Source organism: Solanum dulcamara, chromosome 8, assembly GCF_947179165.1.
Source record: "Solanum dulcamara chromosome 8, daSolDulc1.2, whole genome shotgun sequence".
Lineage (NCBI taxonomy): Eukaryota > Viridiplantae > Streptophyta > Magnoliopsida > Solanales > Solanaceae > Solanum > Solanum dulcamara.
The window spans coordinates 71,750,068-72,035,592 of NC_077244.1; the positions used below are offsets into that span (position 1 = coordinate 71,750,068).

General features: G+C 34.1%; 27 protein-coding genes, 2 long non-coding RNA genes, 1 other non-coding gene and 1 pseudogene across 39 annotated transcripts; 22 read left to right on the forward strand and 9 right to left on the reverse strand.

Moving 5' to 3' along the window:
- The first annotated feature begins 239 nt into the window (after positions 1–239).
- On the forward strand, positions 240–9,000 carry LOC129898978 (uncharacterized). Its single transcript, XM_055973712.1, has 4 exons — positions 240–700; positions 5,177–5,284; positions 5,407–5,682; positions 8,404–9,000. Exons 1-4 carry the CDS (start codon positions 290–292, stop codon positions 8,590–8,592), a joined length of 984 nt encoding a protein of 327 aa, XP_055829687.1. The 5' UTR covers positions 240–289; the 3' UTR covers positions 8,593–9,000.
- A 2,157-nt stretch (positions 9,001–11,157) lies between these two features.
- On the forward strand, positions 11,158–12,574 carry LOC129899526 (uncharacterized). The gene is made up of 2 exons (XM_055974526.1): positions 11,158–12,105; positions 12,303–12,574. The coding sequence occupies exons 1-2, from the start codon at positions 11,407–11,409 to the stop codon at positions 12,462–12,464; spliced, it is 861 nt and encodes a 286-aa protein (XP_055830501.1). The 5' UTR covers positions 11,158–11,406; the 3' UTR covers positions 12,465–12,574.
- A 13,021-nt stretch (positions 12,575–25,595) lies between these two features.
- On the forward strand, positions 25,596–25,677 carry TRNAS-GCU (transfer RNA serine (anticodon GCU)). Its single transcript has one exon. It is a non-coding gene; the product is annotated as a tRNA-Ser (tRNA).
- A 514-nt stretch (positions 25,678–26,191) lies between these two features.
- LOC129901035 (probable myosin-binding protein 5) lies at positions 26,192–29,144 on the forward strand. Its single transcript, XM_055976142.1, has 4 exons — positions 26,192–26,562; positions 26,903–27,267; positions 27,803–28,675; positions 28,921–29,144. The coding sequence occupies exons 1-4, from the start codon at positions 26,192–26,194 to the stop codon at positions 29,142–29,144; spliced, it is 1,833 nt and encodes a 610-aa protein (XP_055832117.1).
- Positions 29,145–30,752: 1,608 nt separating this feature from the next.
- LOC129898624 (transportin MOS14) lies at positions 30,753–55,898 on the forward strand. 3 transcript variants are annotated; one of them, XM_055973236.1, is made up of 27 exons: positions 30,756–31,216; positions 34,552–34,629; positions 34,802–34,864; positions 36,170–36,217; positions 36,296–36,442; positions 36,660–36,791; positions 38,237–38,277; positions 40,042–40,133; positions 41,101–41,228; positions 43,947–44,022; positions 44,164–44,284; positions 44,361–44,460; positions 44,678–44,759; positions 47,316–47,398; positions 48,776–48,895; positions 48,999–49,050; positions 49,392–49,547; positions 51,460–51,583; positions 51,699–51,780; positions 51,852–51,940; positions 52,023–52,097; positions 52,185–52,239; positions 52,422–52,541; positions 52,626–52,718; positions 52,789–52,934; positions 54,803–54,980; positions 55,093–55,898. In XM_055973236.1, the coding sequence occupies exons 1-27, from the start codon at positions 31,094–31,096 to the stop codon at positions 55,369–55,371; spliced, it is 2,883 nt and encodes a 960-aa protein (XP_055829211.1). In that variant the 5' UTR covers positions 30,756–31,093; the 3' UTR covers positions 55,372–55,898. The 3 variants fall into 3 exon arrangements, with proteins under 3 accessions (XP_055829213.1, XP_055829211.1, XP_055829212.1); XM_055973238.1 differs by lacking the exon at positions 55,093–55,898 and having other exon boundaries at positions 30,753–31,216; positions 54,786–54,960; XM_055973237.1 differs by lacking the exons at positions 30,756–31,216; positions 34,552–34,629; positions 34,802–34,864 and having other exon boundaries at positions 36,301–36,442.
- A 1,697-nt stretch (positions 55,899–57,595) lies between these two features.
- LOC129899240 (serine/threonine-protein kinase AtPK2/AtPK19-like) lies at positions 57,596–61,472 on the forward strand. Its single transcript, XM_055974125.1, has 6 exons — positions 57,596–58,619; positions 59,961–60,043; positions 60,129–60,249; positions 60,391–60,564; positions 60,783–60,890; positions 60,985–61,472. The coding sequence occupies exons 1-6, from the start codon at positions 57,993–57,995 to the stop codon at positions 61,267–61,269; spliced, it is 1,398 nt and encodes a 465-aa protein (XP_055830100.1). The 5' UTR covers positions 57,596–57,992; the 3' UTR covers positions 61,270–61,472.
- Positions 61,473–66,315: 4,843 nt separating this feature from the next.
- On the reverse strand, positions 66,316–68,482 carry LOC129899307 (transcription factor MYB1R1). The gene is made up of 3 exons (XM_055974226.1): positions 68,068–68,482; positions 67,380–67,588; positions 66,316–66,923 (listed from the first exon to the last, which is right to left on the reverse strand). Exons 1-3 carry the CDS (start codon positions 68,339–68,341, stop codon positions 66,510–66,512), a joined length of 897 nt encoding a protein of 298 aa, XP_055830201.1. The 5' UTR covers positions 68,342–68,482; the 3' UTR covers positions 66,316–66,509.
- Positions 68,483–86,245: 17,763 nt separating this feature from the next.
- Positions 86,246–90,676, forward strand: LOC129900147 (glutamine-dependent NAD(+) synthetase-like; annotated as a pseudogene).
- A 1,087-nt stretch (positions 90,677–91,763) lies between these two features.
- On the forward strand, positions 91,764–102,047 carry LOC129901612 (uncharacterized). The gene is made up of 4 exons (XM_055976857.1): positions 91,764–91,851; positions 92,255–92,431; positions 95,303–96,355; positions 101,588–102,047. The coding sequence occupies exons 1-3, from the start codon at positions 91,837–91,839 to the stop codon at positions 96,275–96,277; spliced, it is 1,167 nt and encodes a 388-aa protein (XP_055832832.1). The 5' UTR covers positions 91,764–91,836; the 3' UTR covers positions 96,278–96,355; positions 101,588–102,047.
- A 967-nt stretch (positions 102,048–103,014) lies between these two features.
- On the forward strand, positions 103,015–106,359 carry LOC129901598 (uncharacterized). Its single transcript, XR_008769880.1, has 2 exons — positions 103,015–103,523; positions 106,042–106,359. It is a non-coding gene; the product is annotated as an uncharacterized LOC129901598 (long non-coding RNA).
- Positions 106,360–107,527: 1,168 nt separating this feature from the next.
- On the forward strand, positions 107,528–111,164 carry LOC129900657 (uncharacterized). Its single transcript, XM_055975673.1, has 3 exons — positions 107,528–107,756; positions 107,899–107,965; positions 109,879–111,164. Exons 1-3 carry the CDS (start codon positions 107,679–107,681, stop codon positions 110,820–110,822), a joined length of 1,089 nt encoding a protein of 362 aa, XP_055831648.1. The 5' UTR covers positions 107,528–107,678; the 3' UTR covers positions 110,823–111,164.
- A 1,177-nt stretch (positions 111,165–112,341) lies between these two features.
- Positions 112,342–115,371, reverse strand: LOC129899523 (protein EDS1-like). Its single transcript, XM_055974524.1, has 3 exons — positions 114,657–115,371; positions 113,430–114,233; positions 112,342–113,333 (listed from the first exon to the last, which is right to left on the reverse strand). The coding sequence occupies exons 1-3, from the start codon at positions 114,978–114,980 to the stop codon at positions 112,632–112,634; spliced, it is 1,830 nt and encodes a 609-aa protein (XP_055830499.1). The 5' UTR covers positions 114,981–115,371; the 3' UTR covers positions 112,342–112,631.
- Positions 115,372–115,770: 399 nt separating this feature from the next.
- Positions 115,771–121,695, reverse strand: LOC129901183 (aminoaldehyde dehydrogenase 1). Its single transcript, XM_055976305.1, has 15 exons — positions 121,526–121,695; positions 121,201–121,334; positions 120,357–120,437; positions 120,121–120,269; positions 119,732–119,824; positions 119,516–119,639; positions 119,344–119,409; positions 119,169–119,238; positions 118,999–119,075; positions 118,152–118,265; positions 116,995–117,072; positions 116,744–116,895; positions 116,496–116,556; positions 116,294–116,400; positions 115,771–116,150 (listed from the first exon to the last, which is right to left on the reverse strand). Exons 1-15 carry the CDS (start codon positions 121,641–121,643, stop codon positions 116,060–116,062), a joined length of 1,515 nt encoding a protein of 504 aa, XP_055832280.1. The 5' UTR covers positions 121,644–121,695; the 3' UTR covers positions 115,771–116,059.
- A 6,712-nt stretch (positions 121,696–128,407) lies between these two features.
- LOC129900254 (uncharacterized) lies at positions 128,408–131,125 on the forward strand. The gene is made up of 4 exons (XR_008769591.1): positions 128,408–128,527; positions 128,622–128,703; positions 129,307–129,353; positions 130,676–131,125. It is a non-coding gene; the product is annotated as an uncharacterized LOC129900254 (long non-coding RNA).
- A 4,747-nt stretch (positions 131,126–135,872) lies between these two features.
- LOC129901317 (LIM domain-containing protein WLIM1-like) lies at positions 135,873–139,778 on the forward strand. Its single transcript, XM_055976460.1, has 5 exons — positions 135,873–136,131; positions 138,664–138,760; positions 138,866–138,903; positions 139,008–139,094; positions 139,295–139,778. Exons 1-5 carry the CDS (start codon positions 135,994–135,996, stop codon positions 139,472–139,474), a joined length of 540 nt encoding a protein of 179 aa, XP_055832435.1. The 5' UTR covers positions 135,873–135,993; the 3' UTR covers positions 139,475–139,778.
- A 4,984-nt stretch (positions 139,779–144,762) lies between these two features.
- Positions 144,763–145,913, reverse strand: LOC129901319 (uncharacterized). The gene is made up of 3 exons (XM_055976461.1): positions 145,460–145,913; positions 145,218–145,354; positions 144,763–145,128 (listed from the first exon to the last, which is right to left on the reverse strand). The coding sequence occupies exons 1-3, from the start codon at positions 145,716–145,718 to the stop codon at positions 145,039–145,041; spliced, it is 486 nt and encodes a 161-aa protein (XP_055832436.1). The 5' UTR covers positions 145,719–145,913; the 3' UTR covers positions 144,763–145,038.
- Positions 145,914–147,936: 2,023 nt separating this feature from the next.
- Positions 147,937–156,292, reverse strand: LOC129901173 (nucleobase-ascorbate transporter 6-like). The gene is made up of 14 exons (XM_055976297.1): positions 155,898–156,292; positions 154,902–154,999; positions 154,621–154,794; positions 152,690–152,790; positions 152,369–152,444; positions 152,229–152,288; positions 151,937–152,121; positions 150,958–151,054; positions 150,453–150,539; positions 149,159–149,217; positions 148,970–149,061; positions 148,785–148,862; positions 148,518–148,678; positions 147,937–148,418 (listed from the first exon to the last, which is right to left on the reverse strand). Exons 1-14 carry the CDS (start codon positions 156,010–156,012, stop codon positions 148,200–148,202), a joined length of 1,602 nt encoding a protein of 533 aa, XP_055832272.1. The 5' UTR covers positions 156,013–156,292; the 3' UTR covers positions 147,937–148,199.
- A 15,614-nt stretch (positions 156,293–171,906) lies between these two features.
- Positions 171,907–179,535, forward strand: LOC129900148 (anaphase-promoting complex subunit 11; the record flags this gene model as incomplete). The annotated part of the gene is made up of 3 exons (XM_055975090.1): positions 171,907–171,950; positions 175,259–175,377; positions 178,658–179,535. Coding segments are annotated over 3 exons (279 nt in total), but the record flags the coding sequence as incomplete, so codon positions are not given.
- A 1,717-nt stretch (positions 179,536–181,252) lies between these two features.
- On the forward strand, positions 181,253–189,094 carry LOC129900490 (uncharacterized). The gene is made up of 5 exons (XM_055975476.1): positions 181,253–181,342; positions 181,457–181,803; positions 182,461–182,832; positions 183,128–187,539; positions 188,559–189,094. The coding sequence occupies exons 2-4, from the start codon at positions 181,654–181,656 to the stop codon at positions 187,502–187,504; spliced, it is 4,899 nt and encodes a 1,632-aa protein (XP_055831451.1). The 5' UTR covers positions 181,253–181,342; positions 181,457–181,653; the 3' UTR covers positions 187,505–187,539; positions 188,559–189,094.
- A 1,475-nt stretch (positions 189,095–190,569) lies between these two features.
- On the reverse strand, positions 190,570–191,390 carry LOC129899641 (uncharacterized). The gene has a single exon (XM_055974653.1). It carries the CDS (start codon positions 191,181–191,183, stop codon positions 190,713–190,715), a length of 471 nt encoding a protein of 156 aa, XP_055830628.1. The 5' UTR covers positions 191,184–191,390; the 3' UTR covers positions 190,570–190,712.
- A 2,417-nt stretch (positions 191,391–193,807) lies between these two features.
- Positions 193,808–197,585, forward strand: LOC129901530 (uncharacterized). The gene is made up of 4 exons (XM_055976739.1): positions 193,808–194,388; positions 194,757–194,837; positions 196,637–196,776; positions 196,876–197,585. The coding sequence occupies exons 1-4, from the start codon at positions 194,074–194,076 to the stop codon at positions 197,120–197,122; spliced, it is 783 nt and encodes a 260-aa protein (XP_055832714.1). The 5' UTR covers positions 193,808–194,073; the 3' UTR covers positions 197,123–197,585.
- Positions 197,586–198,822: 1,237 nt separating this feature from the next.
- On the forward strand, positions 198,823–201,054 carry LOC129899521 (protein DSS1 HOMOLOG ON CHROMOSOME V-like). The gene is made up of 3 exons (XM_055974521.1): positions 198,823–198,930; positions 199,122–199,224; positions 200,691–201,054. The coding sequence occupies exons 2-3, from the start codon at positions 199,131–199,133 to the stop codon at positions 200,819–200,821; spliced, it is 225 nt and encodes a 74-aa protein (XP_055830496.1). The 5' UTR covers positions 198,823–198,930; positions 199,122–199,130; the 3' UTR covers positions 200,822–201,054.
- Positions 201,055–203,061: 2,007 nt separating this feature from the next.
- LOC129900513 (bidirectional sugar transporter SWEET5-like) lies at positions 203,062–204,589 on the forward strand. Its single transcript, XM_055975501.1, has 5 exons — positions 203,062–203,284; positions 203,448–203,664; positions 203,758–203,919; positions 204,047–204,166; positions 204,297–204,589. Exons 1-5 carry the CDS (start codon positions 203,205–203,207, stop codon positions 204,432–204,434), a joined length of 717 nt encoding a protein of 238 aa, XP_055831476.1. The 5' UTR covers positions 203,062–203,204; the 3' UTR covers positions 204,435–204,589.
- A 249-nt stretch (positions 204,590–204,838) lies between these two features.
- Positions 204,839–209,234, reverse strand: LOC129900430 (serine/threonine-protein kinase STY13-like). The gene is made up of 6 exons (XM_055975404.1): positions 208,597–209,234; positions 207,727–207,848; positions 206,487–206,683; positions 206,219–206,393; positions 205,684–205,818; positions 204,839–205,488 (listed from the first exon to the last, which is right to left on the reverse strand). Exons 1-6 carry the CDS (start codon positions 208,949–208,951, stop codon positions 205,282–205,284), a joined length of 1,191 nt encoding a protein of 396 aa, XP_055831379.1. The 5' UTR covers positions 208,952–209,234; the 3' UTR covers positions 204,839–205,281.
- Positions 209,235–216,582: 7,348 nt separating this feature from the next.
- Positions 216,583–224,150, forward strand: LOC129899433 (E3 ubiquitin-protein ligase SIS3-like). Of its 2 annotated transcripts, XM_055974400.1 has the most exons (10): positions 216,583–216,794; positions 216,912–216,950; positions 217,253–217,319; positions 217,407–217,480; positions 217,625–217,763; positions 217,844–217,936; positions 218,168–218,233; positions 222,408–222,527; positions 222,656–222,769; positions 223,533–224,150. In XM_055974400.1, exons 1-10 carry the CDS (start codon positions 216,772–216,774, stop codon positions 223,908–223,910), a joined length of 1,113 nt encoding a protein of 370 aa, XP_055830375.1. In that variant the 5' UTR covers positions 216,583–216,771; the 3' UTR covers positions 223,911–224,150. The 2 variants fall into 2 exon arrangements, with proteins under 2 accessions (XP_055830375.1, XP_055830376.1); XM_055974401.1 differs by lacking the exon at positions 217,253–217,319 and having other exon boundaries at positions 216,912–216,946.
- Positions 224,151–230,714: 6,564 nt separating this feature from the next.
- Positions 230,715–237,700, forward strand: LOC129898631 (protein EXECUTER 2, chloroplastic). 2 transcript variants are annotated; one of them, XR_008769413.1, is made up of 11 exons: positions 230,715–231,142; positions 232,696–232,812; positions 232,930–232,995; positions 233,241–233,347; positions 233,422–233,503; positions 234,021–234,722; positions 235,089–235,215; positions 235,484–235,650; positions 235,732–235,816; positions 237,042–237,134; positions 237,259–237,398. XR_008769413.1 is itself a non-coding variant. In XM_055973253.1 (11 exons), exons 1-11 carry the CDS (start codon positions 230,852–230,854, stop codon positions 237,358–237,360), a joined length of 1,929 nt encoding a protein of 642 aa, XP_055829228.1. In that variant the 5' UTR covers positions 230,715–230,851; the 3' UTR covers positions 237,361–237,700. The 2 variants fall into 2 exon arrangements, 1 of the variants encoding a protein (XP_055829228.1); XM_055973253.1 differs by having other exon boundaries at positions 235,732–235,806; positions 237,259–237,700.
- Positions 237,701–241,252: 3,552 nt separating this feature from the next.
- On the forward strand, positions 241,253–244,437 carry LOC129901097 (CASP-like protein 4A3). Its single transcript, XM_055976215.1, has 3 exons — positions 241,253–242,008; positions 242,734–242,869; positions 244,029–244,437. Exons 1-3 carry the CDS (start codon positions 241,401–241,403, stop codon positions 244,221–244,223), a joined length of 939 nt encoding a protein of 312 aa, XP_055832190.1. The 5' UTR covers positions 241,253–241,400; the 3' UTR covers positions 244,224–244,437.
- Positions 244,438–245,175: 738 nt separating this feature from the next.
- On the reverse strand, positions 245,176–251,043 carry LOC129901313 (general transcription and DNA repair factor IIH subunit TFB4). The gene is made up of 11 exons (XM_055976457.1): positions 250,875–251,043; positions 250,656–250,753; positions 250,300–250,543; positions 249,902–249,948; positions 249,071–249,108; positions 248,949–248,994; positions 248,715–248,768; positions 248,546–248,614; positions 247,680–247,756; positions 247,026–247,121; positions 245,176–245,653 (listed from the first exon to the last, which is right to left on the reverse strand). The coding sequence occupies exons 1-11, from the start codon at positions 250,903–250,905 to the stop codon at positions 245,581–245,583; spliced, it is 873 nt and encodes a 290-aa protein (XP_055832432.1). The 5' UTR covers positions 250,906–251,043; the 3' UTR covers positions 245,176–245,580.
- Positions 251,044–252,068: 1,025 nt separating this feature from the next.
- LOC129900998 (uncharacterized) lies at positions 252,069–257,785 on the forward strand. The gene is made up of 9 exons (XM_055976098.1): positions 252,069–252,211; positions 252,304–252,378; positions 253,280–253,366; positions 254,335–254,391; positions 255,458–255,550; positions 256,676–256,748; positions 256,849–256,924; positions 257,105–257,195; positions 257,307–257,785. The coding sequence occupies exons 1-9, from the start codon at positions 252,176–252,178 to the stop codon at positions 257,424–257,426; spliced, it is 708 nt and encodes a 235-aa protein (XP_055832073.1). The 5' UTR covers positions 252,069–252,175; the 3' UTR covers positions 257,427–257,785.
- An 823-nt stretch (positions 257,786–258,608) lies between these two features.
- On the forward strand, positions 258,609–266,878 carry LOC129898841 (peroxisomal membrane protein PEX14-like). 6 transcript variants are annotated; one of them, XM_055973537.1, is made up of 13 exons: positions 258,609–258,762; positions 258,855–258,932; positions 260,814–261,055; positions 261,156–261,204; positions 261,714–261,898; positions 263,061–263,247; positions 263,423–263,512; positions 264,394–264,467; positions 264,563–264,605; positions 264,705–264,772; positions 265,437–265,481; positions 265,569–265,634; positions 266,093–266,878. In XM_055973537.1, exons 2-13 carry the CDS (start codon positions 258,875–258,877, stop codon positions 266,573–266,575), a joined length of 1,590 nt encoding a protein of 529 aa, XP_055829512.1. In that variant the 5' UTR covers positions 258,609–258,762; positions 258,855–258,874; the 3' UTR covers positions 266,576–266,878. The 6 variants fall into 6 exon arrangements, with proteins under 6 accessions (XP_055829512.1, XP_055829515.1, XP_055829514.1 ...); XM_055973540.1 differs by having other exon boundaries at positions 260,820–261,055; XM_055973539.1 differs by having other exon boundaries at positions 258,643–258,780; positions 258,863–258,932.
- Positions 266,879–272,764: 5,886 nt separating this feature from the next.
- On the reverse strand, positions 272,765–273,866 carry LOC129899580 (uncharacterized). The gene has a single exon (XM_055974587.1). The coding sequence runs from the start codon at positions 273,732–273,734 to the stop codon at positions 272,934–272,936; it is 801 nt and encodes a 266-aa protein (XP_055830562.1). The 5' UTR covers positions 273,735–273,866; the 3' UTR covers positions 272,765–272,933.
- Positions 273,867–285,525: the final 11,659 nt, after the last annotated feature.

Here is a 285,525-nt window from a genome sequence, read left to right on the forward strand (position 1 = left end):
ATAAAATAATAATGTTATCATATTACTCATAATTATTATTATATATTTAAAAAAGAAATGAAAATAATAAGATATAAAATGGAAAATGGTAGTATTTTTTATTTTTTTTCAAAATTCAAATTGAGGAAGTAAAATCGTACAGCAACAAGTAAACGTGATGGAGAAATTACCAACTTTTATTTTATTTTAGTACTACTCCATTACATATGTAATGATTAAAAATCCGGAACTTATAAATAGAAAAAACTTAAAAAGGGAAATCAGAAGTGAAAGGGCAAATTGGGCGAAAATGGTGGCATTATCTTTGTACAAGGGAAATCTCCACAGAGTACCCGATACTCCACGTCGATGGCTAATGCCAACCCCAAAAATCTCCCCCAAAGACTTCCGATCACTTCTCCGTCGCCGGTCCCGAGCCCTCTCTCGCCTCCCCACTCCTACTACCACCGTCACCGCTCCTACCACCGCCACCGCTTCAAACCCTAACCCTAACATTAAAACTGATTCCAAATCCAAATCTGAGGATGAGGTTCCTGTTTCGGTCCCAGTAAAGACCGAGAAGGAAGAGGATGTTCGAGTAGAGAATGTGAAATTGCCGGAGAAATTGGTTGATTCATCTGCTGTCGTGGTTGAACCTAAGGTTGAGGTTTTGGAAAACGATCAGAAATTGGAGGTTCCGGTGAATCCCTCCGGTTTGGAGGTATGGAATTGCAATTATTGATTTATTTAGCTTGCAATGGTGTCATCCATGTATTTTGCTGGCTTTTAGTTAAAATTCGCTTATGCATCTTTCTGTTTTTTTTTGGTAAAGAAGGGATCCCAGCCAATTCAGGGTAATTAAAGGGGGCGTGTACCTTATGAAGCTTGTTACCCTTTTTGCAATGAGGCTGCTTCACGTCTGGACTCTCTAACCATGACCTACAGCTTTTCCTCATTTTTGTTTATTATGCTTAGGGAGTTTTTAATATATGCCATAAAGAAAGGATGTATCAGATGATTTGTAAGAGCTAATACTGTTTGTTTATGTGGAAGATCGTAATACTATGTGTAGCTGGTTTAAGACTAGCATGGTTTTAACAGAAGCTTCATGTACTTATTAGAGATGAGGTGATATATTTGCTTGTGGATTGGGATACTTGCATTAGATTTGTTCGGGAAAATACTCCTTTCAGAAATTGATGTTTAATGGAGAGATGGTGAATGCCACATGCTACATCGGATTTATGGAGATGGGAAGAGGAGTCGACCTTTCCATATAGGGTGCCCATTAAGGCGTGTTTATTTGCTTGATTAGGATCGAGGGAAGTGATACTGATGGATGAGAACTTGAGGTAGAAGAGGAGCACCCATGTTGGTGCTACATCTATAGATGTTTGGGTGAATACGTAGACCTATCCCCTGTTACATTTTCAGGTGATTGTGCACTCATTTGTTGGCACTTCTGAATTGTTTTATGGATACAATGAGTATTCAACAGAGTTTCCTCTGTACCGGGAGCAATCCATAATTCCAAAATTGTCACCTACTCATTCAACAAGAACCCAACATACTAAATCTAATAGAATATCAAAATATGAAGTTGCTAGCTTTCACAAAACTTTAGACATTCCAAGTCTTCTTTACTGACCAAGCCAAAACCAAATTTACAAGACCGATACAAGGAGCAAAACTCTAGGATTTAAGCAAAATAATACACTACATTAGTTAAATAGAATGATGTCCCCTGCACAGCAAGTGTGGAGCTTGCTGGATCTGTCGTTAGCTCTGCCTGAGTCTTAAGTGTCACCCTCAACTAAATTATCTGTGGGGGAAAAAGAAAGGAAGAGTGAGGTTCACTCGCACCGATAAGTGTGTAATAACATCAACCATAACATTTTATTTCGAACAAGCATACATAAGGAATCAAGCAATTTATAAGATCATCAATTATGTCTTGCTTAAATCAATATAGCAATTCATATATGAAAACAACGATCAAGATGGATGAAAATATACATTTTTAAATCCATTTATCTTTTTCTACTTCATATCCTTATATAGTGGGAGATACGTAAATCAGAATCGATATACTTTCTGACACCACGGGTTTATCATGGACTTCTGACTACCCCGTCAGCTAGGTTCCTTTCTAGAGGGCCCAAGTGTGATATGCATATTACTAGTTCTTTCCTGCTAGCGAAGGAAATATTATACAAGGTGCAACCAGATCTAACGATCTCAAAGTTAGATAACAGTGATCTAGCAAAGTTTACTCCTGAAGTATCTTCCTTACAACAACATACCTAGTATAATCCCACATAGTTGGGATTTAGGAAATGTAGAATGCACGCAGACCCTTACCCCTACCTCAGAGGTATTGATTCATAGTCTTTTTGTGTCAATAATTAATTCCAATAGTATATATAGCAACTCATAAATAACATAGGTTCAAGAATAATCAATATGTGAAAGTAATTGGAAAGATGTTTTAGTACATATCCAATTATGGATCATACTATCACTTGTCCGCGTGCTAGTAATCAATTTGTTAATCAACTATGAAAGAATTATTACTCATAAAACTATTTCTGTAAAGCCCCAAGTTGCTTCCAATAATTGTGTCGTCAAAGTATCAATTATTTAACAATAGGGTGTAACATTTGAGGATTAATCATTCCTAGAACTCATGAAATTAAATATTTCTAACTGTTAAGATATGACGACTGGACCTGGCTCAACCCCAAATGCTAGCTCATAAGGGAAGAATTGTCCAAGTCCATATAAGCTAACCACCCGTCCATTCCCCAACCACATTTTAACACCCTCTTCACACCCAGGCCCATCTAGAGCGTGGACCGTGAGCCCAAACGGGGATGGATCTGACTCTGATACCATGTAAAGATACGATACTTGGACCTAACTCAACCTCAAAAGCTAGCTCATGAGGGGAGGATTGCCCAAGTCCATATAAGTGGACCACAGGTCCATTCCCCAACCAATGTGGGACTTTTACCCACTCTAACACTAACAATAAGATTTAAATTTCCCAATTCGACTCTAACGTTAAGTCAAGGTGGGTTTATTAGTTTGGTTGTATCCTCCATTCTAAAAAAAACGTTATCAAGAATCCTAAATAGCAAATAAGAAACCGCTAGTTCAATAAATAATGGCAAAACTAGTGTTTATATCAATTTATTCCTAGCCAACTTCAAATAAAGTGTTGTCTTTGCACGGTTTTGGGAAAAATATATTTTCGATCATCAAGTTTGAAACCTAAATCAACTTCTGCCCCAAAGTGAAAGCTTCTTTAAATTCCAGATTATTGCCTCCTCAAATCTCCATTTATGAACGAGGTATTTCTACTTTTGACATACTGTTGAATCTAATGCTGAACACCTTGAACACCTCATTAATTTATGATCACTTCACTCCTATTTCCTACTCTTTTATACCCTAATGAAGAATTGAGTTAGTTGAATAGGTTTTAAAGACTCACCTGAATTGTGATTACAGAGAAAAAATTGCTATTTTTCCTCTACTTGTGCTTAGGGTTCCAAAGGTAGTAACTTCTATTTATGGTCTTGAAGTTTTTATTTTTCTGTTTTCTTGCTTCCTTTCCTTTTTCCCTCTTCCCTGTAGTTCTTGTTTTCCCCCTTGCGAAATGCTGCTGGAAAGCTTCCTCTTAAAACCGGCACTGTTGGCTTTTATCTATGTTGCCTACTGCCCTTCTTCTTCTTCCTTTGTTTTTTCCCTCCTTTTTTCAAGAGTTGATGGGTCAAGGGATAATGGGCTTGCTATTTTAATTACTTGCTTATTTTTAATTGGCGAAGTCCAATGAATGGTTATTTGGTCTCTTTTTATGGTCTTATCCATTCTTCCCTTTATCTATGTTGCCTACTGCCCTTCTTCTTCTTCCTTTGTTTTTTCCCTCCTTTTTTCAAGAGCTGATGGGTCAAGGGATAATGGGCTAGCTATTTTAATTACTTGCTTATTTTTAATTGGCGAAGTCCAATTCTTTAAGTCATTACACACATCATGAATGGTTATTTGGTCTCTTTTTATGGTCTTATCCATTCTTCCCTTCGTGAGCTAGCTTTTGGGGTTGAGTTAGGCCGGCGGTCCAGTTGTTTATCATGGTATCAGAGTCAGACCCATCCCAATTCATGTTTACCTGATGTTGGACCTCCCATCTTATATTATCTACTCTCCAAATGTTCAACCTTGAGTGCGTTGGAGGGGGGGGGGGGAGTCCCACATTGTGAGGTTAAGGTTTACAAAGTCTTTATATGATTTGGGCAATTCTTCCCTCATGAGCTAACTTTTGAGTTTGAGTTAGGCCCAAGGTTAATTTATCTCTCGGAAGGTGAATGGGAAGACGGGGGGCGTGGGATGTTGCTCCATTAGCCTTTATGTGGGTTATATTGATAGGAGAACATTAGTAGGGGTTGAGAATGGTTTTGTAAAATTGAAAAAAATAGCCTGTGTCTAATATCTCTTTGGTGTAGCTATGAGGTCCCTATTTGTGTATAAGATTGGATATCTTTTGTAGAGAACCATACTTTTGTTTATGTTTCTGTACTTTTTGATATATGACTTGTATACGGGGTTTCCCATCATTGTTAGTATTATTTACTTAATTAATGAAAAAGGAGAATTGGTGAATGAAATCGCCTTATTGAATATAGGCAGCTGTTTGAATAGTGCTAATTATGTCATACACATTTTGAATGAACAACATCATGAGCTGCAAAGGCACAATAGTCGATAGCTATGCTAATGACTTCCTTTTCGTCTGCATTCTTGTTTGCTGTCCATTGGTACCTTTGTTCTTCTCTGACCTCTTATTTGTGCATTCATTCATCTGTGTTTTACATGTTATTTGGCAGTTGATCCTCTTCTAAAATTTACCAAAAAGTTAATTAGCCTAGATCTCTTGACACGGCTAGATGTAGATTATAGTGAACTTTTCATTTTTATGTCTGAATACGTCCCAACTTGCAATGTTCTTAGCAGAGAGGGGTAGGATGGGATGGAAGGTGTCTTATATGCAAAATATATGATTATAGATTATGTTTGAGATCAGGGTCAACTATACATTTGGTGCATAATTTAGAACAAGGACCAACTCATAATTGTTTTCTTCTTATTTCCATTTGTTGGCTTTTTAATTATTTTTTTAAATCACTCTCCTTGGCAGACGAGCAACAAAGAGGATGCACCTGATAAACAGAAAAAAAAGGAGATTGAGGATAAATTACAGGTTCTGAACATGAAAAAGCATGGTTTGGTACAATTACTAAAACAGGTGATCTTAGTGTAAAACAATCTGAGGAGGAATTGAAACTTATACGTGATGCCTCAATTTTTATTTATTCTGAACAATCTGAGCATGATCATTTTTTGTTTACAAGTATTGGCTTTTGGCAGATTTTGAATGCAGAAGAGGAGCTAAAGAAACGGAGCATGCAAGGTATGGCAGTTCGGCCATCACTCCCACTTCAAGTGGATACTACAAATGACACTGGATCTATGACTAAACTAAACACACCTAGAATGGGCTCGGATGGAAACCCCATTGGTGAGGTGGATGGAGATGGAGGTGATGATGCATCCAACCAGAACACACTTTCTCGGAATTTGCTTCGTATGAGCAGTTCATCGCCATCTTCAGATTCTCAACTGAGGAAGACCCCCTATAATGTGGTAACTGCCCTATCTATGCCTGAACTGTTACCTTTGGCCTTTCATTTGTGGCGCTAACACCAGGAGTGGAAAAAGAGAGTTTTAATTTTGTTTCCAATATAAATAGTTCTAGCAAAGTTTCAAAAAGTTGTAAGTAAAGCGATAGCATGAAAACAACAACATTCAATATGTGCAAGACTGCAAGTTAGTTCATCATGTTATTGCTGGTTCACTCCCTTGAACCAAAGCCGTCTACTTAGCTTCTTCCTTAATGGAGAAGATATTAATTTTTCATACATAGAAGCATGTCCAAGGCATCTCGAAATTTGTGCTTTTGGTCAACATGAGCTGGAAACTAAGGAACCCATATTGAACTTCTATTGGACATGAAGTTTTGTTACAACAATGTCTCAGCTGTAACTAGTTTTGAGCTGTTCCAACCATTTTCTGCCACTTGTTAGACTAGTTGGACCTTGCAATAAATTATGTTGTTACTTTGCACATGTCATAATCAAGGGTCTAGTGCTTTGACCAAGGAAAGATACATTATAGATATATATTGTTGTTTTATCAATGGAGAAGTTTGTGCTATTTTACCTTGTTAATACTAGTTGTAAGAACAAAAATTTCTTGGTGCCCATTTTCTTCACTGCAAACTGGGAATCAGCCTGTGGGATGAGGGATTATTGGAGTTATATATCAGCCTTCAACCACTTCCCCGTAAAGGATGATGTGAAGTTTTCAGTTCTTTTTCTTTGTAAATAATGCCATGGAGTTCCAGAGGATATACGATGTATGGAGACTCGTATTCAAAGGTGTATCCCTAAATTACATTAGGGCAATTAAAGACATGTACTATGGAGCCAAGATTCGAGTGAGGACAGTGGGAGGAGATTCAAATCACTTCTCCGTCGTGATGGGGTTGCATCAGGGATCGACTTGTAGCCCATTTCTATTTGCCTTGGTGATGGATATACTAACATAACATATTCAAGGGAAAGTGTCATGGTGTATGCTCTTTGCAGATGACATAGTGTTGACTAATGAGACACGTGATAGAGTTAACAATATGTTGGAGGTTTGGAGGCAGACCCTGGATTCTAAAGGGTTCAGGTTGTGTAGGACTAAGACAAAATACTTGAAGTAAAAGTTCAGTGATGTAACACACGTGGTAGATGTGGAAGTAAGGATTAAAACACAAGTCATCCCAAAGAAAGAAAGTCTCATGTATCTGGGGTCTAATTCAAGAAACTATGGCGATAGACAATAATGTTATTGTATTGGAGCGGGTGGATGAAATGGAAGCTCACATTCGTTGTCTTATATGATAAGACTGTGCTACCAAGCCTTAAAGGTAGGTTTTATTAAGTGGTGGTCAGACTAGCTATGTTATATGGACAGAGTATGAGGGATGCGAGGCTGAGATGCTTCCGACATGTGAAGAAAACATGCACAGATACCCAATGAGAAGGAGTGAGAGGTTGGCTATAGTGGATGTAAGGAGAGGTATAGGTAAATCAAAGAAGTCTCGGGAAGAAATAATTAGACTAGACATGGCTCATCTTCAACTTACCTTAGTGAGGACATGACCTTGGTCCTATTGTCGAGAATTAGGGTAGAAGGTCAGTTGGTCGAGCGTTGTCTAGCTCTCTCTTACTACCTTATTCTTCGATGTTAGTATTACATGATGTTTCATTTGCTTCCGTTATCGTATATTTTTGGCGTTGCTACTGTTCTCTTCTCTGTTGTTTTCAGCTTGACTTCTTCGCTCTTGTATTTACTTTGCATACTTGTTTTTTTATATGCTTTACTTGAGTCGTGGGTCTATTAGATACAACCTCTCTACCTTTAAAAGGTAGTGGTAAGGGTGTGTACACACCATTCTCCTTATACCCCACTTGTGGGATTGCAACTGGGTATGTTGTTATTGGAGTTCCAGATGAAGATCAGGCAATACTTTTCTTGACGAATTGCTTTACGAGGAAGGCTGCTGCTGCATTAGTTTCTTACGTCTGGTTTTCACAAAGAGATATTTTTCGTATTATACAGAAATATGCAGGCTACTGTAGAAATTACTGTCAAATTGAATAATCCATAGTGAATTAAACTATCTTGGGTCTGTTTTGTTCCCTCACCCCATGTAGCATGTACAATTTGGTACTCGTTATCAGATATTCAAGTATAGTTTGAGGCTCCACCTGCAAGGACTTTTTTAACTTTCATTTTTTTCCAAATTTCGCAAAGTAGACAATTTGTCAAATCATAAGTAGATATATATTGGAATCTAGCTATTAGTAGTCCTTTGTAATGAAAATGATTAACAATAGTATATTTTCCTAATCGTATGTTAGTCAACTTAGTTGTTACTTAACTAAATAGTTCTTATACTCTCCCGAGGTTATTTTCCTTTGAGGTCTACTTCCATATATAGGTTGAAATGGTAGGGCAAGGTGACAAGAAACTGAAGAAAACAGTGCAAGAACTAGTTTTCTCATAAACCAGTTGGCTGAATTTTTATGAACTGACTTTATCCGATTCACTAAGAGGGGGAAGCTGTGATGTATTATTTAGCTCCCCTGACTCAAATTTTTACCAGATAAGCTACTTAATGGTAATCTCATGACCTTTCTTTTACTGGTTTATGAGAAAACTAATTCTTCATCTACTTTCATATCTTTTTTTAGCTTGGATAAATTTCACTAGTTCAAGACATCCATTTTCACTTGCTGCCTATTTTTTCAGGTTCCTCTCTCTTCACGATCTGTTGGAGTTACTGTTAGTCCTTCACGGTTTGCACCTCCGGGACAGCAAGGGCAACCCTCAAATCTTCCCCTGATGTCCTTATCTGGAACGAACTTTGTTGCCTCCTCTCCTTCTCCTGTAGCATCAGGCGGCACTTCGGCATTTCGGGATCGGTTTTCAAGCCCCTGAAATTAGAAGTTGTGCTGGTTGTTTTTACATGTCAAGATGGCCTAGCAACTGGTTATTACTCCTGTCAGCTGGCTTTATGCTTTCTCAACCTCATTCGAAGTTTCAAACTGGCTATAATGTGTGAAGCTGTAAATCATTCTGTAGTTCCAAACTGCTCATTCACTGGAAAGGTAGTAGTGAAAGATGCAGTGTCTGAAGTCCGGTGCCTTCTAGTTGGAAGTATAGTATTTCCTATAATCTAGCTAGGTGTGTGTCCATCTGATCCTTGTGAAGTTTCCTTGATTATGTTTTCAGTTCTTAAAAGGTGTTAGAAATGAATATCCCGTGTACATATGTAATGCCATTATGCTTTTAATTATGATTTTAAGTCGTTAAGTTCTATTGCCATGAGTGACGTTTTATTTGTCATTGTTGTGCAATGCCCAATGTGGCCTCATTCAGATTTCAATGCCTCATCTCAAAGATCCTGGATGAAGTGTGTCATTGGTATGTGATTCTTCCTGAAATTTGACAGGACATATTAAATGTAGTAGAATGACTCGGAGTAGGATCGACTCCTTGTGTTCTCTTGAGAAATTGGTACATAATGGAAATACAAATCGACTCGTTTTGGAGATTGTCATTTGTCATCTGCTTTCCATCAATATGTTGATTGAGTTACTGAATCTCGAATTAGCAAACCGTCATGCTATGGTCCATTTTCTATTCTTTCTGGCTATGTTTTTCCTTGTTCATAAGGCCTATTGTTCTATTTCAGAGCTGAGTACTGAGGTCCCATGTTCGAGCTTCACTTCTGATCTACTATCAAAATTCTCTTTTTACTGCTTTGATTCTGGAAAGAGTCAGGCCAGCACTTAGTGGATGTGTTGAAGACATAATTAGGAAAATAAAAATGTGTTGCTCTCTTTAATAGCTTAAATTTTTAGATGAGATGGTTACGCTCCTTTGCTAGTTGCCAACTTTCTGCACAAACGTGGCACATAAATTCCGTCATTTATAATTTTATTTGAGGCTAATTCTCAAGAAATTTTGTAGAGCAAATATTGTTTATGAAATATGTAAGGTAGGATCTAAGGAGGAGCTAGTGGGGAACAGCAAACAACAAACTCCTAGTAATTTCATAAATGGTGTATAGAGAGGATAAAATGTACGTAGATTTTATTGTAAAGATAAATCGATTGTTTCCTATATATAGAAGGGAACAATGCTAGTTTTAAAATCATCAAGAAATTAATATTAAAATAGTGAAGGAAGGGAGCATTCAGACTGAAATGTTGGTCCATTTGGATTGTACAAACATTTCAACACTCTGGAAGTAAACAGGCAAAATTTTCAAAATTCACCAACTACTCAAAGAGAGCCTCTGTCGGGGGTTGGTCTTTGCTGACCGTTTAGTTGCTTTTTGTATCACGATTCACGGGGCACGCATTGTTTGGACAAAATAATCAATTTAATCTCAAGGATTATAAATTAAAGGGATAATAAATCATTTAAATGGTTTATATGCATGAATGTCTTGCATTTATAGATAATAGATTTAACACAACACTTTTCTTTTGGTACTGCCTCCATCTGGTATCATTTGACTTTGTAGGTATTAAAAAAAAAAGATTTTTGAAGCTTGTGGTCTAAAACAGTCTTTAGATATTTGTGTGGCTAAAAATCATTTCATTAATGATAAAATAAAAAAATTAAAATTAAATTATTTCTAATTATAGTAAAATGACATTCTTTTTGAGCTAAACTAAAAAAAAAATGCTACATAAAATAAAACAAAACAGAGGGAGTATAACTATATGGGAGAGTATTCAAAACTCAATTGATTAATCTGAATTCATATCCCACATGGTTTATTAAGGAAGAAGCACTCTCTAATGGGATTAATCCATGTCTGCGGTTTGAGAAGGGTAGTATGTACGCAGACTTAATTTTTACCTTGAAAAATGAAAAGGAGAGAAATTGTTTCTAATAGATTTTTGATTCAAGAAAAAACATATCAAAGCAGTTCAGAAAAAGAAATAAAAAAGGGGTAATGAAAAAATATTCTGAAAAAAGAAAAAGAACAATATCTTCAAAAAATTAATATTATAATTGAAATACAAGAAACAACATATAGTAATAGAAATTGAAGAATAAGAAATTACACAAGTAATGTTATTGTTGCACTGTAAGAAGAATTTTGCCAACTGAATTCTTTCGTATTATTTCTATCATGAGGTACACCATACATCTATATATACAAGTATATGCTTACTAAGACTTCTAACAATTAACAATTCAAGGAAACAAATAATTAGTACAAGGTAACAGGAGATATTTTCTAATTATGAATCCCTACAATCATATTGATACTCCTACGATCACCACGCTAACAGTTATATCTACAAAGAATTAATAAAATAATGCTCAATTATCTACTAATCTTTTCTTACGCAAGTTACCAAAATGGATCTTACTATTAACAGTTAAAGTAAAGTTAGAATGGACATCTCCTTTTAGATGAACCAAATTCCAGTGGAACCCATTTCAGTGACTCCACATGCTTTTAGCAAAAAAAGTAGATGATGTCAAAAAGTTCTTTCAATACTTGTCATATTTTTTTCCTTTATATTTCTCTATTTGCTTGTCCCCCCTCAGATCCTTCGCACCCGGCGCAATATAGCTGTATCTACCCCTTTAACTCTCTCACAAGTCCCATTCCACTCAACTTTCTCCAACATCACAACCCTCTTTGCCCCTTTCTCTCCACTTTACCAATTCCCCTTTTTCCCTTTTCCTTCTTTCATTTCTTTGACAACTTATCTCCAAAACAACATGGCACACAACAACACCCACAGGCGCATTTTAGCAGCTCCAGACCATAATCCTAAAACTTCCATTTCCATGGATCCCACTCTCAAAAAGCAACCAAAACCCACCCCCTTTACCTCTAAAAGTACTACAGACAACATCTCCAATCAATTTTCCCATCTCTATGCAAATCACAAAATCCTTAAATCTTCCTTAAAATCCTCTTCTGGGCATAAATCATATTCACTTGACACACACTTAAAGGTCAAATCTTGGACTGATTCATCTGTTTATGATTCCTCATGCTCAGCTCTGACCAAGTCAAAGAGCCAACATGGGAAGGTGAAAAAATCTGTCCATGATGATGAGAAAATAGAGGCAATTATCAAGAAAGTACCACAAAAGGGTAAAGAGTTCCACAAAGAGGTGGATGTTAAAAGGGCATTTGTTAATTTGTCTAAAAGTCAAGAAATTGAAAGGTTCAAGGGATTTGATGAGATAAAAAAGCAATCTTTATCAGTACCATTGAAGAATAGTGGAAGGAGGAAATCAATTTGCAGTTCAAAAATTGAGTTGGGTGATTTCTTTTCTTCTAGTGGTGTGAAAGTTGTGTCTGTTGACATGCCACCATTTATGCAGATTCATGCTGTCAATTGTGCAAGAAAGACTCATGATAGCTTGGAAAAGTTTACATCTAAAGCTCTTGCTCTTACCCTGAAAAAGGTATTTTCACATTTCAATATATTTGTCTTGTTTTGAGAGAGGAGAAAGTCTATTTAAAACGGACTACGAGAAAAAATATGACAAACAAATTAAACCGGGGAATTTGTAGTAAATTATGCATTTTTGGTTGATTTTGAGATTTGGATTTTCAATGAAGTGATTTGTTGGATTGAATGTGTTTTCTGAAAAAATTTCAGGCGTTTGATGAAGTGTATGGACCAGCATGGCACTGTATAGTAGGGACGAATTTTGGTTCCTTTGTAACACATTCTGTTGGTGGTTTTATGTATTTTTCTATGGATCACAAGCTATATGTACTCCTCTTCAAGACTACTGTACAAAAAGCAGAATCTAGTTGAAAATGTTGAGGTGAATAATTCATTCTAGTACACACCAAAGTTATAGTAACAATGTGATGTCTACCAAGTAATTATGTTAATTTTGTACTCAACTTTTTCAGTTTTCAATATCATTGGAATGTTGAGAAAAAAAAGTACTCAATTTTTTTGAGTATTTGATTGGTCAATTTAAAATTATTTTATATTTAAATTAAGTCTAAAAAATAATTGGACTTGTTTGACTTGACTTATTTAAAACGGTTTATAAGTTGAAAATAATTTATAAGCTGTCTTAAATAAGTTAAATCAAACAGACAGGAGTAATAATTTAGTTTTAAAGTTTCTATTTTATTGGAATATTGTCATTTAAAGTTTTGATTTTGATCATAATAAGAGCTTGATCACTGACATTAATGTTGTTTCCTCATAAATTGTTAATCACTATGACTTATGAATCATGACCGTATAATCCTTTGCATTATTCATTCACTCCATGGATTCTTGCAGAGCAGTTCGTACTCCTACAATTAATCAAGTAGGGGTGTCAGTGAGTGGGTAAAAAAAATCGATCAGAACTGAAAATCTTATCAAATTGATTAAATAAATTCATATTTAGTGCAAAAGTTAGTAACCCAATTAGGGATGGCAATGGGCGGGGCGGGGCGGATCGGATATGGGGCGAGTTTAGAACTAGACAGGATAGGGCGGGTTGAAGTAATTATTATCAAAATTACTGTGGAGCGGGGAGGGGGGGGAGGGAGGGGCGAGGGTTGCGAGTTTAAAGGTATTAAATAGGAATTTGAAGAAATTAAATCTTTGTAATTAGTAAAAATTAAATATATAAAATTTTTATTTTAAACTTTGATTTTAATTTTATTTTTTTAAAAAAAAATTAAACTAAATAAATGTTAATTAAAGTTAATTAGCGATTAAGAAACTGTCCGATCCAATTTAGAATCATGATCGGCGCTGAGGAGGAGAACCCAAAGTAAGCCTTATCAAAATTCTACAGAAAATTGGGTAGAGTTTCCTCTGTTTTTGGGCCTATCCTGAATTTTCTGTCTCAGAAATCAGCTATAACACTAAAACAAAGCACCATATCCATCAATAAACCAACCGCTACGCAGTAATACCAGTTCATCTCCAAATACAAAAAATAAGTTAACACTAGTCAAATTACTGTAATGCGAGTGAATAATCATGACTCTACTAGAGAAAGGACAAATGGAGCGACTCTAAGAGTTTTTAAAAGAAAAGGAACCAAACACGACCCAATAGCTTCTTGCCACGCGAAGCAATGCGGGGCATATCAGATACTATCAATTTGCGCTCTCTAGGTGAAATCCTTGCCAATGCCACCTGAATTCTTTGGAAAAAATTGGCGAAGAGTGAGACGCTAGCTCTGTGAGTAATAACACTTAACTACAACCGTTTTAATGAGAGACAAGTCAGAATACATGCAAGTATGATGATCAGAATCATGAAATAACTATCTTTTCAGAAAAACAATAACAATATCAAATCTCATCTATCTCATGTAAACAAAATCAATACTGTAAGCATATGATAATAAACTCAGTAAAACACTTTTATATCAAATCTTATAATTGGGAGGTTTTCAAGAATGAATCATGTAATCGGTGTAACCCCTTATAAAGGAGTTTAATATTCATATTAAAAGATCCTTTTTTGAGGGATATCGGTAGCGATATGCTAGTTCTACCTTCCCACTAGCGAGGACTATATCGATAATATGTAAATATAAGGTGCACCAGGTCTAACGAATCCGCCGTTAGCTACGGGATCCATCAAGGTCTACTCCCACTTACTCTTTTCTTTATAACTAATAGAAACATTTTCCCCAAATATTACAAGATATTCAAGTTCTTATCAAATCACCTTATAGAAAACTTAAACCATAAAAAAATAGATACTTACTTTCAAGTAAATAACAAACTTTTTTCCATAACGGTAAATCATTTTTCAATTAACAATAAACAAGTCTTATATAAGTGAGAGCATCTCACATAATCGTTTCAATATCACATTAAGTAAAAGACTTGTCCCATATGTAATATCAAAACATTCGGTAACACATTCACTTTATAAATCATGTATAAATCATGAAAGTTATAAAAGCAAAAATTATCATAAGATTACTACTCACAGTACTCGTGCCGAAATACCAATCTCGTCGCTAGAGTAATTTGTACGAATTCCTTCGGTCAATCTATAATCACATTCTATCGATCATAGGTTAGTTCTACGTTCACCCTTATTGCCCAATTATACTCTCTAGGAATTAGATTTTAATACCCAAAGTGAATTATCTAGGCTAATAATCTTGAGGAGGGATTTGTTTAAAAAATAAACCAAACTAGACCCTTTCAGTTTGGAAAAGATCATTCGAAACTCACCAAAACACTGATGTATGGACTTAAGCTCCTTATGATAATATAGAGTTTCTAGGGAACTAATATTAGATTAGGACTAGATTAATTTTAGTGCCTTAACTGCAAAAATATAAGACTACCTCTATCTTCCTAATCATAATTAGTATCTAACTATCCCTTCTAATAAATTTTCATCTTCTGTCGATTTATCGATGAAGCTGTAGAAGAAGGGAAAGAAACAAAAATTTACCTTTAATCCGATAACAAAACCTCCGATAATCTCTTTCTCCTTCTGCGTCCCAAACGAAAATCACTCTGTCCCCAACTGTGAACACTAGATTTCATCTGCTCTTATCCGCATAAGACTTTGGTCTACTTTGAGCTGTGAGCAATCTCAGTCTTATCAACTGGACCTTGTCCATAGCTATCTGTACCAAGTCTGGTCCTAATACATTATCCTCTCCAACTTCAAACCACCCTATAGGAGAACAACATCGCCATCATACAAGGCCTCATACAGTGCCATCTGAATACTTGACTAAAAGTTATTATTATAGGCAAATTCAGCTAAAGGCAAGTAAGCATCCCAACTTCCTCCAAAATCAAGAATGCAAGCTCTCAACATATCCTCCAAGATTTGTATAGTACACTTAGACTCTCCGTCTGTTTGTGCATGGAAAGCACTATTAAGATCTACTCGAGTACCCAACGCCTCTTGGAAGGATCTTCAAAAGCGTGAAGTGAATTGTGACCCTCTATTAGAGATGATGGATAATGGAACCCTGTGAAGTCGAACAATTTCATTCATAAAGATTTGGGCATATTTCACTCCACTAAATATAGTCTTTACAGGTAAGAAATGTGCTGAATTTGTTAGTCGATCTATAATTACCCATACAGAGTCATAACCTCTAAGGGTTCGTGGTAGACCAACCACAAAATCCATAGTAACTTTTTCCCATTTCTACTCTAGAATCTGGATTTCCTGTAGTAATTCTACAGGTTGTTGATGCTCTTTTTTAACCTGTTGACAAATCAAACAACTAGAAACAAAGTTAGCAACATCTTTTTTCATACCTTCTCACCAATACACTTGCTTTAGGTCATGATACATTTTAGTGGAACTAGGGTGTATAGTGTATCTGGAGTTGGGAGCTTCCTTGAGAATAACTCGTCTCAGCCCACCCATGTCTGGTACACATAACCGACTATCTAGTCGAAGCATACTGTCACAATCAACAGTCATCTTCTTATTTTTACCAGCTATGACCTCATCTCGATATTTGCAAAGCTGCCCATCCTCATATTGAGTAGATTTAATGTGCTCTACTAATGAAGATTTGGTTTGCACACAAGCTAGTAATATCTTTTAATTTCCCACGCTGAAACTGACATCTGAACCTTCGAGTTTTTGCATATTCTTCGCCAACTGTCTCTTTTTCAAAACTATATGTGCTAAACTACTATAGATTTTCTACTCAATGCATCCGCCACAATAATGGCTTTGTCAGGATGATATAAAATAACACAATCAAAATCTTTGAGTAACCTCATCCATCGACGATGTTGAAGGTTTAGATCTCTCTACTGAAAAATATACTTTAATCTCTTATGGTCGGTATATATCTCGCAAGTCTCGCCGTATAAATAATGCCTCTAAATTTTTAGAGCAAAAATCACTGTGGCCATCTCTAAATCATGTGTAGGATAGTTCTGTTCATGCTTCTTCAACTGCCTAGAAGCATAGGCAATAACACGACTATTTTGCATAAGAACACATCCTCATCTCACTTTCGAAACATCACAATATACAGTAAATCCTCCAGAACCCGATGGTAAGGCTAATATTGGTGCTGTTGTCAAGCATGTTTTGAGTTTTTAGAAGCTTTGCTCACATTTATCTGTCCACTGAAACTTCACATTTTTATGTGTTATCTTGGTCAATAGGGCTGCTATTCTGGAGAAATCCTATACAAAACGGCTATAGTAACTTTCCAATCCCAAAAAGCTGTGAATCTCTGTAGGTGAAGCAGGTCTAGGCCATTTCTGTACAACTTCTACCTTTTTGGAATCCATCTTGATTCCATCTTTGGATACCACATGCCCAAGAAATGTTACTAAGTCTAGCCAGAATTCACACTTTTAGAACTTAGCATAAAGCTTATGTTCTCGCAATGTTTGTAACACAGTTTATAGATGCTCCTCGTGTTCTTCTTGGCTACAAAAGTATATCACTATGTCATCAATGAAAACTATCACAAACCTATCTATAAATGACCTGAATACCCTATTTATTTAGTCCATGAATACAACTGGAGCATTGGTCAACCTGAAAGGCATCACAAGGAACTCATAATATCCATATCGAGTTCTGAATGTTGTCTTGTAAATATCTTCCTCCCTGATTCTGAGTTGATGATAGCCAGACCGAAGATCAATCCTTGAAAAGTGGACAACTCCCTGCAATTGATCAAATAAGTCCTCTATATGATGTAAAGGATACTTGTTTCGTATTGTTACCTTGTTTAGCTACCTGTAGTCGATGCACATTCTTAGGGATCCATCTTTCTTATTTACGAATAATACGGGCGCCCCTTGGAGATATACTCAGTCGGATAAAACTTTTATCGAGTAAGTCCTGCACCTGTTGTTTCAGTTTCTTCAGCTCTGTTAGTGCCATATGATATAGAGGTATAAATATTGGTAATGTGTCAGGGGCCAAATCGATACCAAAGTCTATCTCTCGTACCGGAGGTAATCTTGGAAAATCCTCAGGAAATACGTTAGAAAATTCATTCACCACTGGTATCTTCTCCAAACTAAGTGTTCCCTCTTTAGTGTCCCTTACCATAGCTAAGAGACCCATATAACCTTTTTTCAGTAATCTCTGAGCCTTCATAAGAGATATAATTTTACTAACTTCTGAACTTGACCCCCTTTCAATACAAAGATAGACTCGTTGGGAATTTCAAACCCGACTATCTTCGTATAAAAATCGACTGTAGCATAGTTAGGAGACAACCAATCCATGCCCATCAAAACATCGAAGTCAATCATATCAAGCATAATTAGGTTAGCTAGAGTATCCCTACCCTCAACTCTAATTTGGCAATCACGATAAACATATTCAACTAATAGAATCCCCCACAGGAGTAGCAACAAAAAAAGGATGATTCAACCTCTCCGGCTGTCTAGCAAACTTCAAAGCAAAGTATGATGACATATAGGAGTGGGTAGATCCTGGATCAATCAAAACATGTGCATCAAATGAATAAACTGAAAGAATACCTGTAACTACTGCATTTGAAGTCTGAGCATCCTACCTAGTGAGTGTAAAAACTCTTGCCTGGCCTCTACCACCATTTCCTTGTCCTTGATTTCCAGCAACATGATCACCAGCACCTCGACCCATATTTCCTGAAGCTTAATGAGTAGTCTGAGTAGGTGCAGCTATCTGAGCAGGAGTCTAGGTGGAATTTTTCGGAGGTAAAGGACAATCATTAAGATGATGCCACAACTAACCACACCAAAAACACCCTTCTATCAAAATACGACACTACCTACATGTGATCTGCTGTAGGTAAGATAAGATAGAGCAGTGACATACATTTTCCCAGAATTACGATATCCCTGTGATGATGGTGGTTCCTGAGTACCCTGTTTATGATTTGGCCGATATAAGGACTGTGAAACTGTATCCGTTCCTGCCTAAGAGCCCTGTTGTTGTCTTCCCTGATAACTTGTTTTGTGACTTGCACTACGATCGCTGCTGAAAAGACCCTTTATCTTGGCCTTCTTATGTGTATCAAAGGCTTCTTGCTCTTTACGACCCTTGTTTTCAATCTTTCTAGAAAGGTCAATTGTACCCGAGTAGGTTAACGTACTCATATTTGGGGCTACTGCATTGAATAAATGACTAACCAATTCACCCACGAACCTTTGAACTCTAGCTGCTTCATTGGGTATTAAATAAGGACCATATCTCACCAGTTTGCAGAATTTGGTGTTATAGATTGACACATCCATATACGGAGTCTGTACCAACCTCTCAAAATGAGTTGCATATTTTTACCTCTGACTGTAAGAAAGAAAATGATCCATGAATAACCTAGTGAACTCATCTCACTTTAGTAGTGCTGCTCTAGTAGGTAGACCTAGCAATATGATCTCATACGATGTGTTAGCCATGTCCTTAAGTTTGTAAGACATAAGCAGCACAACTCTCTCACTAGAACATCCTAGCGCCCGTAACGCCTTAAATGTCCCATCTAAGAAACCTGAGGATCAGCTGAACTATCAGAACCTGTGAACCTTAGTGATTTTAACTTCAATAACTCTTGCAATGATACTTCTTTATTTCCAAAAGTGTAAGTATGTGTAGGTGTCTGAAGTGGTGCCTATGTCTGAGCAGGTGCCTGAAGTTGTGCCTGACCAATCCCCTATTGTCTATCTATTCTATCGACCAAGCTCTTGATGACTTTTTGTATGGAGTTGCGTGCCTCAGCAATAGCCTTTTCATGTGATAGTGGAGGCGAGCTAGCACTCATTTCAGGAGTGACTTCTCTTGAAATCCTAGTAGTGGTGGCACTACGACCCCTACCTTGGCTTGTTCTATGAGTTGTGCCCCTTCTCCTAGCTGAGGAAGTTGGCTGCCTAATTGAGGTAACGTTAGGTGCCTGAGGAATACCTATCATAGCTATGTCATTAGATAATCGAGTTCGAGCCATTTAGGTAGAAAAAATAATGTTAGATTCATCTAGTTGTCATAAAACGTCACACACGTAAGTAGGAATAAGAAAGAAATACAAGACACATCCTATCACGTCCTCGCAGAATCACTATTATAGAAATGGTCGGCAACATAACCATAATTGATATTCTACTACCAACGTGTGCTCCATTAGTCACAGAAAATATCTAGGGCTCTGATACCAATTTTTTCATGACCCAATTTAGGATCATAACTGGCGCTAAGAGGGAGAACTCCAAAGCAAGCCTTATCAAAATTCTAAAGAAAATCGGGTAGAGTTTCCTCTATTTTTGGGCCTATCCTGAATTTTTTGTGTCTTAGAAATCAGCCACAATTAATAATAACACTAAAACAATGCACTATATCCATCAATAAACCAACCGCTACGTAGTAATACCAATTCATCTCCAAATATGAAAAATAAGTTAACACTAGTCACATTACTGTAATACGAATGAATAATCATGACTCTACTAGAGAAAGGACAAACGGAGTGACTGTAAGAGTTTTTAAAAGAAAAGGAACCAAAAACGACCCAATAACTTCTTGCCACGCGAAGCAATGCGGGGCATATCAGATACTATTAATTTGTGCTCTCTAGGTGAAATCCTTGCCAATGCCACCTGAATTTGCTGGAAAAAAACTAGCGAGGAGTGAGACGCTAGCTCAGTGAGTAATAACACTTAACTACAACCGTTTTAATAAGGGACAAGTCAGAAAACATGCAAGTATGATGATCAGAATCATGAAATAACTATCTTTTCAAAAAAACGATAACAATATCAAATCTCATCTATCTCATGTAAAAAAATTGCGGGTTGAGTTTAACCCGCCCCACACCCGCTCCGCCCCATTGCCATCCCTAAACGCAATGTAAGGATTGGTGAGGAGGTAAGCAATGTAATCATTAATAATTAGAAATTAGTGATGTAATGTGGAAATTAATGATGCGTCAAATATTTTGTTTGAGTTTCAAGATACGGAACAAAAGGGGTTGCTAAGGTGGTAAATACCTTTCCCTTCTAACCTTAAAGGATCGTTTGTTTTGGATATACAAGTTATGTTGAAATTAGTTATGTTGGATAAGTTATGCTAGGATTAGTTATGATAAGAGTAATTTTTATTGCTTGTTTGGTTGGTCATATTCAAAATTATATTCATTGCATAATTTTTAAAAATAAGTTATTTCTTTACAAAAATACCCTCCACCTTATTTAATTTTTTTTACATTTTCTTTGCAATCTTATCTATTCATTCCTAAAAATATAATTTTTATTTTATTTAATTTAAATATTTTTATATATACATTTCCATGATTGTACCGTGTGTTTTTAAAATTAAACTTTCATCTTATTTCTAAAAAATAAAACTTTCATATTATTTAGTTTTAAATAAAATTTCAATCTTATTTAACTTGTTAAAAATAAAAAATTCATCCTATTTAAGCTAAAAAAAACTTTCTTTTTAAGTTTATTAAAGTAAAATAAATTTTATTATTAAAATTATCTACATTTTAAAGTCATCTACATTTTAATTGATATATAAAATATAATTTTTAAGTTAGTAATAAACTATTTTAATTAAAAATATGTAATTTAATAGTGAATTGAACATTTTAAGAGAAGTCAAAATATAAATAAACATAAAACTTGGACAAATAAATTCAACTTAAAATATATTCATAAATAGAAACATTATTTATAAAATGTAATTTTTTAATAGAAAAATGTATTATCAAACAAAGAACGATTAATTAAAGTTACGAATGTTATTATAATTGTTGTTAAAAATTATGTTAATATACATGAATGTAAAAGTGGTGTATAGAAAATAGTTTAAAAGGGTATTTTTGTTATTTTACATTTGTATCCCAAGATAAAGCCTCATTTGTTTTCACTTAATGGATGTCTGAATCTTAATCATTCAGATTTAGCCCATTAAATGTGTTTGGTTTTTAGGTCAATCTGATTCAAATTCCGTTAAGTCCATTTGTTTCTTCCTTTTTTTTTGAAAAAAAGCCTATTAATGGATCTAAAAAAATTTGAATGAATCAGATCTGTAGAAGAATCTTAATAACATTCAGATTTATTAAATACGCAATAAGATCATTACGCCTTGCCTCTCTCACTCTTTCCACGACTTTGCTCTTACTGCTACATACTTTCTTCGGCCTCATTTGTTTGTACTTAATGGATGTCTTAATCTTAATCATTCATATCTTAGTCATTAAGACTTTTTGTTTTCAAGGTTCGAATCTTAATTATTCAGACGTAAATCATTAAATTTGTTTGTTTTCAAGGTCTGAAGCCTAATCGTTAAGATCTTAATCATTAAGTGCGTTTGCTTTTCTTATTTTACAACCACTTAATGAGTCTGAATAGGTCTTATTGAATAAGATTTATAACAAAGTTTTAATATCATTAAGATGTCTATTTAAAAAAATCTACAACTATGATAGTTAACCGTCACTCCATTTACTTTCCCCACCACATACAATCACTATCAATCACCACCACTTACTATCCACAACCATCATCCACAACCCAACCACAACTTTCACCAATCACCACCACCTATCTTCCACAACCACCATCCTCAACCCAATCACAATTACTGTCAATCACAAAAATCAACTATCATCACCATTAGCCACCAATAACAATCATCACCACTAACCATTATCACATTCACTAATGATTATCGATAATTACCACAATTAGTCATTATTATATATTGCTAACCTCCATCATCATTCACCATTACCATTAGTTATCAGTATAATTCCACTATTACCATCCACTATACCATAATACTACCAATAACCACCATTATCAGTGAACATCACCCCGAATTGGCACATACAATCACCAAATTGCCTATAAAATTTTAAAATATTTTATTGATATAATATTAGATTAATTTCGTATTTTATTTAAATTTTATATTTATTAATTTTAAAATAAAGATAATTTTTATACATTCAGATGTTTAGAAAATAAATAGTCTTAACTATTTAATATTCAGATTTTAACGTAATATTTTAATATTCAGATGTGTATTAAGATTCAGACGTCTAAATCTTAATGCACATCTTAATATTCAAATGTGCATTCAGAGTCTTAATCTTAATAAAAACAAATGAGGCCTTTCTCTCTTTTCTCAATCAAACACTAATTTTTTCCTGTTGAACTGGTAAGTTTTCATAATCTTTACAAGTATTTTTTTAATATTAATATTTTTTTTTAGGTGTATTAATGTTTGCCAAGAACTCTTGTTGCAATAATATTTTTGATGTATTAATGTTTATAAAGGTTTTTGAGTGAAAAATACTAACTATGATTAAAAATAATAACTTTGTATATATATTTGAGATTTCTTGTTAGAATCTGGTTTTAGGCCATTAATTCAAGAATGATTAAGAAGAATTTGGAGATAGATAAGACTTTTAAAAAAAATTGTATTCAAGAAATATCCTTAAATGACCTGGAAACCTGTCATGGCTTTATTGTTACCTAAAAGCAGATGAAGAATCGTTATGATTATTTAAAAAAAGAATATCAAGCTTGGCTGCCACTAAAAAATTTGGGTAATATTTATGATTCACTATTCTGATGTCTAATAGTAAGTGAGATGAGTACATAAAGGTTAGTATAGTTTACGTAATAATTTTTTTCTTTATTTTGCTGCAAAAAAAGGTTTACTTTTTCTATTAAAAATATGATCTCTTATATTTCATTATAGGCTCATCCAGATTTGTGTATATTTTTTTTTGAAGGTTTTACTGCAATAAAAGTTCATGCGTGTTGGATGAAACCAATGACCGTGGTTGGATAGCTGCAGATTCACAGAGTAATATGTGTGAAAAAATTTCACTTCAACTAATGCAAAGAAAAGAAAATACTTGGGAGTTTTTATATTTTCATTATTTGACGTTTTATAATATTTGAATGTTGGAATTTGATCTTACTATTTTTCAGTCAATTATTAAATTATCTTATATTTGACCAATTGAATCGGAAAAAGATTTGGTTAGTTGAATAACTCTTTTTATGAAAAGATGTTTATGTTAAATTCGTAAAAATATTTATGTTACAATAATTTTTAATTGCGTATCATATAATTTCTTTTTTAATCAAATGTTAATATTTAAAATATTGTTTTTTTCTCAAAAGATAATATTTATTTTTTGAAATAAAATTTTTATAATATATTATTAATATAATGTCTAATTTCATATGCACATTCAGATATTGAAAACAAACAGTTTTAATCATTCAATGTTCAGATCTAGAAACTACATCTTAATGTTCAGATGTGTATTCAGATCTAAACATTTAGATCTTAGTGCACATTTTGATATTCAGATGGTTATTCAGATTCAGACGTCTGAATCTTAATGAAACAAATGAGACCTAAGTTATTCTGGAATTACTATTCCACCCCAGGAAGAGATAACTGATCATAGTATTAATTGTTAATCCTCAATAAGTTATTCCACCCTTTGCAACCAAACAAGGGATTAAAGACCATTCAAAAGTTATCTCGAGATTAACCCATCTTATTCATCACACCATACGACCCCTAAAGAATAATACAAAAATCCTACATAGAATTACCTAGTCGCTCGTACCAGCTAATGTTAAATCTATCCTTGTCATTAAATAAAAAATGGAAAAGGGCCAATATACCCTTGAACTATAGAAAAATATTTAAAAATACTCTCTATCTACCTTTTGGTTTTAAAAGACCCTTCTACTCATCTTTTTGATCTAAAAATACCCTTCTATCCACCTTTTTGGCTAACTTTAACCCTTGAAACTAATAATCCTTTTTTTATTTTTTATTTTTTAAAAGTATCTATTATGTGTCATTTTCTTATTGGATAAAATAAAAATTTCACCTTCACTAATATTTTTATAATTTATCTAAGCCAAAAATAATATACCTCTTCGAAACCCCAATAATTTTTTTAAAAATCTAATAGTTTTTTATTGCTATAACTTTTTCTTCTTATATTTTTTATAAAATTTGTTTTGGGATCACGAAGAAGGATATTGTTTTGATTTGGATAAATTATGAAAAAAAATATTAAAAATAATTTTTTTATTTGCTATAGTTTTTTAAAAAAATTTAATTTTTTATGGTCATCAAGCATGTATACTGTTTTGGTTTGGATAAATTATGAAAAATAATTTGAAAAACTTATTTGAATTTTTTTTAGTTATATGTCTTATTACAAGATAATTTTACAATAACTATCTAAAAAACTATCTTGTAATAGAAAAAAATTATTTATTTATTTTTAACTATCTTGTAGTAACTAACTAAGTTTAAAATATTTTTTTTACTATCGTGTAATAACTAAAATATAATTTAGTTATACGTATAACTAAGTTTTTTTTAGTTATTTTATTTATATGTATTGTAAAAAAATCAGTATTATTAAACAACATCAAAAAATCAAGCCAAGAATTAAAAAAAATCTCGTCTTTTTTTTTTCTTTCTGTTTAACCGGATAAAAAAATCGTAATCTTGTTTATTAATGCAGCTTTAAAAAAAATTGGACGGGGAGGGGGAGGGAGTGGGGGGGGGGGGGGGGGTCTTGAAGAGGTATATTATTTTTGGCTTAGATAAATTATAAAAAAAATTTAGTGGAGCTGAGATTTTTATTTCATCCAATAAGAAAATAACACATGATAAATACTTTTAAAAAATAAAAAATAAAATGATGATTGTTAGTTTCAAGGGTTATAGTTAACCAAAAAGGTGGATGAAACGGTAATTTTAAACCAAAAAGATGAGTAGAAGGGTATTTTTAAGCTAAAAAATGAATGAAATATATTTTAAAATCTTTTTCTATAGTTCAGGGTATTTTTAATCCTTTTGCGAATAAAAAAGAAGCTAAATTTGTGTTCATGGATTAGTGTGAAAAGTTTGAGTATTTGGTTTGAATACCTCCAAAATCAACAAAAGTACAGTTACAAAAAATATCAGCTTTGAAATCAAGAAGTCGCTTTGGCCGAGTGGTTAAGGCGTGTGCCTGCTAAGTACATGGGGTTTCCCCGCGAGAGTTCGAATCTCTCAGGCGACGTTTCCTTTATGCTAAACTCTCTTCACTTTTAAGTTCGTAAGTTTGGAGTGAGTGCCTGCATCAGTATGTTGAATGTCATAAAACAATATATTTAAAAGTGATACAATACTTTAGAGAGTGAAATTTGGACATCTTTATTCACAAATAGTTTGAAAAATAAATTCAAGATAGCAAATGAAATAGTCCATTCGTGCATCGACTTAAATTGAGGACAACCATTAATTCAGGTAAATGATCAACCAAACAATTTTCATTTCTAAAGCCATAATTTTTTTTTCTGTATATAGCTGAAATGAATGCCACTATCTCACTTTTTTGAAACCTTTGAATCATCAATTCAGTTTTCTTATTTCCACCTTCAGAAATACATACAATGCAAATGCAGAAGCCAGAAAAATAGAAGATCATAATCTGGGATTAATTTTAATTTACCCACCAAGATCATGATCTCGGGTTAATTTGAATCTTTGGTTGTTTTAGATAAAACCTTATATATGTAAATGTATAATATATAATGGCCTCAGGATCATTCAAGTGTTTTGTTGATAAAAAATTGGGCAAATTTGCATTTTTCTTCTTATATGCTATTCTTGAATGGGTGTTGATCATTGTCCTTTTTGTTGATGGTTTTCTTGCATTTTTTTCCAATGAATTCGCCAAATTCTTCGAATTGAATGTCCCGTGTTTGCTTTGCACGAGGATTGATCACCTTCTCGTGAATAGGAACTCGAATTTCTATTACAATGAATCCATTTGTGAGGTTCATAAGAAGGACCTTTCTGCACTTGCATATTGTCATGTCCATAAGAAGCTCTCTGAAATCAAGAATATGTGTGAAGGCTGCCTTTTGTCATTTGCAACAGAGAGAGATGCTGATTGTGAGAGGTACTGTTAAATTCTGCGACTCTCTTCTCTAAAAGCTTAAATTCTTAAAAAGACTTAATTGTCACGTATAGGCCATGTGAGAAGTATCATGTTGAATCCTCTTAGCTTCTTCTTGTATTTACTTTTTTATATTTTGAATTCTCTTAGTGAAAAATCCCGACTTCCGTTTGTAATGTAGGTCTAATTCTTTCATGAATTTAGTAAGTGGAAACTATTTTCCATAACAAGTGATCTTTTGAGTCGAAGACCTCTACTTACTTCTGATATCATGTTGAAATGTGCTACCATCTCATCTGATTGAGAGAGCGCACATTTGTTTAATTAGTTATGTCTTCAACAGGTACAAATCACTAGCTGGTGTTTTGAAAAAGGACATTGATTGCTTTGCTGTTGATAGTGCAAGAGTTTCTATGAAAACAGGTAAGAAGGAACTAGATGAGGCCATCCAAATTGAGAGGGGAGTAGTTGCGAGGTGTTCTTGTTGTGGAGAGCCTCTTAAAATGAGGTCAAAATTTGCCAGGAACGCATCAATAAATGGAAGGTCTTATTCTCAAGCTCCTGCTCCATCTCCTCGCGCTTCTCCTAGAGCTCCGTTATTAGGAGCATGGAGAACTATTGAGGAAGTCCGCCATCTAGAATCCCCTCGCAGCATTAGGTACACTGAGCTCAAGTTCACCCAAGATGATGAAGGTCCCTCAAATGGAGGTAATCTATTAATTGTCTAGCAATCTTTACCTTCATGTTAATTTTTTTCCCTCATGATTCTTTGCTGTTCATCAAGGAAAAAAAGAGCATTTCAGTTTTGTCTGGCTTGAGATTGTATGTCAGCAAAGACGGAGTTAGAATTTTGAGCTTATGGGTTCTAAAAGGGGCCTTTTAGGATTTATTTTTAGTTCACTTCCATCGTTTCTTTTCTCGAACTGCTTTGTAATGCTTTTACTTGAGCCGAGAGTCTATTAGAAACAACATCTCTACCTTGTAGGGGTAAGGTTTGTATAGACACTACCCTCCCAAACCCAACTCGTGGGATTACACAGGCTATGTTGTTGTTGCGTTCTAGATATTAGAGATCACAGCTTATTAGGTTCTTGATAACATATCTCTACTTAATACAAAGTTTGAGCCAAAACTACTTGGTTCTGTTGAACCCGAAGGTGAAGTTGTAGCTCCACCCCTGTATGTCAGTATAAGTATTTAAGTGTGAAACAGAAAAAACTTATGAAAAATTAATGCAATCCAGGTAAAGAGGATATGAAAGCTGCTACTATGCCATTGCTACCAGATTCTGAGGACACACATATTGATTCCTCTTGCAAAACTCCAAATAATACAAGAAACAGATTTTTTGGTATCCCATTATCAGACTCAGCTCAAGCAAGTCCTAGGTTGTCTCATCATAGGCCCAGAAAATCATGGATTAGTGATAAACTTGACTTCACTTCAGAGGTTAACGACACGAATAGTGTACCGAGTGATTTAGAAGAAGACAGCTTGAATCCCTTAAAAAAACAGATCCATTTGGACCGTAAGTCTCTCGTGGAACTCTACATGGAATTGGATGAAGAAAGAAGTGCTTCCGCTATTGCAGCAAATAATGCAATGGCAATGATCACTCGTTTGCAAGCGGAGAAAGCAGCTGTTGAAATGGAAGCCTTTCAGTATCAGAGAATGATGGAGGAACAGGCAGAATATGATCAAGAGGCTTTGCAGTTCATGAATGACGATCTTTTGAAGAAAGAGGACGAGATGAAGCTCTTACAAGCTGAACTCGAGACTTATAGGGAGAAATATGGACGTATAAAGACAATAGGTAGTGAGGTTTGTGAAGTTGATGATGATGAAGATTATCAAGAATTGAAATCTCAGTGTTTATCATCTATTAGTGAGAGATCAGATTGTGCCAGCCCTTATGAAGCAGATCATCATAGAGTAAACGAGCGCCTTTTTGAATGTTCCGGGGAAAATGGATTGGTGAATGTGGAAGAATCACAACTTGATTTTGAGAAACAAAGATCTTATCTTATGGGCTTGTTGAAGGATGTCGTAGAGAAGATCCAAACATCTCCTGAAGAAGGACCTCATAAGTTGGAACCAAAGATGATCGAAGAAAGAGGTACATGAACCTATTTTTCTTTTCAACATTTTGATTTTGGATTTACACTCATATACCGACAATGCAAAGAAAGTTTTCACTCTTAGTACAATTTAACTTGTTATAGCATGTTATCCTCTTACTAATTACGTATGGTTGAAGTTATCTTTTCTATGGCATGATAGTGTAAACACCAGTGTGGAACTCTACGACTTTTTTATTTCAAAGACTACATAACACTAACCACAGTTTTCAAATGCTAATAGGAAATGAAAATAAGGTCACTCTTACAAGAGAAGTGTCGTTAATAAGAGAGAGGTTGAGAGCCATAGAAGCAGAGAGTGGCTTCTTGAAACATGCTGCCATGACATTACAGAGTGGTGATGAAGGAAGCAAACTCTTGACTGAGATAGCTCAACATCTGCAGAAGCTTAGACACACGGCTAATACCTCATCAGAGTATGCAGATGCAGGGCGTCAATCCAATTAAGGTGATTTTCCGTAGTGATTTCCTTCTTTGTCTACATTGATGTATGCATCTTCCTCCCGGAGATACTACAATTTCTTTGAAGAGGATAAATCAGAAGAACTAGCATAGATAGCTACGAATCATATAAATGTTGCAGGGTTGATTTCGTGGTCATTCACCTAGTAGTTATTATCTCGGAAAGTCACTTGTCTTTCTTGATTCCATTTTTCTTTACCAAAGAAAGTGACTTTCTGAGATAATAACTATTAGTTGACGACCATCTGAGAAATCATCTCCAATGTTGCAGGTCATGTTCACGAGCTTCAAAAAAGATTAATGCTCCTTTTAGCCTCCACCCGAACTCTAGTGGCATACTGAGAATTCATATAACTGACCCTTACTCGCTTGGAATTGAGGCGCAAATGATGATGTTGTTAACTATCTATTCATAATGCATTTTCAGTTGTGGAGCACATTTAACCAATTGCATTTGCAGGTGAATTTGGCATGGAACCAGACAACTCTGATATAATCCAACAAGCTTTTCACCTTAGCTTAGTCCAAATGGAACAAATCGAGAAGCCATGAATCGATTGGACCTGCCAATTGAATGACTGGTTACACTCGTGATGATCCACTTTAAGAAGATCCCATTAGATTCCGGAAGCCACTCGAGTGAAGAATGAAGAGCTAATGTTGTTAAACAGTATATATTTAAGCACACAAACATGGTTTTGCATTTATATTACACACACATCTATGATCTATATATGGATAATGAAAGACTTTCTCATGGTTGTGGTTCTTACAACTGAGATTTTTCAAATAGGTTGACACTCTTGTGAGTGCATTTGCAAATTCATTCATTTTTCATTGAATTATCAGGTTCAACTTCATAGGGCCAACAAAACCAAGTGATAGTTACAGCTAATTTTATTGAATGAACTACTAATGTGCCGGCGTGTATTATTTGAACTTGATAATCTGTAAAAATCAATTTTACTACTACTCTCTTGTACTAGGGTTTTTTCTTTTGAGTTATATCGTTCAAAACAGAATGGTTTGACTAGATGTAATTTTTTGTTAGGGGAAGATGACGGAACGTATAAATTACATATTAAGCAATTGATATGACTTGCGAGCTACACTTATTATTAGGAAATAATCGATTAGAGTTTATATTTTGTCTTTAGAAAAGAATAAAGAATTTTGGGTACACAATTTAAAGCTTCTAACTTTCCTTTTTAATTATATCTATTTTATTTATTTTTTTAAAAATAAAATTTACATAATTTAAAAAACTCATAAAAATATTATATATTTAAAAGTAGTATATATATATATATATATATCATATGCAATGTAGAGAGCACGAAAAAAGAAGTTGGTATCCATGTAATTTTTTTTTTTTACGTGCCTCAAACTAATAGCCAATAAATATATCTATTTTTTTTTATACATCAATATATACAACCATATTTTATGCATAACAATTAACAAGTGTACATTGAGTCAAATATGTAACTTAACGCGAAAAAGAAAAGAAGTAAAAACAAGATATGTCCCAGCATTGACATATCAATATATTTTATTTATTTATTTATAGTCTTTTTCCTTGAATATTGATGTGGGGACCAATACAGAACTAAACTAGGATTAATTACTCTTTACATTCAAAAGTTCTTCCCCCTTTCAACCAATTGAGTAGTCACTGTGAAATTTCATCGAACAGTTGGGCTACACATCCATTTCCGTGCTTTGCTCATTCACTGACACTTAACGCAGCCCTCCCAAAGGAAAGCGCCAAAATAGAAGTCTTATCGATATACTCTGTGTGTATACCAAACTACAGAACCGACAACTCCTATTTCAAGCGGCGATTTATAGAAGTATTGTGTGTGTGGTGCCGATTCAGAACTAGGAGTTTGGGGCAATATTTTTTTTTTTGGGAGCTGAAGTGAAGAACAACTATGGAGCTACAGAACACAGTTAAAGAAGCCCTAAATGCACTGTACCATCATCCAGACGACGCCGTTCGAATGCAAGCCGATCGATGGCTACAGGATTTTCAAAGAACTATTGATGCTTGGCAGGTTTGATAATTTTTTCTTCTTTTTTTAATTTTTGGATCTTTTTTAAGTTTAATCAGATGGGTACAGTAATTAAGAGAAATGGGATTTGTGTTTTTGATTTTGAGTGTGCCATTACTGAGCTGATCAAGAATTTTTGATTTGTATGGAGGGGGCAAGAAAAAAAGCATTTTTTTTTTGCAAAGTTACTGTTTATAATAAAATCAAAATTTTTAATTGACCTGAATGGAATCCAATTGATTTGAGATTGTGGCATACTTGATTGATTGGTTATTTTCATTGCTTGATTTTATTTGTACAGTTTTCAATTTGAGTCTGTTAAATCATTAGTGGTTTCTTTATGTTGCTGCAAATGTACTCCTTTTCCCCAAGAAGTCGACGGTGTTGCACCATTGGGTACTTCGAATAAACTTGAGGACATATAGGAAGACAAATACTATACTGGAATTGCCATTAATCTTGGTTGGCTCAGGTAATGGGAGGTGTGTTTTCTGTGGTGATTGATGGTTAGGTTTGAGGAGGGATCATTGGTCAATAAGTAGTCCTTTGAGTTCAGCAGCATAGAAGCAAACACTTACTCCTGTATGTCAAACAAGTTCAGTATGACACTATTTCATATATTATTAAGGTATTCAAATAGCAGATTTTAGGCATTTGGAAGGACTTGCATGTCCAATAGAAAGAGAACATAGGTACAGATATAATTATCTATCTCAAAAAAATTATTTAAGAGTGTATCAAGAGTATTCTGATGGTGTTTGAATTTTGCTGTCATAATGGTTACAGAGTTGAGGAAAAAAGGAAGTGCAAATGCATCATTATTATGTATGTGGTACCCATAACATGGATTCATTCATAATCAATATGTCTGTTTCACATGTGATGGCTTATCACAGGATAGTAAAAAGTTGTTAGCCAATTATGTCTGACTACTGCAGCTTCCTTGGTGACAAATGGAGACCATTCAAGGCCAGTATGATTTCTTTTGTCCGATTTCAGGAGCATAAATGCGACAGTTTTTACTATTCAATAGCAGTTTTTGGGCATTTGGAAGGACATGCATATCCAATAGAAAGAGAGTGTATGTACAGATTGAATTCGGGAAATTCATATCTATCTCAAACAAATTATTTAAGATCGTTTCAAGAGTGTTCTGATGGTTTCTGAATTTTCCTGTCATAATGGTTACAGAGTCAACGGAATAAAAGGAAGTGCAAGTGCATCATTAATATGTATGTGGTACCCATAACATGGATTCATTCATAATCAATATGTCTGTTTCACATGTGATGGCATATCACAGGATAGTAAAAAGTTGTTAGCCAATTATGTCTAACTATTGGAACTTCCTTGGTGACAAATGGAGACCATTCGAGTCCAGTATGATTTGTTTTGTCTGATTTCAGGAGCATAAATGCGACAGTTTTTACTATTCGATAGCAGTTTTTGGGCATTTGGAAGGACATGCATATAGAAAGAGAACGTCGGTACATATTTAATTCGGGAAATTCATTGTCCTTGTCCACGCGAAGGTTCCTTTCCTTTCCTAGCCTATTCAATGTGGTCATGTATGTAATAGAAATCAATGGGAAGACCTCCAAGTTGGGTCAGCATAGATCTCATGAGACCGGCCTACTATTGAAAAAAGCATGTGAATCTTAAAGTCGTGTATCTTTGATGGCCTGTAGTTGCTTTCTTCTCTCCTTACTAGTGTCAAGTCCACTATATCTTTTTGAGAAGGCCAACTCCACTATATCCATCTCAAACAAATTATTTAAAAGCTAAGTTGTGGACTCTTCACTTTCGGTGCCACACCCATGTCGACACGACATGTACCAGAAATGGTTAATCAATTTTGCGTACTTTGACCAAAATTGATAGAGAAATTTGGGACAGATACAATGGTTCCTGAAATCAAAACAAAAGTTAGGGTGAAATCATAATTTAGGCATATGCTTTTTTATCGTAAAAAATATTTATAATAAAAACTCCGCAATCAGAAGGCGATTTAAAGATATTTACGGGTCAACATTGCTGTTGAATGTGCAATAATTCAAGAAGTCTATCATGGCCTCTATATCATTTGCAATAGCCATGTTACACCAAAAAATACATCAAAAAATGACTTGTAAACTTTATTATGACCGTCCCTCAATTGTTGTCCCCGGATTCAATTATCAAGAAGTGTATCCACGGCTTCTTGTACTAATTTCTCCTGACACATTACTAATTCTCCTGTCATAGATCTACTTGTCAAATACAGAGATACGTTTGTACTTAATAATAATTAATAGTGTCAAAATTGCTCTCAAATATTCATGCATTCCTTTCCTAAAAATTGTCCACCTTAATTTAGGCATAGTTTTATTACTCTTTTTTTTAGATATTTGAATGTTTTTAGCCGAATCCTCGTACCCATATCCATATGCCTGGATCCGTACCTCCAAATCTTAAAATTTAAATTGTTATCTGACCGGGCACCTGTGTCCGAGCAACTTAGTTTAAGAGTGTATCAAGAGTATTCCGATGGTATCCGAATTTTGCTATCATAATGGTTACAAAGTTAACGGGAAAAAAGGAAGTGTAAGTGTATCATTAATATGTATGTGCTACCCATAACATGGATTCATTCATAAACAATATGTCTGTTTCACATGTGATGGTGTATCCGACGATAGTAAAAAGTTGTTAGCCAGTTATGTCTCACTACTATAACTTCCTTGGTGACAAATGGAGACCATTTGAGTCCAGTCCGATTTGTTTATGTCTGATTTAAGGAGCATAAATGCGTCGGTGTTTACTATTCTATATTTGTTTTCTGTCTTAAATGTGACTGATTTCCTTAACCATGTAGAAGAAGCAAATAACTAGCGTATTATTGCGATTAATCTGCATGCTAGGAGAAAAGGTATGCCGAGCACATTAAGTGACAAGGGGGATATTGTCCTGTAAGAAGTTTTAATTATATGCAATATAGTCTCCTTCTTCAGCTGCTTTTCTTTAGGCTCATAAGATTTATGTGTCCATACCTGATGATGGATGTTTCTTTTAGGCTGCCTCACATAGAGCGTAAAGGATATAGCTGAGTCATATAGTCGACCCAACTAGTTTTTGGAATGGGATGTAGTTGATTTATTGGCTTGATGTTCATGATATAGAGTTGTACGTTGTCGTTAGCTTCTGTTTATTTTACCTCTCTCTATCTCTCCCTTAACCTATTTCCTCTTAACACTTCTAATTATTCAACTAAAATATGTCATTGCATGCACTTTCTTTTCTGTAATTTGACTGCACATAATGGTGCTTGTCAATTTACTAAGTTTCTTGTATTTGATTAGGTGGCTGATAATCTGCTTCATGATGCATCTAGCAATCAAGAAACTTTAATATTTTGTTCTCAAACTCTCAGAAGCAAGGTAATCTTCATACTGAGCATCCATGGAGGTCTATTCACTTATTTTCAGTTTCTCTATGATGTTATTTACAAGTAAAAGCTACTGAAATGTTCAACTAAATGATATCAGTATCCATCCCTGTCAGTATTTTCTATCAGCAATTTAATACAGGCATTTTCTATCTGATTGGTAGGTTCAACGGGATTTTGAAGAACTACCTTCTGAAGCTTTTCGTCCACTACGGGATTCTCTGAATGTGAGCGAGTTTATCATCTTGACATAATTAATATTTACAATTTGGGTGTTTGTTATCATTAATATCAGTTTCGTTCATATTTCCAGCAGATTGCTTACTTTGATTAACAACCACAAAATTGTGAATCAAATCTGTAGATAACTGTTGCCTGCATGATGCTTGTAGCCTAGTAGGTGGGGTTAAGTTGATTCCTCTTCGTCCTTCATGGAGTACAAAATTGTGTTTTGGCTTCTTTTGTGATATATAAGGCACATATTAAGTACTAGCAATATAAGGAAATAGGTCCTAGGGATGAATGCTTGTTATTCGCCTGACCAAAACTGGAAGTTTTTTATTCCTAGGCAGTAGTCTCTCAATTCAGGTATCGTCACACCGCTTTCATGTTCCGGGATAATGTTAGAGTTATTCCTCCACAGGAAGGAAAGTGATTGGGAAAAAATGTTAGTAGATTTGCTCCATTAAGAACTTATTTGATGGTTTGCCTTCCATCAATAATGTAGTTTGCTAGGTGTCGGGTATTGTAAGATTATATCTTCTTTGATAACTGATAAGTAGACTGTATTTTATTCCCTTTACAGAAGAGGGTATACAAAAAGGTGCTTCTTATCAAAATGTTTCCTTCTAAACTGTCTAACAGATCGTCTAGATAACTAAACATATCTTGTATCCTCCGCTAATAGACAAACTGGCAAAGTCATCTGGATGTACAATAAATTTCTGCACCTACACCACAGTTATTAAAAACAAAATAATTTCTGGGTTTCTGCCCCCCAGGTTTTCCTACTAATGACCTGCTGTGTAAAGCTCCAATATTTAAGGAATTAAAACACTACCATTATTTGAATCAGGAGAGCTTTCATCTAAATGTACTCCAGAAATACGTTGGAAGTTCAATATATGGAATAATTATGAACATTATTGATATACCAAATTGGGTTGAGTTAGAATCAAGAAGAGGAATATGATTATAAAATATACATTAAAAGGGAAATTGTTTTGGATCCTATGCTTTAACATTCCAAATAATTGGTGCGTTGTGCTTGTTAACAGCTCAACTCCTTTATGTGTAACTATGGCTGAGTCCAAGGTTAAGTGGAAAAAGTTTGCTCCAATAGTGTGGTGACTTAGTTGTCCAGCTTGGTGAAACCATAAAAGCAAACTGTTGCAACTCGTTCTTTTTGGGAAGATAACTAATATTATTGATCAATATTACATTATCAACAAATAAAGTAGAAATAAGTATGTAGATTTATTAAATGCTATATTTTCCTCCTGACTATGAGTTTGGTGATTTTCTAAATGCAGACCTTGTTGAAAACATTTCATAAGGGTCCCCTGAAAGTTAGAACACAGGTAACTTCAGATATTTTTGTTAAATAAACAATATGTGACGTTTAATTAGAACATTCTGTACTAAATGCTTTATTATAGATTAGTCTTGCAGTGGCTGCTTTGGCTGTTCATGTGCCTGCAGATGATTGGGGAGATGGTGGTATTATAAACTGGCTGAGGGATGAAATGAATTCTCATCCCGAGTTTATACCGAGTTTTCTGGAGCTTCTTAGAGTTTTGCCTGAGGTATTAGTCTCACTGTTTCTGTTGAAGCACATGGTAAATATTTGGTTCTTACTATGATTTTTATTTGTTGAGAAGGACTATGTCAATTTATTTGAATTGAAGATACAAAATGTTAGAGGTTGCAAAGTTATGTCCTTGTTGTTGCCTTTTGTGAGGAAATATTGCATCTTCTCTTTAAATCTTGAATGATATTGGTAACGGATGTGTCTTCACACAGGAGGAATTTAACTACAAGATAGCTGCTCGACCAGATAGGCGACGCCAGTTTGAAAAAGAACTTGCTTCTGCTATTGAGACCGCACTTAATATCTTGACTGCCTGTTTGAATGTCAATGAACTTAAGGAACAGGTGAGCTTTACTTTTTCCTTTTGTGCCTCTTGATCGTTGGATATTTACATCCTTATTGAACTAACCATCCAACCCCTTAATGATTCTCTCTCACCAAATAGTAGTTTCCTGTGCCTAGAGCATGGATACCAGTTTGACTGAATTTCTGCAATCTCCTGTTAATTTGTGTCTAAATAGTTATTGTGAGCCTCTTAATGATTACCATAACGTCTCCCCCCCCCCAAAAAAAAAAAAAAACAAAAAAAACTGATTTTTGACTCTGGATTTTGGCAATCAATTAAACCTATGGTTCTCTTAATTCTGATAATAGGTTTTGTTGCTTTCTGTATAATTTTCTTTCTGTTCTTTCCCTAACTTATTTCACTTTCTTTTTGTCATGCCAAATTGTATTAAAATTGAGAATTTTCATAATCAGTTTGCTGCACTTCATATTTTCCTTGAGCTCTGGTTGTCTACTGGGATGTATAATGAATGTGGAAACATCATAATGGGGCTGATGATCATTGAAAGAATGCTCTAATTTGATTTGCAATGGGTTAGATGAAAAGTAAGAGGTAATGGAAAAGAGGGTTGAAATAGACGACTGCGAGTTATGTAATCTGATTATAATGTTCTACATCAATTATACCGTTACAGTTATGTAGGATAGTGGTTAGGTGTACAATTTCTGCTTAAGGAATATTAGAATTTTGAACATAAAATGGAAAATTTAATTAGTCCCAAGTATAGAGTATTGCTTTGCTCACTTTCTGGTGCACCAATGGGATGTAAATGATGTTGATGTCATGCTTAGCTTATTAATACAAATTTGTATTGTAAATAGTCCAATTGTGACTCCACTTCCAGCATTCTCTTGTTGATCGACATGTTAAGTAATATTTTGAACCATTATTTAGCGAAAAGAGTTCTCGTGCTTTGTTACATGGAACCCTCATTGTTTGATTGTACACTTGTACAGGTGTTATGATTTATGAGTGTGGATACTCGGTACAGACTCTTCAAAATACACTAAGAATTAGACAAACAGATTTGATCTTTCTGTATATGTAGCATACCCATTTTGGATACACACCTGAGAAAGAGCCCATGTAATATAGGTTCTCTACACAAGATATGGGGTCAGAACCTAGGTTGCTTCACATTGCCTTGGAACTGACAGAGCAGCTGCTAGTTTATACAGATATATGTCTAATCAAAATCCAGATTCTCTTAGCTCTTTCTGTACACACTCTGACCCACTAATTAGTGGGTGAATACTCTAGGAAATGAAAAATATTATATAGGGAAAGATATGTTGTTGTATTATAAAGGGAAGTTGCATGTGCGTACTATCTACTTTTCTTTTTTATTCATAGTTCTTTTAAGGTGAAAATTTGATATGATGACTTATGATTGCTCGAGTATTTTTCCTTCTATTACTAATCGGTTTTCCAATTACATGACAGGTCCTTGAAGCATTTGTTTCTTGGCTACGGCTAAGACATAGGTATTATTTGGCTTCTCTGAGTCCCTTGATATTCACGTGCTGAACCTAGATTTTGCTTTAGCACAAACTGTAATCCTTGTTTGATGGTTCTCTGTGCTTTTGTTTTGTTCCCAAACTAAAGTTGCAAGTTCGGGGGAAGTTGGTCCTTGGTTTCATGGAAAAGCTAGTACATGATGTGTCTTAAAATTTTGTTTCTGAACTTTATGGCGTGTCTTCTTGAATGCAAGAGATTTTCCATCTTCGTTGGATATACTTGTGCAAATTTATAAGTGTTTAACATTGCCTGTCGTCTTTATGATTGAAACATCTTTAAGAGTTGGTGTGCAGAAAAGAGTGAGTGTATTTGAATCAGTTAATTGCCGAATTATATAGAATCCCACATTAGATGTACAAGGCATCCAAGGGATTCATAAGGTTTTGAGTCAGACGACACATTGCCTTAAGGTTTTGGGTTGGATGTTCTGCTCAAGTGGTATCAAAGTAGGTAGAGGTCCTAAGTGTGAGTTTCTACGCTATTGCTAAAAATAAAAATACTTTCACGTTCTTGGTCTATGTAAAAGAATCTGTTTGCACACGAGTTGGCCTGTTGCAGACCTAAATAAATAAATAAAAACGGGTGTTTTGCATATCTAAGTAATTTTTTTTTTGATAAAAGGTGAATAATTTTATTAATGATGGGGAAAAAAGATGTGGGCTTTTAAAAGGCTAGAGAGAGATCTTCTAAGCTGTTGGATCAGGAGATGGGGTATCAAGTCCCAGAATAGATGGTGGAGAGCAGTCCCTTCATTTATTTGGTGGACAATATGGAAGGAAAGAAATGGGAGGTGTTTTGAGGGTAGATCCAATACTTTGCAGAAGATTAAATGGATATTTTTGGTGTAAACTAGCAAATGCATTTTTGAGGCTCTTTGTAATTAGCCCTTGGTTATAACTCTCAGTTGATGACTTTTTGGAGGTCTCCAGCGTATAGGATATGCTGAGGAATTCAAATTACCAGTTTTTTTTTTTTTAAAAAAGTCTAGATAGAGATTATTCCTACCCACTTTGCAGGTCAACTCATGAGGATACCAGTCAACCTTGCTCAGATTATTCACCTAATCATTGATTAGTGGAAGATTTGGAGACCATTTAACACCAAGATTGGTTGAGACTTGAGTGTACTTTATATATTGTATGAACGATATAAACATGTGATGCAGATTACATGGTTGTTTAACACACAATACTAATAGCTAGTGCTGATCACTCTAGTGTTTCTGTTTATTTATTCTGTGTGGTAAGTAGTGTGTTGTGGTTTGATTTACTGGATGGTGTTCTGTTGAGCACTTTCGATGTCATATTGCAGGTCAAATATGCTATTTTTAAAAGATATTCATATTATCATGATATTAATGTTGGTAGACTCAGCTCTCAATCACATGAAATTGACTACTGTGCAGTTTAGTAGAACCATTTTTATGGACTTATATAGTTATATGTCACAATATGTGCAGATAAATTATGAGACAAGGTTTTCTGTCTAGAAATTCTTTAGGTGGTAACTTCTGTTACTATGAAAAGGAAGTCTTCTGATCTTACTTTACTTTTTGATGTAATAAAGTGCAACTTTTAGATATAGTTATATGTCACAGAAATCAATCGCATACTCGTTTAGAACTGAACATTTGTTTTTCCTCATTCTGTAGATCTAGTGTGCATCAATTTTCTATTTCCTGTGAACATAGCAGAATGTTGTTGCTTAATACAGCACTTATTCTATTTCAGGATACCTGCATCGACCCTTTCTTCACACCCTTTAGTGCTTGCAGCTCTCTCAAGCTTGAATTCAGAAATATTGTCTGAGGCCTCCGTTAATGGTACTGTGAATGTTTTGGGTTACTGTTCTTTCTTCTTATAAGTTCATTACTATGATCTTGTGTTATTAGTGCTTCAAACTAGTATAATATACACTTCATCTTGCACCCAAGGGTGTGACCAAGTGGTCAATGAAGTGGTTGAGAGCCATGAGGTCTCAGGTTCAAATCCCAGCGGAGTCAGAAACACTAGTTGATTTTTCCCATATGTCGTAGCCTTGGTGGACAGGGTTATTTGGTACCAATTGCTAATGAGAGATGACAGGTAGCCTGTGAAATTAGTCGAGGTGCATGAAAGCTGGGCCAGACACCGCGGTCATAAAAAAATAAAAAATATACACTTCATCTTAATCTGTTCAAGGTAATCTATTTGGGGATCTTAAATGTAGTTTCAATTCCCGAAAATCCCTTCTTGAAGTGAATTGTTGCTACATCTATTAGCTCAACCAGAAGATATTTGTGATGTTTCAGATTATTTTTTTCAAGGGACAGAAATGATTAAGTTGTAAGTTGTAATACTTTTGAAGGGAACTGCACTTTGGTTGTAGTATACCTGTGGATATATAGAAGTAAAGTTACCATTCTCAAAGAAAACGTGAATTGTAGCTACATTGGAAATAAATCCATCCTAAACCTTTTCAAATGAGGTTTAAGTTATAGAAAATCTGTTGAAAGAATGCAATAGATGTTCAGAGGTAGTCACTGCTTAGTTGGATAAAGTTTAACATAGGGCCATTATTAGTGAGTCCGTTCTTACTGGTTAATAGTCAGTTTCATGTTACACGTCTTACTGTTATGCAGTAGATTGATAAACATTGGAAAAAATAATTGTGGTTCCATGGCCTTTTCCCTTCTTCTTTTGTACTTATAAGCTCCTTCAATTCTCCTTCATTTTATCATGATTATGTGCTCGCTACGACATGTTTGATGGAAAGTTCGCTATGTTTTCCCTATATTCCACTTTTTGCAGTCATTTCTGAATTGATACACTACACAGAAGCAAGAAATTCTGGTGGAGTTTCGTCGGAGTTGGCCTTGATTCAAGTAATTGTTCCTCAAGTTATGAGTCTGAAACCTCAGCTCAGAGATCCTTCAAAGGTATATATATACCTTGTGCATTGAACAGGGAAGTTCGGATAGGTTCATTCTTTTTCTTTTCCTAAATTTACCTAAAGTTTAGACATTTAGAAATTTGTTGTTCTTTTTTGGAGGCATCTGGTTGGTATTTACAATTTCCATTTCCTCTCCTTCCGGGGTCCCAATTTGGGGGATTCCCCAAAATCTCATTCTAGGCCATTGAGTTCCCTAAAAAGCTTTTTACTGTTTGAAACCTTTCAAAAAGTCTATGTTCCTAATGTCTGGCATATTACTTCTCCTACGCACTTGTTTTCTTTATTCCGTAGAATGTTATCCGGTAATATACTTGGTCTCTTGCTGATTGTTTGGCATTCTACCATTACGCAGAATTGGTTGGTGGGTGCTCTAGTTGCGGTCAGTTGAAAGTAAATTTAAATATTATTCTTGGGATTTCTTTATTGTTTTGATAAGTCAAGATCATTCATTGATGTCACCCCGAGATGGTGTCAAAAACTATTTACAGACTGAGCCACTCGCTCAACCACCATTCTCTATTTTGTTGTTCTAATCTTCTGGTATTCTTTCTTTTTTCACAAAAGAATATATAACTCGGGAAATTCTTAATGCGTCGTAAATCCTTTTTACTATCATGGAACATCTTCTATTTCTCTCATTCCAAGTAGTCCAAAAAGATGTACGATGGTCTTCCATACTGCTTTGTTCTGTTGCCGATCTTTGCATTCCCCAACTAGTGATTGCCTCTGCCACCGTCGGCGTCAACAGCATCACTCAGGTTACATCGAACATAGACATTTCCAGGTTCTATAAATGTATTATAAACCTGCAGTTTAGCAAGATATGATCATTATTTCCCCTCCCTTACACAACATCATTCACCACCCTCCACCCTCTTCCTCCTGGTTAAATCATTAAAGTTGTGTGTCGTACGAGAACCATGTCAAGCAAGGTACCTTCTTGGGTGCCTCAGTATCCAATACCTACCTAGTTCCTCCAGACCCTCCCTCCTACCTCTTATTTGCAAACTTCTACATTACAATTTCAGCATAAACTACTCTGCACCTCTCCCCTTTTCCATACCGTCCTACCTTTTTTTGATAAGGCAAAATATATTATTAACAATTGGGGAAGCCCCGTGTACAAGTCGTACACCAGAAGATGAGAACTTGCATCAAAATATGGTTCATAATGAAAGAGATCTAATCCTCTATGCAAATAGGGACCTCATAGGTACACCAAAAGGAAACTAGAGACAATAAACTACTTCACAATTTTACAAAGTTCTATTCCACCCTTCATAAGTCCTGTTTCTCTCTTTCCAAATAACCCACATGATTGCTAAAGGGGCCACACTTCATGCCCTTGGGACTTTTTCTATCCCTCATGTGAGTCCAACTTTACAGCGCGGTGTCTTGTATCACCCATTGCTTTCCGAACAAATTAAAGATCACCTGCCATAACCATTTAGCCACTTTACAATGCAATAGAGGATGGTCTACATCTTCACCCCGTGTTTTTGCACATAATACACCAACTGACACATATGATCCTCCTCTTTCCCAAGTTTTTTGTTGTCAAGATCACAACCCTTGCTACTAACCACACAAAGAAATACACCTTTCTCGGTGCTCTAAGGGATCCAAATTGCATCATGAGGAAAAATAAGTTCCTCTCTCACCATTTCCACTCTCCCACCACCTTCATACATCTGTAATATTGTCTAGTGTGTCCAGCCCATACAATGTCTCAATCATACTGGCCACTAGTATTCTTGTAAAGAAACTCTTCGCCCTCTCCCCTTTCTCAGTCTCTTATAGCCATGTGAAAGTAATGTCCTGTCACCCATGTAATTCATGGTTTTCCCACCTCAGATATTCAAACATTTATGCATTTCTGTAGATTACCATATTATAAGAAGGTGGAAATGCTTCCCCCAGAGTACTATCACCGCACAATCTCACTTCCTTAACCTAATTCTGCTATTACCCACTCTGAATTCTATATATCTTAGGAAAGTGTTCCTCTTTATAATGCTCCTCCACAAACTAACACCATAAGAAGTCATTTCTTTTCCCGAACACGATCCTTATCTGCCAATCCATATTTATGATGTTCTTGGGAGTATATGACCTTGCTTCTATTTTCACTATCTTCTATCCGTTTCTCCGTTGTGAAGGTTTTTTTTCTTTGAAAATGGTAAGATTGTATTCTTCAGCATTAAGGGTATGCTGGCTACCTCCAAAAGAAATAATTACAGATTTCGTATCAAATCTATAATTTGATCTATATCATCTATACAAAGTTGTTTACACCAAAAAACGTAAAGATACTTACAATTCCATTGTGAAGGGGTTTTGCAGTGACACGATAAGTTATTGAGGTTTAAAGTTGCTTTGGTATTTTCTCTTTTTGTTTTTGTCTGGAATCCCAACTCCCATTTCCTCTCTTAAGGCTAGATGTTTGATTAGTCTTTTTAGTTGGGTCAACCACTCCTCTGTAATTACTGTTGAATCTTTCCTAGAATTTATCAGCTCCATAGATTTATGTTGATAGTTGTGATAGCTGTTTTTTGCCTTTCTTGGAGCTGATAATCTCTTTGTAATGCTTGCATCTTCTTGATGCTTTTTGTTAATGATATCCTTCTTATTTCATCAAAAAAAAAGAAGAGTGGTTGTTCTCTTAATTATTTGACCATCCTGGTGTTTGTCTCTTCATTTCTAGGATGAGGAGGATATTAAAGCCATTGCTCGTTTGTTTTCTGACATGGGTGATGCATATGTTGAATTGATTGCCACTGGTAGCTATCCTTCCTCTCTTTCTTAGTTCCTTCCACATGTAATTTCTTTTTCTTTGACTTCCCAAAGAAGTTTGGTGTGCTTAAAAAGTATGTGATATTTGTTCTTACTTATGTATAACCAAAAATGACAACTGTATTCAGGTTCTGATGAATCAATGCTGATTGTACATGCATTACTTGAAGTTGCTTCACATCCTGAGTTCGATATTGCTTCCATGACTTTTAACTTCTGGCACAATCTTCAGATGATTTTGACAGAAAGGTGAATGCTGTTAGTACTTTCAAATCAGTCTATTTGCTGCAAACCAATTTTTGCATCTAAAATTGTACTTATTCAGGGAGTCATATAGAGCTTTCGGCGATGAAACTTCCATTGAGACAGAGAAAACTCGTAGGTTGCAGGTTTTCCGTTCATCATATGAATCACTCCTCTCCTTGGTGAGTCCTCTGGAATTAGGAGCAGGCAGTTTGGTTTAGACATATAAGATTTGTTGCGTTTAACTTATCGTGCATGGCTTCATATCTATCTAATTATTTCAGGAGACAAAAACTAATGTAATTTCTTTCGGGATGTGATACCCTTAGTTTATAATCACAGAGATTGTTTGCCCATTCTTTTCCACTTTTACGTTTATGTTTGTATTTTCACTGTCAGGTTACTTTCAGAGTTCAGTATCCTCAGGATTACTTTGAGCTCTCCATGGAGGACCAGAAAGATTTTAAGCAGACAAGATATGGTACCATTTATTCTGTTGATCTTGCCCTTGACTCTTTTTTTTTTTAATCAAGTAAATATATTTTCATTCATAAACAAGGCCAAACTGGCTGTATACAAGGTGTTTACCAAAAGATAAAGAATCTACAAGGAGATATGTTTCTCTACAAACTCCACCCAATTGTCTCTACAACAACGAACTTTTTGTGAGCACCTAAAGAAAATGAGTGAACAGGACTACTCCTCAACAGAGAGAAACTCGACTCTACTTCAAAAGCTCTCCTATTTCTCTCTCTCCAATCAATTCACGTTAACACAAGTGGAACCATGTTCCAAGCACTTCGTCTTCTGCTCCTTCTCCCAACAAGAAGTCTTTCACAACTTTTGACATTGCCATTGGAGTGCCAACCCACCTAAACATACCCCACCATAACCTCATGGTAAGCCCACAATATGTAGAAGAAATGATTCACATTTTCGCCTGCCTCCTTGCACATGCAACACCAACTGACACATACAACCTTCCACCTTCTGAGATTTTCCGCTGTCAAAATCACCCCTCTAGCAGCTAGCCGAGTGAAGAAGCACACCTTCGTCGGTACCTTTGGAAGCCATACTGCATTACATGGAAAAACATGCTCCTCCCTGATCAAAAGTTTCTCATAAAAAGACTTCATAGAGAACACTCTATTGTTCCCCAAGCCCCACCATTAAGCATTGGGCTTATCAACCGGATTGACTTACCTATATAGTAAGGCTAACTGTCTTTGAAACTCAGCACTTCCCGATTTTGATATTCCCTTCTAATCTCAAGTCCCAAAATGTCTCTCAACATCTGTCTCCCTAATTGCTGAATTGTCTAGTCTTTTTGGCAAGATACTCTTTACAATGTCTGGAGTTCATCCTTCCGTAATAGGTCTCCACACCTGCTATGCCCCCAAAAACTATCCTTCCATCTCTGACCTTGAATGAGATATTTTGCCAAAAATAATCCCATCCCTTCATGATATTCATCCGCAAACCACACCCATAAGGCAAAGTGATATCCCTAGTTCTCCAACCCCTTCCATAATCCCATATTTATCAACTATCACTTCCCTCCATAAAGCTTGTATCTCCATCCCAAACCTACAAAGTCATTTGTCTAATAAAGCTTTATGAAAGACTTTTAAACCTTTAATCTCAAGGTCTCTCCATTTTTTAGGAGATGTGACAATCTCCCTCCGCACCAAGTGAAATTTCCTTTCACCGTTCGCCTCTTACCCTAAAACTGATATGGTTTCTTAAAGTTTTTTTTTTATGTCATTGCATTTTATGATTAATCATCCATTATTGTTCATGGCTTCATGCATAATTGACCATGTACTCCCCACCCCACCTCCCCAAAAAATAAAGGATGAAACCCAAGGATTTGGCCTAGTGGTCAATGAAATGGGTTGAAAACCATGAAGTCTCGGGTTCAAATACCAGCAAAGACAAAAACACTAGGTGATTTCTTCCTATTTGTCCTTGCCATGGTGGGTAGAGGCAGGTATCTCATGGAATTAGTCGAGGTGCGCGCAAGTTGACTTAGACACCCAAATATCTCAAAAAAAAGTTTTTGGTTTTCCTTGCTTCATGAACTGGAAGTTATATTTAGTTGGTCAAGTTGGATTTTTGGAGCTTCTGGCAGTTTCTTATTATGTACTAGAGGACCCTTCGGCCCCAAATGGGAAGATTGTATCTTTACATGTTGCCCTATTGTATTATGGTTAGCAAACATCATTTAGGTGCTTTTACTTTGTGTTTTAACCTTATTTTTAGGATTGATAAAGATGACTTTTAGTTCTAAGGAAGTCTTGTACTAAACATTAAGTTTATAGACTAATTCTTCATGATAATCATACAAAAAGACAATGTTGAAGGGTTGATGCCAACGTAGGAAATAATGTTCCATGACCTTATCACCTTGTTCTTAAGAAAAAGTACTACCAAAATTAAAATGCAGAAGCAAAAGTAGTGGCTTATGCTTAATGCCTCTCTCTTGCCAATGCTATCAAGATCCAGAGCTAGTGAAGATAATTTTCTTAATATCTTGAACTTCATCGAAATATCTTATTTATTCCCCTCACTTGTGTGATCACTATCCGGAATCTTCTCCATTGTGCTTTATGCCTTTGTTATTTTAATGTAGATCACCAAACTTTTTGGTGTGAATCATTCTCCGGCAGTTTACATCATTTTGGCTTTCTTTTCTTTAGAGAACAAAAAAAATGCATTATACATTGGGGACAGTAACGGTTTAATTGCATTTATAAGCTTATATTTGACTGGTTTGTTGTCTTGCTCTTCAAAGACATAGCATAATCTCAAAGAGCTAGTCTCTTAGCTTATCAATATGTGTCAAGTGTCTAGCTCAATCTGTACCATCTATGCACCTTATCAGTTATTTCCGTGATGACACTTTCTTTATTACCATGTTGTCTTGAAATTTTAAAAAATCAATCATGAATGTGCATCAACTATTGTGTTGAGAAGAAATGTAAGAGATCAGATTTTCCACCATGCTAACTTACTCTGTGATGCTGCCATGTGTCAGCTGTTGCAGATGTCTTGATTGATGCAGCATTGGTTTTAGGAGGTGAACCTACCTTGAAAATTCTCTATATGAAGCTAGTTGAGGTGCGTACTACTACTGTAATCCTGGAGAAATGGTTGACTTTCTCAAATTAATGTACCAAATGTGAGCCACCAGAATTATAGGGACGAAAAATATTTAACCCACCACTTCTGGAAGAGTCATAACTAGGTTGAAGTCTTCCCTTTGGGGTTGTGGATGTGTTGACTACATTAATTAGCTTTGGTATGTCAGTGAAACTGACTTATTTGAATTGTGCTGGAAATTGTACAATTTTTTTTTAACTAAAGGGTGATTCTGCTTGCTGAGAGTCCTTCAAGTTGATGCCTGCCAAAGGGTTGAGTCAGTTGTAGTGGTAACTGTAAAGCTGCTGCCCGAAAACTTGTGATTTGGCTTGTCTTAGAGGTGGTGGTCATCCTGGCTTCCTTGTGGTGTTTCTCAGCTTATTCTAAACAAAATCTTGCGTATAAAGACAATTTGTTTTGACCCTCTTTCTCTCTGAGTACAAAATTTCTACACAGCTGATCCATTTGAATTGGATAAATAACAACCGATTTACACTAGCACAGTTAAGAAATCAATTGTTTCCCACATGACATCGTGATAATATCTAAGAAAATTTTGCCGCAATCTTCAATTACTTAACATATCAGATGTTCTTTTTTGTTCAGCAACATATCAGATTTTCTTACTGCAAGTAAAACTTGAAAGGCTGAAGTCCTGGGGCGTAACCTCCTGCTCATTTGGAATTGTTATCGGATCTCTGCAAAGAAAAAAAATTTCTCTTGGATACATTGTACATGCACTTAGGTGTAAATTTTTTATAAAAAGTTGCTTCTTACAATTTTTCTCACAAATTTCAAGTCAATTCAAGTCCTTGTGTTCTGGACAATTTAACTTCTTGTAATCTTAATAAGGATAGAGCAGTTGTAGAGCAAGGCAGATTTAAACAACATAAGGTTGGAAATTGCTGGTAACTGGTAAAGTTGCTGCCATGTGACCAGGAGGTCACGGGTTCAAGCCTTGGAAACAGCCTCTGGCAGAAATGCAAGGTAAGGCTGCGTACAACAGACCCTTGTGGTCGGGCCCTTCCCCGGACCCTGCGCATAGCGGGAGCTTAAGTGCACCGGGCTGCCCTTTTTTTTTTTTTTTTAAGGTTGGAAATTGCTGTTTTCATTTGGTTCTTCGAGATTTTGGGTGTTGCTTATTTTATAACCTCTCACTAGAACTTCCTGACCTTGGTTTCTGCTTATGAAAATTGTGAAAGACATTTGAACATTATGTCTCAGATACGAGATCAAGTATTCACATTTTTCGCTAATAAAAAGTTTCAGACTTTCAGTTCAAAAGGTCTTTGTTAACACTATTTGGCCGTAAAGTTGTTTTTCTTTTTGGATATTGACATTTCCTGATATTTACAGGCCATCAATCACTGTGGAAAAGATCAGAATTCGGATTGGCGTCTTGCAGAGGCTGCCTTGTATTGTATAAGAGCTATATCAGATTATGTTTCTGATATTGAAGCCGAAGCGATGCCCCAGGTTTGAATGATGATTGAAAATAATTCCCATTCAACTTTGTTTTACTTAAGAAATTGTGTTAATTTGTTTTTCTTCTTTGTTGCTTTACTATTCTAACTTGTAGGTTATGTCTTTGCTTCCTAAGCTGCCTCGTCAACCCCAGCTACTTCAAACAGGTAGTTAATTGTTCCCATCAAAGTGAGAGGTGATTGGATTCGTGGATGTTGGTAGGTTAGGGGGATTGCATTAAGCCAGATAATAATCTGGAATCTGTATGAATGTCATCATCCTTATCCTCTTCTTCCTGTCCCATATCCACGAACCAAACATTCCCCAAGAGTGTGCACTCTCCACCCTCTCCTCTTTGAGTGTTACTATTTTTGTTATATGTCTTAGTTGTTGGCAATCTGGTGTATGCTGTCATTTTCTGCCAAATATTCTTATAGATATCTTTTAACTGCTGATGAGATGCTGATTTGACTATTCTCTTTTGTACTTTGAATTTACTAATTTCCAGTCTGCTTAACAATCGGAGCTTATTCAAGGTGGCTTAATACTGCATCTAGTGGACTCTCATTCTTGCCCACACTCATTGATATTCTTGTGAGTGGCATGAGCATGTGTGAAGATTCCGCAGCAGCAGCTGCTTTAGCTTTCAGACACATATGCAATGGTAAATACTTCGTTCAGTTTCTTATGTTTATATTTAGCTACTTTTTAGTGTTTGCTTGTAGTAATTCTGCCTTTTATCCAAAAAAGTGATACTTCCTCTGTCCCAATTTATATGATGTTGTTTGACTTGGCATAAAGTTAAAGAAAGAAAGGAAGACTTTTGAAACTTGTGATCTAAAACAAGTCATAGATGTTTGTATGGTGAAATTGACATTTGAAAGTTAAATTGTTACTAAATGTAAAAATATATCATTCTTTTTGGGACTGACTAAAGAGGAACGAGAAAATTTATGTGATAGAGGGAGTATTTTTTTCATAAAAGATCTAACTATTTTCATTAGTCATTATCCTTTATTTCACGGAGTATTTTTTTGTTAAAGTGTAAGAGATCTCTAATATTTGACAATTGATGAAACTTTATCACTTTATGGTTTGGCTCTGTCAACAATTTAATTAATATTTGTACTAGTTGGTGGATATTGATATACCTCTTATTTCAAATTCACGTCCAGTTTATCTGTGGCAGCTTTTTTATAAAGAGAATTCGGGAAAGGGACAAAAATACCCTATCCTATGGAAACTGGCTCATCAATACCCTCCATCTAAGTTGCGCGATCTAAGTTGCGCGGATTCTTCACTTTCGATGCCGCACCCGTGTCGAATTCTCCAAAAATACACTACTTTTGGAGAATCCGACACGCATCCGTTGACATTTTTGAAGAGTCCGAGCAACATAGCCCTCCATCCACCTTTTGGTCTAAAAATGCCCCCAATCTATTTTTTGGCTCAAGAATATCCCTAAAACTAACACCCTAAACTTGATGGTTTTTTCTAATTTTAAAAAAGCCAGGTGACCTATTTTGATTGACCACATATATTACTTAATTCAAAATTTAATCCCACCCATTTCTTTAATCCAAACTTGCCCCTACTAATCTGGCCCGTTCTTTATAATCTAAATCACCCACTGATTTTTTTATCCCCACCCATTTTAAACTCTTGTAAATATTCTAGAGAAGCCGCAAAGTCTTGCAACTCTGAATCTTTCTCCTAGCCTGGTAATTGGGCATCTGATTCCTTTCTTGAATTCCCTTGCTCAAGCTATTCCGCAACTTGGAACCAAGTTGTTATCTCATCTCCTTGCACAAGAGCATTTTAAGCAGGATATAACAACAACAAATGCAGTAGTGCCTCTTGTGCAGCTAGCAGACTGTTGAAATGTGTGACCATCTCATCTAAAAGATTAAGCTTTTAGAGAGAGTACTTTTATTATTTAATTGTATTCTCAACACTCCCCCTCATGTGTGGGCCTGAATTTTTTTTCATGGGTCAAGCACGTGGAAATTCTTTTTGATATGGGTGGCCGTGAAATTCGATCTCTGATACCATGTTGAAGTGTGTGACCATTGCTTTTAGAGAAAGCACACTTTTATTATTTAATTGTATTCTCAACACAGACATTGATAACAAAAATTAGGGCCAGATTATTAGGGAAGAGCTTGGATTTAAAAAATGAGTGGGTTTAATTTAAAATTTTAAATTAAGTAATATATGTGGCCAATCAAAATAGGCCACGTGGCTTTTTAATATATTTTTTAGAAAATTTCATCAAGTTTAGGGTGTTAGTTTTAGGGGTCTTCTTGAGCCAAAAAATAGGTTGCGGATATTTTTAGATCAAAAGGTGGATGAAGGGTATTGATAAGCCATTTTCCAGATGATAGTGGTACTTTTGGCCCTTTTGTGAAGAGAATTTTTGAGTCAATCTTTTCTTAATTTTGTGAAATTGCATCTTGGTTTCTCAGTGCATCTGATAAATGGCCTGGTGAATTTGCTCCTTCTCGGAGTTAACATTCTGGCCAGAGTTAATAGTTCTTTAGTTCAAGCTTGTTTCAAAATTTTATTTGTCATTGTAGATTGCAAGCAGAAGCTTTGTGGGTCACTAGATGGTCTGTTTCAAATTTACCAAACGGCAGTCATTGGAGAAGGTCCCTTCAAAGTTTCTGCTGAAGATTCATTGCATCTGGTTGAAGCTTTAAGGTGTTATCTATTTCTTAGAAGCTGATCCCTAAGTTAGTTAGGCTCTTTGTCTTGTTAAATCCTTACTCTCACCACCCACCCTAAAACACACTGGTCCTTTTTTTTTTTTTTGCAGTATGGTTATTACAGAACTTCCTTCCGAACATGCTAAGAAGGCCCTTGAAGCAGTATGCCTTCCATCTGTTGCTCCATTACAAGTAAGTTTCCTTTCTAAGATTTTATGAATGACTTGAAGTGTCAATTTCCAATAATTGGACTTGACTACCAGGAGATAATCAATCAAGGTCCCCAAGTTTTGGGGCAAAAAAACGCTCGGGAATTAACAGTTCATTTTGATCGACTTGCAAATATATTCAGGTACAGGAATTTCCTTGTACCTTCTTTCATCTGTTTGATTCTGTTTGCATATCGTCAATTTTGGGACTGAAACCATTTGCAGATATGTAAATCACCCAGAAGCAGTTGCAGATGCAATTCAAAGACTTTGGCCAATTTTCAAAGCCATTTTTGATGCGTAAGAAAGCTGTTTGCTGTATATTGCTTTGGATAATTCTTTTATTATAAGTTTTCCTAATTGTTGTGTTTGATGATATTCCCATAGTCGTGCTTGGGACATGCGGACAATGGAGTCTCTTTGCCGGGCTTGTAAAAATGCTGTAAGTTCAGATGATGTCAAACTGCTTTTATGTTACTCTTTTAAATTGTGATTGATAATATTCCCTACAGCTTTTTTAAAGTGACCTGTTCTGAACTCTGAAGACAAAGATGATCTAGTCCGAGTCCGCCAACGAGCAAATGGTATTACAACTTTCCTAACTCTGATGATTTCATCCATTAGGTACGAACTTCTAAGAGGCTCATGGGAGTTACAATTGGGGCGATGCTGGAAGAAATACAAGGACTATATGGACAACACCACCAACCGTGTTTCCTTTATCTCTCTAGTGAAGTCATTAAGGTATTTGAGTTCTTTCTTACATTGCAAAGTTTTAACCAAATTTGCAATTTCCATTTTAAGCAACAGTTGGACCTTCTGCTGCAGATATTTGGTTCTGATCCATCCTGTGCAAATTACTTGAAAGTTCTCATTGAGTCTCTCTTTAGCCATACAGCATGTCTTCTTACAAAGATTCAGGTACAGTCTGTTGCTTGATTTTGCATTTTACTGCTAGTTATATAAGCTAACTCCAAAGTGTGGGCTGTAGGATTTCACCTCCCGACCGGATATAGCAGATGATTGTTTTTTGCTGGCATCCAGATGTATCCGATACTGTCCTCAACTATTTTTTCCTTCTACTGTGTTTCCATCATTGGTGGATTGTGCCATGGTCGGTATCACCGTGCAGCACAGGTAAATCCTCTCTATTTCCTTTTCACCCATGAGTATCCTTGCCTTTTTACATCTATTTTGATGTAAAGAGGAAGCTCTGGTCTTACACATGTAGAGCGATGAGGATTTTGTATTCTGGACAGCAACATAAAATTGTGAGAAATGTGAGATAAATTGGTAGAATTTGTGAGGACAAATGTCTTATGGTTGAATCTTGGAGGCCCCAATAATTTCACCTCTTCAAGCCTAGAATACTATTGTTGAGATATATACCTTCATAGGCAAAAATTCAATTTCATCTTTAAGTGCAACATTTATATTTAACTATCTGATACGGACCTCAAGCTGGTGGCTGCATGTCGTATATGCCATGTCTGTTACATATGTAATTAGTTCAGGGACTGTAACTGACTTGATGACATCTGTGTGAGCCAATTATTCAATTTTATGAATTTTGTTATAATGCCTCGTGATAGTATCTTTTCACTGACAAAACAACGGTGAATTTCTATTGCTTGACCTCTTATTATGTAATGGTTTCGGTATAACATAAAGTTCAATTTAATTATTTCTCACATGTTGCATCTGGCTTAGAACTTCAATTCTTCGAGTTGTTTGGCAGCACAAGTCCAAGCTGCTGTGGTTGTGGTGCGTTGTACATTAGATCTTGCAATCACATTTTCTTTCTTTCTTTCCTAGGAGATGTTGCTCCAACTAGAATGCTATACTTAGACTTATAGTGTCCAGCAAAGTGTGTCACCATCCAAACTACACCTGTTATGTTTGATTCTTGTAGAATAATACTTCGTCTAGATCTTATTTTATATGCTGACACCTGAAGCATGCATCCTGATGAGTATCACTAGAGGATGAAATGTGTAGTCCTAACTAGAAAGATAATATTAGGTCAGTCATTGGGAAAAATAATTTTTTTAAAAAAGGTCAGTCATTGTGAGGTAGTTTAGTTTACAACTTCTTGAGTCTCCCTGGAACACCCAGAGGCTCCTCTGACCTAGTAGATCACTAAGGGGACCAAAATCTGATTCCATTCATAAATCGATTTTCTTCCCTATGAGTTAGTATCAACAATACCATGGGTTTTGTGACATTGGCAAATATAACTGTCAGAAAAGAGCGGAGGAAAAGGATTCATGTAGATAACTATGATCCAGTACCTGAATGAATGATACAAGAACCGTGTCACAGGACATGACAAGTTTGATTAGCATGAACTATTTGATGAGACATTAACTCGTCTGATGCTGAAGGAACGCATATTCACTGCCTTGGTTGTCATATTTTATTGCCTCAATGCAATATAAGCAGCAGTTCGTTCATTCCATATCGTATGGATTTATATTTGTTTCCAAAGTCCATTGCCTACGATATGCATTACAGAGGCTAAGTGCCCAACATCTTTAGTAAAAGTATACTGTAGTTGAATGTTAATCAGTCGAGCATAGAATCATCTTTTGATACTCTCTTTTCAATTGAAGTGTCTTAGTTTGATTAGGCACAGAGTTCAAGAAAATAATGGAAACTTTTGAATCTTGTGGACTTAAACTATAGATGTGATTAATGTATCAAGATGTCCTTTGAATCTTGTGGTCTTAAACAAACCATGTAAAATGTTGGAATTAGAGAGTTACCAATGGCATTCTTTCTGAATCAGACTAAAAAAGAAATAAGACACTTACATTGAAATGGAGGAAGTATTTCATTGTCCACTCATCTATCTAATTACTAGAGAACCCTGTGAGGAACTGCAGGGTAACTCTGGCCCTGTTATATTTGGATTTCTCCTTTTCTAGTAATTCTGTTATCCATTTGGTTTGATATTTTATAAAGTTTTGATTGTTCTAAATTTTGAAGTATTGACTGGATCGTAGGGAGGCTTCCAATTCAATATTGAACTTTTTGTCTGACATATTCGATCTTGCAAACTCTACACATGGAGAAAGTTGCCTATCCATAAGGGACAGCGTAATTATTCCTCGAGGGCCCACTATCACCAGAATTTTGGTTGCTTGTCTAACTGGAGCCCTTCCTAGTTCACGACTAGAAACAGTAAGTACAAATCATTTTCTATGGAAGGCAGATGGATGAAGAGAAAGTATTTTTTAGTTGACATAGTTTGTTTGTGTCATTCAAGAGTTACTCTGAGCTGTTCTCTCTGTAGGTAACTTATGCTCTATTGGCATTGACCCGGGCCTATGGGTTGAAAGCTCTTGAGTGGGCAAAGGAATGTGTGTCCTTAATTCCATTAACAGCTATTACAGAATTGGAAAGGACTAGATTTTTACAAGCTTTGTCAGATGCAGCCTCTGGAGCGAATATGAATGGTCTGGTGGTTCCGATTGACGAGATTTCAGAGGTTTGCCGGCGTAATCGAACTGTTCAGGAGATAGTTCAAGGAGCTTTGAGGCCACTTGATCTGAACATAGTAGTTGTATCATAGTGGAGAGGGTGCAGAAGGACCTTTTTTAACCTCCTCCCTTCTCTGCAGGCGGTAGTTTTTCATGATTCTTTGGAGGCTTATTTCATTGCTTGTCCATTCTGCGGCTTGGGAATTTATACGAGTTGATGCGACAAAAGGATGTTGTATTGTTGTTACTTTTTCTACTTGTGGAAAGTGATAGGGGAACTCAAGAGATGCAGTTCACTTGGTTTGGCTTTTTCACTTTCGGTCCTTTTTTCGTGTTTTGGCGGGGTTGTTCGAAGGAGAGGAGTTTCCAGTTTTGAGGTTTAATCCAGGAGTTCAATGTATAAGCTGCTTGTATTTGGTGAGATTTTCCAGTTTAACTGTGTATAGAATGTGCAGTTTCTTTCAGTTCAATAGATAATGAATGCTCAGGGAATCAAGGAATGTGGTATCTCTTATCTGCAAATCAAACATGTTTATCACCTGTTTTCTTTCACTCCCTTTTCACATCATGTAAACATTGCATTGCATCAACCTTTTATATATTTAATCTGATTAACTTACTTTTTAGTAAAGGAAAACCTTTTATTTGTCTGAAGGATGCAATTTACATTCCTGCTTGGTTTCTTAGATCTCCAAGTGTTAGTGTAAATGTATAACTCATCCAGCTTTCCGTTGGTTATTGTGTCACTATATGGACTTCGATAAACTTTACTTTGTGACTTTGACAAATTCTGTCTTGTTTTATAAGGTGCGCAGCTTTTCAAGAGAAAAACGGTGAAGGTTTACTATTTGATTTTAGGCATAATACATAAATGTGTCTTTTAACTTAGTCTCAACTGATATTTATATTGGTGTGCACAAATAGGTATTAAACTTATATAAAATTGAACAAATAGACACATTTGTCCTATGTGGCAATTTTGTGTCCTATGTGGCCTTAGGACGTGTGCATCTATTTGTTCAATTTTATACAAATTTAAGTATTTATTTATGCACATTCAAAGTTGGAGGACCTAGATGCTAGTTGAAGTTAAATTAAATGGTGTGTTATGCCTTGACTTTATATGACACCTAAACTCTGGGCCAGGGCGAATTTATACACTAATTTGGGGCATGCGAATCTGTGGTCTTTTTATAAAATTAGATATTTTATGTATATAATTTTTTAAAAATTGATATAATATTATTTATTGGCAATATACTTGATTGAATGTTGAGTTATATTAAGGATCAATGTTGGTGCACATTATATTCTACAAATTTTGAATTCGTCTCTGCTTTGAGCTGTCCAATCATGATTCATGCATGAGACATATTCCAAATTAGCACTACTATTCTCTTAGGCACATTTCTTGCCGAAAATATTTGGAGATTTGCGGCCAAACGGGCCTTAGATTTGAGAGTTCCTCTTAAAATTGAAAGTAGACATTATCAAAAGAAAATGCGTGCGCAAATTACCTATTTTGTATTCATTCTCAATGTAAACGTGATGTATACGTCAATTCAAACGTGATATATATATAGTCTTAAATAAATTATAATATCTGTGATTATAATTTATTACGCTATTAAAGATAACATAAAAATTTAAACTTAATTTTTCTAGTATAAACAAAATACTCCTTCTATTTAAAATTATTTTTCCTATTTTATTTTTTATTTTTTTAAAAAAAACGTATTTCTTTTCTTTTTAGCAACTTATCATGTCATTTTTAAGATCACAAATTAAAAATAACCTTATTACAATTGACATATCTTTAATTTACATCTTGTTTGATGGTTGTTACCTGTTGTATTGTATTTTATTATTAGTTTGAATACAATATTTGTTTTGATTGTTGTTTAAATTTTATTATTTTCTATTGTTTAAATTTATTGTTAGATAATGATGAAAAGTCTAATTTTATGTAACGACCGATTTAGTGTGATTGCGTCGTTACCCTAATATTTTCTTCTTATTTTGTCTTTATTTATTATTTAATAATTCTATTTTATTCTTTACCCTACCCTTTTATAATAACTCTAACTCATATCCTACTTTTCTCATAAGTTTATCATTCAAAATCTCGATATATGATATTATATAATGATTGAGAACAATATAATATATTTAAATATTATAATAATATAATATGATATATTATGAAACAATACTTAATATTATAAAGCTTATAATTTTTATTTTATTTTTAAAATTTCATGTCAAATTAAAATTGAACAGACGGAGGTTAGTTCAAGGTTCAAGCATATTGTGGGAGTCAGCATTTAGCACAAGTTGGGTTTACAACAACTTCCTTTAACGTGTTGGATTTCACTTCCCACTTGCCCCTCTCTATTCTTTCATTTTGATGTTCATTCATGCATCTGTAATTTGCAAAATCCACTGTCTGCTCATAAATCACGGCTTCCTTCTTCTTCCCCCAAGCAAACACGCTTCAAAGTTGCAACCTTTCACTTTCTTGATTTCTTCTTTCCCCCCCCACTAGTCCCAGCAGATCCCCAGATGTAGCCCTTTTTCTTTCTCAGCCTGCTCTGAGTTCAATCTCAGCTGGCTTTTCTTGCCTAAATCACATTCTTGATTCAGAAAATAACAATAGTAAAGATGCAATTTTTGCTGACTAGTTGATAAAGGGGTTTCAAGAATTCTTGTTAATATGGAGTTTGCTGCTCAGCAGAAGAAAGCCATTCATTCCATGTTAGCAAACAAGCTGACCCACCTCAAAATTCCAGACTCTTCTTCATCTTCTACCGATCCAGACTTTGATTTTTCTGAAGTCTTTGGTGCCCCTACTTCTTCTTCATCTCCTTCATCTTCTTCCAACTTTCTAACTGACCCACAAATCATTCATAGCAGGTCCCACTCTTTTGTGGGTCCATCTCCAAGGATCACTCTCTCAAAGCCACTGCCTTTTCACCAAGAAGTTGATTCTGAGGGTGAAAGTGATGGTGATAAAGTTAATACTCATGTGGGTAATCATCAAACTGGATGTACTGATGCTGTTGAAGAGATTAGTGAAGATGAGGGGTTAGCAGTAACAAAATTTGGGCCAGGGGATTTTGAGATCTTGAGGATGATTGGAAAAGGTTCTTTTGGGAAGGTTTTTCAGGTGAAGATGAAGGGGTATGGTGGTGAGGGTGAGGGTGATGGGATATTAGCCATGAAAGTGATGAGGAAGGACACAGTTATCAAGAATAACCATGTGGATTATATGAGAGCTGAGAGGGATATTCTCACCAAAGTTGAGCACCCTTTTATTGTTCAGCTTAGATACTCATTTCAGGTAATAGTTGCTTATACTGGACTTAATAATTTTGTCTATTCAGTTTCAGATTAATGGGTATACTTATTTGAAAATTTATACATGAATAGTGAGGAATATCTTGGTGAGAATAGTGCATCCACATTAATGAAGTTAGCTAAGTGTTATTCCAGCTATCAATCTGAATTGATGTTACTGGTTTTCCACATTAGGGATTATTTGGTTCTGAATCAGAATCCAAATTTAGGCCTATGGTTTTTGTCCTTTCGTTTAATTTTTCTGTTACAGAAGTACTTAAAAGGTGAGAGCTTTTCCTTTTGGCTCACTCTATGGGAAAACAACTCCTCATAGGAAGAGGAAGCCCTTTTGGGAATCTGTTTGAATTCTGATGTCACTCATGCCTTCTTTTTTTTGCTGGGACAACATGAGCAAGTTTGGAACTTTATTATTACTACTATTTAACACCATTAATGCTAATGAAATTAATTGCAACAGTTGTTTTTATCTAGAATCTAGTCAGATTATTGGATATTTAATAGGATCTTTTAGCTGATTTATTTAGACAATTTTCAAAGAAGCTCATTAACTTTGTTGAATTTCTGTTGCGATTTTCTCTTTTAAGTTACCTTTTTTAAGTTTCCGTATTCTTTGCCTTTGGTGTGGAATTTGTCTCTGTTTCGTATATGATCTTTGAGAAGATTTTTTTGGACAATTTTTTTTGTGTGTGAAGGTAACAACTTTGTATTCTAGACCAATATTGAGGTAGTACGGAATAAACCTATACAAAATGAAGTATGAGAACAAAGAAGCTTAGAAAATACAATCCTAACATGAGTCTAAAACTTCTAGGATTGATTCTGCATCTACAGGGGAGCTCTTTGTTCACCAAAAATAAAATAGCAAAATACAATCTAACATTGATCTTCTGTAATATGCTACTTCTATCCTTAAAACATCTGGAATTCCTTTCTTTCCCGATAGTCCACCATATGCAAGCTGGAATGTTCCCCCAGTAGCTTCTATTCCCTGCCCCAATCCCAGCCTCCTCCCAGCTAGAAAGGGTGTCAACAATCTTGCTAGGCATTATCCAAGATGTTTTTTTGGACAATTTCAAACTGAAGTTTAATGATTTTCTAGAACTTCTGTTATTTTTTTCTGTTTGGTTCCCATATTTCTCAATGTCTTTTTTAAGCACAGATTTTGTCTTTCTTTGGTGTACATGTCATTGATTTTGCTACTGTGATTTGATTTTTGAAATCATTGAACTGATGCCTTAAGAGTCTCAGACCAAACTTTCTTGCCCTCGTGATTTTTTTTAATAGAATATCATTCCTTGGTCTTTTATTTTGGAATATGCTGCAGACGAAGTCTAAGTTGTACTTGATTTTGGATTTTATAAATGGAGGGCATCTTTTCTATCATCTATACAGACAAGGGATTTTCAGGTACCTTTTGTATTTCTTATTGACTAACCAGTCATGATATGCGTTCTGCTCTTCTAACTTCAGCTCTTGGGTGTGGTTTGGGTAGTGAGGACCAGGCAAGGATTTATGCTGCTGAGATAGTTTCTGCTGTTTCACATCTTCACCAGAGAGGGATTGTGCATCGAGACCTCAAACCTGAAAATATTCTCATGGATGGTGATGGACATGTAACAACCTTGCCTATGTACTCTACAGCAGAAACATGATTGATGCATGAAAGAAGAAAGAAATAAGAAATAGCTTATTTTTTTCCTTTGAACATTGCAGTTGATTCATTCCTCTTCTTAAGCATCTCATTTTCCACTCAGGTCATGCTGACAGATTTTGGACTGGCAAAAGAGATTGATGAATCAAGCAGATCAAATTCAATGTGTGGAACCATGGAATACATGGCTCCAGAGATTATACAGTCCAAGGGCCACAATAAAGATGCTGACTGGTGGAGCGTTGGGATCCTTCTGTATGAGATGCTGACTGGACAGGTAATCTAAGTACTGGTTGGAACATTTGTTTGCAGTGTAATATTAGGACACTAGAATCATGCAGTTTTGAGTAATGCCAAAGCATGTGACAAGCATAGACAGTTCATCGGACGTTCTCTTGAACCTATTTTATGCGAAATGTATTATAAATTGCATTAGACAAGCATAGACAGAATTTTCTTGTATATTGGAACACTTTTGACGCTCATTTCTTTCAGCCACCTTTCACCCATGCAAATAGAAAGAAGCTTCAGGAAAAGATCATCAGCGAGAAACTAAAACTTCTACCGCGTCTGACCGGTGAAGCTCACTCTTTGCTCAAAGGAGTATGTACAAACTATCAATTGACTGCTTGCCCATACTTTCTTTAAAAAGTGCTTGTAAATCAACTGAATGACATCTTGCAATTTTTTCCCGTAGTTGCTACAGAAGGACCCATCCAAAAGATTAGGCAGTGGACCAAGAGGAGGGGATGAGATCAAACGTCACAAGTGGTTCCGGACAATTAATTGGAAGAAACTAGATGCCAGAGAACTACAGCCTAAGTTTAAACCAGATGTAATTGGCAGAGATTGCACTGCCAATTTTGACAAATGTTGGACTACGATGCCACCGGATGACTCACCAGCATCTACTCCAACAACAGGCGAACACTTTCAAGGTTACACTTATGTAGCACCAAATCCTTGGCTCTCCTCTAGTTGATTAAGTATTTATCCTGACAAAATTTCAAACTCTTGCTTTTCTATTGTAAGTCATTCGTTGTTAGAGAGAGGATCATGAGAAATATATGGATCAGATTGTATCAATGATAAAAGCAAATCTTTCTAACTCTTTTGTGTACTGTTGTAAGACCATTCTTCTTTATGGACAAGATGTGAAATAAATCAATTGACTTTGATCATGTAGCTCTTTTCTTTACCTGCTCTTCTATGTTTCCTCTCAGCTATTCGATTCTCTCAGGAAGTTATATTTTCTGTTTTCTTTTTTTATTGTAAGAGAATCTAAGAATGTGTTTACACACGAGAAATTTTCCACAGCAACCCTATTGCACCAACGTAGTTTCACAGGATAGAATATGGTAACTATTGTCATGACCCGCCAAGACTCTAGATTCTTCCATGCTGCATTAAAAGCATCTCTAATTGACCAATCTAACTGTGGGACATCAACTTGCCTAACTTCTCGTTAGGAGCATTAAGAGAGTACCTCTGAAGGCAATCCTAGAATGTAGAATTTTTTATTTTCTATTTAATGACTGATTCTTGGTGAACGTGGAAATTTAGCTGCCACTATAGCAGAACGGCATGGTTCATTAATTTTCACTCATGTGATGAATTAGTCCCTGTATTTCAATCTCAAATTTGTTTCGAAAATTATTCAAAGTTGTTCAGTATTCAAGAACTCTAAATGATTAATGAGAAATAGCTGATTAAAATTATTACAAATATGTACACTGGGAAGCTGAAAAGAGAGGATATTCCAGGGCCTTGTGGCATTCTAGAGCATAAAAAATGCTAATGAGTTCTGCCATATGGTTCAACAACTGAACAGAAGAGCAAATTAAGGGTAGTGTTGACGCATTAGTGAAGTATATGAGTAGATGGATTCAGGGGATGAATTGGCTTTTGATTTTTCTCCTCATGTGTTTCGTTTTGATTGGGGATATGTCTGTGGGTCTGCCTGATTGTTTTACAGACTTGCACAATCTTATTCGGAATTGGTTAAGAAAAGTAGAAGGCGGCGTATTCTTAACTAGTTCTAGAAACTGGTGTGATATCAAATGGAGCAACTGGAAAAGTTGCATTCAATTTTCTGATGAGTAATGTAGTGCTTTTTTGGACTGTTAGGACATAACTTTAGTTATGTAACTAATCATGTTTATATGAATAATGAGTGTCATTCTTATGCTTATGAAAGTGTTAAAGTTGTCTGTAGTTTGTATGAAATTTTGAAAGATGGTTTTTTCTTTTATTTCTTCTGCCTGAATATCGGATACATTCTCTTTGTGTCTTGTCGGTTGCTGATTCTGCTCACTATTTCAGTGTGTGTAAATTACCAGCTTTTGCCTACTGATTTATGGCTCAAGAAATGCTATACATCTCTCTTGTATTTGAACGTCGTCCTCCAGCATTTTGTTTTTGTTCTCTCTCTCCGGGTTAATACTAACTATAACATGAATAAATAAACAAAGGTAAACCAATCAAAACTTCTGTATTAGAGTTTGCAAGAGTTTTTAGTAGTTCCATGTGAATTATTTCCCTTAACCTGAGATTGTCCTTAAGTAGTTTTTTGAACAGAAGAACTGAACACATGCAAAAATAAACATCTATATGTCTAACTTCCTATAGTATGGTGTTTATCTTGGAAATTAATTGTTAACAGTCAAGGAATGCGACATTTTTTTCTATTAACAGTGTATAGTTGTCTCCAATTGGTGAGACGTTCAGTGGTATCACTCCGAAGAATGAAGTATGACCTGGTTGTTAAAATATGAACCATATAACCATGTGGAGCAAGAGTTTTGTCGGTATATAAGTTCGATCTGCTTCTTCCCTGAATATGCTGACTTCTGGAAACTTCTAAGAGGCACACTTGTGAACTGTTAATAGAATGGTTTTCAGTACATATCCATTATCTAGATATTATGGAAATTGTTGCATAAAGGTTGGAATCAGGTGAAGAGCGTCGGTGACTACTTAATGACACTTAAATAAATTATTACTTCATATGGTATATGGAAAGTAGAAAGGCATCTTATTCCAGTTACTTTTTAAGTGAATAAGTTAGTTTGTGCTCATTATTAACCACCTGTTTTGTTGGGGGGGGGGGGGGGAGTAGAGAGTCGTTAATCACGTGGTTAGCTAATATGATCATCAGATATTGTTGCTTTAAGGGTTAGCTCTGGTCTCAGTATCCCAAAAGTCTAATATTGCTTATAGATACTAGATAGGCAAGCAGCATATATTCCTTTTATTCTTCTGAGTTCCATTTGGACATATAGAAAATAGAGAAAACATCATATTGCATGAATGAGAAAAGGATTTAACACTAATAAAGTCACTGTTAGGATGGATAAAACTTAAGGGAGATTCCTGTCTTTTTTTTAACAACACAAATGATAAATCAGCTGAGGTTATACTCTACTACCCTACAATGCTTTAGAAGCAAGTTTCTTTAGCTTTATGCATATATATATCCATCGTCGTTGGCTTGTCATATATGCAATTACCTTCTCTGTTCTTGAAAGTATTTGGCAGTTAAGAATTTGTAGCATTTGCCATGAAGAACAAAAGCAGAAGCAATAACTCTCTCTGTGAGAAGTCAATGAAGATGGTAACAAATGTCATCAGGCTATCGTCATTCTCTATTGCCAGGATGAGCCTTGGAATCGCAACACAACCATCACCAGAACCAGCGGGTAAAATTCCTGCATCATACTCTACAACATTCATCAAAGGCTCACCAAAAGCACAATTTCCCGAGAGCTTAAGGTCACAGGAGCCGTTGAACATCAAAAAGCCGATTGCCTACCTGATTGAGCCAACTGAAAGTGGTAAATCCTCCTTGTATGCAGTTAATGATAAGAGTGTAGATGGTAGGGCCTCTGATTACATTAGAAGAGTGCATGAGAAGAATCGTCATGATTCAAACGAGGCGATGAATTTCTCTGCATTGGTCATTCCACCTCCACCTCGTTTCGTTTAGTCATATTTTGTACTACTAACCATGTGTTTATTTCCATCTTCTACTATTTCGCGTAGAATCATTGCCTTCATCTATCTTGGATAATATGCTTTGCTTCTCTTGAGAACAAGCTTATGATTAGTGCCATAGTGATGAAAAATCCTCTCCTTGTGGTACTTAAAGGCTTTTGTTCATATATAAGAAGCTTCCATCTTGCTCTCTAGCATTCTTCCTTATTTCTTTTGCATCTATTGATCTACTGTATATCATATAATCAATTATGATATTAAATAAGTTATATTTTAGGTGAATTAAGGTTTCTCCAAAACTATAAATTTCAAATTATCTTGTTATTTACAGACTAAAGTTTCTACAGAATAAAGACTCCAAAAAGTTGGGTTCGTTTATATGGGTCCAGCTGCTTCCATTGTGTTTTGTTTATGCTATATTATTCTTGCACTTATGACTCAGGCATACGGAGGTCTATGTAGAATATGACCAAACCGGATATAACAGTGTAGTAGCAATTGAAACGGGTCGGTTCTTGATTAACATCCTTTTGTTATTTGCAACATTTGTCATATATAATCAATATCTTTGATCTTATCCAATATTGTGTCGATACGCGCTCATCTTGAAATTGTTGGGACTTAAAGACCTAATTCCAAAAATGTTGTTGGTCTCTCAACGTATGTGACTCTCACTTCGTTAGGTATCTTTCTAATGTATAACTTAGATATTTAAATTGTATGCATTCACCAAAATCTTGTAAATCTTATTTTTACTTTTATTTAGTCGATAACTATTTTTTCATCTTTAACTAGAGATTTCGTGGTGAATAAAATTGTTTTTAATAAAAAGTGCATTACCCAGAGTGTGGGACTCCTCTGTAAATAAAAGTTTCCTTATTAAAAAAATGGAATAATTAGAGAGAATAAATGAATAGAGAAAAGAAAAAAATGCATATCTTATGGTCAAGTGGCAAGAGAATATTGTTGAGGGGAAATGGGAATATCTTTGTTTCACCCTACCAATCGCCACCTTATCTGTTGGTCTCAAATATAGAACCTTATTTATTGCGTGTAAACGTGACAACCTGTTATATGTAAATGCATTTCCACAACAAAGCATATTTTTTTTCTAATAATGATGGTATCAAGTTAATTTGTACTCATCTTGATTGTTATATTATTTATGATATGTGATCCTTCTATTATTCCAAATACTAAATAACTCTGACCAATAAATAATAATGGAACCACTACACAAAAGATTTCTTTTTCGGCAGAGGCCAAGTTAGTCTAGAGACTATTTTTTTGTTTATCCAAATAATTGAAGTATGTATTAGTTTTTCTTTACCATGGTTTTTCACGTTTGACCTATTTTTATTTTTTTCCATTATTAACGACCAATAATTGATCAGCTTTAAGAGACACATCAACCGTCTAGGAAGACACTCATAAGCAGCATTGCCGACTTACTAGTACTGATGTTTCCACTCATTTGACAATAAGGAGAAACAAAGGCTTTATGAATTATTTTAGAAAATGATTATCAAATTTGTTTTGTCGATTACTCTATCGTGTCTAATCAAAATTATTTTTTATTGCAAACGAGTCATTTTTTCTGTAGTCCCATAAGGATCGATTTCCATCCATTTTAGGCAAAACTATTGGCACCTCTAGATAAAAAGCTTATCCAAGTGGAATCCAAACAAGAAAGAAGCAACCAATAAGAGCAATGGCTCCACCGTCCTTGCAAACCCATCCACTGTAGGAATCAAGAAAACCGATGAAAATCATAATTGCTGCCTAACAAATGCACGACACTCTAACCCAATCAGGATTTTGGATAACGTTATCACATGGTCAGGTCATACAACCACCCACACACATATCTATAGGACCACTACATATATTACTGTCCATTAAACATCTACCATAAATCTTGATTGTGCTTTTCAATGGAAAACTAACATGGCAGCGTTCAACTTTTACTTTATGAATTTCATTATGGTACTGGAAACTACTACCCACTGATATTAGTACTAGATACTAGCAGGGCTGATGTTATAAATACGAGTAGCATTAAACAGGGCATGACATATTTCTGGTCTTGTACAAACCAGGACCAAAAGTCTAGTCAATTAATCACATGGATATCTCCTTAAACTTTTTCTCAATATATAAGATTAATATAATTATGAACCCTAGCTTACTCACTCTTGTCCTATTTTTTTCTCCAGAGATCCTTTGACCTCATGCCACACGGATGATGCTTTCTCCATTACTGAAACTTGACATCATTTTATAAGCCGAGTGTCTAGTAGATGATGTTTGTCCCTGATCAAGTGACAAGGATAATCTCAGTGATAATGAAGATGGCTCAATTGTTGAGTTGTGGTTCGCATTAAGGTCAATCACTGTTGATGCATTGGGCATTGAAAACATAGGAACAGGACCAACCAGCGTTGATGAATTCCCATGATCGCATCGCAACAGAGTTGGATTATCTCTTGACTTATCAATCTGTGCTGGAAACATGATAGGATCAACAGCCGTTGCCACCGGAAATGCATTGGTTTTGGTAGTTTCTACAGTAGGTAATGTTGCCGGTGCTACAACTGGGATTTCTTGCTTATTTTCCCCCTCTTCTATTAGCATTACTGATACCTGTTTTCCATAGAAAGAGAACCTTTAGAAAAACGAAGTCTGAAAAACAAATCTCATCACCAAATATTAAAGTGGCAAAGATTTCAATTAGTGTTCATCAGACTTCAAAATTTCATCCTTTTTAAGCAAGTATAAGACAAATAACTTGACACCAATGAAGAAGAATCTTTTAGAAAAGACACAAAAGAATAGCAACAAAACCCAGCACCAAATATCAATTCAAAACAAGAAAAACTTACAACGAGAATCAAATACTACTCCCTCAGTTAAAGAGTGATACGATCGAAGAACAAAAACTAAGCATCTAATTTTCTACCTCTACACACAATTGCTTACCATCCAATCAAGTGATCTCCAAAAATATAATTGTATTAATTCAAAGAAATTATTTAATTTTTTTCAAGTAATAATATAAAACAAGTTTGAAAAATGAAAGACATAAAGAAAAACAAATACCGAGTCAGTTGTGATATCAAAGAGGCTAGATCGGCGGCGGCGACGGTTGAGGTTGCTTCGCCTGAGGAAGTACTTCTGAGCGTGACTTGCAACCTGTGTCGGTGTACGAGTCTTTACAAAGTTACGAGAGATTCCTCTCCAGTCTCCTTTTCCCACTTTCTGCAATCCTAAAAGGAATAACTTGTGCTCTTCCTCCGTCCACGGAACTCCTAATACAAACAAAATCAACGAAACTTCATCAGAAATCAATTTTTATGGATCCAAAGTTTAGCAGATTGAATCAAAACCATACTTTTTGGTCTTGAAAACTACCGTAGAAGATCAAAAAATGAACTCCTACAGAGGGAAAACGACTTTTTTTTCAGAGGATCTAAAAAAATTCTATGAATTCGGCCATCATTTTTGGAATTAATTCAATAAAATTACATATAAATCACATCTTTTTAAGATTAAACAATCAAATTTAACTCTGTACTAAACAAATTAGGACAGAAGAGTATAACTCATAAAATTTGTGCATAACGAGAGAAAACGATCGATGAATCTAATAGAAACTTGACTCAGAGTCGACAATAATTGACTAATAACTGACAGAAGTAATTGAATCAGATGTAAAACGAAGACGATCATAAAAACACGGCGATTTTTCACGAAAGCAACAAAAATAGAAGAGGATCAGAGATCTCACCTCGCTTGCGCTCGCGACCACAGTTGGACTGGTGTTGAACAGCGTCATCTGCAGAGGCATAAACTTCGTCATGAGCCACTTTAGAGGATTCATTGTTATCACCGTTGTTGTTGTTAGCATTCGGTTGCTCGTACTGTGAGAGATTGTTCAGACTCACGCTCTTCCTCATAGGATCCACTTTAACTCTCACACCAAACAACATGATTTCTCCTCCGAAACCGCCGCCGGTAACTGCCGCCGTCGACGACGACTTATCGCTGCAGGCAGTCGACATCCTTCTGGAAGAATCCACGAATCTATAAAAAATCAATTGATACACAGTGGTGATGACTAAACATACACTCCGTGAATTGAAACCGTACACACCTATTGAAATTGAGAGAAAGAAAGAAACGAATAAAGCGGAACGGTGTGCGTATAGAGATTTGGAAATATATAGAGGGTTGAGACAGGTGTGATGGTGATAAGGACCACATAATTTAAAAAATAAATAATTTAGTCCCGAGATAATTTAGTTGTTTTTTTTTCCTTTTTCCATCAATTCACCCTACGTAGAAATATATTAGGAAAAAGCATTTTTTTATCAAAAAAAAATTTCAGAACTCAAATTCAAAATCTCTTAATAAACAGTTTTATCCATTGAACCACAATCTTTAGCCGTCCAAGATAATTTAGTCGCATAGCATACCAAAGGACTAGTGAGTGTGTTCAATACCAAAAAAATATTGTTCATATTGGATTGGTAAAAAAAATTAAAAAAATAGAAAGTAAATTAAAATGAGGAAAAAAAAATCACAGATAGGTTAATTGTGTCATTTTCACCCTCCAACACATTTATTCTCTTTCCACCTTTCATAATATTTATCTAGATTACATTCAAAATACTTTAGAGTAATATACTTCCTAGTTATTTTAGTAATTTACTCCGTAAAAAATATTTTTAAAACTTTAAAACTTGATTACACTTTCAAAAAATTATTTCTTAAATTTTGCTAAAGTAAAAGTACATAACATAAATTGAATCAACTCTTTTTCTCTTTTCTCCTTTTTGTCAGTTAAGATGTTAATTTTCTTACAAACTATCGTTTATAATTATAAAAAAAATTGCTAAAGTAGAAGTACATAACATAAATTGAATTGATTCTTCTTCTCTTTTTTTTCCTTTTTGTTAGTTAAGTTGTTAATTTTTCTTACAAACCATCATTTATAATTATCTTTTAAGCAATCTCTCGTTATTAATACACTCGTAAAAATACCTACTCAATTTGTATATATATTTATACTAAATCAATAAACATAAAATTTAAATTAATACAATCAAGTATGCCTCCATCTATTTTAGATTCTATATTAAGTCAAACTAATAAGAAAATACAAGGAAGGGACTAAATAATTTCTTTGTAATGTGACTAGGCATATAATAACTTTATTAATATTGGAGTTTGGGAGGAACACGTGGCGCTGATTTAACGGTTTATCCGAATCATCGGTGTGGAGCTGAGTTTGATTTTTGTTGGAAATCTCAACCAACTCACAAGGCATTTCTGATGTGGATAGGGCCTATCTGGATACAAATTTATTTGGAGTCGATTTTTCTACTCCGTTTCAATTTACGTGATATAATTTAAGGTATAAAAAAAACTTTGCATATTTCATAACTATTCTTTTATATTTTAAATAAAAGAACATATTTTTGTGATATTTTTTTAAATAAATAAAATCCAACATAGTTAAAGTATTATTAATATTATTAAATATTTATCAAATTAAAAAAATGTATATATATATATATATATATATATATATATATATATATATATATATATATATATATCTTATCAAGTCTAAGGTGGTGTAAAGTAATGTTTATATTAATTACTTCATCAATAAAATATCTATCAAATCCTCACAAAATAAGTTTCTATGATTTAAATTTTGAATCTCAAAATTATATTTAAACCCCTAAATTATTGATTTAACTTCGTCTTGTGTTTAAAAAATTCAGAATTTATATATATAATTGAAAAATACCTTATATATGTGATATAATTTCTTAGGCATGACTTCAACTTATATATTTCTCAAAAATAACAACTACACAAAAAAGGCATATCAAGAAGGTAGGAAGGGATTTTTCAATATGGAGTTGATATTTCATCCGTTTTTAACTCTTTTGACACTCTACACCCTACCATTCAAGGAAGTGAAATAATCTTTTGAAAATACATATTTCTTTGATTTTCATCTAAGTAAACAAAAAATTGAATAATATTATTCATTTTCTTAAAATTCGCAAAAATTAAAATTATTGTTCTTGATTATTCTTGAAGAGGTTACTAAAGAGGTTGATTATTCTTGATTATTCGCAAAAAATAAAATTATTATTATTGATTATTCTTTAAGAGGTTGCTAAAGAGTCATCTGTCATTGTTACTAGCTTGACTGATATTACGCTGCTTGACAATAACTATTAGCTGAAAGAATTTATTGATATTCAGCTTGTCGTAGTGCCGTTCTTCACGTTGGATAAACCAAAGGGAAATACTGGTCTCATCTAAAAAAAAATTAAAACTACATAATCAATGTGGAATGGTAAAATCTATCAAGTACTCTAGTATTTTCTTCTTTCTTTTATTTGAGCTTTTTTCCTTTTGAATTTTTTGATAAAAATTCTTAGGAGCAGCAACCACTGTTCAATTAATATGTAAAAAAAAATATCTATGTTATATACTTTCTTTGTTTCATTTTCTTCTTTTTTTATATTGCCATTTGGAGACACTATTACCATTCAAGTTAATGAGGTTTTCGTTGGATCATAGTTTCCTAAATATTTTTTAAAGTAAAATAAATTTTCTATTAGTTTTTATGAGTGGCAGAATTCTCTGTATAGTTCTTGAATTATAGGCATTTTATTTTTAAAACTTGAAAAATTAAGTAGTAGATTAATACTGAAAGTTAAGTAATTTGATATCCTTGTATTTTGTACTCGTTTATAAAATGGACTAAAATAAGTAATTATATCTATGTAATTTTAGAAAAAAATCATGCAAACTCATGCACTAAAAAGATTTATGTATGAAGAGTGGTATTTTTTTTGGCTTTGATTTTAATTGCATATTTAGCCAAGAAAACTGAAGTGAAGTTTGACTTTGTGGGTCGGACTTTTGTTTGGGAAAAGAGATTACTCCTAAAAAAGGCAGCCCGGTGCACTAAAACTTCCGCTATGTGCAGGGTTCGGGGAAGAAAAAGGGCAGCTCGGTGCACTAAAGCTCCCGCTATGCGCGGGGTCAGGGGAAGGGCCTGACCACAAGGGTCTATTGTACGCACTACACAGGCTTACCTTGCATTTCTGCTAGAGGCTGTTTCTAAGGCTTGAACCTGTGACCTCCTGGTCACATGCCAGCAACTTTACCAGTTACTCCAAGGCCCCCTTCAGATTACTCCTAATTAACATTATTTTACATTTTGTCAGACACAAGAAAATAATGAAAATCCACTCATAAAAATTTATTTGTGGATTCAAAATTTAAATTTATGTATTCTAAACTTTTTCATTTACAAATTTATATTTGAAAATTATGTTTAAATAATTTTCCACTTGTTTTCAATTTATGTTGTTTTTAAAATAATAATTAAACTGTGACTCAGATATTTTTTCTTTAATTCTTGTGGTTTTTTTTTTCAAAAAAAAATGCTACACTTAACTTGCTTACCACAAAACACTAGTACTTTTTAAATATTAGAAATATTTTCTTAACTTCACTTCTTAAATATTATTCATTCTGTTGCTTACCACAAAACACTAGTACTTTTAAATATTAGAAATATTTTCTTAACTTCACTTCTTAAATATTATTCATTCTGCTCATATTTACTTGTCACATTTCATTTTATATTAAATTTGTTTAATATTTAAATATCTTAAAAGATTAATTAAAAATATATATATAATTTGACTATCGAAATCAAAATATGAGTAAAAACGAATGAAAGAGTTGAAACTAATTTTCCAGCAAAGTTTTCTGATTAGTCGGTGAGTGGAATAGTTTAAAAAATGGTCAAAGAAGCAAGTTAATTAAACAGGTCTACCTAACATTACCAAAAGATAACATTATCTTTTCTGAAGATAAAATTGACTTTAATTAAGATAACAATAATAATAATAATTAGTACTAATAAATTAAACTTGGATCAATACTAACGTGATTTGGTTCCATCATGCACAAGAACCAATGTTGTACTATGAACTTAAAATAATCAAAATTATTGGCACAAGTGGATGGTAAAATTATATAAAAAATTAAAGAATCACGTGAAAAAGAAAATGCTTAGTGCTTGATTAACTGACAAACTTGTCTAATTAAACATATTTAATTAAGTCGGATAGTATTAGTTGGGTACTTAATTGATGGCTAGCTGTGTTCCTTCCTCAATTATTTGATTAGGGATAATAATATTAATTTTCTTCCTAGGGCCACACTAATTCATTACTTATGAAATATCTGTAATGTAAGTAACTTTCAATCATTTATGAATACCCAATGCCCACAATCCACATATTAAGCTATTGGATAGGAGTGAGTTTACCCACTGCACATTTGAGGGTATCAATTTATTATTTTATTTTGGCTTAGTTGGTAACTTGGTGTTTGGATAAATTTTGAAGATTTTACGATTAAGAGATATAGTGAAACAGACGTGATCATTTTATTCTTTTATTCTATTTCTGAGACAAATACGTAGATACTCACTTGGAATACCACAATTTAAGATTTATATCCAAAAATATTTGTTATTTAGATATTTCTAAAATTAATTTCAAATTGATCGAACTGAAGTTGAAAATCTAGGTATAAATTTAACTTATATGTTTGAAATTGACATAATATGTGTAATTCGAACTTCAGAAATTTAGGTCTTCCGAAGCGATTATCTATGCACTTACCCATATTTCTTCTTCTTTTTTCCCCAAGAGAGTGAGGGGTCTGATAGCTAAAATTCTTCTTTAAATCAAGTATGGGGGGTTATATATTAGCATATTATAATTTGAAAAATAAACTAGCATAATATGATTGCTGGAAATTGACATGAACATTAATTATCTTTACTTTGGAAAGATAGGTTTTTCTTTACAATGATGAAAGATATAAGTATTTGGGCATTAATCATTAATAGTTACACAACAACTTCCACACCTAATTCAAGATTAAAAAAATACTTAGATTTTTGTTATTCCATCTTCAACAATATAACTTCCAAGCAAAAAAAAAATAATGATAGTTGAATGTGACAGATCGATATAAAATTGTATTAAACATATTATATATGTACATAAAACCTTTGATCTACTTACGCAAATAGCACAGAATCTTTTTCAAGTTGGTTATTTTTTTTTAAATTATGGTATGCTAGATAAATACAATGCCTTTATCAATTATATACTCCATCTCTTAATTTCATCTTGTTTGACACAACTACATAAAATAAAATAAGAGGCGAATTTAAAATCTAAAATTAGTGTGATTTTAATTAATTTTTAAAATATAATTATCATAATTCTCTGCTGAAAGTAATAAGCTGAATTAAATTCATAAAACTTGTCATAGACCATTTCTGGCTACACCATAAACAATTCAAGATATGCTTTTAGTACAATTTTGATTTTTTTCTTTTAAAATATTTATTGGTACGATAGTAACTGATTTAAATTTTTATTATAAGTGGGTGATCTAAAGATCTATATAGATATTCATATTTTACCCATATTTGTATGAACTTTTAAAATAGATTAATTTATATTTATCTATTTAAAAAATATGAGCGATCTATTTATATAAATATAGCTAAATGAATTCATTTTAGCGAAATTAGCAGCCTTAGCAGACAATAACCAAAACAAAAGTTGATGATGGCGCTCACATCTCATCTGGATAACTGGAGATAGAGGTGTCTATCTTGATTCCATCTTTTGCATGGACCCTACCACTTATCACACCAAAAAATTAATAATTTAACTTTTGAGAAATAATTTGGTAAGTCTTTTTTATCACATCCAATGTCTGAAATTCTAACTAAATTCATAGGGCTCATTCGGGAGTGACGCTTCCCATAATTTTTTTGTTATATCTAATGCTCTAATATGAAGTTACTAATTAAGGATAAAACAGTTCTACGACTCCACTATAATCCATATTGATAATTTGATAATATAATTATTAGGTAAGGATTATCAAACAGAATATAAATGCAATCCACACATTTATTAAAGGGAATTATCAAATGTTAGTATTCCCTCCGTTACATTATATTTGGTCCAAATTGAATTGATACATTCTTTTAAAATTTATTTTCTTCGTTCATTTTTATATATTCATATTTAATTTGATACATTTCTTAATAGGTAATAAATAAATTGATAACTGTACTATATTTTTATTTATTATAAGTTATACTAATTAAAAAAATAAATTAAAAATAATTAATAATTAATGATAAAGACAAAATATGTATAAAATGATAAATCATTTCTTTAATTATTTAGATTGAACAAATAAAAATACACATTTACATCTATTTTTATTATAGTGAATAAGTAAAAATAAACGGACCAAGTATTTTATTAAGGGCTTATATTATTTTCTCTTTTTATTTTTATTGTCCAGTATATTAAAAATTGATGTCCACTTTTATTTGTTCAGTTTCAATAATTTAGACAAATTGTATCAGTTTATACCTACTTTACCCTTATTTTAAGTGCTTTTTATTTCCCAATGCATTTTCTAAGACATTGAATTATATAGTAAATTTATTATTTTATTAATTACTTTTTAAGAAAGTGTGCCTAATCAAATAAGGACAAGTAAAATAAATGGAAAGAGTACTAAATTAATTTTATCAATTACTCCCTCCTTTTTATATTAGCCGGCCAATATATCAAAAATAAATGTCATTTTAACTATCCAACTTAATAAATTTAAAGAGTGTTATTATATATTTTTTTCTTTCTACCATTAGTATAAAATACATAAAGTAACAGTAGTCAAGTTTAAAGTTTCAAAATATCATTAATAAAATTAGTTTGGTAAAATACATTATTAATAAAAAATCTCTTAAAATTGAAAGTGCAAGTCAACTTGAGCCAAATAATAAGAAACGAAAAGAGTATGTGTTTTAAAATTTTAAATTTAACTACTACTAGTAATTTTAAACTCATTAATCCAGCTCATTATGTTTCTAAACTTCATTAAACAACCATTGTTTTCAGACATTATGCACTATAATTATGGACTAGTTTACAATTATAATCACCAGTTTCAATAAACATTGGACTATTTTGTGATCTCGAGGTTATTCATTTTTTTTTTCTTGACAATGAAAAATGGACTTAGAGATTAGAGAATATTTTAACTTTATCATTTGTGTGACCGGAAATAATAGAAATAGCAAGAAGATTCAAAAAGGTCCTTATAGTTTGCAAAATGGTCTATTTTTGCCCTTCATTTAGAGTTCGATAATTATTAAAGTTAAAGTAAGGTGTATAGAATTCTTTTTCTTTAAAAATATATTGAATTAAATTAGAAAATAGTTCATAGTCTTATGTGCTCAATAAACTATGCTATGGAATAATCAGTGATGGATCCAGAATTTTCAATAAGACAGTTCAAAATCTGAAGAAGTAGACACACGAACTAGTCGAAGAGGGTTCGACATCTATTATTTATACATAAAAATTTATTTTAAACATGTATAAATAATATAATTTTTTGTTATAGGGGGAACCCTCCCTTGGCAACAATTGTGTTAAATTAAAACACCGTCAAATAATTTTTAATTTAAATATCAATTAACATTAACCCGATTTCTTTTAATTGAACCATTTCCCTTTTTAACCCATGTCCGCCCCTTCTCAAAAGAACGCTTCAAACCTATTCTTCTCAAAGAAAAGTTTCTGAGGACCTGAATTGTCCGTGCTGCAAAGCTTACTTGGTGCTTTATAGTCAGGTTGATATGTCTTGATGTCAAATTTGTTTGCAGAGAAGGGGCAGTAGGATAAGATAGCGAACATCAGAAAAGGAAGGCGAGACAAGGGAGTGAAGAAGGCGATAGGATTCACCTTATTTAGGGCGGTGTAGTGAGCGGCACTTTCCACACAAGATTTCTGACTCCCATTTCTTCATTTTTGTAACAATCCTCAAAATGCTCATAAGTGCCTTAAGAATACCTTGGGAATAAGCCGCTCAAATAATGTATTATCCTTAATCTTTTTGAAAAAATATGAGTTCAGAATATCGATCAGGGGGTCAAAACCTGCAGGAAAATAGTTTCGATGATTTTTAGGACCCGTAGATCGAAAGATAGATTTCTCAAGAAATTGTACAAAACAGAAAGGTCCACGACAATTCCACATCGCGGACCTGGCAAGGATTTTCTGGCCGAGTTGGATTTTTAGTAAGGGCATTTTAGACTTTTTCCAAATTGTTAGTTAATGAACCTAGACGTTTTTAGAACCTAATTCAACTCTATAAATTAACCTAAACCTCTAATTTTATTCATTCTTCTACAATTCACCTACTCAAATATTTCTCTCTCTACAAAAGACTCTCCAGGACTCCAGTGAAGACTTCAAGTAAATTCACTCAAGCTCTCCATCAAAACTCTCAAGTTCTTCCAAATTAATTGGTGAACTCACTTAAGGTATGTGGGTATTAATTCATGGATTCTTTCGTCCATGAATCCCAATTAATGTCTCAAGGTTTTCTATCAAATTAAAGTTTGGTATTTTATGGGTTTTATGATCTCTATTCCTATTGCATGAATTTTGATTTAAAGTATGATCATGAGTCTATTTTGATATAAATTGATGGTTATTGCATTAAATTGAAGAGTTTTTCCATGAATTCTCTTATTTTGATTTCTAGGGTTCATGATGTAAAGTATGAGTATTTTCAAATATACTTTCTAATGATATTATCTATATGAATTATGTATGGGCTGAAAGAAAATTTATGATCATACATGTTTTCAAGTCAATTACATGATTTTCAAATCAATTGATCATGCATTCATGTCTTACCCTAATTTGAAGTATAAACTATGATCATGAATTTCCAAGTATGAATTATGATTATGTATTTCAATTATGATCATGGACTATAAGTATGTTTCAAATTATGATTTTCATGCAAATTATGGAAAGGGTGACTTAGGGCACAATAGGGTGCCTTAAGGCGTAATGATATGAACTACGTATGTATGATTTGCAATGATGAAAGGACAATTCTCACATTACAAGTATGTTATAAAAATGAGTTACTCCATGATTTCAAATCTATGATAATGACTAGGGGTGCTCACGGTTCGGTTTGGATCGGTTTTTATTTAAAAAATAACCAAACCAATTGAGTCGGTTTTTCAAATTGTCAAATTAAACCAAACCAAACTATATCGGTTTTTACTATTCGGTTTTTATCGGTTTTTTCGGGTTTTGTCGGTTTTTAAAATACCTTATAGTCACTATTTGAATAAACAGAAAATAAATTTCAAAAGTATTTTCTTATTATAAATTTCATTGTAGCCAGTAGCTACTAGCCAAGATTGACGCATACATGTTTAATAATAGAGAATGACTCACCTAAAGTTTTACTATTTGTAATTGTGAGTAGCTTTTCTGCGTATGAAGTCCACATTTTATTTATTTTTACTTTATTTAGTATAATTCAAAAGAATGGCCCAAGATCAAAAATATAAAAACTCAATATAAATTATATTTTTTTTACAAAAAAATTAAAATACACATACATATATATACAAATTTAATTTTTAAAATATGTATATATAAAGTCGGTTTGGTTCGGTTTTTTCGGTTTTTTTTAGACTTGAAACCAAAACCAAACCAAATATAGTCGGTTTTTAAATTTAAAAACCAAACCAAATCAAACCAAATAAATGTCGGGTTTTTTTTCCGATTTGGTTTGGTTATCGGTTTGGTTCGGTTTTTTGATTTTTCGTGTTCAGCCCTAATAATGACTATGATATATGAAATTATAATTTCTATGATATGTATGTATTCCGTGGGATTTGACTTAGCGTCGAATGTGGACTTGAGGTGGGGGCTCGAAATATGGGGTCCTTATATAAAGTCTCTTGTCTCATAACTACATGCCACCGTAGGTTGCCTTCATGGTCTAGCTATTGAATCCACATATAGCATATGCATGACCCGCTTAGCGGGGTAGAGTCTACCTTGGCAAGTAGATTTTCCTTTTTCTTCATTCTATGGGGAGACAACAGGATTTCATGTTATAGCTCGCATGGTCTTATTGTCGGTTATGGTTCCTATCCACATATGTATGGTCCTTTTCATGTTCTAAATGACTAATCATATCTTTTACTTTATATGATACTCTTATGGTTTATTATGCATTGATCCTTCTTAAAGACTACTTATGATTTTTACTACTTCTCCTATCATGCTATTTAAAATGGTCATTTGTACAAATATGATTTTCTATGCATTGCATTCCCTACATACTTAGTATATTCCAACGTACTAATGCATACTTTTTGCCTACATTATCTCATAATGTAGGGGTTGAGGTTGAGGATCACACTCATCTACGTGGTAGTTAAGCTTTCCTATCGCAGCGGTTGTGGTGAGTCCTCATTTATTGGGGACTAGTTATCGAGCTAGTTATTATTTTTAAAGACTTTTGCTATGTTTCATATTGAGGGTGAGGTAGGGACATGTCTTAACTCCCGCCCATATTCATGAGTAGAGGCATCTAGTTGGACAAATATTTCGAGTCTATGTTGTCATGTGTCGCTCTTAAATTTCTATTCATGATTTAGACTCTCTTATGAGGTTTCCGCTTTTATTTTACCTTGTGTATGCTTATGATATGTACAAGAGGCTTGGTTGGATCCCTTCAGGGTTTCAATCGACGTGTTACGACTAGCCCTAGGTCGGGTCGTGACAATTTTCTTATTCTTTCATATATTGATGATTTTTAACATTATATTTTGGTACTGTATTACTACTTTTTATGAATTTTTTAATTAATCTCAAGTGTTAATACTAGAATTAGAGACACTGAAAGGAATTAATCAATTAAAAGAAACATTAAGCTTTGCTGCTAAGTTTGAAATTGAAAGAAAAGTAGTCCATTTTAATGGTGGATTTTGGGTGAAGCCGCAAATTAAGCTCAAACAGGATTTAGAGAAAAGCAAAACATATAAATCACTTATTGAAAAAGAATTATATGAGTTCTTTGGACAGATTACCTTCTTTTTTCTTGTTGCCTAGAATACAAACACTATCTGTAAATCACTTACTGAAAAAGATTTTGTGAAAGTTAACTGCTTTGCAATCAGTCTTAAGATACTTAAGATACTAGAATTGATGTTTCTTATACCAACCAGGCAAATTGATGTTTTTTGAGTTTTTGAAAGTTCTCCAGTCCTAAGGAACTTTTCGTTTAAGAAGAATGGGTGAAATGGGCTTAAATCGTTCTTTTAAGAAAGGCTGGGCATGAGTTAAAAAGAAAATGGGTCAATTAAAAGAAATCGAGTTAATTTTAGTTGATTTGGGGATTTTCATCATTACAGGAGCATGAGTGAAAATTTTATAAACAGTAAAGGGTATTAATAACTTCATTTTAATAGAAAGGGTAAAGTCTGCTAATAAATGAAAGTTGAAAGATATTTTTAACCCTTTTTTCGTATATATATATATATATATATATATATATATATATATATATATATATGCATGCCTGGTTGGTATAAGAAAAATCAATTCCAGTATCTTTAGCTGATTGCTAAGCAGTTAATTTTTACAAAATCTTTATCAGTAAGTGATTTATAGATAGTCTTTTTTCTTCTTCACCTTTCCTCCTTTGAAATGTATTATAGGCATGTGATTTTAGACTTTCCCACCAACTTTTCAGATACAAAAAAAAAAAGGTTCATGATTTCGACTGTCTGTAGAAAGAAAAAAGAGTTTTCTTCATGTCTAAGGTACCAAAGCCATCACAATATGAGAAATGAGGAAATTAATTCGCCACACACTTTTAGTACTTTAAAGTTTAAACACTAAGTTTTATTTTGACATTTGGTAAAAGATATCATTTCAATCCTAGTGGCTTTGTGCTTTTTCTCTCAACCAAGTGCAATATTTGATCATAATACGTTGCATGCAACTTAACAAAATTAGAATTAAAGAATAAGAATTACTACATGTATATAATATGTTAGTAATAAATTATTTATTTTCTTATTGACCGTATTCTTAGTATAAGTTCTAGATCAACAATCAGTCATTTTACTTATGTAATATATCATACACCGCAAGTCACAACTCACACTCGATTGCATCTATAAATTTCATCTTACATATAAATATTACAATATTTCTCATAATAAAATCCTTTTCTCTTTTAATTAACTCGCAGCTCTCAACACACGTCAATGCATACACCAATATATTATGTATGTAGACCCATAATATATGTTGTGCGCGTGCACGTTTTTTGTGTTGCCTTGTGGAAGCTCCAAATTAAAGCCCTCCAATTTATATCTTAATTAGGTAAAGAAGAAGGACCTCCATTCCACAAATTAAATGGCTTTCCAATATTGACACTTTCATCAGCACCATGCTTTTTTTTTTTTTTTCTCTCTTTCTGAATTAAGTTGGACCATTAGGGTTGCATGTGACATTTAAATAACATATCTTATACTAATCTTATAAATTTAAATAGGCAAATTTACAGGACATGTCAAAAGGGAGAGTCATTGTCTCTTATAACCCTCAAATTAATTACCAAACTAAACAATACAAGAACTAAAAGTTAATCAAAGGGATTTGGAAATTAAAGAAAATAGGAGTTTGATAAATTTGGTATTATCACTAAATTAACTGGTATTTTTATTCCACAATTTTTTAAAAAACTAAATCAATTACCTACTAACTTTGTCACTAATGTGTCGTTAAATAGCTAGTAGCTAGTTAATAAAATTATTTGATAATCTATAGCTAAATCGTAACTAATTAAACATAATCAATGACAACAAAGCTCTGTATGTCGCTAATTAGTAATTAATACTCACCTGATGGATATATATTTATATTTTATTGACCAGATATATATTTTCATTTGAACTCCATTATGTTTATACTTTATAGCCAACAGATTGTATATGTTGCCCTAGACGTATAAAGTCCATAACTAGGGATGTTAATCATTAATGATCAGGCTGAAGATTAATTTGCCAACCCAAGTTAATTAGAATTAATTAATACTATAATCTAGACTAGGATAGGTTCTCGCAGTGGTATATTTGTTCAATCACATGATATCCACATGAAATTGTTGTATTGTCAATTGATATATACATATATTAATTATATGTAAGTAAAATAGAATGAAGAGGCTCGAAAAAAATTATACTACAAAATTGTTTAAGAACGACAAAAAAGCCCTCGGTGATTAATGAGATGGGTGGACTCCTTAGGCTTGGACAATTCTCCTCCCTTTGCGGGTGGACTCCTCCTCATCTATTTGAGCTAACTTTTGGGTTGTAAATTAGGCATAAAATCTAATTTTACAAAAATAAACATCAAATTGCCTCCTCCTCTCTTTGACCTAGCTTTGGGGACGTTAGTTAGGCTTAAAATTTAATTTTACAAAAATAAACATCAAATTGGAAATAGAAGTAAAGCCTCCACTGAAAAATGTTTAGTGTTTATTCCACAGATATTTTGATTGATTCGGTGAAAAAAGAAAAAAATAGTACGTAATGTTTTTATATGGAAAAATTAGAAAATTGTTTCTCTATTTTCCCAGTGAGCTATTTCGTTGAAAAATGAATGAATAAATTATATTTTATTGCACATATTTTTAAATGATTCACGATGAAAAAAACTTTTATTTGTAATGGTGTTCTCTCTCCTCTTTCATGTCACTAGAATGCCACTCTGCATCACTTGCTAGTCAAAGTAATTAAGAAAGGCAAGTTGGATTATGCGACCTCATAATTATATATCCTGTCCACCCAACATGGATGGCTTATAATGTGTGTTGGAAGCATATATACATAAGAAAATTCTCTAACCTATAGTGGTATATTGAATGTGATCATTCAGCAGAATATTTCCAGTATACTTTGAACTCTCCAAATTTTGCCCATCATTCAGATATAAGTGGATTTACATGATAGGGCTATACCTCTAAAGATGCTACTTGCATTATACCAATGATTACTCAATAGTCATGTCATTTTTTTCTTTTCAAAATGAATGATTCACCACCCTAAGAACCAGACTCAGGGGAAGAATGTTTTGATTTTGGCAATGGAAAATGACATAGTATTTGGTCACTTAGACATCGAAAAACTGAATTATGAAATTGTGAGACATAATTTTTGAATTGAATTAACATGTCCAATTGAATAAGCATGAATAAAGGATCCACGGATTGAAGGGAGAAAATTGAATTCTAGTCATAACTAAATATTAAATTTCTTATTTGCTTTAGCTCGGTGGAAACAATTTTTTTTTCTTCGGGATTCTATTAAATAGTAATAATAAAGAACTAAATAACTAGAAAGGTTGTCAGAATACCCCCTCTTTTAGAAAAAAAAACATCTATAAAGCTATTAGTTTTACATGTATTCATCAAATTAAATCAAAAGCTGACACAGACATTATGAGTGGAATTCTTTTGTTTCAAAATTTATTCATATCTTAGATCTATATATAAATTAACTCAGTTCTCATCACTTGTGTCACGGATTCAATCCCAAAGGTCAATTAATTAAGCTCTCGCAACAAGTGAAGATAGTCGTTATATCTAAGTTCATACTTTCACAATTTTTTTTGGCTTGTCAAACTTTTTTTGCATTCACCAAGAAAATTAGACCACACAATGTTGGGAACAAGTTATTTCGAAATTACCTAATTCCTCCGATTAAATGTAGAATAAAAAAATCCTATATTTTATCTAGGAATTACTATATCTTATATCTCACATCAAACGACTCCTTAGTTTTACTAAACTAGGCGTATGAGTAAGGAACTAGTTTTGTTGCTTGCTTTACCTATTGGGTAGATAATATATAAGCCTTGTTCAATCTCGAATTTCAAGCCAAAAATTTTGTTCATATTGTAAGAATCTAGGTTCAAAACTTTGTTTTTGCCATTGACGGGCCGTTCTAATAGCAGTGTTATACTATATACGTGTGCAAAATCTTTGATTGATGTTCCTGAATAAAGTTGGCCAATGATAGCTTATGAATGCTAATATCTAACTATCTTACTCTTAGCCAATGATACATTTAATTTTAAGAAGAAGAAGAAACTGAAAAACCTTCTCTAATGCAGTTTGGCAGCATACAAAATCAATTCCCAATACTCGATAGGAGTCGAATTTCACATTCCAAATTCCAATTCCCCAGCCTTGAGTCCTAATAGTTTTAGAGCACAGGCTTTTTTCCCCTATTTCTCGCCCAGTGTAGGCTCAACTAAATTTGAATTTGCCTCGAAAAGTACACATTGAAGTACTAAGCACTTCCTATTTATACCCACCTGGCAGAGCTTGAACCCGACACCTCTAATTACTACTCTACCATAGTATGTATGGTCTTTGGGCGCAGCATTATAGTTGTTATGTAACAAACTTAGCACACGGTGGCACGACAAGAGGGGTTGCTCAAATCATGATAGGCATCCAAAAATAAACCTTGCATAATTAATTCCTGCAAAATTTGCTTTGGCTCAATAATGAGCACAACAAGTCAGTTATGGTGATATATATCCATGGCGGAGCCAGCTTAGGTGGCGAGGGTGGTTCGGTGCACACCCTTAGTCCAAAATTTATGTGGTGTACAAAGGTTTAGTGTATATTTAATTTTGCACACCCTTGATACAATTGAAAAGAAAATTTGCATCACCATTCACCAAATTTCTGACTCCGGTATATAACATCAATGTTTCTCATCATTGAAATACTAGTTGATGTTTAAAACGAAACATTAGCTGATAAATTGGCATCAGAAAAGAAGTAGAGAGTCATTAAATTACCATTTGAGTTCCCCCCTCGTACAGTTTCCACAAACTTGTAGGTGGGAATACATGAAAGAACAGTACCTTTCGGTTTGGTGTGTTTGCATTTATCAATTCTTTTTCGTATTTCGATTTATCATTGTATATAAATTTTTCTCCTCTAGCATTACATCTTTTTCAAAGTGATCATCTGAACAAAATACTTAGAACTTAAAAAAAAAAATATAAGTGTAAAGACCACCTCTTAGTTTAAAAAGTGATGCTCTAATAATTACCTATTAGTGAACGCATACAAAACACACAAAGAATAGTTAGTATGGACTCATGTAATACTAATCGGTTTGGTTTCCGTATAGATACTACTGATTTTGGTGTCCATCATTCTTTGTTGGTTCCGTGGTGGTTGAGAAGCTGCTACTTGACTAAGTTTAATCTCTGTTAGACACTTACATAACTTGAAACATTAACGACATAAGTTGAACGATTTTAGTAAGTTACTCAACGTTATTGTTGGGTTTAATTGATAATTTGAATGGAAAATTGAGGGGAAAAAAAATGGAGAGGAAGATGATATGTTATCTCTTGCTTTATTAAATAAGCTTTGGTCCCACATAGGTGGTGGAAATAAAAAGTCTCCTACTTAAAAGTAGAAGCACTCCTTCATGTTGCTAAAGGGTCAAGAAGAGGGTCTCCCCTCGCGCCGTCGTCGTCGCTTGCTCGGCTCGGATTCAGATTGATATGATTGATTGATTGATAGGGTCTCCCCTCGCGCCGTCGTCGTCGCTCAGCTCGGATTCGGATTCGGTCAATTGATATGATTGATTGATAATCTTTTTGGACCAAATTTTCTTTAAATTTTAATTAATTAATATTATTTATTTATTTAATTAATTAAGGGGGAAAAATCCTGACCCGCGACCCGTTTCTTTCCCGGATTAATTTAAAATTTCCCTCCGTTTTTCCAACGGATTTTTGAAAGGTTGCAACCTTGTCCGAAAAATTGCAAACCTTTTCTCAACAGGCAAACCTTTTCCCAACAGGTGCCTTTTCTTAAAAGGTGTAAACAGTCTATATATATCTGTTAATCCTCAGAATGTTCCATAAAAAAATTCTGAATATACCATCTTCTTCTTCTTTCTGCACTTCCTAAAACTCGTGTGAAATACAGCCATCAAGTGGTTCACAGTCACCCAAAAATTAGCAGTACCTCTACTTTGGTGAGTAAATCGTTCTATCCTGGGAGGAAAGATTCCAAAACCTCGGGTACTTTGAGGGGAATAATTTCCTTAAGGACACACTGTGCAGTCAGTGGGCTCGATTTTGTTCTTGTATTAATTTTCCAGATTCTGTGTTTTATTACTTTTAGTTGTTGTTACTGTTTTAATATTTTCCAATACAGTTTACTAACAGTTATGTCATCTTTCGAGTTTTGTATGAAACTTCTTATTTTTTTTGGTAAAAGAGAAAGGAAAGGATAAAGTATTGATTGCAATAGCTCACTTAAGAAAGAAAATTATATTAAGATAAGTGAAAATGATATATCTTTTCCTAGCCTAAATTCTTCTTTGTGGCCGCATAATATGGGAGATTTCTCTTGCTTAGAACACACAATGCCAAACTTAGCAGTCAAACAAAATTATGCATGTGTATAATAATAAGTTGCAACTCATTGACTTTGCCCACCATTTATATGGTTTTGAGCTTTGTTCTAATGTTGCATTCAGTGCTGTTGCAGCTGAAGTTTATGAGGAATTTTCAACCTCCTCACACTGAGCTTGCACTGAATGGTTTTGAAGTGTTTATGAATGCAAGTGGAAGTCATCATCAATTTACTAAAGCTTAATCTTCGCTTTTGTGCTTGTATAAGTGCCACATATTTTCGAGGTGGAGTTTACATGTACAGTAATCACCAAGGATGTGATGATGATCATCTCTAATATGGTAGCAAGTCTGCTTTCTGTCCTCTCAATTGTCTGTATATTTATTAGCTTAGGTGATTTGAAGATAATAGTGCTTATATACTCACTCTGGTAACCTTTTGTAGCAGTTTTATTAGTGTGTGTAGTCATTGTTGATTTACCTCAGGCAGATGGGTGTTCTTGTGTCTTTGTAAACGGAGATATGGTAGCACAAGGTTCACAATTTTCCATGAAGGATGTTGAAATGGGTTTTGCTCAAATAGATCTAAGATTTGGTACGCTTGGATCTAAGATTTGGTATGCTTATATGATTTTGGACAATCCTCCCCTTTTGAGCTAGGTTTTGGAGTTAAGGCTTAGGTGTCATTATCTTTATAGAAATCAATATCTGAAAATGTTGCTATATAATATCCTCAACCTTTTACTCATTGCGAGTTGGTGAGGGGGTATCTAAGTATTTTTTGGGCTACCAAACTAATGCCAACAAATTGGTTCAGATTATACTCAAGTATTAATCCCACCCAACTTAAGGATTTGCGTGTATTAATTCCTCGTCCATGCTTTTGCTTACTGATTCCTCATTGTTCATAGCTCAATTAATTTAAAGTTTCCCTTAAATTTTGTTATGCCTGCTAAGCAATAGCCAAATCTTGATATGTAGAGCTTGTTTTATTGAAGAAATAACACAATGCAATGATAGGAACTTTAGCACATTTTGTAGAGGCGAGTGAATTATTTTCTGTTGAAATCTCTAAAGTTCATTAGCCATCCATTTAGTGAAGTGATAATGGTTCTTGCTTCCCCTTTTGGTACTGTCTGGTTTAATCGCCGTTGCTTAATTAAGTTTGCTTAGTGAACTGCTTTCTGTTTTCGGATTAGATACCCACCTGCTTGCTGGATATATGATTATCTAGGAGTAAGTGGTGCATCTGGATTTTTGCTTCCAGTTTCTGGTGGTGCTGATAGCTAGTTCCTCCCTTGTTGCTATAGACTATAGTTGGTTCAATGTGCCAGCTTGTAGTAAAAAGTTTACTGGATCATTCCCTTCTAAGTATATATATTGTTGAGTTCTAGATATTTTCCCTGTTTTTGTAGCTAGTGTTTGACAATCGCATTGCTGTCATGTAAATAGGTTTCGTCGTAGTTGCTGAGAAGAATGAAAATGCAGTGATTATGTTCCCCTATCCTTGTAGGCGCCTGAACCTTTGGCACTTTCCTACGTGAACCAACAGCATCCTTCAGTGGAAAAATGATAGATAATTACTGGTGCTGCTTGATTACTCAAATTATTAGCTCGATTCATATTTGGTCAATTGTTCTTGAGAAAACATGATAAGTGTGGAGGTCTGCTTTGTTAAAATGTACTACTACTAAAGAATGATCTTTCACTTATATAATTTTGGGATTGAACTTTCCATGGTATAGCTGAACCGAAAATGTTACAGCATGGCCAAATTTTTGGGACATCCATGTTTTGTCACATTAGTGGTCAAGTTTCCACTACACATAAGCTATTTTCCGTTTGTATAGTGTTCAAGAGCTGGCTAGCATTTTTATTAGTATGGCATTTACCATCGTGCATGTCCTGTAATACATGTAACGTGTCTTCATTTACGTTATGCTGACTGATAAATTGCATTGAGCTGGTCGGATTGTCTACCTTATTGTCAAAGTTAAAAGTAAATAGCACTGAGCTTTGTTTTCTCTATAGTATATTCACCAGTGATGTCAATGCAGAAATTGCAAATGGCTTTTTTCTTTCCTGGCCTTGGGCAGCATATTTCTGGTCCAGAACTGAGAGCCCTTTTAGTAATCTTAGTACATGTAGAAAATTTGAACTTTGCAAAGATGAGAATTGTTCATCATGAAATCTCGACTAAACCAACGCTGACAACCAACCTCATGAATTTTAGGAGTCAACCCTGCTTAGATTTCCCTCTTAAATGTCATTCATTCTCTAATATCAAGGGACTAATTAGCATTCCGAGAAGTGATTATTCCCATTGAGTCTAATGACACCTTTGATCTGAACTTTAAGGGGTTTAAATTTTGCATGTCTTAATTTTATTGGAGGATGAAATTAGAGAGAGAATGATCTTCTCCAACAGTAAGAAGATGATCTAATATAGATTTTATGCCTTCTCTTTTATTGATTCATACATGTCACCTTCACTGTAGAAGTCCAATGGGCTTCTTCTCTCTTCTGGAGAAAACCAGCACTTTTTCAGAACTCTATTTGAAAAAAAACAAAATATATATTTGAATTGATTATTGAGCCAAGCTAGTATCGCTCAACTGCATACGATTCAGAATCCACAACAAATCGGGCAAAGTTTTTGGTTGATGAGATAGGATCCTGTCATCTTAATGTTAGCATCAATGGCGTGGTCTCTTTGTTAATCTCTCTGTTTCAAACACTCTATGGAAAGCGTCCATGATACAAGATAGAATAGTATGAAACTTACCATTATCTTATTATTTGCTTTTATGTATTCACTTTATGTGAGAACTGAAACCTTTACCCTCATGTTGTTTGGCCAACTAATAGTTGGTTAGACTAAGAGGAACCACTTCTGAAAGGCATAATACACTTGAAGTTGGATTCTGAAAGAGCTAGGCACTAAAACGTGGCAATTCATATAAGATACACTCCAACTGATTTGCATTATGCCACGTAGTACACGTGTGCCTACTTGTTCAACCTTATACAAGTTTAAGTGTCTACTTGTGCACACCCAAAGTTGAAGGACATAAATGACAGCTGAGCCCAAACTTATGTATTATGCCTTTCTGAAATAAAGACCAAGTTATTGCTTCACAGTGAAATTTGACCTGATTCTTTCTTTGCAGGTAGATGGGGGATCAAAATAGAAAATTTAGGGTTGCAAAACATTCAAGCTTGAGTCCGAATGGTCCTGGCATTCATGTTAGCATCTCTGCTGCCATGGGTCCATAACAAACCTGGTTTTCATCTAGTTTTGGGTAGCTCCAGTGTCGATGAAGGATTGCGAGGTTACTTAGTTAAGGTAGAAGAAACTTTTGTTGTTTTGAGCATTATTTCACTGTTAACAGCATTTATCCTATAATAAAATCCAGTCAACAGAGGATTTTTGGGGCATCTACTACTGTTTGAATTTATTTGTGGCGGGCTTGAACTCTCCTTGTATTTGATCTTCTGTGCTTCACAGATGACAAAATTGGCTTCATGGTGTTCCTTGAACTGTATATTAGTGCATCTCTCTTTATATACCCGTGATAACTGTCTATCTTTGCTGTATCATTGTAGTCCAGCAGATATAAATCCGATTGGAAGCATCAGTAAGATGGATCTTCGAATATTTCAGAAATGGACATCTTGGTTGCTCATACCTGGCAGAGATTGAAACTGCACTGCCTACTGCTGAAGTGGAACTTAAACGTTCAAATTACAGTCTGATTTGATATCTGATTCAAATATGACCTATGATGAACTTTCAGTGTCTGGAAGGTGGCGGAAGATTTTTCGCTGTGGACTCGTATCAATGTTTAAGGTTTATCCTCTCATTAGTAAGTCATTATGGAAGCAGACTTGCTGTAGGATCATTTCTTCCACAGATTTTCGTAGTCCTTGACACATCACTGAATCATATTGCAGAATCTGTGTTGCAAATGGGGCACAAAGTTGAACCGTGCAGAGGTCTCTGACAAAGTGAAATACTATTCCATCAATAGACACAAGACGACTGTACTAGCGCCTTCATATGATGTCGAGGTACTTCACTTCTATGTTGCATGGATGATGGATCCTAATTTACTTACATTGTAAATATCTATGTTTGGTATAGGTACTTCACGGGTTGCTTCTAGGGGCAGAGCAAGGTATGGCCAAGGGTTTATACACGGTCAATTTTCTTTTATATATATATATATATATATATGTATATATAGTGGATGTTGAACCATTTTCGGCTTAATTGTTCATATTTTGAAACCACTTAGTAAAAATTCTAACTCTACTCCACTACCGGTGTCTTCTAAAATACATAAAAAAGATAAGCAAAAAGCCTACAAATTCCCATAGGGGATACTTATACATACCCATACTGAATGCCTACTCGTTCCCATAGCCAAGTAGTCAGAGCAAGTAGAAAGGATTTAGACATTGTAATGCTTTTGTTCTGTGTTTCATTAGAGAAGCAACATTATCATTCATCATCATCTACATCTCAATCCCAAGCAAGTTGATGCTTGCTATATATATTCTCACTGATTATATCCCTTCATTTAGGCTAAAATAAAAGACATTAGAAGTTCTGTATATTTTCTACATAACATTGTTTTATCAGAGAAGCATATAAAGGTTTCTGGTCTTGCAGAGTTAAGTTATTCACCCAAGGACAACAACAGGTTTGATCTGCGACAGCTTCTATACAATGTCAGCTGGCCTTATCAATTTCGAAATATTGATAAACTTGTGAATAAGTTTGCTGGTGATAAAGAAATGAGTGTTGTGACTGATTCAACGAGATATGCCTTGCCTGCATTAAGATTTAAAACTTGTCGTCTACTTTCAGGAAATGTTTGGAACAGAGAACTTACACAACTGGCTCGGAAGATCCGAGGGCTGGTGTTTTATTCTAGCTCGATGATTTAGCTCAACGTGCAGCTGAGTAGGAGAAACTGGATTTTCAATGCTTTCCAAGGAATCTTCATTTTTACGTATAAAAGATTTGAAAATGTCATTTTCTTCTATTCATTTTGTATGTGACCGATAGACATCAACCTTCACATTTTCTTTCAAGTTAACAATTTAAGACAATTTTCATATTCTCCTTAGTAGGTGAAGGGGATGTTGTTTAGCAAACCATTAAAGGTTAAGAATGTTTAGTGGAATTTACTCCTCTATTGATACAAAACAACTACTACAAGATAGAAAAATGAGTGAGTTAAACGAAAACTCTGAGATCAATCACCTAAACGAAAGACCAACCAAGTAATTTATTTATCTTTTTATACATTAGCAGCTTTTTTTTTTTTTTTTTTTTTAGCATTCTTTTACCTAGTACAACAGGTTATTTACTTACTCGTTTATCAAAATTATATTACTATTATAAGTTCAAAGAAGCAAAATAGTTGAATTAATGGTCAAAACTCAAAAACGCACTTAACTATTACCTTTTTGTGAGTTTCATATCTCAACAATCCATTGTTCTCTTTATCTATCTAAAATATCACTATCAAAATACATCTCGACGTTGAGTTAATTTGCCAAATATATGTTCCTAATCTACGCGTGTAAGCCAATTCAACATTGATGTGTGTTTTAATACAAAGGGAGTGAGAATTGATGTATGAAACTCGCATAAAGGTAATAATTTAAATAGATATAAATGAAATAATGAATAGTAAAGATATGAATTCGAAAAAAACGACAACTATAGTTTAAGCGTATTTTTTTAATCATTAACTCATGTTAGTTTAATTGAAACTTGCATTTTCTTTTTGGGAATGATTCTATTAAACTTTTTTTTCGTGAATTGCGGCAAACATTTTATAAAGAAACAAAATCTTTTTAGGCCGTTGCCGCTCATGATCCTTTTTTCCCTCCATTTTTTTCTCATGTACTGACAGTACCAGTGACAATATTGTACTTAAATTCGTTTCTCAGGGGCACTTGAGTAATTTAATAAAGTGAAACAATTTCCTTCTGTTTCCTATTTAGAGTAAAAAAACCACCTTCGCGAATTTTGTTCTTCACATTTCTGTCTGGAAAACCTTAAACGACAACTTTGTGATTAGTTCAAGGAAACAGCAATGGATGCCGACCAGGTGACAATTTTTAATTTTATTTTTGCATAATTTCATTTTTAGGATAAACATTATTTTTAGTTTCTTGTATTATATTGGAGTGAAACAGAACAAGTTTGGGACTGAGGAGTACTAATATTTAGTGATATATATATTTTTGATAATTTTCGTATGTATGTATTTATTACTATTTGTTGCTATATTTGCTTTGTATCATTTTTTTTTTGCCTTAGCGAGGTAAGGCTGAAGGGGTTTGTTCGAACTCATTCGGTGGAAAATTACAAACCTTTGAATGAAAATTTTGGTTCTTCTAGTTAGTGTAAGGCAGAGTTAAGGTTTGCATATATCCTGACCTCTTCAGACTCCACTTGTTGAGTATGTTGTCGTTGTTAATGTTTCATCTGTTAATGTTTTTTGGTTGCAGAGATTAACAGCCTTGGAAAAGGCCTATATGGATGTAGTATTGAACACAGAGAAGGAGGCAGCGACGAGAATTATGGTGTCGGAACAGAAAGCTCAATGTTTTCGGGAGGAGCTCCAAGTGGTGAAAGAAAAGGGGCTAATGACGCTGATGAAGCTCAAAGAGATGATGGATTCTAAGGTGAACTCTATTGAACACTGAATTTTATTGTTACTAGTATTTATGTAAATTCAGTGAAGCTAGAAATTTCGTTAAGGGGGTTTAATATTTAATATATATGTATGAAAAATAATTTCCCACCTATATATATAGTATAATTTTGTAATGAGTGGTGTTCGACTGACCACCCTTCGCTACATGTGGCTATGGCACTGTTTATCTTTTAGATTCGGTTGTATTTATCTTCTAAAATTAGATGATTATCATCGGAAGATATTATACAGTTACACTTTAGACCCTTTAGTAATTTGATTCAAACAAAACTCACATAAGGAGTATTCTTGGGAAGGTGGTTAATTCACACTTACCCTTCTATACTAGTAGCCCTAGTATCATTTGTGTTTCTTGTCTTTCGATTTTTGTTATTATCTGTGTTTCTTGTACTTAGATTATCATATTATTTTGTGATATTTATTGTTCCTTTTCTCCAAATTTCTATATTATGCTTTATGTAGTATTTTGTTATGACTTTTTCACTTGTGTTATTTTTTTTCCCGAACTGCTTTGTTTTACTTTTTCTTGATTTGAAGGTCTATCAAAAACAACTTCTCTACCTTTCAAGGTTGGTAAGGTCTGCGTATAGTCTTTCCTCCCTAGACTCCACATGCGGGATTACACTGGGTATGTTGTTGTTAAATAATTGAACAACAATCATCTCCAAAACCACAACAACAATCCTTCTTATCCTTGGTATCATAATACTTGCTCAAACCATCCACCTCAGTGGCAGTCCTCGCATAACGCTAACACCACTGCTGTTCTTTGCTCAAACCAACAAGATTGTCCATGTTGCAAGCGTCTGCCGATCTTAGTCCCAAAGTGGCCAAAGCCAACTATATCTCACACTTCAATACTACAACTAATCCTTGTAATATTGACTGTTGCCACTCGTCATATCACAAAGAAGCCACACAACTAACAACCGTATTGCCGTAACGAGTATGTCTCCATGGGCGATGGTAACAAAATTTTTGTATCTCGTACTAATTCGCTGAGTTACAAACATCAAATAAAGATTTTAAGCTAGCACACACTCTGTGTGCTCCAACTATCAAACATAATCTTATCTTTATTTCAAAATTATGTTAGGATAATTTAACCTCTGAATTTTTTCCTTTCCATTTTGTTGTGAAGACCTGAAAACGAAGACGTCGTTGGCGTGCAGCCAAAAGATATGGACTGTATGAGTGTCTCATTTTCCTCCAGAAGTTCACATGTCCTCCACTGCAACCCCCATTACTACTTGGCCATCAAATACTTGGTCATCCCCACCTTAGAGTTCTTAAATACATCTTGAATAATTTCTTGCTACCATTCTCTGAGCAAGACAATTTATCTTCTGTAGTTCTTGTTTGTCTACTAAAGCACATCAACATTCGTCTCACAAATTGACTCTGATAAGTTCTAAATGGGGGCTTCTTCAAATTTATCTCTTGATAATTTTTTTATGGCATCTTTATTGATCAATACATGAGAGTAGGCTATACTCGCTAAAACCCAAAGATTAGGTCAAAGGCCGAGGAAAATCTGAGATGAACACGTGAGGTAGATTTGTGTTCATGTTTATTTTTGGAGTATAGTTTATGCCAGGGTTAACATAAGCATCCAAACGTTCTTTGAGAGGCATAGTCTTCTGTCTTGCTAAATAATTTTTGAAAGGGGGAGTAATTATTTAAAAGTGAGGTGAGTAGGCATTTGTTTAGATAAACAACATGGTGACATGCGAAGGACCAAAAAAGTCTCGGAAGATACTCCTCGCGTAAAAATGTTCTTTCAGTTTCAATAATTTGACGATGCTTAGGCATATAAGATGGAGTAAAAAGATGTTTGATTTGGTATCAAAATGTTTTTCTACAAAAAGGATGAAATTTCTGAAAAAGCTCTTTCACTTCATTTGTACCTTTTTAGTGTGTAGAGCCAAGTGTTTGTCTATTGATCAACAAAGATGCAATAATACAAATTTTTATCAAGAGATAGAACAAGAGAGGGCTCTCACAAATCACTAAAAATAGTTTAAAGCGGTTTAGAGCTTTTCAGAGTCAATTTATAAAATGGATGTTGATGAGCTTACATGTGAGCTTGTGGAGGTGAAATGGGCCACTCATGCAGTCCACTTTTGTTTTGACCGCATGCCAACGATGTCTGAGTTTTAAGATTCTTCACATCAAAATGAAAAGGAAAATATCCAACAGATGTTAGGCTATTAGCCTGACATAGTTTGGAAACAAAGATAAAAATGTAATTTGATGCTTGTAATTGAGTAGAACCAATATGTGATATGCATTTGTTACCATCGCTCACATAGATATCCTTGTTGTCGTGATATGATTGTAAGTTGTTCGGCTCCGTTGCGATATGATTAGTGGCACCGGAGTCATTTATCCAAGGATTGGCAGTGGTATTGAAGCCAGAGATGCAACTAGCTTTGGCCTAGAAGTGATTGTTTGACTTAGATTGGTAGACACTTGCAACATGGTCAATCTTGTTGCATAGTTTGCAGTGAGTAACGACAATAGTGTTACTGTTATTCGAGGACTGAAATAATGGGTTTATCAAAAAATAATAAGATAAACTGAGCCTTTTTTATTTATATTTTTTTGATAAGGAGAGATAAACACCAGTTCTTCCCATTCTGATTTTACAAAGTTTCTTTGATTCTCAGTTACAAAGAAACCTTTTTTATTCCTGATCCCCCTCCGGCCAATTATTTAGTAGATGTAACCAACTTTAACTTTTCTCCTTTCTTTATATATCATTCATCTAGAAGACATCTTGCAAACATATTCATTGCCAATATCCGCTGTTTATATTTTTTCCATATCTTATTGACAGATTATTGAAGCAGAGTTGACATCGTTGAGTCAACAGAGGAAGATTGAAGAACTTGAAGCTCAACTTGAGGAAGCAGAAGATATTGTAAGTGATCTCAGGGTTGAGTTGAGAGAAGTTCAAGCTGAACTTGAGAAAGTCACCAGGAAAGAGAAAGAAGAAAAGCAATCACAGGATGTTGATACTACTAATCCTAGAGAACTAACAAAGGAGAACACAGTTGTATTGCCTTCAGAATCTCAGGATAATTCAGTGAGAACTTCTAATATGGAGGTCGACAGTATGAACCAGAAACTTGAGGGCTACCATTCTGGTCATACAAAGATTAACACAGGAAATTGTTTTGTTGCTAGTTCGGATTTACCCTCTATAAGTTTGAGAGGCAAAGCACTAGAGTTATACCAAAATGGACATACACAGATAATTCATGCTGCTGAAGGAAATCCATTGCATAGGGAAGTCGGTCATTACAAAACATTTTCCAAACATTCTTCAAAGATGGAAAGCATGCCAACTAATAATTTCTTGATAGATGATTCAACTGCAGCGAGAGGCAATGCTTCTAGTGAAGATACTTCTGAGATGGTCCAAGGATTGTCCACAGGAAAAGGTGAACAAGACATGGAGCTGGGACATGCAGAAAGTTCTGATAATAAACCTCAGTCTATTGAGGCTTCTGATGTTCATCATGCAAGAGATGAGCATGAGCAGTTGACGGGAAAGATGGATCTTTCAGAAGAAGATATTGACAATGTTTGCAATCAGTTGCTCTTTATAAAAAAACTTTGCAATAAGCTGTTAAATTCAGAATCAAAAGCATCCGATGTAAAAAATAGGGTCTCTAACCAACCTCTAAATGATAGAGTGTTTAAGTACACATACCAAAGAAAGAGGACCAGAGAATTGTTGAGTGTACCTGATGAAAAAGCTTCAATTGCAAAGAACTCTCAAAGAAAAAGAATGTGTGAAACTACATAGTCTTCTCGAGACACAGGATGAGTTCAGTGACAGAATCATCTCAGTACAGTTGGCAAATGGCATTTGGTTGCTCAACAGGTTGGTTATTTGTTTATTTATTGCCTTTGCTCAGCTGATGTTTCTGTTGTGTACTTATCTTTGTTTATATACTAATTTAACTGGTATACCTTCAATATGAGATATGTAATTAAGTGTTCCCTCACATGATTGTGACGATATGTATAATTTTTGGTATGATAAGGCAGGCTGGTAGAGCTCGTCCAATTGTTATAATATGCTTTTTCCCATCCAAAATGAAACAAGAAACAGGAAAGTGTCAAATTTGATGCCATTTTGATTATCTAAAAGTTTTAATATATGAAAGAGAAGAAAACTTGGAAGCTCTGTCCATTTTTAGATCTTTGTGGGGAATTTGCCAGGAGTTCTGAGAATATGTTGCAACTCCATTAAGATTATCTGCTTTCTGGACTTACTGACAGCCTTCCACAATTTCATCAGTTCCGAGCATTTACAAAGTTTATACTAAGGAGGCATCATTCTAGTGGCAAAGGCCAAACCTTCTACTCTTATAAAGGACTATGTTTACAGCTTATTCGACCAAATTTGAAATTTGTTTATTGAGTACTTTTTGTCAATTGAAGTTTCACTAGAACTTTTGGATAGTAGTAGTTTGTGTTTTGACCGGATCATTTGAAAAATTGCTTTTGTTAGTATTGTAGAAGTTATTTGCGTTTGACCAATCTTTCCAAAACATTTTTTTGCATTAAACTACGAAACATGACATGTAAAGATTCACTTTATAATTAATATTTTTTGAATAGATAAATTGATTTGATATATGCATCATGAGACTCTAGTTATTCAATTTCTTTTCATCAAAATATACAAGATAAATTCACAAAATAGAGAGAGGGAGCATGTTTACGAGACTTTGGTCATAGATAGGTTGTTGGCAATGCATACAACAACAACAACAACAACCCAGTGAAATCCCACATCGTGGGGTCTGGGGAGGGTAGAGTGTACGCAGACCTGACTCCTACCAATGTAGGACGGCTGTTTCCGAAAGACCCTCGGCTCAATAAAAACATAGAAAAAGGTCAGACAGGAATATTAGAGTAAATCAGTAGATGACGAAAACGGTCCAAACAGTAGTATAATCAAAGCACAAAAAACAGTAGATATTATTATTAGATAATAACATAAATACCATAAATAACATACGTCAGAGTACAGGAAATCATAGTGCGTTAATACGCCTACGAGTAAGGGAGAATAAAACAACTATGTACTAGCCTTCTACCCTAATATGTGTCCTCCACACCCTCCTATCTAGGGTCATGTCCTCGTTAAGCCGTAAATGCGCCATGTCCTGTCTGATCACCTCTCCCCAATATTTCTTCGGCCTACCCCTACCTCTTCTGAAACCATCCATGGCCAACCTCTCACATCTTCGCACTGGTGCATCTGGGACTCTCCTCTTCACATGTCCAAACCATCTCAGTCGCGTTTCCCGCATCTTGTCTTCCACCGAGGCTACTCCTACCTTTTCTCGAATAGCCTTATTTCTAATCTTGTCACTCCTGGTATGCCCACACATCCATCTCAACATTCTCATCTCGGCAACCTTCATCCTTTGCACGTGGGAGACCTTAACTGGCCAACACTCCGCCCCATACAGCATAGCTGGTCTAACGACCACTTTGTAGAACTTGCCCTTAAGTTGTGGTGGCACCTTCTTGTCACATAACACACCGGAGGCGAGCCTCCATTTCATCCATCCTGCCCCAATACGGTGTGTGACATCATCGTCGATCTCTCCGCTGTTTTGCATGATAGAACCAAGGTACTTAAAACTACTTCTCTTTTGGATGGCTTGGTCCCCGAGCCTAACTTCCGCGCCAACCTCTTGAGGTGTCTCACTGAACTTGCACTCTAGGTACTCTGTCTTGGTCCTACTCAGCTTAAACCCCTTAGACTCCAAGGTGCGTCTCCAATCTTCCAGCTTAGCGTTAACTCTGCTACGAGTCTCATCGATGAGGACTATGTCGTCCGCAAAAAGCATACACCATGGCACCTCCCCTTGAATTTGCCGCGTCAATCCATCCATCACCAAGGCAAATAGGAACGGGCTAAGAGCTGATCCTTGATGCAACCCCATCATAACTGGGAAGTGTTCTGAGTCCCCTCCTACTGTCCTTACCCTGGTTTTGGCACCCTCGTACATGTCCTTGATCACCCTTATGTACGCTACAGGTACACCTTTAGCCTCCAAACATCTCCATAGTATCTCTCGTGGGACTTTATCGTAAGCCTTTTCCAAGTCGATGAATACCATATGCAAGTCTCTCTTTCTCTCCCTATATTGCTCCATTAGTCTCCTCATAAGGTGGATGGCGTCTGTAGTTGAGCGTCCCGGCATAAATCCGAACTGGTTCTCTGAAATAGACACGCCTCTCCTCACCCTCATCTCTACCACTCTTTCCCACACTTTCATAGTATGGCTTAGAAGCTTAATACCTCTATAGTTGTCACAGCTCTGGCTATCCCCTTTGTTTTTGTAAAGCGGGATCATGATGCTCGATCTCCATTCTACGGGCATCGTTGCGGTCGTAAAGATGACATTAAATAACCTAGTCAGCCATTCCAAACCTACCGAGCCCGCACTCTTCCAAAATTCTCCAGGGATCTCGTCAGGTCCGGTCGATCTTCCCCCGCGCATCCTACGTACAGCATCCTTAACCTCATCGACCGTAATACTCCTACAACCCCCCAGAATCGTGACTCCTTCCTGTATCTTCCAAATCTCCCAACACAATTTCTCTGTCCCCTTTGTCATTCAAAAGTTTATGGAAGTATGACTGCCATCGTTGTTTGATAAGGGTCTCCTCTACCAATACTTTTCCGTCTTCGTCTTTAATGCACTTCACTTGATCCACATCGCGTGCCCTTCTCTCCCGGGCCCTGGCTAGCTTGAATAATTTTTTGTCCCCACCTTTCTCTTCCAGTTCAGCATAGAGACGTTCAAAAGCTGCCATTTTTGCCGTTGCAACCGCCGACTTCGCCTCCTTCCTCGCTATCTTATACAGTTCTCCATTCGTCCACTTCTCCACCTCATCCTTGCTCTCCATCAACTTAGCATACGCCACCTTCTTTGCTTCCACTTTCCCTTGCACTTCTCCATTCCACCACCAGTCCCCTCGATGCCGACTACGACTACCTGACGAGACTCCTAGCACTTCCCTTGCTACAGCCCTAATATAACTAGCTGTCCTATCCCACATATCGTTCGCATCCCCACTACTATCCCAGGCCCCCATATTCTTCAATTTCTCTCCCATCTCAAGGGCACTAACCGTTGTCAAACTCCCCCATCTGATCCTAGGTCGTTCTTCCCCGACCCTCCTCGTCCTTGTCATCTTTATCCCTAAATCCATCACTAAGAGCTTATGTCGGGTTGTAAGGTTGTCGTTCGGGATGACCTTACAGTCTTTGCACAAACCTTTATCATCCTTCCTGAGGAGTAAAAAATCTATCTGAGTTTTAGCCACTGAACTACGGAAGGTTACCAAGTGGCCCTCTTTCTTTGGGAAACTCGAATTGGCTATCACCAATCCGAAAACTCTTGCGAAATCCAACAGTGCGGTTCCTCCTCCATTTTTGTCCCCGAAGCCAAAGCCCCCATGCACATCATCATACCCTCCCGAAATAGATCCGATGTGCCCATTGAAATCCCCTCCCACGACAAGCTTCTCAGTAGGTGGTATGCCTCCTACTAACTCGTCCAACTCCTCCCAAAAGCGCCTCTTATCCTCCTCGCATAAGCCCGCTTGCGGCGCATAAGCACTAATAACGTTCAACGTGATCCCTTCAACGACCATTTTAATCGACATCATCCTATCATTGACTCTCCTAACCTCCACCACCTGATCTCTTAAATCACTGTCTATTAAAATGCCTACCCCATTTCTATACTTCGATTTACCAGAAAACCAAAGCTTATACCCGTCTACCTCCTTAGCTTTGGAGCCGACCCATTTTGTCTCCTGGACACAGGCTATATTAATCTTCCTCCTCTTTAGAATCTTAACCAGTTCTATGGATTTACCCGTTAACGTCCCAATGTTCCAAGAACCTATTCTCAGTCTAGACGCTCCTTTAACCCACTTACCTCTCCTTACCCTCGTCCCCGTCCATGAGCGAGAACATGACCCTAGTCTACCATCACTATCCAAAGCCACGAAAATGCGTATGAACTAATAAATTATTCGAGGGTTTAAAATCGGCAAAATGCAACTACAAGTATATGAACAAAGGATAGAATATAAAGATATAAAAACCGGAGGTACCAACTCCGGTAGAAATGAACCTGGTTGCCGCCGGAAAATACTGCTCACGTCGGAGTACTGTTCACGTCGGTGTACTTATTTGAGTTGCAGGGATTGTTCGTCACCGGAAATACAGATCAGTACACCTGAAAAAAAAAAAAAAAAAAAACTTTGCCGGAAAAACTAGAGCTTCGCCGGAAAAACTGGAGCTTCGCCGAACAGACTGTTGACTGAAAAATGTGAGAGTTTTAGGAGGCACAGTACTAGTAGAGGTATCAGTTGAAGCTGCAGTTGAAGCGAAACTAGCTCCGAACAACCACAATGAAGCTTTAGCCGGTGTCCCAGTAACAAGACTAGATCCGTCTTTTGTAAAATGGTCTGGTCACTGGTGTCGTCGCTGTTTGTTTTTCGCGGGGAGCAAGGCGTCAGGAGGAGCGCGGTGTGTCTTTGCTCGTATCTATGGAGAGATCTCGCCGGAGACGGAGCGATTGTCTTCCCGGCGGAGACGGAGACGGAGATGGCGAGCAACAAAATGTTACCGTTGTGCAACCAAGTAGCAGAAGTTGAATTGTGTTGTTGGCAATGCATGAGGTTAAAAAATAAAAACAGCTTATGGTACTACTCTTAAGGAGAAGCTATTTTTCAGTTTCTTTGCCACAACAGTAAAATAAGCACACACATCTATCTAGTTTCCCAATAGTTTGGTCAAACACTCTACTAAGCTTCTTCATAGAAAATTGTTATGGGAGTTGGAATATTCCATCAGGATAAGTTTTTCAAGAAAGAACATTTAGGAATAATGAATTTATCAACTGTTATGCTGGTTTAATGCTCAGTACCGGTAAGTAACGTTAGCATATTGTCCTATTTTTGTTGGTGTGCTGCAAATTTTGATGGCTGTTAACATGTTAAAGTAGTTTTAAGGTTTCTGGAAATATGTTCTTTGTCTCTTGGTTGCTTATCTTCCCTATGTTCTTTGCAGCTAATGTGTCTGTCTAAGAAGTGCTCGTGAAATTGTGTGTGTCATGTCTTCTGTGCTAGAAAATAAGGAATGTCTTCTGTCAACTATCTCTGAGATCCAGCTTCTGGATATCATGTCACTAAGGATGGAGGTTTATGAGTGAGATGCACCATCCAATTGATAGTTTACAGGCATGGCAGAGACATAACTAGCCTTAAAAGCACTGGATTCATGTGAAGGCAATAACTTTTGCCCAAATCATGTATTTGTATCAAGAAATCGAACTAATTAGTGAATCAAGTTTTTATTGTATATTAACTTGAGATAACTGGAGGAACTTGTTAACTTCAATTCTTGGATCCACCTTTGTTATCCAGTAGGTTAACTATCATTATTCTATTGTTTGAATTTGGATGCTGTCCTTGTACAGTATGTAGCTTTCAACTCAATGATGTTCATCTTTCCTGTTTAAGTAGTTTAATCATCCTTTTCAAAGAGATAGCGTTAATGCAACTAGTAAAGTTACTATCATGTGATCAAGAAATCATGGGTTCGAGCTGTGGAAATAGCTTTTTGCAAGAATGTAGAGAAAGCCTGCATATAATGGATCCTTGTGATCCGGTCCTTTTTCACACCCCATGCATGTGGGGGTTTAATACACCGAACTGTCTTTTCAATCATCCTTCTATACATTTAATTGTGGATGTATCTATCGATTAAGAATGGGACCTCCAAAGATATCTGTTGGAATATATCTGTTGATAAAGAATCACATTTTTGGTTGTTTAGTGTGGAGTGATTCCTATAATCACAGTATTTGATAGTAAGTTTGTCTCTTTTGATAGTATGATGTCTTTGAAATAACCTTTTACTAATCAAATTTTATCATCAAGGATTGTAGTATAGATGAATAACTACCTCGTCATTTTTTGTTAAAGTCTCTGATTTGAATTTTGAAAATGAAATCTTCTTTTGTAGAGAGCACAAATTTAAATTAGTTGATTTCCATAGCAGATATTGAATATCAAGTGAAAAACAAAAAATAAAGAGTAATTAAATTTTAGATAAAGTGATTATCCGTAGAAAAGTGAAAATAAGGTTGAATATGAATTAATTAACTATGATTTAAGTATTTGAAATTAAAATCTATATAAAACCAATAGATTTGAAAAAGGTATCATGCTCAAGTAGAGCTTAGAAATACCACCTTTCCAAACAAAAAATAATAATATTTAAATGCTAAATGAAAAAAAAAAAAAACATGCATATTACTAGTGATCCAGTTTTTCGATTTTATTTGAACGAATCTCATTTCAAGCCAAAAAAAAAAAATTCTTCATCCCAAATCAAACGCAAAACACTAAGGTATAATATTTTTTTGATTTGTTTTGCTTTTTCTATTTAAGTGGAGTAAAGTAATGCACAATCCATAATCATATAAAATTTAAAAAGGACGGCATATGCATCCAAGTGTGATGTAAACCATCCACACGATTCGAATTTATAATCTATAAATATCATTGATTGTTTTTACAATTCAAATTTATAATTTATAAATATTATTGATTGTTTTTATAATTTGAATTTATCACCTATTTATAAGTATCGTTGCTTCGAGGCTCCATTTATAAAAACAAATGTTGATTAATTAACACACAATTTATCCAAAAATTATGTAAAACTATAGTCTGATTAAAAGAAAATACTAACAAAAATTGAGAGAAAAAAAAGTCTTAATCATAAACCCCTTCCAAGTTGGGGTTTTTGTGCTTTTGCAGATTGCAGTCATCCATTTCAATCTCAACAAGGCAAACGCCGGAAAATGGGAGCAGCAAGCAAGGCAGGAGACTTGGTATTTAAGGCCTTCGTGGGGGGGCTCGGCGTCACTACCATTTATCTCACCGCTACATTCTCCGTCAACGTCTACCGTGGTCTCTCGTGGCATAAAGCCCAATCGGTACACCCCACAATCCCCCTTATAAGCACTTTTTTTTTTGGTTTCCTAGCCGTGTCCGGTACCCACGTTGGAACCGACTAAATTCGGATTCGCGACCGGAAAGTCCCCTTATAAGCACTTACTATATGATTGCTAGCTTCTTTTTTTTCTGTTTGATGGAAAACCTAATTGTTGGATTTCTAGCTGATTATGGGTTTTATGTATTTATTTGCGAAGATATCTCGATCCATTTTTAGTATCCCTATTTGATCTTCCGTCATGCTTATTTGATTTCGTTCGTTTATCTCCTTATCTATGTTACATCGCCTTTAACTTGCCCATGTAGAACGTGTGTCTTGTTTGGGTTGTTGAAAATACGCTTAAACTTAGTGAAGAAGTGTACCTGATACTTTACCTGAATTACTTACTTTAACACTCTCACTCTGTTACAATTTATTTGTCTTACTTTCAAATTTTAATCCGTTTCAGAAAGAACGCCTATTTCCTTTTATGCAACTCTTTAATTCTAAGTTTCCACGTGACATGTTCAAGATCATAAGATTAAATGGTATTTTGGTATATTCTACATATGGTTAAGATTCTAAATTTTTCTTTACTTTCTTAAACTCCGTGCCAAGTCAAAACTAGATAAACTAATTGAAACGGAGTGAGTAGCTCCTAATATGTTTTTCATGAAGAACGTCTTGTAGTACAAATTTATAAGATTGACTATCATTTTCTTTCTCTACTAGCAATTGTTTGTCTGTTGCTTTTTTTTTTTTTAATCTTTGCCCCTTTGTATTGATGCAATACTTCACTGAAGATTGTTCAGCTCAAGAGTTATACCTCATATTCTGCTGACTTTACTGGCCTCTACTTGAAAACCCTGCTGTTCAGTGAGCCAGAGAGTCAAGTAGGACCGGAGTTCCAGCTTTCATTTGGTTGTTGTAAGAGCCTGTACTTTTGCCCTAAATCTTATCCATATGATTTAGCTCTAATATTTTTGTGTGATTACACAACGAGATCTAATGATAATTTGGTTTGTGTTAACTGTGGTAGATTTATTTGTGGGTAAACGTCAGTCAATTGGTGACTTTTGTCAAAAATTAATACGAAGAAATACCTGTCTTTGTGTCTTTTTAATCATCAAACTGCTGGATGTGGACTTTTAATAAGATGTTTAGTTCCGTAAGAATAGAAGGGTAAAGAACAGAAAAATTCATTGGTTTCTGTCCCTCCCTACCATTGTTTGGAACAGATGGAAGGGATGAAGAGATATATTTTCTCCATTTAGTCCTTAAAGGGGCTAAAAGAGCGGACTTGGATAGGTATCTAGCAGAACCTTTTACATGTTCTCCTCTCTCCTACCTTTCTGTTCTCTTTGAAATAGACTGTAAATGATTGGCTTTTCCAAAGTGGAAGAGAATGTAATAAAAAATGAAACTTTTCTGCTGCCAGAGATCACTGATTAGTGGAACTCTTTGCTGACCTATTTCAGAGTTCATCTAACATGCAAGGTGGATGGCTATGTTGCTTGGACCCTCCAAAAATGGTGCCGCACCCATATCGGATTCTTCAAAGATGTACTACTTTTGGAGGATCTGACATGCACCCTTCAACATTTTTAAATAGTCCAAGCAACATAGGTGGATGGTTATTATTGTTTTCTTGGAGTCTTCCCAATTGGGTATTAAGATTTTAGTTATCAAACTGCCAAGTACTGGCGCACAAAAACTGATGTTTGTATGTTGGCTGATGTATCTCTTTTTTTGCTTTAGTGGGTGTTTGGATTGTCTTATTTTTAGTGACTTTTGGCTTTTAAGCTCTTTTTTAGTTTTGGAAGTGTTTGGGTAATTCAAAAAGTGCTTTTAACCTCTTTTTTAGGCTGAAAAAGTACCCAAAAAGTCAAAAGTTGGTGTTTCCAACTTATGACTTTTAGCTTTTAACTTACAAGCCACTTTAAAAAAGCCAATCCAAACACCCCCTTAGTAGTATAAGGTTTTAGCAACTCAAGTGCTTTCATTTCATGAGCCCCAATGATGTATTCAAGTGCAATTGTTTCTAGTGATCTAGTGAGTTCCTGAAAGATGTGTTTGAGCATGGAGCTACTGATTGAGAACATCCTTGAAGAGTTGTTTAGTTCTTTGTTGGCTTTTTCACCCAGTGTGTATGTGCAATTGCTTTAAGGCCGATGTGTGTAATGAGTCAAGTAAACAGCTAGGTCATCCTTCATGTTTTGTGCTTGCTAGCGTGCTATATTTGCCAATTGGTATGAAATTTGAAACACTATGTCCTTCTAGTTTCAGGCACCTGGCTATGAATCTCATGTGCTCCCTGCGCATTGTGTGTGCTTTCTGTTAGTGACCTTCTGTACATATTCTGCCTTTGGCCTATTGAATGCTGACAGTGGTCCATTTCTCCTTGATAATCTTTACTGAATCTGAATCTTACATAGTGGTGCCATCATATGGTTCATTAATTAAATCGTTAGTTCTACAAGAAAGCTTTCTGATATATGTCCTTTTTCTTGCAACTGCAGAAAAATGAGAAAGAAGGATCTGTAGTTCAGCAGGAAGAATGACCCGTCTTCAAGTCCTACATTTGGTCATCATGTTGCTAGCTGAGGTCCTGCCAGAAATTTCATAGGATATCTGAATCTTGTCGCATTATGTATTACTTTTTCACAGTTTTTCCATAGGATACTTCATAATCTTCTCATCCAACAAACAAATTGGATGGACAGTATGTTATGTTTATTCATTTTCCATTGCTATTTTGTTACTGAAATTCTCCACTACTCCAAGTCATACTAAGCTAACGACTGTTAAATGGAGTTGGAACGATATTCGGAGTTCAACAGTTGTATGATTTAGATTCATTGTTAATTCTATTTACAAGATAATGTGCAAAACATTTTATTGTTGCACAATGAGACATCTTGTGCAAGTAACATACATAGATAGCATGGCAATGGATTTGCCTTTATGAGTATCCAATCACCCAGAATAGGCAAGTTCTTTTTTATGGTACTAAAGATACTAGAACACATCATATGTTATACAAATAACCAAAAGATGAAATATAATGCAGAAAATAGTAAGTTAGGTAATTTCCTTCTCATATCTTACATGCCCATTTTGTATTGTTTCCCTTATGGTTCCTTTGGTGCAATTCAAAAGGAAACTTGTGTCCACAAGCAAAAAAGCAAGGCCAACTGCTTTTCCATTGCTAGAGAAGTGTCATTACGTATTTACTCAAATGTGGTATTAGTTACTTACATGGTAAAACAAAACACATTTCAATATTAATTTCTTTTTCTAAAAGAACTTTACATATTTAACTAATAAATTGAATTATATACATAATTTTTTGTTTTAGTTAAAAATAGTAGTACATTGTAAGAAGGTTAGAGAAGTTGTAGTCGGAGAATAATTTTGATTAACCAAATAATGACACAATAGAGTAACATCTTATTTGTTTATGTCAATGTCTTTTTATTTATTTTGCAAACAAATATTTAAATCTAATTCATCTTTTTTACTATTTTCTGCTTCCTTCCTGTTCCCATATAACACAATTGAAATTTCGAGAGTCAAACTTCTTTATTTTGATATTGAATTTGGACATACAATCTTTAGGATTTTTGAAAAATGTGAAAGACATACGAATAAAAAGTTTTTGACTCTCAAAATTCAAACTATGCCATATAAATTAGGATAGATGAATTAACTTTTATTGAATCTCCTTTTTGAGACTATCGGTACAACATATATGAAATATCGATAAGATATGACATTTATGGGGGATAAAAAGACTATTTCCGACAGTACCTCGGCTCAAAAGAGGATTTACCAAAATAGGGTTGCACACTTACAGCTGTAAGATGGAAAAATTTATGAATTAACTAAATATACCCTTTCATTTTCCAGCTATTTACGACGTCTTATTATAAGAAAACACGGAGATTTGCTAACAACCAAGGGCAATTTCGGTACACTGTTTTTATATATTACGAACTTCTCTAATATTGAAAAATCCGAGCGTTTCACAAAGCAAATTTCCGTTATCTTCTCTCTTTAAACCTATCCACCTAAATTCTTTGAGATATATTTCTCTGATCAATTTTAGGGTTTTTCCCAAAAAAATTGATTTACCGATTCGACTCAGCCAACAATAATGGTTTCCGATTCAATTGTCAATGTTTCAATCCCTGTAGCTTCCTCTAACCCCAAAGATTTTGCCAAGAAGAAAAGGGTAACAATTTGTTTAATTGTGTTTTTTTTTGTTCTATGTACCTTGACATGTTGATAAAATTTAACCATTTTATGGATAATTTTTTCCCAATTTGATTGTATTATGTAGTTATAGATTTCTGATATTTTTCTGTGAATTTCAGACTAATCGGTCGGCTAAGTTGAAGCAGTGCAAGCTTGATGCTCGACGTGAACAGTGGCTATCACAAGGTTGTTAAAGCTTCTCCTTTTTTTTTATCTTTGATGTCTTTAGTGTTTAGCAATCTGCCCTTTTTGGCTCGGGCGAAAATTCATTACTTTGGACTTGAATATATACAATTAACAAGTTTTTTAAAATAAATATATAGTTGTATTAATTCTAGTCGAGTGTTTCACACCCATTGAGTTAAAATCTTGGCTGAAGTCATATGCCACACTTAAAGTTGGCATGAAGTTTCACTTAGACACTTTAAACACTTGAAGTAGTGTTTGACTGTGCCATTTTGACAAATTTCGCATCTGTTTATAAAAATCTCAGGCGCGTGTACACAACGTTTCTTTAATGGATTAATTGGCCATTTAAGTTGTGTCTTGTTACTTTAATTGTCTAGATCATGTTATACACACGGCACACCCAAAAAAATTAAATAAAGAGAAAAAAATAAAGGCCAAAACACATAGCAAAGTGACCAATGAATAGATGACATGTGGCCTTTTTGCCCAAATCTATACATGGTAAGAACTCCTAATTACGGAAAACATATGGCTTCTTCTAACCTATATGTGTCAATTGTTATAATTCTAAAGTCATAACAATTCTCCAAGAAAAAGAACAAAATTTGTTCCCCTGTTCATGACCTATGTATACACGTAGTAGCCATCTACCTCAATGTGGTGCCTTGCATTGATAATGATTTAGATTATGACTGTGTTGATAAATTTGATGTCCATAGTAAAATAGTTTCAATGGGTGGAAAAGAATATTACTCCAGCCTGTCAAGCTAATTGGATTATGTTGCTTGAACAGATACCATCTGGAAAGAGCGTGTCCGAAAGTTCCTTTTCTATCCTTTAAAAATAGATTTCACTCTGGACAAAATAGTCGTTTAATTATTATTTTTCTATATTTAGGACTTCTAAATTAACTAAAGAATCTAATATTAAAATATCGTGTCCTAAATTAAAGTGAAAATACATTTATAAAGTAGACCCCCCAACCCCATCCAAGTCGTCTTATCCATCATACCCCTCCTTTTTTATTGTCTTTTCCGCCACACCCCAACCCCCATTTGATCGTCTTCTTCGCCGCTCCCGCACCCTCCCATTTCTTCGTCCTCGGTAAAAGCAAAGAAAGTTCACCACAAACACCAGTCTTCCATTGCTCCAATGAAAGAGTGGAATTCAACGTTTCAATATTTTGCCAGCAATAGATCTAAAAAAACATGTCAATTTTTTGCATGTTTATTTCTCCAATACACAGAAAAAGCTGCAATAACATGTCCAACATAAGCATCATGTCGTTTATTACATGGAATGGTGGTAGATGGATTTGCTGAAACAATGTTTCTACACCGTTTTCTTCTTCTTTGTACTTGGATTTACTACACTCAAGCCGAGCTGTCTTTTGGAAGGAGCTTCTCTACCTCTACGAGGTAGTGGTAAGGTCTACGTTTGTACCATTTCACAAATCCTAGAATAGATTTGAGTCAGAAAATCTGATCTCCATTAAAGGAGTTTAAGCTTGGGGAAATGGTGGGAGGTAGTGACTAGAAAAATGGGGAAGAAGAAGAGAAAAATAAAATAAAAATTGGCTAAATAAAGCCTTTCTTACACTACAAATGAGTTTTTCTCACTCATTATGCCACGTCAGCAAAAATTGTACAAATTCGGGTGTTGTTAGTGTTTAATAAGTACAAAGTCTACTTGAGGTGTCTCGATGAAACTTCGTGCCAACTTTAGGTGTTTGTGTATAACTTCCGCCTAAAAATCTTTGAAGGAAAAAAAGTTTAAATCTTTGAATGTATTTGTGCATTTGGTGAATGATTGATCAATCTCAAGATTGGTACTTCTCTGTATTTCTGTTATTAATATGTTGTTTTCCTATATTTATGTGACTTAACTCTTGGTGGTTGGGGATTGTGTAGTGAAGAATAAAGGCTCCAAGCAGGAACTTAATGGTGGTGGAGGAGCTTGTGGGCAGGGGATGCAGGTTACTAATGAAAGGGACCAATTGATGGAGAAGTTAGCTATAAAGCCGAGAGGAGAAGCAGAGGAAAATGGGGGTGACACGAACACCTATAGTGATTTTGATTCACCATCTAATAGCCCCACCAGCCACACTAGTAGTGTGTTGGAAGGAAATTATTCTGGTACCAATTTCGCAGGTGGCAGCAGCAGTAGAAGCAGTAGCAGCAGTAGTAGCAGTGGTGGATTTAGTAGCAGTGGTGGGTGTTGCTCAGTAAGTATGAGTGAGGAAGATAACGAAGGGGAAGATGACTGCCTGGATGATTGGGAAGCTGTTGCTGATGCCTTAGCTGCCACTGATAAGAAGCAGGAGCAGCTTAACTCTAGCTTGGATTCAGCTCCAGAGATGGATGACAATGTGGTGCATATGAGTTGTCAGCAAGAAGTTTCTGACCGGAAGGTACCAGCGATGGATACATCACAGCAGAATCCCAAGGGAAGAGGAACTGTACCTGGATCTCCTGTCAGCTTTCAGGCGTGGAGGCCCGATGATGAATTCCGTCCCCAAAGTCTTCCAAATTTGTCGAAACAGTATACTTTCCCTATGAATTCGGGGCGGCATTACCGCGGAGGCTCTGTATGGGGATGTAAAAGTGTATCAATACCCACCTCATGTCCTATATGCTGTGAGGATTTGGATTTTACAGATACAAGTTTTCTCCCTTGTCCTTGCGGGTTTAGGCTTTGTCTCTTTTGTCACAAGAAGATTCTTGAGGAGGATGGGCGTTGTCCAGCTTGCAGGAAGCAGTATAAACATGACCCAGTTGAGGGAGAGACAACCAAAGATGCAGGCTGCCTGATGTTTCGAGCAGCTCGTTCTTGTAGCATGATCTCAAGGTCGTAGGAAGATTCTGTTTTTTGTGAATGTGTATGTTGTGTCCTCTTTCTCTGTGTGGCTTGACTTTGTTAGACTCCAATTTTTCTTAGCATTAGATGTTGGTATAGGATCGAGATTCTGAAAGCACAGGGGAACTGTTATTGTTCTCTTATAATTTTTCTCATTATAGATATGATGCTTGTGCTGATGTAGAAAACTCCTTATGTGAATAGATAAGGTGGATAAAGGTTAGATAGATTGAATTTGATGGTACAAATGTCCTCGTCTCTTTGAACACTTTGTCACCTTCTATCAGAGATTACCATGAATAATAATGAGAGAACAATGGGGCATCAATCTTTGCATGAATATCTTTCTTTTTGAATATTTTTGCCGCTCTTCATCTTGACTGTTTGCTATGAATCTGATTACATACACAGCATATATATTTCATCCTGACATTAGCTGTTAACTGGTCTATTGCTCTCACTTTTCTCTTCAATTCAGTTTGGGATCGAAACACAAAATGCATCCTTACCACATTATGGGCTTTTAGTTCAGCAGATATGTACTGATAAGTTTACTACCACCATATATGATCAATCCTCTGCCTCAAGGTAATAAAGAAGTGAATTTTGGGGAGAGATATTTAGATTCTCTTGCGAAATCCTAAGTTCTTGTGCTTTGGGAGTCACTTTTAAGTGTAGGGTTTTATGAAGTGAAGTAGTCTAGTTGAGTTTAGACCGTTCAGCTGTATATTTGATGTTCTTATTTTGGTCATCTTTGTTGCATTCCCCAACAGTTCTATATTCAAATTGTGCATTCATTGTGTGCTCACTGGACATGTGGATTATAGCGTCATCGGATTCAAATTGTGCATTCTGTAGTTTTTTTAATAACTTGTGTAAAATGTCCTATACCTTGAGCTTCTCATAAGCTCGTAAAAATATCAAATCCTTCAATATGGTTAGTTTTGTTGAAAGCTAACATTTACATGTAGATCCTTCTATTGAATATCTTGGATATTTTCTAAGCTTTATACCATATGCTTATGGATCTTGACAAGATTATGTTAGTGTGACAATTGTTTTTAAGAGCAGTAGCAGCTATTATATGGTGTTGCTTCTTTTTCCTTGTACAATTTGGTTGCTTTTAGAAGACTATGTGCTACAGCTGATCTTCTCCTTGCTGTCCTTGAAGTTCAATCCCTTTAGAGCCACTGGTTTGTTCCAGGGATAAACACGAGATCTTTGCATGTTTCCTATGGCGGATAAGACTGTTGGGGGGGGTGTATACAGGATAGATAAAAGTTTGGTTGTGTATATGATTTACACATTATTATGATGTGATGGTTTCTGCTAAAAGAATTCCATGTAATGGCAACAATCATATGCTTTCTGACAATGAACGGCCTTAATCTTTGATATCTAGACATTACTTGGCCTTCTGCTGTCGAGATTTCTTCCTATTAAAAATTGTAAATTTGAAGTTTTGCCAGCTTGGTTTAAGGTTCTTAAAACGTAAAAAGTTGGAAATTCTCGTTGTGCATGGAAAAATTGTGAGTTTGTTGTATCACACCTTAAATACTTGAATGTTGGTATTCTTGCTACCAATATACCATACAAGTAAAACAATTTTCAGGAAAATTGAAACATCTTCAATCATCTGAGCTAGATAGATCTGGTTGCTCTCATTGAAGTAATGTGGAGCTGCCATTCTATCTTTTTTTATAATCTTAAGCAAATACCACGCATTGGAGTATACGTGGTGAAATGTTATAGGTGTCAGCAAGTTGGCTCAAATACCATCTTTATCAAAATATTAGAGCGCAAGGCGCTAACAAGTTATTTTCCCTGATACCCAAGATGCCAGTCTGTGCTGAGCAGGGAGTGTTTTCCACCATTTGGTAAAGGTAGACTCAGGGAAGAAAACATCATTGCCAAGAAGGCCACTCTGGATCCAGCCACTTGCAGTGGTTTCTAAACTCAAAACCCTGTTTTGCACTTCTTCAAATGGTTTGTTTCTTAGTTCCTCCACTTCTGCCCAGAAACAAGACTCGGAACGCGCACCAGCTTGCACTCTCTCAAAATGCTCTAACCATCTCTGTGTGAACCGATAGCGCTTAGGCCTAGCCCTGATCATGTAAGGTCCAGTATCTTCATTCTTCAAGTGCCTGTAATAGTTTGCTATATCCAAGGGCTCAACTTGCCTGCGAAACTGTGTCCCTAGTTGTATCCAGTCCTTTCGTCCCTCGAAGCTATCTGGAAGCTCATACCTTTTCAACATTTCAATGATCTCATCCCATATTCCTGCTTGCTCAAGCCTTTTCACATTAGCATTGAAGTCATCGATGGTTTCTTGAAGCTTGAATGCATCATAATACCCAACTTTACGGATATCACACTTGGTCTGGTACTCCTGTATCTTTCTTAATCCGTCCACAATGCTTTTCTTATTTTGTTCAATCTTTTCCTCGTTCTTCTTCTTCTGCTTCTCCCACTCTCCTGCTGCACGAAGACACAGCCTTGCTCTTGTACTCTGAAATTTAGATAACGTGAAAACGCTTATTAGCTTGAGCAAGATTAGCCATTTTGTTGAAAATCAGGATAAAAATTAACCATATTCATCACTTACCAGGCCAAGGTCATTCAGTGCTGAATTCATAGTTGCAACTTCATCACTTAGAATGACATTTGAAGATAAAGGAATATCAGTAAGATTGTTGAGAGAAACCACATCTTGCATCTCTAAGCTATCCTGCATTTCGTTTCTATATAACAGATGATCGTTTAAGCTTCTGGGAACGACTACTGCAGCTTCTGCTTCGGAACTCAATTGAGAGGAATAGAACAGTAACTGCAGAACAGCATCTGGATTCTCAATGACAACCAGTTTCCTATTTCCAGTGCAGAAGATGTAAGTTCCAAAGGGTCTATAAGGGCTGAGTTGAACAATGTTGGAAACAGTTTCCAACAGCAAGTTTGTGCATCCCTTCAGATTACATGCAGCATAGCTTGCAACACAGGATGCACTCCTCATTACAGTCATAAAGAACTTCAATGCATCACTTGATCTTGAAACAGCCTCGTGCTGATAATACGGGGATTTTGGATTGATGAATCCAAAGATTGCTTGAAGCAATTCTTTAATTGATGAAAGGGGAGAAAGCATCATCCTGGGGACAACGTCATACTTCATGACAAAATGTAGGAAGTAGCAAGCCCAGTTTTCGCGCCTGAGGGCATGAGACCATATTCTGTCACCAACCAGAGGGGATCCAAAAGTCATACAGTATGGATAGACTGGTCTATCTAGCTTCCCATTTAGTGTTGTGCGGCAACATTCCAGACACCAGAGAGCTGCCAAAATAGCTATAGGGCCACCGGCCGAGTGCCCTGCAAACACTATCTGTTTTCCTTCTAACACTGCCTTCTCCACCTAAAACCAACACAACTCCATGAAGCAATATTCACTTTCCAAATCAAAGACGAAGGCATGAAGATTAATTTCTATTAACCTAGTCTACAGAGGCATTATCCTGAAAGGATCTATGGTAGGAATCAGTACCTCAAATTTGACTTGGAACAAATTGCTGACATGATAACTAATACTCCCTTCATTACAATTTAAGCATTTTACTTTCTTTTTTGGTCTGTTCCAAAAAGAAAAATTATTTGTCTAAAGATTCTCACAGAATGTGATTCTTTAACTGGTGTACACTCAAGTTGTAAAAATATTTATCTCCAGTGCTAACTTTTTACACTAGAGGTTTTCTCGTGTGAAGTCAAAATCAAGATAAACAAATTGGAAACGGAAGGAGTTTTAAGAAGGAATGAGATTATCAAATCCCAGTATGTATACCTCAATTTTAAGTGAAGATTTGTTCAATATGTCTTCAAATCTTGTAGCAAACGCTTCATTGACCATAGCTACCTCATCAGTGCCAATACTTTTTAAAGATGGAAACAGAGTGCTGTTAATCTTTGTCTCTCCAAAAGGAGTATTACTGTACCAACCATGAAGAGACCAAGTTCCAGCAAAACCAAAAACAACATCAGTCGACCCACTTATTTTCTTGTAAATATAAGGTTTCCCAGATGACATATTGTGAGCTTCCATGGCAAAGTTACAAGCTTTCTTTATCAGCTCATCTTTGACTTCAATTCCTTCTCCAATTCTCACCATTTCTGCTTTCTTAGCTGCTGAAAGATTGCAACTTTATTGTTTATTTTTTCAAGAATCTTGAAGAAAGATTGATGATTGTGGAGAGATGGAATAATGAAGCTAAAGGGGAAATGGGTATTTAAGCTTTTGATTATTGGATGAAATGTAAAGGAAATGAGCCATTGACTTTTGGAGTCTTTGTTTTGCTTTGCTTGACTCTTGGTCTTGGTTGTGGAAATTTTCTATTGGAAGTTAAGCAGTATCAATAAGGAAATTTCCTACTAATTGTTATGCAAAACCACGGACTCTTCAAAAGTGATGTTGTATTCGTGATGAATCTTATAAAAATATTATTTTTGTAAGATCTGATGTGCACCTACTCCCTCATGTGTTCCGTAAGAACGGGAGGGATGGAAATCCCTAACACTTTTTGGATATTCGTTGATATTTTTGAAAAGTTCGAATACTATATGTTACTTCTATTATTATTCTAGTTTGTTTTTTAAAAAATCATATTTTTATTTTCCTTTTAAAAATAATATTTTCATGTAAGATAATATGACTTGATATTTTTGTTATGATAATAAAATTTTAAAAAAATTATTTATATTCTAATTTTTATGCACATTACATATCAAATTTTGACACGTGGAAAGTGAAAAGGAGGGAGTATATTGGTAATTTGGTGCTACTATTATATTCTTTCTCTTGATCATTTATGCAAAGTGGGTACCCACTGAAGGCCAATTTGGTACTTTCGAATATAGAGAAGCCTCTATATTTTTTTCTTTAAAAAAAGTACTATATGAAATAAAGGTCGGAAAGAAACGCCGACTCATTTTGAAATATTCTTATAGAAAAATAAAATTTTGTGCATTTAGAGACGGAGGTACAAAACATCTCATGTTCACACACTATCCAAGACAGGGCCTGACCGGAGATACAAATAGACTAGAAAAGCTACTACTTTGATATTGTCCCCATTCGATTAAGGTTTATTACAACTCTTTATTGATTAACGAGCAAAACAAACAATTCTAATAGACTAGTATTTACTTTTGCACATTATTAAAACTGCTTCGTGGACAAACTCCCTTTCACTAGTTCTTTGAAGGTGACTTGTAAAAAGCCCATGGTTCAAAACTAGTATACTCTGTCACCTGCTTAATGTTCAAGTACTTTTCAAGACCCCTGCATCAATGAACACAAGTTATCAGTTGGATACATCAGAGGTCTCTTGTTGGAGCATTGAAAATGAAATTTTTTTTTTGGTAAAGAGTATTTTTCCTTTAATAGACCTTATACAATATGACTTCAGATTGGTGAGTGCTTACCATTCCCCTAGATCACGTCCAAAACCACTACGCTTTTTACCACCCCATGGAAGTTGATTAAAGGTTGGCTGTGAACAGTTAATCCAGATGATCCCTGCCTGAAATGCCTGCAAATTCCAATTAATTAACAACAGGTCACTCACCTTCTGATATTGATAAAGGAATTGCTTGCTTGTAGCAAATGAGAAATACTAGCTCCCACCTTTGTAAACCTCTCACTCCTTTTAACGTCTTTTGACATAACAGCAGCAGCCAAACCATACCTATGAAAAAAGGGAGGGGGAAAATTAACAAAAAACAACTAAAATTCGCTCTATTTTCTATTGGCATATACTCCTAGAAAACAGTGGATCCAGATTAAACATACGAAGATGACTACGACTTAATTCCAACTAACTAAAAAGGTAAAAATGGAAGAACACAAAAACATGGTCAGTCTGAATAACTCACTTGGTGTCATTTGCTAGTTCAATGGCTTCCTCTTCAGTTTTGAATGTTTTGACGCAAAGAACAGGTCCGAATACTTCCTCTTTCCAGATTTCCATGGAGGTATTAACATCAGTAATAATTGTTGGCTGAACATAATATCCTTTCTTCAAGTGCTGCAATTCAATAGTGATGACTTAAGTTGTATTACAAAAGATTGAAAAAACAAATTAAAGCACCTGCATCCTTTGCTAGAAAAGATTTTTTTTTTTTACCTGAGGCCGTTCGCCACCATAAAGAATGGTTGCACCTTCTTTTTTGGCATTTGAGATGAACTTCAATACTTTCTCATACTGCAGGTTAACAAAAATTAGTACGTAGAGATTGTCTAGAAGTTGTGTGACCACTCCATCTACAAGATCGGCTAGAAAATAAAAAATAAAAACCAAAAATAGTGTCTTCTAATGAGTTATTGTGTCAATTCAGGAGTTTTTGGTCAAAAACATTCTTAAACTATACCCCAAACTTAAATGACATTCTTAAAATATATTTTTTGACAAAAACATCATTCAAGTATTTAAAAGTTAACAATTTTCATCCTTTAGTTACATATTGTCAAAAAATTAAGGAATCCTACAAAAACACGTGCAATTCATGTGAACAAAAAGTTTTTCTGCATAATTCATTACCAGCTATAAAAAGCTCCTGAAAAAAAATATTAAAAATCGTGGACATCATTGCTTGCTGAAACAAAAAATGTTAGAAAGGTGTGAGAATACATGATCTGCTATTCTTTTCTTTTACCAACGGAAATAAGTTGGAACTTAATTATCTTCACCTTTTTTAAAGTCAAATTGTAGGTAGATCAATAATTTTTCAGTGCAATCTGATATTAAGGTGATCAAAATTCTAATTATGTCTTGCATTCGAGTTTTTAATCAAAATTTTGATTATGTCTCGCATTCGAGTTTCATTCTCCATTACTAGAAGTGGAAGTCTCCTACAAACACCTCTTAAGCATATTCAATTGAGAAGAAACATATTTCAACTGATAATTTTTTAATATTAAATCAAATGAGAAATAAATGAAATAAACTGTTAATTAAACTCAATCGACCAAAAAGTTCACAATAATACTTTTTGGGGTATGTTAGAATAATAACTACAAATGGGTGACTTGATTTTTGTAGAATATGTTACTTTCTGAAAAATTCTAGCGTAAGGATGAAAATTGTCAAATTTTAAATACTTGGAGGATGTTTTCTGCTAAGAATAATATTTTAAGGATGTAATCTAAGTTTAGAGTATAGTGTAAGAATGATTATGGCCAAAAACTTGTCAATTCAGTGTTAAACATCTGCATTTTGTTTCTGAAGCAGTTTATAGTTAGAACCACATTTTCTATTTAAGCCAAAAGCCTACAATTTCTTACTTGTCCAGAACTAACAACAGGACCAAGCTTGCAGTCTTCTTCCAAGGGATCGGAGATTTTGATGTTTTTGGTCCACTGAAGCAGCCTGTCCAAAAATGCAGAAGCAATGCTTTCCTGGAATATTCACAATTCGATTTCAAGAAAAGTTCCAACATTGTAGATAACAGAAAGGAAAATACCACAAAAGAATACATCAAAAAAACCGGGAAATGCTATAGTTTTTGTAAGTTAGAACTAATCTAATCAGCATTCGCGTCTGGCCTTTATATGCTAACTATAGTAAAACATCTACTAGATCGTCTTTTTTCTTGGAAAGGCCTCATCCCATCTCATATGCTCATATTTGCTACACCTTTTTACTATTTTCTGAATTCTAGTACTATATAGTTTGATAGTACTCTCCGTGGAATTTCTGACTTTATAAAGCATCTTTTCATTAGCTTAATCAATTGATATCCAAATTTAAACATAAAATTGCACCCTTGCAATCCACATCAGTTCACATTTAGGAAATAAATTTATCTTTCCCGCCCTGAGCAATCTTTTTGTTCGTAAGAAAACAAACTAAATGAACTGGTGTCCGAAAATTTTCCAAGAAATAGGCAGCTAAGACAATTTTGGTGATCTTCTCTCAAGCATAATCCTCTCTCGCAAAGTGTTGAAGAGTTGAACTTCACGTTCCTATTACATTGCCAAGCACGACATGACTTGATGATCAAACATACACACAGGTGTTCCGAGAGGTATTTCCTAGAACTGGTAAATAGTGCCAATCCAGGACTGAGTTAACCAAAGGAAAACACTGTGACTAAATATGTGGACCTCATCCACATTTAACACTTGTTACCTGTATTATAAGCCGTGATGTTGCACTGCAAACTTGACCACTATTCGCAAAGATACCAAAAAGAGTCCACTCCGCAGCTGCATTAGACAACGAAGAACATAGGATCGAGAACCAAGATTATATTCCTAAACAAAAGGGTAATGGCTGTGTACAATTTAAAAAGAACAAACCTAGATCAAGGTTATCAATGTCGTCAAACACAACCATTGGACTTTTTCCACCAAGCTCAAGACTAACTGGCTGCAATTGAAACATAAGGGCTTAGCTATAATTAATCCACTCGCACGCCAGCTAGTTTTTTGTCAGTTAGAACCTAAAAGATTACTTATTTACGTCAGAACGTACTTTAACAATTTGAGCTGCAGCAGTCATGATCTTAGCCCCTGTAGGTGCACTTCCTGTGAATGAAATCTGTCACCAAAAAATTTTAAAAATTGATTTCATCATATAAAAAATGTGAGATTTGATCATTTGATAAATATACAAAAGGCATAACTTGAAAAAGAAACAGGCAAACCTTGTCCACATGAGGATGAGATGCCAAAGGAGCACCAGCTTCAGGCCCCAATCCTGTTAAAATGTTAAGGGCACCAGGAGGAAGACCAATCTCTCTACAGATCTCACCCAACTCCAAACAGGTACTACGATTGAATGTCAGAGTCATTTAACTAAAAAGGCAAATGATACGGATCAAGCATATAGATAATGAAGATGATATGCTATAAGGACTCACATTGATGCTAGTTCAGACGGCTTAAGTATTGCTGCGCAACCAGCAGCAAGAGCAGGGGCAACTTTCCATATGGCCATTAACAATGGATAATTCCTTCATTATGAATACCAAAAAATCACTGACTTGAAAAAGTATACTTGAATGTCAAACTCATTGTTCATTTATTAGGATCATGGTCCAACATTTCCAATGAAATATATTGCTGAACTAGGAGACAACTAGGCCAACTGAATGTTCTTCATTTCCAAACTATATTTCAACTTTTAGCGAATATATACATGTACAGAAAAAATAAGTGAAATGCCGAAGTTCCACCGTGAACATCTTCCCTGATCGATCTGTGGTTTGTAAACTAAAAAGCCGTAATAACTCTGAAAAATGGCACCTACCATGGAGTTATCAATCCCACAACACCAAGAGGTTCTTTCAGAACATAAGTCTTAAATGAATCCAGATGAAGATTAATCAGAGTCTTCCTTTTCGAATCCAGAGCTTCAGCGAGGTCTGCATAGTACTCAAAACATCCTGCGACATCATCCTGAAATATAAGACAGCACATCAAATAAACTTGCGTACATCAAGTTGAAGCAAACTATATATTTATCTCATGTATGCAAGAAAGTACCATATCTGCAGCAGACTCAAACAATGTTTTTCCACTATCAAGCGATTCAAGTGTTGCAAGTTCAGATTTCCTCTCCAGTACCTACGGAAAAAAAATCTAAAACAGTTAGCAAATGAATCATTTAAAGAAAAGCAGAATAGTCAATTAGTCCTGAAAAATGTTTCAATATCTTGCCAACACCAGGTGAAATGCAATATATACAGAAGCTCACTACTATCCAAGAACATAATCTACCTGAGTGGAAATTTTCTGTTTTCTCAAAGTAGTAAGGCAGATGCCCCTAAAATGAAAACACGTGCACTTGTTTATCCTCCGCGGCATCTACAGCTGCACTATCTTTCAGGCATCTATAGTGGATAAATATTTGGGCTTAGGACAATCTAAAAAGGCACTCACAACTTAGAGGAATTAATAATGTTACACGTATTACATATACACTAAACCTATTACTATGCCTTGATCTCAAATTAAATCGCCTACATTCATTCCGCGTCAGTTGGAGACTTGTTTCACTCAAATACTCAATAGTTTATCTATAAAGAAAAACTATTTAGTTTTATCTACTGGCATTCTCAGAACTAGCTATTTAGAGGAAATCAACTAGGTTTTACACCCTGATTTCAAGCCTTCAAGGACACAATGAACGCGATCTCGATGTGACTCAGAAAATACAGTTTCTAGATCCTGTATAATTTGAGCTCAACACTATTTCCGAACTCATACATAATTACGAATATAATTTCTCTTTTTCTGGACTATTAACTGCCTGCATCCAGGGTTCTAATAACATTCCTGAAAAGAATCATGAATACGTAAAATTAATTAAAGCAGAACAGTACACAACCTTAGCAGCAATAGCACGGAGATATTTTGCGCGTTGTGCCCCTGTTGTAGAGCCCCAGTCATCCCGAGCAATCGCTCTCCGAGCTGCTTCCACTGCTATATCCACATCTTCCGCGGTAGCAGCCGGAATATCCCCTGAAAATCCAATTTCACTGAGTTGCACTTACCAAACAAATAAATCAATCCGTTGTCTCCGATAGCTTAGAGACTGTTTACGCATTTAAACATAATATCTCATCATAACAAAAGTATTTTCACATGCTGAGAAGCACGATCAAATTAGAATTAGAGAAATAATACAGCATGCTAATCATCTACTGATGTACCGATGATTTCTTCAGTAGCCGGATTGATTATCGGAATCCAATTCTTCTTTACGGGTTCTCTCCATTCTCCGCCGATGTACAGCTTTCGACGTGGGATTGGTACATTACGAATTGCCATAACTCGATACAATCACCTCACAGTTTAAGACTTACGTAGAGAAAGCTGATCTACCTTTATAGCTGTTTGTATTGACTTATAAGTTGAAAACTGCTTGTTAAAAAAAATAGATACAAAATAACTTCTTTTTTTTTGACTTATAAGCGATTTTCAACTTATAAACTGCTTAAAATAAGTTCATCCAAATAAACTCAACTATTTATTGGAGCTTATTTTAAGCACAAAATAACTTTAAGTTGGTCAGTCAAACACTCAAAAAAAGCTGAAAACAGCTTATAAGCAGCTTATAAACCAATCCAAACGACCTATAGATCAGTGATTTATTCGTTCATATAAGAGACAATATATAAAGAAATAACCATATGAAAAAGTCGAAAGTATTCAATATCCACAATTTTGACCTGTAATTTTATGTTCATGAACATGTTCCGGCCCCTAATAACTCTGCCTCCACATAAACATATTATCATATTTATGAAATTTTTTCATTAAAAGTAAAATGTTAATCGTAAATCAAATTATTTTTAAAATATAGAAATGTATAATTAACTTTTGAACAGATTAATAAAGAAATAATGTTACAATTTTTGGAGAGAATACCTCAAATGAATAAAAGAAGAAAAAAGAAAAGATAGCTCCAAAATGGAAATTGTGCTTCAGTGGGTAATGTATGATTAATAACATCACTATCTATCCTTTTTTTGTGTTTGCGTCCATATTTGGGTATATCTCCATTTGGACTTTTGATCCACATTCTAATTAGGTCTGGTAGTACACGGCAGTGTTAGAATAGTCTGTTTATAAGAATTTGAGCAATTATTCCCCCCTCGTGAATTAACTTTGGGATTGAATAAGACAGGAGTGTCATATAATATGAGTGCAATACAAATATTGATAGGAATCAGACTGATATTTCTGTAGCTTCTCAACCGATGTTTCAGTTAGTTACAACGTACAACCGTTTAAGCCTGGCGCACATCCTGGTCAAGCGGCTCGCTTTGCTCTTGCACGGAGCAAAGGCCAAAAATAATGCCATTGTCTTTAGCTTTATTAGACTTTTAAAATGGTCTCTTTATCTTTCACAAAGGTCCAAAATAGCCCACTATCTTTAGATTTTGAACCAAAATAGTCCTATATTTTTTAGGTGGAACACTAATAATCCATATTCTTTGACAAAGTGTTATCGTTTTAGTACCAACCCAAACTTTCGTTATAATTATTTTAACGAAGAAAATAATGTATTTGCTTTGCTTAAAGAAGAGCCATGGGACTTACATGATCTTCACACTAGAAGATTAGTAATTAAAATTGTTTACCTAATTAATGCAAAAATAGACTTGGAACCACTAATTTCCAAGTTTGATAAATATGTATTCCTTCTCTTCCATATTAATCATCCATGTCACTGTAAATAATTGTCCTAAATTACTTATCAATTTATAAAATCAAATAAGATTTAATTAATTTTCTTCTCGAGATAAAACTAATTAAATTTTACTTTTTATAAAAGTGAAAATGAACAACTAATACTCCCTCAGTTCTTTTTTAGTTATCATAATTTTTTCTTTGAAAGTCAAACAATATGAATTTAGACTAACATTTTAAAATAGACAATATAACAACCACCTCTTATTTTCCTTTTCTTCGAAAGCCCTAAGGTGCACATTGCTCATTTTCGTTATGATCAAATTGGAGTGGTGGTGGTGTATTGTACGAGTGGTCAATAATGCTTGGGTTGCTTGATATTTCCTTGGTTACGTTGAACATGAGACAATCATAAATGTTTACTCTCTTACGTAATTCTTCTCTTCTAATTTATATAATAGTTTTCATATTTTGAGAGTTAAAAAGTTTAAGTTTGATCGTGAATTTATTTATGAATTTTTTAAATGTTTTTAAATAAAATTTATATATTTATAGACTACGTATAAAGTACTAAAAGTCATAATTATTAACAATTCAATAACGAAAAGATAAGCTTCTCATTTTTAAATCAATATATACTTTATATTACTTCAAAAATATTTTATTTATATCACGGTATTCAATTGTTTTTGTGAATTTTGTACTCAAATCATTAGTAATGTTTGAATTGTTACACTTAACTTCAATTCAAATATGCCTTATATACTTCATCTTTTATGATTTATCACGTTGGATTAATTAGTTTTTTAAAAAGTACTTTAGTAGATAGGAGATTTCTGATATCGATCAACCCAAAAAAGTGTAATTAAAGAAAGATCGAACGGAGGAAAATTAAAAAGACGGCACAATAATAAGATATACAAAGCAAACAAAGCAATAAATAGTTTTGAAAATTGAAGTAATCTTATTACTTCATAAAATAATACTCCATTATTTTGTTTTAATTTATTTATCTTACTTTTTTTTTAGTCGATTATAAAAAGAGTCCCTTTCTCTCTTTTTTTCGACAACTAATTAATTCAAATTTTCACATAACATGTACAACATCCCATAAAAATAACAAACATTTTATTACATTCTACATGTCTTTAATTCAAGATCATAAGAATCAAAAAAATTCTTTAATTTCTTAAATTTTATAACAAGTCAAATTGATTAGGAGAGAACACTACTACTAGAATGGACCTAAATGTATAGAATCTATATATAGGATTGGGTTTGCATTAATATATCGTTGACCTCCTCGATCAGTCTGTGTCATCACCCATAAATTGGACTAAATTATTAATCTTACGTAAATCTATAAATTCAAGGATCAAATAATTAAATTTTATCTTTTGACCTTGCTGAAGCTTAAGTTTTAGTGTATTCACGTCATAAATTGATTGATTTGTCTATTTTAAATGTGATTCTCATGACCATCAACATTAAGGTACGTAATCATGATAATCAATAAAACAAATAATAAATTAATGAAAAAATTGCTTGTTTAAACATCTTTATTTACCATATTTTTCTATTATTTTCTACTATTTTAAAATCTATTCTTTCAATTTCTTCCTATTTTCACTCCAACAATCTTAGCAGTTAATTACAATTTTGAAATTCAAATTAGTTCTCTCTCTAGTCAATCTATATCAACTTCCTCAATAGATAGTTTTTCCTTTTCTTCAACTTATAGTTCATATTTATTTGCATATTCAAAGTTCCGATACATATTAATGATACTCCTTCTTTTAGTATTGGTATTATCCAGTTAAACGTAGTTAACATTGATTGTGTTTATGATACTGATGACGATGGTTGATCTAAAAATATATCCATGAAAATATATTCAAACAAGTGCACGATCAATTACATCAATTAGCAATGGTGAATCTGAATGTTGATAAGGAGAAGTCGAACAAGGATGTACCTTCTTTATCAAAGGTTTTAATTTCTAATTTATCTAGTGTTTTTTCACTCTTTAAATCATGTCTAATATGTACTTTTTAGAGTGTTATGATACACTAGTGAAATTGACGCGGCTCTCTCTCTCTCTATCTATCTATCTATCTATCTGTCTGTCTGTCTATATATATAATAATAATAATAATAATAATTCTTAAATGAATAATTATTTTATTTTAATAAAATAGTATATAATATTTATATTCAAATTAGTGTCGGATATATAAAAAGAATATTGACATTTCTCTTCATCTGCGACATGATATATTTTTTTGTCTTTTTTCCATATACAAAAATAGAATTTTTTTTACATCTTTTTAAATGCAAACTATTCATATGAATATAGTAAAACAAATATTTATTGTGGTAAATTAAATGGAATAAGAGGTCACATTTTGAAATAACAATATACTATTCTACAGTAAAATATTTTTTATATTTTAATTTTCTCTATCTTTTGTAAGAGTACTTAATTCTATACACAAATTTTGATTTCGTAAAAAATTGAATTTCTTCAATGTGTCTTTATTATACATTCGTTTATAATAATTTTTTAAATATTGATTAAATATTTTTAAATACTATGAAAATAAAACACACAAAAGTTACAAAAAAATATTGAAGAGTGGAAGTTACAAGTAATATGAAGAGATATGAGTCATTAAATATATTACTAATTATGCATTGATTTTATTTATAATAATAAATTAATGAATGTGAAAATAAGGGGGGGGGGAGGGGGGGGATAAAAAATGAACAAAAACAAATAAATGATCGATGGCTATAATAGATGTCACCTTATTATTTCAAAAAACTCCAATTATATAATATATAGATGACAGATTTTTTTAATTATGCTATTAAGACATATGAAAAATATATAAATAACTTACACAGTTACATTGACAAAGTAATTAAAAAAAATTATAAATAAATTTCAAACAAAAAAGAATAGTGATGAAAACAGATTGTTACATACGCAAAACAAAAAAATGAATCATAGAATTAATATTTTATTTTATAATAATTTTTTTGTGAGCATAATAAAAATAAAACCCCTAATCATTATAATTTTTTTGATTGAAATGGAATAATTATATTAATTGTGCTTCATAACAAAAAAAAGGTGGGATAGTAAAAGACCAAATAAGTATTATTTTCAATACATCTAGCTAAGTTATTAATACAAACTAAAGTTAAAAAAAAATTCTATCAAAAGTTGCTCATTTACTAATATAAGTCAATGTAAGAAAAAAAATCTAGCAAAAGTAATTGCTAATAATGCTTCAAAAAAAGTTTTTGTTCTATCATTTTCCTTTGCAAGTAGATTCGTCACCATATTCTGCTCCTTAGCTATATCAAACTCTTCATCATACGCTCCAAATTGAATAAATATTTTTAACATAATTGTGAATAGATAAAATATTATACTAATTAAAAAATAATCATATCAAAAGAAGAAAATCTAAACTATACAATATATCAACAAATTATTTTTTCAATTGTACTAATAATAATTTATAGTCATCTCTTCAAATCTAACAAATATTATAATCAAACTACAGTATATGATTATAATGTTAGTGTCAATCGCAAACAGATTGTTAGAGAAAACAATCACTATCATACTTGCTTGGAGGATAACAACAACAACAACAACAAATCCAGTATAATTCCACCATGTGGGGTCTGGGGAGGGTAGATTGTACGCAGACCTAACTCCCACCTTGAAAGGTAGGGCGACTGTTTTCGAAAGACCCTCGGCTCAACAGAGGAAAACAAGATAGAAGGTCATATAGGGACAAACATATCAAAAACAAGATAAAAACAAGAAATAGCAAAAGTAAGAAAGTCATGGTAGAAATAGTACGGAAGGAAAGAGGCATTAACTACTATAAATAAATTAGATACTCAAAGTACAACGGCCCCACACCTATAAAAAGCAATACAATGCAGAAATCCAATGGCAATAAACAATAAGCAGAACTACAACTACTATGGTGTAGGGATAAGTCACCTAGCCTTTTATTCTAATCTGAGTCCTCCACAAAAGAAATTATAGTGCGCTAATGCGCATACTACTAGGTAAGAATAACGAGACTATATACTAGCCTTCTACTCTAATATGAGTCCTCCACACCCTCCAATCTAAGGTCATGTCCTCGGTATACTTGCTTGGAGGATGATAATACATAAATTAATAAAATATTAAGAAAGTATGAAAATACATAAAGATAAAAAGAAAGACTTGAGAATGAAATATTTGTTATCTTCATGTACTTCTTTTTTTGTTATATGTGAGTTAAATCACAATCCAATAGATTGAATAACACTACAAAAAAATTGTGTTTTAGCCACGTACAAAATAGAGAAAATGAAAAGAAAGAGTTGAAAATAAAACATTTCTTATCTTCATATAATTTTTTTTTGTTACATGTTATTTCATTTACAAATCAATATAATGAAGAGTAGAAAAGATAATTTTGAATGTGAATGTTTATAAAACTAAATATGAATTTATATAGGCAAATAAAGGAATACCATAAGACACCATAAACTTATAAATAAAAGTTTGGAGGTTATGGACATGAAAATTATGGGGGTTATGAATATTATTAAAAGTAAAAATTAAAGAGGTGTAAATCATGGGTAATTACTCCTTGTAAATAAATTAAATAACAAAAATATAAATTCTTAAGATATTATCATTTTATGATTAGAAGAAAGAGAAAAAAGAAAAATGAATTTATTAAGTGTAGAAATTAAAGATATGTGAGTTATCAATAATTACTTCTTGTAAATTGACATATGAAAATTCTTCGTTCTAAATGTTCCTCCATTAATAAAATATTTATTTATAATAAATTAAGTAATTTACTTTTACAATACAATAATTAATTTAAATAAGAAAAAAAGCCAAAAAGGATAAAAAGGATAAATGCAAATGGAAGTCATAAAGAGGTGCTACATCACATTGTCTGTGTTTCTCCTTTATATATATATAGATTACAACTTATAATGTAATGTATCGTGTTCAAATATTATTTTTGATATATAACCCTACGTTTTTGAATCATAAATTTTCATGTATCATATGTATGGTTCTATACTAGAGACATACTTCTTCAAATTTAAGTAAAATTTGGTACTAGATACTTTCAACTAGTATCATTCACAAACTTAGGGGTGATCCTCCACATGCCACGTGGTAATAGCTGGGAGTGCCGCGTGGCAGCAGCTGAAGCAAGGGGTGCCCCCCCCCCCCCCACATGCCACGTGGCAGCTCCTAAGTGGAAGAGATAATGCGTTAGCCCACTAAGGGCTTGACACGTGTCACCCTTTAGGGGATGACATGTGTCACCCCCTAAGGTGGCCTATATATATATATGTTTTATGACTTTTAATTCATCCTTATCCTTCAAGTTTCATCTTTATCAAAAAAATTGAAGAAAAGAAGAGAAGAGAAACTTGAAGCTAGAGAGAGAGCTACAATTTTGGAGGAGAAAAAGGTAAGCTCTTTGATTTCGTTCCGTGAATTAATTATATAAGATATACCACGAGCATTTGAAGGTGTTATTAATGTGAATTTATGGTTTGGAGCAGCCCCAAAAGGATAGCAAACAGCCACAAAGTTTTAGTCACGCTAAAGGAACTTTCGAGGCGAGTTTGGCGAGTTTCGGGCAATGTAATGTTTTCCCTTTTAAATTGTAGTTTATGATGATGTTATGAGGTATATTACATGTTTTAAATAAGGTTGGAAATGGAAAAATTGCATAAGAATGCTTGAGGTTAGAAACGAACTAAATTGAAGTTGTTATAGTCAAATCGAAGTCGAGAGTGTGTTGTGATTGTGGTGTTGCGGTTGAAGCTGGGTTGATTGTGTGTTGAAGGGCTAGAAAGTGTTTTAAAAGGGGTGTGGGTACTGCTGGTTGCAGCCACACGACCCTCCGTTTCGTATGGTTAAAGATTTTATGAAATAAAGGCTAAAAACTCTATTTTGGTATCGTAGTTTTGAGCTAGTTGTTTGAAGTTGTATTGAGTAATGTTGGGGTGATTTGATTGTATATATAACTACTGGTTGTTGTTAGTAATATGGCTGCTAAGATTAGCAGTTGGATAGGGCAAGTTATAGGGGAGATGCTGCCCGATTTCCGATAACTTCAGAACTAGTAATGAACTAGTCGAGGGAAAATGGATAAGGGAACGATTCCTATGGATACTTGGTTGTAGAGTTGGAAGTTGGAAAGTGAAAGGTTATTAATCTTAGTATTGCTTCCATGTTAAATAGGTTCAAAAGACGACGAGGCGAACGTGGTGAAGGGTAATCCATAAGAGGTATGTGAAGCTACCTTCTTTCTCTTGGCATGTTTTTGGCATAAGTATGTAGAGCTATCCTTCTTTTCTTTTGGCATGTCTTAGACATAAGTTATGAACGATAGGTATATGAAGCTTGGGGTAATTCTATTCATTAGCTGTAAACATGATGCATGACTCATAATTCTGGTTTACTTCTCAATGTTAAGGCTCTTAAGGTAGTTGAGTTATCACCCTTGAGCCTTCTATATGTGAAATAGTAATTGGATGCATAGGAAGCATGAACTATAATCCTTATTCACTTCTTGATATTAAAGTTCTTAAAGTAGTTGAACTACTACCCTCGAGTCTCCTATATGATGAATACTAATTGAATGCATAAGCTCATATTCTTAAGGGTCTCTACGATGACGAACGTATCCAATTCCATAAGCTGTTTAGCTTTGTCTCGATACATGTCTACGATTCCTGAGACTCCAGCTGATATGATTCCTAACGACATTTAGAGGGTACCTGAGATAATTACTACTCTGGTCTTCAAGTGACGGTTCACTTGACTGTTTCATTGATTCTTGGTGATGATTTAATTTGCATATGGTTTCTCACTAATCTACTCGTGCACGCTGTAATCCATCTTCCTCCGAGTCCCATAGAGGGGTCGGGAACGTTATCGTGCACAACTTTACTAGTCCTTCACCGAGTCTCGGGGCGGATATATATATATATATATATATATATATATATATATATATATATATATGAAATATACGATGATAAAATGTCGTATATGATGAAGTGAAGCATACATTGATGATGTATGTGATGAAGTTATTCACCGAGCCCCGGGACGGATATATATATACGATGATATGATGAAAATATGGATCGGATCGTACGTTCCTTGGCACTGTTTTAAATTATGAATCAGATCGAACGTTCCTCGGCATATTTTACTATGTGATAATGGCACTGAGTCCCCTAATGGGCCGGGTGCGGTATGATACGTACACTACTCTTTCACCGAGTCCCTCACTAAAGGGTCGGATACGATAGGTAGACATGCATATGAAAATATAATGATGTACTTGTAATGTATGAGAGGATACTGTATACGATGATATGGTAACACCGAGTCCCATAACGGGCCGAGAGTGATATGTGAGGATGATATACATGCCCTCTTTTCATAAGATGCAGGAATAATAAATTGTTAAGTGTTAGACTTGTTTCCTTCATCCCTATTTCAGTTGTTGTCTTTGTTATGATATGTTATGCTTTATATACTCAGTACATATATCGTACTAACCCCCCGTTCTCCGGGGGGCTGCGTTTCATGCCCGCAGGTACAAATATTCATTTCGGAGATCCGCCAGCTTAGGATTTCCGCTCAACTATGTTGGATGTGCTCCACTATTTTGGAGCCTAGATTTTTGGTATTGGTCCTCCTATGTATATATTTGTTTGTTCAAGGGTACGGCGGGAGCCCTATCCCGCCATATATTACTATTCTTACTCTTAGATGTCTGTGGACATGTATGTGGATTGTATATATATGCGTGTACAGTTTTCCTCATATGCTATGATAGCCTCGTCGGCTTATATGTAATCTTGCTTGTTGATACATTATAACTCAAACCGGGGACAGGTTTACTTATAGTTAGCAGGGGTATATGCGAGTGTCCAGTTCGGACACCCGTCACGGCCTACGGGGTTGGATTTAGACAATAACCCTAGCTTTGTGAATCATAAAATTCTATGTACCATTTGTATGGTTTTGTATTTGATATATAACTGCTGCAAATTTAAGTACAAGGTTCATTAGTATAGGGTATGAAGTATGTGATGAAAAAAAAATCATCTTTTGAGATAGATTGGGAGAAGAATTTAGGAAAACTGAAAAGGAAAAAATGGATGAAAAAGTAAATTTGTTACGATTTGGGGTACATTGGGGAGAAGAAAATTTGAAATTTGAATTGTTTAAAGTTCCTAAAGTTTTGGAAGAGATTGATATCAATTTGTAGAACTTACATTTAATTTTACCTTTAATTTTCTTTTTAAACGTAACAAACAAGATGTCTATTGTATCACAATTAATGTATCCGGATGACTCCTATGTCTCTGGCAAATTTGAAGGGATTTTTATAAGTTGAAAAAGAATAAGGATAGAATGTAATTTGCTCCTTACACTATGAAATTTATATAATTAGAAAAACTCAACTATTTATAATTAATAGTTTATCTTATATTGAGTATAATTGTAGATTAATCAATTACTTATTCCAATTTAAGAAAAGTTTACAATTAGTTCCAGATCCCATACATATTCCTCCATCTTGAATATCCCAACGACAAAAATGTCCAACAGCTTCACAATTATCCTTATCTCTATCAAAATTAAACAACTCAAAATGACCATGTTTTTTTAATAAAACATTTAAATCTGTATCACAAGTGAGTTTGTTATCTCTTTGGGAATTATGGGAATATCGATGTAATTTGGACCACTTCCAGGAATTAATTTAGTTTGGAACACATCTTTTCCTCTCAAAAAAACAATGGATTACTGCTTCTTCTGAAGCTCTATTTTCGATATTAATCGAGTACAAGATGATTTATGAACTAACTGAACATGAGAAAATAAGTAGGAAACATATGCTAAATAATTGGGAAGTCATGATTTTTTTTCCCTTTCTTGGTGTGTGAGTTTATTTGTGTTGATATGACTCTATGTAATACGATTTACTGAAGTTTAATTACTTCCGATCCATAAAAATTTAAGTCATCGAATCTAGTCCACGAATTAACAAATTGGGCCGTCAATAACACTTGATAAAAGAAAAAATTACTTAAATACACTACTTATTTTATCATATTTTCTAAAATTTTCTACCATTTGAAAAAATTACAAAAATCCCTATTCTTTCTTATTCTCCGATACATCATGAAATACATCACTTTTCGTGATGTATCAAGACGTTAGATACATCATTTTACGCGATGTATCGGTCGGATATATCATTTACGTGATGTATTAGGACGTCGGATACATCACTTTACACGATGAATCGATCGGATACATTACTTTACGTGGTGTATCAAGATGTACGTGATGTATCTGGACTCCACCAAAAAAAAGGAAGTTTGGGTAATTTTTAAAAGAGTAGGAATATAGTGTAATTGGAAAGAATCACTATGGGATTTTGGTAAAATTTACTTGATAAAATTCATAAATATAAGGGAAAACTACACAAAATAGACCATTTAAACAAACTATTTACCACTCCATACCCCTTCCCTAAATAATTCATTTATATACCCTTCAGCCAAATTAATTACCCTGTACCCCTTTAATTATTTAAAATTCGCACGCTGACGTCATGCTAATGTCAGCGTTCACCCTACATGATAGTGATAGGATATCATATATCAATGGAGTATCACAGAGGATTAAGTTCAGTTCTATATGATACCGATATGGTATCAACATACCGATGGAGTATCACAAATAATATATTTACTAATTAGCTTAATAAATAAGATTGTGATTTTAATAATTTTCTCTTAATTGTTTTATTTTTATTTCTTAAAAAAAAACTCAATCTTATATGATATCGATAAGATATCAATATATTGTTATGGTATCATTGAAGATTTTAAAAGTGTCTTGTTAAGGATTTTCAATATCATTATAATATACAAATATATTGTGGTAGTATCATTCATGTAATATCACATGACTTAGAAAAACCTGTATGATACCATCATAGTATATATATATATATACTGCGATGGTATCATTCGACATTTGTATAAAACGATTCTAAATGATTATATGAAACGATCCTTAATGATACTATGCTAGTATATGATGATTTTCATGGACATGTAACAGAAAGATTGAAGTAGACATCAATGATACCATGACAGTATATAGATATACTGTGGTTGTATCACTAAGGACTGAAGCAACATCAATGATTTTATGTCAGTATATTGATACTGCGATGGTATCTTGCTCATAAATATCATGTCTTGGGGGGCATGAATTGTAAAGGGGTATTTATTTGTAACTATTTTACTTTTATACGGCATGAGCTTAGTTTTCCCTAAATATAAAAGGAAAAACTACACAAAATAGACAAAATTGTGAAACTATTTTACTCAAATTGGATTCAACCCAAATTATTTATTCTTAATGGATTCATGACCCAAACTATTTATCCTCTTGCCCCACTTTCTCCTTTTTTATTTTGTGCATGACGTCGGCATCACTGCTATGAATTAATCTTTTGTGATACTTCGTCGATATATTGATAATATATCGATATCATATAGGATTGAGCATAATTCTCTGTGATATACCTCATTCGGTATATTAATACCATATCGATATCATATAGGATTGATGTTGTGACCCCACAAGCTGACTTGGAAGACACATCATCAGCCACCGTGGACACACACACTCAGCTGGAGAGTAATTCGTGAAGCACCAGATTTCATAAATAGTAAAAGAGGGCATCTGAATTATTTTAGGCAATTGTAGCTTGAGTCCGGTCATCCCATCACTCTGTTTTTCTCTTTTCTCATCTCCTTCCTTCTTTCCACACTGTTCCATTGATATTTACTTTATGCTCTTGTATTTCAGTTGTGTTTATAATATAAGCCACCTTTATTTGCAAATTGTTATTCAGTTTGTTGAGGATACTCCATCAGGAGTCTATGTTGTCTTTTCATTTCGAGTTGAGACTTGTTCTCCTTTCATTGGGATTTTCCATGTTGAGATTTTATTTTCGCATTTATGTCTAGGTATCATATAGGATTGGACTATTTATTTAAGAAATAAATAATAAATAATTAAGTGAAAATTATTAAAATCACAATTTTGTTTATTAAACTCTAAATTAGTAAAAAATATATTCTTTGTGATATTCCGTCGGTATATTGATACCATATCGATTTCATATAGGACTGCACTTAATCCTCTATGATACTCCATCGATAGATTGATATCCTATCGATATCATATAGGGTGGGCACTGACGTCATCGCGCGAATTTTAAAATAAATTTATGTAAATTTAAAATTAAAAAAGAATACAAAAGTAATAGGACATTTAAGGATAAATATTATCCCTTTTGGAGGTATAAGTGTTCTTTTTCCCATATAAGAGCGCAAATTTCATTAATATACAGAAAAATCAAAAGTTTACAAAAGAAGTAGCTCAATATCTTTTTACAGATAAAATAGCCCAAGAAAATCATGGGCACAACAGAGCTTAAGTCGGCCCAAGACCATTAGGTCATTTTTGTTTCCCTTTTTTTTTCGGCGTTAGTTATTTTTTTAAAAAAAAACTTTTTTTGTTTTGTTTTTTTGCTGCTTTTTTATTTTATATTAAAAAAAAAAACTTTTCCCTTTTTTTAAAAAAAACTTTTTCCATGCAATTTTTTCATGTATCAATATTGTGTATAAACATGTATCAATATTGTATAGATAGTTATGTAATGCATTGACATTATATAAATGGTGTGTAAGCGAGTATCAATATTATATAAATAGTATATATACGTGTATCAATATTATATACATAAATATGTAATATATCGACATTATATAATGGTGTATAATCGTGTATCGATATTATATCACAATTATGTAAAGTATCGATATCGATATTTATTTGACTATCATGCATTCCACCTTAATAAATAAAAGAATAATAAAACAATATAAATATTCATTCTTTTCCACAAAAAAGTGAAATAATTAGAAAAGAAAAAACTTTATTTTTTTTAAAAAAGGAACACAAAATTTAAACAAGGAATTTTTCTTTTTTTAAAATACCATAGAAAAAAAGATTTTTTAAAAAAAAAATCGGAAAAAAGGGTCAAATTAACTTTGCCAATTGTAAACTAATTGGCTATTTTTAGTAAAATCCTCTCAAGTCTCAAACCCCGACGCGTGTTTTGCTCATTGATTTCCACAGCAAACCATGTTTTGTCTCGAAGGCATCAATAACCACAACCGAGTTTAATATATAATCAGATTACTTAAAAATAATTAATTTTAAATAATTATGTTTAATATGTATTCACTTGTAATTTTTTTAATATAATTTTCTCTCTATATATATATAAACTTAAATCCTTGACAGAATAATCCTCCATTGTGGACAGCTAATATACCACTAGTAATATCCAAAAACACATTTCCCCCTAATTTGTTTTAATTTATTTTTTTATTTTTTTTAAATTTATTAAAAAATGTTTTTTTAAACTCTTTAATCCTAAATATTTATATGATATTAAAATAAAATAAAATTTTAATATCTTTCACTTATATTTAGTTTAAGATTATAAAAATTAACAAATCTACACTATTTTCTCAAATTTTGTGCTAAACTAATATCAGATAAAATAAATTAAAACGGAAGGAGCAATCTGTATGATTTCTTATTCTGATTTTCAATTATCACTTTAATATTTCCTATCAACTTTTGATTAGACATAAAGTATAATTCAAAATTCATGTAAAGGTAATATAATAAGTAATCAAATTTGAAGGACTCTGTGAGTGAGTAGAAAGAGAGAAAAAGGAAGAAAGACTGAAAAAAAGGTGTCTTTTTTTCTCTCATTGAATTGAGTGGAGATCTGCAGAGGAAATGGCAAGTTTTGGAGGGACAACTCAGAAGTGTAAGGCTTGTGACAAAACTGTTTACTTGGTGGATCAACTTACTGCTGACAATAAGGTTTATCATAAAGCTTGTTTCAGATGCCACCACTGCAAGGGTACACTCAAGGTGATACACACTTAAAAATCTCTTCTTTTTTTTGTTAAATATGGTTTGTGATGTCATCTTGCTTGATGTCATCTGTGGTGTACATTTATATGTGAAACCAATCTTATTTCCTACTATAGATAGATAATTTCAAGATTGTAATGTTCTAATTAATTGTAAGAGAGGAGGGGGCCAAGGAAACCAAGAAGAGGGGAGGGTTTATGTTGAATAGTGAAAAAGGGAGGGTTGGTCTCCTCTTATGACTTGAACAATTCTCCCTTGGTGGGTTAGTTTTTGGAGTCGAGCTAGGCCAAGATTCATTGTTTTATATGTTATCAGGACCCATCCCTATTATTGTGTACTGATATTGGTCCCCTATATTAAATTGCCCACGTACTGGACCTCCAGCCATGGGCGTGAGGTGCGGTGTTTAAGAATACCATATAGGATGAAAAAGGAATGGGTGGTCTCCTTATATGGACTTAGGCAATCCTCTCATCGTGAGCTATCTTTTGGGGTTGAGTTAGGATTAAGATCCATTTCTTTATCATTTAGGCAACCCGCCCAGTTGCCACCCCTACAATTATCTGCAGCCTGCAACTTCAATCTCTTGCTATGCTATGTTAGAAATGAATGATTGGGTTTGGTTAGGAGATCCATGTGCTCTTCTGTTCATCTCAAAAGAACGGAGTGGGTGCTTTCTATGTTAGGTTATGTTTGTCAGATTGTTTTGATTTGCCTCTTTCAAAGGTTTGAGTTTTGGATACTTATGTGAGCTTTCTGCAATTGTTGGGGAAGAATAATTGTTTTATAGTATTAAGGGCTATGTCGCTCGGACTCTTCAAAATTGTTGCTGCACCCGTGTAGGACTCTCCAAAATGAGAAATATTTGACTAAAATTGGTCTGTGAAGTGTGAATACATGGACTCAAGGGAATTATGGGTTTAGAGATTCATATAAAAACATCAAAATGAGATTTGGTAGAAGTTTAAATGATCTATTTAGAGGAGGAAGTTTTTTAATGACCAAGACAAACCACAACTTTCAAAACTCGGGGTTAATGGACCTGCCCCTCTACTCTTCCCCTACTAGGCTTAGTTTGCATGGTGCAGGGCTCAAACTTATGGCCTTAGTCACAAGTCCTTCAACCTTTGCCACTTGAACTAGGGAGCCATTTAGAGGAAGAAGTTGTTTGTTCTTCGTAATGTCTCACAGTTGATATCATTTCAACAACCAATGAGTTGTGTGTGTTCCATTTTCACCTTTATGCCGACCAATTTTGACTGATTAACTAGAGAATCGTGATTTATTAGTTGACACTTGACATTATTCCCCATTCAAATATGCTTAATACTAAGTGAAACCAGTGGTTTCTTGGTCATGACCAGCTAGGGCTAAAGTTCCAAATTACAACTATGAATTAAACAGGAATACTTTATGGGGTCATTTGGGAATGTTAATGATCATTTCTTCTTTTCGGTGTTAATTTTTTTTAAAATTTTTTTACCTTGAAGTTTTGATCCTTTGAATGGTATCTTAACTTTTTTCCCTAAGTCATTGGTTTGTTGTTCACTGCCAAAGAATTTTGTCATAAAATATTCCACTGCAATTGATCCGTAAGGCAGATTATAGTAATTAATCATGCAGAAGGAGCCTTGGAGTAACTGGTAAAGTTGTTGCCATGTGACCAGGAGGTCACGGGTTCAAGCCTTGGAAACAGCCTCTGGCAGAAATGCAAGGTAAGGCTGTGTACAATACACCCTTGTGGTCGGGCCCTTCCTCGGACCCTGCGCATAGCGGGAGCTTAAGTGCACCGGGCTGCCCTTTTAATCATGCAGAAGGAGCGATGAACAAGTTTGAAGACCCTCAAGTAGGAGTATGAAATCTTTGGCTGGATAAGTATGATAAATGAGCAAGAAAATGGGCACCCATGGTTTTAGTTGCATATGAAGCAAAACACACTTCTGTCACTTAGTGAACAACAATCGTTGAATTTCCCCTCCCCTGTGGCATCGGTATGGGTGAAGAATAGTGAGCGCTGTTCCTCTTTTTCTTCTTTTAGGATGAAAATATGCAAGAACGCTGACATGTATAGATGCATGGGAAGACATTCCATCAAAATTATCATTTATGTAAAAGCTTTGCCTTAACTTTTTACCTGAGAAGTTAAGTGGACTATCTGCAATTGTATCCTAATGTACTAACTTTGTTGATTTTGAAACTTGACTCCACCTATCAGTAATTGTGCTACTGTAATTGTTGTTCAACTCTGATTTGAGGAGGCCATGAGACGTTTTATTCGTCCGACTTTGTTAGCATGGTAATCTATTATGGAAGTGCTATTGAGTTAGTTATACAGATGAAGATATTTTTCTCTATCAACCAACAGTACAAAATCTAGTGTAAACTTCTCAGACGGATTTAGTACTTAGAGTATATGGAATCTCCATTTTCTCCTTCATATGTTTAGTATCTCTGTAGAACCTTGTTTTCATGTGGTTAATTCTAAGATGTCTTAATCTTATCTTCCTTGTCATTTTAAATGTTTTTCAGCTGAGTAATTATAACTCCTTCGAAGGAGTTTTGTACTGCCGTCCTCACTTTGATCAGCTATTCAAAATGACCGGAAGTCTGGATAAGAGTTTCGAAGGTAGTTAAGATAGAGTTGGCAAGATGATGTTTCTTCTATTTCGTATTTTCATCACTCATCCTTCTAAAGCTAGTTTCTTCTTGCTTGTTATTTTTTTTTATTTAGGGGCTCCAAAAACAGTCAGGGAATATTCTGCTGATCAGGTATTAATTGAAGACTCTTCCTCTAGCATTTTACAGCATACATTATTGTCTATTTCAGTTTGCCTGCCGATCTTATAATTATTTGCCTCGTATTAATCTCCCAGGGATCAAACAGTAAGGTTTCAAGTTTGTTTGGCGGAACTCAAGATAAATGTGTTGCTTGCAAGAAAACTGTTTATCCCCTGGAAAAGGTAATTAATCTGAAAAGCCGCAGGGCGCAGCCTAGACAGCTAGATTATTTCAAAATACTTTAGTACATATCTGAAAAATTGAGCTCACTTAGGAGCCCATGGATGAGTCATGAGTGCCTGTGCCTCTAACTCGGGATATCTGAAGTGCTATTTTCTTCTTAGATCAAGCTTATATATTAATGTCACTGCTGCTTTTATAGGTAGCAGTGGATGGCACTTCGTACCACAGAGCTTGTTTCAAATGCAGCCACGGAGGCTGCGTGATCAGTCCATCAAACTATGTAGCGCACGAGCATAGACTGTACTGTAGGCACCATCACACCCAACTCTTCAAGGAAAGAGGTAACTTCAGCCAGATGGAAGACAATGAGAAAAACTAAAGTATAATCGACTTCCAGTCGAGAGTTGGACCAGTTACAGTTCTTGTTCACATATACAATTGAAGACTATATCACATATATCTATCTATATATGACATCTTCATGACAGTCAACAGAAGAGTTTCCTTCATATTGTTTTTATAGGTCTATGGTTTTGTGCTTTAATGCCACCAATGACCAGAACAATCTTTTTTTTCTACCAAACACAAATTGTAATTGCTGTTGTGCTTGTTCCCAAAATTCTCATGGAGTTTTATGATGGGAGGGTTTACTTTCCCTAGTTGATAATTGAAATTTGTGAAAATTGTTGGTTTACTTTCCCTAGTTGATAATTGAAATTTGTGAAAATTGTTGGGTTTAAGTGAAGTGTGAATGAGAAATAAGAATTGGGAAATGATTGATTGATAATTTTTTAGATAAAATTTATTTATTAATTTCATTAATTAATTAAATTTGTGGAAATGTTTCGGAAAGGACATGTTCCTTCCGAAAAGACATTTCTTTTTCAAAAAGACATCATGTTTGTTCTAAACAAATGAGATTGTTATGAACAAGTATATTCACAACCTTTGTTGGCTATAAATAGAGAGGCCTCCTCTCAGTTTTCGACATCAAAATTTCTCCCTCTTTTGCATATATTTTTCTTACAAATAAAGTGTCTTTGTGTGATTTCGTTGCTGCTTTCTGAGTTCGTTGGAATTATCAAAATTTGAGGTACCGCTACTTCTTTAATGTTCTATCCGTTTGAGGTGATTAAATTTTTTAAAGACACACAATGAATTTTGTGGACTCGGATATTGTTTTTCTTTTCATTTTTATTATTTCTGATTTACTAACTTTAAATACAGGACATAACAAAAATTATGAGAGATCATAATTGAAGTAGCAAAGTAATGAGTTCATGTGTTGGTGAGGTAGTAGGTACCTTGAAGTAGGGTCGTCTCGACCATAAGGCCACTAAAGCAACTGCTTGGAACCTCAAATTTTTTAGGGCCCCCAATTTTTCCTAAAAAATACATACATACATATATATATATACATATGTATGTATGTACATACATATGTATGTATATATATATACACGAATACATAGTTATTCAGAGAAATAATAATCTAACATATCTTCTCTGTAATCAACTTAATCATAGTTATGAATAGATATATCGTCTTTGACGATATCATTAATAATTTTTTCAAGAATTTTTTCTTGCAAATCTTTATTTAACTTAACTATCTTAAAAAAATGATAATTAAAGTTTTTTCTTCCAAAAAATTGTATAATAAACCATTTTTAATGATTTATGCTGTATAAAGAGTTGCCTGATTTATCATCCATTCTTCTCTGTAATCAACATAATCATAGTTAGGGTTGTTCATAGTTTTGGTTAAAACCAAAATCAAATCGAAAATTTAACCAAATCGAATAAAAAAACCGACATTTGGTTTGGTTTGGTTTGGTTTTAAATTTGAATAACCGATAATATTTGGTTTGGTTATGGTTATAGGAAAAAATAACCGAATAAATAACCGAATCAAACCGATAATTATATACATAAAATTTATAATTATTTATATGTATAATATTAGTTTTTCATCAATAATTAAAGATATTTTATACCTTTTAATTATTAATTTAATATTAATCTACTTATTTGTAAGACCCAACAATCCAAGCCCAACTCTCAAGTCCAATTATAAATTCTAATAAACACTAAACAGTAGTCCAAGTCCAACAATTCAAGCCCATTAGCCCAACTCTCAAGCCCAATTCTAAATCCTCAATTCTAAATCCTAAATTCCTTTATATGAAGTTTGGCTTTAGACCTCCGGACTTGTTTGCCTTGAAAACTAGTTAATGTGTGTACAAATTAGTCCAGATATCACTACTATATAAAAAGAGAAGAGAGATAAACCTATTCTACATAAGGATGTGGTCTATCAATTAATGAAGTAAGTGAAAACTGTGAGAGATTAGAATTCAAATTTCAACTAAAGACACAAAATATTAGATAATTTTTACGCACAAAGTAAATAAATTCCGATATAATAGTCCATGTGAGCATTTTTAATCAGCGAATCTGCTCGTCACCGTTCGACATCCGGATACCGCTATTATAAAGAGAGGAGGAGGAGGAGAAGATGGGTGAAATGATTGCTTGAAGTCAAAATTGGACAAGGCATTATTACTCCAAGTATTCGGAAATTACCTTTATACAGTTGTGTCCCCATATTCATTATAATCTGTCACAAAGCATGCTTTTTATATATTTGTATCCAGATAATGATTCTATTCTATAAAAATATTGATGTGAGTTCTTTCCAGCTTCCACTTGCCTGGCAAAAACAATAAGAAAATATTGTTATAAGATATTTTTGTGGCGGATGTTGTTTGATCTGTATTACTAAAATATTATGAACATAATAACTTTGTAGGAAATAACAAAGTTTAAAGTATATTTTTAAAATCAGAATGTTAAAATCAGTAAAGAAGATATAATCCGTAACAAATCAGAAACAATATTGAAAAGAAGAAAATCGAGCCCACTAAATATACAATGTGTCAAGGAAATTATTCTCATCAGCTACCCAAGGTTAATGGAATATATTATTCTGCTCACCAGTGTATCGATACTTAAAATCACGGTGTCAGCGAACCACTCAAAGACAGTAAAGTACACTAGAATTTGTTTGTGCAGATCAAGAAGAAGTTCGAAAAATTCATTGTTCAAAAATGAGAGGAAATCCCTCTATTTATAAACAACAAAAAAGGTAGTATAAACGGATGCTTATTATGCCCTATCGAAAAGGTCACAATCCTTCAGAAAAGTCATAACCTTTCCGAAAAGTCACACTCCTTCGTAAAAGTCGCAACTTTTTAGAAAAGTCACAACTCTTTGAAAAAGTCATAACCTTTTGGAAAAGTCGTAACTCTTTATTTTTCATTCACACCTTTTAAAACTCAACAACGGATTGAGAATTTTTGTTTTATGGGTTCAATTTTAAAGAGTTTGAGTATTGAACCCCGTATATTCTTAAAATTATGAATTCGTACCTATTATTTATTTCAATTTTCGTAATTGTTTTACACATATAATTATATTCTACATCAAAAGTACTGAGTTAAAATGAATTTGTCACCTTTGAACTGCCTCCTCCCATGACAGTGATGGATGTAGTCTTTTGACAGAAGTACTTTTTTGTTTCATTTTGTGTGTTTTAGTGATTCAACACATAGTTTTTAAACTGAATTATAATTTTGTCAAATGAGAACATGACCATTAAATTATTGGTGTTCCACTTATCAGAAGAAAGAATCAGACACAAGAGATGCAGGACACCAACTCCAGAAATTTGATTGGGCAGTGTAGAAATGATTAGATAGCATTTTCATGAAGTATTGTGTTTGTTTGTGATGAATACATTTGCTAGATCTTAGCGAGGCCCCATTCCTTTTGGCAAATCAAAAGCGTTATGAAGAGGTTCCCCATACTTGTATGAAGAAATAGATTTCGGACTTAATTCAACTTTAAAAGGTAGCTCACGAGAGAAAACTGTACAAGTTTATATAAGGTGACCATTCATATATTTTTTTTAATTCAATTTAGGATATGAGTTCTGTTCTAATAACAAGTAAATAAATGAATCTTGAACCTCACTCAATTTTAAAAACTAACAAGATTTCATGTCCAAATCTATATAAGTAGAGCGCCCATCTTTTTCATTCGATCCGACATGGAATTCTTAGACATATATCTTACCCAGACAATAATGCACGCATGCATATGATTCTTTTTGCCGGCAACTGGTATCCGTTTGTTTCCTTTTGTAGTTCCTTTTTAGCCTATTTTCTTAAAAAAAATATTTTTTAGTCCCTCGTAAGAGCTCTTACCTTTTTTGCTTTTTTGATAATTCGAACTCACAATCTTAATTGAAAATTAGGAATGCTTGTCATTTGAGCAACTCCCTCCCGTACTTTTTAGCCTTTAATTTGATGTGTTCTTTCACCCACTCTCAAATTATTCGTTCTTTTGATCAATCGCTATTTGGTGTAGTCTTTATTGTCTTTTGCATTTGTGCTGCCTAGCCGGAAAGATTCCAACCTTGCAACAATTTTATTTTTTGAATTTCTGTCATTTCTGCATCAAAAAGGGGCTTGGTGGATAAGCTCTTTTTGCTAGCAACCACACTATGTAATGGTGTGACAAGGCAAATAGAGTCCAAGATCCATAGTAACTTAACGGTTGTCCAGTTAAGAAGGCAATCTCACTCATTCTCTTTGTCAATGGAGGTAAGACAAGAAATGTGTTGAGGCGAAGCTAAAGTACTCCCAAATATACAAGACATAAGGGAAAATATAACACTCAATAGCCAACGGTCTGTTACTGATTTTAAGTCAAAGGAAAATAACTTACGTTTTCTCTTTGATTTAAATTTCAACAACGGACTCTCCTGATCGAAAGTTCCATCTGTTGAAATACTGCATAGAACCTTCATTGCCCATTTATGGACAGGAAATGGTAATCTTAGTTTTATGTAATTACATATTGCAATGATACATCTCTTACCACCTTCCTTGATTAGCTGAGCTAACCGACCAGTCGCTAATGGAACCCCTATGTAGGCTCAAGTAATGTACTAAAATAGGGCCCCACACCATATTCAAAATAGAGAAGCATTTCATTAGCGAACCGAGTAATATTACGGTCAAAAGGATAATAAATCATTTTGGATCATAAAATACCCGGTGAAAAGAACCAAAACTACGGACAAAATTATCTAATAAGGGGGTACTCTTCCAAGTTGGTTCCCAAGACATTCCTAATTCCAAGGGATTGTCTCGGAGGTGTGGTAGATAAATAGGTTGAAGCTCTTTGAATGATCCATATCGTACCCGTCTATTAAGGCATTCTTCCTTCTTGCGTATGTGTTATAGCCCATAGCTTTAAGCCCCAATTCCTTGGTGAAAAAAGTTGTCGCCTTTAAATCATCAAAAAAAGAAAAAAAAAGGAACTGCTCGAAAGAGACCACACAACAATGACTCATAATTGGAAAATATAACGACAATGTCTCCTTGCTGCAAAAGAGTGGCTCCCAATTGAAAATTTCTCCCGATCACTCTGTTACTCAAATTAATATTATAATAATAATTAAGTTCATAATTAAATACTTATATGAATATTTCATAGATTTTTATTAAAATTTATATAGAGCGGAAGGAAAAATTATTAAGTTCACGTAAATCAGTAATTCACCCCCCCTACAAACTCAAAATTCTGATAGAGAATTGTTACTCAATAAATGTACTAAGTTCATTACATTTATCAAATTAATAGTAGTACTTCAAGTACACAAACTTTGGTGCATACAACAAAGCCTACAGGCTACATTAATAATTTCAATTGAACAAATGCCTCCAAATGATTCAAAAATTAAGATGTGACAAATCTTTTTTTTTTCTTCTCTCTTTTGCTATACATGTGACAAAAAAAAAAGGGAACACTCTTTTCTCCAGAATCTCATAGAGAAGAACAATTTAATTAATCAAATAATAGAATCATCACAAATCAGCAGGCAGCCTCTGATATACTCTGTAATGAAGGATGCCATCCTCTGCATTTTCCAACTGTTGAGTTTCTATGCTTTTCCTGTTTAACCTGGAAAAAAAAAACGAAATTTTCTTTAACAATTTTTTGTGAATTAAAGTAATAAACATGTTGTGTGAAGTTTTGAAGATTAAATTCACCTGTTTAGAATTCTCCTGAATAGATCTTCTAACATCTTCTATAGGATATAAAGTTGATTTCTGTGTCAATTTTTCACATGAATATTCTAACTGTTTCAGCTTCGCATACTTCTTTGCGCACAATCCTTTCATTACCTCTGTATAAGCAAGGAAAATGAGATATTATAAGCTGGGGAATCGAATCATGTACAGATAGTCAAGTCAACGAACTGAGGTACTAAGATTCTGGAGAAGCAACTAACCTTGAGCAGTAACTAGTCTGTATATCTGACCAAGAACAAGTGAATCTGTAGGCTTGAGAAGCTTTATTCGCCTAATACGTACTGGGGTATTATTATTGGTTGTAGTGGTGGTGGTGGTGGTGAGAAGAAGAGAAACGTAATGACCAGAATTGATTTTCATGATTTGGTGAGCAGTGACAGATGAATAAAGTTTCTCTACTTTGCCATTTGGGTGTTGTAATAGCAAAGCTGCATTATCAATGGCTTGGCAATTCCCCATCTCTATAATAACTTATCTTCTGTTCTTACTTTGCTGCCGAAAATGAACAGAGAAGGGAGCCGTCTCTCTAAGTTGTACGTTACTGCCTTTATATAAGTGTCAACTCATTACGGCTACTTTCTAAATTTACTTTCCTTTTGTTTTAGTGCACTGTTGTCCCCCTTTTTTGCATTATGGCATGGTTTGAGCAAACAAAGGCGTGGAAAGAAAACATGATTATTTACACCACCATGGCACAGATCTCACTCCCCAAACAAACAAATCATCATAGAAAAATATTCCCTTTTGCTTCTTTTTCATTCTCTAGATAGATCTTGGTTAGTGCAAAATTGGAACAATTCTGTTTTTGCTGTAGCTACCTTTATCCAACATCCTCTGATATTCCACTGACCTATTACCATTGCTGTTTCCCCTCAAAGTTGCAGGAAGGCCATCAAAAAAAAAACTTGTCCTCTTTCTGTTTGTTGCATGCGCATTTTTTTTAACCATGCATATTCTTCTTTCTTTATTTAGCAAAATTATACAGCAAATTAAAGTGCTTAAAATTCATATTTGACCTATATACTTATATTTTTAGTCATTACTTGCGTTATTAGTGACCAATCGAACACGACATTATCCCTCAATTGCCATTCAAAATTTCGCGCTAGTGTCTATGTTGAGGTAATAGTACCCTCAGCAAACTTTAAATTCTGAATCCGCTACTAATTCCTCCGATGTTACTTGTTACTTTCCAGCCACTAACATATGTACCAAAGTAATTGTACCACCAAAAAATAAGAAATCATCTAATCCCATGATTGAGTACAATACTATACTATACTGTTTGAGTAATTGTACCACCAAAAAATAAGAAATCCGATGTTACTTTTTCATATACTATACTGTTTGAGTACAATGATATGAACTAGCTCCCTTTCAACAAAGGAGAATCTAAGTACTTGAAACATTAATACATTATGACACTCAATTCATGCTTTAAATAGCCTCAGAGGACTTCATAATGACATTGACAATGCCAATTTTGACCTCTATTAATTTCTTCAAAATTCTAATTCATCTGTGAAATCCAATTTGGAAAGAAATGAGAAAGGGTACAGAACAAGTGGCTTCCTTTCCTACAAAAGAAAATGATACATAGAATAAAAGTTATCCAAGTGCTTGTCCAAATTCACTTTTTTTGTTTTTCTGTCTTCAAATCCAACAAATAACAATTCATAGTGGTTCAGTGGTCCTATTTCTTTGGTCTCCTCTTCTGTACACTTGTAACACCGTCATCATTTGGTTGCATAATTTTTTGTTCGGGGATTAAAAATGTCTTTAAATTAGATAAAATTTAAAAAAAATGCTTTGAATTAATAATTTGGTCTAAAAATATCCTTGACGTCAATAGTTTATTTCAAAAATATACTTATTATTATTTAATGGGTCAAAATATTTTTTCCTAAATGAATACATTATTTTTCTTTTCTTTTTAAACACATTCTTTTCCTAATAATAATTTTTATTATTAACAAATGTTTATCCTACTTCAATTCGTAAAAGATTAAGAAGCAAAATTACATCCTATTTTATTAGGATATATCTTTTTTTATCGTTAGCTAAATGAAAATTAATGATGATGTTACTATGATTTTATATATGACATATAATATCAGTTAAAAAGGTACATGGAGTTACTTTATTTAAATTGATAAAATGAGATTAAAAAGAAAAAACTACTTCTTACTTATTTATTAGTTAAACTGATTTTAAAATAAAAGAAACAAGAATAAGATTCTTTAAAATTAGGAATAAAATGTGTTTTAAAAAAATGAATAATATACTTATTAGGAAAAGAAATTTTTTGACTCATTAACTAACAATAAAGGCATTTTTAACAAATAACAACAAAATTATTTTTAGACCAAACTATTAAGTGGAGATTTTTTGTCTAATTTCGCATGGTTTTTTTTGTTTTTTGGTAACAACTGAGGACAATATTATTACCCATAACCATCAATATAACTACAAATAAAGAGCACCCAACCCCTTGATCACCTTTTCATTTTTCCCAGGCAATTTAGATCCTTTTTTGTTTTTTCTTTCTTTTTTCATGTTAGTCAGAAAATAGTCCTAGTGTTTTCTTGTTCCTTTTCACTTTGATGTTTTCTGTAACAAATTATCCAGTCTGATTTACTGCTAATTAAATCCATAAAAGGATTGCTTGCTGTATTGCTAGTTAAATCCACATATCCATAAATTTACAACAGCAGGAAATACTTATACTAATAATTGTTGCTCTAAGCTTCTTCAAAATGGCGAGACTATTTTATACTTCATTTCACAAGTAAGAGGGTACATATGAAAGAAGAAAATTGATGTTGCAGCAGAAACCTCCATCCCCCTTCCCACAAAACCACAGATTTAAGTGGAAAAGGAGAAAGCAAAACTCTAGTACTAGTAGAAGTATGAACCTTTTGTCTCTGTGGCATCGCCAAATCACACAGATGGGAAATACTTGTTCAGATTGAAAGGGAGGGAGTAGAATTCCTCACTTCTTGTGTCAGTCTTGAAGGACTTGAATTTGTCCCACCAGTGCTTGCCTCTGTCCTTTCTTGTCTGACCATCCTTTTTGTGCATCGTGTTGTCTAGGAAAAAGGCCACGATACCCGCCACAAAAGCTTTTGATTGAAAGGGCACGTTGGCCATGTCGTTGAACTGAAAGAATAACAAACCACAAAAGCTCTTAATACATGACTACAATGCAACATAAGTCAAATGCTACGACATTTGTAAAATGATGCCAATTTGCTATACCCATCTTGCATGTGTGTGAACAGGTCCATAACCAGCAACAGCAGTATACTCATTGAAGTACTGTGGTATGGACAAGCCCAGAAAGACGGAGAAACCTAATATAAACTTGGTGCGGAAACTATTAAGATTGCAGAACTGAAGGAAGCCTAAGCCTCCAGCGCCTGCAAAGAACAAACAACATAAGAAACCACAATTCCCAAGCTTTCAATAACATGAAAGATTTTGGCAATGATCCAGGGCATGTGTTTGCCTTAAAGATATACATACCTACATAAGCAAAGAAAAGGCAATACAAAGCACCAACAATAGGTGCTGGGATTGAAGCAAAGACAGCTCCAAATTTCCCTGATGATAATACGGTTGTCAAGACAAATCAACAGAGGGTGGGGAGAATCAAATATCAAGATAACCCACAAGAATTGCTCGACAGAAGTGCTGAGGATGTGATTTACCGAGAATTGAAAAGAAAATCATGAATGCAGCAGATATCTGAACAACTCTTCTACTGCCAACACGTGTCAGTGCTAAAAGACCAGCATTCTCCCTGCATGTACACAAAGGAAAAGTGAGTTCTACTTAGTCAAATATTCTAACAAAGCGGTATCCGTATCAAGCTGCAGAAGGCTTTCGTCTGAACTTACACAGATACAGAAGATCCATTCCCAGTGCCAAACAATCCTGATAGTAGAATTCCAACTCCCTGAGGCAAAAGTAGAATGTTTCAAAATTAAAGAAAGCGAGGTATGAAGAAATAGAGGGGGTAGGGGAAGAGAAACAATCACACTTCTCGTGAACCTCATTAAGATGAACAAAGTAGATTTCTTCCTTTTCCAATCTGACCTACCCCCTCCCTAAAACAGAACGTAACTTTTAAAAAAAAACATTTTTATGTTCCCATGATCCCGAAGTATCAATCAATGAGGGTGATGGAAAGGTTGCATAGATATACATCGAGTGCACTCTCCCTTCTACCCCCAACTAGTCCAGGAGCACTTGATGAACTGAATAAGCCCCTTTTTAGGGTGTCTTTCTAGCCCCTTGCTTGATTTCAATAAATTATGTACTGCAAAAACATGATATAATGCAATAGAGTTTCACTTCTATGCGCTGGAAGTGTAAAAAATATACAGGTAAATCAATTGATATGCTTTAATAGGTAATCTGGTAAAAATGATAAGTAACTCATTTATAATGAAAGTTCTATAGGAAAATATTCTTGTAACAAGGGCATGTAAGTGCTTAACTTATGTGTCTCATTTTCCAAGATAAAAGAATCCGTTGCTAAATGAATGGTCGAACACGAAAGACTAAGAGTGGAAGCAGAAGATGAATATTTTCAGAAAACATGTGAGGAAGCAAGAGAGAGGGAGAATTTGTGTTCCAAGGTAAAGATCTTTAGATAGGGATGCAAGAATTTTGGACTGTTCCCCTTAACCACATAAAGTAAGATATCCACTAATGGAAGAAATATCATAGCCTCCATGTACTTTCTCACCCAAAGTGGATCAACAGCAAAATTTACTCAAATTGGCATTAGATCCAAAATAATGGTTCCAGGACATGGACCACAGATTAGACATGTTGGGTTGCAAAATTGCATTTGAGTGGTCTAAGATTTTGACTTGTTTTATCAGTTATGGGAAGAAACCCATTCTAGTTAGAGTTGGGCATTGGGTTACCTAAAAACAGTTCATAATTCTTATTGTGAATTTATGTGTGTTGACAATGCTGATGCTAGAGAGTGCGATGACGTTCCAACTTTGTGTAGTTCTCCTAATCTACTTACGGCTTCACATAAACCTCCCTAAAGATTCTATGCATTTGATTCAGAGTAAAGCTCCACATCAATGAAATGCATCAGACTTTCCTTACTTTTTTCACTTTACAAGAGGATGAGAGGGATGGGAGAAATTCTAGGAAAGAAATCCTGTTTACCTGCCAACCAACACCACGACTAAGTATGGATGGTGGTAAGGGAGTGGCACTTGCATATCTTGCAACTGCAATAAAAGCACCAGTGGACTGAAAACACCAAAGCAAAAGTGTGAAAGGAAGTTAGTTCAAAGCCTATCTCTTTCAGAGCATATAAGTATCTGTTTTTTTTCATCAGAAAAATGGCTAAAGAGAGGTGTGAAATCACACAAGAATTGGAAAAGGATGCAAACAGGTAAAAAAAAATAAAGGGACAGCACAAAGAAAGAGGAACCAGGCGAAGGTTGTGAAGCAACTCAGAACATCTGTAACAACTAGACGTTTCATAAAAACAATAACCAACGTAGCCGAAATGCAAGACAATCCGGATCATAGTGGAATTAGCAAAAGAAAACAACGAAGGAAACAACCTGAAACTAAAATATTTACAGAATCTGCCCGAACAAGATAATAAAGCACGTTCACAATTTTTCAATATCTTTGACCAAGCTCTGACAGGTGAACAAACCTCTACGAGAGCAACAAAACTAGCCATCATCATAGCAAATGCTTCACCAGCATTGAATGAAGGAGGTCCCCATTGGAAAGGGTAAGGAATACTAATCCTGCAGGTCCAAGCCAGTAAAAGAAAAGAGAAAATTATTTAAGTTACAATAAGTTGCATCGTAATTCTAGATAAATATTTTCCTAATGGACTAAAGTAACAAATTAAGAAGAATACTGAACTAACGAAAACAACTATATATGAGTAATGAACATAATGGAATGTTTTTCAAACAATATCTGCCAGTTATGCTCGATGTGGGAATAACAGACCGGCACAACCAGTTGATCAGTTGTGACTAAACTGGTGATGACAGAAAAAGCACAAAGCATCATTCCATGCAAAATCATATAGCTAAAATACCTAGACGCATCTCTCTTATTTTCTTCTTGTTTTCCGTTTCAATCAAATCACGCAAGGTCAGTTTAATGGATAACTACGCACCAATTTCTAGTCTTTTCCAGAACTATTGCTCACAGAAGCTACTGGAGTAGTCAACTTTAGATAAGCAAACAGACAATGGCACCTTACACTATAGATTTCTTAAAATCTAGGAGTTAAGAGTGGAAACCAATGTCTATGCCATATGTCAAAACAAAGTGTTATTATGTTGAAGATGGTAATCCAATATAGGTTATGAGAAACCAATTTTTATGTCCCAACATAAGCATCTTACTTTCCTTTTATGCTGTTCTAACACGTGCCACTTCCTAGAACACAAGTTTTATGTCGTACTGTAGAATCCTTTTTGAATTTATGTAAGCAATAGAAGCAAAACCCACTCTTACACCTACAAAGTTGTAATTTTTACCAAGGAGTTCCATATCTTTGGGCCCGCATATATATCAAAATAATAAAAATTTTCCATACATATTAACATATATATTTAAGACCCATGCCAGTAACATTAGAAAAGTGAAAAATGAAGGAGAGAAGCACGTGCCATTGAGCACCATCAATGAGTCCAGCACGGTCAGTTCTGCAGCTTGCTTGTGTCTTTGGTGGCTTTCCATTGTAAGCCCCACCCACAGTGAGTAGGTGTGCATAAATCCATACAATGATCACCGTGAAAAGAACAGCAAAACGATCAAATATATTCTTCCCTGGACGTATCAGGTGGACCAAATACTGCAACAACCAGCGTTTTATTAAGAATGTGTAACTTATATCTACTATGTTGTGCGTTTAAAATAATGCTTATGAGAAATATCTGATATCTAGACAAAGCATCCCACCTGAGAGAAAATGACTAAAAGGACTAGCTCTGGCAACCCAATTTCAACACATTTGGCAACCTAAACAGAGATGAAACAAATTCAACAATCATCTTTGGATGAATATCAATGCAACATAAGTGTGGTGAGTTTCTGCTTACCCCAGGAAAACCAAACTCATAAAGACCAAAGCCAACGAGAGAAACCAAAGGAACAGCTGAAAGTGGGCTCAGAAACCTAAGAATCCACATGAAGTAAATTGCCAATCAGAGCTAGCAGACTGTACGAACACAAAGCACTCAACATAACTGAGCAGACCTTAAACCACAAGAAAGTGACCCTTAGAGAAATTACTTGCTCACAAAGTATAGCATAACAATATCCAAGAGCAGGCAAGTACGTGCTTAATTGATGGTATAAAGCCAGGTAGCATTATGAGAAGTCTAGCTCAAAGTTGAGAGAAATCTTGTGATATATCGAACCTTGTAACATTGCGCCAGAGACCACTGAAGCCTAGGACAATCTGAAGGGTTGAAGCAACAATAAGAGCACCTTGGGTGGCCCGCATTATCTTCTTGAATCTCTGAATAAACAGAGAAAAAATCAACAATAAATTGAGACCCAATATCACCAAGATGCAATGGATGGCCTCCTTTGTGTCTCTAAGCATCTTCCTGACTATTGAAGAAGTTAAAGGGACATGCACTGACATGAATCATCAAGTTGAATGTAAATTATTTGTGCATCAGTTTCTTCTTCTTTTTTTTAGATAAGGTAATGTAATATTCATTATAACTCAGTACCAAGAAGCAGCGTTATCAAAGGCGAAAAGCGCAAAAAAACACTAAGGTCTGTTGGGGCGTTAAGCACAAAACGCAAATAAAGCGTGGGCTTTAATGAAAAAAGGCACAAAGGGACAAAAAAATACAAATATATATGTTTAGTCCAAGACTAATAATAATAAACATGAATGACAAATATATGAGCAAAGAAATTGAAAAAAACTATGATAAAGTGAAATATCAATTGTTTAGTGCCACTTCTTCAGAAGAGGCTCATTGGCAAGGAAAAGTTTGCCTTAGAACCTTGATGACGACACTGAAGCGCACATAAAGTGAGGCGAAACGCTCAACACGTTTTGAGCCTCGCTTCAGGGCTTAAGCGCGCTTAAAGTGCACCTTTGACTACACTGCCAAGAAGGTATGAGAAAAGAACAAAACAACATGGGATCTACAGATCCCAGCTATGCCCCCATACTGTCCAAAAAGTCTAAAAGCTGAGCTAAACCGTCTATCATACGACCCTTACACCATGAGTATAAATTCGTAAGCATCTATTTTTAACAAAAGGAAGGTGCTCTATCTTTCCCTATAAATATCTATTTTTCTTTCTATCCAAACAATCCACATAATATGTAGAGGATCTGTCTTCCATAGTATCTTCAGTCTTTTATCAACCCTTTGACACTTCTCTTGGCATGAGCACAGTACTCCAAAAGGGTTTAAATTTGTGCATCAGTTTCTTTTGGCGCTTAGATGGTATTTAAATTTGTTTTCTCAAAATGATACTATGGAAAATTATTGTTATGTGTTTGGATTTGGTTATTGAAAAAAATTGGTACTTGGATATGTTACACAAAATTTAGAAGTTATGATTTTCATTCAAATGTTTGAAGAAATATCATCAAAACCCTAAAACACTGTACACACTTTCATATTGCTGAAATTATGAGAAAAAATCGACTAAACATATTTACGAATAGTCAAAAAAGTAACAAAAAATGGTTGTTACACCATATGGACCAAATAAAGGAAAAAGAACAAAAGTGACGAACTCTGAACAAACAGGGAGTATGAAAAAAATGGTTTAGCATTGGGAACTTAAATGACTCAAGACAGGGAAAACAAGGAAGGCTGTAATTTAATTTCTAAAATTTCAAAATGGAATTTGGGAGCTGATCTTCCCATGGAAGGTACTTTCGAAAAGCAATTGGGTTTACTTTGGTTTTAGAACCAAATACCCCACTTTTCTGGTTTCCAAAACTAATGGAGGTTAGTTTTGAGTTTGGTTTCAAATCAAGCACCCCATTAGATAGTATAATTTAAATTCAAACAACAGTAAACGGTAACTCCTCGAGTGTCATGTCATTCTTCTGTTACAGGTCGCCGCCACTAGAGTCATTTCTTCTGGTTTGAAATCAAATCTTAAGCCAACTCGAAATGGATTTCCCACATCTTAACTACATGAGATTAACAAAGTTTAACTGCTAATCCATATATTCATCAACTAAATTCATTGAAAAGCTATATAAGCAAACCAATATCTCAACTTTTGTACTTGACAACCAACCAATAAGTTCACTAGATGATCCAAGAATACAAGAGAAAATGACTCGGTGTTTGAGGACACTAACCGTCACAGGATCTTCGTCATTCCATTGTCCAGAAAGGATAATCGAGATTGTAGGTGCAACAAAGGTATAAGACCCTCCAATCACAGCAGGCAGTCTGGTCCCAAAGATAGACTGCAACAAGGTGTTCAGACCAGCAACAAATAGCGATGTCTGAATAACTTGGGCTTTTTCCTCCTGCAACGAGCAGGTATTCTTCCAGTTAAAAAGTATAACACTACTTGAGGTCAAAAGAAATTCATATCTTAAGTAGTTAAGCAGTTCAATGTGTCTGGAGGCCTCACATTTCCACCTCCCATTTGAGGAACTAGAGCTGTGGGAATGATTACTATGGTACCAAGCATAACAAGATAATGCTGAAATCCAAGAAGAATAGCTTCAGCTGCATTCCAACAATTACACAAAATCAGATTGGTCCACAATACACATGATGAAACCAATTTAAAACATATAACTTCACCATTCACATAGAAGCATTCCAAAACGCTTTTCTCAATAGCACTTAAGGGAAATTAAGCAAATACTTTGCAGAGTAAATATGATGTCGGTCCACAAAATAATAACTCATACAGTCAGCTTTCTAGCCATTAGCTCTCTAATTATGAGAGTAATTCGTGTGAGACTATACCAATGGAAAAGGCATCTTACTCAACTATAAAATACAGAGACCTTGAGATGTATAAACAAAATAGATCCCATCTACATTGCAACCAAATTAGCCTCAACTTGTTGAATGAAATACAATCCTATGATTCTTCACCAACCAGTACCAAAATATTAGGGTGCACATTATGGGAGCTGCTTCCCATATCAGACCAGTTTCTAGATTCCAATTTTCTAGCTGAAAACATAAATCCCACGAACCCAAAGCTTAAGATGACACACACAATTCGCCAGTAACTTATCTTGGAGAAACATGAGTTCCGAAAAGAAAATGTGAAACTAGAGCAAGTGATGTTCAATACACATTGTGTTATCAAATAGTAAAATTCACTGAGAAACAGTGTAGTCTTCAGGAAAGAAGGAAAATGGGTTCACAAGAATCAGGACCCATAAACCATATCCACCTGTTACCCCCACTATCTCACATTGTCCAACCCTAAGCTCCTATGAGCTCACATTAAGTGTTGTAGCTGAGATTCGAACCTGAACCACTCACTGAATCGTCTTTCTCAAAGAAACTAAAAGGCACCCATTATCAAACCCCCAAAATAGAAACAGATTAAAAAAAAAACGCCAAGCAATGTAGTGGAGTAGCAAAAAAGGAAAAGAGGTGTTACGCCATGGAGGAGGACTCGTAATGCAGTAGGAAACATTGGGAAGCTGATCTTTTGGTGGATGTGGCACTGGTTCACTTGCCTTTGCTGCTGGAGCTGCTCCTCCACCTCCTGCCATTTCTCCTCTCTTTTTCACTAAATTTCTTGAGAGTAAAGCAGTGCAAAAACCCAAATTTACAGCACACCCAAATCTGCAAATCTCTCAGAAAAAACTTGGAAAAGAAAAAAATGTCACCAAAAAGAAAAGTGTTACAGAAAGAAGAGGGAAAGTACCAAGAGAGAGGAAAAGACTGAAGAAAAGGTTTACAGTAGAGAGAAAGCTCAGTCACTGAAAAAATGAGCTCAAAAGGGAAGAAGAGTGACAAGAATGGAGCAGTAAACCCACATGGTACTCCCACTCACTTTTCTATTAACGTAAAATAAGAAAATTTAATTGGAAATAATATTTTAAGCGTTATAAATTGAATACAAGAATTGAATGTAAAATGGACATGTTTTAAGTATAAAATTAGAATTTTTTTTATAAAATTAACAAATCAAAACTCTCTCGAAATTTAAAGGATATTGACAAAATCTTATATATCTTATATAAAAAGAATCCTTAGCCCTGCCACTCTTACAACAACAACAACAACAACCCAGTGAAATCCCACAACATGGGATCTGGGGAGGGTAGAATGTACGCAGACCTTACTCCTACCAAGGTAGGACGGCTGTTTCCTGGAGACCCTCGGCTCAGTAAAAGCATAAATGCATAAAAAATGTTAGATAAGAATAGAAAATTAAAAGCTTTATGAGAAAAACAACAAACAAATAACAAATAGATAACAAATAAATACAAATAAATAAAGACTAATAACAAATAACGATTAAATAAATAATGAAAGCGTCACAGGTAAAATTGAGTAATCAAAGCATAGAAAGTAATAAATAATAACAGAAATAACAGAAATCAGAAGTCAAAGCGCAAGAGATCGTAATGCACTACTACACCTATGAATAGAGAAGAATAACGAGACTATGAACTAGACTTCTACCCTAATGTGGGTCCTCCACACCCTCCTATCTAAGGTCATGTCCTCCGTAAGCTGTAACTGCGCCATGTCCTGTCTAATCACCTCTCCCCAATACTTCTTCGGCCTACCCCTACCTCTTCTGTAACCATCCATGGCCAGCCTCTCACACCTCCGCACTGGCGCATCTGTGTCTCTCCTCTTCACATGTCCATACCATCTCAGTCGTATTTCCCGCATCTTGTCTTCCACCGAGGCCACTCCTACCTTGTCCCGAATAGCCTCATTTCTAATCCTGTCGCTCCTGGTGTGCCCACACATTCATCTCAGCATTCTCATCTCAGCAACTTTCATCTTTTGAATGTGAGAAGTCTTAACTGGCCAACACTCCGCCCCATACAGCATAGCCGGTCTAACCACCACTTTGTAGAACTTGCCCTTAAGTTTTGGTGGCACATTCTTGTCACATAGCACTCCGGAAGCGAGCCTCCATTTCATCCACCCTACCCCAATACGATGTGTGACATCATCGTCAATCTCCCCGCTGCCTTGCATGATAGACCCAAGATACTTGCAACTACTTCTCTTTTGGATGGCCTGAGCACCAAGCCTAACTGCCACTCTTCTAGGCTAGAATTGTTATTCCTCTTATTTCCTATATTATTTAAAAAATTTAATGTAAAAAATCAATTATTCAGTTAAATAAATACCTTTTCAATCAAACAAAAACTCAAAAGACACTTTGATTCAAGACGAAAACTCAAAAGATACGTCGGTTAAAGAGAATTTAATTAGGTCTTTCTTTCTCGTGCTTATGTTTCTATTATTCTTTCTTCTCCCTCCCTCCCCCCCCCCCCCACACACACTCCTTAGCAATTCTCTATATCTCAAAATAAAATTGAAGATTGTTATGGCGTTTCAACCGCCTCCACAGAGATTCTTAAATTCAAGAAGCCATTGGCTTTTCAAAAGGTCCAACTTTGCTCTTTAGTTTTATCATTATTTATTATTTTTTTGGGATGAGAATCATGATATTGGCACACATATAGGTCAATTGGTTATGTATGTAAGCCTTTCTATATGCTATCCGGTGTATGTTGTGTTTCATAAGGAGGTGTAGGATGCAAGCATGAAGATACTATTTTCTTAGGATAGTTCAGTAGCCAATACTCTTCCATTTAGTTTCTTCTCAAATCAAGAATGAACATATAAATCATTTAGTAAATTAAACTACACCTAAACTCAGACTACAGATTTCTTTCTCCTCATTTTTCTCTCCTGCCAAAGTTAAAATATTTATTCACCACTACATTAATAAATAATAGACTTATTATTTTATTAGTAGCAGATAAAGGAACTAGACCACAATTTGTTTTATTGAGTCTTTATGCATTTTTTGTAGAGACAAGGTGAAACACGTTCAAGGATGACAATGACACTGAGATAGAAGAAAATATTAAGACAGAATTAGAGAATGCCATTATATATTCGAGGAGTTTAGTTAAAGATCAGACAAACAGTTTTGTAGAAGCATCTATATATATATATATAATAAAGGAGAAATATAGACAAGGTAATGTGACAAAGTTCTATGGCCTCCATTTCTTTTTCTTTTTTTTCTTTTTTTTGACATTTTTTCTTCATTATTTTTATTAAATAATTTGTTTATTAATTAAAAATTTCAATCTACTTAAGTAACATATCTTTTCAACTTCTTGCTAACTATTCTTATGGATTACCCAATTTGTTTGTTAATTAAAAAATTCAATCATATTTATTATTCTAATTATATCTCATAATTACAAAAAAACCTCCATCTAATTACATTCTCTTCTTAAATATTATGTCTTTTCAACTCCTTTCTAACTATTCTTATGGATTACCGTCTATGAATATGTTGAATGTTCATTTACATTTTCTCATTCTTTCTTCTGTTAGTATAGTTTTTTTCTCCTTTTTAATTTTTCTTCTTCATCATTTTCATCAATCATGTACTTAATAATAATAAACAAAAAAAGACAGAAAAGGTAATGTCATGATAGGGGCTTCACTTTGATGTTCCCATAGAGAAATATTCACATTAATTTGGTACAAGTTTGTCAAAATGAAGAAGAAAACTTAATTATCTTCAAAGCTTCATCATAGAGAGATGTTCACATTAATTTAGTACAAATTCGTCAAAATGACGAAGGAAGCTTACTTATGTTGAAAGCTTTATCAAGAGAGATGGTCATATTAGTATAAAATTTTGAATGATTTTCAAATATTTTTGAAGATTCATTAATGTATTGTTTTGATTTCAACTAATATTATTCTATTTTTTAAATTTTATTTCTTTGTTTTGAATAAAGATATTTGATCAGATATATAATTCTCTTTTATTTAAAAAAAAATTGTGAAACTCTACTAATCAACATATTAAAAAGTTCAATTAGCAAATTTTATTCAATTAACTTTGCTCTTCTTCTTATATTATTATTATGCGAATGAAGATGAAAAGATACACGTTTTTATTTTTGTGTACATATATCTATTTGCCAATTTCTAATTAATATTCTAAATTTTTTCCACAATTGAAGTAAATACCTATGGTACACTTCTTATAGCTATTGGATATTATTGCCCCTAAAAATATGTGATATGGTCTATCATATTAGAAATCGGTCACAGAATAAATGAATAAATCATCTTTTTAGTATTTTAAATTTTTTATAATATTTTTTAATTAAGCACATCCAACACCACTTTATGAGAATATATTGATTATGTTGTTGTTGTGGTTGTTGTTTTAATTCAATATATAATATTGATATTTTTTCAATGCGAAAGAATAACACATGACAATGTGTGGTAGTAATAAAATCGTATGAGAAAATTTTTAAGTGGCTGATTGTGGTTGTAAAAATTATCAAACCTGTATAATTTATATTTTATCTCCTTATAAATTAATTTTAAACACATAATTATGGAGAATTATTTTGAGAATTTCGTGAAAAGTAAAAAGGATATAAAATGGGTGTTGTTTCACCAGAAAAGGTGCATGCTGAGATGAGAAATTATTTTTTTCCAAAAAAAATAATTTTGTATTAAATTTAAGGAGCAAATAAATGATATTTTAAGAGATTCCCATAATTTTGAATTATGAAATGTTATAAGAACATGATCATTTAATTCTCAAAATGTAGGTGCTATAAAGGATATAAAGCAAATAAAAAAAATCATTTTACGACATGTATAGCAATACATTTATCATAGCTAAGAATAAAAAAACTGATGCATCACGTGTCTTTGTTCAAAAAACACAATTATTTTTATCCTCATTTTTTTATTGAAAAAAAAAATCTCATTTATGTGTCATATTATAAAAGCTCAAAAGTCAACTCATTTTACTCTCTTAATCACATTAAATATATTATACTAAAACTAAAAAATATTATATCTTTAACTTCTCTTAATTATTATTGTAAAAAAAAAAAAAAAAACTTCAAGTACCCAATTTAATTCTCCCAATAACATATTTGTGTAGTATGACTGAATACAAAAATTATTTGTCTTAATGAAATTGTAAATTAATAAGATGTAAATAAGGATAATATAAGATATTTTATAGTTCAGCTATAATAAATGTGTATATGTGATTAATGTGTATTTAACTTATGATTAATTAAAGCATATTTATTTTAATTTTCCACATTAAAGAAGGACTTATCAATTGAAGAATTATTATCATGTATTATCTTTTTAGTAATGACCACAATAATAATTAAATTAACAGTTATAAAACTCTTCGACTGTTCTACATATGTTATGAACGAATATTGATTCAACTTTTGGTATACCTTTCTACAACTTAATACTATATGTACTCTCAAAAATTCAACATTTTGTCACACTATGGTAATCTCTCTCTCTCTCTCTCTCTCTATATATATATATATATATTTATAAAATTGGATATAGACAATCTGATGTGATATCACTGTATGTCCAGCATTTCTATTTATATTTTATTTTCTTTTTTTAACATTTTATCTTTGTTTTCTATTTTTTATTTGCATTTTTAAAAAGAAAAAAAAAACTAAAAATATTTAAATGCATTACCTAATTAGTCATGTTCCTTTAAAACTTCCATCACACCAATACACATCTGAGTACATGGAAGATGAAAAGCCCAAAAACTTTCCACTTTCATAATTGTTTATAATATTTAGTCTATAAAATAAAAAAAATTGAGTAGTTGTAACAATCAACAATGGGACTCCTTCACCTTGCCTCTTATGATGATGATGAATAATATATGGATGTCAAATTTGATCGCTGAGAGTTTCAATAAATTTTTAAGTATTGTGATTTCTTCAAGAAAAGAGAAAGAAAGAGTATTTTATGATCGATATGAAGATACTGGTGTAAGTAGAAAGATTATGCAACAAAATTTTTTCTTTAAAATATTTTTTTCTTTGAAAGAATGTTGATTCCTTTCATAAAGAGATATATATTGAAAGAAAAAAATCATTTTGGTTGAGAAATTTATAGAAAAAGTGATTAGTGTTTCAAAGGGTAAGAAGAATTATTTAGAGAAATAATCAATCTATTTACGAAATTCATATCAAAATAGGCGAGAAATAAGTATTCTACTAATTCCTTTCTTCTTTTATTTTGTCTTAATTTTTTTATATGTCTTTAATTAAAGTTTATAATAATATAAACTTCAATTGTTGTTGTTGTAATTAAAGTTTATATTATTTTTCCTTATTTATCTTTAATTAAGGTTTACTGCTGACCTTAATTCTTTCAATTTCTTTATTCTACTAATTGTTGTCTTCTTTTATTTTGTCTTTTTTTTGTTGCGTCTTGAATTCAAGTTTATTTAATTTTTTCTTATTTATTTTTTAATTAAACTTTATATATATATATATATATATATATATATATATATATATATATATATATATATATATATATATATATTCTAAGGCCTGAAATTCTATTTATTTTTTGGTGTTTCTTTGGACATTTTGTCTAATTTTAAAAGAAAAGATGATCATATTTAATTTCGTTGATCATCAATGTTATTAATCTTTTTTTACTTTCTTCCCATAATGTCATAATTAATGTTATTTATATGATTTGGTTAAATCACTTTTTTCCTTTTATATATTTCAAGAAATTAGTTATTAGAACTTTATAAGAATTGCATATATATACATATATATATATATATATATATATATATATATATATATGTTTACATAATTTGATTTTTTTAAAAAAAAAAAATTTAGATCATTTATTCTGCTAAAGATTTATATTTATATGTAATAATAATGCTAAAATAGAAAATGTGATGTGACATTCTTTTTAGTCCAATATTTATTTTTATTAATTTTTAAAAATATTTTTACTTAAAATGATTGCTCAAAAATAAAGTTACTCTTCCAAAAATATTTATGACTAATTTAATTTAATTTTATTTGTTTATTCCTACGAATTAATCATTACGACTTAATAAGAATTGCAAAAAAAATTACAGAATTTGATTTGCCTCTGCTGCGATTTGCCTTTGCTGCTAAAGCCTAAAAGATCTTTTTCTCTCTCTCACACACATTTATATATATAAAGCTAAAAATTCCACATTGATATTTATTTGTTTTATCATTTTTTTCTTTGATATTTTCTTTTATATGTTTCTTAAACTAATTATACAAAAATAAAGTTACTCTATCGAATTTTGAAAATAATTATTTACATTCATTACTCAATTAAAAGAGTAATGTACTTAAATACAACTTCAAAAGTGAAACTGAGATGAAAAAATAGTTACAAATTTTAAAATAACTTAACTTAGATTTGAAATTTTCATGATCATATATTGATTTTCAAATAAAATAAAGAATTATTTCAAAAAAGTGCATAATTTTTATGATTCAATAGGATAATGTATTTCATTTATATTTACATGTAATAATAAAGATAAAATAGAACTGCGGTGTGACATTCATTTTAGTCCAATATTGATATTTATTTATTTTTATCAATTTTTAAAATATCTTTTCTTATATTTTTATAAAATAATTGCTCAATAATAAAGTTACTCTTCCAAAAATGATTTATGCCTCGAATTTTATTTTATTTTTTGAAGTTTTTTTCTAATTTTAAAAGACTGAAAATTTTATTTTAAAATATATAAAATCAAAGATGACCTTATTTGATTCCTATCATCATCAATGCAATTAATTTCTTTTACTTCCTTTCCTTAATTTCATCATCAATGTTATTTATATTATTTCCTTAAATCACTTCTTTTTCTTTCTCTGTTCTTTTTCTTTTATTTTATTTGATTATTCCTAGGAACTAATTATTATGATTTCATCAAAATTGCAATTTCTTTTACGAAATTTGATTTTCCTTTATTTTTTTGAATTTTTAGATATATATAATTATATATATAGAAAGTTAATGTGACACCTCTTTTAGTCTACCACTGATATTTATTTATTTATATCATTTTTTTTATATATTTTCTCTCATATGTTTCTTAAACTACTGCACAAAAAATAAGGTTACTTTATTTAATTTTTTTAAAATAATTATTTTCATTGCTCAATTAAAAGGGGAACGTACTTAAATGCAATTTCAAAAATAATAGGTAGGATGAAAAAATAATTTCAAATTTGAAATACAACTTAAACTTGAATTTGAAATTTTCATGATCATATACATTTATTTTCAAATAAAAGAAAGAATTATTTCAAAAAGAGAGCATAATTTTTATGGTTCAATAGGATAATATATTTCATGCATCACTCATCTCTATAAACTTATAAGTTTGTGAAAGAAAAACCATTTTTTATATCAACTTTATTTATTTTTATCATATAGAAGTATGAGATTATCGCATTTAACTATATATTTTATATTAAAATAAAAAAAAAAATTAACTATATGTAAATTACTTGAAATTTACATTGTATCTTAATTTTGTTTCGTTTGTTCTTGAAAGCTAATTAGAATAAAAAGGAGATTAATTTGATATTTTTCATGTGTAATTGCACTATTTAATTGAACTCATCACTTGATATAAATTAGTCTTAGTCAAATTTAAATATATGATGTGTCCTCAAAAAAATAAATATATCAATATCACTAAATAGGATCATAGTTCTATGTTCCTTTTGATGTGGCTAACCTAATCCAAAAAGACAAATATCTTCTTTTTTTTAATAATTTTTTATGGTGTTTCAGCTTATTTTGATGATTCATTTTATTCTTTGGTATCATTCATTAATACATAAAAAAAAATATTGATCTAAGCAAAATAAATTCTCTAATTTATTTTAAATTAATTTATAAACGATCATTTTTAAATTTTACTAATATACCGTGCGAAGCATGGTTAAGTTCATTAGTTTATAAGATACGAGGCAAAATGAAGAAGAGAAATAAGAAAATCGATGATCGTTAACTTTCAAATTATATACTGATATGAAGCAAAATATTTCTAAATATCTTGGTTCGTTTTCTCCTTTTTCCTACTTAAACGTCTATAATTAGTGATGAATTCATGAAAAATTAAATATCACCTAAAATTGAGGAGCATAATAACCTTCACCATTGAATGTCAATGAAGAAAGTGAAAGCAACAACAACAAGAATATAGTACTATTTGATTTCTCCCATGACCCCTTTAAGTATATTTGGAAAAGGTATACATTTTTTCTACTTCTATGTTTCAAATATATAGAGAGATGCGGACTAAGTAATCGTCTAAGCGGTGAAATTGAATAAGTATTTAATAACATGCTAAATCGAGTTCTATTAAATAACATACATACAAGGCAATTTACATTGCGTGAAGCGCGGATAAATATATTAGTGAAAATGTAAATTAAAGAAAGTGTCAAGAAAGACATTTCTCCTCTTCTTTTTTTTTGTGAAATGTGTTTTGCATTTAAAATATTTATTATCAATTAAACATCAAAAACTAATTTCTTTCGGGAACATGCTAACTGCATAGGCTAAGGTTAGAGAGTTGTTTTATTAGAAAATTGAACTTTGCAGAACGATTCAAATTTATTCTTGGTTGATTAATATTTTTCAGTAACTCATATTTTTCATATAAGAAAAAAATTGAATTTGCTTTAGGATATTATGCGAAGTAATTTGGATTTGCCCTTAAATTTTGAGAAGGAGATTACTATTTCGACAATAGTAATATCATTTTTTTAGTATTTAAAACCTCTAATTGCAATGTCTCTTTTTGCAATTTTGAATCATTCTACTGGATCTCAAACAATAATCAGTTGAATCACTGAGTTAAAATTCTCGATTATGTTAGAATTCTATCGATTGCTTAGATCATAGTGATGTCAAAGCCCCACATAAACCTCCTAATGGTTGAGAGTGATAAGTCTAATGACAGAAGTAAGATAGTGACATGAAAAAAAATAGAGGCGTGAGAGAAATCACTTAAATGAGGTAGTTTTTGTGGATTTTTTTTGGTCACTGACGGAGCCATAATTTTAATTAAGATTAAGGAAGTTCAAAATTTGAATAAATATACACACGAACTAATCGAAGGGAGTTCAACATATACAATATATATATATATATATATATATATATAATTATATTAATTATATGTAATTAATATAATTTTCTGCCGAAGGGTTCGGATAAACCCCAACCCAAGATGGCTCTGCCACCGGTCATGAGGTGAAGTGGTGGTGGAGTAATAGTGGTATTTGCGCGGTGTTTTTGAGGAGCAAATATGGATTATTCCGAAATTACAAGAACAAATTTAATCTTTTTTGCTTATAAAAAAATGTTTGTATAATAAATATTTTTTATCTTTAATAAACAAAGACATATTTGGAGCAATCTTATAGCGACAAAGATGTTTTTTTACGACAATTAAAAAACAAAATTTAGATTTATCACAAAATTTGATTTGTTTTTTCCCAAAAATAAATCTATAAACAATTTATATAATATTATGAGCAAGATGAGAAGCTAATAGGATTGAAAATGCCTCCTTTCTTTTTTACCCTTCTTTTTCTTTCTCAAAAAATATTTGTAAGAAAATAGAAATTAATCAGAAGAATCTTTAACCCCACGCCTCCTTTATTAGTTTACGCGCTAATTTTTTACTTCAATAAAAATAGTTTATCTTTTGTCAGCAATCTGACTAATTTTTATTTTTTTAATCTAAACCTTGTATTTCTTTTTTATATATATTACTTCAAAGAAAGGGAGGATTAACATTAATTCTAATGACGGATTTGTAAGTACAGTAATCTGAGCTTTTATTAGACACAAACTTCAATGCAGGAACAAAGAAAGTTAATGATAAGATTCTCAAACACACAATTTGATTTTGAAAGTCAAAAATGTTTCAACCTAATTGCCAGTAGTTTAATTCATTATTTATTTGTTAGGGCATTCTCAACACAATAATTATCTCATGGAAAAAGAAAATAAAAAGACAAGTAAAAAGTTTCTGTCTTTTAGCTCCTATTTGTTCGTAGATTTTGAAGTTAAAATTTGAAACTATGATATTTAGATCTAGAAATTGTATTTGAACAGAGAAAAAAATGATGTTTTGTGAGTGAAGGTTAAATTTCTCCAGACTAGTTTTTGGAACTTAATTAAAAATATTTTTATTCAAAATTTGATCAAATTTTATGATTAAACACTAGTTTAGACTTCGGGTGAGAAAATGTAAAAAGATTATAAAAGCACATATTAATTACATTGTAATCATCGAATGCGATTTCAATATCATTCATAAATTGTGTTACACCAATGTGAATTATACACTTCTATTTATCATAATGAAATGAGTCCGGGCTAGAAGAAGAATTTTGATGTCACGCAAAATCATTAAGAGAAAAAAGAAATGAACATAAGACTATGAATGAACTATTTTGCTTTTCCTTACAATCAAAATATTTAAGATTTCATGTATGATCTCAAAAGATAAAGATTTCATGTGTAATGAAGATGTCGATCTAGTTAAAATTGTGATAATGTTTTCGATCTGTGTTTGAAATTTCGAGTTGTTTAATATTCTTTTTTTAGAATATTAGACAACTCAAAGCGCCATAGCCCATAACGGAACATAGACCAAAATCATCATTTACAATATATATATATATTATGTAACAGTCTCTTTGGCTCCAAAAACTATTTGAATTTTTTTTGAAAAAAACTTGAAAATTAGTGTTTGGCCATATAATTTATCATAACTTGACATATATATTTGGCAAGTATCCAAGTTTTCAAATTCTAGAAAAAATTAGAACTTAGGAACTTGAGAAGTTTTAAAAATTACCCCAAACTTTTATATTTTATAAAATTACTCATTATTTATTAATTCCAACTAATATTTATCTACAAACTTAATCCATTAATATGGTTAACCAACACTAATAAATAATATCTCTATCTATTAAGAAATAATAGGACTATTCCTTTTTGTGTAATTAATGTAATTGAAAGAACAATTGGTATGTGGAAAAGTAGATTCAGAATACTACGACAAGATATAAACAATTATGACTTAGACATGTATGTGAAGATAGTAGTTGCTTGTGTCGTATTGCATAATTTTTTGCGTGAAAATCAAAACTGTGATTGAATATTCACTGAATATAAAAATAATGATATGATCGCTGATGAAAATGATGAACAATCGACTCAGAGTAACAATATTGCTTTGTCTTCTCGGCCATCTTATCTAGAAATGAAAGGTTGTCGGAAACAAATTGTTCTTAGAATATGAGAAGATTTTATAAATGAATAATTTATTATTAACTCCTCCGAAAAAAGAATTGTTTAAGTGACAAAATTGGAAAAAAATAATTTATTTTTAATTCGATTAATGTATTGCTCTTGCCCATTTTGTTATTGTTGAATGTTATCAATTATGTTATAATTTTTTTTAACGAAACATGTTCATTATAAAATGATAACACAAACTTATGGGTATTTTAAATCATTTTTAGAACTTAGGGTACAAAAAAATATTTTTGAAAGAGACAAATATTCTTGGAAAAATTTGTGGCAAAACACATAATTAAACTTCACCAAAAAAAACTTACCAAGAATATTTGGAAATTTGGGGCCAAACATTAGTTTAGATGATATAAAAATCCGATCCACACAAACAAATAGAGTTCAACATAGTTATAGGACCTAGTAACACAAATTGGGGACTTCTCAATCTCCTTCTTTGAATAATAACTAATCTAATGGTTGGAAGTCATAATTTAATTCACAAGAGACTTGGATTTGCAACAAAGTGCATGAAAGTATGTTAATCTGATTTAGACTCTAATTAAGAAATATATGTTTTCGACATTAAAGATTATCAGATATTTAATTGAAGATTATGATATTATTCTAATGCTAGTTAACAAATAGATTAAGTATTTAATTGAAGATATTTGTGAGAAAACCTATTATCGTTGTGAGCAATTCAAATATGCTACATGGTAAAAAGGATATGAAATTTCCTAGACGACTCATTTGAGGTTTTGATATAAATTGAGATAAAATGTTAAAGTTTCTCCAACATTAAATAGTTCTAGAACATTGAAAGAAAAGTTGAAAAAAGATTTTTACTTGTTCCATTAAATGCATGACACACGTGTTAAAATTAAAATTTTAAAGTGATAAAAATAATAATTTGTGAAAAGTCTATCATTTGCACGTAATCACAAGAATTTCATAATCTTATTATGAATATCTAATGTCAAAATTTTCAATCATAACTTAAATCAAATGAGCACTGCTTGATCAAGGAATTATACTAATGTTTAATAGTAAAATTATCATTTTTAATCATCCTCTATGTTATTTTGTCGAAGCCTTGAATGGAACAAATATTTTTATCATAAAAAATACAAAAGACATTAAGAAAAAAGTATATGTACATTTGTTAACATGTCGATAATATAAATATAAAGATCAAATTAACATAAAAAATCTCAAATTATTTTACATAGTTATAAATTTGGTGCTAGCCAAAGTTGATTCCTTAAATTGATGTAAGGACCATCAACTGTTTTTAGATTACTATATGTTTATATAATATTAAATCTTATCAATTTATTATAATTAAGTGGTTTAATATACAAAAATTCATATTATGTAATGATAATGCAAACATTTGCTACGGGTACATTTTTATTGCGCACACGCTCGTTAAGCCTATCAACTTCTGTTTGGCTTTGACAGATGAAGGACCAAAGTATAACAAAATGGTAAAAAGATATATCAGTGAATACCCTTTAGGATGACTCTCAGTTCGTTCATATTAAGATAATTTAGGAGAAAAGAAGAGTGAGTGCTTATTGATTGCTCGCTATGCGAACATATGGAGAGTCTGAAAGTCTGACTCTGAAAGTAAGTTCTTCATATATGAGAAGTTTAAAGATTGAAAGCAAAATCATTGATCTTGAATACCTATATTTTTTTATTATAATTAAGTGATTCAATATATAAAGAAATCATATTATTTAATCATAATTAAAACATCTGATACGGCCTACGTATACATTTTTACCGTGCATTTATCTGTTGAGCTTATTAACTTCCGTTTGACTTTGGCAGATGAAGAACCAAAGTGCGGCGAAATGGTAAACTTAAATTATATTTTATGCACAATGTAAATATTCAAGCACCCAGTTAAACTACACCTTAAATTTTAGGGTTTATTTGAAAAGTCACTTGATATTTGAAATTGGTATAATTATTAGGATAATAATTATCAGTCTAGTAATTATATAACGTAGTAATAATGACGATCTGTTTGTTTGTCACAATGTAATTACAATTGTACTGTTTGGTTGAACAAGTGTAATTATAAGGTTATATTAAATTTTTAAAAATAAAAGTTAATTATCTAAACTTAAAAATTATATTAGACAAATAAGGGTCTTTTGTTTTTGGTAATTAAGTATTGTTTATTAATCACCAAAGTAGGGAATTACATATCAATAGCTTGTTACAACTCATCAAGCTATATCTCAAAATAGGAAAATACAATTACAAGCTACCTAAGACTATTATTGCTGGAAATACATAGCTATGAATGACAGATTGCAGTTGGATCGGAGCTCTAACACATACCACGTATACAATCTCCTTTGCTATTGCTTCGTGTGTGTGACTCTTCTTCTCAAATATTCTACTATTCCTTTCTTCCATATTGCATGTATAACTTCCGGGTATACCATTTTGAACAATTGAGTTTGAGGAGTCTTGCCTTTGGATAGTTTAATAACCTATTGCAAATGGTGTTTCCAGTGATCAAATCATATTGCGTTCTCTGCATCCATTTCAACACTTTATCCCACACAACTTTAGTGAAAAAGCACTGAACAAACAAATGTTCTCGAGTCTCATTATGTAGTTGACATAGGCTGCACTTCTCATCTATCTCCCCCATTTCAGGAGCCTGTCAACCGTTAATAGCTTTCTTTGTAATTGTAACCACGTAGTAAATCTTGTATGTGGTCTTGCTTGATTGGAATACATTAAATCTTTTCATACTACCTTCGGGTGATCTCCAAGTAGGTGATAGTATACCTTCCTTATAGTATCTTTAACTTGTCCAGCTTCTTGTACTTGTGCAGCATAGCTGATCTTTTATGTAATAAGTGTGCACTCATCTAATTCATATTTTTTCTGCCTTATGTTCCAAGTCCCAATATTGTTTTACTATTGCAGCTTTGTTCCATATGTTGATGTTGGTAATATTAAGCCTCTCATATATTTTGGAGTACATACTTTCTCCCAAGCAACTAATGCTTTTCTTGTAATGATGTTACTGCCAGATCACAAAAAACTTCTACAATGTGCTTCAATTAGCTTTACTACTTTTGAAGGTAGCATGAATAGTTGTGCCCAATATGCTTGAATCCCAAAGATGACAGTTTGTATGAATTGCGCCCTTCCTGCATAAGATAGAGTCTTTGCTGTCCATGAAGTAATCTTGTGTGTGATTTTGTCGATGAGTGATTTCCATTGGGTAAAGGTTATTTTCTGAGTAGATAGAGGAACTCCTAAATATTTGAAAGGAAATTCTCCTAAAGAGTATCCCAAATCTTGTTCTGCATTGCTGGAGACACTCCTCCAAAATAAACTGATATATATATATATATATATATATATATATATATATATATATATATATTATCTTTTGAAAATATATTAATTAATAAAAATACGTTCTTTCTAATATTATAAAAAATAATTGATTTATATTTTTTAAAAATAGTATATTTTAATTGATTAATCACAGAAACTAAAAACACAAGATTTCTTTGAACATGCATGTTTGACCAAAAATATTAATATTATAAATATAATGTCATAAATGACTTGCAATGTGAAATATCATGTTAATACTATAAAATAAATGAAATTGAAAATATAACATAAGTTTTAATTTTAAAATAAAATTTTAAACACAAAACTACTCTTATGTCAAATTTCAACATAACGTACATAAATATGATTTTTTTTTAAAAAAACGTAAATCTGAAACTTTGTTCAACAATAACTTCTATTTTAATTTAAAAATTCTAATACTAACAAAATTATGCTAATGAAAATAATAAATATAAAACTAATAATTTTTTTTTTCATGAAATCACATGAAGTAAAGTTGAGAAAAAAAGAAAATAAAATTCAAATTAAAAAAATATTTATAAAAAATAAATTAAAATAAAAATTAAAAAGTCAAAATTAAAAAGAATAAGCTTGTAATTACGTAATTACATTAATTCACACATTTTTTTTGAAAATTGTAGAGTGTAAGCGAATTACACCCAATTAACTACTGATTAAATAATTACATGGTCAATCAAGATTTCCTTATTTCGATTACTTTTTCTCTCTCTCTCTCTAAGGGCTTTTCCATTTCCCTCTCGCTCTTTCTCTCACAGCACCGCAATTTCTATAGCTGAATCAAAACCCTAGAATTCCGATAACCGAAAGGCCGATTTCGAGCTCCATTGATATCAGCCTCGACATTTAGGTAAGTTTGCTTAACAATTTTCTTCCATATCTTATGACGAGCCCTAATTTTCTCCATCTATGTGGAATGCACTGTTTTTGATGGGATGGACTCGATTTTTTACGGTTCTTATATTTTTCCGGCCTGAGTACAGTGAGTACATAAACCAAAAAAATTAAAAGAGCAATATTAGAGGAGGTAGGATTTGGTAGAGATTTGAGCCCCTTGGACGCACATCGATAACGGTGTGTAGTTGAGGTTGACATATGAACTTAACAAAATTAGAGACTGGGCGATTTTTATTACCAAGGCGCTTTGGAATGGAATCGCTTTTGTTAAATCTTAATTCTCTGCTTTCCGCCTTGGGATTGGAGTGGTGAAATTTTATCTTGATTGATATGGATAACAATCAATGCCATCCTTAACTGCTATGAAGATGCCATCCAGGATTCATAATTCACTTCCTGTACAAACTAATGGCTAAGAAAGAGTAGCTGAGGCCTGAGTAGAGTCAAATACTGATAGCAGGCATGCCAAAAGTTTTGAAATACAATGACACAACAACATCCATGTGTGTATATGACCATAAAAAAATAAACAACAGAGTACCTTCTTTAAGTCTTTACGTGGAAGCAGTAGCTTTCCTTTGACTTTATCAGGATCATAAGAAATTAGTAGCGGTGCCTGTGGATTCTGGTTGTTTGACTCTTCTATAGCTGAGATGAAGTGCTCTGCTATCTACGAAACAAATGTAAATATTAGTTGATCTTAATAATACATTTATATAGATAACATGAAAATAGGGAAAACAATGGCTTGCCCGAGATGGAGCTATACTCTTAGTCTGTAAGCATATGCTTAATCACAAATCCGCTGCAATAACCAAAAAAGTTCCCAAATAGAAATACCACATCGGTCTCTCTCACTCCACCAGTCCCAACACTTTACACAAGACTAAATTTTCATTCGATGGAAACAATGCGCCCTATAAGAATTTGAAGTAACAGTGAAAATTAATTATCAACAGCAAGAGACAGGAAAGACGAAATTGATGTATCCGCTCCAATAACCGAAATATACAATTGTTGAAAGAAATCCACATCATCTCTCTCACTCCACCAGTCTCAACACTTTGCAGTAGACTAAAGATTTCATCTTGATGAAAACACCCTCAATCAAGATCCGAAGCAAAAATCAAAATGCATTATCTACCGCAAGAGACAGGGAAACTCTTCATAAACTTATTACGAGTTCAAGATACAATTAAAATGTCTATATAGTTATATACAACTACGCAAACTCAATATATGGATAGAATAAGTGAGGAAAATTAACCCTAATGATTTACAGTTATCAATTAAGGAAAAAGTTTATATCAATCCATTAATAAAGGCTGTTATACAGTCAAGAAACTTACTGTTCGAATTGCAAATGGCCATCGAAATAGTTGTTTTCCAAATAATGAAAAATAATTGATTCATATGTTGTCCTTCCAGTAGAGCCAAACTAAATCATTTGATAGTCTATGAAGATATCTTCAGGTGAGGGATATTGGAAGTAAGGATAGATACATCGAGGGCTCATAAACTTGTCAAAAAAATTCATTTGAACACTTTATCTAAAGGTATTATCTATTGAACATTGGAGGACTATTGAAGGTGTACGAAATAAACACAAAATCACTCACACAATAAAGAGTGTGATCATTCTCACATACCAAAGCAACAAATTAATAATTGACACGGGAAAAATAACTTTGTAAAAAAAGCTATGTTGGACAATTTTTCTTCCCCTCACTCATAACACTCGTTTTCTTCTTTTTATGGCCTCCGCCAAAACAATTTCCATCCTTGATCAATTTCATTTATTCTTTATTTCACTACAGTGACAACCACCACTATACCATATCCGTCCATCTTCATTTAACTACTATTACTATCCTCCAACTCCGACGACAAATTCATATCTTCATGAACCACACTATTATCTAATGCTAAGTTGCACGAGCTCTTACTTTCGAAGGTGTACGGCATGCACCCGTTGACATTTTTGAAAAGTCCAAGCAACATAGACGTAATGTGACTTCAGATGCGAAAATTGAAATATATGAAGTAAAGCGGACCGACCGAACGACCAGCCCCTACACGTGATAAGAGATGGACTAGTTCAGTGTGGGCCAAGCCGAAGCCAAAGGCTGCTGCTGCTTCCAAGGAAGGCCCGCCCATATAATATCTTTCACTAGTTTTTCCGCCACTTTCAAAGTTGGTATAAATAAAGCCCTATAAAGGAGATAATTTCTGTTCAATTTTCACCCAGAAATTCAGAGTCCATAGATTACCGCATCACTTTTGTCTAAGAAAAAGGTTTATATCTCTTCCAAATTACTTTAATCTTTTTTCTGTCAAAGAGAGTATTCAATTTTCACTTCAGTATAACATTTAGAATTCCCATTTTCGTGTCCTTACCATTTTTTTTTGTGTGGTCTTGATATTGCAGATGAAAGTCAAGATTTTGCGTATCCTGTTGTGGTTATTTCACTTATATGAAATGTTTAATATATATGTTATTTCATTGTAGCAGATAAAAGTGAGTGAATTGTAGCAAAGGTTAGGAAATCATTTCTGATATGAAAGCATATTTTTGTCTAAATATGTAATTAGTTCAATTCTCACTTCATACATTTCCCCACTTTGTGGGGATTACGCTGGGTATGTTGTTTTGTTGTTGTTGTTGTTGTAAATATGTAATTAGTGATTGGATATGTCTTCATGTGATCTTGGGATTTTAATATCATTGATTTCTGAATTTTTTGGAGAATGTAGAGCCATTGAACTTCTTAGGATTACAAAGAAGCGTTCTCACTAGCCCTTTGGTCTTTTTTCTCTGAAAAAATCTCTCTTTTGAAAATAAGTTATTACATTAGGTGGGGTGGGGGGAAGTAATGTAACGCTACTAATGGGTTCGAACCTTTCACCTCAACTGTGAAAGGAAGGGAGCTCACTGAGTGAGCTAGCCAAATCTACTTCAATTTATATTCCATCGATTATTTCACAATTTTTAATGAGGTGCAGAAGTGCATGTTCTAATTTTGTTTAGTAAATGAAGGGTAAGCTTTATGTTACAAGTTAGTTAGATGCTTTGACAGAAGGATATGTTATATTTCTTTGTGATAGACTATATCATAAAATTTCCCTTAACCAGTTCTATTGTGTGTTCTGCTGGGATCGTGAATAGAGTATGTCCTCTTCATGACTTTTGGTATTTTAGTAGTTGTCTGACTTTAGACTACATCATGTGATTACTTCATCTTACTTCCTTGTGTATTGCAGATGGCACACTGTTGCTTCATGGACATGGGACGCTCAAGATGAAACTTGTGGTATATGCAGGATGGCTTTTGATGGTTGTTGTCCTGATTGCAAACTCCCTGGTGATGATTGTCCACTAAGTAAGCCTGTTTATCTCTCACTGATAATTTTCTCAGTAAGCTACTGAATCACCATTCACATGTAAACCTAGTGTATCTCCAGATAAATGAGTCTCACCAATTCTAATATAGTTACATGGATACAATATTTATGTTTTGTAGATTGCATATCAGCAGTGTTTGTACATTGTCAATATGTATTTGCACTTTCAACTTTGAAATACATAGTTGATGCAATTGGTGAAATAATTTAAGCATCAGAAAATTTTGGTTCCTAGATTTTTCGTTGGTGCCTTCCAATTGAGGCTATAAGTCTTCTGGACTATCTTGCCAAGAGTAAAAAGAAAAATGTAATTGTGCATTCATCACGTGTTTGACAAAATGGGAAAAATCTCCCTGCCTTTATTTTCAAGGGTTACATATTTCTAATATGATATTACTCATGAACCCAAGGAGAGCTATAAAGTGTTCCTTGACAATATCTGTAGTCCTTTATTCTAGGTGTTACCTATTATTTTCCTACTGGATGACAAAATTATAGCCCGTTTGGATTGGCTTATGAGTTACTTATAAGCTGTTTTCAGCTTTTTTGAGTGTTTGACTGACCAACTTAAAGTCATTTTGTGCTTAAAATAAGCCCCAAATAAATAATTGGGTTTGATTGGATGGACTTATTTTAAGCAGCTTATAAGTTATAAGTCAAAAAAAAAAAGTTGGGCTGCACCTATTTTTTTTAAAAACTTATAAGCAGTTTTCAACTTATAAGTTACTTAAAATAAGTCCATCCAAACAGGCTCTTAGTTTTAATTTGTTTATTTGGTTGTAAGACTGGAGAATAATATAGTAATGGGTACAATTTTTTGGATAACTTAGTAGGTGCTTTACTTAAAACATGGCTATTCTCAAAACTTAGCACTACAATCTATATGAAGACCCTTCAATCTACAGTACCTTGGTTAAGCACTCAACAGAGAGAGTTTCTGCTTTAATTGCACACTGTTACTATTACTGTACTTACCTTAGTACACCACTTTCATTAAGTCGTGTTTTTTCAGGAGTCTTTTAGTTTGATTTCATTACTAAACACCCAATCGGTGTAAATAATTTGCAAACAACGTATATGAACCAAAATGAGTCATCCACGTGCATCAAACCACTTTGATAGCTATATAAACATGTTATTTTCTCTCTACCAAAAATATGAATGAAAAAGAAACGAATTTTTAATGCTTCTACACCATACTGCTCTGAAACAGTCTTCTATATCTTTTGTTCCATAAACCACCAAAGAGGCGTAGTAGGAACGTTTCCCAGGCAGCCCTCCTTTAACTGTTGATTATTTGAAGTGAGAGCAGTTGGTCCTATGAAGCATGGATTCTTGTCTTGCTAGCAGGATTTAAAATATTGTCTCGCCCTATACCCCCATATCTTCTCTTCCATAAACCGAGGGCCATTAGGATCGGCCTGTCTTGCTAGCAGGATTTAAAAGATCCCCAGAAAAAGTAGTTTACATTGGTTTTATTCCATGAATAACTTTATCCTTACTTTTTTTGATAACCGTGGTGTCCAGGCCAGCTTGCACTCACCTCGACTAATTCTACGGAATAGCTGCTACCTTCTACTTTGTGGTGCCAGGTAACTCTTCCATCAAGGCCTAGACAAATAGGAAAATCACCTTGTGTGAGTATGTTTGTCTCCACTGGTGTTTGAACTTGAGACGTCGCGGTTCTTTTCCCACCTACTTCAATGACCATTAGGCCACACCCTTGGGTGCTCTTACCTTTTCTTATCCAACTTCAAGGAAATTACATATCCAACTTGTATTGCAGAAAAAGCGTCAAATAAATATGCATGGAAATTCAGAAAAGTACTCTTATTTTGTGGAAACTATTGAGTAGAAGTTGTGATTTTCTGAAAACTCCTTCGTCTATGGGAGCTTATGCAAGTCACTACTGGCACTTGAAGCTTATCTTCATGCCTAAAAGAAAATTCGATCTCTAACATGCATAAAAGTTAAAGTTGGTGATACAGTGCGATTATTCAAGCTTCTATCAGAGTAGATAGACATTAGTTTTCATGGAAAGAAGCATGATCAGTACACAAGCGTCTCACAGCTAGGACAAATCAAATGGATACTTAACAATTTATTTTCAAATTTGAGTCAGCAATATGAACTAGTCATAGTAAGATGTAGTCAAGCAGCTGAATATAATATGCTAATACTGATTATCAAAAGATGCAAGATCCATGGTAAGTGTTTGTAGTAGTATGTTTTTGTTGGCAGCTTATGGTGAAAATATTTGACCAAAATACTCAGTAAGCTGTTACAACATACCCTATATTAACTATTATCTTCAAAGTCTCTTTCAAAGCCTATATTTTAAAAGGTTGTGTTAACTACAAGTTCAAATGGGGAGAGAAGCTGTCTTGAGAAAGTCTCTGTTGGCACATTTAAGACATGCCAGAAGCAGAGATGATGGAATGGAGGATAATTGGACAGCTCCAGATGCATCACAAGTTTCAATTGTAAAGTTGTCTCTAATACAACTACTAACAATCTCAGGTGGACAAACCAAACTCTTATAAGATCCTGATGTTGATTCTATTCAGAGAACATGTGAAATCTGCGCCTTCTTTATACAATTTTCCAATGTTTTAGAACAAAAAAGTAAATTTTACTTAGCTTTGCCTCCTAAACTCTCAAACCCTTAGCCCTGGCCTAGCCTCGGCCACCCTTAAATCCAAGAAGGGTGTCTTTGGTATCTCTCTATGCCTCTACAAGGCTGGTATAAAAAGGGATGAAACATGCCCACCCATGCTGAATTTGCGTGTGGCAAATCCATCAGATGCTATATTTTTACAGGCAATACTCAAGTTTTCGTCTGCAGTAGTGATAAGTTAACCGGAATGAAGCCTTTTATTATATGGGCAATACCCTGGAAGGGAGAAGGTAGTAGTACCTTGCAACCAAACTTGCCGAAAACACCAAGGGGAAGCAAGATGATTGCCAAAAGAATGTCTACACATGCCATTTTGCTGTCTTCCATTTTTCTCTTCTGATTATTTCTAAACAAATTCAGATTAAATGTTAATTAAACAGCATATTAGGAGTGTGGCTGGATTTTGAAAATGAGGAGGAAGTGACATTTGATCTTTTGATAGGAAGAGAACAGTGACTATTTAATTTTTGATATGGTTAGGGTTCATCATCTTTCTGTGGATGGTATTGACATGACCTCCCTGGAGTCTGGCCCCTTTTTTTAAAGCTATTAATGCTTTGATAATTTTCTTGTTATTGCAGTTTGGGGTGCTTGCAACCATGCATTTCATCTTCATTGTATCTTGAAGTGGGTGAATTCTCAATCTGCTCAAGCACATTGTCCTATGTGTCGTCGTGAATGGCAGTTTAAAGAATGAACAAAGATTATGCGCATCTCTGCTCATCAATGGCAGTAGAAGGAACGAATTCAAAATTTTAGTCCACAACTAGGATTCTATGTTTCATGCCTCTTGAGAGAAGGGGTAATAAGTGCTTGCTTTCTATTGATATATTTTGGTATTACAGTGTCTGTGTGTGATAGTATGATATTATTTCCGAGCATAGTGTATTTTTATCAGCCTTGGAAGCAGATGCAGATGTTCTATGAGCCATCCATCCAAAAGTCTTCAGCTGAGATGTTCTACTGAGATGAAGAGGATGATAAATGCTTTATGATCTTCTTAAACTCTCTTGATGTTAGCTTTATTAGCTTTTTTAAACCTGTCCTTAATATGGTGACCTTCATTGTACTTGGAACTATTTTCCAGTAATAGTCTGATAATAGTCTTTGGCAGAGATGGTGAACTAAAGAGGACATGATTCAAGCTTAGCTTATGGATGCAGCTTCTTATATACTTTCTATCTGAGAGATGTGAAAACCAGTAAGAATGGTTTCGATGAGATCAAGTTATCTACTTGTCTTCATGTTGTATAAACGTGAGACTCATTAAATTAGTGGTGATTGTTGGGCACAAAATCTGGTGTCAACGTGTGTGTATTAAATAAAAAGACATGGGCAAGTAGTCCATGTGTATGAGTTGGCTTTTTCACAAGGTACGTAGTGCTTTTGTACTATCTTTCTGACTAAAAGGTAATTTGGTTGCTACTGCCAAAAGCAAAGCAACTTCTTTGGCAGCAAACTATTCCTTTATTACTATTGTTTTTTTTATTTCTTTTTCTTGCGTAGGCAGAGGGTTAGCTGCTGACATTGCCCTCTCTTTTTTTCTTCTTTTTTTGGGGGGTGGGGAATGGAGGGGCTTAGGGGGCCCATACAATATGAGCAAGGGCTATCGTTTTCATTCTTACCAAAATGAATTGAATTTCTTGACACAATTAATTTCATACATCATTTAAGTAATAGTATAACTACTCTTTAAATGTATTAAAAGTATATCCTTATTTCTCCTCAAGTTATGAATCATTGTTTTTACCATCTTGTGATTATTATGTCATCTAGGACGTCCGCTGATTCTTGAGAAGGATAAAAAATGACAACATTTTATTGAATGTACTCCTACTACCCAACATATTTCTAGCACAAGACAACCTTAACTTCCAACCATATGCCATTTTACCCTTCCACTACAATTAAATGATGAAGCTCATTGCCAAATTACATATATGCCCCTCATGAAGATGGGAAATTATTCCTTTTGCCCTTGTAAAAGAAGCTACCCAATCAATCAATCACCCACCCACCCACGCACATGCGTATGGAAGTGATGAATCTGATGCCAAACAAAATATAAGGGAAAAAAATGAAAGAAAGAAATAGAGAGTTGCTTTCTTAGAAAAATTAAAAGTCAAATACCACACGCCATATCTCACCCGCATCTGTCAACTCATGCCCCAAACCCCCCACCCCATAGCTCGACCCCCACCACCTCAAATCACTAGATATTACATACCTATATTGTTAGAATTCGAGAAAAGTCTCTCCGCTTTATTAAATTTTTTTCTTAATTGAAAACTTATTCAATTTCTTTTTTAGAGTGAGTTTGTTTTGAATGAAAATAGGTTTCATCCTGATATAAAAGGCAAATTCACTACTTAATTTATATACCGAGACTGATTGACTGCAACGCTTATAACCAGAAGCCCTTATAGCAAGTGCTAGACCTATTTATTCTTTTTGAATTGGAGCAAGAGTAGAATAGAAGGAAGAACTTATGACCTCATCTTCTCCTCTAATCGATGATAATCTCTGTGTGGTGTTAGGATTATCTATGAGGAGTACGAGAGAGCGATTTGACATGATTTTTGTCAGAATCAAAAAGAGTCGAGTCGCATCCTTCAATTCTAATCAAGCCTCCTGAAGCTGGAAGATTGCGCATCCGATCATCGAGCGGTGCCAATACATTTTTTCTCTTCTTGAAACACCGATGACAGAAACACGTGTTATCGTATTGAAATTGAAGTAAGAATAGAATGAAAGAAAGAAAATTATCCCAATCTTCTTCTTTAATCGAAACTGCATTAAAACACTGATTACAGAAAACAGTTTTTTACTGACTGACGTTAATTTTGGTCAAATTCAAATCGAATAATTCGATACAAATATGAGGACATTAAACAAAAAAAGAAAAGAAAAAAAAAATGTCCCTGCCTGCCAGATGTGTTTGTAGTTAGCCTTTTTAGTTTAAATTTTATTTTTTAGTAAGTGCAGTCACATCCACCACCTCATCATCAGTCGTAGTAGTAGGAGTAGCAGTCAGTCACAAAAACATTTTTGTCTTTTTAACTCATCCATGCGGGTCCCACACAGCACTTGCCCAGACTGCCCAATCTGCCCAAAATCCCTTGCCCGTTCCTCCCTATCTCTACAACCCGAAAGTTCTCAACTCGAACAACAAAACCTTTCCTTTTTACCCATTCACAACACTTCGCGATTTTAGGTTTTTCCTTTCTTCCTCAAATACTCCTACTTCGTACTTCAACTTAATTAAGGTTTGTATTTTGTTGTATTTATGTTTTTTTTTTGGTGTTTATTATGTGGAAACATACGAGTAGTTGTTTGTGTATGAATTGAATTAATTGGATCTAACAGTTTGATGTTTACAGATCGGTGAATTGATGTTTTGGTGTTGAAATTGAGTGAAGGAAGTTGGGGTTTTGGTTTGTTTATTGAGCGATCGAGGTTTATTTGGGGGTTCTAGGGTTGAGTAAAGTTGGGGATTTTTTTTTTGTTTCAGAAATTGGATGGTATAATTGATGGTTGAGGGTGAAATAAGTGGGGAAAATGCAAGGGGAGTTTTATTATGCATGGGAGGATACAAAGGGAAGAAGGTCAGGTTTGTAAACGGAGGAGTGACGGTGGTCAGCACATGCCGGCGACGACTACAAGGAGGACTGTAGCCGTCGGTGGTTCTTCTGTTGTTAATACTGTTACTGCTGATTCCTTCTGCAAGGTATTGTCTAGATATTTTTCCCCCTATTTGACGGGAGTTCTGTAATAGTGATAGCACTACCTATTCCTATACTAATGTTAAGTGCATAAAGCTGATTTTTTTTAGGTTTATGTGATTTTTGTTTCGGATGGAGTTCTTTGTTGGAGGTTGTATCATTTTAGCACAGAAGCTTATTGCAATGTTATATTTTAAATATACTTGTTTATGGTTATGTTTTGAAGAGAGGTGTATAATGAGGTACTTAGTATGGTTATTGACTGATTTGTTGTCTTGTTGAGTGAAGATACTAGGATAAGATAAAGAAAGCAGTTAAACTGCAAATATACCTCAAACTAGTGTTTTTCGTATTCGGGGTAGATTAGTGTTGGTTCTACCTGATGAAGTACTATCAATACAAAAAAGTCTGTAGAGACAATGGAAGTGTGTGTTATCATAAATTTTTGGACAGAACGAAGAGAATAAGGGCTTTCACCTTTTCCATATCTACAACTCCATCAACATCTTTCCCCATTGCTTTCTAGTTCATTCATGTACTTATCTTCTGTGTAGTTTGCTTATGTTTTTATGCAGTTTGTAGTTTTCTTATATTCTGTTAGTTTATTTTGGTATTTTTTATTCTGGTTTTCTTGGTGAAGTGAATGTAACCTCTCTCTGCAGGATGGTCGCAAAATTCGTGTGGGAGATTGCGCTTTGTTCAAATCACCACATGATTCACCGCCTTTCATTGGAATAATACGTAGACTAAGATTGACTAAAGATAATAACTTGCAATTAGGTCTTAATTGGCTCTATCGTCCTGCTGAGCTGAAGCTTAGCAAGGGCATCTTGCTGGACACCACACCCAACGAAATCTTTTATTCCTTCCATAGGGATGAGACTCCAGCTGCATCATTACTCCATCCATGTAAAGTTGCATTCCTTCCAAAGGGGGCTGAACTTCCAACAGGGATATCTTCATTTGTCTGCAAGCGGGTTTATGAAATTTCAAACAAGTGCTTACGTTGGTTAACTGATCAAGATTATATTAACGTAAGTTATCATTTCATTGCTTGACAGTTCAGTATTCCTCTGCTAAACTATGGGAAGGTAATTTGTTTTACAGATGAAATAGATAAACAGGGTTGAAATGTTGAGCGGAAAAGGGAGAGAGAGAGTTTGTCTTATTCTTGGATATGTTTTTCATCAAAGTAAAAGAAGGTTTTGGGCTGCTTTTCGGGGTAGTTGTTTGAAATGGTGTGAGAACAAGAAGAATTGCAAAACTTTCAGGCATTTTTTTCAATCTCGCATATTGTTTCACTTATCAAATATTATTTTTCCTCTGCAGGAACAACGAAAAGAGGTAGATCAGCTGTTATACAAGACACAAGTAGAGATGCATGCAACAGTGCAGCCTGGTGGTCGTTCTCCTAAACCGATGAATGGCCCTATGTCGTCACAATTGAAGACTGGTTCTGATAATGTACAAAGTAGTGTAGCTTCTTTTCCTTCACAAGTCAAGGGAAAGAAAAGGGAGCGAGGAGAACAGGGATCTGAATCCATCAAACGAGAACGTTCAGTTAAATCTGATGATAGTGAAAGCGTCTTAAAATCTGAAATTTCTAAAATAACAGAGGAAGGAGGACTTGTGGACTGTGAAGGGGCTGCGAAACTTGTGCAGCTCATGCAACCGGATAGAATGGACAGGAAAATGGATTTGACTAGTCGTTCGATGCTTGCTAGTGTTGTTGCTGCAACCGACAAGTTTGACTGCCTTGCTAGGTTTGTACAGTTAAAGGGTTTGCCTGTATTAGATGGATGGCTTCAAGATGTTCATAGAGGGAGGATTGTTGAAGTTAGTAATAGTAAGGACGGTGATATATCAATTGAGGAATTTCTCTTGGTTTTGCTTCGAGCACTTGATAGGCTTCCTGTGAATCTTCAAGCACTACAGATGTGCAATATTGGTAAATCTGTTAATCACTTGCGCCAACATAAAAACATGGAAATTCAGAGGAAGGCGCGAAGCTTAGTTGACACATGGAAGAAACGCGTTGAAGCTGAAATGAACATGATTGATTCTAAGTCTGGCTCAAATCAAGCTGTCACGTGGCCCTCTAAAGCACGGTTGCCTGAGGCTTCTCATAGTGGCAACAAAAATCCTGGCGGTTCCCATGATGCAACAAGGAGCTCAATTACACAGTTTTCTGCATCCAAGACAACCTCAGTTAAGCCTACATCAGTGGAAACTAATATGAAGTCTGCATCCTCGTCCCCAGGACCAATAAAACAAGCATCACCTCCTTCATCCGGAAAAGTGGGTCAGCCAAGAGTTTCAGCTTTTGGTTCCAGTGATGTTCCTCTGGCAAGGGATGATAAGAGCAGCAGTTCTAGTCAATCTCACAATCACAGTCAGTCCTTCTCAGGGAAGGAGGATGCGAGGAGTTCAACTGCTGTGTCAATGAGCAGCATCAAGATCTCTAGTGGTAGTTCTCGGCACCGCAAATCGATAAATGGTGGTCCTGGATCATCAGTTTCTGCAGGTCAAAAAGAAAGTTCTACAAACAGAAGTTCTTCATTGCACCGGAATCCGACCACTGAGAAGTCGCTGCAGTCTGCATTGAGTGGTGAGAAAACGGTTGATGTGCCAGCTGTTGAGGGGAGTTGTCACAAATTGATAGTTAAGATATCAAACAAAGGCCGCAGTCCTGCGCGGAGCGTCAGTGGAGGATCGTATGAAGACCCTACGATCATGAGCAGCCGAGCTTCTTCTCCTGTGCTTTCTGAAAAGAATGATCAGCTTGATCGTAATTCTAAGGAGAAGAATGATGCTTATCGATCAAATGTTACTTTTGATGTGCATGCAGAATCATGGCAGAGCAATGTTTTGAAGGAAGTACTCCCTGGATCTGATGAGGGTGATGGATCACCTGTTGCTGTTCTGGAGGAAGAGCGGAGAAAAACTGCTGGTGAGGGCAGGAAATCAGCTGAAGTTGCCAAACCTGGTTCTTTGTCATCAGGAACTGAACTGAAGTCAGGAAAACTGCACGAAGCTTCATTTAGCTCTATGAATGCATTGATTGAGAGCTGTGCAAAATATTCTGAAGCAAACACATCCATGTCACTAAGTGATGCTGTTGGAATGAATCTGCTAGCCAGTGTGGCTACTGAGGAAATGTCCAAGTCTGGGAGGGTTTCACCTGCTGTTTCTCCCCAAGGAGATAGCCCTTCAGGTGGAGAGACCTGCACAGGTGATGAGCTTAAGTCAAAGACATCTCCTGTAGATAGTTCTTCAGGTGATCATAGTGGGCGAAATGACGGGGATGCTAATGGTGATAAAGAGAAACAGTTTGTTGCTGCTAGTAAGTTGTGGTCTGAGGGTAAACTACAAGCTTATAGAAGTGCAGTGACGGATTTTAACGGAGATAGAAGGCCCTCTTTATCTCCTTCTGAAGAAACAACCACGGGAGAGTGCTTTAACTCTTCCTGCACTAATTCACAGACAGCTGGAGATCTTAAACCAGATGTTAATGAGAAGTTGGATGAGATGGCAAAGTCTGCTGCTGCTCCTTGCAGCGTATCAGCAAAAGCGAGTGATGGTGAACAGAGCAAACAATTCCATGAGGAAAAAGTAGTTTCCACTAAAACGCTTGATAGTGTTCTAGATGGTGAAATCGGTGGACATGGTAGTTCAATAGGAGAGGACAAAGTCACAAATGGCCTTGTAAGCGCAGAAGACTTGAAACGACCAGTTGAAGTTTCTGCTTCTAAATATGAGGGCGACAACAAAAATGACGTGAGTAGGGTGTTAGGTGTTGCTAGTACAGAGGTGAAACCACCTTCGGTTGTGGCGAAATCTGAATCTACAGAGAGAGGTGACAAGGAAGAGCTGCAACAAACTGGTTCTAGTCGAGATTCTATTGCAGGCAAAGGTGGACATTCTGATGAAATGGGTGCAAATAATGTTATTCAGTCAGAACAGCCAAATTCTGATAAAAAAACTGTTGTTACTTCAGTTATTGAGGATAAAGCCGTATCTGAATCTAATTTAGGTAGAAGGAATTTGATAAAGGATGAACCTAATGCTGAAAATAATGAGATAACTATGCATGATTCAGACAGTGGATTACATACTAAGAAAGAGACACCTGGATTTTCTAATGCAGAAGTGGAAAATGTGGAATCAAGAGAATCTAAATACTCTGGTGTAGAGGCAGACAGAACAAAGGAATGCGTATCCATCAAAGGGGAAACTTCTTCAAGCTCTGCTGCTGCTCCAGATTCAGCTTCAAAGGTGAAGTTTGACTTAAATGAAGGTTTCATTTCTGATGAGGGGAAATATGGGGAGCCAATCAACTCGACAGGCCCTGGGTGTCTGTCAAATGTCCACATTATGAGCCCATCAACATTTGCTGTTTCTTCTGTTTCCAGTAGCCTTCCTGCTTCCATTACGGTGGCTGCTGCTGCCAAAGGACCTTTTGTCCCACCAGAAGATTTATTGAGAGTCAAAGGGGAGTTTGGATGGAAAGGATCAGCAGCCACAAGTGCATTTCGTCCGGCTGAGCCGAGAAAACCCCCTGACATGCATTCAAGTGCCATGACCATATCTGTTACTGAAGCTTCTACCAGCAAGCATGGTCGTCCTCCATTAGATATTGATCTGAATGTAGCTGATGAAAGAGTTTTTGAGGACGTAAATTCTCAGGATTGTGCTCTAGCAATAGGATCTGCGGTGGACCATATAACTAATCTTGTTTCATCAAAAAATAAATGTTCAGGTTCTCCTTCTCTTCGTAGTTTTGGAGGACTTGATCTTGATTTGAATAGAGTTGATGAACCTAATGATGTAGGCCAATGCTCCTTGAGTAGCAGTCATAGATTAGAGGGTGTTGTTTTTCCCGCAAGAGCATCTTCATCCGGTGTCTTACCAACAGTAGAAGTGAGGAGGGACTTTGATTTGAATAATGGGCCTGGTGTTGATGATTCAAATGCGGAACAGCCTCTATTCCACCAAAGTCATCAGGGAAACATGCGTTCCCAAATAAATGCTTGTAGCCTCAGAATGAACAATCCAGAAATGGGAAACCTATCGTCTTGGTTTGCTCCAGGGAATAGTTACTCAACTATGACAATTCCATCACTTTTGCCTGATCGTGGAGAGCAGCCACCATTTCCAATAATCCCACCTGGTGCCCCTCGAATGTTAGGTGCATCTGCTTCTGGTTCCCCCTTTACTCCAGATGTTTTCAGGGGTTCGGTATTGTCATCATCACCTGCTATGCCATTCCCTGCTGCCCCATTCCAGTATCCTGTGTTCCCTTTTGGAACCACTTTCCCACTTCCCTCTGGAACATATGCTGTTGGATCAACCTCTTATATTGATTCATCCTCGGGTGGAAGACTTTTCACTCCACCTGTGAATTCACAGTTGCTAGGTGCTGTGTCACCTCAATTCCCTAGGCCTTATGTGGTTTCCCTTCCCGATGCTAACAGCAATGGAGCTACTGACCACAACAGAAAACGGAGCCGGCAAGGTCTGGATCTGAATGCAGGCCCTGGAGCTGTGGACTTGGAAGGGAAAGAAGAGTCAGTTTCGTTGGTATCAAGGCAACTGGACGAGCATGGGAGGATGTATCCTGTAGCTGGGAGTCTACTGAAGAGGAAGGAACCTGAGGGAGGATGGGACAGTGAGAGTTTCAGGTTCAAGCAATCACCGTGGCAGTAGGAATATGCAAAAACTGCAACTTGGCGATCTTCAAGGTGATATGAGATTCATTTACTTGTGGCTATGATGTTCTTCTTTATGATTTAGACTGTTAACCTTCTTTGTCTATTATGTTGTATAAGCACTGGTTGGAAATACATTGTCAAAATTGCATGTGACCTGCTGCGGTTGAGCTGCTTGTTTGTTTGTGTACATTCCTTTTGCCATGTAGTTTTTGCGCTTTTTCGAACTCGCGTCCCTTCTGCCGGCCTCGTACACATGCAAGATGTATGAAGGTGTTTGATAGCACATTTTCTTTTAATTGTAGTTTTCATTGATCGGAAGAAAATGAAGATACTCAAAATTTTGGATATATATTTGGGATGTTTATCCTATTATCAAGTAACACGTTGGGTATTTGTCCCTTCTGAAAATGTGTTCTTAATAGACTGTTAGGATATATATCATCCTGAAATAGAGAAATGAGTAGTTTCATTCAGTGGAAAGCAATGCTTTCAAGTGTTAAGAGCTTGTGCATACTTCTTAGGGTCGTTTGGTAGGATGTATAAGAATAATGCTAATTAGAGTATATTAGTAATGCTTGCATTAACTATGTGTAGATCATTTCTTATGCACTTTTTGGTTTGGTGAATTAATAGTAGCATGCATTGCATAATTTATTTAAAAAGTATTTATTTACAAAGATACCCTCCACAAATATGGTGGAAAAGATGTAAAAAAGATTTTGAGGGGCAATTGGGTCTTTAACCATGCAAATGCATGCATTAAATTCTCTTGCATTATTAATACCATGGATTGCCATGTATTAGTAATACACTTCTCAACACACAATAGAGTGTATAACTAATGCACATAGGCTGAAAAAGTGCACCAAACAAGGTATTACTAACACACAAAGCTAATGCATGCATTAATTCTTCTGATACACTCTACCAAACGACCCCTAGTACCATATTTTGAATTTAAAGCATGTGGGTTAGGGTGGTTTAAGCATGATGAAGTATATTTGCTGCGTATTTGGTATGACTCTTTCCTTTTTCATTTCTTCTTGCAGTTATCAAAGGATGGACTATGGTGTGCTCCTCAAAGGTATCGGCTTCTAGTATGCTCTTGAGGTTGTGTGATGTGACCAATGTATTCAGTCTCCAACCACTACTTCTTTCAATGTATGAAAGGAAGGAGGATTTCAATGGGTTTGTGAGCACTTTTGTCAGCCATATTGTCTGGGTGGACACAGATGAGTCTTCCCTCTGTAAATATTTCAACTGTTGGAAGGCTTGAAATCTGCAATGCCCGGCAACTGTGGATAAGTTGTCTTATCCTTGACCAAGATATTGACAGTGGAGGTTGGATTTCTGGACAGAGTAAAATGGAATGCCTTCTATGTTCTTTGTTGCTAATGATCTTTCTTGCTCCCTACTTTCTTGGCTGTTCTCTCCTCTTTTTTGGCAATTACATAAATATAAAGAGGTTGACATCAAATTTTGGTTCTAAAGTGTCCATCTGCCATGCTTTTATATAATACAGCTGCATTGTACCTTAAATTCACTTGATTCCTAACTTTAGCTTTAGTCTGATTCACAGATAAAAGACTACTTCAAGGTTATATTATCAATGGTGTGGTGAGAAGTGTGTTTTACCTTCTAGCCATTATTTGTGTTCAAAATGATTCTTGAGAGCTAGAAAAAGAACACTTTGGTTATGTTGAGGATCCAAAAGGTGTAGAATCTGGAGCATAGGTTTATTGTGGTCTACATACTACGGTGGTTTCTTCCCCTGCGCTGGCTGCTGTTTACTGGAGTGGAAATGTGAATGAGTAAATCTTTAATATTGTCTTTAGTAACTGAGAAATTCCCTGTGAGTTAGCTAGCCTAACCTCAGTCAGCCCAAGGGTTTGAAACTCACCGCCTCTATCTTGCTCCAACTCTAGAATTATTGAACCAAAGTCTTGGGGGGGGGGGGGGGGGGAGGTTGAGTAAGCTAATACATGACGTATGAATCCCTTGTATTTGGTAATATCTGCTTTTGTTCTCCTTAAGTATAAGAAGCTCATGACTAATCTGTTTGTTAATATTTTCTTTTTCCTGTACCTGCTAATTCACCAGAGTTGGCCAATTTTTCTTCTGAGCCAATTTTGGCATCTCTGTGTGGACGTGTATTTGGCCGTTCACATGATGGTCATTTTCACGAGGGGTCCTAATTTAAGAAATGACCCAATTGTTGAACTCTTTTGGGTGCTTGCTTATTTGTGTATTATGGTTTGTTGCATCTGCTCATTTAATTGAATTCCCTTCCTCATTCCAATTTCTATTAGAAAATAACAAGAATATTTGAGAACATATCAGCTTTGTGGCTGAAATTCCTCTGTAAATTTGTGTCTCGTTGTGGCTATTATATGCCTTTATGTGGGTGTGTGTTGGGAGTGGGGGATACAAACTTTGACATGAGTAAAAAAATAGTAGTACTTCTTCAATGCAGTGTGGTGAAATACATGATCATTCATACAAATAAACTGAATTTGCCATGTCCCGTTTCGTGATAGATCATGTTATACGCTTAGCTGATTGTATTCGTTTGTTAAGATAGCTTCAAACAAATGATTTTTCTTTTGGTTGTGGGGAGAGAAATTGGTCTTAAGGACAGAGCTAAGAACCTATTTTCCCTTGACAAAGTTTTGGGCGATGGGTTCGATATCGATCTAGCAACTTAGTCTGTCAAGTTTATTGTCTAAATATCATCATGCCGTTGGGAAAGAGTTGCAAAATAGCAAGTAGTATTGTTCGTTATTGTCTTCACTGTCATGGGAAAAATAGTTGGTGTTTGCCTTATCAATGAGTCAACGTCCACTGAATTCTTGTATGTATGGTGGCCTCTGATACTACTTTAAAAGATACCAAAATAATTCTTCAACACACAATTTATCCTCAAAAGGGTTTTTCAAATTCAACTTACATCACACAAGAGGCTAAAGTGAACTATATCCATCACAAAAAATGGAAATTCTATGTACATTGCTTGATAAAAGACAAAAACAAAATACAGATAACAGATGAAAATTTAAAAAAAAGAAGAAGAAAGAAGACAAATAACACCAATCCGAATAAAAAGTAGAAACTTGCACGCACCTACTTATCTTTTATGATGAGCTGTGTGGTTTCTAGTCCCCACCACTGAACTGTAACTGTAATTCATATTCATTCAATCACTATCAAACGAAACCGGGCCCATCTTTCCCAAAGTTTCCAGACGCCGGAATCGATGCGTATCTCGTCGAGAAATTCCGAAGTACCAATTCCTCCTCTTCCTCTCCGTTATTCCCTCGTCCTTCATCGAAGTTCAGTGAGTAACTCAAAGGATCATATTGGAATTTCGCATTCCTACTACCGCTTTTGTTCCGATTGAATCGCCGGATGAAAGTTTTCCATCTAGGTCCGGCGACGATCTCCGACCATTCTCGAAGCTTCTTCAAAGCTTTGATTCCTTTAGCCCATACAGATCCCTCCTTAATCGCACCGCTACGTAACCTATGCCACCAATCCAACTTAACGTATCTTGTTAATTGATTTGGAGAACGAAAAGATGGGAAGCAGAAACAACGACGCCGTTTTTGAAAAAGCGTTTCGGAATTGTCGATGCTTGGCGTTTCTGCATATGCGTGAGGTAATTCAGAACCGGCCATTGGAATATCGTTTAATGCATTCGCTGATAGATTTGAGGAGGAAAAACTCGATAGTGCTTAATAATAGTTAAAGTTTGGGTGATGATATATTTGGTGGGAAATGACATAATGGAAGTTTTTAAAGGGCCTTTGAGTAGACATATGACACTTGAGGGGTCCCTTTTGAGTAGAAATTTGGGGTTCACTAATTTCGATTCCAACAAGATTTCTTTTTTCATATATCTCGATTTGAATTTGAGGCCTTTGAATTCAATCGGTTCATAGGTCTCACATTTTAATATACATCAAATCTTAGTATTTTTATCTTACATAAAATACTACTATGAGATTATAATTCTTAAATAACTTTGTTAGCCAACTAAATGATGACCTTAATCCTATCTCATTTGGTCTTTAACCTTGGGAGGGGTATTTAACAATTGTGATAATAGATTACAACCTACATACCCTAACAACCAAAGGCATAGCAAATCATAATTAGGGTCTTGTTTTAGTCAATTAAGTCTTAATTATTTAATTTTTATTCATGTCATATGTCTCTAATCTAAATAATAATTCGGTAAAAATAAAGAAAGGAGAAATAAAAAGGAGTCGATTCGAAAATAACCGACCAAAAGAAGAATAAACTCCGCTGTGTGGCCCACTTATAAGATTATGTTAGATAGAATATATTTCATTTTGAAAATATCTAATTCTGTATAGACTTAACTAACCCTGAGATTAGCACTTTGATATGCCAATAATGAAATTGTAACTTAAAAGTCACGCCTTAATAATAGTATAAGTGTAACTTGAAAGCCTTCACTTCAATTCCTAATCAATTCTAGGTACACCAGTGGTGGTGGATCTATGACACATATAATGAGTTTATTTAAATTCAGTAATTTTAGCTAGATTTTAATTGAATAGTTTAATTGAATAGGCTGTGATAGAATTTCGAACTTGAACTATTATTATTAGGACAAAGCTAGAAAGTAAGAAGTGGATTCGGCAAAATTCAAAAGTTTTGATTCAAACCTTGTATTTCTATCTTAAAAGATTCATTCAACATGTACAAATTATTTAGAATCCAATAATTTAATTGGTCCATAGATTTTTAGTTAACACAATCTACAAGATAAAATCAAGTATTTCTTCTGTCTCAAATACCTATTGTTATAAAAATTCGTGATGAAATTAATTTTTTATTTTATTTTATCCTTAGTAGTAATTATTCTTGAACACCAGAAACACCTCAATCATAATTCATGACACATAATTTGAATAAATTCAATAAAGAAATATCATATTTTAAGACATCAATAAAAATAAAATAATTGGACACCCCCTCCTAATTAAATACACGCAAGCATATTTCAAGAAAGAAAGAAAGAATCAGTGAAGAATATCTAAAACAGGTTGAATGTACCACTAAAAGACACTTATAGTTGTATTTTGCTCGCTTATTTCAGGACCTTTGCATATATATTTATATCGTGTTAAACTATGTCATCATTTATGCTAAAAATTGTTTAAAAGAATATATTTTTATTTACTTAACGAAACAAGTCAAAAATATTTTTGAAACATTAAAAATAATATGAAATTGAGCAAAAAATGTACCTATTAAATACGATTTGCTGACACGATATATATTATCATAAGTTGCACTATAAATGAGTGTGTGAATTGAGAAATAAAAGCTAATTTAAATTGTAACAATAGCATTTGTCCACTGTTAAAAATATATACTATTTCAGCAAAATAAATATATATGTATTGTAAAATTAAAATAAAATAAGAGAAGAATACTAAAAGAAGAGAGCAATACAATAGAGAAACAAGAGGGATAGTTTTTTTTATTCCTCTAATAAGTATGTTTAAGTATCTACAATATGACAACTTATGCCTCGATTTATAATGTTCATAGAAGCATACAAAAAGTTGTCGTAACATGACATTAACAATGACAATGAAGAGAAAAAAAATTATGAAGAACGTAGGAGGCATACTATTAATGATAAGGGGGATAAACCGGAGCTAAAAAAGTAACAATAGATGAATTGTATATATTATTAAAATTTTGGGAAAACATTACCGCTACAACACACGTCAATTTGTAGTTTTTCACATTCATGTTTTAATTGATGGTGCAACTCACTATCCCTAGTTTCGTAACTTTTTATTGCATCTCTTAGTAGGAGTGCTATTTGAGACGACTAAATTGATCATGCAATATTTGAACTTTAAAATTATGGCGAGATTCTTGTTTGGATCATCATTCAAGCTTCATTTTTTATTTTTGTTTTTATGTATATTTTTAAGATAAGTGTTGAATTTTGAATTTGTATATTGTATTAAATTGTTCTTTAATGCTTATGATATTATATTTTGGGAATTTCTTTATTATATCTCATTTGTTTATGGTCTGACTTCGTTCTAGAAGTCTCATATATATTTATATTTACCTTCTTTTTTGCAATATTCGAGAGAAATTTTTAGTTCGACTTACACTCCGGATTGAATTTGAAATATGTGTTATCATGATTTCGACTTTTTAGATGGTGACAAATTAATATCAAAGCAAAGTTGAATTGAGTCTTTATACACTTGAGACATTTCTCTATCTCCCCTGCTTATACCGTATTTGTGGACTTTCAAAGGGTATGTGACCAAAAGTCAGAAAAACATGGCCAAAAACCAAAATTTCATTTGTAAATTAATACGTACATGTAATCCTCCGATACCGTAGGAGTACGTTGGAAATGAGCCTCTGCAGATTATCACCATCTGGCCTGTTCTTCTTCCCCTTTCAACAAATGATCAAAATTCAACATTGATTTTTTTTTTTCGCTTTGCAGAAATCGTTTTGATTGTAGATGTACAGGCGGAATTCACAAAAACAACAAAGATGCCAGGACCAGGACCGCACATGATGTACACATTGGGGTCTGGTTTAGGTCTGATGAGTGTATCTAATGGGCGGTTCAGTCCTCATCATTGCCTCACCTATTCCATCAACGCTTTCTTTGGACCGGACATTGGATCTTTCTCCGAGTGGCTTACTTCCACCCTTGGGTTAGGCAGTGCTTTGGGTTATGCAATTGAGCCCTGGATTCATGATCCCTTTTATTATATCCTTATTCTTGGTATACCCATGTCCATGCTTTACAGTTCTGTCTCCAAATTCCTCCTCAAGAAAGGATTGCTCGATTCCGTTTCTGGGGTGAGTCCCCTTGTCTATATTGATACAATTTTATGTGTGGGGAATTGATTGAATTGTGAATTTTGATTGTGTTGGTGTGAAAAAAGCTACTGTTTTTAGGACATGGGTAATTCTGTTTCGTTCCTTTTGTAGCTTGTTGTGTTTTTACCTTGATTCCGTTTCTGGGGTCAGTCCTTAATCTCTCAGCTTCTCTATCTGTTTCTTTACAAACAATATTTTCTGTGGAAATTCATTGAATTGTGAATTTTTGATTGTATTGGTGTATCCCCTTTGAGAAAAGCTACTGTTTTTAGGAGGATATGACTAACTCTGTTTCGTTCATTTTTGCTATTCCCCTTTCGTAGCTGATTGTGTTTTCTATTCTATAGGTGCCATTAACGAGGAAACAATGTCTTTTCCTGGCGGCTGCTGGCTCTTTATCACATTTTTTCTTGGACCATTTATTTGAGGTAATGTTTGTGTGATCATAGTGTCTTGTGAGCTATATTTTACACTGGCCCTTTTATGAAATCTTGGTGCTGTATTAGTATAAAGTTTCTGAGAAAATGGCAGCTATTTGTGTTACTGAATGGAAGCGTAGTATAGAATTGCAAATAGGGTTTAGCACAAGTAGCATTCTGAACGTGCCTGCAAAAAGTGTCACACTGGTCCTAGTTTAATGTGGAATAATCAAGGTCCTACTAGTTTATTTACTGAACTAGATGGCACAAGGAAATTGTGAAGAGGTCTGAAAATTGTGTATTTGTTGATCATTGAATAGTTTGCTACACTAAAATTTGTATGATATGTTTGCAAATGCTGATAGTATGTCTTTAATCTTTATACTGGCTTGAATGTGGTTCTTGAACTGATTGATAATTGTTGCTCGAGGAGAGCCTTTGTAAGTCCACATTGTATAAATATTGTTGTGTGATTAAGAAATAAAGAGTAGACCTATGAGCAATGGCGGTGCTAGAAATTTTACCAAGTGGGTTCAACATATGAAGGAGATTCAAAAGAAAGCCAATAAACTAAATTTATTAATTAAAAATTAATTAATGTATAATTATTATTTAATTAATATTTTATTTATTAAAGAAGTAATTTAAATATATGATTTAATCAAAATAATGAGGCCAAGCACAAGAAAAAGGGTTGGAAAATAGTAAAATAATGTACTAGGAGGTTGTCTAATTTCGAACTCAGGACCCTCTTACAAAAATGAACTCGCTTTACCACTGGACGAAAGGCTTTCTTTGGCTCAAGTGGGGTCAATATTTTATCTATACTTGTATATTCCAGAAGACAAACCACATATACGTATATATACAATGTAATATTTTTACGAAGTGGGTTCATATGAATCCACTTGACACCTGTATGTCTGCCCCTGCCTATCAGTCTTTACTCTAAATAAATTGTCTCTTAGGAGAATTTTGCCATAGCAAAGATAATTTGGCGATAGAGTTATACAAGTATCTTTCCTTATCAAAAATATAGTTCTAAGATTAACCAACTTTTTAAATTAGCTTCTACAAGTTAATTACTTTGGTTATGTATTACAGGAGGAGGAATATAAATGAGTCACATCTGTAAACTTTCTGGCATAGAATGGGGGAGGATCAGGTAAACAGGGACCATGGAGTGGTTGCTTCCCTGTCCTCCCGCAAGAAGGAAACTAACACAATTATACAGCAAGAATTTAAAAAGTCTCAATTATTTTCGAAGACGTATCCTTGTCTTGTAAGAGAAAAGATTTTTCTGAATATATGTATAAAATCTCTGCCTCTGAGGATCTTTTAATTATTTGTGACTGGTGAGATGAAAGGAAAAAACTATAATAGTGTGTCTCGTCAAGGCAGTTGGTTAATCCTCCAGGAAGGTGGCAATTAAACGTTGTTTGTGCTATAGTAGACATAGGATGAGCCTTTATTACTATTTGGAGGCATGGAGGTTATTTTAACTAGTGAACTCACCTCCTTCCAAGTTATAGTTCATATGGCTTAATCCTTATTCTTTAAAGCTCTCTAAGAAATGGCATATTGATCCCAGAATCACCTGTTTATTGGTGTCTCTAACACTAGTTTGGAGACCATATATGAAATGCTTTTATCTCTGTCAGTCATAAATGCAGTTCAAAACTTTCCTAACAAGTAACAACACAGTGCATTTTTTCATTGCTTTTAGTGCAAACTCTCTCTCTCTACCACCTGAAATCAGCAATAGCCCTTTTTCTTTAATTCCTTATAAGTTATACCTCTTGAAACAGGAAAATGGGAAATCTACTATGTACACTTGGATATTGAGCACAGGTTGGTGGGAAGGTCACGCACCAATCAATCCAGATGCTGTTGTTGTGGTTTGCATTTTATGTAGCTGCTTGATCGCTGATTTTATTTACATTAACAGGTGTTTGCTGATGGATTATTCAATGAGATTTTTTTTGTTCATTTCAGCTGCTTGCTCTGTCGTTAACATGTCTTACTTTTTGTCTTAATTATCTTGCAGAGTGAAGCCGCTCAAACTGCTCAAACTACGAGTCATCAACTCTGTCAAGCTGATGTTGGTAATTGCTTCCTTATATTGCTTATGGTGTGCAATCCAAATATACTTGGTTCGTCCTCGTCGGCCAGCAGTTGGTGAAGAGGCTGATCTTGGAGTTCTTGTGTTTATGGGAATATATTTTTTCCTCCCTCATTGGCTGTGCATTCAGTCCATGAACTCAAGAGATCCCCAAGATCTTATGCCATTATGACTAAATGAAAAAGCATAGTGACTAGTGACACAGAAAATCTCAAGGCTATAATTGATTGAATCCAAGTCCAGCAACATTTTGTAGAGGAGCTAAACTAGTCTATTTTCGCCGTTCTGTTGCAGCATATGTTGCTCTTTAAGGTTCCTGGCAGCAGCTAGGCATAAATTTACCTTGCTTTCCTGGCTCCACTAAGTCCTCAAAGTGTAGAGATTGTGATTTTGGAGCTGCATCCTTTCTTTCTGGGGGTGATAGGTTAAACTGTATGGTAGGTCCTAGTAAAATATTTTGAAAAAACATAGGCGTTATATGTTTTGTTGATCAAATAACTTATACTAGCTCATATTTATACCTTCACTGTGCATTGAAATAAACAACTTGGAGATGTTACATGAATTAGCTCCTGTTGATGTGATTGTTTAATTGCAACTCTCTACTTTATGGAGCGCTTTAACCCCCAATGTGGAATTTTTCAGTGTGAATTCGAATTTAGTCAGGCTTCAATGTGGGTAATGGACACCGGATAGGAAACAAAAAAAAAAACCTCTCTACATTTTTGTTGTTCTTTAGGTATGATGCCTGCGAAAAAAATGAGACTTGAAAGAATTGTCACATAGCTAGTGAAATCCCACAAAGTAGGGTCTGGAAATGGTAGAGTGTACATAGACCTTACCTTTACCTTGTAGAGGTAGAGAGGTTGTTTTCGAAATACCATCGGCTCAAATGCATCAATCCCAAATAAAAGAAGAAAAAACAGTGGAGAAAGCATAATTGTTAATAAGAAAAGCAGTATACAGTCTACACGAGTGAAATAATAACAACAAAAAATAATGTAATAGTTGAAACACAATAAACAATATATAACAAGACTTACAAGGGCACGACTAGTTCTACATCGGACACTAAACCTCACAAGGCAAGACAACACTCTACCCCTATTACCAGTGGCGGAACCAGGAATTTTATGAAGGGGGTTCAGCATTTTATTACCTAAAATCTGGAAAAAAAAATGTGCTTATTCGGATTCGAACCCGCGAGCTAAGACAAGCTAAGACAAAATATTGAACCCCCTTTGCCACTAAGCTAGTCCCTTGGCTTATGCTTAGGGGGTTCAATGTTAAATATATACTCATAAATTAAAAAAATTATCTTATATATATAGTGTAATTTTTTAACGAAGGGGGTTTGGATGAACCCCCTGGACACCAAGTACGTCCGCCCCTGCCTATTACACTTCTACCCTAATACGCGATCTCTACTCCTTCCTATTTAAAGTCATGTCCTCGGTGAGCCTCGAAAGAAAATGAAGTAATATTTTTCTTAAAATTGGAATTGTTAATCCCTTTAGAGTCTGGACATTTTTTGAACCCTGTGTGAACACATGAAGAATTCATTTATTTATATTTTGAATCCGTCGAGGATGAGTCTAATTTGTATTTTTTTAAGCGAAAAAAGGTCCAACAAAGCAACAATAATATTTCTAATATAATATCATAAGTAATGTTTGAAGAGAGTAGAATATACACAAATTTTATTTCTATCTTTATGAGATAAATAAATTATTTTTACTAGATCCTCAACTCAAAACAAAATAGCAAACATACAAATAAATGTCTAACTAAAATAACCAACAAAGTAGCAAGATGAAGAAAAACAAGAGCCCAAAATCCAAAATTTGCAACCGAAACGACGTCGCCATTCCCAAGAAAACCTCGCAGGTTTTAATATAAAGTCTCCTTTCCCACACCCAGAAAAATGTAGTTTCTCAACTCATTACAAAATTAGCCAACCATTAATCGTCAATTTTCACTGTAAGTTTGATTAATTTCTTTTTTTATCTCTTTGATTTTCGATTTTCACTTCAAGTATATGCATTCCTATTTACCAGTAACAGCAGCTAGGGTTTTAGCATCTGGATTTTCCTATACTTTTTATGATATTTTTTTTGCGATCTCAAAGTTAGTTGTTGACTTTGCAATTGTAAATTTGTCCTTTTTGTTAGTAAATCATAATGGCAACGGAACAACCAAAACCAGCAACTGAAGACGTGAAAATGGATCTATTTGAGGACGATGACGAATTCGAAGAGTTTGAAATTGATCAAGGTGAGTTAACAATCGTTATTGTTAGTTTTTTTTTTAATTTATTTTTCTCTTGCTGATTATCTTTGCTTCTGAATTCGAGGTTTAGCATCCCCATTCATTCAAAAAGTTTTTTTTTTTTTTAATGAATGCTGTGTTGTGCCTCTGGTTGCAATACTTTGATTTTCCAGTATATTGCTGATTCTAAAAATTAAGAGAATTTTGCTAGAAGAAGTAAATAAATAATATACCTGTTGTACTGTGTCACTTCTGTGGAGGATTTGGAATTTGTTTTGTATGATGCTAATAGTATTTGATCTCCTAGCTCAGCTGAAGTTCTTGTAACAAATGAAGATATAAATAGGTGAATAGGTAGTTTATCCCTTGTGTTTGCTTCCAAATTTATATTTTTGCTGCTGGTCTTGACATTATTAACTAGTTTAGGATAGTGCATATATGTCTAATACACACTTATAGGTTAAGAAATTGAAGTGGTTCTGTTTAAACCCTGAGGTTTTATGTCAACAGGAGGGGTTGGGGTTGGGGGAGGATGAGCACTTGTGTGTGTTGGCCTAGTTTATTTAGTATGGAGATGAATGGTGCACGAGTAACAGTGGTCTATTCTTGTTTAGTTTTCTAATAGGTCTCTGGAGATAGCAAGTTTATCGCTAAACCTCGCAGTTCAAGATGCCCAGGAAGACCAAACTCTTGAAGATTGACAATTTTGCAATTAATAGTACACTCATTCTTATACATATCTTAAACTGCTTGATCTCCCCATCTTCAGTCATGCAAGCACTAGTCCCTAGGGCTTTGGTCTAGTGGTAAGAGTGCAGCATGTGATATATGAATTAGGAGAACGTCATGGTTTTGAACCCAGCACTTGGTGATAAGTTAAAAGGGTAAAGGAGTTGTCCCATTAGCCATTGAGTTTTGACTGTGCACCACAGCCCTCCAGGGATTTCTGGGTTATCAAAAAAATACTTCAGTTATGCAAGCACTAGATAGGTATTCCTCTTAACTTACAAAATGACAACTCCCAAGGACTTCACAAAAAACATTGTGTCTGATTGAGGCACTTGGCTCCAAGTGATGTTGGTATTGATTTTTTGCATCAATGTTCTCAATTTGGAGAAGCATTAGTCATCTTAGGTTTTGTTCCACCCATCAAAAAAACAATCATCTTAGGTTTTGTTCCCTAAAAAAACTAACATTTTCTCCTTTTTTCGTTTATCTTTTGTTTAATTATGTATAAATTGGAAAATCCATTATTAAATTGAGACTTATGCTGCTCAGACTCTCCAAAAATGTCGCGTGCTTGTCGGATCCTCCAAAAGTAGAGCATTTGGAGGATCCAACCAGGTGTAGCAGTATTTTTGGAGTGTCCAAGCAACAGAGTTTGAGACTCTATGACCACTTTTGCCTTTGATTTTCTGGTTAATTTGCCACTTTGCCTCTTCATTAACATCTGGTATTGACGTCTATATCAGAGTGGGAGGCGAAAGAGGAAGGGAAAGAAGCTACCCAACAGTGGGAAGATGATTGGGATGATGATGATGTCAATGATGACTTTTCTCTACAACTGAAAAGGGAATTGGAAAGCAACTCGGAGAAGAAATAACCAAACCAGCAGCATTATTTCTCTTTCTCAAGATTGGACCACAGATTTATGTTCGGGTTCTCATATATTTCCCATTATGTAGTTCTCTTTGTTTCACCAAATGCAATGAACCGTAGTTTTTACCTTTAAGCTTTTGTAACGGATAAATTTGGATGCTTTTAACTGGTCTGTAACTCAGTTCTCTATGAACATAGTTTTAACCGAAAAAAATCTTGAGGTTGGTCTTATGTTTACTATGCATGTGCAATTGGTTTTCGTCTTAGTGTGAAGTGTACTTTTCTACTATTATAGAAGCATGAGTTCAAGAAGCGGTATCAACATGTCTGCTTCTTCGAATTTCAATTCAAACTCCACTTCATTAATTTGGTACATCATCGTATTTTATACAGTTATCTTCGGTTAGTCATCGGCTTCAATTTCTTTCTTCTACCATGCTTGCTTCCTTCTTCATGTTTTCTCCCCGCTTCTCTATTTTCTGCTTTATGTTTCAAATTCAATTGATAACTTTCGGATTTGTTATCTGTTACTTTTGTGTGTTCTTTTAGATAATTTCACGTTAGATATGCATATATAATTCGATAATTTTATCCTACTTGTGCACTAATGTGTGTTTGGTAATATGATCAAATCAACTAAATTTCTTTTACTTTTCTTATTTTTCTGCGTTCTTCCTGCTTGGTTGTCGTCGTCGTCGTCTTCTTTGTGTCATGTGTGTGTATTTGTGTATATATATACACGCACACATTTGGAAATATGAAAAATCGATGCCTTTTGGTGCTCCAGTATAATTGATAAATTGCTCTGTTCTTCTTTGCCTGATTTTATTGTTAGGTCTGACCTATTTTTTGCTCAAACTCACCAGCTCTTTGATCCACAAAAAGTCTAATGACTATATATATAAATGAGTCCTACTATCCTAGATGTATTAAACTCCTTGTAAGAAGATTAAACATTTATTTTGGTTCTTGAATTATGGTGACCTGTGTAACATCTTATTTGGTCACACTATGTGATGGAATGCCTTGGCAGTGAATTCTTATACTCACGTTGCCGGTTTAAGGCTTTTAAGCATTAGTTTCCATTATTTTTATTTTTCCTTATTGTACGTGATGTGATTATTTGATTTGATTTTGTGGACATAGTTAATGTTAGAGTTCTGCTCAATTTAATTTTGCCGAACAAAGAACGGATGCTATGTCGCTGTGGAATGTCTGATCTGAATTGTCACAATTTTTTTCATGCTTTGTAATTAGAAGCCACACACACACACACACACACTATATATATATATATATATATGGGGGGGGGGTTGTAAATATTATAAAGCAGTTATCATAGCCCGTAGAAGTTCCAACATTATTTTTAAGGCATAATACATAAATGAATTTGGCTTCAGTTGACATTTATGTTCTCCAATTTTGGGTGTGCACAAGTAGACTTTTAAACTTGTATAAAATTGAACAAGTAGACACACACGTCCTACGTGGCATAATACACGTAGGACGCCACATAAGACACATAATTGTCATGTAGGACGTCACGTAGGATGAATGTGTTTATTTGTTCAATTTTATACAAATTTAAGTGTCTACTTGTGCACACTCAAAGTTGAAGGGTATAGATGCAAGGTGAAGCTAAATTAAAAGGGTATATTTATGTATTATGCCTAGTTTTAATGTAATGTAAATATTATGAACCTTGTGTCTATTTCTACTCTTTATCCTTTTTTATACTAAGCTGAAGTTAATGCATCTATTTCTTCACTCATTTTAATATCTAAGCAAAGATAATAAAAAATGTTAATAGTATCAATTTTTACCATCTAGTCTTGTATAGACTTGGTTCTTCAATTTGTTTTTTAAGTTTAAAGACCCCAGGATAGAAAGTCGATTGCTGGGGGATAGTTTTTGGTATTAAAGAAAGAAAAGTTTATATGACAAGTGTTAGAATCCACATCTGATACTATCACAAATAGGGGAATACCGTTGCACCATTGTTTAACAAACTAATTCTCATCCACGTTTAATATAGCAATGATTTCAAATTTTAAAAATAAATCGTGGTCAAATTAGTTGTAAATTAATTTAAGGGATGAAGGTATCCGGAAAAAGAGGCTTATCACTCAAGTGAGAGGGAAAGCGGCAAGTAATAAGGATCAACCATTAATCAAGATTAATTAAGGCCTATAAAAGGAGAACTAGCTGAAATATTTTGTAATATTGTTGCTGTTTGGATGCGTGGCTGTCTAAAACAAAAAACAAAAAACAAAAACAGCCTCCATCCTTGCAAATTGCAATTTTCAATAATCAATAATACTTGCCATCTAATAAAATTTAGTTAATTTCGTATTTGCTAGCATCATATAAAATTAAACAAATCAAAGATGGCAGATCCAGAAACAATTAGGACAATTGTAGGGATTATCGGAAATGTCATATCATTCTTCCTCTTCCTATCCCCAGGGTAAGTTAAAGTTCATATCTCTAATCTCTATTTGCTTCGCGATTTAACTTTGTCTTACACGTATGCATGTTCACCAGACCCCACTTGTGGAATTTCACCGGGTATGTTATTGTTGTACGTATGTTTTCAAGACTCAAATTATGGCTATTTCTGAAATTTGCAGGCCAACATTTGTTAAAATTTTAAAAGCAAAGTCGGTGATGGAATTCAAACCAGACCCTTATATAGCAACAGTTCTGAATTGTGCAGTGTGGGTGTTCTATGGCATGCCATTTGTTCATCCTGACAGTCTTCTTGTCATCACCATTAACGGATTTGGTCTCGCTATTGAGTTGCTTTATGTCTCCATCTTCTTCATCTACTCCGATTGGGCTAAGCGTGTACGTATATATATATATTAGTCGTATACTGTCAATGCATATAAGTTAAAAACTCTTGTTTCTCACTAACACATTGGTACTACGTACCTGCAGCGCAAGATCATAATTGCTTTGATAATTGAAGCAATCTTCATGGCAATACTCATCTTCATTACACTAACATTCCTTCATGGCACCAAGGATAGATCCATGCTTATAGGAATTGTGGCTATAGTCTTCAATGTCATCATGTACACATCACCATTGACGGTCATGGTAAGTTTGTTCATTAATTTAGTCAGACTTTTCTATAACAACATTTCACTATAGCAGTCGAGATTTGATTGTATACAGAAATTTAAGTAGCCATATGCACTAATATAATCTCTTGTGTGTTGAGCAGAAGAAAGTGATCACCACCAAGAGTGTAAAATACATGCCATTTTACTTGTCACTAGCAAACTTTGCTAATGGCATTGTTTGGGCAATCTATGCACTCCTCAAGTTTGATCCTTATATCCTGGTACGCAATTAATTACTCTTTTCTTTCTATCCTAATTTATGTGAAAAGGTTCAGAGTACTATGACGGAGTAGATACTAAAATTAAGTCACTGACATGTCTTTTTTTTTTTGGCTCTATGATTCAATACAGATCCCCAATGGATTGGGATCACTGTCTGGATTAGTACAGCTGATCCTCTTTGCAACATTTTACCGCACTACAAATTGGGACGAAGATGAAAAAGAAGTTGAACTAAGTATTTCCAAATCCACCAAGTCAGATGTATGATAAACAAAATTGCAGAGAAAAAACTCCCAGACTGTTTTTTATGTGTGGTGTGATAAAAAGAGAGAAAGAAAAGGTCTACCATTGTAATAGTATATTCTGATGTATTTTCCCTACGTTATATATACTTAACTTTGTTTGAATTGCCTTGCAAGCGCTACATCTATATGGCAAGCCCACGTTACCTTCATCTCCTATTGTAGTCATCTTTTTCATATGTCAAGAGTTGACAATATCACCTGACTTCTATATCCCATTATCTATTGACCTCCTTCCTTATCTTTGCCGAATCTAAGCAAAAGGTTGCTAAGTCAGATGTCTGGTGAACATATACGTAATGAGTATGGATCTAGCTGGTGTACTGGTAAGAGAGGTACTGAGTTTAGTGGATCTTTATTATCGAATGATAAGGGAGACAATCAATTCATTCCAAATTGAAAGGTAAAGAACCAATAGAGACAACATGGACTAATATTTGGTTGCATCACTTGAATGTTACAAGAAGCCGCAAATTCCCTCAAATTGTTTTGACTATTATCCTTATGTAAATCATACATAGAAGAAGGTGGTAGTTCATTTGAAATCCAAACCACCAATGTCAAATATTGGGGAAGATTATATATTTAAAAGAAGTACTAAAATCAAACAACTACAAGTGAAATGAAGAAAATGAAAAGAAAGGTATAAGCTTTACACCATCTAATTGAGAAATGCAGCCCAATTTGCCAGCCAATATCCAAAACCACCAGGAGCATCTGGCACTGTATAAGTTCAGTACTCTGTAATATTTGGTAGCTGAGATAGAATTAACCTACTTCTTTATATGTATATCTGCACGGATTCTGAGTGTTCAAGGTCCACGATGCTTCCGGAAACAGAAACAGCCCTGTTGTTGATCAACGGGGATCATTCCCCCGCCTTTGGATGTGTCAATAGCCTCTATCATGGATACTACCTCATCCATCTCAGGACGCTTATCAGGATTAGCATCCCAGCATCGTTTCATCACATTAGCAAGGGAACTTGGGCAACATCTTGGTATTTCTGGCCTCAAATTCTGTGTGACAGAGCATAAACCATAATAAACAAAGGGAGCTCAAAACAAAAAATAATATTGAAATTTTCATTTTCTCACAAGCATAGTCAATACAAGAGGAAACTACATAGTATGTTCTTCTTTTTCTGTGCTTGGCAACATCACTAGTTGTGTTTCTTTTGGAACTCCATAAAGTGCTAAACTAAGAGACTTTACCTGGCGAACCACAGCTGAAGTCACTTCTGAGAAACTAAGATCAGGATATGGCATGTCACAGCAGTATATCTCCCACAAACATATGCCAAAACTGTACACGTCGCATTTTCTGTTGTATGGGTTGCCATTGAGAACCTGCAGTTTAAGCATTCATATCAACAATGCTCAACTTCACATACAGCAATGCGTCCTTATTCTTGGATCACTTTCATAAATTGACTTGATTTGGGGGACTATACCCCTTGATCTTTACCATTCCTCTTCCGGGGTGGTAAAGGAAGATTAGGCAAAAACAAAAAAAAGCTGAAGTAAATATTCAACATAGAGGATTAACACTATCAGATTTCATTTTATAGTGGATCAACGGATCAACAGTCTTAAGTGCATTGCAGGTACACTGAGACGGCAGGAAAATAAGTTTGTATGCACTAGAAGTGATTAGAGTAACATCTAATGGACAGCGAACAAACAAGCAGACGTATGTGAGAGCTATCCGTAAAAAAGGTAAAAATCCTCGTCCAGTTCAAATATGTACCTCAGGAGCCATATAGCCAAGGGTTCCTGTCTCCCCCGTCATATCATTAGGGTTAGAGGCCTCAACTCGTGCAACCCCAAAGTCGGCAATCTTTACAGTACGTGTCTTGTCCAATAGCATGTTCTCTGTCTTAACATCTCTATGCACAATCTTCTGAGTGTGAAGGTAACTTAACCTACAAAGTTCAATTGATAGACCTGGTTCAGATAAATGACAGATCCTAGATAACGGCGTTAGAAAGGCAGAAAAGAAACAAGGTACAACTTACCCTCTGGCCAAATCAAGTGCCATCTGCACTACAACTTTGAATGCTAACTTCTTTCTTCTGTTCTTGATAAGGTAAGATTTTAAGGCACCACCCGGAAGATATTCCACAACAACACAACATATATTACTAGGCATGCCAATATGACCATTTTCTGTTTGTATATTTAGACCAGAAGCACCCATGGTCGCCCCGATGAACTGTGTTACATGAGAGATTATTTAATTATGCAAAATAAACAGTTTATTAATAAGCTATGATTACATCTAAGCAACAATCAGTGCATATACAGTCTCTTGTAGAAATTGTGCTCTTGCAAATGATTGGAAGTTAAAACGATACAAGAACCTGGACAACGAAAGTTCTATATTTCTCATGGTTTTCATCATGCTCAAAATGAGCTCCTAAAAAGTATGCATCTAATCATCAGAACATAAAACAACAACATACCCAGTGAAATCCCACTAAGTGGGGTCTGGCTAATCATCAGAACATACTGAATAAAAATAAATTATAGCCCCTAAAATAGAACAAATGTAAACTTCTATTTGGAATTATTTCTCTACCAATAAGGTAACAAGGATTAGTATAAGATCTATGTAGCATTGGCAATGATGTTTTAAGAATTAAGAACTCTGCACTCCATGTGCAATGCGACAGCTCAGATGCAGCAACTTTCAGAGTTCTCAACTTGAATAAGAACTTATAATTTATTTACTGGGATAATGACAATTGAAACATAGTGACAACATTGTAAGGTGACTGTTAACACTAAAACTTCCATTCTAGCGGACCTTAAATAATATGTAGTTCAAGAACTGTAATATTGTGTTATTGTTTCCTGAATTTATTTGGTCGAACATTCCCTGCTTTGGGGTGGCGGTGGCATCTGTTCATTCAACAGTTACCTTATCAATCCGAAGATATTTTCTCCAATCACCAATTCACCATGCTGATGGTCATCTAAAAGCTGCATGAGGTGGCTTATACAATTGAATAGGATATTAGGAGTTCCATAGTTCTATCATCAAGTGGTTGGACCAAAAAGAGTAATCAAGATGCACACATGAGGGACATTGAAGACTCGAGTACATAAGTAAAAATCTCTCTTATATAACAGTTTATGCATTAAGATGAGCCGTTACTCCAGTTATATATCTATGAAGTTTAAAGAACAAGCTGTCATATCCAACAAGCTCTAAACACTTTCTACAGATTATAAGATGAAGAGGCTTAACGTCACCTTGGTTACATTAGGATGGTCAAGTTTATGCCACACTGATACTTCTTGAGTAAAAGCTGCCCTTAGTGATGCTATTTCAGCTTCTGTTCTGTGGCCCTCTTCCCCCCAGTCCAGCAGTTTAACTGAGTGTCACAAAATAACTCACATGTTAACTAAAAGTTGCTTTCTTCTTTTTTTTTCCTTTTAACTGGTGCCAAACTTTGCAAATTGAACTAGGAAAGAGGGAAAGGAAAAAGAGCAAGTCTGGACAATGTTAATTCCCTGTAGCAGTGATAATGACAATAAAGCTAAGACTGCAATACTTAAATTAAGAAAAAGAATTACTAACATTAATAAGGAGGGAACAGGAAAATGAGATCCAGAATTGTAATAGATGTCATGCATTAATTAATTTTGGATTACTTTAATACTTAAATGAGTAACAGATTGGATCACATGAAAGTTGAGAAATACAGCAACAAATGCAAGACACAGCCAAGTTAATGCCGTCATCTGCAACTTGCAAGAAACTCAACCCAAACCCGTGCCTCTATTCACGGATTGCATAAGAAAAAGCTCAAAATGACTAACCAGTATTCTGCAAAATCCAAACCCCTCCACCCCCAAACACCAATAAAGAAAAAGGAAAAAAAAAGAAAATTAACAACCCCTGAAAGAAAAAAAAAAGAAAACAGAAGTATCATTATGCCAGTAGCCCAGAGGAACCCCACAAGATTAAGATTGACCTTAACACAAAAATTCCACCACACAATTAAAAAATAATCAAATCTTTAGTTTTTGCTAGAACCATTTTTTACCAGTTCTGTCATATTAAAGCTAATACACAAAATTGTGTAGTTTAAAAGATTATTTAATAAATCAAGAACTGACCGGCAACATCTTGGCCGTCATAAATGCCACGGTGGACGGTACCAAAGGTGCCACGAGCAAGAACAGTTTTGATGATAAGCTTTGAAGGGTCAATTTCCCACTCATATCTTTGCCTAGGAACAGATGAGCTAAACAGAGAGAGGCTAGGGATGGGGTTGGAGGTGAGGGTGGTGGGGTGATTGGCCACAGTAGCAGTAAAAGTGTTGTAGTTAATGGAAGAATCATCCTGCGGTTTCTTCTTGTTCTTGTCCTTTTCCATTGTCCTTGCTCTGATAAGATGCCTCTCCAGTTGCTCATCCAAGCTCTTCAAATCAATCTGATCTGCTCTCACAAACCCATCACTACCCTTCTCCATTTTGTTTCAAAATCTTGCTTCTGTGAAGTTGAAAAGATTGGATTTTTAGCAGTTTCACAGTAGAATAACTGAAAAAGAAGAAGAGCTTGTTGGAGTATCTGGTGTAAGGAGAGGAGAGTAGAGTTTGTGGTGTAAATATGTATGTGTAACAAGGTGGAAGGGAAGAGAAGAGAGAGTATTATGAGCAGAGCAATGCCATGTGGGCACATGGAATTGCCTCAAGACAATGTGTAGGCTTTGACCCACCACTCTTTTTTTTTTTTTAAATCAAATATCTCGATTTTGAATAATAAATAATATAAAATATTATTTTTAAATAAGCTCTATACGATATAAATTTTAATTAACTGAATTTCAAATACAAACATAAACACATAAAAGACAAAATAAAAGTATCCTTTTTTGAATTTCTCCTATTGATTTATTCATTGTTGAAAAAAAAAAACTCTCAACTCACAAAGACGTGTATAAATTAAAAAGAATTTAAATTTTATATGTTATCAACATGAATAAATAAATTCATAAAATTTGAAATCCTATAAGTAGAAAAATAGGCTATCATATATGATGTGTAAAGATGATTAAAATTTAAAATGTTTATAGACAATATAAAAATATATATATTATCAGTACAATTTAACAAGTTATAGTAGAATATTACTTTATTCGAATTTTAAATTTGCTATAAAAAATTATATATAATATTGTAAAAATTTTAGTATGAGTGTATGAGAAAATTAATCAGTTATCAATACACAAAACTTAAACACGTAATATTATGATAATAGATTCAAAGTGTAATTACAATCTTTGTATAAATAAATATATGTATATTAAAAAACTTACTTGTCTGAAGCTAGGTTCAACTTTTGTATTAATAAAATATGTATATTAAAGATTTCAACTATAAATATATACTCTAAATTCAAATTGAATATGTAACATGTATGAAGTAATAATCCCAGAATACCAATCTCGAAATAACTCGTTCCCCGAGACCTTATGAGTCGTTTGGTAGATGGTTAGAGTTAGACAAATATTAATAATGTAGGGATTAGTTATGAGTGAATTTATGTATTATTTTATGCAGGTATTAGTTATGTGGGAAAAAATTATTTATGTATTAACTATTTCACATTCTATCATACATAGATTTCCTCATAACTTATCTATATACTACTTATACAAGTTTCTAAATTGTCAACCAAACATCGTATTAATTTTATACATAAATAACTTATTTCCTATCAACTTACCAAGCGTCATATACATTAATACCAAAATTAATATATAAATAACTTATTTCTTCTTTAGCTACGAAACGATCCCTTAATGTTTAATAATTTTATCTTTAACTATGCGTTAATCATAAATTATGAGTAACGAACATGTGATTTATTTTTTTTGTATGTAAAAAAGACTCTATAAATGAGTTGTTTATACATCGATGTTCACTTCTAATTATTTGGATAGTAATTATTCTTCAATCTCCACCTTTAATTCTAATTTTTTTAATTCCTATGATTTATGGAAGCAAAAAAGGCAAAAAAATAAAGGCTCATAATATTTGTATATACACACATTACTTTGCATTACTTATTCGATTAATTTAAATTTACACCGAATAAATCTACTTACATGCATTCAATTCTTGTGATGGATAATAAATTACAATTCATATTTTTCTTTTTTCCCCTTTTTTCTCAATAATTGAGCTATCATGTGATGTAGTCAACAGATATAATATATAACATGGATAAGTATTTCCTTTCAGCTGTTCATTTTTGGATTTTTTTTCTTCAACAACCTTTCTTCTTTCCCATTAATTGAACGGTACTTACTGCTTCCAATTTATAACGTTATTTTTGCAATATTCATTACCTGTAAATTAATTCATGTCAGAAATGTTTAACTTCTTCATTAGGAAAGAAAAATGTTTTTTCCATTAATTTTTACTTCTATATCTTCTGTATTTTTATTCGAAAATGAATTCAGAATTTTTAAATAAATGAAAATTCCAAATACTTACTATATGTAAGTAGGAGTATAACCTAAAATTGATGTAGGCAACTGACCTTTTCACAATTTATTTTTTTATTTAAAATTGGAATGGCCCGAGGGAACAACCAAAAGCACAATCTCTTGTTGTTTGCTCAAGCCGAAAAGACAGCTTAAAAGTAACAAGATTCTGAAAGATATCTTTTTTTCTTTTTGGTTCTTTATACTAATGCGATTTAATTTCAAATATATATTATAATTATACCTTCCATAATTAGACCCTAGAGGTAGCACCAACATTCAAAATCATTCTAGATCTTTCTTTTTTGGACTATAACGTAACTTTTCCGAGCTGACTAACATCCTTTCTTCTCTTTTTTTGGTTTTCCATAGGTTTTCAGAGCACTTGGAGCTCCGACTAAATCTAAATTGCGCATTGTTGAGCCCATTCGGAGGTATCACTTTCAATTGTATTTTAACCATATTCAGAGCTCGAATTAGAGACTTTTGATTAACGGTAAAGTTGTTTTATCACTGCACCACAAGCCATTACGGTTACTAACATACTTTCAACTGTGCATATATCTTCTAGACAATTGATGCCACGACTTGGAAACTATGAGCTAGTAATAATTAAGATGTGCAAAAGATATGAAAAATTAGTCTGCATGTGAAACCTGCTAATTTTGACTTTTACAATTCAGAAAATCACAAGCACAACATCGGTTCTGGTCATCTAACGTAACTAAATCTTTTATGATGGATTTATGATGGAGGGTGGGGCCACAGAAGATTAAAAAGAAGAACTGACAGATTTTTAAACTGATAAGCTTCTAAAAAATGACACATGATATTTTAGGTGAGTCTCTACGTAGAAATAAAAAGCTTTATAAGTCATAGATAGTACAGATTCACATGTAGTGCATGTTTTTGGGTTCAATGATGACAATAACCAAACAAACAAAGTCGTAAGGTCGTAGAGCCAAAATATGCAATGTGTGTCATGAGCTTGCATCGTGACATAAGCCATAAGAAGGATACTGTCACGACCCAAAATGGGCCGTGAGTGGCACCCACACTTAACCTTCTGGGTGGGAGAACCAATGATATAAACCCCAACTAATACTAATAATGCGGAAGCTCAAATAAATACGTTTTCCCCAAAACCTGAAAGTCATCACATTAAAGACATCTAACTTCTAAAATACTAAGTCTAGAATGCCAAACACTAAAATAAAATAAGTGACATAGTTCGTGTCCGAACACTAAGGACATCATGTCATGACTAAGAGAATTCATCGTCAGCTAGAAGGATAGCTCACCCTGAAATCTTATGAACTGGAGACTGACTAGAGCTGAAGTCGAGTCGAAACCGATGGAAGACTCGCTGCACTTCACAAATAAAACAAAGAAAGATACAAGTAGGGGTCAGTACAGGACAACATGTACTGAGTAGGTATCATCGGCCGACTCAAAATAGGAATCAATATGCAATAAGTAATAGCGGAAAATCAACCGTAGCACTTAATATGTGGCAACCAACAAGATCAAGATCAAGTGACAACACAATGAATAATTTCATAACCAATCAACAATATCAAGATCACACAGGAGGACTCATGCCTCCACATCACACTCTTTTGGAAAATGAGTTATTGGAGATTGGGTAGCATTAAGTCATTTTAAATTGTTCTCCTTTTATATTACCGTGCCGGAACGTGACATCCGATTCAATAATATCGTGTCGGAACGTGACACCCGATCCAAATATATCATGTCGGAACGTGACACCCGATCCAAATATACCATGCCGGAACGTGACACCCGATCCAAATATATCGTGTCGGAACGTGACACCCGATCCAAATTAATTTATCATTCTTCATGATTACATTCCACTTCATTAACAATATTTTATCAAGCCTTCTTTATTCAATGCACCATTTTTGATAGGGCAAGTTAAAGATTATGGATTTCATGGCCTCGGAATTTCAGACCAATCACAACAACATATCAACCATCCAAACCACAACAATTAAATGCGTAGTAAACTTCACACATATTACTCAATGAATATCAATCACTATTAAAAGTCTATCTATGATATAGAATAAAAACCATAACCTACCTCAACTGAAGAACTGAAGTAAAGCAAGCTAATCCACCAATGTCTTTCCTTTCTTCAATGCCTCAGACCAATTTCAATCTATCAATATATAATATGTATAAGTAAATTAATCCGTAAACACCAATATTATATATATGTTTAACCTAGACTCAATAACTCACCTAATTCTATAAATACGTTCCTAATCTTGATGCCACTTAACATGTCAACTCCCATATTTTCTGAATTTCAAAACTAGGGTTAAATCTCAATTAAATTAAATAATCACTTTAAAAATTGAATTTTTCATAATTCTTCCGAACAATCAAAATCTATTCAAATACATAATCTTCATAAAAATACGAATCCAATGACACCCATATAGCTATATTTATTTTCGGATCAAAAATTGGGTCAAAAAGTCATTCTGAGTCATTGAAGTCAAATTTGAAAAAAAAAATTCGATTATGTTCACTCATGATAAAATAAACTCACTTGTCAAATTTTAGCTTAAACGGATCGTTATTCGACCCCCAAATCAAGATTTTATGTGAAGAACCCTAGGGTCATATTTTTTTATTTCAACATTATTTCTCCACCAATATACCCTAAAAATATGTTCATAATCACATAAAAATTTAATGAAAATGATGAAAATAATTACCTTGACGCTTTGGAATAAAAATTCATATTTTTCTCTTCTCATTTATTTTTCTTTTTCCCTTTCTTTTCTTTCTTTCTCCGTATTTTTTCCCCAACTTCTGCTCATGTTCGTCGTCGCTACTCTCTTCTTCTTTTTTCTTTTTCTTTTTTTTTTCTTTCTTTTTGCTCTGACTAATTAGGTATAAACAATTTTATAAATCCTATCCTTTTTCTTTAATAATTGGTATAGAGTATTAATTAAATTAACACTTTAACCACTAATTAAATTAGTTATTTAAATTTACCCCTCAACTAAATAAATATAGTTATCGAATAGTCTAAAGTACTCATAAAAATATACGGAATGCGTCTTTTATGAAATAAAAAGCTCTATTTCTCAAAACGACACAATGGGTAGTTACAGATACCCCATGAACTTTTGATACAAAAAGTTTACCTAATTAAGCCAATCAGTTAGTCTAATTTCCATCGTAAATCTCTACTAACTTTCCAATATGTATGAATTGTTGGTATTTGATTGTATATTAATCAGTAGAAAGTATTAGATATATTTGTAAAGAAGTATGGTAACGTATTAAAATTATGTTCATAACAAGTAACATCAAAAAGAGGTAGAATTATCCAATTAAATCACAGATTTGAGAATTTAGAAACATGTCTTCTCTTGCGGAAAAAAAAATTAGATGAATAGGTTTTTGGGCCGAATCCTTTCCAAGTGACGGCCCAGCCCACGTATCAGCCCATTTAGCGAAAGCAACGGAGTGATAAGAACTGGCCCAATTCCCAAGTTCGATTCTTGAAAAAAGAAAAGAAAATATAAAAGAAACTACTCAATTACTTTCTTTTTTTAATTCAAAGATATAAACTACCTCATTACACAAAAATTTCTACCATATTTATTAATTATCTCTATATTTTAAAATAATTATATTTTATATCACTAATTAATAATTTAATATCAGATTTCAAGTCACATACATCTACATACATATTTTTTTGTTATCAAATACACTGAAATAGGAAGAGGGGCGAGCAAGAACAACAGGGAGGCGAGTGAGATTGATTTATGTATCCTAGATATATGTGACTTAGTGTGATTTGCATGTATGTGGGATACCATATAAGCGAGATGGGAGGGAGGCGAATGAGATTTGTCTATGTATCACAGATACATGTGAATCTACTTGGATACAGTGTATTTAGAATAAATTATACCTAATTTTGATCCCATGTATCTCGAATTACATATAACTTTACGTATCTTAACGCATTAAAATTTGATAATACTCATAATATTACAAACTAGCAGGTATTTGAGTAATTAACTCATAAACTAGTGAAATTTTTATAAGTTACTCAAAAATATGATACATGGTGTAACTAATTTATACTATATGGTATTCATAGCGAATGTTTAAAATAATTATATTTCGTAGGTATACTTTTAGCAAATTCAGATTTGAGGCTCTCTTGTCTTTCTCCTCTCCCCTCCGACGAGCAATGGATCTTACTTGTAATAAATAATGAATAAAAAATATATTTCTAACATAACCTGAAATACAATCTTTAAATAATAAATTCACTTAATATTTTTTTATCTATTTCTTATATTTTTTCTTTTGAGTCGATTATCTCTATAAGATAGACTTAAGACTATCAATACTGTAAATAATAAATTTTTGAGCCGAGAAAAAATAAATAATCAAGATCGAAAAATTGGAGTAACAAAGTGTAATATTTGATTTCAAAGTGTAGTGCGTGTTACAATTTCTATGATAATCCTCTGATTCTTCAAATAATATAGAACATGTTGAACTTGAATTTGATTTAGAGTCAATGGCTTGAATAACTTGATCTTGAATCTTTGTCTTCAAATTTGGATTTGAATTATTCATCACGAACACTTGTATGGTTATGACGAATAGTAAATATGAACAAGTAACTTGATCTTGATCTTCTTGATATTTTTCTTCGTTCTTGATCTTGAATTTGAACTTGAATTTGATTACTTGAACTTTGTAGTTTTGTAGAGAATTTGCGGTCTTTGATCTATGAGTTCTCTTCTTGCTTCTTGTTCTTCAAAAAAACCCTCTCTCAAAATAATGAGGACCCCATTTATAGTTGTAGGGAGTGGTATGAGGGTGTGATTTGATTGGTTGGTTTGAACTGACCAATCAGATTTCTTTGGTGAAGAGTTTTAATTTGATTGGTCAGAACATGTCACATATACGCGTGACATTATTCTAGTGGATCATTTAATTTGACTTAGATTGCCACATAACTTCGACACGTGGCATGATTTTAGTGGCTTATTTGATTTAATTTAGATTGTCACATAACTTCGACACGTGACATGATTTTTGTGGCTTATTTAATTTGACTTGAATTAGCACATAATTTTGGCACATGACATGATTGTAATGGCTCATTTAATTTGACTTGGATTGCCATATAAATTTGACACGTGGTGTGATTTTAGAGGCTCATTTAATTTTGATTTGGATTGCCACATAACTTTGACACATGATGTGCTTTTAGTGGATCATTTATTTGATTTGAATTGTCACATCATTTGGACCATTTTCTTGAATTTAATATACTCCAAATTAATTTACGGATTTAAATTCAATATAATTTTAATATTTACAAACACATCGCCATAGACTTAAGACTATCAACACAACACCCATATTAGATCTTATTTATGAAATTGCATTGAATATTTATTATTATTTTTATATCATTGTAAATTTTATAGTATGGGGTATTATTTGCAATAAATAAATAAATAAAATAAAAATACATAATTATTTTTCTTTAAATATGTCGACAAGTATATAATTTGGATGACATCAGACAGTCTTCTTCAGTCTGCAGAATTCTTACTTTACCATTTTCCACGACAGCCTTCAAATCTGTACAAAATTCTTCGTTCAATATCTCCGTATACATACCTACTCATCGATTTTTGAATTCTAACAATATCGGCGAGTAAAAAAGTTGGAGTTTTTCTCAGTTTGGTCGCCCTAATTTCAAACATTTGCGTAGTGAAATGAAAGGTGCAGATTTTAAATGGTCAGTTCTTGAAATCTTCTATCTTTTGGTAACTCTAAATTTATAGTTTTCGAAGAAATTTGCTTTTTCAAGATAACTTTACTGAGTATGTTTGGTGTTGAATCTCGAGTTTTGCAGGTACGACGGGTTCTTCCTGTCAATGTTAGCAACCAGTATGTATCCTTTTCAATATTCATACTGAGTTTAATTCTCTAAATGGGAATTACCCTGGATGCTGAATTGGTTTTCTCATCTGTAGTTTCATTGGCTAGTATCTTTAGGGGTTTTGTTTTTTTGAAAAAAATAAATTGGGGGATGGGGAAGGGGAATTGGGATGGGGTGGAATCCAACTCTCTCGAACAAGGTGAAAGTTCAGGTACAAGTAGCTAACCAACTGAGCTAAGATTACCCTTGCTATTCATTTTCTTGAACTGTTTTATCTGGAGTCTTTTTTTTCCCCTTAAATGTTTCTTTATTAGAATTATTGTGGCGATGAATTGGAAGCGGTACCATCTTTGTATATACCCGTTGCACATTTGGATTGTGGTGGGTATCAAAGTTATGCTTTGTTTACTGAAAATTGGTGTAGTATTTATTGGAAAGACTCAGTTGTTTTCCCTTTTGCTGATCCAGGTTGACTACACAACAGTGTTTCTTTTTCGGCTCTTGATGTTTGTTGATAATGGACTTGCTGCTGGAATGGGATTGTAAGGCTACCTCTCTAGGACTATAGTATATTTTCAAATTTTCTTTAGAAAAAGTCAGTACTAGTCTTCTCCTTTGTTCCTTACCTGATATGAATCATGGTTTCAGATGACAAGGGCTGAAGTTTAGGTGTTATTAAATTTTAGGGATTTGGGTTGGCAGCAGAGATATACTCGCTTTCGTGGAAGAATAGTTGTTCTTTCAATTCTTGCCCTATTTCTGTATCCTTTTCTTTGGGCTTGGACCATTATCGGGACTTTATGGTTCACTAGTGCGAGAAACTGTGTAAGTTCACGTAAGATCTTATTGACTTTAGATGTTCTGGCAAGAAACCTTAGAATTGATATGATTTTGAATTCTTTCAGTTGCCAGAAGAAGGTCAAAAGTGGGGTTTCCTTATTTGGTTGCTGTTCAGCTACTGTGGACTCGTTGGCATAGCTTGCATATCAATTGGGAAGGTTAGTTTCCCTAACAAAAACTAGTACAAGAAGTTTGCCTCCTCTTTCCCAAAAGTCATTCAGACGACCTGTAAGAAGGATAGTAACCTTTAATACAACCCAACTTCTTATTCTTTCTTGGGGTGATCTTGTTGTCCGTACACATAGAAGTCCATAGTCTAACAAATGACTTTTATGCATTTGAAGTGATATCAATACTATATCTATTAAGTGTCAAATTTCTCTTTGCAGTGGTTAACTAGAAGACAAGCCCATTCTGTACGTGCTCAACAAGGAATTCCTACTTCAGAATTCGGGGTATGCTTTAGAACCTAAAATAGTATTAAAGCTAGTATTTGGACATGCATATACAAATAGTTGTTTATATCTTCATCATTACAACAACAACAACCTAGTGAAATCCCACAACGTGGGGTCTGGGGAGGGTAAAGTGTATGCAGACCTTATTCCTACCAAGGTAGAACGGCTGTTTTCGAGAGACCCTTGGCTCAATAGAAGCATAAAAAGAGGTCAGATACTGCTAAGAAGTACAAGAAGTTCAAAGCGTTATGTGAAAGAAAATAACGAAAGCGACACAGATAAAATAGAGTAATCAAAGTACAGAGAGTAGTATATAATAACAAAAATCAGAGCACGAGAAATTATAGTACGCTAATGCGCCTACTAATAAGGAAGAATAACGAGACTTTGTACTAGCCTTCTACCCTAATATGAGTCCTCCACACCCTCCTATCTAAGGTCATGTTCTCGGTAAGCTGTAACTGCGCCATGTCCTTTCTAATCACCTCTCCCCAATATTTCTTCGGCCTACCCCTACCTCCTCTGAAACCATCCATGGCCAATCTCTCTCACCTCCGCACTGGGGCATCTGTGTCTCTCCTCTTCACATGCCCAAACTATCTCAGTCGCACTTTCCACATCTTATCTTCCACCCAGGCCACTCCTACCTTGTCCCAAATAGCCTCATTTCTAATCTTGTCGCTCCTGGTATGCCCACACATCCATCTCAACATTCTCATTTCGACAACTTTCATCTTTTGAACGTGAGGGGTCTGGGTCGGTCGATACGATGAACGGGAAATCTAAAAATGTTGCTTCATTGAAGTCCCTCATGGAAGAATAATTGGCTGATGTGTGAGAGACCTTAACTGGCCAACACTCCGCCCCATATAACATAGCCGGTCTAACCACCACTTTGTAGAACTTGCCCTTAAGTTTTGGTGGCACCTTCTTGTTACATAGCACACCGGAATCGAGCCTCCATTTCATCCACCCTGCCTCAATACGATGTGTGACATCATCGTCAATCTCCCTGCTGCCTTGCATGATAGACCCAAGGTACTTGACACTACTTTTCTTTTGGATGGCCTGGTCACCAAGTTTAACTTCCGCGCCAACCTCTTGAGGTATCTCACTGAACTTGCACTTTAAGTACTCCGTCTTGGTCTTACTCAGCTTAAACCCTTTGGACTCCAAGATATGTCTCCAATCGTCCAGCTTAATGTTAACTCCACTACAAGTCTCATCGATTAGGACTATGTCGTCCGCGAAAAGCATACACCATGGCACCTCACCTTGAATTTGTCGCGTCAATCCATCCATCACCAAGGCAAATAAAAACGGACTAAGAGTTAATCCTTGATGCAACCCCATCACAACTGGAAAGTGCTCCGAGTCCCCTCCTACTGTCCTTACCCTGGTTTTGACACCCTCATACATGTCCTTGATCACCCTAATGTACGCCACAGATACACCTTTAGCCTCCAAACATCTCCTTAGTATCTCTCGTGGAATTTTATCGTAAGCCTTTTCTAGGTCAATGAATACCATATGGAAGTCCCTCTTCCTCTTCCTATACTGCTCCACCTGTCTCCTCATAAGATGAATGGCTTCTGTAGTTGAGCGTCCCGGCATAAATCCGAATTAGTTCTCTGAAATAGACACGCCTCTCCTCACCCTCATCTCCACCACTTTCCCACACTTTCATAGTATGACTTAGAAGCTTGGTACCTCTATAGTTGTTGTAGCTCTGGATATCCCCCTTGTTTTTGTATAGAGGGATCATTACGCTCGACCTCCATTCTTCGAGCATCATTGCCGTCTTAAAGATGACATTAAATAACCTAGTTAGCCACTCCAAACCTACCGAGCTCGCGCTCTTTCAAAATTCCCCAGGAATCTCGTCAGGTCCGATCGCTCTTCCCCAGCGCATCTTACGCACAACACCCTTAACCTCTTCGACCGTAATACTCTTGCAACACCCAAAATCGTGACGCCTCCCTGATGTTCCAAATCTCCCAACACAATTTCTCTGTCCCCTTCTTCATTCAAGTATGGCTGCCATCTCTGCTTAATGAGAGTCTCCTCTACCAATATTTTTCCATGCTCGTCCTTAATGCACTTCACTTGATCCACATCGCGTGCCCTTCTCTCCTGCGCCCTGGCTAGCCTGAACAATTTTCTATCCCCGCCTTTCTCTTCTAGTTCAGCATAAAGACGTTCAAAAGTTGTCGTTTTTGCCGTCAAAATCACCGACTTCGCCTCCTTCCTCGCTATCTTATAAAGTTCCCTATTCGTCTACTTCTCCACCTCATCCTTGCTTTCTATCAACTTCGCATACGCTATCTTCTTTGCTTCTACCTTCCCTTGCACTTACTTCTCCATTCCACCACCAGTCCCCTCGATGCCGACTACTACTACCTGTCGAGACTCCCAACACTTTCCTTGCTACAACCCTAATACAACTAGCCGTCCTATCCCACATAGTGTTCGCATCCCCACTACTATCCCAGGCCCCCATAGCCTTTAATTTCTCTCCCATCTCCAGGGCACTAGTAGTGGTCAAACTCCCCCATCTGATCCTAGGTCGGTCATCCCCGACCCTTTTCTTTCTCGTCATCTTGATCCCTAAATCCATTACCAAGAGCTTATGTCGGGTCGTAAGGTTGACCATCGAAATGACCTTACAGTCTTTGCACAAATCTTTATCATTCTTCCTAAGGAGTAAAAAATCTATCTGAGTCTTGGCCACCGAACTACGGAAGGTTACCGAGTGGTCCTCCTTCTTTGAAAAACTCGAATTGGCTATCACCAACCCAAAAACTCTTGCGAAATCCAAAAGTGAAACTCCTCCTCTATTTCTGTCTCCGTAGCCAAAGCCTCCATGCACATCATCATAGCCTCCCGAAATATATCTTCATCATTATTATTATAATATTATCATGTGCTAAAATTTTGTTGTAACCCGTGCTATCTCTTGATGCTAAATTGATTTTTCCTTTCAAGGTTGAAGGTCCCAAAATTTCATTATCTTGGCTTAGATGTGAAAAAATAATGATTGTAGCCTGCGTTTATAGCCTTGCTTTTGGACTATGGCAAAGGTGCTTCCTTTTGATTCATATTTTGTGTGTTGAAGTTTCCTAAACCCCCTTTCCACCAGCTCCTTGCATAGAAGTACCAAAAATTGAAATGAAATAGGAAATCGAAGTGGTATACATTTTTCTAATATCTCATGGGGACCAATGCACTTTAATGACATCAATTTTCTTTAAGCTGCGAGGCTATGTGTCTGAATTGACCTTTGTTCATGAAAATTAGGCATTGTCTAATATATGGGAGTGATGATGTGGATCTTGCTTGGTGCTTCCAGGAGCTCAATTGAAGTTTTAAGCTAGCTACTGTTTCAAAGGAGCCGCTTAGTCGAGGGATTCATATAGCTGACTCAACTAATTTTGGATTGAAGATTAGTTGGTGTATTGATATTTGTTGTAATTAAGCGCATGAAATTCGAGTGATTGAGAACTAGGTTTACAGAAAGCTCCTAGTACTTGTTCCACAAGAAGTGCAACTGCAACTGTCATTCCTTTCCTTATACACCTTAATGGCTGTACTCTGCAGTTGTCACTTCTATATCTTCTAATGTTTTGATTAGATGTCATGGTCTTGTGGATCTTGTTGTATAGATCTTGACAAGTATATGACATATTAGTTTAACTAATGGTCTGATCTTAAGGTTCAGATGGTTTTTCCAATTCAAGTCATCATAGTGTTAAGAGTCCCATATTAGGTGAGGGTATAAGCTGTAACATCTTTATATGGTCTTAGACAATCTTCACCTTATGAGCTAGTTTTAAAGTTAAGTTCAAGGCTCATTTTTCTTAATGTAGTATCACTTCCGACCCGTCCTTACTGTTAGGCATCTATGCTATGTAATCCATGCTCCAGACGTCCAGTCATAGGCATGTAGGGGGTGTTAGAGTCCCACATTAGTCGAGGATATGGACTGTAGTCACTTTATTGGCTTTGGACAATCCTCACCTCATGATCTTGCTCTTGGAGTTGGGTACAGGGTCAATTTTTCTTAACACATAGTTTGACAGCGGTACTCGATGTCTGATTTTACTTCTCATAGAATGATATAGCAATTAGAGATTTCTTTCTAATGACATGTTTAACCTTTGCCTCAATTTAGGTGCTGGTTGACATGATCAGAGTGCCAGATTGGACTTTTGCAGCAGCAGGACAGGAGATGAGAGCAATGGGTCCTGATGCTACTTCTTATCATCCAGGACTTTACTTAACCCAAGCTCAGGTAACAAGTAACATTTTACTATCAATAGCTGGAGTCAGTGGTCATCATATATCTCCATGCTACACTTGGTCAACTGAAATCCTTTTGTATCATCCTAAATTGGTGGTGTCTCTCTATTTGGCACACAGACGGAAGCAGTGGAAGCACTCATTCAGGAACTACCAAAGTTCCGGCTGAAGGCTGTTCCTACTGACTGTAGCGAGTGTCCTATCTGTTTGGAAGAGTTTCGCATGGGAAACGAGGTAACTGTCTCTTTTGTGTAAATACTACTTTATTGTACTTCCCTTGAAAAAAATAAAACTTATGGTTAACCTTTTCTCTTACACCATGCCCTTAAACACTAACTTTTACTGAAATTGTTAATATTATGTAGACCATTCTCAAGCGTGATCAAATCCATACCATGATGTAATGATTCCAGCTACATTAAATTTGATCACCTAGCCAATGCTCTAGCACACTAATTTTATGGAAGTCGAATTAAATCCTTAATATCCTTACAGAGTAAATTAGATGAAATTGTGTGGGACTACTGGAAATATAACCTAGAGGGGCCTGCTCAATTAGTATGGAAATGTTTATTTTCATGTAATGTCCATCCGTATCCCCAGCTCACTCTGAGAAAAAGCAAAAGCGTAACTGTTGAGTAGGATGATTTGTTTGGGTTCATTTTTGAGGTTCTGCCTTGTCGATTCACTGATTTTTATTACTTAGCCTACAGATACTTGAGTTTGGGGATTATACTTGAGTTAGGGATCTGGGGATATTGCTGAGGGTGAATGCATACTGATTTAAATTAAGCAGATGCAAAGACCTGTTTCTTTCACCTCTTAATATTTAATTCGTATTTCCTCTTTTTCGCTTCTTTTGGTGTCAGAGAGATGGTAGTTTCCCTAAAAAAAGTCAACACTAGAACATCATGGAATCAGATGCATACGAATCTTACATCCGTGCTCAACGTACGCACAAGTACCGCTTTATCTTACTACAAGAAATCATATGCAGGTTCGTGGTCTGCCTTGTGCTCACAACTTTCACGTGGAATGCATTGATGAATGGCTTCGGTTAAACGTGAAATGCCCTAGATGCCGCTCTTCTGTTTTTCCAAATCTTGATCTCAGTGCTTTATCCAATATCCGAACTGATTCAGAGGGGTCAACAGCCAATGTTGTGACAGCAGCGCAGTATGTGAGATCCCAACCCTACAGCCAGAGCTACCTGCTGAGATTACAAGGTTTGCTCCGCCCTGTGCGCACACAGGATGCTGGCCTGGGCAGTGAGGTAGATCCAGCTGATAACAACAACCAAGCATCGACACCTCATAGTCATGGAAACGTGGAACCTGTACAAATTGTAGTGGAACAGTCCCCGAGGGAGCAATAACCATACTTTCTGAGGATGTTCTTTCTTTACCGGTTGAAATGTCTAACTTGGTGATTCCTGACAACTTGTAGCCATTGTCGAGTGTTTGTAGTGGTTTCTCATTGCAACCAAATTTTATCAATTGGAAATGTGGTGGCAATGATTAATGTTCACGGCCAGCTTGTTTTGATGGAGCTGTATATGTTTGTTTTACCATGAGTTTTATCGATTAATTCACATATTGTTTATTCTGTGTCTAAATGAACCTTCAAGACTGAGTTTCCCATCAGTATAACTGTAAAAGTAACATATTCTGTTGCGACTTGTTAGTACTTAGTAGTAGAATACTATTTTATGCATTGTAGGAAAAACAGCTGTCTCCATGTTGATAATCAACTTCTACTGTAACAGCTCGATGCTACAAGGAATATTTGTTTATTTATAAAATTAAATCAATTGATAAGGCCATCGACTGCATGTAATTTGCCACATGGTCCCCCAGTTGAGGCTGTCTAGAAAGTATGATGTGTGACTTCAATAATCTACTTGATTTGCACTTGCTAAGTTAAATAAATGTCAAAAAAAAAAAACGACCACTTGTAAATAGACATCACATTTGTCCCTTTTACCGTATGAGTTGTAGTATTCTTAATTAAAAGTCTCGAATTCGAATCTTGAGTAGGAAGAAATTTTTTGTTGAGAACGCTATTTTCGAATGAATTCTATAATATGCGATTGAAATTTAATAAAGACTCTAACATGAACTTCCAACGAAACCACCACCTGTAAATTGACGACGCATCTGTCCTTTTTGGAACAAACTTTACATTTAGACCCTGCGTAGTGTAAAAACTAAAAAGTATATAGTTAATGTGTACAGCTGTTGTGTAACTAGCATTCCTTAAATTTTCTTTTACTTAATTAATAATTAAAAAACAAGAAAATTTGGGTTATAAAGAAAGATGAGATGACAATTACTTTTAGGAGGCAATATTTGTAGAAAAATGAAAGAGAATATATTACTCACTCCGTCTATTTTATTTATCTATTATATTAAAAATATATATTTAATAATATTTGTCTAATTTATAAAATCTAGAAATAATTTATATTTAATTTTTAATTTATTTTTATCATTAATTAGTAGTCATACTTTTATTATATTTTTAAAAATATTATATTTAAAAAATAATATAATAAAATTATTATTTTATTTATAATTTTTTAAGAATTATGTAAAATTAATTGTGGACAAATAAAAATATTACAGATGTTAAATTATAATGGATATGGTGGATGTCTTAATCCCAAGTGGGGCCCCACTCAAAGTGGGCAACTTGCCCACTTGGTATTTACTTCTTTATATGCCTATAAATATAGGCAAAATGTGAAGAATTATGCATAGACAGAAAAACAATACACGGCAATTATCCTTTCAATTCATCCTTCTCTCTTTTTCCCTTATTTTCTCTTCCTTATTTTGTTCAAGATAGTATATTTATAACACGTTATCAGCACGAGGCTCTGGCTATTTGTTTTTGAAGGTAACAAAAAGCGGTAAGAATTTTATTTAATTTTCTTTTCATAAAATGGCAAATATTTCAAAAATTGAATTTGTTGCTTTGGATATCTCTGGAAAAGATTACTCCTCATGGGCACTAGATGCCGAAATTCATCTTGAATCAATGGGTCTGGCAGACACCATCAAAGATGATAACACGGCATCTAGTCAAGATCGTGCAAAAGCTATGATTTTCCTCCGCCACCATCTTGACGAGGGTCTTAAATTACAATATCTTACATTAAAAGATCCCTTGAAATTGTGGAAAAATTTAAAAGAAAGGTATGACCACCTGAAGTTGGTCATGCTTCCACAAGCACGTTATGACTGGTTAAATTTGAGACTGATGGACTTTAAAAATATAACTGAATATAATTCTGCTTTATTTAGAATTATAGCTCAGTTAACTTTATGCGGAGATGAAATCACGGAACAAGATAAACTTGAAAAAACATACTCCACATTTCCACCCGCGAATATGCTCCTGCAGCAGCAATATCGCGAAAAAGGCTTTAAAAAATATTCTGAATTACTTTCTCACCTTCTTATTGCTGAAAGACATAATGAACTATTAATGAAAAATCATGATAGTCGGCCAGTTGGTTCTTTGCCACTCCCTGAAGTGAATCAGGCAAATTCTAACCAACGAGAAAGAGGCCATGGCCCCAGTCGTGGTCGTGGTCGTGGTCGTAGTCAAAGAAGAAATTTTAATCATGATGCTCGGCTGGCACCGAGAAATAACCAGCAATATAAAAGGCAGGGTAAAAAGCCAGAAGCTTTACCGAAGAATAATTCAGAAACAATATGTCATAGATGTGGAGGTGTGGGGCACTGGTCGCGTATTTGCCGGTCATCAAAACGCTTGGTTCAGCTATATCAGGCATCGTTAAAGAGGGCAGAAAATAATCCAGAGACAAATTTTATCTCTGAGGACAATATTGAGCCCATGCATTTGGATGTAGCTGATTTCTTTAATTTTCCAGAAGTAAATATGAATGTTGATAAGCCCGATAATATTTAAGCAATTCTCTTTGTTGTTGTATGTATTAAATATTATGTTTGTAATTTTCTAGATCCATGTAACAAAATAAATGTATTAAATATTATGTTTGTATTTTTCTAGATCCATGTAATAAAATAAAATTTTGTAGAATAAATTATGTATTAATTATAATATTGACTTTCTTTCTTTGTGAAGAAAATATGGAAATGCCTCAAATCTTGTTTGGATCAATGATAAATCACGAGGATATTTGTGTAATTGATAGTGGAACAACCCATGCTATATTTAAAGACGAGAAATATTTTTCCGATTTACTTAGAAGAAAAGCTAATGTTACTACAATTTCTGGTAATTCAAAAATGATAGAAGGCTCCGGAAGAGCTACTATAATTCTGCCTAAGGGAACAAAAATTGTTATAGAAGATGCACTATTTTCTTCTAAATCCTCACGAAACTTGTTAAGTTTTAAAGATATCCGCAGAAATGGATATCATGTTGAGACACTAAATGAAATGAATATTGAATATCTTGGTATAACCAAGAGTGTCTCAGGCCAGAAATATATTTTGGAAAAATTACCAACTCTGTCATCTGGCCTATATTATGCAAAAATTAGTGCAATTGAAGCAAATATGATCGTAAACCAGAAGTTTACTGATCCAAATATATTTGTGCTATGACATGATCGAATAGGTCATCCTGGATCAATAATGATGAGACGAATTCTTGAAAATTCAACTGGACATCCGTTAAAGAACCAGAAGATTCTTACAAATGATGAATTTTCATGTGCTGCTTGTTATCAAGGCAAATTAATTGCCAGACCATCGACCCTGAAGGTTGGCATCGAATCTCCTGGCTTTTTAGAGCGTATACATGGAGATATATGTGGACCTATTCATCCACCTAGTGGATTGTTTAGATATTTTATGGTCCTAATAGATGCATCATCTAGATGGTCTCATGTGTGCTTATTATCATCTCGCAACCTGGCGTTTGCAAAGTTGTTAGCACAAATAATAAGATTAAGAGCGCAATTCCCAGATTATCCAATTAAGGCCATTCGCCTTGATAATGCTGGAGAATTTACATCCCAAGCTTTTAATGATTATTGCTTATCAATTGGGATAAAAATTGAACATCCTGTTGCACATGTTCATACTCAAAATGGCCTTGCAGAGTCATTTATAAAGCGCCTACAATTGATAGCAAGACCTTTACTAATGAAAACAAAATTGCCAATTACTGTTTGGGGTCATGCTATCTTACATGCAGCAGCACTTGTACGTCTCAGACCGACACATTATAATAAATATTCTCCATCACAATTAGTATTTGGTCATGAACCAAATATAGTCCATTTAAGAATTTTTGGTTGTGCGGTATACGTGCCTGTACCACCACCACAACGTACAAAAATGGGCCCTCAACGAAGGTTGGGCATATATGTTGGGTTTGACTCACCCTCCATAATTCGATACCTTGAACCGTTGACTGGAGATTTATTCACTGCTCGATTTGCAGATTGTCGGTTTGATGAAACAATTTTCCCGCCATTAGGGGGAGAGAAAAAGGAACCCGAAAAAGAAAAAGAAATTGCGTGGAAAGTTTCATCACTATCACATTTTGATCCACGTACCCGTACATGTGAACAGGAGGTCCAGAAGATCATCCACTTGCAAAAAATAGCAAATCAAATGCCAGATGCATTTACTGATTTAAAACGGATAACTAAGTCACATATCCCTGCAGTGAATGTACCTATCCGGATTGATGTCCCAAAAGGACCATCTACAAATATCATAGCTTCTGAATCCCAAACACGCCAGAAGCGTGGTAGACCGTTGGGTTCAAAGGATAAAAATCCTAGAAAGAGAAGCGTGAGAAATAATAAAGATGATACTACAATAGAACCTCCTGAAGAAGGTCAAGATTTGAGTAATCCTGATATTCCTGAAGAAATCAATGAACCCGAGACTCAAGTAAATGAAGAACTTTCAATAAATTCTTTCGGTGATGAGATAAATTTAGATCGATCTAAAATCACGGTTGATAATGTTTTTGCATATAATGTTGCACTTAACCTCATGCAAGATAGTGAAAATCTTGAGCCTAAATCCGTCGAAGAATGTCGACGTAGATGTGATTGGCCAGAATGGCAAAAGGCAATTCAATCAGAATTAGACTCACTTGCTAAACGTGAGGTTTTTGGACCTGTAGTCCAAACCCCTGAAGGTGTAAAACCAGTTGGCTATAAATGGGTTTTTGTTAGAAAACGAAATGAGAGAAATGAAATTGTAAGATATAAGGCACGCCTTGTTGCACAAGGATTCTCTCAAAGACCCGGAGTCAACTATGAAGAAACATATTCACCGGTTATGGATGGAATAACATTTCGATATCTCATCAGTTTAGCTGTACATAAAAATCTTGAAATACACCTAATGGATGTGGTTACAGCTTACCTTTATGGTTCACTTGATAATGAAATTTACATGAAAATCCCAGAAGGATTAAAATTACCTGAAGCATGTAAAAAGTCTCGAGAAGTATACTCAATAAAACTCCAAAGATCATTATATGGTCTGAAACAATCAGGGCGTATGTGGTATAATCGCCTAAGTGAGTACTTAATAAATGAAGGTTATATTAATGATGTTATTTGTCCATGTGTTTTTATTAAGAAAACGGAATCAGAGTTTGTGATACTCGCCGTTTATGTTGATGACATAAATCTTATTGGAACCCCTGAAGAGGTCCAAAAGGCGATTGAATATCTAAAGAAAGAATTTGAAATGAAAGATCTCGGAAAGACAAAACTTTGTCTAGGCCTACAAATTGAACATTTAGCAGACGGAGTTTTTGTCCATCAATCTGCCTACACTGAGAAAATCTTAAAAAGATTTTACATGGACAAAGCACATCCATTAAGTGCTCCAATGGTTGTTCGATCACTTGAAGTGGAAAAAGATCAATTTCGACCTCCAAGAGAGGATGAAGAAATTCTTGGTCCTGAAGTACCATATCTTAGTGCTATTGGTGCACTTATGTATCTTGCTAACGCAACTAGGCCTGATATAACATTTTCTGTTAATTTGCTAGCAAGGTATAGTTCATCCCCAACGCGAAGGCATTGGAACGGTATCAAACATATTTTGCGATACCTGAAGGGTACTATTGATATGGGTTTGTTTTATACTAACAAAGGTTGCGTAGACCTTATTGGTTATGCAGATGCAGGTTATTTATCAGACCCACATAAAGCTCGATCTCAGACAGGTTATCTGTTTACACACGGAGGGACTGCTATATCATGGCGATCTACAAAACAGTCCATTGTTGCTACTTCTTCAAATCATGCTGAAATAATAGCAATACATGAAGCAAGTAGAGAATGTGTGTGGTTGAGATCGATGATACAGTTCATCAAAGAAAGATGTGGTCTGGAAAATAATGTTAAAGTACCCACAATTATATTCGAAGACAATGCCGCGTGCATAGCTCAATTGAAAGGTGGCTTCATAAAAGGAGACAGAACGAAACACATTTCACCAAAATTATTCTTCACACATGATCTTCAGAAGAATGGTGAAATTGATGTACAACAAGTTCGTTCAAGTGATAATCTTGCAGATTTATTCACAAAGGCATTACCAACATCAACTTTTGAGAAGCTAAGGCATAAGGTTGGAATGCGTCGTCTCCAAAATATCAAATGAAGCTTTCATTAGGGGGAGTAAATACGCGCTGCACTCTTTTTTCCTTAACCAAGGTTTTGTCCCACTGGGTTTTCCTGGTAAGGTTTTTAATGAGGCAGCACTCAAGGCGTATTACCAGATATGTGTACTCTTTTTTCTTCACTAGGCTTTTTCTCACTGAGTTTTTTCTAGTAAGATTTTAATGAGGCACATCGTCTATAGGTGTTCAGAATAACTCTGTATATATTGTTTTTTCACTAGAATTTTTTTTTTTGACATCCAAGGGGGAGTGTTAAATTATAATGGATATGGTGGATGTCTTAATCCCAAGTGGGGCCCCACTCAAAGTGGGCAACTTGCCCACTTGGTATTTACTTCTTTATATGCCTATAAATATAGGCAAAATGTGAAGAATTATGCATAGACAGAAAAACAATACACGGCAATTATCCTTTCAATTCATCCTTCTCTCTTTTTCCCTTATTTTCTCTTCCTTATTTTGTTCAAGATAGTATATTTATAACAACAGAGACATATTAAGGAAACCTGAAAAAAGACAATTAAAGAGTAGGCCCAGTGGTGCTTGTGCAAAACCATGAAGTCTTTCTGTGTTTCCAATCGGCGGAAAATATCTTATTCTATCCACAAACAGAAATCACCATAGAATACTAAACGGAGAAGAAGAAGAAGAATAGTAGATATGGCTGCGGCCAACGCTTGGGCTGCGGCCACTGTTCGTCTTTCACCGTCTTCTTCTTCATCAGCTTCTTCTAATTATTTCGTCAATTTCCCAAATAAATCATTTCTTAAGAACACCAAAAGCTCGAGGCTTTGTTGCCGATGCGTTACTGTAAACAGCACCTCAAATCCCTCTGCTGATGAAAATTGTAACAATACCTGCTTCACTTCTTCCTCAGATTGGGATTGGAACCGCTGGACTAGATATTTTTCTGAAATTGAACAAGCTGAGAGCTATGCCTCTGTCTTGAAGGTACCTTTCTTTTTTATATTCAGTGTGAGATTTGGAGAATCTGTAAACGAGATTCTCCAATTTTTCCATAATAATCACAAATTCTTCGGTATTTGGCCCAATTAGACCTGAATAGATATAAAGGATTTGTATAGTTGACTCTAACTGCTTCTGGATTGAGGATATCTGTTACAGTTTTTTCATGCAGTCGTATTTTTTATTGATTCCATGTTAACTTCCTTTTCTTTTGGTCAACTTGAGGATGGAAGCTGAAAATTGTATGATGTAGTTGCTCTGAATTCTGATACACATAGAATTATGCTTTGAATCAGTTATGTGGTTCATATTTTATGGGGATGAATTTCACACTTGCTTGTTGCTAATTGGAAATACTTATAAAACAAATAAAGAGGATGAGTGATGACCATAGAGAAATGAAGTAACTTGATCACATTTATGATTTTGAAACCAGTATATCACCAAGGACAGAAATAAACTTCAACAGCTGATTGGTATGGAATTTGTATATTTTGAGGCTTGGGAGTACCCTGAGGTAGTCTCTTGTACCGTGAGGCATTCTTCCCTCTACACACTTAGTGTTGGTATCTCAACAGTTCACGCAAGAATTGGCAGCAAGTCTTCTGCTAGAAAAACTGCCTCAAGGAGCAGAGAAGGGGATAGCATATAACTACCAAGGCTGTCTATTCTTCCCATATGGGACATGGGGAAAGGTCCTATGGTATCAACAACTCACGAAAGAGGGATTCACAATTCCATATTCAAGATATTTGAATTATCAAGTCATTTTAGAAACTGGACAGCAAAAAAAATAGCAACACTAATAGGGAGCTGACAGAGTTGGTCTGCATGCAAATTTTATAAATGCAATGGATCTCTTTTTATGTCCCTAAAGAATGTATATCTTGCTTTACCACTCTCTAAAGCCAAGTTTAGTGGTACAAATCAGTGCTGACATGCCACTTCTTCATTATTTGCTAGTCCAGATGAAACTCCTCAGTTCTAATAAAAGAGGAGAATACTTGTTTTTCAGTTGTTTTTAGTACAGGTACACATATATGGTCTCCATATTTTAATTTGCATTTACTAGAAATAGGTGGGTAGATGGGAAACTTACGAGTTGGTTGTTACTTTATAACATCACACTTCAGTTCCCTAGTGAAGAATTTAGATACATTGTGATCCATTTGTCTAGTCTATTCCACTGGTGTCTCAACCATTCAATGGTCCAAGAAACTCCACTAGACAACCAAGAAAATGGTAAACACGATCTTGTCTGATAGGTCGTCATATTCAATTGATATTTGATTTTCTTTTCTGCTGCTTTTCTGTCATATAAGTGACCGCCAAATGCTTCCTCTTATATTTGCATGAGCAGATCCTTTTTTTTGATTATCTAATAGCAATTTTCGTATGCTTCTTTTAAATGTTTGAGAAGGTGCCCTATGGAACATGTGGTTCCAATATAAATGAATTCAGATGGTTATATTTTTGTATTAAAAAAGTCCCAAGAAATGCTGATTCCTATGAGTTCTAACTGGTTGTATGTACTACAGTTTCAACTTGAAGAAGCTATAGATAAGGAAGACTTTGAAGAAGCTGCAAAATTGAAAGCATCTATTGCAGAAGCTACATCAAAGGATTCGGTTGCTGAAATTATGTCCATGTTGAAGGTATTAATTGCAGTTAAAATAGCATTAAGCTCCCATTATCCATTGAGTTTCTGTCTCCACTGGTCCTCGTTTGCACCTGAATATTGACAATGATTTCTTTTCTCGTTCTGCCTCCAGAATGCAATAGATGAAGAGCGTTATCATGATGCTTCAAGATTGTGCCGAAGTACGGGAAGTGGCTTGGTAATACTTATCAGCTAAACACTTAAATCTGTAGGCCCCTTAGTGAGCCTTGTTATACAACCATATTACTGGCATAAAACCATGCATACAACTTTTTTTAAAATTTATTTATCATGTATCAAATCTGTGTTTGTGTCTTTTTATGTCTGTATGATAGATTACCTTTTCACTTCAGAACCACCTATATAGTCATGTTAAGTTCATGACTGACCTTCCCTCACCTCTTCTTTCCCTTCAAACTGCAGGTTGGTTGGTGGGTTGGCTATTCAAAAGATTCAGATGATCCATTTGGTAGACTAATACGTATTACTCCAGGTGTGGGCAGATTTATCGGCAGAAGTTATACTCCAAAGTAAGAATACAAAGCTGGAAGTTAAAGTTGCTAGTCATTTTTTGATTTTTGATGAGCTGAGTTGGTTATTTCAGACAGTTGGTCAAAGCCTCTCCTGGAACTCCACTGTTTGAGATTTTTGTTGTCAAAGATGGAAATGATACTTACAACATGCAGGTGACGTGCAACTGCGACCGATCTTGTTTATGAAGTTTTGTGTTATTCATTTTTATCTTACTTTTTATCTTTTAACTTTGCTGGTGTCTACTGTTTGTCTGTCACTGAGCTACCACGAAAATGAGGATTTCCTTTCACATTTCTTGATTAAATCATCATGCTGACACAGATTCTCAAATGTATTTTTGTTATAAAGTGGACAGCGAGCAGATATCCACATGTGCACCAAGTGATAGCTTGTTTTGTGTCATTATACCCATTCATTGTGATAACCTGAACATTGTGCTGGAAGGTTTCACTATATGTTTCCAAGATGAGCTAACTCACTGTTACCTTTTCCTAAACTCAAATCAGAAAAACATTTCCTTCAGTTAGTAGTCATATTTAGGTGTACTCTGATAGCTATCAGTGTCTTGCACTTTATCTAAATGTTGCTGTTGTTCAGGGTTGATTCTATATGATGAACTGTCCCCTTGACTGTGTTAATGCTGCTTCTGATGTCTGTTACCCCTGCCAGGTGGTATTCTTGCAGCGAGCCAAAGGAAGTGCAGCAAGTTCAAATCCATCATCCAAGTCTAAGCCAATGAAGGGACCTTCATCTGCTGAAATTGAGAACAGAGCTGTAATTGATGTTAAAGTAGATGAAGCTGAAGCAGAAAAAAGCAATGAGAAGAGCATAGATTTTGAGGGAGCTGCTGAAGAGGGAATAAGAAGTGTGATAAATTTTCTTAAAGATAAAATACCTGATCTGAAAGTGAAAGTAATGAAAGTCAATATTACAGAAGAAATAACAGATGATGGCGATTCAGTGAAGCAATTTCTGGAAGAAGAAGATGAGAACACTATTTCCAGTGAGGAGACGGATGGAACAACTAGTGATTTGGATAACATGAATCCTGATCGAGTTACTGTAGGAGGAGATAGTGGCACAAGTGAAGAAGGAAAAACTGTAGATACCAAGCTTTTTGTAGGGGGTGTATTACATAATAAAGAAGACAATCCAGTAAAGGACGAGTTTGTTCGTTTACCTGTCGAGATCAAAGATGTGGCAAGGGATTCCTTTGTGCTTCACATTCCTAAGAGACCTGGAGATCATGATGTTGAAGAAAATACTGCATCTAGTGTTAATGAGGCAGCTATTGCAGCTCAGGGTATCTCTGAACTATTGCCCCCTGATGTGGCCAAGGCATTTTGGAGTTCTGATAAAGTTTCTTCAAAAGTATGCAAACATATTCCTATCGTTACATTCTGCCGGTAGTTGTGGTCTGAGGTATCATGTAATGCCACAGGGAGCTCTATCATTTCGATTTCTCTTGTTGTTTTTACAATTAGAGGAAACTTCTAGTTTCTATTCCATCATCACAAAGTAAAATGATGGAAAGTCAACCAGCTACCTCGTCATTTTAAGAGAGTATCTGGTCCTAAGTGAGAAGTTGTCAGGAGACTCATCACCTTTTTCAGATTGTTGCCTTTCTATTTTTCTCCTTCTATTTTAAGATTTAGCTTTTGCATTGTCAAGATTTTATGGCTTCAATAATTTTAGGTGTATTATTTTATTGATTCATCAAATGTACGCTTGCTGTAGGTTTCTAGAGATGTAAAAGAGATGCTAAAGCTTGCAGTTAGTCAGGCACAGAAGCGATACAAATTATCTGAATACACAAGTTTTAGTCGAATTACAACCTCTCCTGGGGATTTAGATCCTTTTGAAGGTAAGACATTCCCTTGTGCCCGCTTCTCTTTCTCTCTAACTCTCTCTCTCTCTCTCTCTCTCTCTCTCTCTCTCTCTCTTGTAAACACAAATATAAATACTGCCATGTCCCATACTAAAATTTACATTCCTCCATACCCGCGAGACCTCCACGTGAATATGCGTTGGTATGCATTTCTCCTTCACTATACCAGGAGGAAGAGATGGGGTGCGGAGAGAGCTGATATGTGGGACTTTGTCAGTAATGTAGTTTTTTCCCTTAATTCTAGGTCTATATGTTGGTGCATTTGGACCTTATGGAACTGAGGTAGTGCAATTAAGGCGGAAATATGGTAACTGGAATGTAAATGATGCTGATAAATCCTCTAATGTGGAGTTCTTTGAGTATGTTGAGGCAGTAAAGCTAACAGGGGATATCAATGTGCCTGCAGGCCAGGTTCGATAGTTCACCCTGAAACTTGTTTTTTTTGTTTCTTCGTATGAAAGCCTAATGATTTGTAAAGCTTTTGATTTTCAGGTGACATTTCGAGCTAAAATAAGTAAAGGAAGTCGTTTGTCCAACAGGGGGATGTATCCAGATGAACTTGGTGTGGTAAGCAATAGTTGAGTCTGCTTCTCGTGTTGTGTGGTTAGCATTGTTTTGGATTTCCCAGGTTGAACTATGTCTTAGTTACCAAAAGTATCTTCAACTGTCCCCCTTTTCATGCTACTTATTATTTGTTCCATGCTCTGATGGACTACGTATAGAAAACGTTGATTTTTTGTTTTGTTTTTGAAAGAAGAGAACGTTCAAGTTTCTGTGATCATAATTCTAAAAGATGACTGATTAATGAACTTCAACATCGTTTTGAGAAATTGCTTATGTCATGTAAATATTAATATTTCAAAATTACATCTCTGCTATAAGCAGATAAAGCTAACAATCCAATATGTGCTACTTGGTGAGGATTCCTGATAGTTATGCTTTTACTCTCCATACAAAATTGCTCGTGTCTCTTCATTTATTGATGTCAAAGTGATTAATTTCAAATTGGTCATTAATCCTTTTGGTATGAAATTTAGATACAATGAAAAACATTACTGATGATAGGTGCCGTAAAAGGGGTTACCAAGCAGTTTAAGATCTGGAGTAGGAATAACAACATTAGTAACCAAGAAAGATGATAGTAAGAGAATTGTTTCCATCCGCCTAAGCCTTGGTGACCTCTACCTCTACTGGTATGATGTCACAGATTCTTTTTGGATTAATTAAGTGGCTTGGAGAGTGGAGACAAATATTACTACTACTGCAACAACAACGACGACGACGACAACAACATACCCAGTGTAATCCCACAAGTGGGGTATGGGGAGGGTACTATGTATGAAGACCTTATCCTACCTTGGAAAGTAGAGAGACTGTTTCCGATAGATCCTCGGCTCAAGGAACAAATATTACTACTTCTACTATTGCTACTACCACTATAATTTTATGAAAAAGTGTTATATATATACCAGCATCTCAACATTTAATCATTACTTCAAAATTGACAAATTTAAAATTGCTTTGAGCCTGGATAACTTAAAAAGCTAAAACAATTGGGACATCATACACTTAACACATGGTTTGTTTATTTTGTGCCCATAAAACATTAGTTGTTAACCATGATGCTGTATTACACTGATGAATTCAACTCTTCATGGTGAGCCCTAGTTTTAGCATGACTTAGCATCAACTAATTTGGCTACATGGGAAGTCAGCTATGCATTGAGAATAGAACAGTCAAATGATCCAGTTTAGATTCCTCGAGAATTACAGGTGTGACTCATCATGTTTGTTTCTTCCAGCTTGCTGGTTACAAAGGTCAAGGAAGAATAGCTGAATATGGTTTCAAAAACCCAAGGTGGGTTGAGGGAGAACTTCTACAACTCAACGGCAAGGTAATAAAATTGCTGGGGATTCTTGCTTGTCTTTTTTACCCTTGGATTTTCTATCTCACAACTTGTTGAAAGGCATAATTTAGAGGTCCTGGTTTCTATTCATATGTTTGTTAATTTTCCTTAGGGAATGGGGCCACACCTCAAAGGTGCAGACCTTGGCTTTCTTTATGTCATTCCGGAGCACAGCTTTCTTGTACTCTTCAATCGCTTGAAGCTACCAGAGTAAAGACACAAGTTGGTTGTATGACTTTGAACCCAGTTGTGCGGTTAGGCTAGGAGAAGAGCGTATTCCTTCTTCCAACAGGTTTTCCCCTTTTGCCAGATAACTTTTGTAGTGTTTTTATCAGAGAGGCATCACCCTGCAATGTGACTGGAAAAACCAACCCTTTCCCCTCCCTTTTTGCCATAGTGAGTGTTTTGCTGTCCAATAATGATACATCCTTTCAGTTTTCATCATATACACTAGAACTCATATCTTGTAATGCATAGTTTTGTCACGAGATGATGTGGATAATAGTATTCTAGCGAAGTTGAAATGCATATATATATATATATATTAATGAGTTCCTCTTCTCTATGGTCGTAGAAAGTTGTTCACATTAGCTGCCGAAGAAAGTGACAGACCATGTGTCTGGAAGGCAGAATAGCAGCACACTTTTAGTTGCTTACTCTTTTCTTTTCCGAGGCAATATAGGTAGCTTTGATCAAAAGAAGTCCCTTTTGTGCTTCCACTTTGTAGAAAGAAAGTTTTTGTTTTGTTCTCTTCTTCTCCTCTCCCCCCCCCCCCCCAATCAAATCCTTGATCCGAGGTCATCTTGATCACATGTTAACCGTGGTCAACTTGGAATTGCAAAAAGAATGATATGTAAGAGAGACTAATAAGAGAAAAGAATGTAATCCTTTGCTTAACTACCATGATTACCCAGGGCCCAGGAATCAAATGTATTAAGAGAACTTTTCAGTTTTTCAGAAAAGTATGAGCTATCTTACATCCCTAGTTTTGAAGGATTCCATTTGGAGTAGAAAAATATTTTTGTGAACACAAAAATCTGTCTTTGTTGCAACAAAGCCTAACGTAAAAGAAACCTTAAATCCTTTTTTAGATGTGATGCTATCTCTACCCTGAAGTATGTCTATATCCTCTTGACAAAACTTTATTTACCTTTGCTTGCTCGTGCCACCGCTGCTACTGAAGTGCTAAGAAAGCAAGAGTGTCACAATCTGGCTCTTTTTCTAACTCCCAAGTTTCTGAGCCCCTTGCTTGATTAAAATAAGAAGACATCTGTTCCTTCCACATTAATATTCTTAATAAATGATTTCAATCAAATGTAATCAAAAAGCTTGAAATACAATTGATGAAAGGGACTGCTAATGGTAAATAAATATACCATCTAATATGCTATTTTAAAGCATGTTGGCAATGATACACACTTTATGGGCCCTCAAAGAGACATGAGTATGCTAGTGATTTGACCACTAATACCTACTCACACCTGCCACCATATTTCACTTTGTTGCAGTCAACACACTCTGCAAGTCACAATCTTTCTTCTCTGTCTTAAGCCTAGTTGTTTCTAATTTCAGGGGTAAGTAAGACTACTGATAGCGTACGAGGATCTGGGGAAAAAATACACCAAATTTAGGGTGGTCTTAATATATTCTGTCTATTTGAATCGACTGATCGTTAGTCAAATTTATGGGTGTCATATCCTGAAACATGAAGAAAAGAAAAAAGAGCTGGGATCATCCTCACTAATAATTACGACGACTAACAGTGTGAGTGCTGAATTTTGGGAACCGTGTAGGATGTGTGATACGGTTTGATTCAATACAAAATTTCTAATAGCTTAAATGCATTTCTTTATATAAGGCATTTCTTTATATCTTATAGTAGTATGAAGTGGAGCTTCTTATAGCAAATTATTAGCATGAAACTTTATAAAAAAGACCAAAAGAGATAAGGTGGGACAAAGAAATGGCATGAACTTTTCTGGCTTTTTCTTGTTCAAAAATGCCAGTCTGAAATCACTAAAAAGATAGTTCGTGACGAAAGAATCACAATTTATAATATAGTTTTAACATTTCAATTTCAGCATTTAAAACTACCCAAATTTAGGTGTCATGCTTAATTTCCTTTTTGAAAGTCAATTTAACTCATTTTCAAAGTTAAATTAGATTAGGTCAATTCAATATTTTATATTTAAAATCTAGCTATTCAAAACTTATACAATAATTAAAAGGGATGATTACTTAAATCCCATAGCGAAAAAGCCCAATTACAATTTATTCCGATTTTTTTGGGTAATTATCCAAATTTCCTTTTTTTTCCCCAGATTTTTGATACATACGAATGACGCTGATACATCGAGATTTGATACATAAGTCATTTTCATGATACATCGCTAGTTGATACAAATCAAACATTGTAATATCAATAAAACTTATGAATCAGCTTATAACACCTAATATTTCATGAACACAACAAAAATAGCAGTTGTTTTACTGATACATTGTGTGTTTGGTTTGTATCAACTAGCGATGTATCATTAAAATGACTTATGTATCAAATCGCAATGTATTAGCGTCATTCGTATGTATCATAAGAGGAATTTTTGAAATTTTTACAAATAGTAGGAAATAATTAAAAATATAAGAATATAAGGTGTGTAATTTGGTAATTTTTCCTAATTAAAAACCATAAGTTATAATTTTTTTCATGTTAGTTTGTTGAAAATATATATTTTAAAATGCTAGTTAAAATTCACATAATTTGATTCTAAAAAAATGAAATATAAGAACTTATATAAGACGAAAGGAAGTAGTACTTAGCAATTAATATTTTATATTTAACTTAATCAATGTATATGTGTGTTTATACTAATTATAGTACTACTCGCGATTAATTATGTACACATTTTACCTCACTTTTATGATTTAGCTATCTTAGTTTATTGTAATTTCGTGTAAACACCAAAAGAAAAAGTTATTTGAGGTAGGAAGTGTCCTACATTATAGTCGAACTATAAGGGCAATATAGTAAATTACTACTTTATTTGTTACTATTATTTTTTAAAAGGTGTGTCTAGTTAATTACGGGCAAATAAATATAGATGGAAAGTCTTATAAAGAAAAAATTGCGCGAAATGACAAACATTTAATGGTTATTATGTACTTAAGCTATAGTTTCAGTTAATTATTAAACGCGGTTATAATTTAATTAACTTTTTATTTAATTTGTATAATTTGATTCCTAATTATATAAATTTAAAATTTGTATAATTCAATTCCTAATCGTATAAATTCAAAATTTGTATATGCTTATCCTAGCTATTTGTCCGATTTGATTCATAACTGTATAAATTCAGAATTTATATATAATTAACTTATTTGTATATGATTTGTTAATACATTTTGATTTGTATAAGTTCTGAAAATTTCTTAAATGTATAAATATATAATTTGTATATACTTACCATTTTTGTATATTGGTAAGGAAAATATACAAACAAAGTTTTTTAAAAAATTTAAATGTATAAATACATAATTTGTATATACTTACCCTATTTGTATATTGACAAGCGAAATATACAAACAAAAATACCTATAGCAAATGAAACTATAGCTATGAAGCGTAATTAGACAAACTGTAGCTAAGGAGCATAATTAAGATACTTATAGTAGCTATTTGTGAATTTTTCTCAACAAAATATAGTAGTATACGACTCAAATATGCCCACGGGATTTATCCGAACTTCTGAAAAATTACTATATATAATTAAAATTATATTTTAGGTATATATAATAGTGTTGAATCCATTGACTTTTTTGTGTTTTGAACTCCTTTGATGAATTTTTTGACTCCAAATATTTTTAATGGGGAAAAAAAAAAGCATCGTATTTTAGCATGCATTACCATTTCAATAACATCACGTAAAGAATCACTTCCTTAAAGATTCACGTACAACCTAAGCGGAGCACAAAAAAGTCCTTACCGAGCCAGACCATCCTTATATTTATCATCAATCAATCGTTACCCTCCACGTCATACTAAATTCCAAAAACTCCACCTGGCACTCTCACATTGGTTAATAGAAGAGAACACTATAACAACCATAGATCTTCACACATACTTCATTACTGCTCCAGTGATTCAAAAGAATCGACAGACGGCCCACTTTCTTTTCCAAAGTATTTTCTTCACTCACTTTTCCTCTGTTTTTCCTCCAAAATCTCCCAATAAAGATCAGATTTTTCAAGAAACCCACCATGAAAAATCCAAACCCAGAACCCAATTTCAGTTCAAATCATCGGAATCTCCATAAACAGAGCAGCAGCCATATATCAATGTCGGACACAGAGTCACAGGTGAGTCCAATTGATTCTTTCTACTCACCTCTTCGATCCGACTCGCCATTACGTTCTGATGACCCTTTCCCTGAACCCCACAACCCCAAATCACCTTCAAAGGCAATAGTTTCTGTTGACAAGCACTTCTCCCCACTCAGATCATCGCATAAACCTTCGTCGGAAAATTTGAGTTTGCCGCCGACCCCACCGCCGGCGGTGGAAAGGAGGTCACCGGTGGTGTATTATAGTAGGGCGGTTAGGGAGGATATGGCACCTGGGGTGACGAAGGTGAGTCCAGTACGTGGTGGTGCTGACGTGGAAGGGGGAGAAGTCGGCCGTGAGAGGCGGTCGAGGGCGGCTGTGGAGTCGATTCTTGAAAGGTCGCAAAAGGATGTTATGATGAACAGGGTGGCTTTGGGTTTTAGGGTTTGTGAGATTATTTTTTGCTTGATTTCTTTTTCGGTTATGGCAGCTGATAAAACTCAAGGTTGGACTGGTGATTCATTTGATCGCTACAAAGAGTACAGGTGACCATTTTCTTTTCCTTAACTTCTTCTTGCTTATGTTATTTTTGTTTCAATCGTAAAGAAATCATTTTGAAGTGGAGAGGCTAATTTTGCACAGAAACTTGTAGTTCTTTTTTTTTCTTCTTCATTATAGCAGTAGTGTGTGAACCAAGCTTGTATGCACCTCAGCTGATAGGTTTTAGCTGTAGATGAGTTTTTTCTGGCTTTGGAGTACCCTTTCATCAGAAGCAAATACAGTCAAACCTCTTTATAAATGGCATCGTTTGTCCAGGCTGTTATAGTGAGATTATGTTATAAAGAACATATACTATCCGTTCCAATTTGTTTGTTTACTTTCCTTTGTTAGTCCGTTTCGAAAAGAATGTCTCTTTAATTTTTTGTCAACTCTTTAGTTCTAACTTTCCATGAGATCGAAGAGATTCTACATATATATCTTTAGTTTAAGACTACAAGATTCAAAGTTTTCTTTAATTTCTTAAAGTCCATGCCAAGTCAAAACCAAAAAAACAAGTCGAAACGGAGAGAGTAATATGAAAGTTGGTTCCCAAGAAAACTAAGTTAATGGATGACTGTTGCAGAGACGTCCTGTAGTTCTATTTTTGGTTGATCCTAGGGGTTTACAGTTGATTTCTTTCTTTCATTTTTTTCCTTGTTTCTCGTTTACTATTTCCTTATGAACTGCTTTCCTCAGCTTTAAGTAATGTTAGACCTAATTTTTGCCACAGGTATTTGGTAGCTGTTAATGTTATTGGATTTGCATATTCTGGATTTCAAGCATTTGATCTAGCATACAGTTTGGCAACTGGGAAACACTTTCTCTCTTACCATATGCGATATCATTTCAATTTCTCAATGGATCAGGCAAGTAATATCGTTTCAACTGGTGTACTTCCATAAGTGTTTCTAGTTTGAGATGAAATTGGTAACTGGTATTGGTTTTGCTCTTAGGTATTCGTATAGGCTCTTAGAATGTTGCTAACAGGGCAGGGTGCAGAGTCGGGATGATTCCACCTCTATATAGTCAATTGAGCTGCTTGTTTGAAGGAAAAATAGCATTTTTCATTGGCTTCTTTAGTCTGCTTTTAGATTCTTATGTTGATTTTAGTTCAAAGTCTTGCCCAGTCAAAAAAAAGAACAATTTTCCTTTCCACTCCGAGGCATATGATTTAGATCCTTGGGAACAGGTTTTTGAGAAGTAGATGGCTCGGTTCCACTGGGAGATGGAAAACTATTTTAGTTTAGAGTCTATCAGAATTCTTATGGTGGGGTTTGTGAGAAAGAAAAACTTCCAAGTGCCTCATTTAGGAGCTATTAGATAACTTCATTCAGTTCTTAGTGTTGAAGAAAAACTGTTCAGTGCCTCATATAGGCTTTGGACAACCTTATTTTGATTGGCACTAGGTAGGATAGAATTATAGGTACCTTTACTAATCCATACAGCTGTGTGTTTGAGACTACAACGGATAACCTATAGAATTAATTATAACACACACTCATTAACTTCCTAAAGCTATTTGGAGTTTGGATCCTCCCGTAAAGAGGTGCAGCACTTGGAGAGCAAGAATTCAGGGCTAAATAACTTATGGATGAATTCATCATTAGGAAGGTGACTACATACTTTTCAATGAACTAAGAAGATGAGTGATATTTGAGAATGAAATTAATTGAAATTTACTGCAATTGCCAAAATTTATCAAAGCACATGTTGACCCAATAACAGTTACCTAACCTAATATGCATACCTGTATGTAATGTGTTTTGACTCAAAAACGACCAGGTACATCTGATTATGGACCCTAAGGTTTCGTCATATGTTGCAGTGTTCATGACATTTACTCAGCTCCTAAGTGTATAGTTTCTATTTAGCCAGTTGAAAACTTCTGGGTCTGTTTAATTTATTATGATTATGCCAGTTACAACCAAATTATCTTCTATGTATCATCATATCTGGCTTTATTAGTCTTGTTGTTGTTCTGTGTATATATGCTCTGATTAGTCTCTTGTTCTCGTACCTGTGCAGATACTGTCATATCTTCTTATGTCTGCATCCTCTTCTTCTGCAACAAGGGTAGACGACTGGGCATCAAATTGGGGAAAAGACGCGTTCACAGAAATGGCAAGTGCATCAATCGCGATGTCTTTCCTGGCTTTCGTTGCTTTTGCCTTCAGCTCTATCATATCTGGTTATAGCCTCTGCAACCGTAGTTCCTCATGATCTTGAAATCAGTTACATATTTATCCATTGCGTAATTTTGAGAAATTGCTGCACGAAATGTTTATGTCTAGTGGATCAGAAGTTGTACAGGTGTAGTTAATAGATTTAGCTGTATAATTTTTTTTTCCCACTCCTATTGCAGAGGAATAAAGTAATCCGGTTAAGTAAAATGTATTGTTGAGTACCTAAAAAAAAATAATGTTAAATATGCATATATTCTTTTGGATATGGTATATGTTAAACTATGATGTATTGAACAGTGTGAATGTGAACCCTTTTTCAACAAAAAAGCTCCATTCGGGTTTTTGGCCAGTACCTCTCGCTTTCTGGATATTTTTTTTCATAAAGTCCTTGGTAGGATTGGTAGCATCCCCCCTCAAGGCATGATTTCGAGATAGAATTTCTTGAAAGAGAAAAAAACATGAATGTTTTCTCTCCTTGATTTGCAGATCTCTGTTCTCGAAACAAATAAAATCAATCTTTGAGTTTAGGGATATACATGAAATTAAGAGCCTTATTGGATTCGCTTTTCATTTTGACTTATAATTCAGTTTATGACTTTTGATTTATTTTTAACATTTTAAATTAAATTAAGTGCTTATAAACACTTTTTTTAATCTTACCCAAAGAATCCAAAAGTGCTAAAAAAGCTATAAATGGGCTCTAATGACCTATATGATGAATGACCACTTCAAAAGGATAAAAATTCTTGTAAAAACAACTCATATCAGGTCTCCAGTTTGAAATACCACCATCAAATAACAATAATAAGAAATCAATAGACCAGGGAAATCGGTCTCAAATTCCATAAAATTTTCATTATATGTACCTGCAAAAATCTGTTATAAGAAAGGTAAAATACGGAAATACCATAAATAATTTTAATCACAGGACGAGTAGAAAGTAGGGACCTAAATTTCGAAAGATGATGTCTGGTAACTGTGACTTGAAATTTGTACCTTTAAACTTGTTTTGGAATTCTATTTCATCTTTCACTTGGACAATAACATTTTTATATTGAAAGTCCTTTAAATCCAGACAAGTTCGTTAGAATCATCATATGTATTCCTTCACCTAGAGAAGAAGATGTTCTTGACACTGGAAAAAGGTCAGCAACAAGAAAACTTCCTCTTTCCACCTGTCCTCCTCACCTTCCTCTCTCCAAAATTGACCTGAACACATATCGACTCATTTGCCTAATTCCTCTTCCTACTGCTGAAACATAGTCTTGAATCATGAGTCCCAATCTAGACTCATCTTTAACATAACCATCTGGAAGTTTATATCATAAGAAATCTATTGAAAGCAGTTGTGGCAAAGGCCTGTGAGGTGTTAAATAGGCTTTAGGATTATCTGTTCAACTACTATCTGGAGTCCTCCTCTGATCCGAGGCTGAGGGATCCTGCTTTCGTGCCTCTCCAAAATTTGATCTGCATTTGATGGCATGAACCAAAAAATTAGAATTCCCAAACTCAAGCATCCATTATTATATGAATTGAGTTATCAGTGGAGTGGTTGAAGAACAGTTAGGAGGCTACTACATAATAAACTTCTATTATATTGAATTGGAATTAGCAACCCTTTTTCCTGTACCTTTGGTTTAGTTATGGAATGTTCTCAGGAAACAAGAAAAGAATCCTTAAAATGTAGATAAGTTTTCCATTAGCACTAACTAGGTGAGTGGTGTTCATGTATCTTCTCTTAAAGTAATTCAGTTAGTAAACATCACCAGAAGGCAAAAAGGTTACAGCCCAATTTAAAGAAAGTGCAAGGTAGGCACCATTGCCTCAGCTTCTATGTTTAATGTGTTCTTCTCCACTGATTATTGATCCTAAGTTCCTTATAGTGCAAATATGCATGCATCACATCTTTCTCCAGCCAGCAAGACAATGTCAATAATGAATCAACTACTAGAACATATCTTTTGTCAATGCATTGCTTCAGTTCAGCAAAAGCCAAGGAAAAGAAAAAGAAATACAGAAAACAGCAAGAGACATCACTGGTGAATGAGAACTAGTTCTCTGTTCCAGACTACCACAAACAAATGTTTTCTTTTTCTTTTTTTTAAATAATGGAGTAGGGCACAGTTACTATATGTTCTCCTTATATCTAGGTCCCGTCCTTTTCACCTCCTAAAGCAAACATCCAGCCAGTAACAAGTGGTTCTTTAATAGGACTTTTTAACTGCACCTATTATCCCTATAATTGCTTTCAGAGCTCAACCTTTCCAGGAAACTAGCAGATACATGAAACTATAATCGAAGATACAAAGGATTCATATAGCTGATTCCAACTAAAAAGAGAACAAGAAACAAGTGATTGATACAGAACAGTAACCAATACTGCCAGTTCCCTTCTCGTATTTGGTGGGTGGTCTGGAAGGTGAGAAGCCAGAGATTCTTTGAAGGAAAACATGAAAGTGTATATAGATTAAACAGATGTATTTTTCTTTTAGCTTAATTGTGAAAACCTTGATGTAATGGAGCTAGGGCATGTAAGTCATGGCAACTCTCCCTGATAGAATTTAGGATTGCTGTTCATTAGACTACCTCAACTCCTTATGTGTGCAGCAATGGAGTAGAGATTTTTTGCTTTCTGTAATGCACACTCCACAGCATTCACTTGGTTTTGGTTGCCTATTCCTTACTGATCAAAAAGTAACCAGTATTGCCAGTAACATCTGACATGATCATAAGGTCATGTGGACTTTTTGGACGGAACATTATTCTTAAAGCAGCATACTTAACGAGAAATGAAAAGCTTGTCAATGAGACACTTCATTAAGTATATAATGAAACTCACCCGCATGTTGAGCATTTCTTGTGATGCTTGCAGAATATTGATAAACAAACAGAGCATATGAAACCCATATCAATAGTGTTTTTATGGCAAAAGCACCTGAAAGTTAGTCACAAACATAATCAGATGAGAAGCTATACTTAGTTGAGTGTGAAGAGGAGCGAAGAGTAAACCCAACACCAATTTAGGGCTAAATTCAAGAATTTGTCAGAATGGACTGGAAACTGGAGCACATATTTCTTTTTTTATTTATTTTTGATTAAGGTAAAATTTGGAACACAGATTTATTTGGGTCCAGATAGCCTGAAATTCAATAAACACTCTGCTTTTGCTATTAGTGGGATAGATCTCCTTGATAAAAATTGTGTTCATTTTTTTGGGATAAGTATCTTATCAGAAGCTGCACTCAAAGTAAGTCGTAAGTTCTTAACACTCGTAATGGCTCAAAACTGCTGGAGTTTGGAAAGATATGGTTAAGACAGTTTTAACAGATGATACCAATATTATAATTGGTGAGTATTCTCACTAATATTTTATCTAGATGGATAAAGCACTTAAGAAAAAGAGTACATAAAATATGAGGATACTTACCAATTATAATATTACCACCTCATCATATGAGAAATAATTTAAATAAAAGACAAACTAATCACTTACGATGCGCGAAAGTCAACTCCAACAGGTCTGGGAAGTTGCAAAAAGCTCCGAGAATGTAAATCAGTCGCAAAAACTGTCTGTATTTATTACAGTCTCGTCAGTATTTTCAAATGAAAAATTACAGATCTCAAGACAAGACATTCTATAAATAAAACATCTCAAAATAAACAAGGCATTTGACCATCTTAAAGATCACACCAGGAGAATGAAAACACGTGGTAACAGAAACATGATATCATATTGATGAGAAATAACTTTTTTAATAAGCAGTCGATTTCAACATAACTTCTGGTGTAGATACTGTATTCTAGTTATGAAAGTGGTTGTAGCAATGGGACATTGCATTTCCATGAAAAGTGAATGAAATGTTGAAAACAAGATCATACAACAATACATCTTCATTCATGATATTACCATTTCCTACTCTCAGAGACAAATCATGAACTGTTCACTTTAGAGGGCAAAAGGAAAAGTCATTGAACTGTGGTAGTCCGATGACATTTGGAGAAGTGTTTCTAAGTCCACAAAAAGTATATCGATACTTTTCAGTCATATCCTTTTAATAGCATGAGTTACAAATTGCCCGTACTTGGTTGATCACTGTATATCCAACCGCAACAGATAGGAGTACATATCAAAAGTTTGACACCAGATTCAAAAACTTTCGGAAGGTCTTTTTTAGTGTAAGCTCCTCGGAAACAAAAATTACATACGATAAGCAAATCGAAGTATAGGACTTGTTCAACATGCTTCCAAATCAGGCAGCACTGGAGACAACTGTAGATGTTCAATGTTGGATACAAGCTATTGACGAGTTAAAATGGAACTAGAGATAACTTAGTATTAACAATTTGAATAACACTTACAGAGAGATATTGAAACAGTCCATCTGATACTTGGGGTTTCAAATATACACCACCAGTTATGTAAGAAGCCTGTCCCCAGATGTGCACCATATTACATCAGTGAGCCAAAATATAACTCATGCTGGGAAAGAGCAGATATAAAACCAAATTGCAGGTATAGATATGCTACCTGCTGAAGAAAAGCAGAATGCTGAGATCCTATTACACACGAATCAATGGGTACCTGCAATAAAAATGCATTGTATTTCATAGAGTACACTTACAATATAACAATCTGTGTCCAGATCCCTAACTTTATAAATTCTACATTTATGAAGACAATGAGACAACTTTCTAATTAATCTAGGAGGAAATGAAACGATTACAAAATTGAAAATAAAGAGTTGCTTAATGCTCTATATACCATTGAACGTTGAGCTGAGAAAATTGAATTCATGACTGCAACATATCTGCAAAAAAAAGTACATGTTTCAGCAGAGAACCTAACAATGAGAAGATTGTAGATGCGGCTAAAATCCAACATACTGTCCGGGCCCATCTGGAGATCCATGCAGACACAATATCTGCCATAATTTCAGACACAACTTCTTAGCAAATATCAATATTCATACCCATTATAACAGAAAAGGAATCAAATTTTAAAGTACAAAACAGGAAAAAGCACGAATTTTTCCTAACAATTACCTTACTGCTAAAGGACAGTAAATGATCAAATTAGCAAACACAACAAAAGGGCATCAATGATGTAGCAATGTCTGATAATGTTACATTAAGAAATTGCCCATGAAATGGGACAGGAAATGGCAGCTAAAATGTAGGCATTTTATTGGGAATGGTAGTTTCATTTTTTTTACTTGATAAGGATGGGTATGGTAGTTTCATTATAACATTGGATAAAATTGCAGGACAAATAAATCAGGACACTTTGAAATTTAACTGATGGTTTTGTTTAAGATACATAAAACATAGAATAAATTAAAGTATTACCTTACCAAACCCCCCCCCCCCCATTAAGCTGGTTATGCACCTTTGAGAGAAACACTCTTTCAGAAGTAACATGAAACATAAGAAGGTCAAAGAAGTCATTGGGGAAACCTGGTAGTTCGTTTTTCCCTTGGACGAGAGAAATTTCCATGGATAACATATTTGGCATAACAACATGTTATGCTAATAAATACTAAAATTTACTCTCCCAAATGGATCGACCAGGAAAATATCACATAAGAACAACATCTACAAATGTAACTAGATAAACATAATCCACAGAAATACTAGTAGAAATTCTCATAGCAAATTCCACCAATCTAAATTCCCAGAAAAATCCTTTTTCAGTTTCTTCTGAAATGAGGAACTTACCCGAGGCTGTGGATGAAGAGGACCTGAACGAAACACCCGTTGAATATCTAACAGTTCACACAAGTCAAGAGAAGCACTTCCTCTAAACAAACATGAATTCAAAGCTATGCACCATAACAGATAAAAACCAGTGGCAGATGTAGCTTATTAGCTACAGGTTCAACCAAACTCAGTATCTTTTAATACAAAAACGTGAATACATAAGTGAAAAATACTAAAATCTTAACAAAATATTATATTCTGAAACTATAATTTCAAAAGTACAACAAATTCAGAGCAAAAAACTTCAAAGGATGAACCTAGCAAGTTCAAATCTTGGATCCTTCTCTGGATAAAATCATTAAAATTGCAATTGAATGACAATAAAAAAATAAAAAACATGAACTGATTGAGGATACAGCACAAAGCCATAGAAAGTGAACCAGAAAGCAGAGAAAATCCAACTCCATCAACAGAGTCTTCTTCACTCAAGGACTCATCTTTATCCACAAAATCCTCCAGTTTCTCCAACAAGCACTCAGCCCTTTGCATTGATGAAGTAGACGAATCGAATACATAATCACATGAATTGTACCCAGTTGCAATCACAACCACCTGGTTCATCTGATTCAGTAAAAGTATCGAATTCAAGAAGGAAAGAACCTGCATTTTTCCCCATAAATTCCAGCATCAAAATTCAATAAATGCAAAATACAAGACTATTCATTTAAATTTTTTTAAAAAAACAAATTTTGGGTATTGGGATTTTGTTTACATGAGATAAGAATTTAGAGAATGTGAAGGCAGTGTTCTTCATTGAGCTCCAGAAGTAGGGATTTGTATCGAGCAGAACCATCAATAGGCTCACATCATCTGAAATTATTCAAAAGAGATTACTAATTTGATAGTTATGATTTATATGCATATGTGTCGTTTTTCTCTTATTCCACTACCATATAACTTATTGCATACTACAGAGAGAGATAGGAGAGACCTGCGTAGAGTTTTGATGAAATCGGAGTCATGGCCGCCGCCTGAGTTCACCGGTCAGGGTAGAGAGTGTCGCCGATCCTGCGTACTGTCGAGTTCGTTGTACTAATCACTAAGAAGTAGGAAGTATAATTGGTATCATTTGTTATTACTAATCTATCATTGATATTATTTGTTACTAATCTAATTTATAAAACATACCATGAAGACTGTTTGGCCGAGTGGTATAAGGCGCCAGATTTAGACCCGAACCAACTTAAAGCCTCTAATTTTAAGCTGTAAAATTTTTAAAGTCAGTCAAAGAGCCCATTTGGATTGGCTTAAAAAAAGTAACTTTTATGTATGAAGTGTTTTTAGAACTTTGAAGTGCTGAAAGTTATTTTTATAAATAAGCAGTTGAGTGTTTGGATAAAAGTGCTTATGATGTGAATTTTAGGGTTAAAAGAATAAAAAAGGTAGTTTGAGAATTTAGTTAAAATATAAGGGATATAAAAATAATTTCCATGGTCAAAGAAAATGACTTTAAGCACTTTGGAAAAAAAAGTTAGGAATCCTAACTTTTCATTTTTGACTGACTTTAAGAACTTTATGACTTAAAGTCAGCATTAGGCAAACACGTCCAAAAGTTAAAAAGGGGCTTTAAGTTGTTTTTGACCAACTTAAAGCCAATCCAAACGGGCTCAAAAATGAAAAGTTAGGATTCCTATTTTTTTTTTTCTAAATGCTTAAAGTCATTTTCTTTGACTATGAAAATTACGTTTATATCCCTTATATTTTAACTAAATTTCCAAACTATCCTTTTTATTCTTTTAACCCTAAAATTCACGTTATTTTCCTCACTTTTATCCAAACACCCAACTGCTTATTTATAAAAATAACTTTCAGCACTTCAAAATTTTAAAAACACTTCATAGATAAAAATTACATTTTTTAAGCTCATTCAAACGGGTTCTTAGGCTCTGGTACGTGAAGGGCATGGTTCAAATGCTCTTTTTTAAAAATGACCTTCACTTCCTTTTCAATTTGTTTAAAACTGAATAATCCTTTTTCATTTTTGATAAAATTTTAATTTTAACTTTAACTTTATATTTAAAATCATAAAATTAAAAAATATTTTGATATAATTTTAATTTAAAAGCGTAATATGATGTGTCTAAGTCAAAATCATTCATGATAAAAAGAAACGGGTCCTATAAAGCAAAGGTATAGGTTAGCTATCTTTAAAATTGTTGAGGCATAAACCGAAGCCTTTCAGGCATAAATCAAGAGACACAAACAGTGTGTTCAATCAAGAAATACAATACAATGGGTTCGAAACCTTGCTTCATTGATAAACCAGTAGTAAGTACACACCTTTTTTTTAATTTTTTGTGTTAGATTATAGTGAATACAAATTTTAATGCAAAAAAGATTGTATTTTTGGTTTGGATTAGGTTCCTGGTGATGTTGTTTTGGATCTTTCCATTATGACTAACCAAACGATTAAGCTGGGTGGCGGCCTCCAACAGGTTTTTTCTAATTTTCCTTTCAGAACTCTTATTTCTTTCACATAGGTTTATAAATTTTTGTTTTGTACACAATTTTTGCTCTTGTATATACAAATATTAGATGAAAAAACGGATCTTTCTTATGCTTTATACACTGTTCTTGCTTTTTTTTCTTTTTGGTAAGTGAGTTGGAATTTCATTGTTCAGAGCACAAAGCAAGTTGCTAAAAACTATGTACATGTAGAATGCTTTAATTTCTTTCTCACATTCAGGGAATCCATCAATTCGTGTCACTGGTTTTGGATTGTTACAATTTTACTTGCTTGATACACCAAGAACTCAACATTTGAAGACTCGTACTTCTTGCTATTTTGAAGAAAAAAAAAACTTTTTCTTTCATTGCATATGTACCAAAAAGAGACCTAAAGGTTATGTATTCAGAGCTATTTTTTTTTTATAACTGTGGTGTCCGAGCCAGCTTGCGAGCACCTCGACTAATTCCACATTCTAGGTTACTTCTGTCTACTTCTGTCCACCAATGTTAGAACAAATAGGAAGAAGACACCTAGTGCTTTTTGTCTCTATTGGTAATTGAACTCTGAGACCTCATGGTACTGAACCCAGTTCATTGACCACTAGGCAACACTCTTGGGTGCTATGCAAAACTAGCTAACATCGCTTGTGGTTGCTTCCTCCACTGCTCTTGCACTTTGCCTGTATATGGTTATTTTCCTCTGTGGATGGTAGTACTCTCCATTCAGCATTATTTGAGTTATGGTTTGAATATTGGTACTTGAGAAATTTCTATCCTACTTTACTATGCTCAAAGTATAATGAGGCAATGCAGAAAAAATTATAATTTCTAACTGTCTTCAAGATAAATATCTCTGATATTCTATACATACTTTCCCCGTTTTTGCAGGACCATGATGCTGTAACTGTCATCAAAGCAGGTATTTTGAGATTTTCAAAGCCAAACAAGTACTGGATTGAAAGCTCACACAAGAGAGTGAGTGCGGTGCTATCTTTCTAGAATCATCCAAGTATACACTTCTGCTGTTATTTTTAGTAGATTTTGTTGGAAAAATTCCAGGTTTATTGCTTTCTGTAGGTGGTTGGCCAATATCTTAATATGTTTAAAGTAACCTGAAACTAATTCTTTTCACTACAGCAATCTTATGATTGAAACAGAGATAGTAAACTGCACTTTGGATTTTCTTACAGTGAAACACTAAGGGAATGTGTATGAAGTTAAATAAGCAGCTCATTTTCACTGATTAGGTTGAACTTTGGAAATTGATGTAACTCGTCAAGAGTGAAATTATAAAAAGGGCAGCCCGGTGCACTTAAGCTCCCGCTATGCGCAGGGTCCGGGGAAGGGCCCGACCACAAGGGTCTGTTGTACGCAGCCTTACCTTGCATTTCTGCCAGAGGCTGTTTCCAAGGCTTGAACCCGTGACCTCCTGGTCAATTATACTATATTCTAAATAGCTAAGTTGCTTTGTTGCTTGAATGAAAATAAGCTAATGTGTTTTATGGTGGACCTGCAAAATTTAGATGTCTCCTAGGTCAACTATTACACAAGTAAGCTAATGTTACTTTATTTGAGAGATAAAGGAAGATTATCCAATTCAGAATTGCAGGAGTCCTTTATGTTTTTTCTTTTGCTCAGTAACTCGGGGAAAAATTGTAAAGGGAAAAAGGTATGAAATTACAAAGTTGAATATATTTTGTTGAAATATGAACTGGCAAGGGAGCTATAGTACTATCGTATCAAATGGGAGCCATAGCACTAATAATTCCATCAGTGAATACTTGATTTCTACCTTTAACTGTCCGATACAACTATTTTAGACATAACCATGTTCGGGTAAAAAAATTAGGCTGATGTCTTCTAGTCGAGTTGAATTTTTCTTTTTAAAGAATAGCCAAGTTGAACTTTCTTTTATTTGCTGATCCGCTGTAATTTATTTACAGTATATACCTACCGTGGGGGATGCTGTCCTTGGAATTTTGGTGGACAAAAGAGCAGATGTAAGCATTTTAAAGTATTTCAAATCTGTTTCTTATTCTTCTTATTATTTGCAATACTGCTGTTTATTGTGATAACTACCTTATTTCGGTTTCTGGTGAATGGTTATGTTTACGTTGCTCCTAGCCATGTCCTTAATTCTACTTGCTGCAGCATGAACTCTGTAACAGCTATACTTCTAAGTAGTTGAGTACGTTGTGCATTTAATAACTTAAAAATTTCAGTATCCCACTATCCTTTTCTTTTTAATGAGTTCAAAAGTCAAAGTCCAGATAGTGATATTCCTTTATGATATATAATAACCTTGACTTATTAATGTCATCCTCTTTTGATGAGTTTCCTTTGATGCTGTTAAACTATCTGCCGCTCTTCTATTTGCTTATACAATAGCAGTATAATTGGTGCTTTAACTAGGAGTTTCCTGCTGCTCTGGATATTTTTCTTTAATGTGTCTTTCTGCTTCGTGTTTTTGATCAATCAGATCTGTGGTGCAATTATCTAAGACATATTGAGCATCCAATGCATAAGTTTTGCTCCTAATATTTGAGGGGGTTTATATATGTTGTTGAATACTTAGTTTCATTTGTTACAGTTTGGTTGAATTCAAGTGTAGGGTCTTAGGTTCTAAACCACCATGTCTCTGGTAAGGACATATCGGCATATCAGCCAAAGTTGCATAAAAAGGGAAGGGTAGTGATCCAAGTTCTGCTGGGAAAAAAGCTCTTTTTGGAGTATGTGTTGGTTATTTACCATATAGATTGACATTCATATTACTGTGGTGATGATTGTATGTTGATCATCGACCATATAAAATTACATTCATTGAGGTAAAATGTTAGTCCCAAAATTTTTTCTCCGTTTCTAGTACTTATGATGAGAGATTTCCTGTCGTTTGTCTATTTTCCTGTCATTTTCATGAACTCATGAAGTCACAAATATAATGATGGTCCATGTAGCATGCATAAATTCTGAAAGTTCATTGATTCTTATCTGAAACTGCAGCTTATGTCATTAAGATCTATGATTTTTCCTTATGAACTTCAAATTCACTTTTGAGTTTTCTGGCAGAGTTTTTTTGTGGACATAAAAGGGCCAATGGTGGCATTCTTGCCGGTGCTAGCATTTGAAGGAGGGACTAGGAGAAATATACCCAAATTTGAGGTGTAATCCTAAGTTCCATGATATTTGAGTTTATATTCTTTGTTCTTTTCTCATCTTATGTTTCTTTATGATAGAAAATATTTGTGCAGATATACTGTTTTGCAATTTTTATCTGATTGCAAATTTTTACTTTCTGAATCTTGATCATTTGAAATCGAGTGACAGTTTTATTGTTTAACTCAAATTGAGATAGATGAATTTATCCTCAAAAAAAAAATTGAGATAGATGAATTGGAAGGCTCCTTGCAAATGGGGGAAGCTCGACTCTCCTAGTTGAAATGTTGAATTCTATTAATTGCTGATTGCTTGTTCAAGAATTGCTTGATGTGGCCTCTTCAATTAGAAGATATCACAATAGTTCATTGATAGCAGTTTAATTTACCTTCCACCCCCCTCCCTTAAGTGAGTAGCAGTCATTTTGATATTGTGCTTTATAGGTGTCTTTATTGAAACGAGGTGATTTGCGTTTCCCAGATTTTTATATTCAAATGAGTTAGAATTTATTCGTGCCAGAAGACTAAGTTTCGAATGGATGATAAAAAAGGACAACCCGGTGCACGAAAGCTCCCGCTATGCGCAGGGTCCGGGAATGGGCCCGACCACAAAGGTCTATTGTACCCAGCCTTACCTTGCATTTCTGCCAGAGGCTGTTTCCAAGGCTTGAACCCATAACCTCCTGGTCACATGGCAGCAACTTTACAAGTTACTCCAAGGCTCCCTTCTTCGAATGGATGATACTATCTCTTAAATGTATTCTTATGCATTCCCATTGTTTAAAATGTAAAATAAGATTCAGAAACGACTAGTTGTGCTGCTAGCAGTGCTGTACAAAAATGATGACTATATTAGTATTCCTACTCAATCTAAAAGGAGAAATTGTGCCAAATACATTTTGAGAGCGGTACTTCCTTCATGGTGGCAAGCACTACTTGAGAAATTAATACTTGTGCCTCTCAGTAACTGGCCTCAAATTACATGTTCACTAGCCTTCTGGAACACCAATTAATGTCATAGCCTTGTATGACAACATTCGAATGAGCCACCGGATTCATCTTAATCATTTTTTTCTAATGCATCATGTGTATATCAAGGAATATTTTCTGATGACCTATCTTGCTATTTCAGGTAGGTACTCTAATTTATACTCGTATTGTCAAGGTCAACACTGGAACGAACCCAGAGTTATCATGCATGGATGGTTGGTGCTTTCTCTAAGTTGCAACGGAAGTTCTTGTATTTCCTAATCTACCTGCGTCCGTTTACTCTTAATTTTAAAATAATTATCTTATTCGATGCAGCTTCTGGAAAAGCTGCCGAGTTTGGCCCCCTCAAAGATGGCTATGTGTTTGAATCGTCGACTGGTTTGTCACGGATGTAAGATTCTGTTTTGCCTTTAACTTGCAACAGTGAGATCTTTCGTTTAGATTTTACTGTAACCTTAACTTGCTCATCAGAAAGAGACAAGAAAAAAGGTGAAGGTCTTGTTGCATGCTTTTCAGGCTTAAGCGATTCCCTTAGCTCCATGTTCATCTTTTTTGTGTATTTTCTTCCTAGGCTACTGAGCTCACCAACATGTCCAGTTCTTGAAGGTCTTGGAAAGAAGCTAGCTTTTGAGATAGCTGTTGGTTTAAACGGCCGTGTGTGGGTATATAAATCTGTTCATTCTTTATTATTGTGGTTGATCTGTCCAACTCTTTCCAAGTCTGAAATACTTTTGCCTCTATTCTCAATTTAGATACTTGTTCTGCTATAATAGGTAAATGCTGAGCACAAATCATCAATCATCCTTGTTGCAAATGCAATAATGAACTCTGAGTCCTTGACCCCAGTGCAACAAAAGATTATGGTGGAGAAGCTGCTTGCCAGAGTAAATTGAACTGGATTTAGCATTTCAAGCATATAGCTTCTGGCAGCTAAATGAAAGTCATGGATAATGTGAATGTAACCAGACCGCGGAACATATATGTGACACAAAAGTAAATTTAGCTTCTTCCTCGTGGACTTTTGGCCCGCGTCCATCCAATTCTTAACTTGTGAAACTGTACTGCTTGTTTATGTGAATCTGGTGAGAGTATAGCGTAAAGGATGTAACAGTATGAGCAGAATTGATTTTTCCAGAGGATTGTCTATGCAAGCATTTTGTCCATGGTTGCATTTATTCTTCATATACCAATCTTCTGTCCATCATATAACAGATTTGAATTTTAAGGAGGATCAGTCTCTTTTCTCTTTTTATTTTTGTGTTTTCTGTGCTAGTATGCACGCACCTTTACCTGTTTAACATGGTATCTGTTACCTTCACCAGCTCAGAGAAAGGGAAGCAGGAAAATATTTGATGAATCATAGATATTTAATTTTCTTTTGAAAAAAACAATTTTCTTCGTATCAAAGCAATGAAAAAAGATATGATATTTTTAAGTCAAAGTTTACTTTGAATCTCGAAAACCAAAAAACTATCAAATATGTTGCATAAAGGGAGTACTAACTTACCACCAATGCCTTGTTATGAGTAGCTTGGTTACTGTTTAACCAAATCCAAATTATCATACAATTATCCGTCAGATTCTAACACACAATTATTCTTTATTAGAATTGATTTTGTTAAATTTCTCAAGTCAGTTGTTTTTTTTCCATTCAAAATGATTAGTAAATTGTGTTACCTCTTCTAATGATTTTCTACGTAAGAGAACCACACAACTTAGCTCTTAGAACTAAAAAAACTCGGTGCATTGAGTATTCGTTATGCGCAATACAGTTTAGAGAAGGATCGAACAAATCTATGTTACGTAGTCTTATTTTACGGCTCTGCAAGAATTTGAATTCATAATTTTTTTAATCACATAATAATAACTTTATTCGTTATCTGTTAGACTTAAAAAGGACATCTCTGCAAAAATTCAAACTCGTAACTTTCTAGTCATACAATAATAACTTTACCCGTTACATATCATGACTTAAAAAGAACCAAAAATGATTTTATTTTATTTTATTTTTTAAAAAAAACTAGTACTAAAAAGAAGAATAAATAGAAAGGAAATAGTAAAAAAGAGGAGCTTGACTGTTGAGGTCATGATATATGCAAAGGGTTTTGTCTTGTTCTTACTTTATTAATCAATCAGCAATTTCGCACACAGAAAAGCTATTTGCTTCGAGATGAGCAAAATCCACTTGTGGCTTCTGACATCCTATCATCAATAATCAATTCGTCTTAGGTAATCACTATAAATTCGGTATGTAAACAAAAAACTTCTTTTCTCCTCTAATCTTTGTATGTTCTTTTTCTTCTATTCTTCTTGAAATTCAGTTCAACAGGAGTTGGATAGCATGGCGTCTCAATCAGATTCTCCACCCAACTCAGTAAAGGAGAATACCCAGAATCCAGGTACCCTTTTATTTGCTTTTCACTCTGAATTCTATAATATTGGTTGGTTCTTGAATATCAGGGAGAAATAGATCGTGCTATTTAGTTATTGCTGCTATTTTCTTATATGAAAAGAAGTATCTACCATAAAGATCGAATCTTTTTGTACTTTTTGATGTTTGTGCCTTTTTGACTTTAACTGGGATAGGAGCAGGTAATTGTGATTCTTTCTTCTTTTATGGGTGGTTCTTACATTTATATTGTTAAGCTATAAAAGTAGTAACTTGATAGTGTTACTTTTAGTGATCATTTGATTTAGTGTAAATTTAGGATGTACCTTTTGCTGAATCTAAAAACTGGAACTTGTGTTTGTTAGAAGCTCTATGATTTTGGTGTAGTGCAAATCTTTGAAATAATTAGGTCTTTTTATGTGCTCTTGAACAATGCCTTAGCAACTAATGACAGATATTAACCTAATTTTTCTAAAATAAATGGATTGATTTGATAGCCAGTAACTGTATACAATGTGCATACTGTTATAACATGCTTCTCACAATCATAGAGTAGCTTCACCAGCAAACCCTCTCGACAAAAGAGACGAAGTTTTATGAAATACCCAAATAAATCTGTGGCCCAAGAATGAATGGCTAGTAGGAGAACTTGGTTAAAAACAAAAGGAAAAGAAATCTCAAATTAAAACCTCTACCGAGTCATTTGCTGGAATATTTTCTTGCTAGAAAAATACATTTGATTACTAGGAGAGAAAAAATATGAGCTGAGGACAATAGACTCTGTTAAGTGAAAGCTTTCTCATCTAATAAAAGTTATAACATGCTGCTTGAGAATTTTTTCTTCTCACCTGGGAAATTGTGAACTACAACTAGCTGAATCCACATATCTGCAGACACACGTGTTGATACTTTGAGTTGCTATAAAAGACAAAGAAAAATCAAGAATACTATCTTGTTTTGGTCAAATAATGAGCTTCAAGATAGAAGAAAAACATGAAATTTCCATGACCACTTTCAAATGAGGTTTTGTTAAACTTAAAGACTCTATGGTATTTTGAGCAACATGGTACTGATTATCTCATTATCCAGCACATAAACTATCTCAAGTAACAACCACTTCCATTATGCATATTAATATTATATATACATAAGTAGATTTAAGGTAATGTAAACCTTACCTTATCAAAAAAAGAAGAAGAATATTTTAGATAATGTCTGTACACGTGGTCAAGCAATCAACCAGAGCTAGTGGAACTCAGAGGTTACTTTCAATAATTTGGTTCCCTTGTGATCTTCTGTTTTTCTAGCCCATTTTGCATCTAAAGTTAAACCGACTCTTGATTGGAGAGAACGTATCTGTAATTCTGTATGCTAAAATACCTAATTACCTGAGCTGCTAGCAATATGTAGATTGAGTCACAGAGCATGTCCATTTGAAATTAATATTCAGTTGTCAAATTCTCTTTTGCATTACTTCAACATGTTGGAGGTTTCATGGGGTTATATCTGCTTCAACCACTGAATGCAACGATGGACTTCATAACAGCAATTTTTGTTATGCATCATGAGAGTGCATATATGTTACCAATCAAAAGAAAGTGCATATATGTTACATACGAAGAGAACTGATAAAAATTAGAATGTGGAACTTCAAATGTGCTCTAAATTTCTTGTTCTCTGAGAACTACCCTAGTGAATTTATGTCATGGTTGAGATCTAGTAATTGTCTTCCACTTTAGCCAATTGCTTATAAGTTTACCTATGCAGCACTCTCCTACTTTGCTCTATGAAGTCCATTGCTGAATATTATTTATAATGATGTGCTAGTAATTTTGAGTTAAATGGAATTTCATGCTATATCGTAATCCAAACTTTAATTTCTAATTTGAAGCAACAGCTTCGCAACCAGCAGCTGAAGATCATCAAGGTTCCAAGCCTGAGGCTGCAAGTGGGAGCTCTCCGGCTTCTGTGTTTGTAAACTCGGAACCAATTCGGGAGGACCAAGTCCAGAATGCTGTGAAATTTCTTTCACATCCGAAAGTTAGGGGATCTCCAGTCATGTATAGGCGTTCTTTTCTCGAGAGGAAGGGGCTCACAAAGGAGGAAATTGACGAAGCCTTTCGTCGAGTTCCTGTAGGCCACTTTTAGATTTTTTAACATTTGATCTTGACTTAAATGTAACTGAAACATCTACATGATATTTAAGATTATTGATTTTGTGCCTAAATTACAGGATCCTACCCCAACTGTTACTAGCACACAGCCGGTTGCTGCTAATGAAGGTAATTCATATTGTCCTTTTTTGAGAAAGATAAAGTTGTATTCCTCAGCGTTAAGGATATGCTGGAGACCTCCAAAAATTGGTTTCCATCAAGAGAAAACAAAAAAGGCTAATAGATTAAAAAGTGCCTATAAAATCCAAAATATGTGCAGCTTCTTCTATCCTTTCTTATTTACATCAAAAATAAAAAGTAGTCAAGTAGTTCCATTTGACTTTCTCTATTGAATTAGCCTTGGTTTCAAAGCATCCGCTATTTTTTTCTTTCCAAATAGACCACCAAATGCATGATGGTATTATACTCCACCACTTTTTCTTAGATTTTCTCTTCCCTCTACTGATCCAGCAACTAAGTTGATCTGCTGTATGCTCAGGCATAATCCATTCTGTATGTGTTAGACCAGAAAAAGGTTCCAAAATAAAATTAGTGTTTGGCCTTTTATTCATTTTTTGAGATTGATAATGTTTGGAGCCTATACTTTTCATGTTGTCCTCCTGATATTTTGATGACAGATGGGATGCAGAAGCCTTCATCGACTAGCACACCACAGGCTGCTTTACAAATTCTGCAGCCTGCATCAGCTCCGAGCAAGAGCATGACAAAAATGGGGTATCTCTCCCATTTCCGTTGGACTCATGCAATTATTGCTGTAGGTGTACTCGCTGCTTCAGGAGCTGGAACAGCTGTACTTTTCAAGGTATTGCATCGTAAAGAGCCTTCTATTTATCATGCTAGTTGGTACCATATTTTACTTTCTATCCCATATCAGCCATTTGTAATGTATCTGACTATTGGTATGATGCAAAATATTTTCCATTTCGATTACTTTTACCTTATTTTCCTTTTCAAAGACAGAAGAAAAAGAGAAAAGCTGGAGAAGTTTTGCTTATTGTCTATTTGTAGAATCACACATTAGAAAACCAGTTTAATCTTTACGATTTGATGTGATCCACGTTCAAACTTTGCTAAAATTTCTAGGAAGGACCTTTATTTGAAGATGACAACCTTTTTTTTGCATACTTTTCAACTTAATTGAATGGCCTTAGAAAAGGAATCGGAGATCCTTCAATGTAATCAAATGTGGGACACTCTATGCCAACTCAAATTTTTGCCTTTGAACAAGGTTGCAGATTCTATATTTTCTTTGTAATTAACATAGTGCCAAACACAACCTTTTATTGTTTCCAAGAGTGTTTTTAGCTTGTCAATGCTGCAAATCAGAACAACTTATTCCACAAATCGCTTTTATAATATCTTCAGTGAGATTGGAAAGAAGCATTTGTGTTCCTTCCTTTCAAATGTAATTTGTAGACGGCTTAACCAAAATTCTACTCCCCATTTCTTCAGTGTAGATTTCTTTTTCATACTTGAGACATCTCAACCTTATACTTGTGGTGGTTTAATTTATTAGTAGTTTGGTAAATTTGGTTGTTTCTTATTAACCAAAAAAACAAAAGCCTAATGATTTCATACAAAAGGTGGTTTTGATTAATGATGGCCTGATGGGTATCTCATAGATGTAACTTTGGCCTCTCATATGTGAGAAGCTTGCTTGGCAATGGAAAATTCGACCATGCCTATATACTCTATATTCAGGTCATTTTAGAACAGAGTGTACCTTAAACTGAAGAATCATTTGAAGATCATTAGTTAACTCTGTTCTGATTTTTGTTTTCCTTCTTTCTTTTTGATAAATAACCTTGTTATGAAGATTTTCTCCAGATTTATTTGGTCTCCTCCAATGCCTTATCTTATTAGATAAGTAGGATTCTGGTGCTTATGACAATCCATTGGAAACTTTTCTCATGGACTACTCACTATATTTATCACCCACTATTAAGTGACCCGTCCTTTCGCAGAAATCTATTATTCCCCGGTTGAAGTCTTGGATACGCAAGGTTGTACTGGATGAAGAAGATGAAAAAGGTATTATCAAGGGAAAACCAAGTTTAGCAGAAGAAGCTGCTGTTGCTGCAAAAGCTGCTGCAGCTGCTGCTGCTGACGTTGCCCGAGCAAGCCAGGATATGTTGGCATCAAAATCCGAAGGTTGGTTAATGTAAAATCTTATAGTAGTAACAAGTTAAGAACTGGATATGAAATGAAATAAACTGAAAAATTGTTCAGCATTGGTGACTGAAATTTTTCATTTTCTTTCCTCTCCAGTGCTTAACTTCTTACCATCAATAATCATTTTGGTGATTTAACTTGTGTTCCTCCACAGAGAAAAGGTATTTTGAGGAGCTGACAAGCCTGCTAAACTACCAAGTACGTGAGATGAAATCAATGACAAGTGCTATAGAGAAACTGGAAGGTGTGCCTCTCCATTCGCTCTTAAAGTAGAAAGTCTCTACTTAAGCCATAGTATTTTTGTGTATTGACCATTTAGGGGGCTCGTGTAATTTTAAAGGGAAATGTTATGAAACAATAGGGGGTTAGAAAAGAGGTAAACTTTAGCAACCTACTGAGAAGTAAAGAATAACTTGAGTGTTCATAATTGAAAGAGCAATGGAGAAAGATAGAGATAATAAATTGTGCACAACCTGTGTATTTTAGTTTGCTGATTCCACCTTCAGCTGAGGCTGGATTACTTTTCGGCTCTGGATCTTTTTGTCTCAATAACCTTGGTGTTCGAATGTCAATAAACATTGTTTATATGACGTTTTCGGGGTGCCTATATTGGCAGAAATTTTTGTAGTATTTGCTATGATACTTATAAACTTAGGTGGTTTCTATAAAAGATTTTTAACTAAAGCCACTAAAACAAGACTTGTGAACTTGATCAAAGAATTATTTGAAGCTTCATTATGGAGGATCTGCCTGGTGTGTACCATCTGCATACCATTATAGCATGATTTTTTTTTTTTTTGAGTTCTTTCTTAGAAAAGTTTCAGTTCCTGGTTAGTGGTCCCCGCAATTCATGCTGAGATCTTTCTCTCCACTCCATTGGCACTTTCTTTTTTATGTACTAAGCTCTGTCCTCGTTATAATGTTGTCATTGCCTTGGAATTATAGCAATGTTAAGGCAAATGTCAGGTTCCTTTTATTTCATCATGAATACTTAAAAGTTCATATATCATGCACCTGCTCCTTAGGTGGGTGGGTTGGCACCTTTGAAGGAGAAGGAAAAAAAAGGGATCCAAGTCATCTTCAGACAGAATGTGATGCTTAATTGTAGTAGCTCTTTTCATGTAGGGCAAAGTAATACTTCTGGAAGAATACCTGTTACGGAACTAGATGATCGCAGAATTTCAGTTACTCAATCTAAGGTAAGTTGTGTAGCAACAAAATAAAGTCTGGATCTTGTAGTTGATATCTCTGTTGACTTTTAAGATTCAGTTTCTGATTTGGTTTTATGCTCCAGCAATCTTATGCTAATGGAAAAGTAAATGGCGATGCACATTCAGGTTCTAATTTCTGTTTCTAGCTGGATTATTTTTTTTCTTAAATCAGCTTTTATTGATTCTTCAAATACTAATGCGGCGTTGTTGGAATATTTTGTGCAGTGAGATCTTTGTCGCCACCTGCATCTGTTGAACCATCTGCTGCACCCCATCCAAAGTCTTATATGGAGGTGACTCACACACTCTCTGGCTTGTTAGTGTTTTTCCTAAGTGTCAGCTCATCTGTTAGTAATTTCATCCTATGTTCTACCAATCTAAGAAGGAAAATCGTGCAACTTTCTGGCTGGTGTGTGAGCGGTTTAACATTTTCTTGATTACGTTTTGCTTCCCCCGGTAGAGTTTTTTCAAATCAGCTTTTGAAAAATATAGTTCTGCTTGGATAGATCTGGATCACTAGGTAATGTATGATGGGAGTGTGTGGATGGGAGGGCACGCAGACAGTATTTAGCCAACCAGATTATCAAGGATCTCTTGCTCCCTGATCAACTCCTCTTTATTTTTATTTGTAGTTTCATATGCTAAGCTTCTTTAATCATGCGAAAGCGTTGGCTTCTCTTCTTCCAACCTGAAAAGAGACTTGATTTTAAAAGAGGCACTATATGCGTATGACAGTAAGCAGTCACAACTCATGAGATCTGACAGTATTATGACAGCATTTGGTAGTTGTGATAATTCCACCTTGTACTGTAGTGCATGTATCTGTCTTTGAACAAATCAATGGGTAGCACCAGTTGAACTTTCTTTCTCTTCAATGAAGATGCTAGTAAAATGAGTCAGATGCTTGCTGGAAGATTAAGGGAAATCGGCTCTTCTAACTTCATTATCATTTTGCAGATTATGGCAATGGTTCAAAGAGGAGAGAAGCCTTCCAACATCCGAGTAAGTTCATGGTTCTCACCATTGGCATACTTGTATCTTGAAAAATAAAGTTTTCTTGAATGTTTATACATGCAGCTTTTGATGTAGGATATAAATGATCAGCCACCGAATCCTAACCAGCCTGTACCTGATCGTGTTGCTGCAAAGCCTAAGGTTTTGTCTTGTCCTTTTGTTACTTCTGCTAACAATGTTGCAATTGGGTCAAATTTGAAGGTTGGAATTGTGTCACTTTAGAAGTGTGTCTCAGCAATATGTTTGAAGAACCATGCATGGAAATTCTGACAGCTGGACATGAAAAATATGATTAACTAATTGAATCTATGATCCTACTACATTGCTTCTTTTTGATGAATAAATCACTGCAACTAGGATATTTCAGTAATATGTCCCTGCCATTGCTTCGATTAAGTTCTATGAAAACCTGTCACTTTGGTTTGGGTACAAGATTTATGATTTTCTATTATCTTTTCTAGATAGAATGTACATTCTCCTTTTTTTCTTGGACTGTCTGGAGTAAAGAAGGGGGTGGAGACGGGGCAATATGCCGTTCAATCTTTAGATTTGCTCGAAATGTCAATGATCACCATTTACTAATTTGTGCCTGTGAACAGCCTTGGGAAGTTGGCCAGAGTCAAAATAAGTCCAATTTCCTTCAATCTCAAGGGAGTGGCGATGGCTTGAATTATGGTTACCAAGACAATCTGACGAATGGAGACAGTTCAGCACCTTGGTGGCAACGGAAGAATGCCAGGATAACTGAAATTGAAACTGAAGGTGAACAAAACTTTGGATCTCCAGCTGCACCAGTTCAGGAACGACCGATTCAGAGATCATGGGTTCCTCCCCAGCCTCCTCCAGTTGCAATGGCAGAAGCAGCTGCGGCCATCCGCCAACCTAAAAAGCCTGCATTTCAGAACGAACAATTGACTGATGATCAGTTGTTGTCTCGTTCATCAGAGATAACGGATGAGTTGCAGAGGGTTACAAGAATCTCCGAATCTGGTGGTACCCCTGAAGCTAATGGTTCAAGTTCTGGCCTACAGATGAGTGAGACAACACCAATTGGAGAAGGTGATCAAACTTTCAGCAGCTGAAAGATCATTTATTTTCCTTGATATAAAAGGCTGGGCACTCAGTATCGAGGTTTACCATGATCTTGCAGCTACATGTTCTTGATGAATCGAGCCTCGTTTCGTGTTTAGCCCTGAATGAAGTTTACAGTTACATTTATCAACTTTGTGGTATATGGGGAAAAGATCATCTGAATGTAGCAAAGCCATTATGTTTCTTCTTGGTGGTCTATTCATTATACACTCTAAACTGTCTGCAGAACTTAAGAATCGTGTTTATATAATTCTACAGTTTGAATAAAGATTAGATTGTGAGAATTAACATAATTTGTGTTAAGTAATTTGGTGGATAGAAAAAGTGTTCCAATAAATTAAAAGTGTGTCCTAGTGGTCAATGTAGTCGGTTGAGAATCATGAGGTCTTAGCCTCTCAGGTTTAAGTACAATAGAGACAAAAAAAAGGTAGGTGATTTCTTTCTACATATCATAGCCTTGGTGGATAGATTTACATGATACTTGTTGGAGAAAGGATACATATTGCTAGAGGGAGATGATAGGTATTTCGTAAAATTAATTGAGGTGCGAGTAAGTTGGTCCGTAAAATCATGGTTATATATATATAAAGTGATCCAATAACATGAGTCATGGGACCCTATCTTTTGGTGAAAGACACACATCAATTGCTCAAAAGTAGATCGAAGTAATCTGCTAGGCAGCTCATAAGAATCTATCCCTCTCATTACACTTTGCAGCTGGGAGTTCACATGTTATATCAGTCAATAGAGCTCTTTTTTTGTACTTTCTTTCTCTTTATTGATTCTAACTTATTTCTCTTTATTGATTCTAACTTATATCTAAGAATAATGCATTAATGATCTGTTCTCTATTGGTATTATTGCTAATTCAGATTTGCAAACAAAGGCACAAAAGCAAATAACAAGATAAGGATAAGATTTGTGTACACCCATGGATGAATCTAACACTAGGCTTGACGCCATTGCCTTAGGCCCCATGTTTGGAGGCCCAAATTATTATTATTATTATTAGTAGTAGTAGTAGTAGTAGTAGACACTAGTAGTAGTAGTTATAGTAGTAGTAGCAGCAGCAGCAGTAATGCATTATATTTTTTATTATTTGTTTGAGGTTATTTTATATCAATAAGTTCATAAAGTAAGATAATTTTTTTGACTCATTAATGGTTATATTTGTTTCACCCTTCAAGTTTATTTTTTATCCTTTTTATGTAGGAACTAAGTTGTGAACATTGATAACATAATAAAAAAAAAAATCAATCTTCTCTGAAATTGCATGAACACGAAAACATCCATGCACTGGTATACTTTTCGTTTTAATTCAACATATTATATTAAATTTTTATAATATATTTTAAATATTCACCAATGAATGCTACTTAATAGAATTAAATTATAATTATCATTTTAATTAAACAGAAATTTGATTAGAAGGTGTATATATTTTTGATATAATCCATGATATTAAGTTATGAACATTTTTTTCTTTTTTTCTTGTTTGTAATGATAGTCAAATCAAAATTTCAATTTGAGTTTCGGACCTTAACATTAATAATCCTCCACTTTATTCTTTGTGCTCTTCTTTCTAGTATTTTTTTTGTGTGTGTGTGTAAAATTCATTGTTCTTTGTTTTAAATGATTAATCTACAGTTTATAAAATAACTTTTTTTTGTTAATGTACAAATTTAATAAAATAAATGTAAAGGCATCTTAATATAATTTTTCCAGGCCACGAGATCCGTTGAACCACCCCGAATATACATAAACTTATTTTCCATTTTTATCTAAAATATAGACATGAGGTGATTGTTAAAGCTATTCTCTATATGTTAAAACTCCATGATACTGTCTAGTTTCTAGAGACGAGGCCGAAAATAGCAGAAGAGCGCTATTTCTAGAGTAAATTTCTTAAAATTATCGCTTTCGCTTAGGAGAATTATCAAATAATGTTATTTATTTGTTAATTCCGCTAAGCGAAAGCGATAATTTTGAGAAATTTACTCTAAAAATAGCATTATTTATCTAATATTTAGATCGATAAAGTCGTTCAATCTATAGGATATTTCCTATCAAATAATAACTCTAAATAAATAAGCCACTTTTTCCACCAGAAAACTAACTATAACGGACCCCACAGCCTAAAAAAAAAATCTGATCCAATTATCCTCCCGTTAATTAAGTGACTTTATTAGATAATTAAATAACTTTACATAGACAATTTCACTAAATTGAATGAGCTTTGAAAAAGACACACCTATTTGAGAAATTTGGTTTTCCAAGAAGTTGCTATTAGGATTTTAGCTTTTGCGTGATGAGCTGTGACTACTAGAAAAGATGTGATAATGGCCCGTAACAAAGTTGGTTCACATGTCCTTGCTGTCATATTCCTTGTATTTTTCTTTTAAGGGGATATATATATATATATATATGTCAAAGATTTATTTATTGAGTACATAATTTTTAGATAGAATTTATGAAAAAATGGATTAATATAATAGATAGTTGAGCGTTGTCATAATTATCCTTTTATATTAATAGTCATAATATTATTGTTATAGTTTCTTATCTTTCAATTTATGTGACACCTCTAAAATTATAATTAATGAAATCTAAATATTTTTACAATTTATTATAAAGAAATTATGTTTGAAGTGATTACTTTGGATCTATTAGTTCAAAATTATGATGAAGAGTAGACATGCACTTTGCACTTTTTTCCAAAATTTAGTGGAAGCTTTTGGCCATATGATTGGGACACTGATGAATGAATATAAAGTTTTTGGCACTATATATGCTTATTATTTGCCCCCCAAAATATTAAAATTATCTGCTACAGCATACTACTAAGAAAAGTATAAAAGTAGATACAGTTTTTCTGGCCATTGATTTTAAGTTTATGGGTTGTTGAGTCATAATTTTTTTTTAATTATTAGGTTTTAAATAGATTATTTATATAGATTAAATAAATTTTTTAACACAAATATAAAATTTGAGTTAATACTATTAATTTGGTTGAACTTGTAGCTAGTTCGCTTGTAAAGATATGACAACTGGACCTAACTCAATCCCAAAAACTAGCTCATAAGGATAGGTTTATCCAAGTTCATTCTCATTCCTCTACCAATGTGAGACTTTTTAACATAGCCTATTATGGCTCCGCCGCCACCACCAGCAGAACTCTATTAGGCATTAATCAAATCCTTACAGCCGGATAGAGTTTTGATTATAAGTTCGACTAAATTTAATAATTTTGATAAAATTTTATATACTTATTTTTTAAAGTAATTTAACAATTTATTTAAAATCTAATAAATTACCTTTTTCAAAATTTTAAGAAATTATAAACTCAAAATTTTATATGGAAAAACTACACAAAATAGATTAAGGGAGTAAATTATTTAACCTGATTGGACCAAAGGCCCAAAGTAATTATAACACTACTTCGCCCCCTTCTTCGGCCCATGTCTGTTTTCGCGTGAGCTTCATGATACTGTCAATATATATATATATATATATAAACAAAAAATAATTGAGCAGTGTTTTTATTGCCGCGTTTTCTCTTCATGATACTATCAGAGTATATATACACTCATATATACTCTGATGGTATCAAGAAGTAATTGAACAGTTTATTCAGTGATTAGTTATTTTTTGCTCTTTGATAACAACACAGTATCAAGGAGGCTAAGCATTTTTCACTGCAGTGTATTCAGATCTTGATACATTCATAATGTTATCAGAGTATATATATATACTATAATTGAGCAATGTTTTTCCCTTCATGATACTCCGATGGTATTAAGAAGACGTGTAAACTCTATTTTTGAAACATAAAAATAATGGAGTATTCAAAATAAATAGTTTCCCAATTTGAGTATAACAATAATTAACCCATTTTATATCCGGTCCTGTCAAATGAAAACCACACATGCATGTGTTGATCTTGTAATCCGTTTAAATATTATTTTCTTTTAATAGGAAACTTACACCACGTTCCTATATATATAGATTTTGCTGAAATTCAAGCCTATCGAAATTTACCCAAGGCAAGTCGTAGTCAATAATCTAATCAATTAATTCGATATCCTACTTCAACAATATTTCTTTTTCCTTTTTTTCTAGACCTTCTGCTAAAGTCTTGGTATTATATTATTATATGAAAAAGGATATAAAGAGCTAATTAACCCTGAGCAGAAATTAAATCTTGATAGTAACATCTTGATAGACTTTTGCAGTACTTCTAGAAACCCAATAGCAATGGTAACCTTTTATGATGCTTATTAGAGAAATTCAATTCATCAAGAAAACTCTTCCCCTTACTTGCAAGAAATCTTATATTAATATATGTTGTGGTAAAATACTTAAATTAATAATTATTTTTAAAAAATGTGTAAAATTTAAATCGGTCAAAGTAAAAATGAACAAACCCAATAATTAAGTGTTGATTAGATCTTGGAATTAGCGAGTGAACTAGGAATGACAAAATTAGTCCATGAAAATATGATTCATCCAATCCGTTTAAGTTTGACGGGATCATGATTCACTCTGATTCGGTTCATTTTGACCCGTCCATTTCAGTTCATGCATCTAAAACTAGACAACTATGTAGTCCAAATTGATTTATAACAGAAATTCTCAAAGTATTTTTTCAAAAGTATTTTTTTTTATTTGATATGTTATAATTATAGACACAGTGAAGAAAAAAATTAGGTACTTGAAAAAATATAAAAGAACCAAAAAAAAAAGAAATTAAAACTCAGTTTGTTTGTTTTTTGCTTTTTTGTTTTTTAAAAAGTTTCTAGGTCATCTGGTGAGTTATAAATTAGAAAGAAAGTTTACAAGAATACTTGATCTTAGCCTCAGTCTCCTATTATAATACAAAGATAAATACAACTTTATCCTTCAAAAAAAAAAGAGGAGAGGTGAAGCTAGAAATACAGTCATTCCAACCTTCGCAAAAATAAACTACGTATACAATTAGCTAACGAAAAAAATTGTCTTATCGTATTTGATCCTTATAGAAAGCATTTGGCTCTTGTCTGGGATGGACCTTTAGCCCATAAAAAGTACGTTGTTGAGATTCATTCTGACTGTTAACTGCAAATTTGGCTAAATAATCTGCTACCTCGTTGGCCTCTTTAAAACAATGCTTCACCGTGACATTACCTTATTTCTTCAATTGTTGTAACTCCTCTATGATGATCAGGTACAGTAAGATTTGGCCTTATTGGGTTATGACCCATTTTTAAGATCATTTTAACTTAATTCAGCTTGGTCCAACGTATAATAATTTAGTCTATTATTAATTTAGATATTTTTTTTTATCATTATAATTCAATTCAATCCATTTATTTATAAATTTGACTCATTTTAATTCATTTAAATTCAATCTAACCTGTGCAGTTGACACCCACCATTTAAACCATAATCAACATTACCCCCTTCATGGTGCATAGAATTAAATCAAATTAAGTTGGCAATCAACGTTTTTTTTCTTCCTGGATATGTGTGTGTGTTTCTTGTATGACTAAAGAATAAGAAAATACTTGACAAATCAACAATTGTGGAGTATCGCTTTAATGTTAATTTCCAATATTTGTACACAAGAATAATTAATGTACTAATAAAACTTGTATAGGAAGAAATTGTCTAATTCATGATAAGATTAGAAAAATCTATACCCGCTAGAACGACAAGGAAAAAAAAATAATCAGGAAGTTTATGATTATGAACAAGTCTTCAAGGAATAAATAATTGAGAATTTAGGTGGTGTTCATCCACTTGAAATATGTATTATGGTGAAAAGGAATATGTCGCTTTCAGATAAGTAATTAGCTATCATGTCTATATATGTCTGATTTTCTATATTGACTAATTAAGCGATTCTCTGAATATAATTACATGTATTTAGTCATTATTAGTTGTGTCGGAAAGTCTCAAGTTTCAGCATAATTAAATGGAAGTAGTAGTACTTTACCTTTTTGATAGTCAATCATCAATAAATATATGATAAAAGCAAATTCTTAATTACAACTGTTTATTTACAGAAGAAAAAAAAAGAACTCGAAGAAAACACTACAGAAGGCAGCACACACCCTATTTATAAAGGCATGTATCAATTGTTTTAAATTTAAACAATGTATTTAGTTACTATACAAACAGGTTTTTAGACACACTTAAGATTATTGGAGGATAATATTATTATTATAATTCCATTATTCATAATGTATACAGAGATTTAAAAAGAGGACGAGCTTTATACAGATATTTACACATGCTTAATCACTGGTTTACTACTAAATCTTAACTGTTTATCATCTTTAATGGAGATTCCGTCCACAGTAATTAGCCTCAGAAATGCTGTAAATTCCGATTTGACGCATTCACATTACCCAAAAAACTTACCAAATCTTGCCTGTACGGCAAGTATGACTTCCGTTTATCTTTTCCGTTTTCCGAGCAACGCAATGCCGGAAAGTCTTCAACGGCGGAAACTTTTCCGGTAATCTTAGCAGAGTCAATCCTCGTACTCTCTGTTTTGTCTTCTCTCTTTTTGAACTGATTCGTCAAAAACACGAAAGTTTCCTTACCCTCGCTGTTACTCCGGTGAATGAAGTCACGTAACCTCCACCGCTTAGTGGAGGAGCCAGTGGAGTTGCTCTTCTTACACAATTCAGATGGAGACTCTTCCGCCGATTTCGGCCTCCACACACAGTATGTTCCTGAAGTAATTCCTTCTAGGTCGTCGACTTCCGACGAGGAAGACGACGACGCAATTTCACGATCTTCGATAAAAAGCTTCCTTAACGAAACTCGATTTGATTTCCGCGGAGTAGAAACTTTCTCCGAATTACAACCGGTGTCATTTAACAATAGATCTCTGTTGAAAATTGGACGGATCTGACCGTTGTAGAAGATTTCATCAGCAGAAATAGGTGAAAATTGATCAGATCCTGCCGTCACAAAAGCAAAATCAGAATCGTCATCATCATATTTGTTTACTTGATTTTCATGGTTCTCATACTTGAAGGAAAATTCGGAGTCTGTTTCATTTTCAGCTGTAAATTCTTCGACAACTCTAGCAGCAATTTCTGCGAGATTATTAGTACGAGTGAAACTAGGAGACTGAGATACTGCTGGACTCGCTTGCATATTTCTGGTATTAAAACACTTTCCCTCTGTTTCTCTTCAAATACATAGAGGGAATAAGGGGAGTGCGTTATCTCAGATTATATATATAGGCTAGACATACAGGGGTGAAAAGTGATGGTTCGAATATGGAGGCAGAGAATTTTAATAGCTCAGTGATTGATTGAATTTTAATTTTTTCGATGAGAATTTGATTTTCTACATCGTAATTCCTCTTTTATTTTAATATATTTTAAAATATGAACGTAGAAATTATTATTTTTAGATAATGCATGCACCAAATTTCGTTAATATGGCAATGATTAAATGATAAATATTGTGTGTTTAAATGACATATCGTAAAAAGAAATACATACCTTATTCAGTAGCTAAATTTTTCATCAATTCAAAACTTTAACATATACGATACGTTAGAATGTATGCTTCCATCAGAATAATAGGGATCGGGTCCCTTATCAAAAATCAGTGCAGAAATTTAAAAAACAGAAAGATAAAATAAACACAAAATTTTTACGTGGAAACTCCTTGTTTAAGGAAGAAAAACCACAACCTGTCCTACAGGATCTCAGCACAAATCTTTACTAGAACAACTGAGTCAAGATTCAGATTACAAGCTACTGTAACCTAGGAATTGTACTCATAATCCCTCTCCACTCATTGTAACAACTGTTACAGACCTGAAACAAAAACTCTATAGCTTATTAAATCACTAAACTCCTAGATGATTTAGAATTCAGATGGTCTCCATAACTAGCTCTAGTTACATCGACAAGATGAACAAAAGATATAACAAATGAGAGTTGATCTAACTTCCTTTACAGATTAGGAAATAGACCTTACAAAATTAAGAACAAGAAATTACAACTCTAAAAACAAGATCAAAAACATTGATAACTCTATCAGATATTTGATCTTCTTCACAAGCAAATTTTCAATACTTGAGAGAATGAACTTATATGAATATTCCTTTTCAGATTCAAAAATCCAAGTGATTTATAAGTTCCAAGCTAAAGCTACTACTTAGAAGAAATAAATGATGTTTTATTAATTCAATTAAATGTTTGACGTTTAAAACAAACAATTCTTAGAATATTTATTAGAGGGAAATTTTCAAAACAACAATATTTTAGTGTTTAATAAGACTTTTTAGCTACATTTTAATATTTATTGAAAATGATAATATTTTGACTTGCTATTTCGCCCCTTTTTGTATTTTATTTATTTTTACTTAATAGAATACAACTAATAAAAAACAGATTGGAGAAAATTATGGAAGAGGATCTTTCAAATATGGTAATGTTTCTCTGAAAATATTCTGCTCCTTACATTAGATATTACGAGATCCAAACAGGTGACTTGAATTCTCATTTTTCTCTCTTCCTCCGTTAATGAGCTTCAATCTTCATCATCATCCTCCATTAATGATTCATTTTTTGTGTAAATGCAATTCATTTGATAAAGTTTGTGGTTAGAAAAGGGAGATCGATCCGGAGAATTCAAATTCATGCTAATATCAATCAGGTATTACGAATTCAAAATACGATTTGAATATTTTATTTCGAATTCAATTCGTTTTGAAAGCATCATATCGAAGAATTTTTCTGGATACATTTTTACTTTAAAACGAATTGTGTTTGCATTGTGTGTTGAAATCTTATTTGATACGATATTTCGTTTGTCGTGTGGTTTTGAGTACAAATCAGAAGTATAAAAAATACAAATTGGATACAATTTACATGTTCTGTATTTTTTTAGAATTCGGTATTTTGATTATTTTTGGAATACAGACTGGTAGAGTTATACAATTTTTGGAATACAATGTAATTTAGATACATTTTGGTGTGCATCTTTAAAAAATTAATTTTTTCTAGATACAAAATTTGTATCTTGATTTGAATGTGAATATTTTTTTAGTCGTTGAGTACAAATGCATTTGTAATACAATTGTTATTGAATCTTATAATGATACTAAAATTTGTATTTTTTTAATGATTGAAATATATTCTTTTTTGGTATACAAATTGGTAATACAGTTTGTATTTATTTTTGGAATGGAGTCTGTATGTTTATTTATTTTTTGGAATACAGATTGTATGCTATCTATTTTGAATACATAATTGCACCTAAAAAAAATACAATTTTGAGGATATAATGGTTGAATGATTTGTACTTTTAATGATTTAAATACAATTTCTTTTTTTGGAATACAGTTTAGGTATGGGGAGCATTAGTTTTCTGATTATGCATTTTGAATGATGCAATGATGATAATTGTTATGTTGGTTACACGATAGAGGCTATTATGATGGAAGAGTATGCAACATTTAGAGATTTAATGGAGGAGGTTGCAAAATAAATTGATGTTGATTTGAGATACAATAGTATGAAGCTGAAGTATAAAGTTGAAGGTAGTAATGCACCTTTGGAAATTAGTGTGGTTGTAAGGGTCACAATAGGAGGTCACGTAGGAATGGATTACGTGATGCTTAGTTACTGAACTTTGTATTTCTTTTTAAAGTAATTCTGAATTTTTTTAGTAATCTGAATTTCTTTGATATTATTTCGTTGTAACAAATTACTATGGTTGATCCATATTTATTATATATTGTTGTTTTCAATAGTATCCTCAATTTTATACATTTTGTATGACATTGATTTTTTAAAATAATTGTAGTATAATTTGACTTACTTATAAAAAGATATTATATGAATATAATAGTAATAATTAAATAAACATTAGGATACATACATAAAAAAAAGGGTATAATATTAATGTAAACGTGAGAATGAAATAGAAGTTATTTGTTTCATGCAAATATGAATGAATACAAATTTAGGAATGGTACTACTTTCTGAATACAGGTTAGAAAGGATACAAATAGAAATAATACAATTTATCGCTTATAATAAATAGGAAGGATACAAGTTATCACTTATAACGACTACAAGTTGTTTGTATCATATGAATATGAATGAATACATATTTAGGAAGGATTCAACTTTCTGACAAAAATTATGAATATACATATTGGAATGAATATAAATCAGGAAAGGGATACAAGAATCTGGAAAAAAAAACTATAAATTTTCTTTAAAAAATATTAAATACAAATGAAAAAAAGGAGGAAAAGAATACTTATACATAGTCAAGAGAGGGTTATCATTTGTTTTGAAATAGATACAATTATTTTTAGTATACTGCCATGTTTAATTGTATTAATATTTGCAATTAATCATTGATGAAATGCAGCATACATAAATAAAATAGAAAAAATAATCTCGAAGAACTAAAGAAAAATCACAAATAACACAAATCAAAAATCTAAAATCCGAAAAAATTACACATGATATATGATGAAGATTTGGTTACCTAAATCAGTGGGACTCTTTTGGAAAGAAATTTTAGATTTTTTTTAAAAAAGGTGAAGAACGAAGAGAGAAAAGCGGGAAGGTGAAAAATGAAGAGAGAAAAACGAAAATATGGAAATGAACGTGGGTATAGTTTTTTGATTTTTAGATTTCACCTTTTTTAAAAAAATTTAACTAAAAAGGTGGGTATCAGTTGAGAAAAAATAGTAATTAGATTAGGATACCTTTAATTTGCTATTTAAGTATAATATTGCTGTTTTTAATATTTTTTTTAAATTGTAGTCATTTTCACTAAATAAGTTGAAAATTTTGACTATTTCACTAATTTTTTCTATTTATTATTGTGTTGTTCCCTTCCCTTAATGGTACTTTTAGTTATGTAAAAATTTAGGAAAAATTACTTGATTGAGTGCTTTTTAAAAATTAATTACTGATTTTAGCGATATTTTTTTATTTATTACCATTTATAGCAATACATAGCAATATTATGATAAATCTACACTTGTATTAAAAGTGAATTATGCATACAATATAAATATATTATAAGTGTTTTAAAATATATATTATGTTTGTATAGTAAGAAACTGACATAATGTATTATAAGTCTATTAAAATATGTGATAAATGTATTATCCATCTATAAAACTTGTATCATATATGTTTTATAAATAGTTTTCTGCAATATGTATTAAAACTGTATTATAAGTGTTCAGTGAATTTTTTTTATTGCTATAAATGGTAAATATTTTCTTAATATTGTATATTTATATAAGTTTCCCTAAAATTTAAGTGGTGTCTACCAAACCCTTTGGGCTTCTAAATTATCGAGAACAAACACTTCTATTGTGAGGCCCAAGATAGCAAGCCCTTTTAACTTTATTGCACTCAAGAGCACAAACTGGTTTGAGAGGTCAGGCCCAAATGTCCTTATCCTGGAGGCCCTTAATAATTCAAATGAACCATTCGTGTAAAGGCTAACAAGTAAACCATGATCAATATGTTGAGTTCATGATTTTACAAATTTGCCAAGTGCTGAACGATAGTAGTAGTATTAATTCTTTTTCAACTCCTTCCTAAGAGGCTTTCATCATTTTTTTGTTTGTTTGGTGACTCGAACTCACAACTTTAGAATTGGAGATAAGAGATGCTTATCATCCGAGCAACTCCATCTTATCTGCTTTGTCTTGTATCATTAACTTTACTTTTCAAAATACTACTTGATGTTAAGTATGGATTATATTAAGAATATTATGTACATATTAATCATTAAAGCCAACATATTCCCATATATATATATATATATATATATATATATATCACATATGTTAAGTCGTGGTATCAACACTAGGTTCATCTTTATACGAATAAGTATATGTAGAGATTTAATAAATTACTATAGTTTGGAGCATAATTTTCACTATACCAGCAGCCATAATCTACATAATTACAATTCATAGCTACTAGTTTGGAGTTCTATCTATCGCTCAAATTCATTGTATAAATTTATTTGCTTAATTTCACTGAATACCTGCATACAGTCTTTTATTTTAATTATATTTCAATATCTATATTATTGATTGTTGATGTGCGATTTGTGTACGCTTTTGATTGTATACATTGTTTATTGAAGAGACAGACCATGGAGAGAACACAAAATAGAGCAAATAGAGAGAGGGAAAAAAATGAGAAAGAGAAGAAAATAGGAGGAACAACCAAATAATAGGGTTTCAAGAAAAAAATTTGATGTATATTAGATATTTATTAGAAAATTCAAAGTGCAATTATATTTGATGATTATTTTAAACTAACATTATAAAAGATAATTAGAAGTCTAAAGTTGGCTAAGCCAGATATTTACCCTTAAGTTTGGGAAGGTCCATGTTTCTATATATATTACTTTATAAATTAGGCAAAACACTTCTCAAGAGGATCTATAAATAACAGTACAAGTCCATCTACATAATTTTTTGGAGAATCAGAAAATGTCTTTATTTTATTTTTTTTATTCATCAATTTTACATAACAACAACAACATACCCGATATAATATTCTAATGACGAAAGAGTAGCTATAAACGTTAAAATTGAGAGTATGAACACAAGTCTAATTAGGGCAAAGCAGTAATCAACGCAATCTTATCTTATGTGTAAATAAGATCATCCAGCACTCAAATTCAAATAAAATAAAATAAAAACGAGGATATATACATGCATTTTGTTAGATAATGTCCAAAAGAATAGAGCCAAATATGTACATTTTAAAAGAAATTCAAAGGAAAAATACTAGTAGCAAGACAGGCTGATGGACGCACGGTCGTCTTGTACCTTCACGTTTCATGAATGGGACCCATGTTGGCTTCTCTCGTTTATTAGTTAGTGTTACTATCATTATTTTATTCACGTCTTACTTATTTAGTAAAAAGTTTATAGGTGTTAGCAATTTTTTATTAAAAAAAACTCTAAAATACCTCTTAACTATGTGAATTGGTATAAAAATATCCTTTGTCTGTCTATTGAGCCTAAAATGTCTCCGACGTCAACCTTTGAGTTCTGTTTTATCCTTATCTCTAACAGTCAAAAATATTTAAAATGGAAAAGGGCCAACAATATCCCTGAACTATAGAAAAAGGTTTAAAAATACTCTTCATCCACCTTTCGATGTAAAAATACCTTTTTATTTATCTTTTAATCTAAAAAGACATTTTCATTTACCTTTTTGACTCACTATAACCCTTGAAACTAACAACCCTTTATTTATTTTTTATTTTTTATAAATATCTATAATGTGTCATTTTCTTATTGGATGAAATAAAAATTCTACCTCCACTAAGAAAATATATAATTTATATAAGCCAAAAATAATATACCTCTTCAAGACCCCCATTTTTTTTTAAAAAAATCTAATAGTTTTTTGTTGCCGTAGTTTTTTTTTTTAAAAAAAGTTTGTTTTGGAATCATGAAGAAGGATATTGTTTTGATTTGGGTAAATTATGGAGAAAAATATAAAATAAAAAAAAATTATTTGTTGTCATTTTTTTCTTTTAATTTAGTTTTTGATGGTCATCAAGCATGTATATTGCTTTTGGATTGGATAAATTATTAGAAAAAAACTGGAAAACTTTTTTTAAAAAATCTTTTAGTTATACGTATTATTAGAAGGTAGTTATACAATAGCTATCTAAAAACTATCTTGTAAAAACTAAAAAAAAATATTTATTTATTTTTAACCATCTTGTAATAACTAATTTAGTTTAAAATAATTTTTAACTAGCTTGTAATAACTAGAAAATAATTTAGTTATACGTATAACTAAAATCTTTTAGTTATTTTATTTTTACGTATTGTAAAAAAATCAGTATTATTAAACAGAAAAGAAAAATCAAGCCAAAAACTAAATAATCTTTTTTCTATTTAACCGGATAAAAAAAATTAGTCTTGTTTATCAATGTAGCTTTTAAAAAAAAATGGAAAAGGGGGAGGGGGGGTATCTTGAAGTAGTATATTGTTTTTGGCTTAGATAAAAAAAATTAGTGGAGGTGAAATTTTTATTTCATCCAATAAGAAAATGACACATTATAAATATTTTTAAAAAATAAAAAATAAAGATACGGTTGTTAGTTTTAAGGGTTATAGTAGCCAAAAAGGTTAATGAAAACGTATTTTTAGATTAAAAGATGAATAAAATAGTATTTTTAGACCAAAAAGTGGATGAAGCTAAGGGTATTTTTAAACGTTTTCCTATATTTCAGGGGTATCTTTATCCCTTTTCCGTTTATAATTATATTGACTGTTTAGTTTAATAATATGATTCAAAAGTCTTCTTTATTTTTTTATTAAATTTTAAATTCTGTGTCAAATCAAAATTAGATAAATAAATTAAAATGGAGGAAAAGTCCTATTTATAGAAAAAGTAATTTTTTTCATATAAAAACAAAGTTACAACTTTGAATCTCAAAATAATCTTTTAAGAAATCTATTATCAACTTTGCATCTTAAAAAAAAACTAGAAAAATACACTTTAAATTAAAAATATATTATTATTTATTATTTAAAATTTAAGGTCTTCGATTTATTTTTGACTTTAGGCCGTAGAAATGTTTGAGTTGCCTCTCCTAGTTTGTTGAGACTTCTTTGTTACTTTGGATAATATTATTGTCCAATTCATACTAGTCCCGTTGTCCATCAATCAAACTCACTTTGTCGGCAAAAAAGAAAAAGAAAAGAATTTAGGATGTTGGTGTTTTAGTAATTATAATCTGACAAATAATGCAAAACAATTTCTATAAGACATGTTAAGTTATATTGATAAAAGTATTAATAACTTCTAATTACACAATCCGTGAATACAAATTAAAACTATGTACATGCAATAGCCATACACTTGACGAGGTGCTCTCATTTTACTTTTGTTGATGTGCATGCATTTGATATTTATACTAAACTAGTGAATGTTACTAATGATCAAGTGTCTTTATAAGTACTCTCAATAATCACTTAATGATGATATGATATGTATTTTCACTTTATAATTTTCTCATATGGTTAAATTGTGTACTTTTATATTTTCTCTTTTAATTTATATATGTGATATATTTTCTTTATACTTTCTATCCAAATGAATGATATCTTTTTATATTTAAAGATAATTTAATTTTTAAAATTTTTAGTTTACCTCTAATTATTGAGATGATTCACTGTCACATGTTTGGTTTAGATCACAAGTACGTATGCAAAAATCTTTCTAATTTCTTTCTTAAATATTTTTCATAATTAAGTGCATCACATAAATTAATACAAAGGATCAAGGATGGAGCTAGTAAGAGCTTAGGAGTTCATCCGAACCTCCTTTGGTGGAAAATTATATTATTTATACATGGTTAAAATTATATTTTATGTAAATATAATAGATGTTGAACCCTCTTCAATTTGTTTTTCGTATGTCTACTTTTTCATATTTTGAATCCTCTTAATGAAAATTTGAGTGAGTATTTACCCTACTTCTATGTAACAAACAATAATAAGTACAAAAAATAGGATGAAATTTAAGCAAGCAACCTAATATATATGTGTCAAAAGATTCGGGGAATAAAAATAAAATAATTAAACTTGTGTTGGCAAAGGAATACTATGGTCCCAAACACAATCAGGTCCATTCTTTTTTAGATTCGACGAGGCAACACAAGTTCAAATTTTTAAAGATATATCAAACATATTGCACGTAGTAGTATTAATGATGAGTATTTCACATGCATGCATATATTATATGGTCAAATATAATTTCCATGCACAATTCCAAGTCATGACAAGCTGCTGATAATTATATATTCTCTTACTTTTTCTTTCATTCTCTTTATATTTTCTTGCTTACCATGCAACGACAATCTTGCATGAGAAGAAAGGCAGATCAAATCATTTCATTTTAAAGTTTCACCAAATTAATATAGTATCTACAACTTTTGGGCCATATATATTAGGAGGGTAATTACGTAGATATGGTTAAAAATAAAAATAAGTTATGAAATTGATTTCTCATATAATCACTCAACTAATATAGTTATCATTTTGTAAATTCATGTTTCTACTTGATTTCAATTAGTCTAATGACTGGCTTAGAAATCAACTCATCATGAGCTATGATACTATGAAAGGAATAGTGGTACAGCCGCGGCGCGAAGGGGTTCATTCGAATTTCATTCGTCAAAAAATATATGTTGAATAACTTTACGGAAATTTCTGACTCCACCACTCAGTATAACTCTTGGGAGTTAATTAGTATAACTTAATTATGAGTTTTGAATTCGATAAAATGCAGCTCATTGCAAGGATTCTTGAAAAGACTATTTAATTATACATATTCAATAGTTTTCTTAACAGAAAAATACAAGGTTAAGTCAAAGCTATTGAGTTCTACAAAGTCCGTTGCAACGTACAACTCTAACTTCGCCTTTAATTTGAAGGTACTTTAATAGATATGGTTTTAAAATTCAAAAATTGAAAGTGAGCTATGATACTACTATGTATGAAAAAAAGAGAACACCTCTTGGGATAGCTTGAATATCAAGATTTTCCAGTAATGCATAGTATAATATTGGGAATTAAACTCCTTATAGTTATAATTTGAACGTAAATTACTGTTGTCAACGGAATAAGAAGCATCAAGAATCAAGATTCATGTAATATACTTGCTTTAGGGAAATTCTGCTGGTAGCTTTTTCAACAAATAATTCAAGGAAAAGTTTGGCTATTTTCCAATCCAATTCCTTAATTTGTTGTAAAGAAAGGAATTAATGAAGAACAAATACTTACTGAATATTGAGGGCGCCAAAAAGTATATATTCTTCCTAATTTAAACAGAAATAAAGAATATTTACAGATCTTGGAAGCCCTCCTTATCCAATGCCAGTTGCAATATTTTCATTAAATTGAATTGTATTAGAACATATACTCACTCAATCCCAATTAGTACGACTCAATTTTCATTTTAGTCGATCTAAAAAAATGACAATACACTTCTACATTTAGATCACAAATTTCAAAAGTTTTTCTTCTTAAATTTCGTGGTAAATCAAACTTCATCGCATAAAATGAAACTGAGAGAATCTTTTTTTTTTTGTTTTGAGCATCTACATGATATGTGAAATGTACTTGCAAGTTTGTTAAATATAGGGATTCTAGGAGTATCTCACACGTTATCTAATGATAGCAAAAACTTTTGGTCCTCTTCTTATTAGGACTTTAGCGGATTTTACGATCGATGCTTGATTTTCTTTTGCTTTTTTCCCCTCCTTGATTTTCAAACACAAATTTTATCGCAAAAGTTGGGAATTCTCTCCTTTTTTTTTTAATTTACAAAGAAAAGAAAAAAAAGGGACAAAGTAATGATGAAATTAATTGGTCCTAACATGTGATGAAGAGATCTTTTCTCCAAGTTGAGGAAAAAGATGATTGTTCTTTCTTTTTGTCATTTGGCTAAAGAAAGAAAGAAAGTAACATGGAAAATTTCTTTTTCATGCTTGGGTAGTAGTATAAGATTAATTGGAAAAGATGAACTAATTATTGTCATAGCTTTTCAAGTCACTTTCCTCCCAATTTTGGGGTTCTAAAATCCAAGGCTAAAGGGTGAAAGGCTTAGGGAACCATTTATATATTTATCTTTTTGGAATAAAGCACAAAGGATATGGTATGATATCCTTATCACCGTATTACTTTCCATTTGTTTTTTTTGAAAACACTAGTAGTTAGTAGCAACCTTCTATTTTAGCCGCGCGCTAAATTTTGTGTGTGGATCATTTGGATTATTGAGTATATATACTATGAAAGGATTAGGAATAAAGTTATATGAGATAAAGTGGAAGGACAAGATAAGAAAAACAAAACTAAGATAATTAGAACATTTAAAAAGGAGGCGCACAGAGACACTAGCAAGGAAATGTGAGAGTTTAACCATAACAGACTTTAGTAGAAGTATATATTCTTCATATTACATATTTTTATCTAATACGGAGTATTTTCTTATGACGGAGGTAATAATTGTCAAGTTCCACTTCGATGGAGAGAATTTGGAGTTGAGTTACGTACTTACGTGTAATGTCTAATTTGCATAAAAATCTCCAACTTTGATATTTGTGTAGAAATTCTCTCTTTTTAGGTTTAAATTTTAATGAAATTTTTTAAAATTAATACCCTTCAATTGAACGATAAAAGTAGTAAAGTAATGCCAACAACTAGCATGTAAATCATGATAAGTCGATATGATTTTATGCTACACCTAGTTATTTTACTAGATTGTCACAATCCATATCGAATAGTCATAATTACATTTATACAAAAGAAAAAAATCTATGACTGTTCAATTATAACAGACAATAAGACTTCATGCTATATTCAACCTAATAATCTTATAGGATAAATTCTCAATTCATATCGTATTATCACGATTTCAATATTACAAACAATCAAGCATGTGTTATTTTGCTAATTTTATACAAATCATATAGTGTTAAGAGGTAATTACATAATATCCCTACTCTAAAAATTCCCTATAATTTAAGGATTTCGGATACATCACTCAACGTCCCGATATATTGCGTCTCGATTTCGGATACATCTCTCCATGTTTCGATACAATGATGCCCAATTTCGAATACATTGAATTTAATGTTCCGATACATCGTGTTCCGATTTCAAATAAACACTCAACGTCCCGATATATCGCATTACGATTTCGAATACTCAACATCCCAATATGTCGATCGCTTCCCGATTTTGAATACTTCGATACATTACCTTTGTAAACTATCACATTGATTGAGTAAAAGGATTATTGTGATTTTCTTTATTTCTTATATGATTTTGGACAATTAATTCAACGTTGTAACTTTTTTAATGAGATTATGAGGCCGTTTGAATTGGCTTATAAACTGTTTT

What these genes read in the sequence shown, in the direction of transcription:
- LOC129898978 (XM_055973712.1), top strand. Translation starts at nt 290, where the DNA reads ATGGTGGCATTATCTTTGTACAAGGGAAATCTCCACAGAGTACCCGAT. An exon ending in TGAATCCCTCCGGTTTGGAG is followed by an intron (nt 701 to 5,176) that starts GTATGGAATTGC and finishes TCTCCTTGGCAG; the next exon opens with ACGAGCAACAAAGAGGATGC. An exon ending in GGAAGACCCCCTATAATGTG is followed by an intron (nt 5,683 to 8,403) that starts GTAACTGCCCTA and finishes CTATTTTTTCAG; the next exon opens with GTTCCTCTCTCTTCACGATC.
- LOC129899526 (XM_055974526.1), top strand. Translation starts at nt 11,407, where the DNA reads ATGGCACACAACAACACCCACAGGCGCATTTTAGCAGCTCCAGACCAT. An exon ending in TTGCTCTTACCCTGAAAAAG is followed by an intron (nt 12,106 to 12,302) that starts GTATTTTCACAT and finishes AAAAAATTTCAG; the next exon opens with GCGTTTGATGAAGTGTATGG.
- LOC129901035 (XM_055976142.1), top strand. Translation starts at nt 26,192, where the DNA reads ATGGCCTCAGGATCATTCAAGTGTTTTGTTGATAAAAAATTGGGCAAA. An exon ending in TGAAGGTCCCTCAAATGGAG is followed by an intron (nt 27,268 to 27,802) that starts GTAATCTATTAA and finishes AATGCAATCCAG; the next exon opens with GTAAAGAGGATATGAAAGCT. An exon ending in AAAGATGATCGAAGAAAGAG is followed by an intron (nt 28,676 to 28,920) that starts GTACATGAACCT and finishes AAATGCTAATAG; the next exon opens with GAAATGAAAATAAGGTCACT.
- LOC129898624 (XM_055973236.1), top strand. Translation starts at nt 31,094, where the DNA reads ATGGAGCTACAGAACACAGTTAAAGAAGCCCTAAATGCACTGTACCAT. An exon ending in GAACTATTGATGCTTGGCAG is followed by an intron (nt 31,217 to 34,551) that starts GTTTGATAATTT and finishes GTATTTGATTAG; the next exon opens with GTGGCTGATAATCTGCTTCA. An exon ending in CAGATGATTTTGACAGAAAG is followed by an intron (nt 44,285 to 44,360) that starts GTGAATGCTGTT and finishes GTACTTATTCAG; the next exon opens with GGAGTCATATAGAGCTTTCG.
- LOC129899240 (XM_055974125.1), top strand. Translation starts at nt 57,993, where the DNA reads ATGGAGTTTGCTGCTCAGCAGAAGAAAGCCATTCATTCCATGTTAGCA. An exon ending in ATGAGATGCTGACTGGACAG is followed by an intron (nt 60,565 to 60,782) that starts GTAATCTAAGTA and finishes CATTTCTTTCAG; the next exon opens with CCACCTTTCACCCATGCAAA. An exon ending in CTCACTCTTTGCTCAAAGGA is followed by an intron (nt 60,891 to 60,984) that starts GTATGTACAAAC and finishes TTTTTCCCGTAG; the next exon opens with TTGCTACAGAAGGACCCATC.
- LOC129899307 (XM_055974226.1), bottom strand. Translation starts at nt 68,341, where the DNA reads ATGTCGACTGCCTGCAGCGATAAGTCGTCGTCGACGGCGGCAGTTACC. An exon ending in TGGTCGCGAGCGCAAGCGAG is followed by an intron (nt 67,589 to 68,067) that starts GTGAGATCTCTG and finishes TGTTTGTATTAG; the next exon opens with GAGTTCCGTGGACGGAGGAA. An exon ending in TTGATATCACAACTGACTCG is followed by an intron (nt 66,924 to 67,379) that starts GTATTTGTTTTT and finishes TATGGAAAACAG; the next exon opens with GTATCAGTAATGCTAATAGA.
- LOC129901612 (XM_055976857.1), top strand. An exon ending in AAGAGATGATGGATTCTAAG is followed by an intron (nt 92,432 to 95,302) that starts GTGAACTCTATT and finishes TCTTATTGACAG; the next exon opens with ATTATTGAAGCAGAGTTGAC.
- LOC129900657 (XM_055975673.1), top strand. Translation starts at nt 107,679, where the DNA reads ATGGTTTCCGATTCAATTGTCAATGTTTCAATCCCTGTAGCTTCCTCT. An exon ending in ATTTTGCCAAGAAGAAAAGG is followed by an intron (nt 107,757 to 107,898) that starts GTAACAATTTGT and finishes TGTGAATTTCAG; the next exon opens with ACTAATCGGTCGGCTAAGTT. An exon ending in TGAACAGTGGCTATCACAAG is followed by an intron (nt 107,966 to 109,878) that starts GTTGTTAAAGCT and finishes GGGATTGTGTAG; the next exon opens with TGAAGAATAAAGGCTCCAAG.
- LOC129899523 (XM_055974524.1), bottom strand. Translation starts at nt 114,980, where the DNA reads ATGGTGAGAATTGGAGAAGGAATTGAAGTCAAAGATGAGCTGATAAAG. An exon ending in AATCTTCACTTAAAATTGAG is followed by an intron (nt 114,234 to 114,656) that starts GTATACATACTG and finishes TGTTGGTTTTAG; the next exon opens with GTGGAGAAGGCAGTGTTAGA. An exon ending in CACTGAATGACCTTGGCCTG is followed by an intron (nt 113,334 to 113,429) that starts GTAAGTGATGAA and finishes TCTAAATTTCAG; the next exon opens with AGTACAAGAGCAAGGCTGTG.
- LOC129901183 (XM_055976305.1), bottom strand. Translation starts at nt 121,643, where the DNA reads ATGGCAATTCGTAATGTACCAATCCCACGTCGAAAGCTGTACATCGGC. An exon ending in CCGTCTGAACTAGCATCAAT is followed by an intron (nt 119,640 to 119,731) that starts GTGAGTCCTTAT and finishes ATTCAATCGTAG; the next exon opens with TACCTGTTTGGAGTTGGGTG. An exon ending in CATTGATAACCTTGATCTAG is followed by an intron (nt 119,076 to 119,168) that starts GTTTGTTCTTTT and finishes TGTCTAATGCAG; the next exon opens with CTGCGGAGTGGACTCTTTTT.
- LOC129901317 (XM_055976460.1), top strand. Translation starts at nt 135,994, where the DNA reads ATGGCAAGTTTTGGAGGGACAACTCAGAAGTGTAAGGCTTGTGACAAA. An exon ending in TCTGGATAAGAGTTTCGAAG is followed by an intron (nt 138,761 to 138,865) that starts GTAGTTAAGATA and finishes TTTTTTATTTAG; the next exon opens with GGGCTCCAAAAACAGTCAGG. An exon ending in CTGTTTATCCCCTGGAAAAG is followed by an intron (nt 139,095 to 139,294) that starts GTAATTAATCTG and finishes CTGCTTTTATAG; the next exon opens with GTAGCAGTGGATGGCACTTC.
- LOC129901319 (XM_055976461.1), bottom strand. Translation starts at nt 145,718, where the DNA reads ATGGGGAATTGCCAAGCCATTGATAATGCAGCTTTGCTATTACAACAC. An exon ending in CAGACTAGTTACTGCTCAAG is followed by an intron (nt 145,355 to 145,459) that starts GTTAGTTGCTTC and finishes TTGCTTATACAG; the next exon opens with AGGTAATGAAAGGATTGTGC. An exon ending in TTCAGGAGAATTCTAAACAG is followed by an intron (nt 145,129 to 145,217) that starts GTGAATTTAATC and finishes TTTTTTTTCCAG; the next exon opens with GTTAAACAGGAAAAGCATAG.
- LOC129901173 (XM_055976297.1), bottom strand. Translation starts at nt 156,012, where the DNA reads ATGGCAGGAGGTGGAGGAGCAGCTCCAGCAGCAAAGGCAAGTGAACCA. An exon ending in TTTTAGTCATTTTCTCTCAG is followed by an intron (nt 152,122 to 152,228) that starts GTGGGATGCTTT and finishes TGGTTGTTGCAG; the next exon opens with TATTTGGTCCACCTGATACG. An exon ending in CTCATTGATGGTGCTCAATG is followed by an intron (nt 151,055 to 151,936) that starts GCACGTGCTTCT and finishes TTGGACCTGCAG; the next exon opens with GATTAGTATTCCTTACCCTT.
- LOC129900490 (XM_055975476.1), top strand. Translation starts at nt 181,654, where the DNA reads ATGCATGGGAGGATACAAAGGGAAGAAGGTCAGGTTTGTAAACGGAGG. An exon ending in CTGCTGATTCCTTCTGCAAG is followed by an intron (nt 181,804 to 182,460) that starts GTATTGTCTAGA and finishes CTCTCTCTGCAG; the next exon opens with GATGGTCGCAAAATTCGTGT. An exon ending in CTGATCAAGATTATATTAAC is followed by an intron (nt 182,833 to 183,127) that starts GTAAGTTATCAT and finishes TTTCCTCTGCAG; the next exon opens with GAACAACGAAAAGAGGTAGA.
- LOC129899641 (XM_055974653.1), bottom strand. Translation starts at nt 191,183, where the DNA reads ATGGCCGGTTCTGAATTACCTCACGCATATGCAGAAACGCCAAGCATC.
- LOC129901530 (XM_055976739.1), top strand. Translation starts at nt 194,074, where the DNA reads ATGCCAGGACCAGGACCGCACATGATGTACACATTGGGGTCTGGTTTA. An exon ending in TGCTCGATTCCGTTTCTGGG is followed by an intron (nt 194,389 to 194,756) that starts GTGAGTCCCCTT and finishes TCTATTCTATAG; the next exon opens with GTGCCATTAACGAGGAAACA. An exon ending in TCTTGGACCATTTATTTGAG is followed by an intron (nt 194,838 to 196,636) that starts GTAATGTTTGTG and finishes CTCTTGAAACAG; the next exon opens with GAAAATGGGAAATCTACTAT.
- LOC129899521 (XM_055974521.1), top strand. Translation starts at nt 199,131, where the DNA reads ATGGCAACGGAACAACCAAAACCAGCAACTGAAGACGTGAAAATGGAT. An exon ending in AGAGTTTGAAATTGATCAAG is followed by an intron (nt 199,225 to 200,690) that starts GTGAGTTAACAA and finishes CGTCTATATCAG; the next exon opens with AGTGGGAGGCGAAAGAGGAA.
- LOC129900513 (XM_055975501.1), top strand. Translation starts at nt 203,205, where the DNA reads ATGGCAGATCCAGAAACAATTAGGACAATTGTAGGGATTATCGGAAAT. An exon ending in TTCCTCTTCCTATCCCCAGG is followed by an intron (nt 203,285 to 203,447) that starts GTAAGTTAAAGT and finishes TGAAATTTGCAG; the next exon opens with GCCAACATTTGTTAAAATTT. An exon ending in CATCACCATTGACGGTCATG is followed by an intron (nt 203,920 to 204,046) that starts GTAAGTTTGTTC and finishes TGTGTTGAGCAG; the next exon opens with AAGAAAGTGATCACCACCAA.
- LOC129900430 (XM_055975404.1), bottom strand. Translation starts at nt 208,951, where the DNA reads ATGGAGAAGGGTAGTGATGGGTTTGTGAGAGCAGATCAGATTGATTTG. An exon ending in GCACTTGATTTGGCCAGAGG is followed by an intron (nt 206,394 to 206,486) that starts GTAAGTTGTACC and finishes TGAACTTTGTAG; the next exon opens with GTTAAGTTACCTTCACACTC. An exon ending in TTGGCTATATGGCTCCTGAG is followed by an intron (nt 205,819 to 206,218) that starts GTACATATTTGA and finishes CTTAAACTGCAG; the next exon opens with GTTCTCAATGGCAACCCATA.
- LOC129899433 (XM_055974400.1), top strand. Translation starts at nt 216,772, where the DNA reads ATGAAAGGTGCAGATTTTAAATG. An exon ending in TCAATGTTAGCAACCAGTAT is followed by an intron (nt 216,951 to 217,252) that starts GTATCCTTTTCA and finishes TTTCTTTATTAG; the next exon opens with AATTATTGTGGCGATGAATT. An exon ending in TTCCTACTTCAGAATTCGGG is followed by an intron (nt 218,234 to 222,407) that starts GTATGCTTTAGA and finishes GCCTCAATTTAG; the next exon opens with GTGCTGGTTGACATGATCAG.
- LOC129898631 (XM_055973253.1), top strand. Translation starts at nt 230,852, where the DNA reads ATGGCTGCGGCCAACGCTTGGGCTGCGGCCACTGTTCGTCTTTCACCG. An exon ending in AAATTATGTCCATGTTGAAG is followed by an intron (nt 232,813 to 232,929) that starts GTATTAATTGCA and finishes TTCTGCCTCCAG; the next exon opens with AATGCAATAGATGAAGAGCG. An exon ending in CTGATAAAGTTTCTTCAAAA is followed by an intron (nt 234,723 to 235,088) that starts GTATGCAAACAT and finishes CGCTTGCTGTAG; the next exon opens with GTTTCTAGAGATGTAAAAGA.
- LOC129901097 (XM_055976215.1), top strand. Translation starts at nt 241,401, where the DNA reads ATGAAAAATCCAAACCCAGAACCCAATTTCAGTTCAAATCATCGGAAT. An exon ending in GATCGCTACAAAGAGTACAG is followed by an intron (nt 242,009 to 242,733) that starts GTGACCATTTTC and finishes TTTTTGCCACAG; the next exon opens with GTATTTGGTAGCTGTTAATG. An exon ending in TCAATTTCTCAATGGATCAG is followed by an intron (nt 242,870 to 244,028) that starts GCAAGTAATATC and finishes GTACCTGTGCAG; the next exon opens with ATACTGTCATATCTTCTTAT.
- LOC129901313 (XM_055976457.1), bottom strand. Translation starts at nt 250,905, where the DNA reads ATGACTCCGATTTCATCAAAACTCTACGCAG. An exon ending in TCTCTAAATTCTTATCTCAT is followed by an intron (nt 250,544 to 250,655) that starts GTAAACAAAATC and finishes GGAAAAATGCAG; the next exon opens with GTTCTTTCCTTCTTGAATTC. An exon ending in TCTCAGCTCAACGTTCAATG is followed by an intron (nt 248,769 to 248,948) that starts GTATATAGAGCA and finishes TTTTTATTGCAG; the next exon opens with GTACCCATTGATTCGTGTGT.
- LOC129900998 (XM_055976098.1), top strand. Translation starts at nt 252,176, where the DNA reads ATGGGTTCGAAACCTTGCTTCATTGATAAACCAGTA. An exon ending in GAAATATACCCAAATTTGAG is followed by an intron (nt 255,551 to 256,675) that starts GTGTAATCCTAA and finishes TTGCTATTTCAG; the next exon opens with GTAGGTACTCTAATTTATAC. An exon ending in TCGACTGGTTTGTCACGGAT is followed by an intron (nt 256,925 to 257,104) that starts GTAAGATTCTGT and finishes TTTTCTTCCTAG; the next exon opens with GCTACTGAGCTCACCAACAT.
- LOC129898841 (XM_055973537.1), top strand. Translation starts at nt 258,875, where the DNA reads ATGGCGTCTCAATCAGATTCTCCACCCAACTCAGTAAAGGAGAATACC. An exon ending in GGAGAATACCCAGAATCCAG is followed by an intron (nt 258,933 to 260,813) that starts GTACCCTTTTAT and finishes TCTAATTTGAAG; the next exon opens with CAACAGCTTCGCAACCAGCA. An exon ending in GAACAGCTGTACTTTTCAAG is followed by an intron (nt 261,899 to 263,060) that starts GTATTGCATCGT and finishes GTCCTTTCGCAG; the next exon opens with AAATCTATTATTCCCCGGTT.
- LOC129899580 (XM_055974587.1), bottom strand. Translation starts at nt 273,734, where the DNA reads ATGCAAGCGAGTCCAGCAGTATCTCAGTCTCCTAGTTTCACTCGTACT.